Genomic DNA, 251,302 nt, shown 5'->3' on the forward strand with positions numbered 1-251,302 from the left:
TCAGGCATCCAGGATTCAGTTAGAACAAGGACAAAGGTTCAGGCGTTTCATAAGTCACTTATTCTTCGGAGCCAGAGGGTCTAGATACTGAGGTATCTAGAGCTTGTGGTCTAGAATAGGCACATGATGGCTTCCCAGGTCATTCTCAACCACTCCCTCCTTAGATGTTATCTATTATGCTGGAAGACTAAAGAAATCATGTCTCTTACAAAGAGGACATACATTATTTATTCTATGAAGCATATGTAACCAGGGGGTTATAGATCCCAGCAGGAAAAGGAGCAGAAAGCAGATTTTTATGGGGTCCTTCAGTTTCCTTATCTCAGTAAGATACCAGTTCTTACATCTACAATTTGATGGACATTTAGTACTGGGATTACAATTTTTTTTTAAAGTAATATGATTGAATTAAATTTATTAAAAATTTCAAAATTCAGGGCGCCTGGGTGGCTCAGTGGGTTAAGCCACTGCCTTCGGCTCAGGTCATGATCTCAGGGTCCTGGGATCGAGTCCCGCATCGGGCTCCCTGCTGAGCAGAGAGCCCGCTTCCCTCTCTCTCTCTCTCTCTCTGCCTGCCTCTCCATCTACTTGTGATTTCTCTCTGTCAAATAAATAAATAAAATATTAAAAAAAAAATTTCAAAATTCAGCTACATTTACATATATTCTTAAGATTGTTAATCATTTGTTCTAATTTGTATTTGCCTTTTAATTTAATATCTACTTTTAAATAACTTAGATGAAAAGTAGCTCTTTTAAAGTATAAATAAAAGTAATTTAAATTTTAAAAAATTTTTGTTAGGGCGCCTGGGTGGCTCAGTGGGTTAAGCCGCTGCCTTCGGCTCAGGTCATGATCTCAGGGTCCTGGGATCGAGTCCCGCATCGGGCTCTCTGCTCAGCAGGGAGCCTGCTTCCTCCTCTCTCTCTCTCTGCCTGCCTCTCTGCCTACTTGTGATCTGTCTCTGTCAAATAAGTAAATAAAATCTTAAAAAAAAAAAAAAAAATTTTTGTTAATCCACTTTAAAAACAAGAATGTATGCAGACCATACGCACTCTAAATAAAATTGCACTTTAATTTTATTGCCCATCAAGTATACTGTCAATAGCACATGAGTTAAGTAAAAATCTTCTGTAATGAACAGGTAAGATGGTCACTGTTGTAGAAATAAGCAGGAAATAAAGGCAGGAGAAATACATTTTATGGAATAAGTATATAATGATTTATCAATTTACGTATTTTGATTCTGTTACTCATACAAGCATAGCCAACTCCTCAGAACACCTATCTATAAACAATAATAATTAAATTCAGTAGTTGGTAATTTGTCAACTTTTGGATACATAAAAACCATAGCTTTATACCAAAATTTCAATTTTGTCCTTATGAGGGCATCCTTGCTATATGAGGGTATGGGTATGTTCTATTTCACACATGACGGAACGACTTCCGACTTCCGTTTATGCTCTCCCCTGGACATCATGGAAGTTAGGGTGGCCTGTGTGTTTTCAGCGCCTCACTGACTTCTATAATAACCCTCGCACACGGTTTTCCTTTCTCTAAACCACAGAGAAGTAAACTGAACAGTAGATTAAGACTTAACCAAAGGCGTTCAGCTTATCAGTGTGGGGCTTATGTTCCATCACAGGTCTGTCTGAATCAGAACGAGAGACACATGTACGGCAAACAAGTAGAATCTAGGGCACCCCAGGGGAAAAGATGTGCATCACAGATGGTGGGGAATTTTGTGTTTTATTTTGTTTAAGCATTACTTTTTTTCTGAGCATAAACTAATGTATGCTTGCCAAAAAAAATAAAAATCAAATAAAAGAAATTGCAGAAAGAAGAATACCCTACAATATCACCTACAATCCCACCATCCTGACAGAGCTACCTTAAAAATTGCAGAGGTGGACATTTCTTTCCAGAGTTTTTTCTCTGCTTTTATGTGTGTACACACAACACTCTTCCAAAAAATGTGATTGTGTTATAATTCTGTTTATAACCTGCCTTCTCCACTATTTTGTGGACATCTCTCCATTTGAAGAGATATATATTTACATAACTATTTAAGGATTGTATAGAATTCCATTGTTGTACACTTGCCATCATTTACTTAGCCTCTCCCCTATGATGGACATTTGAACAGCTTCCAGTTTCCATTACGGCAAACAATGCTTTAACATTCTTTGTGCACTTGTTTGATTATTTCTTCAGAAAAATTGCTGAAGACGTAGTTTGGGGATCAAAGGTAGCACCTTCTCAGACTTTTGATCTACCCAATAAATTACATTGTGAAAGCATTCTAAAAATTTGTATTCCTACCAGCACTGCCTGAGCACATTTCCTTAAACCCTTACAAGCTCTGAATATTATCTTTCTCTTTAATCTTTGCCAATTTCACAGACCACTGTGATATCTCAGGATTGTTTTAATTTGTATTTTTTGATTACTAGTGAAATTAAGTATATTTTATTATGCCTATTGGCCATTTTTATTTCTTTTATGAGCTGCTTTATTATACTCATGTCCTTTGCTTATTTTTCATTTGAGAGGACTTGCTTTTTAAAATTGACTTTTTAAGAGTATTTCTTTCTTAGAGTTACTTTAGCCATTAGCCTACTTTAAAGCTTTAGAGTTACTTAAAAAAAAAAAGATGGTTTTCCCCATAATAATCAAAGTAGTAGTGTGTACTTATTAGAGAAAAATTAAAATCTAGAAAATACAGAGAAAGAAAAGTAAAAATGGCCCATAATCCCACCACATTATCTTCTTTTTTAAAATGTACAAAGTAAAAAGTGAATGTTTTTCCTTCCTCTTTCTACACTACCAGCTCTGCCAACCTTCAGTAGGCATCATTTTATTTCATTTTATTTTGAGAGAAAGAGAGTATGCATGCACACACACACGCGTAGGGGAGGGGCAGAGGGAGAGGAGAGAGAAAATCTTAAGCAGGCTCCATGCCAGGTGACGAGCCCTGCTTGACTTAGAGCTTGATCCCACGACCCTGAGATCATGACCCAGGCCAAAATCAAGAGTCAGAAACTCAATGGACTGAGCTTCCCAGGTGCTCCAGGAGACATCCTTTTAGACAGAAAACTTATTTGCATATTAAAGATAAAGATAAGATGGCAATTTTCCCTTCAGCCCTATCAACATTATGACCAAGAAGAAACTTTATAATTATTCCTACCGACTTTCCCATTACATTCTCTGCTTTTCTTAGGCCATCTGCACTCCTAAGGATAGATAAACATCTCTATGTTCTGTTGATAATTTTATGGCATCATTTTTTTTTTTATGATTAACCCTCATCTGGAATTTATTCCAGCATATGATGTGAAGTAGTGATCTTACATTCACCCATTCATTAATGTTCAATGTGGGATTTCAACTCACTACCCTGGGATCAAGAGTCTCAGACTCTACCAACTGAGCCAGCCAGGCACCTCTGTAGTGATCTGACTTTATACTGGTTGAAGGGTTATTCACATCATATACTGAATTGCCTATCCCTTTTAAACTGATTTCAAAAGTCCATGCACCATTTAATAATTTCTTTTACATGCTTTTGGACTTTGCATTTTGGCACCAGTTTTGCACATTTAAAGATCTGGCAAGGCAGTTATAATGTATTATTCTTGTTTTTAGAGTTTTGGGGACTATTCTTACCAGTTCATTTTATTGGTATTTTATTGCTAATTATGTTAAACATTTTGATAAATCTGGGGGCTCTTGACATCTTTTCAATAATAACCATCCTCGTTTAGGACCACAACATTTCTCTCCAGTAATTAAAATATTTTATATTCTACAATAGAGGGCATTTGGACATTTCTTGCTAAATTTATTTCGGGGGGGTTGTAATTTTTATTATTTAGGTCATCTTTCTCAATCCAGATGTCTAACTGATTATTGTTGGAAAGTGTCTTAGAGGAATGAATTCAAGGACAATAGTCAAAGGAAGTTAAACAGCCAGGGTACTGTCACAAGGGGACATAAACACACGTCGACTCTGACACATCTTGCCATCAAGCAAAGGTAAATGCAAACTCACAGGAAAATGAAATTTATATCCTTTCAACTTGGTTTATAAGCTTTCAAAGAAACATTTTTTTCTGTATTCTCTAGAGTATAATGTAATTTGAAAAAAGTTTCAGGTCTTCTTCAGTGTCTGAGGATGTATTTTTCAGCAATTCCTTTTCATGATGATAAGAAAGAACTTTACATCCCCATATACATTAGCCCAGTAGAACCTCCCCCAACCCAGCTGCTGTGTGTACAATATTCCTGAAGACAGGGTTATTTCTTTTGCCTTATCTATCCTGTGGGTCATTCCAAATTTGAGCTATTCTTCAGAGAGTCATGAAATTAGCAAAAGGAGGACAGTATTTATCTAACAAAAAGTGCAAAATACGCATGTTCTTTGCTGAGTTTTATCTTCCTTTAGATTTCAGGGTGGTATCATTTAAAACTTCCGTGGACCAAAGTTAACCACCAACATTTCTGAAAACAAGTCACAGGCATGAGAATATATTTAAAGTTTATATAAGCCAAATATAATTTATAAGAAGACCACTGTATAGATAAGAAGTCACTTATACAGAACTGTAGGAAAAGAAATGAGCAGTTATAAAAATGGGTAGAAGATGGGGTGCCTGGGTGGCTTAGTCCGTTAATCGACTGCCTTTGGCTCAGGTTGTGATTCCCAGGGTCCTGGGATCTAGTCCCATGTTGGGCTCCTTGCTCAGTAGGGAGCCTGCTTTTCCCTCTGCCTGCTGCTCCCCCTGCTTATGCTCTCGTTCTCTGACAAATAAATAAATAAATCTTTAAAAACAAAACAAAACAAAAACTTTTTAAAAAAATGGGTAGAAGATTTGTTAAGGCAATTTGCAAAAGAGCATAACTGAACCACCAATAAACATCTGAGATAAGACTATTTACCATTAATCCTGTAAACCAAGACAATGAGCTACCACTTCACACATCTTGTTTATTTAAAAAAGAAAAAAGTATGCTAAAACCATGTGTTCGGATAAAATAGGAGTTCTGGTGGTCGGCTGATGGTGATATAAATCAGTTCAGACTGTTCAGAGAGCAATATGACACTATCTCATAAAGTTTTAAGATATTCATACCTCATGATCCAACAATTCCAATTTAAAGAATATTCCCAAGAGAAATTTGCATGGGTGCCCAAGGAGACACATGTAAGGATGGTGAGTGTAGCATTATTTATAACAGTGAAACACTGGAAACAACTCATATGTAACATTAATTGGGTATACTTTGCATATAGGGTTTTGTTTTGTTTTCCAGAATAGAGTACTGAGTGGACTGTATCTATACTTAGATATTGATGACTACATCTCCAACACACAATAATGGATAATAATGTTGCAGAATAATTCCTACAGTTGATTCCAATCGATATCATGTATTGTTTATGAATACATATCTCTGTAGTAAAACTAGAAAGACACAGATGGAAATGATGCACAGCAACACATGATGCTGGTTGACTCCAGTGAAATAAGGAGCCAGATGGAATCAGAATGAAAAAGAGACTTCAACGTTCTCTAAAGATTTATTTCTTTTATTATTATTTTTTTTAAAAAAGATTTTATTTGACAGAGAGAGACACAATGAGAGAGGGAACACAAGCCGGGGAAGTGGGAGAGCGAGAAGCAGACTTCCTGCTGAGCAGTGAGCCCGATGTGGGGCTCGATCCCAGGACCCTGAGATCATGCACTGAGTCAAAGGCAGATGCTTAACGACTGAGCCAGGCGCCCCTCAAAAGCTTTATTTCTTTAAAAAAAAAAATGGATTCAAACATGAAAATATAGAAACACTTGCTGAATATTGGTCGTGGAAGTAAGGATATTCATTATTATTTTCTGTACTTTTCCATATGTTAAAATAGCTTATATTTGAAAATTAAATGGAAATAACCTACTTCTCTAATAGAAAGCTAGCCAGCCCATCTCCATGGTGATGACACCTCCTGGACGTCCTTCGTCCTCCGTGACAGACGAAACATAGCCTTCCCGTTGCTACTCTACTCCAGGCATCCATATGTATGACAAGTTTATGACATACTTCTTTGCAAGTCTGTGATTTTGTAACTTCAGAAAATCCTCTCTACCAGTTCGGGGAATTACCAGGCTCTGAGGGACCACTCATACCAACACGTCACAAGCAATGACTGCAAAGCTTGATTTCTCATATCTAAAAACTAGAAACTATTTGCTAATTTTCTGTTAGACTCCAGGAAGAAAAGGAAGCCAGTCCTACCTTAAAAAAGTAATTGATTTCCTTTTATTGGGATTAAGAACTACGCAGTTCTCTTCCTAGACTCCTTTTATGCCTGGGCTTTTAGCAAACTAGAGCTAATGTAATGATCAGTTGAATTTACCATCTTATTCTAGATCCTTATTCTAGATAATTACCTTTCCACTTCCCCATATAGTTTTTTCGTTTTACTTCTGATTTATGTAACTGCTGTATTTGCATGTGTTTGTAAATGTTCTTAGAGCCATCTAAAAGGAAATACCTCTTAAAGTAATAAGAAAGTCAATTGATGGATAGATGGATGGACTGATTTACGAGCCATAGATTATATTAATTTACCCAGAGAAGCATGACTGCCAAATAGACCAGTATATTTTGTCAGCTGCTCCATATATTTGCTGGTCAGGATGAAAGTCTACTCTAAGAAGAGTTTCTAGCAAGGTTTCTCAGTGAGTGCAAAGTCAGTCTTTCCCACGATAGTTCCCACTATGTGGCTGCCAGATCACTTTGCCCAAAACGGAACTCTGGCCTTACTACATACTGTTGGAAACCTTCAGAAGTTCTCGATGGTCCTTAAAATTAAGTAGACATTTCTCAGGTGGGCATCTTATACAATGCCTACCCAAAAACCTCACTGCTATGTCTTCTGTTCCTAACATGTTCCCTCGGTCTCAGCCAAAGTGGAAAATCAATAGTTTTCAGGGGCACCTGAGTGGCTCAGTGGGTTAAGCCTCTGCCTTCAGCTTAGGTCATAATCTCAGGGTCCTGGGATCGAGCCCCACATCAGGCGCTCTGCTTCCCCATCTCTGTCTCTGCCTGCCTCTCTGCCTGCTTGTGATCTCTGTCTGTCAAATAAATAAATAAAATGTTAAAGAAAGAAAATCAGTAGTTTTCTGAGCACCTTCCACCTACCCATGTTCATTCTTTTTGAATATCGCTCCCTCCACCAATATCCTCCCCTACCATCGAATCTTGTTATACTGAGGCTCCTGGGTGGCTCTGTTGGTTGAGCGTCTGATTCCTGATTTCAGTTCAGGTCTTGATCTCACAATTATGAGTTTGAACCCCGTGTGGGGCTCTGCACTGGCATGGAGACTACTTAAAAAAAAAAAAAAAAAGAAGAAGAAAGAAAGAAAGAAAGCAAAGGGAAAAGAAAAAAAAAGAATTTTACTTATAATTGGATGTTCATTTCTGAGTCCTCTGGCTATAGTAATAGCAGATATTCATATGTTAACTTATTTGATGCTCATACAACATATATGTATAATCAAGTATAATTAGCTTATTTTCTAGACCAGAAAAACTGAAGCATGAAGAAGTAAGTCACTTTGGGGAGCACCTGGGTGGCTCAGTTGTTAAGCCTCTGCCTTCTGCTCAGGTCATGATCCCAGGGTCCTGGGAACAAGCCCCGCATAGAGCTCCCTGCTTGGCAGAAGGCCTGCTTCTCGCTTTCCCACTCCCCCTACTTGTGTTCCCTCTCTCACTGTGTCCCTCTCTGTCAAATAAATAAATAAAATCCTAAAAAAAAAAAAAAAAAAATTGAAGTAAGTCACCTCGCCAAAGGCACATAACTAACGAGAGATGGAGCTGGGATTCAAACCTGGAATGGAGCTGGGATTCAGTCTGGCTCTGGAATTCATGTTCCCATTGATGAAATTCAGGGCAGAATGCCCCCAAATATGGCGCCTGGGCACATTGAGTATTTTAACCTGAGGGAACTTGTGAAATGGCAGTATAGGGAGGACTTTATTACCTTCTCCCCAAGCAGATCATAAGACCGTCATGTACCCACCTTATACCTGGAGGAAAGGAACATCCTTATCTCCGAAGACAGATTCAGGACAGAGGAATCTGAAGGAACATCCCAAACCTGGCACTCTTCCAGTGTTCTCTGCCTCAGGGAGTGTTACCGTGATCTACCTCTCTTCTTATCTCACCAGACCTGTCTCCGTCTCGCTCTCAGTGCTCCAGCTCCGTATCTTCTTTCTGTTCCTCAAAGTCCTTCTCCATTCTTGCCTCAGTACCTTTGCACACACTTCTTCCCTCTGCCTGGGGTTCACCCAGGTAACCATTGCTCAGCTGCTTGATCAGGCTCAACTCAATTTCCTCAGGAAAGCCTCTCTGACCCGGTAGGCCAGATCATGGCCTCTGCCTTTGCTCTCAGAGTTCACTGTGTTTATCCTTCATAGCACAGTGCACTTAGCAGTCCGACGCTCTATGTCCCACATCACAACTGGCCCACGCGGCCCAGTCCCAGCACAGGGTCACTCTCAGAGACATGAACTCCAGGTGAGTAACTGAAAGCAATTCAGTGTGTTACTAAAATCAGCCAGAAAATAGCAAAGGGATCCAGTTAATGGATCCAGTTAACACTCTGCTTGAGAACATCCATCTTGCCCTTCCTCTTGCTTTCAGTCTCACTTTGTATTAGAGCCCCAAGAACCTTCTCTTCCACCGCTGGCATGCGCGATGGGGTCACACCACTAGTTTTGAACTCTGGCTGTGCCACCTATGAACTCTGTAACCTTGTGCAGGTCACATAACTCTTTAGGCCTCAGCTCTCACATTTGTAAAGTGGAAGTACAGTCAGTACTTCTCCCAGTGTTTGGCAAGGTACACCGAACTACTCCTAAAATATAATTTGGTAGTCAATAAAAGTTATAAAAAGCAATAGTTTAAACATTTTAATTTATATTTTAATAAATTATTTCTATCTACCTCTTTTCTTTTTCTTTTCTTTTCCTTTTTTTCCCCCCACAAATCTCTTGTCCTTAATTCTAAAGTCTAGTTGCTCTTTCCTCCATTAATTAGATTTGGCACCATGACAGCTCAGGAACTCAGCTGACAAAGAAAGAATTCTTGTTGGCATGGGGCAGAGGAGGGAGTGAGATGGGAGAAGCTTAGAAGACAAAAGCAGAATTCTCTTTGATGGTTGAAAGAGTGAAGGAAACTATAAATATTGTAATTAACAACTTTCCCTTGATTTTCCATCCATCACACCTCTCTGTTTGATTATTATATAGCATCCCACATTGGGCTAGGCTCTGGGAGAGCAGAATCTGTGTGTCTCCCACTCGCCATTGTGTGCACGGTTCCTGGAACACAGCAGGTGCTCAGATGTCTGCGAAAGAATGCATGAGGGAGGTCATGATGATTAAGTAGAATCACGCTGATCAAGCACTTGATTCGATGCCTGGCTCATACTGGTTCTTGATATTCTTCCTCTGTTATTATTATTCCTCCTTTAACATCCATTTTCTTCTCTATGAGAAATTCTCCCTGTACCAGTCTTATCCCTAATCTATTTCCAAACCTCATCCTCAGAGCGCCTTCTCAGGAAGCCTTCCCACAGGGAGGAGAGGGTCCCTCAGGTGCTCCCTCAGCATGCTGTGCTGCTCCCTAATAGAGGATTAGCCAGTGACATAACTCTCTCCTTACTGGATTGTAAACTCCCAGGGGGCAGTGACCACATCGCCTTTGACTTGCAATCTCCAGGACCTAGCATGCTGCTGGAAACAGAGCAGGTGCTCCAAAGACGTGACATGAACATTATTAAATCGCAGTTTCTCTTAGAGCTGATTCAACAAGGTTTCCATGAGTCCTTAATGAAACCTGGGAAACGCTCACAACAAAATGCTCACAACAATATATTATTTCACAACAATATATTATTTCAGTGATATTCGCACATGATCTCTTGGAGTTGCATTACTTCAGCATATGGCTAATATCATTCATTCAATGTTGAGTCTTTCTAGTTTCAGAATGAAAGATGATATATTCTGGTGTTCCTGTTCCCAAGTGTGGAAAATCAGGTCTCCCCTCTGCTCTGATGAACCCTTTTAACCTGGGTTTTGGGAGTTCAAATACGTGGAAACACAGAGTTGAAAGGCTTTTTCCTCCTCCAGTGAGTGGCCTAAACTACCCAGAGCTAATGGTTGTTGAACGTATTTTCGAAGTGCTCCAGTGGTAATGACAGAGCCTAATCACCTGTGCAGCTGAGTTCTGCCTTAGGTCAGAGAAACTCTCTTGCTGCATTCTAATCCAATTTTGTCTGGTTTTCATCTCTATAGAGATGGAGAAAAGCCAGTGAGCCTCCTCCTCCAAATAAACCATCCTGTTCTTGAAGAAAGTTGTTAAATCAGTCTTTGCCTGCAATTTTCAAGGCAAAACCAGTTCAGTGTTTTAAATTTTTTTTTTTTTCTTGTAGGTCTTCTTTTCCAATGTTTTAATGGTTTCTATTGCTTCTCTTTGGAACTTTGCCAACTCCTCTACAGTTCTCCAGAAATTTAGAAACCAAAACTTGATTCGACACTAATAAGGGTCTGACCACTGTTAAATATAGAAAACAATTGTAGGTTCTCAGCCTTTGTATGTCCTAGCCTGTCAGTAGCTGTCGGGGCAGGAGAACGCCATTAATCCAGACATCATTAAAGCATCATTTGTGATATTCTAGAATAAGGTTGAACAGGGATTTACCACTTAAAAAAATATCTTTTGCTTTACAAGTAGTTTAGAGGGAAGCACAGGAAGATATTAAAATGCTCACAACAATATATTATTTCAAGCATTCATTAAGTGAAAAATAATCAACATCACACATTATAAGCTCTTTTTAACTCTTTACCAGGCCAGTTTACCTAAGGAACTTTTTAAGACATTGGTTTGGTAAAGCACATTGTATTTCTGTGAGTTTTGACACTCAAATGTATTTCTGTACCATGAACTTGTATCAGTTCAATTGCCTTCCAAATTTCTTATAACAATATGTAAATAAATATGTAATATATAAACAAACATAATATATAAACAAAACAATGTCATGTTTATGAAATTTTTTAATTACTTATTTTTCTGATCCCCCCCCCTTTGTTTCTTTTTGATTGTTATTTATGAAAGATTGGTCCCAGAATAGACTTTCACACTCTCAGTTGCCCTGTTTTACCTGGACATATGAATCTAGTGTAAAAGGGTAGCTAGCATGCGCTGGGATCCCTTGGAAGACAAGGCTGGGTGTGAGAGAGTCCCCAGTGTACATTTTCATTGATCCCAACTGCTGCCCATCCCCTTGTGGCCTCTTTCAGCTCCCACGTAGGTAAGAAATGGGTTCAGAGACAACCAGCCTCTGTCTGTAAGATCACTAAATCTTGCAACTGATTTCTAAGTTTCTAACTCAATTTCTTCTGTTCTTCCAAGGACGACTCCCAAGGACGACTCCCAAGGACGGCTCCCAATTACTTAATCCCCTCCTATTCTTTTAAAAACATTTCTAAATATCCTATTGTGAAGCCTCTGTTTGGGTTCCTGAAATAATTTCTTGAGCGGTGTTTTCCCTTAAGCCACTTCGATTCTTTTTAGTTGAGATTCGCTTTTAGTTTCCCTAAGAGCAGGGTCCCACCCAAGGATTTGGGTGTGGTGTCCTTGCGGGAGGTTATCCCAGAGAGCAGGAGGGACAGAAAGGGAGGCTGGACAGGAAGGAGGCAGAGTCAGTAGAAGTGTGATGATCGAGGTCCCCCTGCGGGCAGTGTCTGAGATTTAAGGACCTCTAAGGAGCATACAGAATTCCTCCTGGGATTGTCTCTGGAAGGACAGGAGGCCAGTGCATCTGTCTAGCAGCACAGAGCACAGACCCCTCACCTTATCAAGCCTTCCGTATCATGAATCGGTGTGATTTATTAGAGCCCTTGGAATAAGTGGGTCATTTGATGGGAATACATGCTCCCTGGTGGGGCTCCTCGTGAACCTCCACTGGAAACTGACATTTGGGTAGTAACTTTTAATCTCTTTGGAGTTGAAAAAAATTCAGTTTTGATATGAATCTACACCACTTTGAGGGTACTTTCACCAACAATGCTGTGGAAATTAATCTCTTTTGCCTCCTCCCCCAGTGTTGGCATAAGAAGCAAGAATCAGACAGAAACCAAAGATGGTATTCAGGCAGACTCTGGGGAGAGATCACAGGAGCCAGCTCCACCGAGCAGGTCAGTCTGAGAGCCAGGGGACTCACAGGGACTCCACCAGGTGACCTGGATGCGCTCCTGCTTCTGTGCAACTGGGGCACCGTATTTATTTGAGAAGGAACATTTTATTCCAGTCACATGATGAGAATATTTTTCATTAGAAAATATGTTAGGTGTATTTGTATAATTAGAGCAAATTGACCACTCAGTACTAGTGGTTTAGAGTGCTGTGTGTAAAGAGGGCGGTCCGTGTCTCAACATATTCTTAGATGGTAATTTCTCAAATCTTCTTGGCCATGATCCACAATAAGGCAAACATTTTACATGATGATTCAGTAGACACATATATAAATACATAACTGACACAAAATTTCTACAAGATATTAATTTTCAGTATGTACTCTGATATTTTTTGTTCTGGTCCATTCTATTCTATTCTACTCTTCTACCCGATTCTACTTGTTCTATTCCATTTTTTAAAAATGCTAGTCTAGACTCACTAAGTTGTTTTTGTGACCTACCAGCAGATCCCAAACTGCAGTTGGAAAAATGCCGCTCTAGGGCACCATACATAGCTTTGCGCTCCGATTCCTCAACGGATTTGTTTCCTTTCATGTCATAAATCAATGTACATATGATTTGTTTCCTACTATAACAGTGGGGTTGGTTTCCCATCCAGCCTTTTTCCTCCCACCATGTCTTTTTCCATTAGCCAAGAGTGTTACAATGTAAGATACGTTGTTTTGGACACATTGGAGCCATTTCTAAATTCTTTGGTATTTCATTCTAAAAAGGATAAGCTGCAAAACCTACTCAAGAGGGTCTTGGCTCAGGATGCTTTAGGTTGTAAGCAAAAGAAATCCTGCCTCAAGCTGTCTTCAATAATACAGCAATGTAGCGTCTCATCTTAGGAAGTTCAGAGCAAGGCTTGGTTGACTCCCTGGCCCACTGATGTCATGGAGGATGCTGGCTTTTCCATCTCTCAGCTCTGCCTGTCTCCAGGCTTCATCTGCAGGCTGGTATCAAGATGGCGTAGCTGTTCCAGACATCACATAGAGGAGCAACTGTATCCACATCCAACACAGGGTGACTCTCTTCCTGTTTTTCTTTTCTAGAGAAGCTCCCAGGAGCTGTCTTGTCATTCCCCATTGGCTGTAATGTGGCGCATGCCTATCCTGAAGTCAATGACTGGCAAGGAAGATGCGAGAGCCCTTGAAATCCCTGAAGTTATCTTTGATTTTTCCTTTTGTCCTGTCTCCATATCTAATTTCTCACCAAGTCATGATAAGTCTACTTCTACACACATCCAGAATCAGACCACTTTCCCCTATCACCATTGCTACTACCCTGGTCCAGGCTGCCATCTTTCCTGCCTGGATATTGCATAGCCTCCAAATTGCTTTCCCTTCTCCCTCTCTTCATGCTCCTCTTCGTTCACTTCTCAACACAGGGTAACCTTGTCAAAACAGCAGGTTCTGTCAGGTCACTCCTCTGCCTGGAACTCCTCAGCAATCTAAGAATGCCTGTGAGGCTTTGCGCTCAGGGCCAGACATGGAGCAATGAATGAGACAGACATTCAGAAGGGGCTTACCTTCTGTGGGGACTAGGGATACAGGCGAGCCAGTGAGATCACAACATAGGTGGTATGGTGGATGGTAACAAGAGCTCAGGGAAAAAATAAAGTAGGTCGGGGCACCTGGGTGGCTCAGTGGGTTAAGCCTCTGCCTTCAGCTCAGGTCATGATCTCAGGGTCCTGGGATTGAGCCCCGCATCAGGCTCTCTGCTCGGCAGGGAGCCTGCTTCCTCCTCTCTCTCTCTCTCTCTGCTTGCCTCTCTGCCTACTTGTGATTTCTCTCTTTCAAAAAAATAAATAAAATCTTAAAAAAAAAAATGAAGTAGGTCACTGACATCCTGAGGTTTGTAATCTAATATACTTGAAAGTCATGGTACAGAGCAGGCCCCAGGTACGTGACAGCTACATTAGTTATTTTTGCATTTGAAGCTGACAAAAACCTAGTTCATAGCAAATTAAGCAAATCAAGACAAATGCAAAAGCAGGCCTAGCTTCAGGCATGGCTGGTATCCAGAAGCTCAAACAACATCCCCAGGGGCCAGTCCCTCTCTCCCTTTCCACCAAGATTTTCCCCATATTGGCTTCATTCTCTGGTACATTGTCACCAAGTGAGAGCCATGATGGGCACCATGGCTCCAACTAACTTCCTACTATGGTAGTAACCTCGTAGAAAGAGTCTATCACAGAATTTCTAGCCATATTTCAAACTACATTTTGAGAAACATGGTAACGTGGACTTCAATAAATTATTAATCTGGGCCCCTGGGTGGCTCAGTGGGTTAAGCATCTTCCTTCAGCTCCAGGCGTGATCCCAGGGTCTTGGGATGGAGCTTTACATTGGGCTTCCTGCTCTGTGGGAAGCCGGCTTCTCCCTCTCCCATGCCTCCTGCTTATGTTCCCTCTCTTGCTGTGTCTCTCTTTGTCAAATAAATGAATAAAATCTTTTAAAAAAATTATCCTTCTCTGTCATTTCCCTCACATATGACACACAATTATCTTTTTTCTCAAGTAAGACTCTTTCTGAAGAGCCCTGGGGTTGAGAGGGGTAGGGGACTTGTGTATGTGTGTCCTGACTTCTTCTAAGCTTTTGGTTTAGGAGAAAGCATGAAAGGGTAGCTCTCAAAAGGGGAAGAAACTGGTAAGGTGACATTTAAGGCAACATGTAACATGTGTGGAAGGTGCTGGCATCACCAGGTAGATAAGCAGCACATTTGGGCACCAGCAGGGGATGTTGGTATCTTCCCCTCCATTTGCTAGGTTTCTCTTTTTCTTAATTTTGTTTTACTCAAAAAATATTTGTTGAGGGGCCCCTGGGTGGCTCAGTTGGTTGAGCATCTGCCTTTGGTTCAGGTCATGATCTCAGGGTCTGGGATTGAGCCCTGTGTCAGGATCAGTGAAGATTCTGTTTCTCCCTCTCCCTCTGCTCCTCCCCCAACTCATGCTCTCTGTCTCTCAAATAAATTTTTTTAAAAAGGTCTTTAAAAAATTTTTGTCGAGCTCATATTACATGCCAGGCAGTGTGCTAGATGTGGGGCAAGGCACAACCTCTGCCTCGAAGAAAAAAATAGTGTTCTTAGCTGACAAGCAGCTGCAGGAAGAGCATTCTAATGGGAGACACCTGGAGTAGAAATGCTGGGCATGGCTGGGGGTAGGCGAAGAGAGCCATAGACTGGCTGGAGCCCATGGACTGTAGAAAAGGGGAGTATGAGAGAATAGGTTGGACAGAAGGATGGAACCATATCACCTGTTTGGGAGCTGGGACTTATTTGGCACAGATCCTGCCAGAGGGGTATCAGAAACCATCCATTGCCCCACTGTGCCATCCTGGTCACTGCCAGGGTGAAGCTGAGCTAGGAGGCCGAGCAGACACTGCAGAGGCTCCTCAAGGACATCTTCAAGGGCAGCCAGTATACTGTCTGCAAGGCAGTGATTTCCTTGGAATTTAAGAGGAATGCATATCGCGAAATGCCTGAACCAACGTTTTGAGCCTACTTTGGAGATAAATGACTATCTGGTCATCTGGATTTGGAAGCAGTCAATGAACAGGAACAGCATGGAAGGTGTGTGCTCTGACCAGGATAAGAAAGCTCATCAATCAGACGTTCATGGCTTGGACGGCAAGGGATCTTTGCTGGCGTTATCTGTGCCCGAATGGAAAATCTACTAACTTATTTATGGTAGACTTTATCAAAACAAATGTTTTTCACAATGAAAAGACAAAATAAAAACAACTACCCAGCTTCCTTGTCTTTAAGATAATAAGGAATTGCATCCATTTTATTAATGAAGACACTAAGGTTCAGAGATGTTAAATGACTTTTCCAAGGTCACACAGCTTCCGTGGACATGAAGCAGCTCTCATAGCCACATCTCTAATACAGTTCTGTTCTAAAAGGAAGCATCAGTGTGAATTACAATGAGATTTTCAAAACCTAGTTGACTAACAAACTTCATAAATAATGGCAACTGTAAATATTTTAGTATTTCTTTTAATATATTTGCACTCAGCTCAGGGAATAATAATCTAAACAGAGTTGCTATTTAGATTTCATTCATTCATAACCACCCATTACACAGAGCACAGAGCTAGAATTCTTCAATGAAGAATAGACAGTAGATGCTTCCTCTTCAGGTTGTATGCACATTAATAATATAATCTTACAATGAGTTCTGTGGCCCATCAAGGTAATAAAAACCTATCCATTTTGACATTGAGCTGTCCATGATCCAATACAGAGCAATTTTCTTATTAAGACAATTTTTAAAGCAGTTTTAGGTTCATAGCAGAATTAAGGAGAAGGTACAGAAATCTCCCATATACCTTCCTGTCCCTACACATGCATAACTTCTGTTATCAACATTCCCCACCAGAGCAGTACATTTGTTACAGCTGATGAACCTACATTGATACATCTCGTGATCATCCAAGGTCCGTGGTTTGTGTTAGGCTTCACTCTTAGTGTGGTACGTTCTATGGGTTTGGACAAATGTACAGTGATGTGTACCCAGCATTGTGGTATCTCTTTGAGTAATTTCACTGCCCTAAAAATCCTCTGTGCTCTACCTATTCGTCCCTCTCCACTCCCAGCTCCTGGCAACCAAAGATCTTTTTACTGTTTCCATAGTTCATCTCTTCCAGAAAGTCATATAGTAAGAATGATATAGTACGTAGCTGACTTAAAGTAAGTCAATGACTTATAGTAAGAAACACATATTTGGTATTCCTCCAGTTTCTGGCACAGACATCTTAAAACCCTTGGAATTTTCTAAGTGAAGGAAAGCTACAAATGTGTCTTTTGTTATGTTAATGAGGTAGATTTTGGCCATCACCTAAGGATGGGGACTGTTTGCCAGGGGAGCCAACTCTGTGATTAGAGAGTTGGAACTTTAAGTCCCACTCCCCACAGGAGGGGAGATGGAGTTCAATCCCCAATGGCCAATGATTTAATCAATTATGCCTAGGAAGGAAACATCCGTAAAAGCCCAGAAAGCTGGGTTTCTGGTTGAGCTTCCAGGTTGGTGAACGTGTGGAGGTGCTGGGAGAGTGGCAAACTCTGAGGGCGTGAAAACTTCAAGCCCCCTTTCCCAGATCTTGCCCAATGCATCTTTTCTGTCTAGAAGTTCCCAACTTATATCCTTTTATAATAAACCAGTCATCTAGGAAGGAAAATGTTTATCTGAGTTCTGTGAGCTGCTCTTGCCAATGAACAGATCCCAGGAAGGGAGTGTTGGAAGCTCTCATCCAGCCAGTCTGGCCAAAAGCACAGGGGACAAGCGAGACTTGCAGATGGCATCTGAAATGTGTGTGTGTGGCAAGGAGAGCAGCTTGCAGGACTGAGCCCTTACCCTGTGGGACCAGACGCCATCTTTAGAGAGATAGTGTCAGAACTGAGCTGAATCGTAAGACACCCAGCTGGTATTGGGGAATTGCTTGGTGGTGTGAAGAACGCCCCACACCCCCACATTGGAATTGGTACCAGAACCTGAAGTAGCCTTTTCAGATTGGCTTCTTTCACTTAGTAGCATGCACTTAAGTTTCCTTCCTGTCTTTTCATGGCTTGATAGTTTTCTTTCTTATTAGCATTGAATAGTATTCCATTGTCTGAATGTACCACAATGTATTTATCCATTTGTCTACTGAAGGACATCTTCGTGGCTTTCAAGTTTGGGCAATTAGGAAGACGACTGCTCTAAGCATCTGGGTGCAGGACCGAGTTTTCAGTTCCTTTGAGTGATTACTAAGGAGCGCAGTTGCTGCATCACGTGGTGAGAACACATGTGGTTGTGGAAGAAACTGCAGCTGTCTCCCAAGGTGACATTGAATATGAGGGAAACCAACTTCCTTGATGTAGCTGTATCCCTGATGGATTAGTGGCTGAAAGATACACTTAGGAATCTGAGGGGTAAGGCTCCCAGCTTCATCACTTTCCAGCCATTGTAGCTGTGGGCAAATTACTGAACCTCCTCATTTCTTCTCGTATAAACAGGTCATGAGAATGGACATCTTATAGCATTTGGAGAGTATCACATAAAACAACACAGATAAAGCCCTCCCCAGTGTGTGGTCTCGTCGCTAGCCCTTAATGACTACATGGTTTCTTCTCCTCCCCCTGTAACCCATGAGGTTCAGGTCACCTCTCTCTGTTATGATAGTTCATCTCTATTATCTTCCCATTGCAGTCAATTACAATATGACTAGACTTGACCTTCTGATTCTTTAGGATACATTTTTAACTTATTTTATAGAATAATGGTGAACTTAATCTAAACCGCTTGCCTTTTACTTTACGAGTAGCTGCGTGGCACATAAGCTATAACTTAAGGCAACATAGAACCTCATATTAGACACTCATTATATATAGTTTTCTTTTAAGAGAATTAATGATCCAGTCCTCCAACTTGAAGAAATTTCTACATTATCAAAATAAAACCATCAAGTAAACACATACCATCCTGACAGTTTATAGATTCCTGCTTTGATCACCTATCCCAGAACGTACCAGAACTCAGATTTTTAGGTTTCTGTTTCTGAATACAATATTCTTCAAAGTGAGGTTACTTGATCGTTTCGCATGATGAACATACTACATACACAAGTTAATCTCACATGCAGAATGGTTTCCATGCACGAACCACCAGAAATCTACGAGAAAAGGTAACAAAACTTTCCTAATTATAACAGACCCTCGGAACCAGCGACACTGGTGGGACAGAAAGGGGAGGCGAAGAAAGAAACAGAACTTAAGAGAATTGGTCCAAACCTCGGCCAAAGGAATTAGGAAACTGGAGACTTGATGGTACGAGCAAGATTTGCCTTTGTTTATTTCTCAGATAAAATAAAGGAAACCCTGAACAGTGGGAAATTTCCTTCTACCTCCCCAAAGGGAAGCAGAAGGGGCTTAAGGAAGGCTCTCACCAGCTTTACAAATAAGAAACTGAAACACTTACAGCCAATTTTACTGCCAGCAAAATGCAGGCTCTTTCTAAATGTAGCTAATGATGGGCACATCAAACTAGGACAATTTAATTTTAATTCCGGGACACACACATCAAAGGCTTGGTTTTCCTCGCCCTGCTTTTCCGTTACTGCCATAAATGATGTAAATAGTACACTTTCTTCTTTGGAAAGAATATCAGGAGTGGTTTGTTTTTTAATCTTCTGTTCGTGTTGATACACTTGACCAGGGAGAAATCTGCCAAATGTATAATAATACGTAAACAATCCCACAAGCACCCAGAGGCTGCAAATTCCTTGAGGATCATGGCAGTTCTAGCACTATTTTCATCTCCTTCAGTCTCTGGCTTGGGCACAGGACAAGGTATCAGTGGAAGCTGGCATTCAGAGGAGAATTAGGTAGGGGTTTCCTAGAGGCCTGGGCCAGTCCTGGTCCTGATGGTCACAGACGGTTGTGTCCACCAGATGAAGCAGCCAAATTAAGAGGTAGAGTCAGAGGAAGACCCCTCCCACCCCCATACTTACACCTCACCTGCAAATTGCAGACAGAAGGTGGTAACTGATCCGTCAAGGAAATCCTTTGCTGACTGATGGCACCCTTGTTATGATAATATTCTCCATAGTATTAAGCATTTAAACTGGTTTCTGTTGACTTTTTTCTCCTTGGTCCAATAAGTGGTTAGCTGAGGCTCCTGGGATCATCATGGTGGCAGATGGACGCATCCCGTATTCCTCACCCCTCAAAACATCCACCTCGGGGCTCTTTTCTCCCCTTCCACCCTTTCCTCTTCTTCTTTTTCCTTCTCCTTCCCCTCCTTGTCCTGCTCCTTTATCAAATTTAGCATTACCACTCACTGTTTTTCACCTAAGAAGCGACTTCATAGTTGTACATCGTCATAATACTCAGACTTCAGGGTGGTGTCAACAGACCAGTAGATGAATGTCAGAACAACTGGGAGAAATCAGTCATTTGATATGGCTTTATAACAACCTCTGGTGGCAAAAAGAATAAATTATGCCATAATATGACTAGCTAGAATTTTTGAGCACCTACTATATGCCAGAGAGGCAATGTGGTAAGTATTCTGTATATATTATCTTATATAGTTCTTGCAACAACCTGATGAAGTAGGTATTTTTATTATTTCCATGTCACAAACGGGGAAACTGTAACTTAGCAAGACGGGTGAGGTCAGTTGCCCAGTGTTGTGCAGCTAGTAAGTGATGAAGCCAGGTTTGAACCCAAGAATTTTGATTCTTGAACTTATACTCTTAGTTACTAGGCTATTCTGCATTATATCTTGGGGGGGGGCACCATTCTTATTTTATTCTTCTGAAGTTTCAATATTTTGTGTTTAATTTTTTGAAGTACCCTCTTGTGGTTGTCTAGGAGTCTATAAAGTTGTCTCAAAGTCTCTTAATTATGAAAAATGTTTCTTTGAGGATGCAATTCTAAGGATCTTTTTAACAAATTTCTTTCACTTAACTATCTTATTTAACTAAATCTTTAGACTTTAATACTCTGCTTCAGCTTCTAAATGTCTGTAAACTGTGATGATCATTAGGACAAAAGAAGGAAGAAAACTCATGATCTTAAAATTGTTTTCTTTGTAACATGTGATGAATCAGACTTGCAAAGTTCATAGCACAAAAGCTCCTGATGAACGTTGATTCTGTGGAAGCTGGCCATACCACCCTCTTTTTAAAACAAAACTTTCTTTAGATGTTCTGTTTGTGGCAGATTTTTCTGGACTTAGACTAATTTTCTCCTTCCTTACTGATGTGTGGGTATGAGCTTTACTAGGTCATAAATTTCGTGACAGTTCCACATCTATCACTGGGAGACCTTAAGCAAGTCATTTAATTCTTTGAGCCTGAGTGCTTTCACTTTTAGAATGAGGTGTGGTGTAATGAAGATTCCAGTGACTACTCCCTTCCCGAGACCCTCAACCACCCCAGAGCAGTAATGGTGGCCTGTCTCTGTTAACCCTATCTTCACCCTGACCGACAAAGAAGATATGAATTATAATAAACTCTGAAGATTCTTGTAATTCTAAAGTAAGGGTTATCCCTTTATGATTTGTCTTAGAAAGATTTTTCTCATCTGGGGAGAGAGATTTTCTCTTCTGAAATGCATAGTTAATAGCATGTACTCTGACAAGAACTAGCATATGTAAGTAAAACCTCGAGTGAGAGGTTAGGAGTACTACTAAACAGCTCTACAACTTTCTCTCTCTTTTCTTTTTCTTTCTTTCTTTCTTTTTTATTTTTTCTTTCTTTCCTTTTTTTCTTTCAATTATGATAATACACATAACACAAAGCGTACCGTGGTAACTATGTTTAAGTGTACTGCTCAGGGGCATTAAGTACTTTCACACTATTAGGCAGCCGTAACCACTGTCCATCCACAGAACTCTTTTTTTTTTTTTTAAGATTTTATTTATTTATTTGACAGAGAGAGAGATGACAAGCAGGCAGAGAGGCAGGCAGAGAGAGGAGGAAGCAGACTCCCTGCTGAGCAGAGAGCCCGATGTGGGGCTCAATCCCAGGACCCTGAGATCATGACCCAAGCGGAAGGCAGTGGCTTAACCCACTGAGCCACCCAGGCGCCCCCATTCACAGAACTCTTTATCTTGCAAAACTGAAATCGTGTGGCCATTAAATAATAACTCCCTATTAATGCCCCAACTCCAGCTCCCCAGAACAACTGTCTAACTATTCTACCTACCTCACAGAAGTGGAAGCACATAGTATTTGTCTTTTTCTGACAGTGTTATTTCATGCAGCATAATTTTCTCAAAATGCATCTATGTTGTAGCATGTTTCCAAATTTCCTTCCTTCTTAAGGTTGAATAATATTACATTTAATTGTTTATCCACTCATCTGTCTATGGACACTTAGGTTTCTTCCCCCTTTTGGCTAGTCCAAATAATGATGCTATGAATATGGATGTCCAAATACCTCTTGAAGTCTGTGCTTTCAACTCTTTTGGATACATACCCAAAAGTGGAATTGTTGGATTATATCATAATTCTATTTATAATATTTTAAGATACCATCATACTGTTTTCCAGACCAGCTGTACCATTTCACTTTCCCACCACCCAGCAGGGCACAAGGGTTCCAATTTCTCCACATCCTCACAAACATTTGTTATTTGCTCGGTGTTGTTGTTGTTGTTTAAATAACTATTCTAGGGGCACCTGGGTAGCTCAGTTATTAAGCATCTGCCTTCAGCTCAGGTCATGATCCCAGGGTCCTGGGATCAAGCCCCACATCAAGCTCCCTGCTCTGTGGGAAGCCTGCTTCTCCCTCTTCCACCACCCCCCTGCATGTGTTTCCTCTCTTAGGGTGTCTTTCTCTAGCAAATAAATAAATAAAATATTTAAATAAATAAAAATAATTATTCTATAGGTATATAACTGTGAACAAATATTTATTTAACACCTGTTTGACCATTCACTGTTTTAGGTGCCGGGATTATCACAAACAGACCCTCCTCTAATGGAGCTTCTAATTCTAGGGGAAAGAGCAGACAGAAATAAACAAATGAAATAAAATACTTGCACATCATGATAAAGGCTATGAAGGAAACAAGGAGATGAGGCAGATAATAACAGGACCTACTTTAAAAACTTTTTGTGAAGAAGTAACATTTAAATGAGATATGTAGGTGATAGCTTAGTGGGAGGGAAGAGTATAGAAAAGAGCAAACGGACGGGGGCAAAGGATGTGTGAAGAACTTGAGTCTAGAAAGACCTTGGGGTGTTCAAGTTGTAGAGGGCATGACGGTGTGATTGGAGCAGTATAGCAAGAGGACAGGACTATGGTGAAAGGCAGAAACCTTGTCCAGGTCCTTAGGAGCCATATTTCAGATCTGGGATTTTATTCACTGTTCAGTAGGAGACCCTTGAAGTTTTTGTTGTTGTTGTTGTTTTGTTTTATTTTTTAAGATTTTATTTATTTATTTGACAGAGAGACACAGCAAGAGAAGGAACACAAGCAGGGGGAGTGGGAGAGGGAGAAGCAGGCTTCCTGTTGAGCAGGGAGCCTGATGCAGGGCTGGATCCCAGGACCCTGGGATCATGACCTTAGCCGAAGGCAGACGCTTAACGACTGAGCCACTCAGATGCCCCACCCTTGAGGTTTAATGCAGAAGTATGACATTCTCTGAACTTTGGAGTAAACACTGACTTCTAAGCCTCTGGTTACTGGATGTCTTCCCAAGAGCCTTTGTAGCCTCAGGGCTGTGAAGAAGATATTCTTGGGCTCCTGCCCAAGAAGATGCATGGTGGTTAAGAACTCATGTTCTGGGGCCAGGCATACTTGAATTCAAATCCCAGCTCTACCACCTACAAACAGTGTGACTTTGAGCAGGTTGCTTAAGCCCTCAGAGCCTTTGTTTTCTTCATCAAGAAAATGGGGATAATGGTACTTTTCTTATAAAACTGTTTGTTAGAATGAAAAAATGTATATGGATTCCTTACCGCAGTGCCTAGTACATATGAAATGCTAATAAACATTAGCTATTATAATTACTATAATCATATATTTATTCATTCAACAAGCTATATTTATTTATTTGTTTATTTATTATTTTTTTTAAATAGCTAGTCCTCTGAAGGTCCTAGAAACCTTGCTTCTGAATCCCTTAGAGACTAATAGTATCTCTCTCTCTCTCTTTTTAAAAAAATTTAGTTAATTAATTTATTTGAGAGAGAGAGAGAGCACGAGCAGGGAAAGTGGTAGAGGGAGAAGGAGAGGCAGACTGCCCACTGAGCAGAGAGTCTGATGTGGGACTCCATCTCTGGGACATCATCCCAGGTCAGGATGATGACCTGAGAGGAAGGCAGATGCTTAACTGACTAAGCCACCCAGACACCCTCATTCAACAAGCTTTAATGAGAGCCCAATATGCCCTTGGCTGTAAGATGAGACCACTGTCCTGGTTTTTAGAGAGCAGCAACAACTCAAATTTTCATGGTGCTAGCACTGTAGAGGATGCATTATAAAGGCACGAAGGAGGTGCACTCTACCAGGGCTGGAAATGGGAGGTTAGAGAAGGTTTCCAAAGCAAATGATAACTGAGTCAAGTATTAAAGGATGAGCTGAGGGGGATGGTGGTCAAGGCCATCTAGACAGAGAACACCACATGAGCAAAAGCATGAAGACAAGAAGCAGCAGGAGGGCAAGAGGAAAACAAGTGGCAGTTCAGGGGATATTGCATGGTAAGTGTTGGGTTAGGGGCTGAGGGATCTTGTGTAACAGAAGAGGAACCTGGGGCATATCGTATAGGCGATGGTGAGCCAATGGAAGATTTCTAGAGTAGAAAGGTCTGTCCAGATTTGAGTTTTGTATAGTTCATTCTGTTGCATATACAGAAGATGGATGTAATTGGATGTAATTGGAAAAAGAACAAAGAAAGGAGAAGAGGTACCAGGCAACTGCAATAAACCAGGCAAGAAAGAGATCGTGCGCGTCTGAATTAGGACATTGAACATGAAGTGGAGAAGATGAGGCAGATTTAAAAATAATATATTTAGGAGCCTAAACTGGCAGAATATGATGAGTTATTGGATGTGGAAATGGTAAGGGATGGAGATGAGTCCAGGATGACTGGAAGCTGTTAACTTGGGTGCTAAACAGATGACAGACGCAGAAACTGGAGGAGAGCTTCCTGGGAATACCATGACGCACAGTTTTCAAGACAGAAGCCATCATCCCAGCAGCCTCCAGGAGGAATGCTCCAGCAGCTGAGTCCCCACAGCCAGGTCCTCTTCCGGCCAAAGGAACTACTTCGGTTAAGGTCACAGCCCCTTGCCAGGGGCAACCCACATTCAAAGATTGGGGAGCACAAAAGCTCCCTTTTCTCAACTCACGAAAATTCTGAAGGGCCATTGCAGGCCCAGAGCTCCCTCAAGATTAGATGAACTTCTGTTGAATCCGTGTCACACTTGAGCTTCTCTCCGTGTCTAATCTTGTTCCCCCGCTGACTTCCAGGTTCCCTAGAGAACGCCCTAGGGAATTTCCTGCCCACAGACAGCTGTTTCAGTGTCTGTTTCTCAAAAGACCAGACCTTTGACAGAAGGACGATACTGTTTCAGATGAGTTGAGCTTGGTATGACTATAAAATCTCCAGATAGAGATATCTAGCAGGTTTTCAGTCAGCTAAGCCTGAAGATCCAGACAGAGCCATGGTGTAGTTATGGCAGCACATAGATGATACAACTCCTTGTGTACGATTTCCAAATTTAAAAAAAAAAAAAAAAAGATCCGAAACCCAAAAGTCTTTCAAAAATTAATTTAGTGCCAAAAGCTGACCTGATCTGTGCTCTTCTGACACCAAAACTCCCCTGAACATACATGAGAAGTGTTTATAACCCCTTTAAAAATCCTATTTTGTGTATTTTCTGTGTCTTGCCACCGAGATATTCATGTGTTTGACTTCAAGGTGCAGTCCCAGACTCTACTGGGACCAGTATATAATTTTCAGTATATGTTCCCTATTACCCGCCCCAAATCTGAAAAATTCTGGATTCTGAAGCCATTTGGCCTTCAGGGTTTCAGATTGAGGACTGCAAACTTCTAATCAGAAGCATGAAAGAGGGTAAGATCACCTAGGAAAAAAGTATACACCAAAAGCAAGCAACAGATGGGCCACTGTCGTCTTCAGTCTAGCCAAGGGAAGGGTGAGCAACAAAAGAGAGAGAAGAAACGCTCCTAAAATGTGGTTAATCAGGAAATGGCAGCGTGAGGGAGCGAGGAGGACAGAGGGCTTGAAGAAAGAGGAGAGCTTTCAGTGGACTCAAGTGCAACAGCCGTCTAAGGGCCAGGAACTAAACTCATCCCCCCGAGCTGGCAGTTGGTGACTGACCACGGCAAGCACAACTTCAGGAGAGTGGCAGAGCAGGAGCTCAAACACAGTGGATTGTGGAATGAAAGGAAAGTGAGGAGAGAAAATTTACAGCTGCCACGTGGGAGAAAGCACTGGGTGTGTTTGTAGGAAGGCAGGGTGGAACAGAGAGGGAGGGAGAGGTTGAGAGATAATCAGATAAGATGGCGGAGGAGGCAGGAGCACCTCAGGTGGGGCCCGGGGCCCAGTGGAAAAGGGGAGGATGAAGGTTGATCTAGAACTGAAGGAGGGACTCCTTAACCTTCTAGGTTTCAGAAGAAAAAGAATGAGGAAGGGATTCGATGGGGACAAACCGTGGGTCCAAGCCCAAAGTTGAGGTTGGCCATCTCTGATGACTTCCATTTGTTATTGAAACAAACTAGATCATCTGCTGGAAGTAAAGGGATGCATATTGGGAGGGCTCTTGAGGAGAGAGGTGAAAGCTCGGTGTAGGGAGGGAATCCACCAGTAAGACCAGAAGAATGAGAAATTGGTGGTCTAGGGACACCTGGGTGGCTCAATTGGTTAAGCAGCTGCCTTCGGCTCAGGTCATGATCCCAGCATCCTGGGATCGAGTCCCACATCGGGCTCCTTGCTCAGCAGGGAGCCTGCTTCTGCCTCTGCCTGCCATTCTGTCTGCCTGTGCTCACTCTCCCTCTCTCTCTCTCTGATAAATAAATAAAATCTTAAAAAAAAAAAAAAAGAAATTGGTGGTCTAAAGTTAGGGGACACATACTGGCATTCATTGACACAGTATGTGATTTTTCTCCCCCTAGCCTTCAGCTCTATGCTGAAGATGATGTGAATTAAACAACAAACTATCTATATAACTACTGGAAGTTGTCAAAGAATATTTAATGATAGTGATAAATGTGAAAGCTAGCTGTAGGAGATATGGTTGCTATCTTCCTCAGAGCCCTGTGCATTCATCTCCATACAGATCTCTGTTCACATGAAACTTTCTGCCAGAGGCTTTCCTCTGACCAAGGAACATGCCAGAAGTCAGTGGTAGGGGAAAGATTGTCAATTCCTAGGGAAATTCTTACTCACTCCCAAAATTCCCAGCCCAGTTACTGACGGGAACACTTCAGCTTCCTCAGCCTTCCTTGGGGACAATTTTGAGATGTTTCTACAACTGTTTCCAAGAGTTCTCCAGCAAAACTTAGCTCCCTTGCTACTCAATGCCAGTTGGATTAATTATATACAATCTACTGACTTCCTTCCTGTGCTGACTTTTAAAAGGTCCCAGATTCTTTGGCATTCCTCCCATTAAGTGATAAGATCTATGTCATCTTCCCTTGAGGGCTTGTGACAGCCTTGACTAAAAGAATATGGCAGAATCGACACTATGGGAATACCAAGGCTAGACCATAAAAGGCCTCAGCTTCTGTCTGGTTCTCTTGGACTCTCACTCTTGGGGAAGCCAGACACCAGGTAAGAAGTCTGACTACACTGAGGGAGCCATGCTGGAGAGTCTACGTGAGATGCTCCAGTCAACAGCCCCGACTGAGCTCCTCACAGACCCTCAGGATCAACTGCCAGCTCTGGGAATGGGCTATCCGGAACATCTAGACCATCATGTCCTTCAGATGCCTGCAGGCTCAGAGGGCATCTCAGAACTGAGCCCCGCCCCTGATGCACAAAATGGTGTGCAAAATAAAATGGTGGTTGTTCTATACCATTAAGGAGTAACTTGTTACACGGTAACTGGACCACTTCCCTTCCCTTTATCTCTTCCTCACTTCCTTACTGGTATTTCCTAGGGTCACTTTGTGCTCTTAAATCTGTATTTTAGAATGTATTCCTGAGGAACTCAAACCAAAAAAAACCCATTTTACAAAAAATAACAATCATGACATAACCACAGCCATGAAGAGAGCACTAGGGAGAAAAAGAAGAAATGTATAAAAATTTAACCAGGTTAAAAATCAATGAGGTTGATTTTTAATATTCTTTTGGTGTATTCTGTGGAGTTATAAAATATGTATGTATTTCGTTATCAGAAAAAAAACTTATATAAAACATGGGGAAATAAGTAATGTATTATTACTTTTTTCTTTTTTTTTTTTTTAAGATTTTATTTATTTATTTGTCAGAGAGAGATTGAAAGCACACATGCACGGGGAGTGGCGAGCACAGGGAGAGGGAGAAGCAGGCTCCTCACCAAGCAAGGAGCCCAATGCAGGACTCTACCCCAGAACCCTGGAATCATGACTTGAGATGAAGGCAGATGCTTAACCAATTGAGCCACCCAGGCATTCCCTAAAGTTTTTTTTTCTATGAAAATTAAAACATAACAGTTTTCACAGTTGAAGTAAAAGTATACTCTGAAGTGTTTATGGCATAACCCATCCTTAGCTTGATGAGCCTACATACCTACCTTGGATGCAGTGAATCTTGAATCATGTGGCCCCCACTCATCAGGGGCACGCTATCTGGCCAACCCAAACCAATTCATAATCTAGCCAAAATTCAGCCATCTCCTCTCTAGAATCTGAGCAGGAAGTGAAGTGCCCATAGCAGTATGGTCAAAGGCCCAGCAGTGTCAAGAGCAGAGCTGGCCTGTGTCGGCCCAAGGCCACATTCAAGTTGAAGTTGTCTGGGAGAGCAGAAGCGGTGGGAAGGAGAGGGTTCTGTTGGGCTGTGCGGAGAACACGTCAGAGGCAAGGAGAAACAGTGAAGAAAACCTCTCTGTGTCTTTCTGTTCGTGCATGCGTGCACACACACACATTGGGACAGAGACAGAAAGACGACTTTCCAGTTCCCATGAGGTTTGGCAATACTGCCTGTACTACATTTCCATAGGATTCTCTCCTATTGCTTCAAAATCCTCTTATATTTGACCCTGTTTGAGTGGTTTCTGTTCTCTGTAACCAGTAGACTCTGATCTGAGCAAGTTCATTTCCCAAGACCAAAAAGCTAAAGTAATACGAATGCAGATATTAACATTGTCTTAGTTTGGGTCACTTTAACACAAATACTACCAACAGGGTGGTTTCAACAACAAACTTGTGTTTCCAAAGTTCTCAAGGCTGTAAGGTCTAAGCTCAAGGTGCTAGTACGTTTAGTGCTTGATGAAGGCCTTCTTCCTGGCTCACAGCTCTCTTCTCACAATGTGTTCCTATGGTGGAAGGAGCAAGAGCTGTCTGGGATCTCCATAAGCTCGCTAGTCCCATTCATGAGGGCTCCACCTTTACAACCAAATCCTCCCCCAAAAGGCCCTACCTCCTAATACATTACATTGAGGGTTAGGATTTCCAGAAATGATTTTGGGGAGAGGACACAAACACTTACTCCCTAACAAATATTCACTCTAATTACCTAATAAGAAAGCATTATTCCTATTCCCACTTCATATTTGAGACGGCTGAGGCATAGGCGAAGTCCACAGTCCCATGGTGGGCAAATACAGGGCGGGGTTCCTGAATGGGCAGTCCAGAGCCCAGGCTCTTCACTTCTGTGCCATTCCATCCCGCATCCCTGAAACTCTGTGTTGGGGGCCTGGGGCTGTGGCTCTTTGCCGATGACTCATCATATGCTGACAAGGTCAAATATCAAGGTTCCCCGGGTGGTTCAGGGGTCGGAGACTGCCTTAGGATACTGACAAGTGTGTAGTGCGCCGTGTGTGGAGATGGGCCCATCACGCGTCCTCCCCACACCTCCAGCCCTCAGCTGCCCAGGATTTGATTGGCAAATGCAAAATTGTTCGAGAATATTGAGAAGAGGAAATACATACTGTAAAATGCCAAAGAGGAGAGAAAGGCAAGGAGAGCCAACAGTGGGGCACTATGGCAGTGTCACCAAGGGAAGCCTCGGGCGGGATCCGGTAAGTTAATGGCCCCAGTATGAGAGAGGTAGGAAGGAGGAACCAGTGCTTTTACTAATATGCTCTCATTTCATCCTGGCCACAACCTATGAAGTGAATACCCTTAAACTTATTATAGAGATGGGGAAAACGAGGCTCAGAAAGGATGAGTGATTCGGCGAAGGATATACAGTGAGTAACGGCAGAGCTAAGACTCTAAATCCTGTGCAGTTCCATGTCAGGATACGGTCTCTCCTGTCTGGTCTACTCTCAGTTTGATTTTACTTTACTTCTTAACTCTCAGATTAACAGCGTATGAGCTAAGGTAGCAAACCTGACCCTAACAGTAGTTTATTTTTACTATGAGCCTCAAATTGTGCCGTAAAGTGACCAGGTGTCTTACTCCCTAATCTAAAAGTCTCACATGAGCTTCTTACATAGGCACACGCTTTCTGAACTGAGCCGCTACAAATTTTTCAGCTTGTAAATTGAGAGCCAAGGTTAACCGAATCAAATGTTAGCAGGTTTCCATACCCAACCAAGACTCACCTCACAGACAGACATAATAGGCAAGGAGGTCAATCAACTTGTATCTAATACTATCAATTCCATAAATCATTGGAATAGTTCATCTTTTTTTAGGGCATCCATAATACTTTCCCTGGTTGCTAATTTTTTTTTTTTGCAAGTCACAGAAATAGAATCTCAAAAATATGTAACATGGAAGGGTGAGGTTGGAAATTTCTCTGCAAGATTTATAATGAGGAGCTAGGTACTCCACATAAATAATGAGTCCAGAGTTTTTAGAGTGAAATGAGGTCAGTTATTTGTAAAAGATGTGTCATTTCATACTTCAGCAGCTCTCTGGGACTTTAAAAATGCAGTGCACAGCCACGAGTTAACGCTTGTACAGGACCGTATATCTTTTAATCCAGCCTGAAAGTCAGCCCTGAAAGGCAGTGCATTTAACAGGGGACATCAGTGGCTCACGAACATTCAGGAAAAAAAGAGAACCTGCTGACATGAATGTTCAGGAAAAAGAGAGAATGCAAAAAGAGTCTTTCTGACTTTTTTTTTTTTTTTGGCAAACAGTGACAATGAAAGGAAAAGACAGGCCTGAGGAACGTTGGGGGAGGGGAATCACCAGCTCCTCAGAATAGGGTTTCTCCACTTCTGTGACCCCAATCTGCTCAGATGGAAGAACTTCTGAGATTCTCCAGTATCCACAGCGGGCCCAAGTGACTTAAGTATGACTTTTAAGAGCTATGTTTTGGACCCTGTCCATCATGGTTCTCAGCCCTGAATCCCCAAGACCCTAAAGTTACCCAGCAGTTTTTTGGGAATGGGAATTACACGAAGTAAGTGTAGAATGTGAGAAAAGTATGTCTTAGCACCAGGGAGCCTTACACTGAAATCTCCACCATACCGCTGACCAGCTCTGTGGTGATGGATGTGTCACCTGACCTTGCTTAGCCTCTGCGTCCTCATCCACAAAGCTCACCAGACAACGCTGCCCTCCTGCAGGGTTCCCTCCTCATCTCAAATCTTGACAGAATAGTTTCCCTGAAGAATTGTGAGGACTTGAACTCATGGCAGGGAGTTTTTGGAAGACCGTAAGAGGGCTTGAGACATCAGCTCTTTTATTGCGAGAAGTCGATACATTCTTCAGGATCATTGTTGGTTGCCACCCGATGGCCAGTGTCAGAGCCAACACCAGAGCGTTTGTACTGGATATGGAGCTTGGATGTCTCCTACTTCCCAAGGACGTTGCAATCTGCTGTTCACCACTAAGCTTTAGAAACCTTTTCACCACTGGGCTTTAGAACTTGGCCTTGCACCAAATGTGCCAAGCTCCGTCTGGCTGCTCAAGGTGAGCTACTCAAGAGTTGCATCCTTTGACCCAGGGGATCAGGTACAGAGTCCAGCCCATCCAGGGGCCCTAGTATAAATTATCAGTTCCAAAATTTCCTTTGTTCATCTGTTCTTTGGAACTCAGAGTCCGTCCATCAATATAGCTGCTCTGTGTCAGGTGCTGGGCATGGGGTTGGGGAACAGCAAGGACAAAGTAGATGTGACCCTGTCCTCTTAAAGCCCATTATCTGATGGTTTGTGTTGGGGAGACTGGGGGGGGGGTGGAGTTAGGGGCTACTGATAGATAGGCATTAAAGAGGCTGTTTAGGCACACAGACCTTGAGTCAGCCTGCTTGGGTTCAAAGGCCTCCATCTTCTGATCTGTAAACTGGAATGACCTGATTGAATTGTGGGAAGATTGAATGAGCTGATATATACTCACTTAGAATAGGGCCTGGTATGTGGCAAATGCTGTGTAAATGATTGCAACAGTGTTGAGTCTTACCAAAGCTGATGATGGTGTGGTCTAAGGGATCAGGGAGCGGTCCAGGGAGTGTCGTTGCAGCTGTGATTTGAAGGATGAATAGAAGCAGGAGAAATGAATGGTTTCTGTGCAGGTAGCAGGACTGCCAAGGGGCGGCAATAAGGGGCAATAATGGAATCAGTTTGGTTGGTTGTTGTACCACAGTTTTCACATCCGAGAGACCACCAAGGAGCCAACACTGATGCAATCACATGAGGGTTTATTCAACAAGCTTAAGCTTGGGCCCAAGTATACCCAAAAGAGCGGAGTAGGGACTTGGACCCTTGAGCTTAGTTAAGGCAGGGGTATTTATGGGTTTCTGTTACTAAAGCAGGGTAGGGATTCCTATTACTAAAGCAGGGTGGGGGGGGGGGGTCTCTGGAACTAAAGCAGGGTGGGACTTCTTAGAACTAAAGTAAAGTAGAGGAAAGTTCAGCCCTTGGGCACAGGGGTCTGAGATGGCTGCCGGAGCTAAGATGGCTGTACTTATGCTAAGGCTAAACCTGAGGTGGGATGGCCTTGATTTTTCTCGGCATCCACATGGTGTTCTTGGGTAGGAACTGTGTTGTGAATTGAGTACTTTCTGTGTGCAGACACCATGCTAGACATTACACCTTCAGAGATGGCTGTGTGTTTATACCTCCCTCAAGGAGCTCAATGACCAGTAAGAAAGCAAGTGCGGTTGAGTACTTGAGGCATGAACTGCATGACAGTAGCATGAGCTGCAGGCTGCAGGGGCACCAGGAAAGGAAGGATCACTCAGCGTGTGACTTAATAATGGTTTCACAGACGAGGGGATGTTGGTGGAGGAACTGGTTGTTACTAGGCAGGGAAGGCAGAGAAGGGCATTCATGCAGCCCAAGGGGTCGGGGAGGGCAAAGGCCCAGAGACAGGACATAGCAGATACACCTGAGCATTAGTGAGGAGTTGTGGGTGCCTGGGGCATGTGGTTCCAGGCGGTTGTGAGACAAGTACGGGGGTGTGGGAGAGATGAGGCCAGAGTGAAAAAAGGCTGGCTTGATCATGGAGGGCCTTGGAAGCCAGCCTGAGAGGTTTGGATTTTATCCTGGAAAGAGTTTAGAAAGAGCACTCTCTTAGCAATGTGGAGAGATGAATTGGAGGCTAGTGAGACAGGAAGCAGAGAAAGGAATCAGAAGGCTGTTGCCAAAGCTCAAGCAAGACAATGGAAGTTACTGAACCACGATAAGGGAATGCAGGGTGAAGAAGGGAATGAAAGTCAGAGCTATATGCTACAGGGCTTTGTAACTGGGTAGATTAAGAGATTTCGCTACGTCCTGATGGGGTGACTGAGTGAATGGTGGATTACTCCACAGGGTAAAGCTGGTTCTCAGTGACCAGGGGTGGGCCAGACAGGTACAGACGAGAGAGAACATATACCTTCGAACGGGCACAACTGTAGAGTGTGATAGTTGCTGATAGTTGCCCTATTGGCTATCTGTTGCTATATAACACGTTACCCTAAAACTTGCTATCTCAAAGCAACAAATATATACATAACTTCTTTCCTTTCTCTATATTTATTCTGCAGGCCAGGAATCTAGGTATGGTTTAGCCGGGTCCTCTGGCTCAGGGTCCCTCACAAAACAAAAGTCAAGATGTCTGCTGTGTCTGTGATCTCATCTTAAGGCTCAGCCAGGGGAAGATCCCAATATGGCTGTTGGAAGGCCTTAGGTCCTTTTTGGCTGTTGGCTGGAGGCATCGATCCCTTGCCACAAGGGTCTCTCCTTGGGGCAGCTCACAACATGGCAGCCAGCTTCCTTCCACAGCAAACAAAAAAGAAAGAGAACAAGATGCAAGTCAGTCTTTTTGTTCCCTAATCTCGGAGGTGACGTCCTATCATTGTTGCTCTCTTGCCTGATTACACGTGAGTCACCAGGTCCAGCCCACACACAGGCAGGGGGTGTGGGGAGATTTTACAAGGGCTTGCCTACCGTGGCAGGGTGGGGGAAGGGCATTGGGTATCATCTTAGAGACTGCACTATTATATTTGCCTTGTGCGAATAACCTCCCAGTATTGCTGGTGCCTGATTTATCAAGAAAAGTTGTAAAGCCCAACCTTGATGTGAAATCTTCCAATTTTTAAATACTAGCCATTTACATTACAGTAAAATGTCTCTCCCTGGGCGCCTGGGTGGCTCAGTGGGTTAAGCCGCTGCCTTCGGCTCAGGTCATGATCTCAGGGTCCTGGGATCAAGTCCCGCATCGGGCTCTCTGCTCAGCAGGGAGCCTGCTTCTCTCTCTCTCTCTGCCTGCCTCTCCATCTACTTGTGATTTCTCTCTGTCAAATAAATAAATAAAATCTTTAAAAAAAAAAAAAAATGTCTCTCCCAAGCATGACCCATAGGACACCATTATGAAACCTCCTTTATTAGGAACCACAGAAGGAGCAGGACTGGAAAGGAAGGGAGCGTTTAGGATGTTTCCCATGTCCTTTTATTTGGAAAACCAACTCATTGATAAAAGGGTGGGTGCTCAAAAAAATACAAAATATTTTAAGAAATAAAATGGTGGAAGCTTGAGAAGTACAAATGCCAATCATTTGATCCAGATAACTATATTCATATAAATTCTACAGTCATACTGGTAAAAATGACTTGTTTTCACTAACAGTGAGCCTTTGATCTCTGATCTGACAGCTGCATGTCTATATAAAATGAGACACTTTGACATCCATGGCTCTGATCTCTATTGGACAGGTGGTTTCCCGCACACTAATGGAACAGAAAGACAATTGAGCATTATTAGATAGGAGAGAATGTCCTCACACACAGGAAAACAGCTTTTTCCTTTGAAAAAAACATGATAAAGAACAGAAAATGACTGACAGAATCAGAGCTTCCCAAATGTCAGAAGAGCTGTTTCAGCTACACTCTGGCCTCTGTTGGGGAAGATTAGGATAGTTTTTAGACAAATATTGAACCTACCTTAGATGTTGGCTGATTCAGGGAGGAATTTACTGGCGAGAGAAGGCTACTCTTAGAGCATGGCGAAAAGCTAAGTTGCAGCTGAGATGTTTTGTATTCAAACAAAGCAAATTCCATGGTTAAGCCTCATTTATATACACTCACTGATTAGTGAGTAAGCAGGGAAAAGTTCGTAAGTGCATTAGTAAGCAGGAAAATGTTAGTGTGAAACTTTCCTTGCTCCTTCATTTGGCAAATAGTTAGGGAGAACACATAGGCTAGATGCTGAGGATACTGTGGGGAAGGTAGTGAAGGTCACTTTGCCCCAGTGTTTTGTAGACTGGAGGACAAGACAGATGTTTATCTAATAATGAGAATAGACTCTGATGCATGTTGTGTCAGAGGAAGTTCAAGGGCTGTGGGATCCTCATCCCAAGGTGACCTAACTTGAGTCAGTGACATGGCGAAGACGAGTAACAATTTGCCAGTTGGTGGTTGGGGGGTGGGGGGTGAGACGTACCTTGGGCTGTTCATTATTTAAGTGGTAGTATTGGAATTATTTTTCACATATTTCATATGCAGCATTCAATTTTCCCTTCACCATCCAAATTATTATAAAACATGGTGAGAAAAGTTAGCTCCCATTTGTAGTAGAAACATGAAGTAGAAAAGAAGCATTTCTTAGAATACTAATAATAGTGGGCTATTGAGCCCCAAATGCAAATCTGATGTTTTCATTTCACTTCTTCTGTCACAGAGAAGAAACTATCTAAAACCAGATGATGAGAGTAGACGGCTGGCGAGGCTGTGGAGGGACCTCATGCAAATTGCTGCTAGGGGGATGCAGAATGGCAGTTCTCTAAAAGGGGCAGTCACCATCTGACCTAGCAATTCCACCGTTAGGTATGTACACGAGGGAAACGAGAGAACACGGCCACACAAAACACTTGCACGTGAACGTTTACTCATAATATTCATAATGACTGAAAGCTCGAAATAACCCCAGTGTCTATTGATGGGTGAATGGACCAGCCCCTCTGGTCTATCTGTGCAATGGAATATTATTTGGCCATGAAAAAGAACGACATACAGACACAGGCTACAGTGTGCATGAACCTGGAAAACGCTACACTAGCGAAGTAAGCCAGACACAAAACATCATAGTATATTATTTCATTTATATGAAAAGTCTAGAATAGGTGAATCCACAGAGACTGAAAGTGGATAATGGTTGCTGAGGGCTGGAGGAGGAATAGGAAGAGAGGGGGCTGGGGTCATAGGTCCCAGGGGCAAAGCTTCCTTCTGATGCATTGGACATGTTTTAAAATTGACTGTGGAGGGATGCTTGGGTTAAAGTGGGTTTAAGCCTCTGGGTTAAAGCCAGTGGGTTAAAGCCTCTGGCTTCAGCTCAGGTCATGATCCCACAGTCAAGCCCCACATCAGGCTCTCTGCTCAGCAGGGAGCCTGCTTCCCTTGCTCTCTCTGTGCCTGCCTCTCTGCCTGCTTGTGATCCCTGTCTGTCAAATAAATAAATAAAATCTTTAAAAATTAAAAAAAAAATAAAACTAACTGTGGGGATGGTGGCCTATACCAGTTAATACACTAAAAACCACTGAATTATGGTCTTCAGATGGGTGACTTTTAATGTGTGTGAATTCCATCTCAATAAATTCATTACACAATAAAAGAAAAGCCAAAAGAGCACACGCCAGGCACCTTCCCCTTCGGGTTTTGGAGTCAGTCCACATGGGCACACACGGGGCTCATGGAGCTGATGCCCAGGACTGCTCTTCCCCTGTGAAGGTTCTTCTGTCGCTGCTTCTTTTCCTTCTATTCATTTTTCTTCTTCTTCCTCAATAAACACCAGGAAGACTCAAGTGTCATCCCCCCACTTCTTTTCAACTCTTTCTCCACTAGCCTCAGGTAACGTACGAAAAGTACAGTATCTTTAATTTGGTTTGGAATTGGATGCCTTACCCTTCTATACTATAACCCAATAACCTCATTTTCAATTTTTTACCACTGTTATTAACCATCGCCTCGTATTTACATTTCAGCCTTTTCCCCATGGCTTTAACCTTGCTATCTCTCCATTATTAATCTACAGGATTCAGCTCCATGGAATGGCTGGTAACTCATCAGCAAGCTATGATTACATTAGCTCTCCTCTCCAGAGGCCCGGAGAAGGGATTGAGGTCAGACATGACTGATCTGATGATCCCAACTGAGCCAGTGACAGCAAACATTTTAGATGTCAGAAAAGCTATCTGGTGAAAATTAATATTGGTGTTCATATGCAGACATGATCTAAGAGCGCTAAGTAAAAAAAAAAAGAAAAAGTAATTTACAAAACCGTAGAATTATTTAGACAGCTATCCTCTCGTCCTATTTAACACAATAGAATTAAAATTTTTACATCTGGCTTGTTCAACAGTCTTGGCAAGTAACAGCAAGTTAGAGAATCCAAATGTCATAAATGTTTGGTTTTTTAATGTATCCCATTTGTGGCCGCAGATTTACCTTTCGACTGATGTAATACGTAGCTTAATATTAAATTGTTTGCATTCTATAAACACACATGAGATTGGTGGTGGGCAGTCAGCCAAGAGTAAATGAGGAGTTCGTGGGAAAATCGACTTTCAAAATTTTGCTGGAGCTAATTTGCAAAGAGAATAACCCACATGTGGATTATTGAGGGTTAGCTGTGGAATCCCCAAAGAGCAAAACACTGGGTAACGATTCCTACTGAGAGAGATTTACTGCCGGTTTCTGGGTTTGGGGGATTTTACATATATTATCTCAAATTCCTACAATAAATTTATAGGGTAGATATTATTATCCACATTTTCTAGATGAGGAGACTGAGGCCAACAGAGCCAAGACTCCATAGGCCTGGGCTCACTTACCTCACAACGTCGTCTCATTTAATGCATTCATTGATTCTGCCATCACGTTAGCACATAAAGAATGGCCTGGATTATGGCATTGGACCAGTGGGGGATAACTCACCAAATAATTCAAAGGAAGAATTTCAAAGATTTTTTTTTAATTTTAAAGATTTTATTTATTCATTTGACAGACAGAGATCACAAGTAGGCAGAAGGGTAGGCAGAGACAGAGGGGGAAGCAGGCTCCCTGCTGAGCAGAGAGCCTGATGCCAGGCTCAATCCCAGGACCCTGGGATCATGATCTGAGCCAAAAGCAGAGGCTTAACTCACTGAGCCACACAGGTGCCCCAGTTGTGTATCTTGATTGTAAGTAGTCTTAATGGCAAAGCTCTAAAAGGAAGGATTACATAGCAGAGGCCACCATCTATATAAAAAACAACAATTTTCCCAAATCAGAGATCTCCAGTCAATAGGTGACAGCCTGCCAGATGCTCTCGGTCAGACCTCTAAAACTTGCAGCTGTGACGGACGCCGTCTCGCTCTCTGCGCTCGCAGTGCTGCCTTAGATGTTCATCTAAAAAGAGTCAGTCTTCTTTGATTTGTAAAGTTCAAAGGAACTTTGTGAGACTGGAGTTTACTTACTTGCAAGTTGAATAATAGCATATAGGTAAAAGAATTTGGGGTTGACTCGTAAGCTGTGGTCCCCACCCAAATGGCAAATATTTGGGCCAAATCAGGAAAGCACAAGATGACAAAGTAGCAATGAAGGGAAGTGGACTGCGCAGGAATCTGGAAATGGACTTTGATGCCCTTTGGCTTTATTGTGTAATCAGCACTTTAAATCAAGCCAAGACAAATAGTAGCCAAAGAAGTAATATTTTATCTTTTGGTCTCAGGGGCCAGCCACTCAACTCCTACAAAATACAACCTTCCAAGTGCATTTTTTTTTTTTTTGAGTCTAGTTGACACACGATGTACATTGGTTTCAGGTGTACAACACAGTGATTCAGCTTCTCTGTGCTTTATGCTGTATTCATCACAAGTGTAGCTACCCTCTGCCACCACACAACGCTGTTACCGTGTTACTGACTGTATTTCCTATGAGGTGCCTTTTATTCCAGTGACGTATTCATTCCGCGAGAGGAAGCCTGTATCTCCCACTCCCCTTCACCTATTTTTCCCAGCCCCTTAACCCCTCCCTTCTGGCAACTACCCATTTGTTCTCTGTATTGTGCTTTTCCTTGGTTGACTAGTTTGACTTGTTTTTTTTAGATCCTATGTAGGAGGGAAATCATTTGTCTTTCTCAGTCTGACTTACTTCACTTAGCATGATACTCTCCAGATCCACCCATGTGATCACAGATGGTTATCCAGGTGGACGCAGTCTAATCATGTGAGCCCAGAGAAGGAAAGGATCTTTGCCAGCCATGGTTGGAAAGCAATGTCCCCATGGGGCAACTGATGCAATGCTGGTCTTAACGATGGGGGAATGTGGCCACAAGCCAGGGAATGTGAGCAGCCCCTACACTCTGGAAAAGGCAAGGAAACAAATTCTTCCCCAGAAGCTCCAGAAAGGAAAACAACTCTGCTGACACCTTGATTTTAGCCCAGTGGGACCCCTGTGGGTCTTCGGACCCACAGAACTGTGGAGATAACACATCTGTGCTGTTTAAAGCCACAACTTAGTACTCATTTGTTGCAACAGTGGGAGAAAATGAATATGGGAAAGAACAAATCAAGGCAGTTAGGGAACCTGACTCCCTTGTCAGCAGATCCTTCCACCCTGTAGCTCCTTGGTTAAACCTGAAGCAGGACTTCTGGGTTAGGAAGAACATCTATGTAATCTCTAGCTTCTTAGACCAAAGTCAAAACCTCTTAAAGTCCTTGTTACCTCTCTTGGTTTATTGGATTGTTTCTTTGTTTGTATACTCAGTGAAAAAATAGATTGCATGTTAATGTCTTTGAAATTTATTTCTTTGTCCCTTTCCTTTACCTGAGGATCTTTAGTGCAATTTAATTATTAATTAAAAGAGCACTCCTTTTATTATACAGAAATCTACCTTTTATTATACAGAAATCTACCGACTAGCCAAGGGCTATTCTTACCTTAACACTGATGCATTTGGGACCAAAGAACACGAATCAAACAGAATTCAGTGGGCCCACAAACTAATATTATTATCTTCATTAGGACAAATACTTAGCCACTTTCCAATTCATTACTGCTATTGCTAAAAACAAACTTTGTATACTTTCCATTATAAACTTGTTAAAATACTGTGGTCTGAGGGCCACATGAATATAAGATACAAAGTAATAGTTCAAATTATCATTCAGTAGATAGATAGGGCCTTATAGGACAGACCATTCTGGACTGAACAAAATCAAGTTCTCTGACTCCCTCAGTTTAAAAAATCAGGTTGACATTATCTTGTCTTTGAAGAGCGTCATCTATCCTTTACAGTAGATATAAAAGAGAAAAGGCTTTCATAGCTTATTATTTCCGTGCACACTACCACGTGGAACTCTTCTAACGATTCTTCTCTCATTTGCCCACTCTCTCTCCATTTTATCACTGTCCACCATTGCCCTAGAAAGAGTGTCTAAACTTTATACACTGCTGCCAAAGTACAAATGGTCAAAAATTAAATATCTAAAGAACATACCTGTGCTGAAGCTTAGATCATTCATTTTGTACTGTGAACAGCAGGTTTACCATGAAGTAAATGAAACTTAAGCTCCAGGGCCTCTCTCATGGAGGGGCCCCTCCTGGACTGGCAGCTTCTAGGGCTCAGGATAGGATTTGAACACCTTCACACAGTTCTAGATGTTTGTGACCTTGGCCAAAGCAAAACACTTTTCTTGCAGTTGATTAAGCCATTCTCTTTCCACTTTGACTTTCCTTCTATCCCTCTGCTGTCGGGGGTGTTACTGTGGAAACCAGTTACGGGGATCTGGTTCAAGGAGGTTGAGTTGGGGCCACATTAGGTTCTGATTGAGTGGGACTTACTTGTGACCGCCGTTAGTCTCCTCCTTATGTAGTTAAGCTATTATTGACCGATCTAGTGCAGAAATGACTCCTGGGTGTTCGTCCTGCTCTTGAGCCAATTTATCAGCCTTCTTGACTTCAAAGACCAGGGTCAGAGCTCACTTCAGGATAAGACCATGTCCTGCAACACCTCGCCCTGGAAGTATGTGGGGAGTAGAAAGAAACAAGGTTTGCAGTGATCACAGTGAATTTTCTGTGGAAAATTCCTCTGGGCATCAGATGTGTAAAATCATAAGCAGAGGATTCAGCTACCGTCAATGCCTCATCAAGGCAGAAATTCTCTCGCGTCAGGGATATACTTGATGATACATCATATACAATTATAAACTCTGAATACATTTTTATGGAAATCATCTAAAATAGATTTTTGTAGAATTCCCATGTCTCTGGCTCACAGTCCTGTGACAGCAAATACATTTATGTGTGAAGTTACATGTTTTATGCATCCCATTTATCAATAATGAAACACAAATTTTGACCAACCATGCTAGAGGAAAACAACTAATTTTCTTTTCTCTCTGTAGAAAACCATGTTATAAAACTGGTGTGGTGTGAAGAGGTGATCAAAGAATACACAGCCAAAATGTGTAAGAAAATGAAGCATCATAAAGTGATGAGATAATTAAAAAAAAAAATAAGAATGTTACATATTTCTGTATTTGGAGCATTTGCAGTTTTATCATCTAATATTTATCATTTGTTTTACTCTCTTTGTATTCTTTTTAAAATGCTAAATTTTATTCCTAATTTTGCACTTATAATTTTACTCTTAGAGAAGGTTAAGTAAACTTCAAGTCCCACAAACCCTACATCCACTCCTGTACCCAGTTCTCATTGTTGATAACCCAAATTTGGCAATCTGTGGTGACCTTTCTTGTTCATTGAAGGCCTTTGGTTTGTTTGACTTTCTTTTATACCTAAGCTCACCGGGAAAATAAGAGAAAGCAAGCTAACAAAACACTGTGATATCTCTGAGAGCGAGGTTTACATTCTGGGCACAAGTGTCAGGAAACATGAATGACCACCCAAGCCTTTTTCTCAAAGACTGTGTTAGTTCGGGTAGGCTGTCATAACAAAGTACCACAGGGTGGATGACTGAAACAGCAGAAATATACGGTTGCACGGTTCTGGAAGCTAGATGTCTGACATCGGTGTGTTGGCAAGGTAGCTCCTCCTGAGGGCTGTGAGGGGAAATCTGTCCCTTGCCTCTCTCCTAGCTCCTGGTGGTCAGTTGCTTAACCCCAGTCTCTACCTCGTGTTCACATGGTATTCTTCCTGTGTGTGTGTCTTGATAACCCAATTTTCCCTTTTTATGAGGACACCAGTTATGCTGGACTAGGGCTGCCCTAATGACCTCATCTTAACTAATCACATCTATAAAACACACTCCTTCCAAATAAGATCACATTTTGAGGTAGCGGGGGTAAGGACTGTAACATGTTATTTTGGGGGGGACACAATTCGATCCATAACAGTGTCTTAATTTTTTTGGACTTTTCTTCATGATATAACAGTAACACTCAGTGCTGATGAGAATACAGTAAAGTGTTCATTCCTATTTGTTGCTATTGGGAATGTTAATTAGAACATTAGACACCTAAATCTAAGTTAATACCAGATTGTAAACTCTATAAGGTCAGGACCTTACCTGTCTTAGCCTTCACAGCAACTTCAGGTACAAAAATAGAGCTTAGCCCATAATGAGACTTCAACACATGTCTCCTTGTTTTATTATTATTTTTTAAGATTTTATTTATTTATTTGAGAGAGAGATAGTGAGAGAGAGCATGAAAGGGGAGAAGGTCGAGGGAAAAAGCAGACTCCCCATGGAGGTTGGGAGCCCGATGCAGGACTCCATCCTGGGCCTCTGGGATCATAACCTGAGCCGAAGGCATTTGCTTAACCAACTGAACCTTAAAACAAGGTACCCTGTCTCCTTGTTTTAAATGAACGCCTGATCTTGAAATGCCTACACTAAAGGGCGATAGTTTGGTGATGGTTCAAATTCCCAGACAGAAGTGTTGTAAATATCAGAATATTGACTAAATGGATGGAGAGAGGCTGCCCAGCCTGAAAATCTATCCAAAAGAAAAATTAAGATCTTTCGTAAAATACTAAAATTTGTTGAATATGATGGAATTCAAACAGAAACTATAATTATACTTAACTGCATAGAAAAACGTGTGTTTATTAGATACTCCGTAAGCCCCAAACAAGGTTTGCGACTCCCTTCTCCAGCAGGGAATTGGTGAAAAACCTTACTCTAGCTAAATCTTTTTCACCTTTCAAATTTCATTTACAATTTCAAGTCTCATAGAAACCAAAGCAGGATTCTCTGTTGCACTGAGTTAGGTTTGGTCCTCCTGTCATTTACTCACAGATTTCAAAACTTTTTTTGGTTAGTGCTTATCACATTTGAACTTAAATAACGATTTGTGTTACTGTTTCAGTCCTAGCTTCCCTACGCTTTTATGTGCTGTGAAAGCAGAGCTTTGTCTTTTTTACTAAGGTAACCTCTGATACTTGCTCACTACCGGGCATGTATTGCTGCCCAATAAATAAATAGTGAATCAACTAATTAATTAGTGAAAGAATGAGTGAGTGAATAAATGAATATTCATGAAATGTCACTAAGTGACCAGTCTCTAGTCTCGTCTGGATTCCTTTCCTTTAGGGGTGCCTGGGTGACTCAATGGGTTAAAGCCTCTGCCTTTGGCTCAGGTCATGGTCCCAGGATGGGATCGCGTCTTGCCTCAGACTCTCTGCTCAGTGGGGAGCCTGCTTCCTCCCCTCTCTGCCTCCTTGTGATCTCTGTCAAATAAATAAATAAAAAGATTTAGATTCCATTACTTTAGGCATCCCCTGAATTTTGTTGATGCTCTTCAGCTTCTTCTTCTTCTTTTTTTTTTTTTTAAAGATTTTATTTATTTATTTGACAGAGAGAGATCACAAGTAGACAGAGAGGCAGGCAGAGAGAGAGAGGAGGAAACAGGCTCCCCGCTGAGCAGAGAGCCCAACGCGGGACTCCATCCCAGGACCCTGAGATCATGACCCGAGCCGAAGGCAGCGGCTTAACCCTCTGAGCCACCCAGGCACCCCTTCTTAAAATATTTTAAAAAAGAAAAAGAAGGGCGCCTGGGTGGCTCAGAGGGTTAAGCCTCTGCCTTCAGCTCAGGTCATGGTCCCAGGGTCCTGGGATCGAGCCCCGCATTGGGCTCTCTGCTCAGTAAGGCGCCTGCTTCTCCTTCTCTCTGCCTGCTACTCTGCCTATTTGTGATCTGTTAAATAAATAAATAAAATCTTCTTTAAAAAAATTTTTTTAAAAAAGATTTTATTTATTTTTTTGACAGAGAGAGACAGAGACAGAGCAAGAGTGGCAGAGGGAGAAGCAGACTCTCCGCTGAGCAGGGAGCTCCATGCAGAACTTGACCAAAGGACCCCAGGATCATGACCTGAGCAGAAGACAGACACTTAACTGACTGAGCCACACAGGACCCCCCTTCAGCTACTTTTTCTATACCAGTATTTGTAGGAATGTCATTTTCTTTCATTGTGACCCTCATTTCTCAGCAGAAGCCTGTTTTTGCTTTGAGTTTGCCCAAAATAATAGTCTTTATCAATTTCATAACAAAGGAGACTTTGTTTTCCTCCTGTAAGCTCTGCAAAGACGCCTACTGCTGCTTATCTCTTATCAGAGGCACCTCCCTTTTATTTGCCTGACCCTGGAGTTTTCTGGTCCTTTACTCTGGGTTCTCTGGGTTCCTGAGTCAGCAGCCTCTCTGTCCTGACCACGTTGTAGGGATGGCAGTCAAATTCTTCTCCTTTTGTTGGACAGAGTAACTTACCGATTGGGGTCAGAGCTACAGAGAGATCCTCACTGGACAGAAATATGCATGTAGTGAAGCTTCCTTGGTAACATTAAGAATCATTTCTGGGGGTGTCCGGGTCACTTACTCAGTTAAGCGTCTGCCTTCGGCTCAGGTCATGATCCCAGGGCCCTGGGATTGAGCTACAAGTCAGGCTCAGCAGGGAGCCTGCTTCTCCCTCTCTCACCCGCCCTGCTCGCGTTCCCTCTCTCAGTCTCTTTCTGTGAAATAAATAAATAAAATCTTCCAAAAAAAAAATTTCTGGCTGTCACAGGGAAGGCTGTTTTCTAATTTAACTATTTCAAGTCCACTATCTCTGCAAAGCATTTATATTATTTCTATTTAAAGACCATCATAAATAATCGTATCATTTATTTAAATAATAATTTTTTATCCATATTAGGATTATTATTATTTTTTAAGATTTTATTCATTTATTTGTCAGAGAGAGAGAGGAGCGAGAGCAAGCACAGGCAGACAGAGTGACAGGCAGAAGCAGAGGGAGAAGCAGGCTCCCTGCCAAGCAAGGAGCCCGATGTGGAACTCGATCCCAGGACGCTGCGATCATGACCTGAGCCAAAGGCAGCCACTTAACCAACTGAGTCACCCAGGTGTCCCAGGATTATTTTTTAAGATAGTATGTAAGTGGAGGTGCTGGGTCACTCATTAAGTATGGACTTTTTGGGGGGGAATCGATACAAATTCAAAAAAATGTATAGCATCAGGATAAACAAAGACCCACCCTCCTTACTGAACTCTTCCTGACTGTATATTATGATTTTTATTTTTTTTTAAAGCTTTTATTTATCTATTTGAGAGCAAGCACAAGCAGGGGGACTTCAGCGGGGGAGGGAGAAGCAGACTCCCCACGGAGCAGGGATTCCGCCACGGGACTTCATGCCAGGACTCTGGGCTCATGACCTGAGCTGAAGGCAAATGTTGAACCCACTGAGCCACCCAGGTACCCCTGTATATTATGATTCTTAAAGACAAATCTTTAATAATAGTATTGTTGAAAAATTGTAACAATTTATTGTGTTATTTCTTTGACTATTATCAAGAATCAACATGCTTGCATATGAGTTTACCAGCTGGATTTTCTCTTTTGGGTAATGATCTCTTTGATGAGTATTCTATTGACCCGTTATCACTGGGGCCCTATAGCTTTTCATATCAGTTTGTGTGAGCTCTGTTGCAGAAAATATGTTAACTTTGATATTTTATTGAAAACATTTTCCCATTTTAATATTTACCTCATGGCTTTTTATGCATAGAATTTTCATTTTTGTAGAATGAAATCTGCTAATCTCTTGCTTTATAATTTCTTCTGCTATTTCTAAGCTTAGGACATTTTCCCCCTTATAGTAATTTTATAAACAGATGTCTGTATTTTCTTTAAATGTTTCTATTATTGGAATTTTAAATATTTAATTTTTTAATCAACCTAGAGTTTATTTTGATGTGGAATGAAGTAAGAAATCAATTCAGTTTTTATTTTTCTAGACACTTGTCCCAATACCATTTATTAAATAATTCATCACTGCCCAGTGGTTTAATATTCTTTCTTATGGTGTAATGGTACTTACATGAAATAGGATCAATCTGTGAGTATTAAAACCAAAATTTCTGGGGTACCTTGGTGGCTCAGTCAGTTTAGTGCCCAACTCTTGATCTCAGCTTTGGTCTTGATCTCTGGGTCGTGAGTTCAAGCCCCATGTTGAGCCTACGTGAAAACAAAAACAAAAACAAAAAAACCCTGAAAATTTTCTAGACAAAATATTCTCAAGCACGGGCTATATTTTGTTACCTTGCTATAAGGGCACCAGCATGGTGGCTGAAACAAGTATGCCAGTATGAAGATGGAGGGGTTCATTTTCATTAACAAGGTCATAAAAATATTATATCAGTTGTTACAAAAGATGTATGTGGTGGAATGGTCCAATATCCTAGGTGTGCATTAAGCTTTTCTGGTATGTTTTAGGTGATTTTGTTTTAATAAAAACAAATCACTGATATTTTGATGGGAGTTATATTGAACTACTTATTTGGCTTCTGAAAATCTAAACTCTCCAAGTTTTTACCCAATGTTACCAGCTGCCTCCTCTCAGTGTTCTCTGCTGGATCTTCTTTTTTGTCCCAAACTCTAAATGTTGGTGACCCCTAGATGTATCTCTGTGTGCATCGTCTCCACAGATGTCCTCATCCTACCCGCCGGCTTTGCGGTCCACCTGTCTGCTGATGGCCCAAGACGTGTGCACGAGTCTCTGACTCATAACTACTGCCTGTTCGACATCTCCACATGGAGTGTGATAGACATGTCAAACTTAATATAGTCAAAACACAGCTCTTGATTTCAGTCCCCACCTCCTGCTACTTGCCCTGTCTCCACCATCTCAGTAATTAACACTGTGATCCAATCAGTTGTTTTAGGGGCCAACCTTGAACCCTCTCTTTCTCTCACCCCTCTTACCTCACTCATCAGCAAACCTTCTGTCATCTCCAAATAGATCTGGAATCTACTTCTGATTCACCTGCCCCTACTGACCCCAGCAGAAGCCCATTTTTTTCCAGCCTGAATTATTGAAATAGTCATTAACTGCTCTTAGTATTTCCCCCTCATTTCTACCCTATGTATTCTCAGCACTGAGACCAGACAACACTTTCACAAGTAGGCAAAGAGGAAGACAGAGTGAGAGGAGGAAGCAGGCTCCCTGCAGAGCAGAGCAGGATTCCAGGACCCCAGGATCACAACCCAAGCCAAAGGCAGAGGCCTCAACCCACTGAACCACCCAGGCTCCCCCAGAAAGCGCTTTTTTAAAAATGTAATTAAAGGGAGCCTGGGTGGCTCAGTGGGTTAAGTCTCTGCCTTTGGCTCAAGTCATGATCTTAGGGTCCTGGGATCAAGCCCGGAGTCCTGCTCTCTGCTCAGGGGGGAGCTTGCTCCCCCTCCCCTTTCTCTCTACCTGCCTCTCTGCCTACCTGTGATCTTTGTCAAATAAATAAATAAAATCTTTTTTTTAAATCTAATTAAATCACATCCTCACCTGATAAAAATTTTCCAGCGGCTACCATGAGACTTAGGACAAAATCCAGAGCTTGTATGGCCCACAAGGCGCTAAATGATCTGTCCCATATTACGTCCGTCCTCATCTCCTACCAGTCTTCCCTTTGCTTGCTCTGCTCCAACAACACCGACTTACTTACTGTTCCTGGTAGACATCACGCATGGCTTCATGTTTGGGCCCTTACATTTGCTATTTCCTCTACAGGAAACACTGTTCCTTCATGCCACCACATGGTTCTCCAACTACACTTCATTCAACTCTCTCCTTATATGTTACTTCCTCAAAGGTCTTTCCTGACCCCTCTATTCTAAACAACATTCTCCTCCTTTCATTCTGTCTCTTAGCCCTGTTTTATTTTTATTCAACACATATATTATTATCTGGCATTATGTTCTAGTAAGGCTTTATCTGCTGTGTCAGCTCCAGAAAAATCTAGACAGCATGTGGGCAGAGTCTTTGTTATTTACTCCCTGTACGGTTATTCCCAGGACCTACAATTTTGTTAGGCAGATAGTAAATACTTGATAAATACTTGTTGAGGGTTTTGATTAAACCTATATTATTTTGAAAACATTTAGGAGTGCCTGGGTGGCTCAGTGGGTTTAGCATCTGCCTTTGGCTCAGGTCATGATCTCAGGGTCCTCAGATCCAAGCCCCATCTTAGGGTACCTGCTCAGCAGGGAGTCTGCTTCTCCCTCTGCCCCTCCCCCCTTGTGCTCTGCCCCCGTTCTCCGCTCCATAATCCCCTTGTACTCCCCCATCCCCATCCTGCTTGTGTTCCCCTTGCTTATGCTCTCGCTGTCTCTCAAATAAATACAATCTTTTACAAAAAGAACTACATGTAATTATGAATTTTAAAAGTTTCTGACTGGTTATTTCAATTATATTGGAGTGCTTTTGATTCCTGTTTATCTTACATTCCCTGTGTTTAATACATTTTTGGATTATTTCTTTGGGCTTACAGTTGTATAATGACTTCATCTCAAAATAAACAACATTTTATGTCTTCATTATTAATAATATAGTTTAATTTTGTATCATGTCTTATTGCATTGGTTATAACTTTCAGAAAAATATTAAATAATATTCCTTCTTTTGTACATATTAATGGAAATATCACTCATGTTTTAGTCTTAAATATGCTGGCTATTAGTTTTAATCTTATACTTGTTTTTATATTAAAAAAGTATTTTTCTTTGTTTTTTTTTTTTAAGATTTTATTTATTTATTTGACAGAGATCACAAGTAGGCAGAGAGGCAGGCAGAGAGAGGAGGAAGCACGCTCTCCGCTGAGCAGAGAGCCGGATGCGGGTCTCGATTCCAGGACCTGAGCTGAAGGCAGAGGCTTTAACCCACTGAGCCACCCAGATGCCCCAAGAAAGTTTTTTTCTATCTCTAATCTTAAAATAATGCCATTACGGATTGGTGTTGAATCTTATCAAATGCATTGTACATGGAAGCAATTATACTTTTTGTGTATTTGATATAACGATTTCATTCATTATATTCATAGCTCTCCTATAATTTAATGTTTTCTACCCTCCGGACTTTGGCTTTTTCTATTACTGCAAAATGTAACTAAATATCTGTTTTGCAAAGTGGTAGGCATCTACATCTCTTGCTGTGTGTGGCTGGATATTTTAACTCAGGGTTTTCTTGCTGCCCTTTCTTTCCTTCCCTATTTACCTGCCATTTCACTATTGCTGCCAACCCTTATTATTAAATGCTGTTACTTCTCTGCTTCAGAGTCTTGTCTCAAAAATATCTTGCCATCTTCTTAATGAGTAAAAAGGACCTGGTGGCAAATATCCAAAGAGGATATTTGGGTTAGCAGGACATTACCTTCCATTACAGATAAAAGCCCGTGGAGCCTCCACTGGACATTGATAAATGGGAACCAACATGTGTTGAGAGCCTTTCTTGTGTTGGGCATCTCACTCACATGTCACATGAATCCTAGGAACTGGATATTAATATTCCCATTTTAGAGATTGGGAAACTAAAGCAGAGAAAGGTTAAATAATTTGAACCAGCTCAAACAGCTGTTGGGTAGCCGAGCTGGAATTTAAATACAGGGCTTTCTCGTTCCAAAGTCCACTCTGTCTATACAGCTACAAGGCCCACAGGGCAGGGCTGGGAAGAGGCAACAGCTCAGTAAAGGGGATAAGATACAGCCATAGATAACCACAGCACAAGACAAGATTTAATGATTACGATGAAAGAAGGTCAGGCGCAGGTTTTTCATTACGCCTCGGATTCAGTCGGAGAATTCTGGAGAGCCTCTAAGAAGGAGGTGGCATAGAGTGGGGACAGGTGTCTTGTAGAATGTGAGAGCCCTCGGGGCACAAAAGTAGCAAAGCCTAGGTCGTGTTTACAAAAGACAGAACAATGCTCTTTGCTGGGTGGATTGTGTTCATGTCGCTGTGTAATCCAAGATCAGGCTGGAAACTTCAGTTGGGTTTCTATTGTGGAACCTAAAAGATAGATGAAGTGTTTGGGTTTTTGTTGTTGTTGTTGCTGTTTTTTTGAAAGGTAGGCCGAGGGGTTAGTTATTTAAACAAGGGGTTAGTGAAGTCAGATTAGTAGAGATCAAAAAGGGTCAAGTTGGGAGAATGAGACCCCTGTGGCTATAAACAACGTGGACAAGAAATAAAGGGATCCTGATTTGAAGCGTGGCAGTAGGACTGGGGAGCTGGGACCGGGTTTAAGATCAGATACAGGGGTAGCTTTGTTAAGTTTGTGCAAATGGGTTGCTAGCTGGGCAGTGAGGGGCCGACTCAGATGCTTTTCAGTCACTGAGAGCCTGAGCCATTGGACAGACTTTGCCCCTCACAGATGGAGTGATAACTGGAGACAGGGTTGGCTGGTGGAAAAAGATGAGGAGACACCCAGATGGAAGGCGGTTGTTTCTACAGAGTTCGATTTGGAGTTATATGCCTAAAAACGATAACACGTTTTTCATGAGAACAGCCTTAGGAAAGGTTGGAGAGCTGAAGTGAAGCAGAGATTCCCAAACTATTTACACGTCAAAGTCACCTATGGATTGTCAAAAACACACACAGGCATGCCCACACGCACGCACACACAAAACAGAGCTGGAATAGCTGAAAAAGCTCCATCCTCATGTCTGTTGACCCGGAATCCTCAGGCGTGAAGCCCAGTGGTTGCACAAGGTGATCCTGCTGGGCAGCCAGAGCGGAGAACCACTGGGGCAGGGGCAGAAGTTGGCCGCGAGAAGGGAGAAGGTAAATGCTGTCGCTCTCTTTCCTAATCTGGAAGAGAGATGCACTCTCAGGATTTCCCTTTAAATTTCCTCTTTCACATCGCTCAAGTGTGTCTTCATTTTGCAGAGTCTATCAATATCTAGTTAACATTTTGAGATCTAAGATCACTTTAGCAGGCATTTATCCCTCTTCTTAAACGTGAAAGAATCCAAGGGTGTGAGGACTGAAGGGAAACTCTTGTTTTGTTTAGGGAGCTGCGGACTGTCTTCAGTAGGGGATATGCTGCAAAATGAAGTTCCGAATGAAATCCCAACGTGTAAACTGATAAAAGTAATAGCGTTTGGAGACAGCCGCAGCCTGGAACCCCCTTACTCTCCCACTTGCCCCCAGCAGGGACTTGGGAGAGTTCTTTCACATGGAGTAGCCACATAATTGAGCAAAGGTGGCGGTTGAGTTAGGGTAGAGCTCCTCTGTCATTATACAGTTTTCCCTCCTTTCCAGGGCCTCCCCTGCTAACACCTCCCTAAACCTCCCCCTCCCATTGCAACAGAGAAAAGCATGCAGGGAGTTAAAGTACTCGGAGCAGCTTTGGTACAAGGTTAAGTGAGGGGAGAATCGGCACCTCCCAGCTGCCCTGAATTATGTGGTTTATCTGGAGGGATCTCATTTATCCGAGCTGCTCTAGTTTCAGCAGTCTCTGGCGATTCAGAGTGGCCTGTGCAATCGTTATCTGGCTAACTCAGGGAGATAAAAAGCCTTGTTAGTTTTAAAGGGAAAGTTTCAGTGATTGAAATTTTATCAGCAGGGATAAGCGTGGACACACGTTTTTTTTCTTACACGTATCTGAGGAAAAGGACAGAGAACTAAGTAATTGTAATTGAAAAGGAGAATTGCGGAAGTGTCTTTTGTGTATTTTTGTGACTGGCAGAAGAGGCTGCCTTGGGGGCATTATTTGGCTTCTCATATACTTACTAATTATCCCAAAGCCATCTCCAGGCTGCCACCAGGCTCCTGGGGAAATGTTTGTCGCCAGGGAAGGAGCTACAACTTCTAAAGAACTAAGATATAATTTTTTTAAAAAGATTTTATTTATTTATTTGACAGAGAGAGACACACAGAGAGAGGGAACACAAGCAGGAGGAGGGGGAGAGGGAGAAGCAGGCTCCCCGCTGAGCAGGGAGCTCAATGCAGGGCTTGATCCCAGGACCCTGGGATCATGACCTGAGCCAAAGGCAGCCGCTCAACGACCGACCAACGACCGACCGAGTACCCAGGTGCTCTAAAGGGCAAAGATACATTTTTGACCAGAGGAGAGTTAACTCTGAATTCCTGTATCTTTTAAAAAATATCCTCAGAAACTTGAAGCTTTCTTCCCAGACATTGCGTCTAGGAGGTTTAACTGTCCTACTTGTATTCAGGCTATTTATTTGTACAAAGTGTCTTTGCTGAGTTGAGTTGCTAATATTTGGTTATATACTCATGCCTTTAGATGGGATCAGGAAAAGCCAGTCCATTTCTCCATTAGTATGCAGGAACATATTCAATCACAGATGATCAAATTTGTCTCTTGAAGGAAACTTGGAGCACGATTTTCCTTTTCGTAATGCTATGTGATTCTACAGGCTACGATGTAACTCATCACTTCTTGTTCAAGTCTCAGAAAAAGAGTGGTTGTTGTCTCTAAATCATCTCCCAGTTCCCTGCAAGAATATGCATATCTTTCATTTCTGGCATCATTGCAAAATTTTCTTTATCAATATTGTAAGGAAGGGCCTGGGCTTCGTGTCAGTGGGGGAGACTGTGCTCTAACTATATCCGTCTTTAATTTATGGTAAGTCAACAGCAAAACTGACAGGATGGAATGTTGTCCCCAGCTGTGGGAACCTCACATAGATAACTACAGTTCACAGGCACCCTACTTTGTGTGGACCCCGGTCACAGGTGCTTATCTTAGTATCTAGCTGTAGCTCAGAGCCCACCTCACATGTATTCACATAGTAGTGCTAAAAAAATAAATTGGAAGTTCAATAAATGAATAATTCAGCTAACACATGCAGTTTTTAATATCTGAAAAATTCATGCTGTTTACATTCTTCTCCCTCAATCTCCCTCCTTCTTCCTTTGATTTATATCAGCAGCCAAAGCAGCTGTGGATGGAAATACATATGATTAATTTCCTGATCCCAGCCTTTGCTCCTCCTCCTCCCTCTCCCCTCTGCCTTTGGCCACTCCTCATCCTCTCCAACTTCTGAGATCTCTGGGTTGGTGGCTGGTCATTCAGCCTTGTTGTGTTGAGAAGGAACGCCCTCAGCTTTGCATTTTGTCATGGAGGCTGTGGCTAAAGGTATATAATCACGAAGATGACAACATGCCTTGGATTTACAAAGACTTCTCTGTGTACAAAGGCCACCTACCTTCATTGTCCTTGAGGATGATGAGGCTTGAACCCATACATGGCAACACATGCCACCACTCTTCTCTCCCCAGGCCCCCACCTGGGAGACTCCAGGAACATTTTGAAGAAGGTACTGAACTCCGTATTTCCCAAAATGAAGGGCATCATCTGGGCACTTGTTAAAAATTCAGATTCCTGGACTCCAAATAGATCTCCTAAATACGATCATCTACGGAAATGGTCTGGACATCTGTGTCTAGATGAACAGCCCTAGATGATTCTTAACACCAGGCAAAGCTAGAGAACACTGCTGTAGAAAGACTTCTTTTGTTCTCAATGACTCCGTGCCAGCAGTCCCGAAAGTACCCAGTGACCAAGGTGCTGGGCGTTTCTATGGTGGCAGGTTTAAGGCGCCAGAGTTAGAGCAGTAGTGAGGTGCTGGAGTTTCCACTGGGCCTCCGTTCTTGGTCATGGAATGGTGATCCAGATGGTGGTGAGTCCTGAGGGACTGATGAGTTAAGAAAAAGGGACAGGCGTCTCTTAGACCCTCTCTTGGGGTGTTCGGTCTGACCTCGGTTTGCGGTTTGGCTGTGTTCTTTCTCCCAGGGTGGTTGCCTGGTCCATTAGTGTAACAGTAAACACGGTTGTCCCTCTACTTCATGAAACATCTTCCCTGTTCCAGACAAGGTCCTGGAGAGAAGAAGGTGGAGATGGGCCAGGAGGAGCAGGTAGGAACTGAAGTTTGCAAGTGGTCTCTGGGGCTGTAAAGTCAGCAAGGTGCTAGAATTCAACATACAGTGCTCTGGCTAATCCTAATTAACCATACTGAGGGGCTGTAGTTCCTGTTCTGGACCTCAAACTTGAGTTTTCCATGGCGATATTAGGTGTTTGTAGGGCAAACTTGAACACAACATTTTAGATTTTCAAGAATCTTTTGCCTTTTGATTTTTAGAGGATAAACAATCATTGAATTGAAACAAAACAAAAGTTAGCTTTTAGTTATCTATCGTTGCTGTGTATTTTATGCCTAATAACTTAATTATGTCACTCAGAAATTGATGAGTTTGAAGAAACACGGAAAATTACATTGGCTATGGCTGTGAATCTAGGGATGTGAAGATGCTGGATTTATGTATGTTAATTTGATTCACATGCAAGTCAAAACACGCATATTTTTAATCAGCAGATGGTTTAATATGCTTTCCACACTTGCAAAAAATGAAAAGTACTGCAAGCTATTTTTTGCCTTGTCATTCATTCTGTCAACAGTATTTATTATGAACCTAGTGAATGTGGTACATTTGGGTACACAGCAGAGTTACAAACACAGTATAAAATATGTCTCTTCTGTCGAAGAAGAGTGGATAAACTTGAACACAGATTTTTATTTTATGCTGAGTACTTCTCTAAGATTGAATGTGTCATGTGAACTTTATGGCTCAAGTAAGATCTCCTACATATTTGAATTTCAGAGCTGCTTTATAGCTATTTTTTGTTTGACCTTCCATGGCCATTTTTACTACAGTTATTAAGTCATTCATTTACTTATATAGGAAATAATATTTCCTATATACACAGCCAGCATGTGTAGCCAGGCGACATACTGCAAAGGAATCTATCTATTCCTGCCTTCAACAGGTCTATAGTCTAATAGAAAAGGTAGCTGATGGGAAGCCTGGTTGGCGCAGTTCTGACTCTGGATTTTGGCTCAGGTCAGGATCTCATGTTTGGGGGATGGAGCCCCGAATGGAGCTCTGAGCTCAGTGGGGAGTCTACTTGAGATTCTCTCTCTCTCCCTCTCCCTCTGCCCTTCCTCCCCACCCCATGTATGCATTCATGTGGCTGTCTTTCTCCCTTAAGAGAAAAAAAGGAAAAGAAAGGAAAGAGAAAAGAAAAATGTGAGAGAAGATAGTTGAACTATTGAAATGAAAATTCAGGTTGTCAGCTTAGAGGGTAGCTGTGCTCTCAATCACACATCCCCAACTCACCTCACGTGTGTTGGATTCTCACAGGAGGCTTGAGAAGGCCAGAGATCCCCTGGAAGGAAAAGATACAGGTGGCTTTGATTGTGCAGGAGAAAGGAACCCCAGCTTCCTGCGACTTCTTTCTGGAGAGTGCTGCTGCTCTCAAGTTTTCAAGTTTACTAGGGAAGCTCCTTGTTTAAAGGAATACTTGGGTAAATCGCTCGATAAAATAGATACTTTTATATGCAATTGTCTCTTAATGTATTTTTCCACTTCTATTAGATTTCCTAAAATCACATATAACTCATGGACTTAGAATGCATATGCTGGACATTTAATTTTGATCATATTTAGACTGGTGAGAACAACTTATCCTTTCAATATTTTGAACTAGTCCTCAATTTATTTAAGTGTAGACTTTGTTGTTGTGGTAAAATATACACAACATAGAGTTTACCATTTTAACCATTTTTAAGTGTACAGTTTGGTGACATCAAGTATTCATACGTCTGTGCAACCATCTTCACTCTCCATTTCCAGAACCTTTTCATCATCCCAAACAGAAACTTTATCTGGTAAACAACAACTCCCTGCTTCCTTGTCCTGGTAACCTCTACTTCCTGTCTCCATGAGTTTGCCCAGTACTGAAATCATGAAATATATGCCCATTTGTGTCTGGCTTATTTCATGTAACATAATATTTTCGAGGTTCATCCATGTTGTAGCATGGACCAGAATGTTATTCCTTTTAAAGGCTGAATAATATTCCAATGAATACATAGGCCATATTGTTTATACTCTTATTTGCTGATGGACACATGGCTTATTTTTACCTTTTTCCTCTTGGGTTGCTATGAGCATTGGAATGCATGTATCTGTTTGGGTCCCTGCTTTCAATTCTTTTGGGTATATAGATAGCTAGCAGGAGAATTGCTGAATCATATGGTAATTCTGTCTTGAGGAACTGCCAAACTGTTTTCCACAGTGGCTGTTCCAAGTGGTCAAGTATGACTTTAAAAAGTTATTCATTCAGAGTCTTTACCTCATTCAAATAAATTATTCAGATATAGGACAGTCTTGATTAACTTAACTAGTTTTTGTTCCTAGCAATTTTATCTTAGTGCTACTACTAAGTGCTACTACTACAGAAAAGAAAGAAAAAGAAAAGAAACAGTAGATCTGGAAGAGGCTTGTATTCATTGTCTGTACCATATGGAATTACGGCATTTAATCCACTCTGATCTGAGTTCTTTTTTTTTTTTTTTAAGATTTTATTTATTTATTTGATACAGAGGGAGAGAGGGGGAGAAAGAGAGGCAGAGGGGGAGAAGCAGACTCCCCACTGAGGAGGAAGCTCGATGTGGGGCTTGATCCCAGGACTCTGGGATCATGACCCAAGCTGAAGGCAGCCACTTACCTGACTGAGCCACCCAGGCGCCCTTGACCTGAGTTCTTACCTCTGTTTGTCTATTTCTTCCAGGTGTACTTTAGTCGCCATGTGCTTTAACAGGAGATGCACTCAATAAATATTTGTGGTTGAATCAATTGATCCTGCATAATAAAACCTAAATAGATATCTGATGAATATGCTAGTATCTGTTTCCTGTTTCTGAACATTACGTTCAATGTTCCACCCATTATAGATTCACTGTATAGGGGTGTCTCACAGAAGCAGAGTTTTTAGAAGTGAAGAAAAACCTGAATGGTGAAAGAGGCAATTACTGGATATGCATGCCTCGCGTTAAATGGGGGCAGATTTCATAAGGAGTTGAATTATGCTTAACTGCAAAGTAATTTGATCTGGTGATGGATTGAAGGGTGAGGTTGGTTTTGTGTGATGAGAATGGACTTTTGAGATCCTTTGGAGTTGGGAGTGACTTAGAAATGTAAGGGGACATGAAAACATGTTTGCCTTGTAAGAATGGAAACACAGACTGATGCCTGGTAGAAAAGGAAAACACTCAAGGGCTAGAGATATGGGGTGATGAAGTCAGAATCTTGAATGAAAAACCATAGCCTGGAAATTGAGATGGCCTTGCCTCTGTTCTGAGAGAGGATTTCTTGGCACTATTTTTGGGCACTGGAAATGGAAGATATAATAGGTTTCCGTTTTTTCTCTGCAGAATGAGATTAATCATATAAAAATATTTGTTAATGAAGAAAATATATCAAAATATTGACAATAGTTTTCCTTGGAAATGTTGTCATGAGTGAGTCTTTAAAAATGTTTTCTAAATATTGTGTAATAAGAATGTTATTTTTGAAATCAGAAGTTGACGTTTTTCTCTGAAAAGTTCAGTTTTAAGAGGTCACAGAGTATTATTAAGACTTTTTTGGGGTCTAAGCCATAGAAATGAGCACTAATTTAATCAGAAAGAAAATTTCCTGGGAAGAAAGAAATTAGCTATGGGGGCAGAAGGAGGGTGGAAGAAGCAGGAAAATCCCAAAGGTCTGAAGGGCTTCCTGGGTTCATGTCCATGCATTCCAGGTGGTTTAGTGTCTCAAAATATAGCTTCCTCATACTTGCTCCCTCTGAAGGTGAAGGAAGGGCGTGGCACCTTGATTCACAGGCTTAAGCGACTCTTTCCAATGCAGGAGGAAATTGAGGTGGTATTTGCAAAAGAAAGCAGAATCAAACTGATGCCTCTTCTGTCCTGTTTTACAAAAGAATCTAACTGTACAAGCAGTTATTAGTTGATTTTAAAAAGTGAAACAATTGTGTTCTACATATACTTATTTAATCACATTTTTGAGACAAATGTACTTTCTTTTCCCATCTTCCTGGGGCTCTGAAAGCTAATCTTCTTTAATGGTATGTGTGGGTATAGGGTGAGAGGGACGTGGGGCTGGTACTGTTCCTGGGGGTGCAATTGTTCACAGAAAAATATAACATCTTAATTTAATGTAACATTTTCAACCAAAGCAAGCACAACAGTTAATCCATTAAGTGTAATGACAATACGCTTTAATTTTCTATTACAGCTCATTAAAAATAATTTTAAGTTGACCTCATTTCACAATGGATTTGAGGTGGGATGACCCATTGTCTAATCAAGGTTCTTTGATTTGCAACTGTGAGGAGCCCATTTCCACCAAGCTAAAGCCAAAATGGGATGAGATGGAAGGATTCTATCTAAAAAAAATCTCATAAACCTCAAACACAATGTCCACTTGAAGAACTCCAGAAGTAGAAAAGCCTTTAGCAGGGTAGGAAGCCTTTCAGAGGACAAAATGCACAACCAATCACGTGGCCCACGCTATCCGAGACGGCTGTTTCTCTCAGCATTTAGGCTTCCTTCCTCTTTCTGCAGACACAGAGAGAGAGAGAAGAGAAAGAGAGTTTGGCTTCCTCTCTCCAACTCTCCTAAAAACATCACCACCATTTCAGTCACATGAAGGGATCCTTTTGTTATTGAATCCCCTTGAAGGAGACAGACTCTCAGGCAAGCCAGGCTGGATCTACATGCTCCCAACCACTGTGAAGTCCAAACATGGCTGGAGGTGGGGATGTGCTTTGTGGTTGAGAAAGGCTGAGAGGAAGGTGTGCCCTGCATTATTTAAGAGAGATGGGAACAGTTGGGGAAGAGAGGAGGGGGAGGGAAAAATAGAAAATGAGTGTTATGAGGGAAATATGGAAAGGCTGGAGATGATTTAGGAAGAGAAAATCCAAGGGCAGGAGAGCAGCTCAGAGGAGAGTGTTAAAGTCAGGGTACTCTCAGCTGCCTGAAACTGAAAACCCCTCTCACAGGGCCGTAACCAAGCAAGTCTCTCCTATGACAGGAAGTCCTGAGGTAGGCTTAAGTCAGCCATGCCCCAATGTCATGAAGGCCTAGGTTCTCTTCAGTTTTTCTCACTCTGCTATCCTTGTACAGTCTTTACTGTTAGGCTATATGTGATCCTGGTGTTGTATCCAAACACAATTAAATCCAGGGCCAAAAAGACACCATCTCTTAGATGTGAGGGACCTCTCAGCAGATTCTCCTCCTGTCTCATTGGCCAGAATTGTGTCACAGCCCATTTCTGAACCAAACACTGGCAAGAGCCAAGATACCCTTTGGAGCCTAGAGGGGTCCTGGTCTTTCTGGAGCATATGAATGTTGAAAGAGGGGGGACACTGGAACACTACTCAGGTTCTGAGAGGAAGGAGGCAATGGGTGAGGGGAGGTAACCCCTGCCCTCCCAGCAGCAGTGCTGGCTGCATAGAAGGAAAAGAAAGGACTAGAGGAGCAGAGAGACAGAGAGGAAAAAGAGAAAGAGGAGGGAGGCAGAAAGGTGGACAGAAGAGTAAAACCAACAAGCTCATTAAATCTGGTGTCTTAATCTGATAAAATGTTGTTGTCCTATCTTGCTGTTCAGCTATACAAGTATTAGAAGAACATGTTTTACTTGTTCTCACTGCCATTTGAAAGGCTGATGAACATTTTGGTAATTAAACTTATTATCCATTTTCAACTTCAACTTCAGAATTATAGAAGAGATGGCCATAGCAATCTCTGGGGAGAAAATTATTCTCTTTCTTTTCTTAAGATCAAAATTTATTGAGATGTGAAAAAGTTGTGATGAAACAAATACAATGATTACTTAGTTGTTTAGTCTTTATTTAGTTATTTATTTAAAGGTTTTATTTATTTATTTGTCAGATAGAGAGAGAGCAAGCGAGCGCACAAGCAGGGAGAATGGCAGGCAGAGGCAGAGAGAGAAGCAGGCTCCCCGCTGAGCAAGGAGCCTGAAGTGGACTCCATCCCTGCACCCTTCCAAGAATCAGCCGATTCTGTGGGCTGAAGGCAGCGGCTTAAGCGACTGAGCCACCCAGGCGTCCCTGTTTAGCCTTCATTTATAATCTTAACTTTGCAATTATAAAAGCAAAACATTAAGAAAAGTTAGAAACCAGAAACATGAAAGCAAAATCACACAACCACACAACACATGACAATCCCACAGCCACATCTGTTATTCGGTGAGAACTGACTCCCAATTTACTTCATCTAATTACATAAAATTTCATAAAGTCATTTATTTTTCAAAAACAGTTATACCATGTACATTGTACACATTTCAAAAACAAACAAAAGGGCTTATTAAAAAAATAAAGCAAGTCTCTTTCCCAATATATCTTTTGGTTTTCCAGTCTACTCTCCAATCCCATTCATAACATCTATTAGCAGTTTCTGAGTTTCTTTTATTTTCTTCCATAGATAACCTACCCATTAACAAGGAAATATATGTATGTACAAATCTTCCAGTCTCCTTTTCCAACATGACTTTTTTTTTTTTTAACAAAATGGTAGCCTACTGCGCATGCTGTTTTGCACCTTTCTTTCTTCATGTAACATTACTTTGAGATAATTCCATATACAGTGCCCTTGAAATCTAACATAATGTATTCACATTGCCACAAATTCTTTATAATCATCATTCCTAATGGTTGTAAAAGGTTTGAGTAAATGATTCATCCATTTGTTTAAAAAATATTTATCAAGCGCCTGCTACATTAGCAAGGCGCTAGTGATTCTAAGATTAAAAGGAGATGGGGCACACCCTTGAAGGAGTCACAGTGGAGTGGAGGAGACAGGCAAGGAAACAAGTAATTACAGGTAGTTTCCCAGTACAAAATGCAAGAATGTAGGAGGTGTTGAGGGAACAAAAGAAGGAACCTTGAAAATGCTGGATGGGTGAAACAGGTGAAGGGAATCAGAGCAACTTACCGGTGATGAGCACTGAATCATGCGTAGAGCTGTTGAATCACTTATTATACACCTGAAGCTAATATAACACTGTATGTTAACTATACTGGAGTTTTAAAAACGTGTTGAGGATAAATAAGAGGAGTCAGCTCAGCTCGTAGACAAAGGGCATGGAGAGTGCTTCAGGCAGTGAAAGCAATGCCTCAGTGCACAGGCAGAGAAAAATGAGGCGGTATTGTGGTCCCCATCCAGGTGACTGCATGTATAGTTCCTGCTCCAGGATCTTTAAGCTGCAGCCAAATCTTCAATAAAAATAATGGTATGATGTACAAATTGCAGTATGTAACTTTTTCCACATTTTGGAGTATTTCTTTGGCTAGATTCCCAGAAGTGGGACTGCTGAGTCAAAATGTAGGCACACCCTGACCTGGGACACAGAGCCAAAATGCTTTCCCAATGGATGGTATCCTTTCAAAACGACACCTGCAATGACTGAGGAAGCCAGTGCCCCTTATCTTCATACCTTTATCATTAATTTGTTTTAATATCTATTTCTTTGGTTACTGGTCAGGTCAGTCGTATCCACATCACTTCCTTCTCTTGCTTTGATGTTGAGAAATACTTCTAGTTAGAGGTTTAACAAATACCGTTTTCTTCTGTTACCGTGTGTAATTCATCAATACCCCTAGAACTTACTTTTGACATAGGAAATTGGACTTCAACTAGACCCTCCCCAGCTCTCGCATAACTGATGAGTTATCTGAACTTTTCCTTCTCTGTTGATTTTTATTTTTTTTTTTTTTTTGACAGAGATCACAAGTAGATGGAGAGGCAGAGAGAGAGAGAGAGAGAGAGAGAAAAGCAGGCTCCCTGCTGAGCAGAGAGCCCCATGCGGGACTCGATCCCAGAACCCTGAGATCATGACCTGAGCCAAAGGCAGCGGCTTAACCCACTGAGCCACCCAGGCGCCCTGTTGATTTTTATTTCAAAGATAAATCCTGCTTAGAGATCAACTCAATCATTTGGATCTAACTGGATCTAATTTCCAGTCCTTTTCTGGATTGTGTCACCTTTGCTTAAGGCAGACCTTTTCTCTGACTTACCCAGGAATCTGTAGGGACTGTTCTTTTTATACATAGCAAGATTTGCAATATGGCAGGAATAGGTTTAGGTAAAGCTTGTATGTCCTTTCCTGATAGTAGGGAATGGCAGACCTTTTAAACCTACTAGACTGGTGGTTAGTGTGCTGTGTGCTTTGGGCAGGTGGAGGCCACTTTTGGGGGGGGGGGAGTGGTTCTATCATCCGAAGGGCAGAAATCCTTGTTAGCCAGTATCATAGTTCTGTGGTACTGAATGGAGAGGATCTCCTGACGCTTTGGCCTCTGTGGGTCCCCAGGAACCAAATATATAGCTTCCATCCCTCTCAAGGCCAAGCGTATCTCAATGGGTGGTAGTTTATTGCAAGAAAAAGTAACTTCTCACCCCTCCAAAACTGGATTATAGGCTGTCAACTAGCTAGCTTATTTTTGAGAAAAGTGAGAGGTGGGTAACCAGAGAAACCCTATGCAAAAGGTTCTCAAACGTAAGCATACGAAGTATCATCTGGGGAATTTAGGAAACAGGCACATTTGTTTTGGGTTCCAGGTTACAGGGGTGGTGCTGGAAAGTTTTCCCGATCTCAACTCTTTCTGAAGCCTGGAAGCAAACAAACAAAAAAGCACCCCATAGACATTTACACAGAGTTCTGAGCTGTTCATTCTTCTACCATGAGATACTGGTACCCGCTCGCCAGCACCTCTGAAAATGCTTCGAGGAGGAGGTGGGATATGCAACCAATGGGCACACGTTCTCAGGTAGCGCTCTCAAAGAGTTTCCAGTCACTCGTTCTATCCTTACCCAGAGGTCACACCTTAATGGTTTATGATGTATAATACTAATTCCGATTTCCCAAAAGACCGCCTGGAACTTCTTCCGAATTGCTTCTTAGAGTTAGGAACCAGTCAAGGTCTTCGGCACTATTCCGTCTCGAGGGGCATTTGCTGTATGTTACTGCAACAGACCCTAGGGTGAGGATCGTATCCGGGCCGGGACTCCTTTGAGCCATCTCTCTTTCCTTGTCCGCATTTCTGGGATGCAGCTCATTTTTCCGGCAGGTGGGGAGGTTGGGCTGGAGCCACACTTGGATTCCCGAGACGTTCCTTTGCAACCCTCCCAATGGTCTCCCCCCATTTCCCGTCTCTCTTTTCCTCCCTCTTCCCCAACACCCCACCTTCCCCCTTTGCTCCCAGCAAAGTCTACGACCCCTTTCCGCTCCAGCTCAGTGGCCGCGCGTCTTCTCCAGTAACTATCCCGTCGTGGAGGAGGGGGCGCGAGCGCGGTTACACCAGGAAGGGAGCTCGGCCGGGGGCGGGGGGCTCGCGGGATCCGCACTCACCCAGCCCTCTCTCCCCGGAGCGACCCTCTCCCCCGCGTCCCTCCCGATAGTGTCTGCCGCAGCGGGTGGTGGAGAGGGACCCACCGCTCCTCAATCCCGGTCACTCCGGCGGCGGCTCCCAATCCGCGTGCTCCCCGGGCGCCCTTCCTCTTCCCTTGCGACTGTCATCCTCCCCACCTACCCTGCTGCAGCGCTCGGGGGTCGGCGGCGCTCCGGGCGGGTCGGAGAAGGGGCGGGGAGAAAGGGAGCGGGAGGAGCGCAGAGCGGTGGCAGGAGGAGGCGGTGCGGCGACGTGGTACCGCGGCCGCCCGGGAGCGCCCGAGCTCGGGCGCGCGCGCGCGTCTCGCCGAGGCTCGGGCGGCGGGCGGAGCTGCGGGCGGAGCGAGCGGCGGGCGGAGCGAGCGGCGGGCGGAGCGAGGGGTGGGAGGGCGCGCGAGCCGGCGGGCGGGCGGGCGAGGGAGTAGCGTCTTCAGCAGCATCTGCGGCGGCCGCGTTTGCCCGAAGCTCAGAGGCCGACGGACGGATATATCGCCCGGCGGACGGACGCGGGCTCTCGCCTTGGGCTCGGGGCCAGCTTCGGCGAGGCTCGGGGCTTGCAGCGCGCGGCTTCTCCGCCAGCTCACGGCCACCCCGGCTCCGGCGGCCTCGACGCGCAGGGGGCTGAAGGTGCGGGAGCCGCTCTCCACCGGTCGGTCCCCGCGCGGCTCTCAGCCCCGGCCGCCGCGGCGCGGCCCGGAGCTGCGTCCCCGATCCCCTGCTTCCCTCCGGGCTACTCTGAGCAACGGTGCTCCCGGGCTCCAAACTCGGGCTGCCGGGGCAAGTGTCTTCATGAACCCAGAGGATGTCCGGGAAGCACTACAAGGGTCCTGAAGTCAGTTGTTGCATCAAATACTTCATATTTGGCTTCAATGTCATATTTTGGGTAAGTTGGAGCGCTTCTGGGGTTTCAACTATTGCGGCCGATCGATCCGCGACGATTTCCCCCCACGTTGCTTGCTGCTTTTACTTTTCGCAGCCCCTCGGGCGCTTGCCCGAGCTTGGAGAGGCATTTGCCTTCCGCCTTTCCAGCTTGCGCGTTGGAGAGAGAAACATTTAATCCTCTCTAGGAGTGGGAAGAGGTAAAAGAAAAACCGAGCCGGAAAGGGGGCACCCAGGCCTTGGGGTGGCTTTTTAAGGGGCGAATTGCAGGGATGCAGATGAAAGAAAGGGCTCGGCAGTTTGAGAAATGAGCAACCGCACGAATTAGATTTGCTCCCGGTGGGATATGGATGTTGGGCAGAGCGTGGTGTCATAATAGGGAAGGCTAATCGGGCAGAGCCGACCCTGAGGTCCACCTTCTAACAAGCATCTGATTGGACGAGGGCTTGGCTCCGTGTTGCCGCGGCTGGTCTGTGCCATGCTCAGCGTGTATCTTCTTGCACCATCTCGGGCTTTGTGTAGGATGCAGATGCGGTGGTATATGGTTCTGTAATGTACACGTAAATAACGCTTCCTGTGAGCTCTTTCCCTTCAGCTGGAAGGCGCTCCTTTTGCATAATGGACTGGTCAGTGGGCGTGTGGGGTGGACGGTTTTATTTCCATGTATATATTATTGTCCGGATAATAACAAGTCACCATCAACATGTTTCAGTGTGTTCGTGCCTCACATCCTCCTTTTCTAAGGAGTGACACAGAGCCGGCCGTTTTGGGGGAAACCTTGGAGCAATGCAAGAGATTGTGTGAGACATGTTTTATTGGGGGTACGAGAGAGCGAATGCTTGAACGCAAGATTCAAACCACGCTCTGGCTTTGCTGGCACCACTGTGTGCTGGGCACCTATTGTAATTAGGCTGGGATGCCTACTCTTTTGTTTTGTTTGGATTTTTTCCCTTGATCTCACAAACGTGTTCAGCAACCAGACAAAGAGTTCACTAGGGCAAGGGGGGTTGACAGTGGGTCAAAGACTGTGTTATTCTTACCCACCCCTTCTCATCCCATCTCTTTCCTTAGTGGGCATTCCCCCCACCCCCGTACAAAGTAAAGATGGTGGCTGTCTGGAGGTGTTCTCCAAGTTGCTATTCAGTGTAGGTTCATGTATGAGATAAACAATCATCCAACCGTCGATCAGAAATAATGCACAGCAGCCGGAATACAGGGCGTGTTTATTTTGATTCTTCTTAATTTTAGTCATTTCCTGCAAATATATACATGTATGAGAATAGTTATCAACACAGCTCTTCATGTATTTTTTTTTTCCTATGCACATTTACCAAGCTATTTAGAATTTTTTTTTTCTATTTTCTGTACAAGTATCTTGCGTTGGTTTGCATGTTTTGCAAAAGGAAATGGAGAGGTTTGGAGACCACTTTCTGTGTCAGAATGTCATCTGTCCTCAAGACTCATAAAGAGAATGGGGGGGCAGAGAACACTAATAAATATTATATGTAGTAATTTACAGGCAAAGTTTTTGTTTGTTCATTTGCCTGGGTTTTTTTTTTTTTTTTGGTCAGAGATTGTACCTGATTCCTGTGAGCCGTCACCCCCTTCCTGCAATCAAACACTGCTACAGTGTTAGGAAGAAGAAATTATTTTCTTTCTTTGCTTCTCTTTTTTTCCCCTTTGCTGGAAATGTTGAAAAGTCGTTGGTAGTCACATTTCTGAGGGAGGTATTTTGATTTTATTCGAACTTGAAACTTTGTGACTTCAAGAGTCAGGGACTGCTGAACTGGGACTGGACCTTGTTGAGGTGGTGAGTCTAGGCCTCTTGATTCTACTTGAACACTTGGAAAAGTTGCACATTTCAGCTACCAGGCAACAAAAAGCACCCAGGGGCTTTCTATGCAGTTTCATAGCAGGAGGTAGAAAAGAAATAAAGGGATTTGGGCCTGTTTCCCTGACAGTTTGGTATAATTTTGTATGGTGTACAGAGGAAAATTTAGTATTTTCTGTGGATTAGGTTGTGGCAAAACCATTAGAATTGCGGAGAGCATTAAAGAATTGTGGAATGCTTGCAGAGAGAGTTCTGGAATAGAGCTGCATCTTTTTTTTTTTTTTTTTTAAAGATTTTATTTATTTATTTGACAGACAGAGATCACAAGTAGGCAGAGAGGCCAGCAGAGAGAGAGAGAGGGAAGCAGGCCCCCTGCTGAGCAGAGAGCCCGATGCGGGACTCGATCCCAGGACCCTGAGACCATGACCTGAGCCGAAGGCAGCGGCTTAACCCACTGAGCCACCCAGGCGCCCTAGAGCTGCATCTTTTCTGAGTTTGAAGATCTTCATCTCTTGGGGGGGAGTTTTATGGGGAGCCTGGAAAGAGACCTAAGCTGTAGAACTACAAAACCTGCACCAGGCAGAATTGTTAAGTAGACGCCTTCGTTCCAAGGCTCTCTTCTTACTCTGCTTTCTACACACCTCCTTCCTTTCTATGCTTAATGCTTTCCTCCCTGATGCCCTCCACGCCGCCCACCACCCCGCCCCAGCCAGTGCCTTTCCTATCCTGCTGTATGCTTCAAAATTATCCCATATTTGAATCTCCCAGTTTATCAGTACCATGGTTTTTAGTCAGAATCAGCAGGATGATAACCCTGACATTCAATGAAAATAATTCAGACTAAGGTGTTAATGACTGAAGAGCTGGGGTCAGTAACTTGGCAAATGTTTCTGTACAGTTGCATGGCTTTGCCCAATACAGAATCACATCCTGCCAGTTCCTGCCAGAAATAGCAGATTTAATGCTACTCTTACACTGGTATGAAGAAGAGATTGATAACAGCATGGTTTCCTAATCTTTCATTGTCACATCGGTGAGATGCTAGAAGAAATTTGAAGTACATTGAGGACCCTTGGAGGTACACTTCTGGTAAAATAAAATTGAACATATGGTAGCATCAGCACTGCGAGTTTGGTTCTCTTGCTGTTGAGTAATTTGACTCCTTACTAGTCAGTTAACCGCCCTTGGCCTCAGTTTCTCAGCATTTAAAATGAAGGAATTGGATGAGTTGTAAGTTTCTTTCTAGTGCTGGCAGAGGAAGTGTCTGTCGAGTTCCAATAGGCTAGGGAAGAATAATAACAAGAGATAGGCACTATATAAAATAAAAATAGCATATATTGGGACACTTGTTAAATTAGACTTTTTCTGTTACTGAGATTTGTCTGAAGATCAATTTTCTTCATATTTTTTTCCCCTCAAAGATCCTTTCATAGAACATGCACGCGCGCGCACGCACACACACACACACACACACACACACATCTTTCCCTAATTTCTTCTTGGCTTATTCACTTGCTGGTATACTGTGCATTCTTCCCTGTCCCCACTGTGAATCTCAAATGTGGTCCTGTGAGTCATTAAATATATTTTTATTATTAGAGTACAGTTTTGTGTGTAAAATACGAATCCTTTTATATAACAGTTGTAACGATATTCTGAGTAACAAAGTCAACATCTTGTACAGATTCCTTTCTCATTAGTTATCACAGGGTGGTGGGGAAAATCTCATTTTCCCTATTTAATATTGGAAGAACTCAAGCCAGAAGGGATTTGATTTTATTGAGGGTGTTACCATATTTGGACATTTCTTGGAAAACCCTTAGGCTGCTTTGAGGTGGGCAAGGGGGGAGAAGGGGAGTTTTGTGTTCAGGTCACTTTTGGGTCCTGAATCCTCACATCCCATCACCCACCATTAGTAGATGTTTTGCTCTGGGCTCTTTGGGATTTTGGTACTAATTCTTGAGTGTTCAGAGGCCAGTAAGTTGATCTCATCCTGGTGTTGATCTGTTACTGTATAACAGTCAACCCCAACACTTAGTGGTTTAAAACAAAACCAGATTTGACCAGGCTTATCTGGGCACTTGCACTTGGGGTCTCTTGGGCATTTGTAGTGAGATGTGGCTAGAGCTGGAGCTATCAGGGGTAGGATGCCCAAGATGGCATCCTCACATGACTGGGAGTTGCTGCTTGCTTAGACCTCAGCCAGGCTTGTTGGTGGAGCCGCCTCCATGTACCTTCTTCCTGTCTCTGAGACCCGTAGAAGCTTCCAGCCAGTTAAGGCTACACCCCAGAGCTGCCTCCGTGTCACTTTCCTCTGTTTTACTTATTAAAGCACACGTAGATCCTGCTCAGTTTTGAGCAGTGGTGAAGAAAGAAGTTCCACCTTTTGATGGACGGATGTCAAGGTCGTGTGAATGGCGGCCATTTCTACGTTCTGCTGCACTGAGCCATGATTTCTTGTTTATAAAGGAAGGATGACATCTAAAGGAATTGTAGTTTCAAGCATTCAGTGAGATAACATACTACCCAGTACAGTGTCTCAGTAATTAACCAATGGTGAATATCATTGTTGATACTGCCTCTAGGCTTTATACTTTCATCCTGTACTATAGAACTTCTAGAATACTTTAGCATCATTACTACCAGGTGGTGATAATATCCTTAAGATCTGCCAAGGAGATGAGGCAAGTGAATGCAGTAAATTTAATTTTTACTTATTAGAAAAAAGCCCCATGGATCACTGGAAACCTTGAATGACTTGGGAAAACCAAGAATGATTTGGGAAAACCCAACTTGTTTTTCTCTTCTCCTCCCAGAACAATAATTAGAACAACCTTGGATACTTGAGGCCAAATTTCTCTTTGATGTGCTTTCAAATATTACATTGTGTCTTTAAGTGGAGGTTTATCCTGGCTTCATAGCAGAATGTTGTATCTAATTTGTTTCCTCAGGGCTCAAATTCAGAGGGGAGAGAGATTTAGGGAACCTTGGGGGAGCATCAAGTAGGAAGTCTTATCTTATGATTCACTATAAATTGTAAGATGTTCTGGAATGACGATACATCAGCAGTTTATAAGTCATAATTTTTGTTTTAATTTGCTAGACATCTGTTAGCTTCGATGGCAACCATATGGGAGTCTAAATTGCCTTTTGAATTACAGGGAGATGGTAGGAAGAAAACTAAATATGGTTATGAAAGTGTCATATGGGAAAAGTATAAGAAAGGTGTAGAGACCTCAGTGGGGAAAATAATTGAATATTGGACTTGCTTAGTCTGGCTGCTCACACTTGGGTCAGTGAGAACAGACACTGAAGTATTTACATTTGATGATATGCTAGAGGACAGAAATGAAGCCCATGGGGGGGGGGGGAGTTGGAAAACCAAATGATGTTCCATTCACCATCAAATTGCCAAGGTGAGCTCATTTAGATGGATCACTCTGTCTCAGTATGTCCACAATAATAGTTAGTCTCTGGCAAAAGGTGAAAGCAACCTGTATTTTAACAAAGCTTTCTAATTATGATTTTTTTCTTCTAAGCATGTCATAGCATCTTAAAGCATATTATGACATCTTCGTTACAGATGAAAAAATTGGAGCACAGAGATGTGGGATGACTTTTGAGCTGTTGGAGAACATGTCAGGGTTCACTTTTGGAATATTTGATCTCCTCTAGTAACGATAGCCCTAGCTTCTCCTTTGAAACTTATTTTAGAAGATGCTTTTAATTTTAAAATAAAACATCAAGTAAGTCACTTACATCTGTTCATAATTGAAAAGTGATAAAGTTTTTGCATATGCCTCAATTAACACCACCCACTAGCACAAAGAGTTAGGATGAAAATGTTAAAGAATATGATTGTATAATAAACTATGTGTAGTCTATTGAAAATTCATAAATGAAAATTGGATTATTGAAGACAATTAAAGACAATGGAGTATTGAAGACACATGCTTCTTTCCATATGTAACACTGATGACTGTCTTCCATTTCTGACTTCTGAATCATTATACTTCACTTGATTATAAGAGCCTTGACTGCAGGGACTGTCTCTCCATCATTTTAATAAGCCCAGGGTCTAGCACACTGTCTGAAACACAGTAGGTGTTTAATAGATAGTGGTGGAATGAAGGAATTACGAAATCATTGGAGAGTATCTAGGCGTCATCTCCTCTAACTTCCTGTTCAGTTAAACATTTTCTCTGTGACGTTCTGCCAACCCGTTTAAGCTGGGATCTGTTTTTTGGACCACGTTTCATTTGTCCTTCAAGTAGATGTAATCTGTTTCCCTATAACTTCCATCCTCCTAATGTTGCCGATTTTTAATTTTTATTTTGAAACAGTCTCAAACACAGAAAAATTTCATGTGGTATAATTTGTTTTTATCCTGAATCACTTGAGACAAAATTGCCAGGATAATGGCTGTCACGCCAATACTTGAGTGTATATTTCCTGGAAACTAGGATATTGTCCTAGATGGCCACGGGTACAGCCTTCAAAGCCAGAAAATTACCACTGATCTGTTACCATCGTCTAACCCTTAGACCTCTTTCAAGTTTCCCAGTTGTTCCAATCATGTCTTGTAAAGCAAAGAACCCAGTAGAGAACACACATGATGTACCTCCTTCAGTTCTTCCCTGTCAAGATCTGGATACATTTGAAGATTATAAACCAGTTGTTTTGTAAAACAGTCCTTGATTTTGGGTTTGTCTTCCGTTTTCTCCTCCTTAGATTCAGGCTGTGCATCTCTGGCAGGAAAACCACAGAAATGGAGCTACGTCTGTCGCATTGCATCCCATCAGATGGCACTGATTTCTGTTTGGCCTATGACTGACAATGGTCACTTGTTTAAAGTCTTGTTTGCCAAGCTGCTTCACCATAAAGTTAGTCTTTTTCCTTTTGTAATTTGTACATATTGGTGACAGGTTACTTTGAAACAATGTAAATATCAGTCCTCATCAAATTTTCAATCTGTTTATCAGTAAGAGCTTACTGTTTCCTTGTTTTTTCTCAGTGTGTTTAAGTTAAGCTGTTGCTCTCCCTACTTGGATGTTGTAGTTGGTCCCAGGTTTGGCAGTCAGCGATGGTCTTTCTATGCTGCCTCCCATGCCCATTTACTCCCATCATTTTTTGAGTACTTCTTTACTTTCTGGAGGAACGAGATGTTCCAACCTCATCTTGTAAGGTACTGGTGTGATCTATTGTATCAGCCATTTCTCCAAGGAGCTCTGGTTCCTTTGAATGGCAAATGGTATTTAGAAGCCAAGATGTGGTTGCTAAGTGTGCTTGTAGCTGTGAGGGTATCACCAGCCCTGGGAATTCTCAGTGGACAGAACTGTGGAATATGTATTTGTATATACATATATATGCATGTACATATATTACATATGCATTTCTATATTTATTTATATTTTGAAACCATGAGTTCAGTGATAACTCACATTCCTCTTTGATACCACAGGGTTTATTCTAAGTTTTTCTTTTTTTATATTTATAAATACCTTCTTCAACAGTGAATTCCTGGCTCCCATATTTCTTCACAATTTACTTATTTGACAAATTCTTCTAATATGTAGCCAGTCTTCCACAGCTTCCCCTGTCCCTCATACGGTTTCCCTCCTTGTATGCTGATGTTGCAACATGGATACCATACCCTGCCCCCCAGTATGAGCACTCCTCACTCTGATCAGGCTCTGATACCCTGCTCTGGGCTTCCACATCCTTTGCCATACCCATCCTTGCACAAAGGCCAGTCTTGCTTGGTCTCCAGTAATGGCTTTAGGATAGAATTTTTCAGGAAGGAGAAGGGGAAGGCCCTAGGTGACAAAACAAGACTTACCTGCCTTCTCGGTAGCCCTTCATTATTTAAAAAAAGGGTATTTTGGGGGTGCCTGGGTGGCTCAGTCAGTTAAAGGCTGCCTTCAGCTCAGGTCATGATCCCAGGATCTTGGGATCGAGCCCCTCATTGGGCTCCGGGCTCACTGAGGAGCCTGCTTCTCCTCCTCCCCACTCGAGTGCTCTTGCTCACTATCTCTGTCTCTTCTCAAATTAAAAATAAAAATTTTTTAAATTAACAAATATAAAAAAGGATATTATATCATTCCTAAAACTTCTGTTTTTCATCTTTGAAAGTTCTTAGTTCCTTCATGTATTCTTCCTGTATGATTTCCAGATTGTTCTTTGCCCTGGTCGTGATACTCTCTCTGCCTGTGGTCCCATTTAGACACACTTCCATTACTGTAGCAACCAGAACGGAACACATTCTTCACACACCCTTCCACCCATCCGAGAGCAGTGGGCTGTCACCCTTGAACTTCCTCTTAAGTCTCTAGACCATGCTGAACCTAGAGGTAGAAGACTCTGCTACTGCCTGGATTTGTGTTTGAGTAGGTTACTCTCGCAGATGATACTTCAGCTGCTTATCTAAAATATGGGGAAATAATTCCAACATCTCACAGAGTTGTTATCCAGTATTAATTGAGAGCATGCATGTGCTTCGTGAAAGGTAAATCTCTCAGTGCAAATAGGAGTTATTAACCTAAGCTAAAACTGCACAGGCTTTTCCTGGCAGCCAGAGAACATGGCTGGCTCAAAGTGAATTTCTAGTGAAATGAAACCTTCGCTTCTTTTTAGGTGAACTTCTCTTAAGCATGTCTCCCTAGGCTAAGTGCTCATCAGAAGCCCCAACCCTCCAGTTAATTATTTGAATTTAGATTTAGCACTATTTATTTATCCCATTTACATATCTTAGTCTGGCCCAGTGGTTTTTAAACTGTTGCTACCTGCAGCCCCAGGCTTCCTTGAGGTGTGACTGGGGCCTGATGAGAAGGATCCGTGACCTCTCTTCCCTCCTGAGGACTCAGCCATTAGGGTTGATATTTTGGGATATCAGGAAGGAATTGGCTTGAAAAAAGGGGTCTGCTGCTTAAGAAGAGGTCTGCTGCTCCAAAAGACTATTGAAAACCACCGTTCTAGCCTTCAGGTATTTGTGTGTGTGTGTGTGTGTGTTTAAAAGATTTTATTTCTTTAATAGAGAGAGAGCATACAAGTGGGATAAAGGGCAGAGGGAGAAGCAGACTTCGCACTGAGCAGGGAGTCTGACGCAGGGCTGGATCTGAGGACTCCACGATCATGACCGGGAGCGGAAGGCAGACGTTCAACAGACTGAGCCACCCAGACGCCCTGACCTTCAGGTGTTTTTTGAATCTTGATGGTCAAGGCACGTTTTTACAAAATTATTCCTTACATAGGTCCATCTCCTATGCGGGAATCTCTTCATGTCCAGAAGTCCCTCTCACTACTACCTAGAGACTTCTGTAAGATTTGTTGGTATTTCATCTCTTTATAGATGTTGTAGCATAATTTGTAAATTGTTAGGACTAAGTTTAGTCTACCCTCCAGGGGACCTGAGTCAGTAGGTCCTGGATGGGGCCCTGATATTGTGTGTATGTATGTGTGTGTGTGTGTGTGTGTGTTTTGTTGTTTGGGTTTTGTATTTTTAAATCTCTGCAGGTGATTCTGATGCCCCACAGACTTTTGAGAAGCTCTGGTTTGTTGTTCTTGTCAGGAAGGGGCATCTCTTCTCATTGCTGTCTGGAGGGGACCCTTGGGGGAGCTGGGGGTGGGTAGTGTTGTGCTGTGACCGAAGAGTGAATGATTTCACCAACACATGAAGCTCGTGTTTGTTGCCGATGAGAAAAATATAATGTGGCCTATTTTATCCTTCATGGAATTTTTTATTAATCCAAAAATGCCAGTTTATTTTTAAATCTGAAAGTCCTGAAAACAAAATGAGAAAATCTCTGCTAAATAGAACCTCTTGTGCTGCAATTAGTATGCTAAAAATTAGCATCGTATAGGGAGAGAAGCTAGTTATTTACTCGACAGGAACAATGAAGAAATAGACATTCTGTTCTTTTGCCCTTGCTGTCCCGCACCCTTCAGGGCAGGGGACTCAGTCTAACTGCAGGTGCCAGACAGTGATCTGTCCTTACCTGCAGAAATCAGTCTCCCTGCCCAAGGTGCTCTTCCTTCCAGCCTCCCTTTCCTGGGGCTTTCTCCTGTTTCCCCACCCTGAGTACCCTCATTTGGGGGTGGGGAATAGGGGAGTTGCTTTCTGTATCCCTATGGCAGTTTCGTTGACTTCTCTGCAGTCACGCCGTGGCAGGGACATTTCTTCTCTCAGATCCAAATGCGCAGCACTATCTGAGATTGCTGACAGTAAAGCAACACGGAATACCCAAACCTGATATTTGTCAGCCTACTCTAGAAAAAGAAAAGGTTGAATGTAGAATATTCAGTGTGCAATAATGAATTGTTCCATTATTTTCTTGATTTCTTCTGTTTCCATACCTTAAAAAAAAAAAAATGACATTATTGGATGGGACGCCTGGGTGGCTCAGTTGGTTAGGCAACTGCCTTTGGCTCAGGTCATGATCCTGGAGTCCCAGGATTGAGTCCTTCATCGGGCTCCCTGCTCAGTGGAGTCTGCTTCTTCCGCTGACCTCTCCCCTCTCATGCTCTCTCTTTCTCTCATTCTCTCTCTCTTTCAGATAAATAAAGAAAATCTTAAAAATAACATTATTTGATGATGGCTGGGCTCCTCAAGTGGAAGTTTGGAAGAAATAGAATTTGGAAATAAAGTCTAAATAAAGTCTAAATTATTTCTCTGAAATGTTTTCCTGGGACATAGTTATCATGCCACTCCGGAAGGAAAGAAAGAAAGAAAGAGAGAGGAAGAAAGGAAGAAAGGAAGAAAGAAAGAGAAAGAAAGAAACAAAGGCAGGAAGGGGAAGGAGAGGAAAGGAAAGGAAAAGAAAAGAACCCAGAGTGGCATGCAAACTCTGTGATTATTAGCAAGGTATAATTTTTTAAAAAGATTTGTTTATTTATTTATTTTAGGGGGGGAGAGAGAAAGCGCGCAGCACGGGAGCACAAGTGGGAGGGGTGGGGCGGGGAGAGAGAGAATCTCAAGCACACTCCTCACTGAGTTGGGCTCTATCCCAGGACTCTGAGATCAGGACCTGGGCCAAAACTAAGGGTCGGACTCCTATCGAGCTACACCACCCAGGCGCCCTCCAAGGGATACTTTTTAAGTAATGTGATCAGCAACCTCAATAACAAGGTGGTATTTGGCAGTGGATGGCAAAACACTTCAGCTCCCCTCTCTGAAAAGACAAAATGATATTCTATACCTCTTCATCTACGATTTACTATTTAGAGAACAATTATAAGAGATAGGGCTCTTTTTACTTGTTGAAATTTTTTTTCTAAGTTATGCTTGGCACTAAGTCTTGAATTTCTAAAAATCTGGAGGGAACAGCTGGTGCTCTAATAAATATTCCGGCCAGCTATTTTAACGCTTTGTACTTCATTAAGTAGTCCTAATAAAAGGGGAATACTTGACTTAAGCATTTCTCAAAGTATAATGTTTTGCTTCCAACAGAAATTTCCCCCAGCTGTTAATATTTCCCCCCAAGTAGCCCTAAAACATAATTCTGCCAAGTAAGTAGTTCTAATCACTGTGGAAGCATCCAATGCCCCAAGTTTATTCTCCTGCTTTGAGGTGTAGTCAGTCCTGTGAAAAATGGCCCAGCCCTCTAACTGATGAAGACTCCACCAGTTAATTAAGAAATTTATGAAACGTCTTTATGTGTGTCCGTATCAGAGAGTGATGATGAAGAGGCATCCGGACGTGGGCGGTCCAGCGCTCGGGTGGGAAGTGGGCGGAAGAGTCTGGTGTTAAGGAGCTTGGACTTCAAGTGTGTCTGATTTCTAGCCAGCTGTCCTCCCAGGCTTGTGACCTCAGGTTATTTTAGAGACCTTGCAGGTCAAGGTCTTTCTCATCTGCGAAATGGCATTCTTTTCTTTCTTTCTTCCTTTCTTCCTTCCTTCCTTCCTTCCTTTCTTTCTTTCTTTCTTTCTATCTTAAGATTTTTTAATTTGTCAGAGAGAGAGAGAAAGCGAGGGAGCACAAGCAGGGAGAAGCCGGCTGCCTGATGAGCAGGGAGCCCAATACGGGGATCATGATCTGAGTCTAAGGCAGGCGCTTAGCTGACTGAGCCACCCGGGCAGCTAATGTTATTAATAGGAGTATAACATCTATCTTGGAGTCGTGAGGATTAGAAGAGTGAATGACTGCTTGGAATACTCATAGGTATTAGCAGTTATTCCTCTACTTTCCTCAATGCCCATATATATATATATATATATATATTTTTTGGTTGTTTTTTTTCTTAACTTCTTTCAGAACCATTAAAGTAATCTTACACGGTAATATACATTTTTTGTTCTCTGTAATGTTCTGCCTACATAAGTGCATTCTCAAAATAACTAAAGGGAAAAAAAGATCTAACAGTATTCGCAATGTTCTTTTCATTGTAATGAATGGCATGTAATTCTTATCAGGGATGCAAGACCATGATTTTGCATCTATTGTTCGTTGTTAATTTCCCCCCTTTTCTTCATCCATTTAGATTCCCTTTTCATTTTCTTTGCAAAACCATACGGTCTCGTCTTCATGTTTTGTGCTGGGAAGGTGAGTTTCTGATGTTGAGCTCTGGTGTTAGGCCTACCACCTGCTGGAAATCAAAACATTTTATTAATGTCTGTTGAACCTGGATATTGTGGAAATACCTAGATGGCTGTAACTACATATTTTTCACATTTCTGGTATCAGAAGTCTGGCATATTTTGGTTATTATTTTACTCTGTATTTCAGACAAATTCTGTAGGCCATGAAGGTGTCCTTAGAATTAATGCAGAAGTAGAATTTTGGCCTGACCTACCTGATCATTGACGTAATAAATGGACCACCCATCCTGGTGAACGGGTGACCCTGTGGCTTCTCTGGAGCGGTGATGGGAGGTATTCTTTTGCCTCTTATGGTATCACCAGATAAGAAGACCCAGACTGTCTTAATTTCTAAGCATAATCTTCTCTTTAATTGGGCTCAACTCTGGGAGAAAAGGCCAGGGCATGCTAATTTAGTAGGTGCAAGGAGGCTTTTCACTCACTCTTATGTGGAAGGTGTACAGAAATCCCCCAGCCCGGGTGCCTGGGCTCAGTGGGTTAAGCCGCTGCCTTCGGCTCAGGTCATGATCCCAGGGTCCTGGGATCGATTCCTGCATCGGGTTCTCTGCTCAGCAGGGAGCCTGCTTCCCTCTCTCTCTCTGTCTGCCTCTCAGTCTACTTGTGATCTCTCTCTGTAAAATGAATAAATAAAATCTTTAAAAAAAAAAAAAAGAAATCCCCAAGCCCTTGAAGGGGGAGGAGGAAGGATGAAAGGGAGGGTGAGGAGAATTTTTACTGTAGTAAAAATTAGTAGTAAAAAAAAGAAAAGGTAAAAAAGAATGATCTGTGCAGCATGACAGGATGGCACAGGAGCATGTTTAAGGTAACTTTAGCCTACCTACAACACGCTCAACACTACTGATTCAGATTCTTCGCACTGACCTCACAGTCCATGGATGGTTTGTGACTTCCCATTGGCAGTCACTGAAGTTATCTCCTTTGTCATTCTGACCTGTGCTAGCTCGTTTCTGGGAAGCCTGGAGGATGGCCACCTGGTAATCCAAACAGTGAACCCCAAAGTTCAGCCATTTGCAAGCTGCCCGCATGGTTTTGGACAAAGTCTTGTGTCACCTTAGAGCTTCTCAAATTTTTTTTTTTTTTTTTTTAAAGATTTTATTTATTTACTTGAGAGAGAGAGACAGTGAGAGAGAGCATTAACGAGGAGAAGGTCAGAGAGAGAAGCAGACTCCCCATGGAGCTGGGAGCCCGATGCGGGACTCGATCCCAGGACTCCAGGATCATGACCTGAGCCGAAGGCAGTCGTCCAACCAACTGAGCCACCCAGGCGTCCCAGCTTCTCAAATTTTTGTGTTTTTTTTCTTAAGATTTTTATTTATTTGGGAGAGAGAGCATGAGAGCAAGGGAGCATGAGAGGGGGACGGACAGAGGGAGGAGTAGACCTCCTGCTGAGCAGGAGGCCCAATGAGGGACTCAGTCTGGGACTCCAGGATCATGACTTGAGCTGAAGGCAGTCACTCAACCAACTGAGCCACCCAGGCGCCTGCAGTTTCTCAGATTTTAAGGTGTATTCAAGTCACATGGGAAATCTTGTTTCAAATGCAGATACTGGAGGCACCTAGGTGGTTCAGTCTGTTAAGCCTCTGGCTCTTGGTTTGGCTCAGGCCATGATCTCAGGGTTCTGAGATAGAGCTCCTGCACTCTGCATCTGGCTCTGTGCTCAGCCCTGAGTGTGCTTGTCTGCCTCCCTCCTCCGCCCCCTCTGCCCCTCCCATGCCACTCGCAGCAGGCAGGCCTAGACCTGCTTTCTCTCTCTCATGAATGAATGAATGAATGAATGAATGCAGGGATGCATACGTGCATGTATGCAGATTCTGATTCAGTAGGCTTGAGAGAGGCCAAAGATCTGGCACTTGAACAAGCTCACAGGTGAGGTGGCTGTGGCTGGTCCACTGATCTCATTTTAAGCTGCAAGGATCTAGATAGACCATTGCAGACTGATTCTTTTCTTCTAAATTGGTTCCATTTTTAAACCTTAAATACATTTATTAAAAAAATGCTTGAAAAATATCACTATTCAAATGCACACAATGACAATAATATGGCTTATTAACTTCTGGGTAGCGATTGGTGCCTGCTGGCAGGCCTGAGTCAGAAGCTTATTTTCTTTTGTTACTGTGGAGGTTAACAAGTGTGCAAAGTGTTCGACATCCTGGCATCAAATGGAGACTTTCTCCTTGACTAGACCAGAGGATTAAAAGAGAGTTGAAAAGGAAATGACTTTCGTATTCAAGATGATTTAATGCAGTATTCTAAAATTGTCTCCTGTGGCACCCCGGGTCACCAGGGAATCTCACTTTGGGGAGCATTGCTTTTAAGTCATTCGAAGGAAGGCATGCATTTATAAGCTAAAACCGATTAGTGAGCTAGATGAATCTCTAGAAAACAGCTGGGGAGATGTGTGGAAAGTTTCGCCTACTCCAGGTTCTGTTTCCTGTCAGGGAATAAAGAGATGAACCCAGAAGCCCCTCTTCCCCCATCTCTGGAAAATTGCTACCTCTGGGCCCAGTGAGTAGTTACATCTAAGGTAGAAAAAGGAAAATGCTTTGGGAAATTGGATCTCAGGCTAATAGGAAGTTAACCTTAAAAACTGAGGAGCTCTATCTCAGTGGGGACCTTCGGCAGCTCTGTCTCCTCTTCCTTCAAGTTACTATGGATTATGCTCAGTTTGGAATGAGTTCATTTACTTGATGCATTTTTAAGAAAAGGGCACTTTCTTTATACTTTTCCACTGTAAAAACAATACAGAAACCCTAATATACATTTTTTGAAGGAAAAGAAATTCACAGTCCCAGTAATACTTTCTTTTGATGCCATTATATTAAAAATGGAGAGACTCTTACTCAAATACTTTGAGAGCAGTGAACAAACACCCCAAAACATACAAACAAACAAACAAAGCATTTTAGAGTTTCAGCTGTAGTTGCTTACAAGGATTTGAATTTAGCAAACCTCAGTTACTTTGTAAAGGAAAAAAAAATGTGCTTTTCCATCAATAACTTTTAAGGATTTCTTCTGACTCTACCTGCATTTCCCCCCTCAGGATAACATTTAGAATAAGTGTTTCAACATACAGTACAAATATCTTGTGAATAAACATCAATTCCACAGAACTAAAAAGAAAAAAAAAATCAATAGATCTGCTTGAGGCATTAGAAAAACTCTCTACTTTTAAAGGAAAGAGTTATAGTGTTAAGTAATTGAAAAAACAAAACCCCCAAATCCTTAGCTCTTAGCTTTAACTGTTTTTGCAATGACCTTTATGTAGACAGAAATATATAGCTGCAAACTTTCTGGGCAGCAGTGTTATTGTTGGCACCCAGCTTATCCGAAGATGTACAGCAGCTGCCGGACAGCAGTCATGGGAGAAACGCTACCTGGTATTTTTTTTTTTTTTTAATCTAGTAACTGGGGGCACCTGGGTGGCTCAGTCGTTAAGCGCCTGACTTCGGCTCAGGTCGTGATCCCAGGGTCCTGGGATCAAGCCCCGCATCGGGTTCCCTGCTTGGTGGGAAGCCTGCTTCTCCCTCTCCTACTCCCTCTGCTTGTGTTCCCTCCCTCTCTTGCTGTGCTGTGTCTCTCTCTGTCAAATAAATAGATAAATAAAATCTTAAAAAAAAAAAAATCTAGTAACTGGAATCCTAGGGATAATTGTGTTTATTTGGTACCAGTTCTTTTAGCTTTCTCTATTGGTTTTGGAAAGAGTAAATTGAATGAAGAGATGGCTAGATGATATAATTATGTGTGGCATTTTCATTTTTTTTCCTGAGTCTGCAAAATTTAATAATTCCTAATGTTCTTCCTGTATGCTTGGAGAGTTTTAAAGCTGCTCTCCGGTGAGAGTTTGAAACAGTTGCGTAAAAGTTTGAAAATCGTGTTTTATTCCTCTTTTTTTTAAGATACAGATCCGTGTTTCAAAAAGGAAAGGATAGTGTCCCCAAAAAGAGGATAGAAGCATTTTATTTTTGTAAAATACATGTATTCCATTTAATTGTTGATATATTTGGATTTTTAAAATATCAGTGTATAGCAATATACATCAGTATGTATCCTCGTGAATATAAATATTATCAATATATACCTTTCATGAATAATGAATATTGATCTATAGCCTTGCATTTTCTTTTTGTAAATAAGTATATGCTTTCTTTGGAAAAGGAAAACTGATCTACAGGACCAAATGACCTCCAATTTTATTTATGATAAAAGACTAACGGTATAGTCTAAATATGCAAACTAAGTGAAAAAAATTTTAAGGGAAAAATAAAAACCAGAGATCAGTTTTTGTCTTCTCTATGGGGTAAACAGAAAAAAAAGGTTGTGATTATATTTTTGTTCTTAGATGAAGACTAGAAAATGAACTCTCTGAGCTATGAAATGACTCCATCTTCAGTGAAGGCACCAGCAGATCATGAATTATTGCTCAGAATCTTTCAAAATGCAGTTTTTTTAATAGTGAGCTTTCAGTTGAATATCCTCTTGCTTGCCTCCCCTTCTCTCTGTGACTTGAATTTCAGAATTGAGGAGACAGGGTTTTTTGCTTTCAGTGAAGGTGAGTGAATCTCTTTCTCGCTCTTTAAAAAGGTTAACCTGCTGATGACAGCACAGAAGGTTGGGTTCTTTTCAGCGGGAATGGCTGTGGAAGTATTAAGTCGGTGTTCTTTGGTGGGTCTTTTCGCGCCCGGGTATCGGAACTATCCTTTTATTGGTCTTTTGCATCTAATTATATCATCCTAACACATCCGTGTTGAAAAGGACCTTAAAAATCATTGGGCCTCTAGTTTTTATCTTCCTTCCTCACCTTTTCCCTCCTCCTAATAGTAGAATCCTTTTTTTTAAATTCTTCTTCTCCAGCCAAGATTTTCAGCCCCCAGGTTATAAAACAGGGAACCAGCTGTAGTCCCCAGAGCCTCGCGTCTCCGTTGGCTTGGCCAGCCTCCGCCAAGTTGCAGGAGGGGAGAGTGTGCAGAGGGGACAAGGAGAGTCCTTGAGGATTGTGCGTCTTGCTGAGGATGGTGGGGAAGGCATCTGTTAGAATTTATGAATTCACCTAGAATGAAGTCCGTGTTGGCTTGTGCTGTCCATAGGCTATGCGCACACACAGTTGCCTGTTTCCAAGTGCTAGTGCTTTGACTCCATTTGGTTCCTCTAAACCATTTTGGTGTAGTCATTCTGATTAACATCAACCTTGTTTATGTTAAGTAAGTATTCAGGTTATTTATTATGTATTACTCTTATGCTTTGGAATGAACAGACTCAAAAAGTTGGCTTCATATGGATTCCATATGTGGCTTTTAAGTTAGCAGAAACAAAGCCTTTCAATTAATTTGCACATAAAGTGGCATATTGAATAGATCAAGCTTGAGGGTATAGGTATTATTTGAAATTCTTTGTCATCTCTAATATTCTTCATTTTTCATTTAAATCGGCTCTTAGGTGTTTGAAGATTCTGTGGTGATAACCTTTATCTATGAATTCATAAAGATCCTATTTGGGTTTTCTTCGTACTGAATGCAGAGACCCATGGAATTTATTTTGTTTTGTACTCATAGCTCCAGATAGTCCCACATGATCTTTAGAAAATGGGCATTAGTGCTTTGTTTCTATAATTTAACTTTGTCCTCCCCCTCCCTATGCGAGTCAGAGAATACTGCTCTGTCTAGGGTAGTGGTGAGTGAGACCGAGTGGGTTCAAATCCTGGCCTTGACACTGCCGAGCTGGGTCATCCTGAACATGGACTCCACCACTCTGTACTGTTCCTTCTGGGCAAAAAGAGTGTCTACCTCTAGGATAAATGTAAAGGTGCACTGAGATGATGCACGCACCCAGGAGAGGGGCAAGCCCTCAGTGAAGGTTGGCTTTGTCATCGAGTGGGGAGTAGAGGACAACTCGGGACAGGTGCGGACTTTGGTTCATTATCACCCGGGGTTGGTGGTACGCAGGAACTTCAACTGGCCCTGTTAGGGAAGTGCACTCTGGGCAATAGGACTTCTCACTCATGGCAAGGTTTTCTTTGCTTCTTGTTGTCCTTCAGCCCCGGGGGAGATTGTACCTCCATGCTTTCCTTTGGCAACTGGCTCCTTCTGAGAGTTTCTAGCCAGGACAGCTGCTCCATTCCGTCTCTTCTGGACCCTAATTGCCTTTCCTGTTCAGCTGCAGCTGTCCAGCATGCCCACCTGGCATGACCTGCTCAGCCCTCTGTTTCTTAAATGCCAGCATTTCTCATGTCTTGCCTACAGAGTCATTTTGAGGCCACAGACCTACCTGTTTTTTTTTTTTTTAATGGTAGTATGTGTAGAACATTACAGTTCAGTAAAATAACGTGTGTAGATGTTATAGGCATGTTAAAGGCATAAAATTTTTTATGCCTAGAAAAATGCCTAATGTATCGTAGCTATCCAATAATTATTAATTGAAATGAATTAAATCTAAGTTAATTTTCATTAGGAACAAAATAAGCCTCCATCAGGGCAGTCTGCAAAGATTTGTTATGTACAAGTAGGTTTGTTTATGAACCTGTTCATTAATGTATAACTTACTCTGATGGCAATTACAAGTTTTCTAATTGAATTTATATTTACATACTTATAAATTTTTGTTACAAATGGTATTTATGGACTGTTGGACTTTAAGGAATCTGGCTTTTTATTTTATTTTATTTATTTATTTCAAATGATTTTATTTATTTGACAGAGAGAGATCACAAGTAGAGAGAGAGAGGAAGGAGCAGGCTCCCTGCCTAGCAGAGAGCCCGATGCGGGACTCGGTCCCAGGACCCTGAGATCATGACCCGAGCTGAAGGCAGAGGCTTAACCCACTGAGCCACCTAGGCAGCCCCAAGGAATCTGGCTTTTTATTTGCCTTTATTTTTTTTTTTTTTTTTTAAAGATTTTATTTATTTATTTGACAGAGAGAGATCACAAGCAGATGGAGAGGCAGGCAGAGAGGGAGATAGAGGGAAGCAGGCTCCCTGCTGAGCAGAGAGCCCGATGCGGGACTCGATCCCAGGATCCTGAGATCATGACCTGAGCCGAAGGCAGCGGCTTAATCCACTGAGCCACCCAGGCGCCCGGAATCTGGCTTTTTAAATTGTGTTTTTCACTGTATGGGATGTAAAAAGTCTAAGTCCGGCAAGAAGAAAGTTGCCTTTCTTCCCAAAGTTAGTGCCTTTCAGAGTGTGAACATTTGCCAAATGGAGTTTAGTCTCTCTCTTTTTCACTTTCTGAACTATCTATAAGTGACTTTTCTTCTTCCAGCTGTAGGGATGAAGATTCCTAGAATTGAACTTTTGCCCAGATGAAGACCAGCTTCTGTTCTGTCCATTATTTATTTCTTGTGCATTTCTAAACATAGATTGGTTTCCAAAGGTGGAAGAGGTGAAAGAAAGGAGGAAGAGAGGCGAAGGTGGTGTTGGGCCACGTCTGTGTGCTTGGGGGGGTTCCCAGACTGTGCTATTGGGCTAAGCCATTAAATTGTGAGTGTGTGTGTGTGTGTTTCAGAGTTTCTCTCCAGTGAGGAGTCTGCTGCTTTTGTAATCCATGCCATGAGTGTAGTGGGGGTTCCTGTGGAGATACTGGGGCCATGAAACCCATGAAGATCATCATCTACACTTCGGGACATGCCGAGGTTGTTGGGAGACACTCATCCACATGTTTCTTGTGCTTCTGCACATCTTGCTGGGGGTGGGGGTGTGTGTGTGCCAAGAATGCTCTTTATCCGGGGCATTTCTTCGAGTGCTGTTTGCAGCAAGCAGTCTTGAAGGATGAGGTAATGTCTCTCTCTGGGACAAAGAGCAGTCTCACTTACTGCTTGTGATAAAGCAGCGGGTTCCCGAAAGCACCGGTTCCTCAGCTGTGACGCAGAGCGACAGCAGCACGTGCAGCTTCCATCTGGGCCCCTTGGTGCCACCCACCGTGGACTTTGGGATGAGGAGAACAGACACAAACCTCATGCTCATGATCTCTTCTGTGCGGTACCAGTCCTTTGTCTCTGACCCAGGTGTGTCGTGCTTCCAAGAGATAGTAGCTGGTTAATTGATTACCTTGTAAGTAGGGTAAAACCAAGTAAGGCCAGACACGGGTGTGTTGTGTAGTAGGTGAATAGTTACCAGTTAAATATATTCAGCTGTGTCCTGTTTAGAACCTAATTACGGGGGCCTCACCTACAAATAGTGTGGTTAGGAAGGTGGTGGTGATGTGCAGCTCCTCGGAACTTCTTCAAAGACCTGAGGAGGAGCTTCTTGTGTACCTCATGTCTATGCCACTGGCCTGTGTGCCTCCAGGGAACCAAGGGGACCAAGGCATCTTGGCCAAGAATTGTATCCTGAGTCGGGTAAGATGTAAAACTGACATAGGCAAGAGGTTGATCATGAGAGTACAGAGCAGCAGAAACCAGGAGTATGGGGTGGGGGAGCACACAATGTTAGGAGATTAGAAGGATATCTGGTTCAGCAAGAAGGGAGACACGTGGGGAAGTCCAGGTCAAGACCACAGGCCAGACAGAAGAAGGCTCAGGCAGAGCCCATTTCAGAAACATCCTGCCTCTGCTGAATTGGACTGGGGAAGAAAATTTCTGTTTGCTTGTGATATTTGCCGAATGAATTGTTTTTCAAGCAGTTAACCAACCTATTGGAAAGTAACCCCGAGATCAGCTCTACGCTGGTTTAGACAGTTTAGAGTGTTTATAATTAGCAGTCATGCAGCTGATGAAAGGCAAGTAATGACTATTTGTTCAGAACAATGTTTTTTCTTCCCTACGTAAAATATCTGTAAAAATGTATTTACTTGTTACCTGCAAAATAGATTTGCTGTTTACCGCATGGAAAGAATAGTATGTCTATTTGGTAATTAGGCCTGATATTAAGATTCTACATGGAGAAAGGACTCTCAAGGCTCAAAGAGGAGATAAGCTATTGAGACCCCACTCCTGTTGTTTCCAGTGTGAATCTTACTGGCATTTAATCAACCAGATCCTAAGTATTTTCATTCTTATTTAATGATATGTGAAAAGTATTAACTGTCTGCAGCCATCAAAGTGAGATCCATGATGACTGCCAAAATCCAAGGATTCATGGATTAAGTAGAAAGTGCATGGATCAGGAAGTGGATTTAATGGGGAAGTATCTGTTGGAGTTCCCCCCTCACCCCCCACCTCCACCTTCCCTGAGGACTGCTGTGTATAGCTACACAGGTTGTGGACTGCACAACTCCTTGGGATGTGTGTGTTGTTCCCTGGAGCTGTGTGATGTAGAGTTTTGTTTGCATTGGGTAGTTGTCTAAAGGTTTAACTTGTGACATATAAAGTGGGTGATCCTTTTAAGTTGAACGGCTTCAGACATTTCTACTCGGTGTGATAAGTACCAACTGTGCCTTACAGACCTTGAAGAAGCTGGTGGTGATGATGTTGGTAAGAGGGGGGGATAGGGGTTTTTCATGGGGGATTGGGAGCTCCCTGCCAAGGAAGGGGTTCCTCAGTCTGACAAGGACTGCTCAGGTGCCTTGGGATCTTGCTGACAGGGCTAAAAAAACCTCAGACCAGGGTCATCTCTTCAGCTAGGTTCACTGGCCCCAGGGAGACCAAAAGAGCTGCGGTTGCTGAACCTCTGTAACTGGACCCTTGAAACCAAGGAATCCATGTGTTTGCTTATGTTAATAAGTGAGTAAGCTTGATTACTCATGTTCAAAGTAATTAACCTTGTTTGTGAAGTGATAGTCTGCACTACACTGGATTCAAGATTCAGAGGTATTTGTTATCACAGTGAAGAGGCCACCAACCAACTTTTTTTGGTTTGTTAATAGAGTTACTTTACCTTCTTTAAATGACGTGTTTATAAACACACAGACACACAGTGTTTGCTAGTTTAAACACACAGATTAATAGAGATCCTTTTTTGTATCGAAGATTATTTTCTTGCACACTTCTGCAAGTAATTTTAGGGAATAAAAACCAAGTATTAACACAAACTTTTCACTGTTTAGATGCAGTTTCATAAGAAAGTTTTGGGAGTGGAACTCTCTCCACTGCATAAAGATACACGGCTGTTGCCTTCTTCAACAGCCTGGTTCTGTTCTGCCACTCGAGCTTGGGGACCTATGGCACAAGGAGAATGTCTCACATCCTTATAGCTAGGTGGAGGTACCAACCCCAGATGTGCTCCTTAGTCCCTACGCAGGTGAGCTGGCAACCTCCAGGAAAGACTAGAGGATGTACCTGCCCCTCCCACAAGCCTTTCCCTAGGAGAGGTCACTATGTTTTCTATAAAGGGATTTTAAATCATGGAAGGTGGTGGGACCTGACATCATCAGGTAAGGATTTGAATCCCGCGTGGATTATTCTCTAGCTTTGTTGCCCTGACTCCTTTAAAGCTTTTTGAGACCTTGTTTCCTCCTCAGTAAGGTGAGTATGTTGAGAAACAGGTCTCGGTAGAGGTCCCACATTTCTTGTGCACATCTCATGAGCTGAGACACTGACTGCCTTTGTTCTGGGTTATCTTTTTTTTTTTTTTTTTTTTTAAACAGGGAGTCTCTCATAAGAGACTTATTTTTTTAAAGATTTTATTTATTTATCAGAGGTGGGGGGGAGAGAGCGAGTACAGGCAGACAGAATGGCAGGCAGAGGCAGAGGGAGAAGCAGGCTCCCTGCTGAGCAAGGAGCCCGATGTGGGACTCGATCCCAGGACGCTGGGATCATTGACCTGAGCCGAAGGCAGCTGCTTAACCAACTGAGCCACCCAGGCGTCCCTGGGTTATCTTTTTAAGGATGTTTGTATAGTGAAAAGTGTTGGAAATTAAATGCCCACGGGGGCAAAAAAAAAAAAAAAAAAAAAAAACCTGGGTTCCCTAAGTCCAGGGGCCCTCTCTTGTCCTGTGTGCGTGGGAGCCACCTTTATGTTGTCCTGTGGAAATTGCAGATGCTGTGGTCGTGGCTCCTGCTGTGAGTAATAAACCATCCTTTGTCTCTGACCCAGGAGTTTCAGGTCTCCTGCCAGCACCCAGGAAACTGTGGTAGGCTCATTTCTTAGCTTTTAGGGAGGTAAAAATTGTGGACCCTGCCCTTTACAGCAAGTCCTAACTTAATCGAGTATGCCTGTTTGCTCTGCCACTTCTTGTCACCAGCTGTCCTGCCTTGGTTCAGGTCCTTACTGTTTCCCATGCACAGTATTGCAGCCCCCTTTCCTTCCCCAACACTGTCCCCCACCCACATTCTACTGCGGGGAGATTTCTCAGGTGGTAGATCTAATTGTGTCACACTGCCCTGGTTTAAATACTTAATTGGCTCTTAATTAGGATCAAAGCCCAGCTCCATCGTAGGGACCTTGCATAGGTCTCCCCTCCCACATTCATATTTTGTTCTCCAGCCATACCTGCGTGGAGCAGAGGGGTAGATCTGCCTCACGATCATTAGGAACTATTTAGTGACGTGGTATGCTGGGTGGACAGGGGTCCCCCTGCTCCCATCCCCTGTGAGAATCAGGTCTTGGGGACGAGTGGATCCGGGGCTCCTTTCCTGATTGTAACTTTGCATTTACCGCTACTCTAAATGACCTTTCTGCCATTTCTGTCCATCTTCCAAGGTGTGGCATCTAGCACAGGGAGTTTTAGAGAATAAAGAGGTTCTGAGTGTAAAGCACTTAGCTCTGGGCCTGATTAGCTGCTTCTGGTGCTGCTGTAATTGTTCCTTTTATAAGAGTTGGTACCAGAGGTACCTGGGTGGCTCAGTTGGTTAAGGTCCCACTCTTGATTTTGACTCAGGTCATGATCTCGGGGTGGTGGAATTGAGTCCCGTGAGGGCTCCGAGCTCAGCAGGGTGTCTCCTTGAGATTCTCTCTCTCTTTGCTCCTCTTGCTCAAGCTCAAATAATAAATCTTAAAAAAAAAAGTTGGTGCTAGAATTACAGGTTTTGGAAACTCAAACTTCCTCTGCCCCCACCCTAGTATCCGGGTGTACTCCATTTAGCTGTTTAATCCTTTAGCATATATTCTGCATAGATCTTTGGAAATATTTAAAACAATCATCAGAAATACACCAAAATCTATGATAATACTGAAAAGAAGGTGTTTAAATCTCTTTTTTTCAGGCCAGTTGGATAGTGTCTATAGAGGGGTGCTGTAGAGAGCTCTTAGCTAATGAGTATGGGCTTGGCTCTCAGGCTTTTTCAGTTGAAGTGGCTCTGGGCAATCTTTTTTTTTTTTTTTTTCCTCTCTTTACCCCTGTTTAACACCCTGTTTTTTGGGACGCCTGGGTGGCTCAGTGGGTTGGGCCGCTGCCTTCGGCTCAGGTCATGATCTCAGGGTCCTGGGATCGAGTCCCGCATCGGGCTCTCTGCTCAGCAGGGAGTCTGCTTTCCTCTCTCTCTCTGCCTGCCTCTCCATCTACTTGTGATTTCTCTCTGTCAAATAAATAAATAAATAAAATCTTTAAAACAACAACAACAACAAAACCACCCTGTTTTTCACCTGATGGTCTTTGATTCACAGCAAATTGTTTTCTAAAGGGTAAGTCAAAGGTGGGTTTAAATGGTTAAAATACAAGCTGGCTATTAAATTGTTGAGTTCTACCAGCTGTCAGATCCAATGGACTGTACTCTGTCTAGCTAGGTCTACCGTTGAACCATCTTAAGCAACAGAGAGAAGATGGGCAGTCGTCACGAACTCCCCTCACGCAGGGATAATGGTGTTGGCATCGCAGCTCCGTCGGGTGCTTGACCCTGTGGGCTCTTCTGGTGCTGATTCAATTGGGGGGCCATTTCCCGCTGGTTTGGGAGGGCCTTGTGAGGCGGGGCCTGAATAATGGGGTTTCATCCCAGGTCTTGACAGAGCCTGGCTCCCAGAAGGCATTCCATAAATTGTTTTGAATGCATGAATGACTAAATAAGAAAATGTGAGCGTACTTAGTTAACTGTAAACCACTAGCCAAATGGGAACCAATCCTCCCCGCCCTGTGCCTTCTCTGATGTGGAAAGATGTGGAAAGAAATGTGTGTGGGGGTGTCTGGCAGCGGCAGTTTGGGGTGATGGAAAATGCTTACTTCTATACTTGGCTTTCTCCCTGCCTGAGCCCTATTATTCTCTTGCACCTCTCCTCTGAAGGGTTAGCAAGCCAGGCTGTGGAGGAAGTCCTAAGCCGCTTATCTCTGGACTTCTGGGCTCTGTTTTACTTCCGACCTAGAGGGCTTTCCAAAGAATGGGCACCTTTTTTTTGTCTTCTTTTGATTTTTCTCTCACCCCCTCCAGCTAGGGTTTATAATCTCTTTTATCATTTAATTCTCTCCACCTCTGTTTGGGGTCTTCCTTTGAAGAGCGCCATCTTTGACGCCATTTTGCTCTCCAGGATCCTCTTTCCTCCCAGAGCCACACATTTCTCCTTTGTGTTTCCTGGATATTTTCTGGGACCACTTTCTGAGTGAGTTGGGGTATGGTCCCCTAAGGTCAGGGGATGGTAACTATATATTTTTGAAAATTGGGACCAGCATCTAATAAAGGATTTTTTTCCCCCACTTGTGGACTTCTTTATGTCAGACACTTTAGCATATGCTTTATACCACATTTAGTGAATTGGTTTTATCTCAAAGAATTAAGTTATTCAAAGGAAAAAAGTACATATATATGCATGTCAGTTGATAGTATTTGAATATTTGAAATGGTAACTTCTAGAAAATCTGGGGTCATGGCATTCTTAGGTAGTGAAACTTGATAACACTATAATCCAGTCTTTGGCCCCAGTTTTCCTTTTTGCCTTATGTAGGACAGACAAAAGTTCCTTTGTACCTATCTCTTTATTTATATTTGTTTATTTATTTTAAAGATTTATTTATTTGAGAGCAAGCAAGCAGCAGAGGGAGGGGGAGAAGCAGGCTCCCTGCTGAGCAGGGAGCCTGATGCAGGACTGCATCTTACCACTCCAGGATCATGACCTGAGCCAAAGGCAGAGGCTTAACTGGCTGAGCACACAGGCGCCCCAGTACCTGTCTCTTTAGGGATAGCACAGTGGAGGGGATTTGTCACTCCCCACCTACACTTGAGCTTTTGTGACAAATCTTGATGCTTGAGTAGTATTTGCCTGTGTGTGCTATCAGGGTCACTGAAAAAACTCAAAACCTTGTAAATGGGAGGGTTGGATACAAACAGAAGTTGTTAGTAATTTTTACTGTGATGGAGCATTTTTACTTAAGTGGGCAGGAATTCTTGGCTTGACATGGAAAAGGCTGGACACTGTTGTATTTCATATGTGTGATATATTTCATGAAAATGCAGTCCTTAGGAATAGTGGCATAGGGTGGCATAGCCATTGTAATCCAACTGATGCCTTTCAATTTATTGATCAGATTATCTCAAAGGGTGACTATTAATAATCTCTTTGTGTGTGTGTGTGTGTGTGTGTGTGTGAGAGAGAGAGAGAGAGAGAGAGAGAGTATATGAGGGGCCGGAAAGGGGCCAAGGGTCAGGAAGACTCCAGCAGACTCCAAGCTCAGCATGGAGCCTGAGGCAGGGCTCCATCTCAGGGACTCTGAAATCATGACCTGAGCTGAAATCAAGAGTGCGACACCCAGCTAGCTGATCCACCCAGGCACCCCTACCAATAATCTTTTTAAATTCTGTTCATCAAAGTGAAGAAGTGGGATCTGATGTGATTTTCTAGATTTTTAATCCTAGAAAGGATTTGAGATTTGAATACCATCTCTATGGATGAAAGGCAAACTTGATTAATCACTCAGAACTCTAATGACTTCATCTTCAGTTGTATTATTGGGTGATACACCTGAAGAGGTCATGACAAACATGGAGAGAATATTGAGTTGTTTAGGTGAGTCTGCCTTGTTTAGGTTGTTGAAGGATTCATTGATTTGTGGGTGAGGGAAAACTGTGGCAAGGCAGTTTGAGCACTTGCATTGCATTTTAACATCACGTTGCGAGGGATTTTTGAGGCTGTCTGAATAGGATTACTAGGCAAGCTTAGGGCAACTTAGGGTTGTATAAGGAACTGGCTTTGCTGTCTTATGTTCAGCAAACATAACCAGAATTTTGGCAGCTTCTGACCCATCAGCAGGGTCTTTGGATGTGAACCTCTCACTCTTTTGAATCTGCTCTCATTTGTCTGCACAACCGTTGCCCTGGTTGGAGCCTGCATCCTCCTGACTGCATTGGCTGCCTGCTGTCTCTGCCTCCTGCCTTCTTCCCTGTTGGTGCTCTACCCTGAGCCAGAGAGGTCTTGTCTCATGTCTGTCTGATCACGACACTCCCATGCTGTGAGTGCCCTCCCTGGCTTCCTGCTGTCCTTGCTCTAGTCTAATACCTTCTGCATTGTCTCGTCTTCCTCCAGTGCCCCCCCACCTTGCACCCGTATCCCCTACTTTTCCGCCTCTTCTTCCACTGCATCCCTCTGGCCTTTATTTTCTCCCTGGAACGCTTCCTGCTTCAGACCCTTTACATATGTTACTCCCAGAGCACATGGGGTTACCCGTACCCCACATCTGGTTAAGCATTGGAATTTTCTGTCCTACCACCCAGGACTACTTCTGACTACCTGTCATCATTACGTTAGGTCATTGTTGTTTATTTGGGTGATTATTGGATTGTCTGTATTGTGCACTCATCAGGCAGCTCCCAGAGGGCTGGGGCTCTGCACTGACTGTGACCTTGATGATAGTGCCAGCCCCTGGGGGCAGGGCCTTTAGTGTGCTCCACAGGGCTTGGTTTTCCACAATAGTTTTGGTTTATGCTGGCAGTCTCTGTGTCCTGACTGACTAATAGGGTCCCCTTTCACTGGGAAAATTACTCATTTTGGATAATAGTGTACACCGTGATCCTTTTTTAAAACCAGAGGATGGTGAATCACTCAGGTAGGTGGTTCAGTTTTCAGGCTTCTGGTGTAGGGTGGGAAGGGGTCATTGATTAAGTCTCATCCGGCTGAAGAGAATTGATACTCTTGAAACTCCGGCAGTGGTTTTTTTTTTTTTTTTTTTAACATTTTGAAGAGTTTAAGAACACTCTCTTGGGCCCCTGGGATTTTAGAATATGCTGGTGGGAGGCTTTAAAGGTTGTTAAAGAAACCAAAAATAAATGCAGGTGGCCACGGGTAGGTACTTCTTCCAGTCAGAGGTTGACAGACTTTTAATTGGAAAGTGTTAGGGTATTTACACCCTGTTGGGCCAGCAGACACAGTCCTTGCTGTCCTCATTCTAGCACGAGCTGGTCTCCAATGGCAGTGTGTCTGTGAGGGAGCTGGTTGGAGCGCAGAGGTAATCTGGGCTGCGGTTTCCCTGCCCATCTATAGTCCCTCCAGGAAGTGACTTGGACAGTACCAAGTGATGTTTTGAGTTACAAAAAATCGAAAAGGCAGGCTGAGGCCCTGCTTTGGAAGGCCTGTTAGAGCTCAGGCCCCCGGAGACTCCGTTTGCTCTTCTCTGACTTGGCGCCTACATGCACCTGCCTCGGGGAAGCCTGTGAAGAACGGAACACAAATAACGCTTTGCAAGGCACTTTCAAACTGGTGGCCCCTGCAGGGGGAAAGCGCTTTTTGCGACACTAGGCTGAAGATGATTTTTATCAGATGGCATAGCCTGAGGTCTCAAAACCACACCCGGGAAAGCCCCTCCTAAGCCTGACTTCCACGGTGAGGTTGCACAGAGCCTTGAAGCAGTGGATTCCTTCACGCTGGCCCCGCGCGGTGGGGAAGCGGAGGGACACCGTGGAGTCCCTGGTGGACCTAAGAGATGGCCCTAAAACAAAGCCAACAACAAACACCTAGACGTGAGTGACAGGTGTGCGTTTGCTGAGTGCGGGCGCTATGGTTTCCCATAGCTGGACACATGGGCCGAGTGTGGGGGGACCCATGCCCGGGGAAGCTGCACGAGTCTGGGATGTTCCGGAGGAGGCTGGTGACCGGCACTGGGAGAGTCAGTGCTGCCTGCCTGGCTTTCCTGCCGGCTTTGGTTTGAAGGTTATGTGAAAGGGGTGCTCACGTTGCTTGCCAAGTCGGCTTAGGCCAGAGCAGTAGAATGTGGGAGCTGTGCGGGCCTCCTGCGGATTTTTGCCAGTCCGGGGATGCAGCAAGGCGTTTGTGAGGTTGCACTAATAGTCCGTGTCTATGAGAGGCGGTGTTCAGATTGGCTCATGAGAAAGGTGAAATGAGGTAATCACAGTTATGTGATTCCCCCCACCCCACCCCAAGTTCTGGCATCTTGTGTTCTCTGCCTACCAGAAATATTCCAGCAGAACCGTGATAATGCCTTTCATCTGCTAAGCCGTCCAGATGGCGGTTTCTCAGCCAGCGAGCAAGAGGGAACGTTTGGGATTTTAGGAATAAGTTCATTCTCTTCCTCTGGGTGACCCGGTGAACTCCGGTGCAGCTCATGTGCCGAGTGTCTAGTGTCAGTGGTACCCGGTCGGAAGTCCTTAGCCCTCCAGGGCCTTTAGAGAAAGCACCGTCCCTTATCTTAAAGGGAGGACGTCTTCCAGTTCGCAGTAATCAACGACTGCTTTGGTAGAACACTTAAAATGCTTTCTCAGGATACCTTCTGTGACATAAATGGACTCCAGGTTCCTTGAGGACAGAGGCTGTCCCTCCTGCCTGGCAGCACCCGAGCCAAGGGAAGCCTGGCCGTGCCTTTTCCCGCTGGCGCGTGGCCTTCCATCCTGGGCTGTGTTCATAGAGTTTTTCCCCTGGCTGCCAGGTCGTCCCTTTACTCATTCAGTCCAGGGATGTTGAGTGAGCACGCGGGCCTGGAACTGTAGTACAGGACGTCGTCAGATGATTCTTGGACTCCAGGAGTTCTCAGCCCAGGGGAGGAAAGACTTACAGAGAAATATGCTGAAGGGAAGTGGTGTGTAAGCCCGAGGCTGGAGTGGTCAGGGAATGTTCCCAGGAGGTGATGCTGCTGTGTGTTTTAAAGGAGGTTCAGGGATTGGCTGAGCAGAAAACACTTGCTGTATTTTTTTTATCCCAACAACAGGGGAAGAAAACCAACTTGCTAGGATGCAGAACTGAGCCTGTATTATGCATTCCTCTCTCTAGCCCTGTGCATTCTTAGCTACTGTGCTAGTTCTCCGGGGTCCCCCTCCTTTGTCTTCTGTTCCCCTTCACTCTGAGGGTGCTTACAGCCTACCCTGGGTGCAGCTCTCTTTGAACTCCCATGGTTGATATTCACAGATTACCATTTAGCCGAACTGTTTTGTTCTGGTCTAGATTTAAAACTCAGCAAGGGTGGGGACCACTCCTGCTCCATCCACATAAGCACAGTGATGATTGGTGCATACAGCAAGCATTTAGGGAGGGCTAGTGGAAGACTTGTATTTATTAATTTAATTGAATTGAAAAATATTTATTTATTTGACAGAGATAGAGACAGTGAGAGAGGGAACACAGGGAGAGGGAGAAGCAGGCTTCCTGCTGAGCAGGAGCCTGACGTGGGGCTCTGTCCTAGGATACCAGGATCATGACCTGAGGGAAGGCAGATGCTTAATGACAGAGCCACCCAGGCATCCCTTTAATTTTATTTTAAAGATTTTTATTGTTGAGAGAGAGCAAGCACGTGTGAGAGAGCACAGGTGTGTGAGCATGAGCAGAGGTAAAAGAAGCCCCCCCCCCACCCCCCCCACCCCCCCCACCCCCAGCTGGGAACCCTGAGGCAGGCCTGGATCCTAGGACTGAGAGATCATGACCTGAGCCAAGGGTGGAAACTTGACCAACTGAGCCACCCACACGCTGGAGGATTTTTATGTTATTACCTGCTCTGTAAGTGTGACAAGACAGTTCAGCTATGACTCAGGTGTAAACAGTGTTTTGTTTTACTTGTTTCGTGGTTTCCTTTTTAAGAAAGTGCAGGTCTGGTCAGCAGCATATCCTCAACTTGGTGTTCATTCATTTATGTCATTCATTCATTCATTCATTCAGGCTCCACGCGTGGGAACAGTCCTCTTCCTCTGTACAGAGTTTATTTTTGAATACTGCATTTTTACTGCACTGGGGATTTATTCTTTTAAACCCTGTAATTGTTTTTGATAAATCTCTGTCTCTCGGATACTGGCTTAGAGCAAATTCTTTTCTTTTAAGTACTTCTTAGAGTGGTTGACCATAAACCGTCAGAGAAATCACCACTTTTATGAATGACTTTTGAGATTGGGCAGCAACTTACATCGATAGTAATGGAATGTGCTTTGAGTGGAAAACTGTAAAGATAGACAGCATTTCACTTGAAACCAGGGGAGAGACGGGGATGTTTCTGGCAGGGAAACATAACTTACCTGTGGTTTAGGTCGGTGTCTCAGGTAATGCACGGCTCAGCAGTACTGCCTGCCACGTAAAAATTAAAAAGAAACACTTACATGGGAGGCACTGTGTTAAGTGCTGTGTGCATGTATGAATTTCTTTAATCCTCCCAGTGACCACACGGGCTGTCTGCACTGCCCTTCTTCACCCGTTTGAGGAGGACAGTTTGAGGAGGACACTGAGGCACAGAGAAGCACGTGACTGCCCATGGGCGTGTCCCCCAAATAGTTCCTCCGGGACTGAAGATGCTCTGATTACATATGGTATATACCTGGAAAATGGGGAAGTTCAGAAAGTAGTCACTCTTTTGATGGTTTAGGGTAATTACATTTATTGTTTCCGTTATAGATTGTGTATGTTTATGACTAACCTTTTCTGTTTTTTGAAATTGTGGAAAAAATATACATAACTACAGTTGGCTTGAACTCCTTTAGGGGGGCTTCCAAAACAGAATCACGGTTTTTTTTTTTTTTTAAAGATTTTTAAAAAGGTTTTTTCTATTTTTTATCTTTTTAAAAAGATTTTAAATTTTTAAAAAAATTTTTTAATTTTTAATTTTTTATAAACATATAATATATTTTTATCCCCAGGGGCACAGGTCTGTGAATCGCCAGGTTTACACACTTCACAGCACTCACCAAAGCACATACCCTCCCCAATGTCCATAACCCCACTCCCCTTCTCCCAACCCCCTCCCCCCAGCAACCCTCAGTTTGTTTTGTGAGATTAAGAGTCACTTAGGGTTTGTCTCCCTCCCAATCCCCAATAGCACGTTTTTAATAAACTAAGAGACTTCCAAAGCATTCCTGTTTCCAAAGGAAAGTGGTTTCAGTTAAAAATGGTAAACTTTGGGGCACCGGGGTGGCTCAGCTGGTTAAGTGGCTACCTTCAGCTCAGGTCATGATCCCAGGTTCTGGGATCGAGCCCCACATCAGGCTCCTTATTGAGCTGGGAGCCCGTTTCACCCTGGCTTGTCATCCCCCTTGCGTGTGCTTGCTTTCTCCCTCCCCCCAACCCTGTTAAATAAATAAATAGTTAAAAAAAAAAGAGAGAGATAAACTTTGTCATTTCGCCAGTGATGCCAGTGAGAATGCCTTTGGAAAAATGTGAATGTGGTTTATACATAATAATGTGCTTTTTCTCTGAAGTCTTCTTAGAGCAGAACGTGTAACCTAGAGCTCCGTTTTGGTGTCCTAGCAAGTTGGCTGTCCTGTTGTTGGTGTTGGTTTTTCAAAGCCGGGGCTCCAGATACTTGTGCTTTGAGGGCCCAGGCAGAAAGCAAGCCGTTGAGGGTTGGAGGTGGAATGTGGTAGGGAGTGATAGGGAGTGAGGTAGGGGTCAGCCATGTGTCTGCCCTGTTTATGGGGAGCTGCTTTCCTCCAGCTGATGGCTGACCAGAGAATATGCGGCCTGTGTGGCCAGATCTAGCCATTTTTCAATTGGCACGGCACATTCTTCCAGTGAAAAATTTCCCAACTTCAGTACTTAAGAAGAAGATTCACGTGGAACCCGTATCGGAGAGCATGGCGGGCCCCACGTACAAAGGACAGTAGAGGCCTTGGAAGGAGCTCTGTATCCATCCTTGGACTCCCCTGCTGTGGCATTAAATAAATTCCTGCTTTCACGTGTCTGGTTGTACGGCACGCAGACGTATCTCTGAAAAAGTGGTCCATAAGCTCATTTTTGTTTCTTTACTGTATTGTAAAACTAGCCTTGTACCTTACTATGGAATATCAAGGGCGTTTGGATGCAGCTCCTTTGTAGAGCCAGTAATCACTCAGTGTATTTGTTTTGTGTGTTTGTACTTCTGTGTTTAAAGTGGGGAATGCGGTTAGATACTTTATATTGGCGGAGTTAAAGGGTTCATGAGCTAGGCACGCTGCGGGTGACTCCGGTCCTTACGGTTGTGATGTTTGTTGTGATGAGATTTGACCCGTCAGGGGAGCTGTAGAAGCTTGGAAGAGTGTTTGGTCCCTAATACTGGTATTTGAATTCTAGGCATGTTGCCTGTATCTTCCAGTTTCCAAAAAATCTATGTCAATCTGTTTCTTTATAACCTAGTACTGCTGCTGGTTGGTTTTTCTTTTTTCTTTTTTTTCCTGGCCTTGTTTTATATTCAGTCCTTCTCTTTGGCTCACAACAGCAATCCGGTCCAAAGATTTACTTTATTTCCAACGCTATCATTATTTTTATGTAGAAAGTATGCTTTGAGTTACAGCAGTTCATGGGGCTCAAGCTTCTACTCTGTAGGGAGAGAAGAGATGTCATTTGCTACAGAGTTGATACAGACAAATGTCTTGCCACATGCTGTGTTTCCACTGTAATCCGGGGGTTTATTTGTGTGACACTTAAAGAAAAATGACCATATTTGGGCTGACTCTAGGCCCAAAGTTTTTCTTGGAGGAGTGGGGGAGCAATGGGGATAGAAGTATTTGGGAGAAATAGCCCTTATCTTCCTTACTGTATCCGTTGCATTTTCGTTTACAGATTATTTAATGCGTTACATTTACTCCTATAATTCCATTTCTTTTGGGTTTCCTGAGCCCTCTTTTTTCTTCTTCTTTTGAAACAATTTCAAACTTGCAGAAAGTTGTAAGAAGACCGGAAAAGAACGGTATCCCTTCACTGAGGACTCCCTGCGAGTTTCTCTAGTTATCCCAGTTATGTCCTTCTCATCTTTCTAGCCTCCTTCAATCTGGAAGAGCCGCTCATCCTTGACTTTGACGATGCTGGCGTTTCACAGGCCAGTTACAGAGAATATCCTTCCCTTTCTTAGAGGGTGTTGTGTCTGTCTCCTGCAGACCCCAGCTTGTGTTACTCTCTGTGAGGGGAGGTACGGTGTGCTTAGAGGACTTGGTGGCCCTCTCCTTTGGATTTTTACAACATTCCATTCATCCCTTTGTTTGAACATTTATGATCTTCAGTTAGTAAGTATGGTCTGGTTTCTGTATGTTAAGTGGGATACCTTTAAGAACAAAACATATTTAAAAAAATCCCTGCTTTCATACAGCTTATATTTTAGTGAGGGTAATAGACCACTAACAAGATAAATAAACAACCTAGCAAGTAGGTCAGGTTGTGATGGGTGCTAAAGACGACAGAATCAGGCAGGAGAGAGTGGGGCAGGTTTGGTGGTTCTGGGGAGGGTGGCCAAGGAAGGCTTCCCATGAGGGGGATTCTGGAACAAGACTCCCAAGAAAGGGAGGTAAAGGCCATGCTGCTATTTGTAGGAGGGCCATCCGAGTGGACGGAGCCTCGAGGGTGCAAAGGTCCTGCCTCAGACAGGCTGGGTGTGGGGGGAGGCAGCATGGTGGTTGGAGCCAAGGGAGAGTGGTAGGAAAGGTGAAGCAGGGGCTCCATCAGGGTTTGGGGCCACGAGGGTCATGAGAAGTCTTGAGAGACCTTTGAGCAGAGACTTGACATTTGCTGACTTAGGCTTGAGAAAGAAACCCCCTGTTATTTAGGGATGGGGATAGGAAGAATGCTAGAAGCAGGTAGACGAGTTCAGGGAATGGAATAAGCCCTCTGCATAGTCGTTTGTTCCGTACGGTGGTACGTGGAAGTAAGTTAGTGGTTCTCAAACTTCAGGATACATCAGACTTATGTGGGCCGTTGCCAAGTGATGCAGACTTTTTTACTTGGCAACTCGAATTCACTGGGTCTCACCTGTATTGTTCACAGGTACCTGCTGGGGAGCAGGGGGTGGTCAAGGGGCAGGTTGGGGGGGGTGGGTTTGTCCTTGAAGCACAGGTTGATACAATAACAAGTGAGTTTGGAATGAGTGAATAATTGGTTTATGGAAAGCCCTTTAGAAATACTTAGACATGAAGTGTTTTCTACTCTTCTTGCTTTATTTCTTATAAACATATTATTTCAACTTCCAAAAATTATGTGGTAGTATAAATTTTCTCTTATAACTAACTGATTTAATGCCTAGAGATCTCGCTAGGGAAGAACAGTTTTTTTAAAGAGAACTGTATTTTGTAAAATAAACATAATACTGACATGCTATTTTCCTGCCTCTAAACACGTGGTTTCAGAAGGAATGAATAAATGGTACTAATAGGATTCATTCTCAATGAAGCTATTAAGTGCATTCAAGAGGAAATTGGCTTCAAGGAGTAGTTTGGATGAAGCCATTAAAGATCTGAATGAGTATTTTAGATACAGATGGGTATTTTAGAGCTGGAATGGACTAGATCAAGCTTGACATTATATTGTACCAGAGGCGCATGGGACATATGTCAGAAGGAGTCCTGGAAACAGGGCTAAGTGTGAAGCATTAAGGGACTTGGCTCTTGTCCTTGGTGAATTAAGTTCAGTCTTGCATGGGTAATGTTGGGTTGAAGGTGACGATGAGTTGTGCCTTAAGTGTGATGTCGTGGACAAGAGCATGGACTTTGGAGCCTCACTAGTTTCAAATCCTGCTCTGAACTATCAGTGTAACTCATAGGGAAGTCCTAGTACCCACTTCACGAGCCCATTGTGGGGGTTGAGGATTAATGATCACAAGGTATTTAGAATGGGGTCTGGCATATTGTAAGGATTCAGCAGTTACTGGCTTTTTCTCCCCTCCCTCTCCTATTTTTATTATTACTGTTACATTTCAGTGCTTTCAAACCATAATTTGCTTTCTGGATTACTATACATCTTCCATGGTTGTTGTTCTGGGATGAGTATAATTATTGGTCATGTCTAGAAATATGCCCATTTGTGCCTCTGTTTATACAAAGAGTTTAAAGTCTTAAGTATATGGTATTTGTCTTTTTTTATTTATGACCATTGCTTTTTGGAAGTCGGTTGCCATCAATGATATAACATTAGGTTCCCCCAACTTCTCCTCCATAAAAGAGGGATGCTCATACTTGCTTCAGGAACATGTGGTGAGAATTAATGAATAAGCTAATGTTTGTGGCTCTACCCCATTAAGTACTAATTAGCATTAGTTACTGCTCTTAGAGTTTCTCCAAGTGCTGTGATCAGACTGATTCTTTGAACCAGGGGCTTCAAGAGAACTTTTTCTTATTTACTGTGGCAAGTAGCATCTGAGAACATTTGCTGTTTTATTACTCCCTATATCTAAAAATTTAATACCTCTGCAACAACAAAAAACTAAGGTAAATCAGATAATGTGTTACAGAACTTAGTAATAAAGTGTTACTTATTAAGTAAGTATTAAGGGAAGCTTTTTTTTTTTCTGGGAGATCACTGTCTTTCATTTCTTACTTTCTCATCGTTACACAATGGTTACATCTGTACTTAGCAATAATGTTCTAAAAATTCCCACAGGTGTGTAAAGGCATAGTAGCCTTCAGGTACTATGAGGTAGATAGAGGCACTACTAGCATTGCAGTTTGAGGGGAAAAAGAAAAAGAATTGTATTTCAGTTCTGTCTCACTAGAGGTAAGATTTGGGAGTTTCTGTACCTCAGGACCTTTGTCCTTAAAACTGGGATAACAATGCCTTTGGAATAACATTTGTTAAATACCAGGCACAAATGCTAACATATGTGCCTGATTGTAGTGAGTACTCACAATGATTTTATTTTTCCAATAGCATTGAATTTGGTCATGTAACTGGAACCAATTTCATAGTTTTCATATAAAGCAAAAGAAGGTATCTTTTAGGGTCCTAGAGTCAATTGGATTTCTGCCTGACATACACTTACCTTAAAGATCTAATTTCCAAACTTACTCTGGGAGGACACTTCTTCCATCAATTGGCAAAATCAAATCATTCAGAGAATGTGAATATAGAGCGAATATGGGACTGTGTGTGATATTCAAATAAAGTAATTCATTGTAATTCAATTTTGCATTTCCTGATCTTGTATTAAAATTGTGGGTCCCCAAAGGAGTAGGCTAACCAAGAACGTGGGTCTGTACCCCAGGAGGGGGCTGGGCCTGGGTGAGCCTGGCCTTCTGTGCTCCACTAAAGGCAGTGTTGATTTAACCCCGAGTCTTTTGCTCACATAATTACAAAGTTAAAATTCAATTCCTTGCAGTGGAGGCCTGAAAGGATTAGCTACCCTCTTGATTGATGTGTAAAGAGAGTTTTATAATCTCTGGAACTATGGCTTTTGAGGAACAAAATAATCTAAACTATAATTTTGAAATGGGGCAGAAGATATTATTATAGGTTTATTCTTAGGATTCTCCTCTTTTGATTTGTCTCTGTAATTAAATACCTACTTGTCGGCAGGGAGGGTGCATAGAGGAATGATTATTCCCTTGCTTTAATCACTGTTAATTTCTTAGTGATACTTTGAAGTGGTGTCCAACTGTCTTCCCTGGCTTTCAGACGCTTTGATGAAACAATAGGAACTTGTTAAGTACATAACCAGATTCTTTCCACACAGCTCCCTCCACGAGGTCTATTTTAAGTTAGTTAGGTTTGATGTCCAGACTGAAAAGCATTTATTCACCAAGGTCGAGGAGTTTAACTTCTTACAGATAAGACCCAGGAGCCTAAAAGTATTGCTCTGAACTACCTACTGTGTCTCCCTTCCAGAAAAGAAAAAAAGAAAACGTAGAAAGAAGTAAAGGGACGCTTATCTTCTTTGTTAAGGTGTCAGAATTTAGACCCTTTACAGATTTCTGTTTCTTATTATAATTTGCTAAGTCTCTTGTCTTGGCTCTCTCACCTTCCTCTTTCTTACCTTATCACTATCCCAAATAGTTGATTATTTTGGTACATTCTACGTATGGTCCTCCTTTTTGCAGACTCCATATCCTCTACTCTACTGTTCATATTTTGGGAGCTCCTGAAAGGTTCAGGCCAAGCTTCTCTTTCTCGGCACTTGGTACTCTCTCGAGTCGTGCCCGTGGCTGCTGAGTGTCAAGCCAGAGCCTCTGCCACCCGATGTTTCCACTCGAATGTTTTAAAGCACACGTCAAACCCACCAGTCCCATATGAGTTCTTGTTCTTTCACAGAAACTGGTTCCTATTATTTTAAAAGCACAATACTTACATTTACCCCACCTGCTTAAAACTTTGCAGGGATCCCTCAAACCTTGCTGGTGGGAATGGAAATGGTACAGCCGCTGTGGAAGACACTTTGGAGGCCCCTCAAAAAATGATACCTAGAGTTACATACGACCCAGCAGTTCCACTCCTAGGTATATGCCCAAGAGAATCAAAAACAGATGTTCCTATAAAATGTGTCCAGGAATGTTCCATAGCAATGATATTCATGATAGAAATAAAATGTCCAAGTGATGACTGGGTAAATAAAATGATGTATAGATACAGTACAATGTATATACATGGCTGTTCTTCTATAGAGGAGTGAAGTACTGATATACATTCTATAACAGGGATGAACCTTGAAAACATTATGTAAAGTAAAAGAAGCAAGGCACAGAGGGCCACATATTGTATATTCCATTTATATGATGTCCAACATAGGCTGATTCATAGCAGGTTAATGGTTGCCAGAGCTGGGGGCAGAAGGGAGCAGGATTTCCATTTGATCTATGAGTCTTGTTTTAGAATTAGATCAGGGTGATCATTACACTCTGTTTTGAAGATACTAAAAAAAAAAAAAAAAAAAAAAAAAATCACTGAATTGTACAGTTTAACATGATGACTGTATTATTTCCTGAGGGCTGCTGTAACAAGGTCCTACAAAGTCTGTGAGGTAAAATGGGGAAACTCACTCATGGTTCTGGAGGCCACAAGTCTGAGATCAATGTGTGGGCAAAGTGGTTTCCCTCTGAGGACCTGGACGGAGAATCTGTTCCAGGCTTCTCCTAGCTTCTGGTGAATTGCTGGTGATCATAGACCGATCACTCCAGTTCTGCCGTCATCTTTACCGTGATGTTTTTCCTATGGACACGTGTCTCCAGAGTTCCCGTTTTTATAAGGACATGGTCCTGTTGGATTAGGGCCCACCTTCATTATCATAACTAAGGACATCTGTTACAACCCTTTTTACAAATGAGGTCACGTTTTGAGGTACTGCTTTTGACTTCATATGAATTTTTCAGGGACAGAATTTGGTCCATAACAGTAACTTTTATGTTATGTGAATTTTACCTCAATTAGAAAAAACCCCAAACCAAAAAACCCTTAGGGAAATTTTGCTGTCAAGTAAGAGACTAAAGCCCTGAGAGTAATCTGGCCTTTGCCTCTCTCCTCAGCCTTTTCCTCTTCTCTTTCTCTGGGCCCTGGCCAGCTGCTGGCTTTCTTCTGTGCCAGCCATGCTCCCTCTGACCGCAGGGCCTGTGCCTGTGAGCTGCTTTTATTTTATTTTATTTTATTTTTCCTTTTTTGCCATCCCCTTCCTTCTGTTTCTTGGAAGCCTTTTCACCCTTCTGACCTCTGTTCCGATATTACTTTCATGCGGGACTTGCAGTGTAAAGCCACCTCTTCTATACACTATCCTGCATTTGGTCATCTCTTGCTGTGTGACAGGGCACTCCGAAACTTGAAACTTCGTGGTGTTAAACGACAGCCATCTGTCACGCTCCTGGATTCTGTGGCTCAGGAATTCAGATACAGTGTAGACGATCTGTCTGTCCTCTGTGATGTCTGGAGCCTTGGCAGGGAAGATCTCCACTGCATCGGGCTGGAATCCCCTGGGAGTGTCGCCACTGCTGTGTCTGGTGCCTGGACTGGGATGATGCAAAGACCGGGCTCCGCTGGCTCTGTTGACCAGAGCTCCTATCCGTGGTTGAGACGTCCTCACAGCAGGGCAGCCTCAGGATAGGCAGACTTGTTACAGGACAGTTTGGGGCTCCAAGAGTAGGTATTCTGGTGAATAAAAAGAAGCAAGAAACTGAATGGCCTCTTACGACCTAGCTTTGACAGTCCACAGCATTGTTTCAACCCCACAGTCTAATGGTTGACGCTGCCACAGCCATCCAGATTCACACGGGGGTGGGGAGAACGTAGGTCTCACCTCTCAGTGGGAGGAATACCAGAATTTGCGGCTGTGTTTAGAAACTACCACATACTTCTCAGTGGGTGCTTCTTAAGAGTGCTTCCCTGGAAATCGCTCCCTTGTGTTGTTACTGGATTCATTTCCACCTTTCCATCTAGATGATAAGCTTACTTTGCTTGCCGTGGTATTCCCAGCATCTGATACGGTGACTGGCACATACTAGGTGCTTGGTGAGATGAGGAGAGGAAGTTGACTGGGAAGAGTTAGAAAAGGCACAACAAAGAAAGGTATCCATTTATGTCCGAAACATCCTGAGCTTGTGCAGCTGATCCAAGCACGTGGCCACTACTACATAAGCTCAGGGGTCCGTAGCTGTATTATTGCATCCTCGTGATCTCCGTTGTTCGGCCATAAGTCTGGCTGCCTTGTGACTGTTGATGGCGGAGGAGACCTCTGAGAGCCGCTACCCATGAGAAAGCTCTCTTGACGCCCGCGGTAAAATATAGCAACATAAGTATAAGTGAAGCCAAATGTTTGCTGAGTCAATTCCCCGTGAGAGAATAAACGGAATTAAAAATTTAAGTCTTAAACAGACTAATACTAATAATGTGTGTGTGTGTGTGTGTGTTCGTGCCTTGTGGTGCCTGTTGGGTGAAGACAGGAAGGTAGTAAGGGATCTAGTTTGTTTGTTTGTTTATTTATTTATTTATTTTTGTTGTTACATAAATTAACCCATTTATTATAGGCTAGCAATGTTTCAAATGGCAGCGCTTCTAGTGGTCTTTCAGCTCCTTCAGTCTTCTGATGGCAGACTTAACTGCGAAAGCAGAAGTGGTGTTGTAGGTCCAGGCGCCACCACCGAGGGTTTTCATGCAGGAGCAACAATGCCAGATCCTCACAGCTCATCTTTTCATCTTGGTTTTGCCACAGAAGGAGCAAGTGTACTCGGCATGCTGGCTTATCTCAATCTTCTTCACCATCTTCGTGAGGGAGGCACCATAACGGGTTCCGTATTTGCCCACGATTCCAACCTTGGTGCGTTTAGCCATATTGCCTCAAACTAGGTCTGAGCCCCGAGAGCGGGATCTGTTTATTTTTATCAGACTGACTTTGTCTGAGCCGTGTGGGGCTGATCATATTTATTCATCATGCTTTGCAGAATTTAGAATGAGAGTCTCCTTCCCATCTCCTCGGCTCCTCATTTCTTTGAAAAATTTTGAGTAGGAGGCAGACACGCGTACAACCTTGCCGGGCACACGGTTCACTTGCTCCTTGGGCTCCGTGTAGCTACTTGACATTTGTGCTACAGACTTGACAGACGAGTGCCAATTTCCCCTCCTTGCCTGTACATTTGCAGGCCAGTCGTTTACATGGAACCTCTTAAAATGCAGAGGGATGAGAAGCAATATCCTCAAATGCTTTTTTTTTTTTTTTAAGAATTTATTTATTTGTCAGAGAGAGAGAGAAAGAGAGAGACAGAGAGAGCGAGCACAAGCAGGCAGAGTGGCAGGCAGAGGCAGAAAGAGAGGCAGGCTCTCCACTGAGCAAGGAGCTAGATTTGGGACTCAGCCCCAGAACCCTGGGATGATGACCTGAGCCGGAGGTGGCGGCATAACCGACTGAGCCACCCAGGCACTCCTCAGATGCCATTTTATTTAGTTTTTGCTTCTACACACCCAAGACCCTGATGCAGTGTGGGAGCATGTTAAACACACTGGCCTTGGAGTCCCATGGACCCAGATTTTGAACTGCAACCCTGCCAGTTTTTATTGCTGTGATGGGAGGCAAGTTAGTTACCCTCCATGTGCCTCCTTTACTGAAGGTGGGGGAAGGGAGATGATAATTTAGGTGTTGGAGGAATTTAGTGAGATCAGATGTGTAAAGATCCTAGTGCAGTCTGGCACATAGTGAATGCTCAATCAGTGTTAGTTATTAGGACTATTATTATGCAAATGTCACTGCTTGGGGTTTACTTGGAATTTAAATATAGTAGTATCGGAATGGCTTTCACAGAGCGCTGGATCTTACTCTGATTTTGCTCTTAATTGGAAAGTAAGTTTATGCTGTTTCAAGTTCAGGATATTTGTAGGTTATTAGTGCAATTGTTCTTACCTTGTCTTTAATAGTGGTGACTTTGCTTTGAAAAGCGTCTATTAGGAAATAGACATTCAGAAGGAAAAATGGTTCAAAATCCTAGGACTTGAGAAAGTTCAATGTATTTCTCTGCCTTTTTCTGACCTCAACCATCGTTAAGGCTGTCAGAATAAGAGACGTGCTGATTTCAGGATGTCTGGTTTAACATTGTTGGCTTCCGCCCTTTCTGAACAAGGGTCAGCATGGCCGGGGCTTCTGTGAGGACGCCTCAGTTCAGAGGCTCTTGCTAGTTCCTGCTCCTGTGACCAGGGATGGTGGCAGATCCTGCCGTCTGTCGCGAAGCGGAGTTGGAGGAGGGAGGGTTTCGTAACAGATGGTTTCTTGGCTATCTGGGACCTGTCCAGCTCTAAGCTTGGAAAACGATGGGCCAGACCCTGGGCTGGCACGGATGTGGGCTCGATTGCCAGAACAGGAAGTGAGGTCCCAGGGTGATATCTTTGGGGCAGCTGCTGCTGCTTGGCTGGTGGGCTGGCCCTGGCAGCACTGGCTTCCCATGGTTTGGTGAGGCAAGTGTGTGTGGCACAGTAACAGCAATGAGGTGGGAAGTCTGGCCCGGAATCTGAGGTGGTAACCGTTTGGAGCTGCCGGCCTGGTTTGGAAGGGGTGTGGGGCTTGTGCCACCTTTGCCAGGGATGGAAATGAGTGAATGTGAGAGCCAAAGACCGATGTGTCCTGCGCTGGTCAGCCTGGCATTTCGGCTTGTGTGAGAGCAGTGAGCAGTGCTGTGTGGGAGGGCTTGGCTGTCCTCTTTGACATTAGCTTCCGAAGACTAGGAGCTTATCCCAGAATTTGCTAACCTCCTTGGATACCTTTTTGGAATAATTAAATCATTCTTGGCGGGTATGAGTATTTGGCCTACCTCTTACTAGCTGGGTGTCCTTGGGCAAATTATTACTCTCTCTGTGCTTAATTTTTCTTATCTGTAAAGGGGCCAGACTGGTTGATGTTACAGGTAGGAGATCTTTAAAGTCCAACTCTGATTAAATCATTTTATGTATCTTCATATGTATGCACAGTTTTTTGAGTCTTGTTGACGCACAATGTTACATTAGTTACGGGTGTACAACTTAGTGATTTGACAAGTTCATACATTATGCTAGATTCACCACAAGGGCCTCTGCCATCTGTCCCGCTACATCGCTATTACAATATGTATCTTCATATATTTTGGTATTTGCTTCTTTGAGTAATGGGCCCCACAAATGTACTTCTTAAAGTGAGACATAAACCCTTTCTTTTGTGCTGCTTTTTTAAGATATGGTACTCTTCCATATCTAGTTTTTAAGAATTTGGAAATCAAAGTATGAATCATTTTATGGAGAGAGGGACCCAGATTTTGTTTTTTTTTACAGCCTAGAAATGATCTCATCCCATTTATTGTTGGGACGGTGCTAGATGTAATTGCTGTTGGGGAGGTGATGTGTAGGACACGTTGCATACAATTATAGAAGCGTGTTTTTGCAATGGCAGTAGGGGCTATCTCGTCAACCCTTTAAGGTTGAGAGGAGCCTGAGACCCAGAAAGGTTTCACCACTTCCCTTCGACTGCAGCTAGACCACGTGAGGGCAGAAGCTGCTATCCATTGTGACCTCCCTCCTGCCTTTTGGGCATGGGGTCCAGCTGGTTTCTTTATTAGCATTTGTCAGAATGACCTGAGGTAAAGATGGCCTCACATTGCCTCTCCTCTGACCTTGGTAGGTTCTAAAATGCCAAGTCACCCATACTCAGAAGAATTCCTTCAAGGTAGAACAAACTCCCAGAGCTTTGGGCTTCCTCTTCGGGATAGTCTGTGTAGACCTGCGTTGTTTCTCGGGAGCTGGCCTCAGGTCCTGGAAGTATTCTTCACGAGAGGCCTCTTCTCATCACCTCCCCACTGAGGGCTCTAATTTAAGAGAGAAGTGGAGGCACAGTTCCGAGGAGGGATGCAGATTCGATGGAATGCAAGAGAAGCATGAGCTGAGTGGGTTGGGTTAGTATGAACTAAGAAATCATTGTGAGGGAAAAGTACAACCAGAGAGCCTTACAAATCTACCTAGTGTTTGGATAAGGTTCTAATGCAGAGCTCTGGGAAATTGGTAACCTTCTCTAGACATTGTGTGTGTGTATTGTCTGAAGTGAGTTCCACATCTGTGTCTTACTTCCTTTTGGTTCTCATTCTACTTCTTACCCCACTGTAATTGTCAAAAATGCCCTATATGTTTCCTAGGACTCTTGCTGTCAGCCAAGTCTGGCCATTTCTGCCTTAATTCCATCACTTCTTCCTAATTGAAATAGATGCATTTGCCTTATTATCTTCACTCCAAGACATTAACTTTCCAAAACATGCTTAGAATTCTGGTGGATCAAAGGATCAATGTGTATATTTAATGTAGTGCTTTTCTTTTTCCTAAAAGCACTGTTAAGAAATCTCTGCATCTGGGGTGCCTAGGTGGCTCAGTGGGTTAAGCCTCTGCCTTGGGCTCAGGTCATGATCTCAGGGTCCTGGGATCGAGCCCTCCATCGGGCTCTCTGCTCAGTGGGGAGCCTGCTTCCCCCCCCCCCCCCCCCACCTCTCTCTCTGCCTGCCTCTCTGCCTGCTTGTGATCTCTGTCAAATAAATAAATAAAATCTTAAAAAATCTCTGCATCTGAGAATCTGGAAATAATGAATTAAATGCTGGACTTTCTTCTTCTTCTTCTTCTTTTTTTTTTAAAGATGATTATTTACTTGACAGAGATCACAAGTAGGTAGAGAGGCAGGCAGAGAGAGAGAGGAAGAAGCAGGCTCCCTGCTGAGCAGAGAGCCTGATGGAGGGCTCCATCCCAGGACCCTGAGATCATGACCTGTGCCAGAGGCAGTGGCTTAACCCACTGAGCCACCCAGGTGCCCCTAAATGCCGGATTTTCTTAGTGAAGAGAGAAGCTGAGGGGTTGTAAGCAAAGCTGTTAGAATGGAAGGGCCATGAAAACCAGAAAGGTGGGGGCATTTTGCTAAGCAAAGTGGAAAAGTACTGTATTCGGTTTAACCCCCTGGAGGTTTTCAGGCTTGGGTAAATTTTGCACAGGTGCAGGCTCTCAAGAATTTTCAGGAAAGCCTGACACTAGGCTCTCCTGGTCCCGAGGCATGAAAACATTGTAGCAGGGGTTATAGGTTCTGGTTTACAGGTGACAGGGGAGCTGAGACTTGGAGGGATATCTAAGGATGCAGACTGCATCCCATTTGCTGGGCCTCACAGGTCCTGTGTCGACAGGTTGTTCTGGATCCAAGATCTAGATTGGGAGCGTCGCCAGCAGGAGTTTGTGACCACTGTCTCCCTCTTTAAAGCAGCTGGAATGACTTAGGGGTCTCACCAATTATCATCATCTTTGTTAAGCAGAACGTCTAATTAAATTTTCTTGTCCTCTGTTGTTGGCCAGCAGGGCATAGTGTGCGTGGTGTTGGGGATGCTGCTGGAGGGGTTGACAGCAAGGCCATGGAGCGTGGGCCTTACGTTAAGTCCCTTACTATCTGCACCCGCGCTTATATATTCCGTCCCAGAGACGAACTGGCAAGATTGAAAGAAGATGGCATTCATCATCCAAATTTAAATTTGTTTCTCATTAACAGATATTCTGCCTGTAGTGCACTGTGAATTAATATGTTTTATAAATCTTGTAACTGTCTCATGAAGAGCATAATTAGTCATAAGTGTTTGGGTGTTAGAAATGTTAATTTGTTCAATGTAGGTATTAAAATATCCTGTCAGTTCTTTATTAACGTAACTGGGAGTGTTAACATTGAGAGGGGCTCGAGCCTCTCTTGACCTCTGGAAGGCCCTGCTGAACTGTCTTTCCATGGGCTGTTCTGGGTCATGTGCTCACTTCTAGGCCAATCCTCTGTGAGTGGGGCCATCAGTTGAGCTGGGAAACTCTGTCCCCTGGGTACTGAGAACAGCCTGAGGTCTTGTCCTTAGAAAGTGCTGTGGCTGTGATGGGCTTGTGATGGAATTGAAGACGGGACTGTCTGTCTGTTCTGTAAGACTGAAGAGTGCGGCCCACGGCAGAGCTCTGATTTGAGTCCCGAGATCCGCAAGTCTTAGGCAGCTCAGCGCCTCGTTTCTCTGCCTCTACTCTTGTAAACCGCAGGCGACTTTTGAAAACCAAACACTCCTAGAACTCATTTGTGCTTTGAGATGTGCAGCCACTGCTAAAATGCTTTCTTAAAAATAATTGTGGGGTGCCTGGGTGGCTCAGTTAAGCGTCTGCCTTCAGCTCACATCATGATCCCAGTGTCCTGGGATCAAGCCCCATATCAGTCTCCCTGCTCCACGGGAACCCTGCTTCTCCCTTTCCAGCTCCTCCTGCTTGTGTTCCTTCTCTCACTATCTCTATCTGTCATAAATAAATAAAATCTTAAAAAAAAAAAAAAAGGAATAATTGTTGAGGCAGTTGGCAGCTGTTTTGGTAACATCTCAGAGCGAACAGGTCTATGAGAGGAACAGTTCCAGAAATACAGAGAGGAGGACGTGGTGCAAGGGGCCATTTAGTAGTGAGGTGAGGGCTGGACGTAATCATCGGTTGTGCTGAGGGAGGGGTAACATTGGAAAGTGCTATGAAGATGCAGCTTGAGTCATTGTTGGGGAATCTCTGTAATGAATAACTGGCCTTGAGTCCTGACCGTGACAAGGCATTTTGAATTCATAGACCTGCCTCTCCCACCTGACCCCTCCCCCGTTTCTCATTATCAACCTGTCCTATTTATGCTGTAACTACCATCTAGAGAGATCGTACACAGGGCTGGGTTGCTTCTGTCTCTGGATTTGTTGCCTGGCCAGAGCTTTGATGTCTCTAGTAGGGACTAGAAAATTATATTGGAAAAGACTGGTGTGTTAACAGACTTGAGGTAAAGCAGTCTGGGACTCTGTCGCATTATGAAGGAAGGGAATTTGGACCTTGGTGTTTTGCAGAGACCACATTTGCATTATTAGAGAGCACAGGATTATGGGTAAGATGGTTGCAACCACTGAACTAACTTAGTGGGTTTGGATTCCTGTTCACTCAAAATCCCCTTCTGATGTGCTTGTTGAAACTAATATCCTGGGTAGGTTTTATTATGATCATTTATGGTACAGTCAGAGTATCTGGAAATAAACAAGAGAGTAGAGCGTGGGCACCTTTTGTAAGCCTGTTGCTTTGTGGACAGATTGCTTATCAGAAACTGGGGCACTGCTGCACGTTTTTCTTCAGACTTCTTTCATATGTAGATTGACTTGGTATTTCAGTCTGCTATTTTGCCAGGATAAAGGCAGGTTAGTACTCCCCTCCATAGGGCATCGGACATCTCACTCAGCTGTAGAATTTAGGAAAGTGCAGATGCTGGGCTTAGCCTGGAGCTGTTTGCCTTGGTCTCCAGCCCAGCGCCCATCACTGTCATTTTGATGGTCACATCTCTTCCACCCTCCTGAGTTCCTTCAGTGAATGCACGCCGAGCTTGGTGATCGTCACCAAGCTGGGTATGAAATGGGAACAAAACAGCAATGATTCTTGACTCCTTGGTTTGGCCAGGAAATAAGTACATAAATACTGCAGGAAAAAGAAATGTCTGACTTGCGGTAGTGCTGCGGTAGTGCTGACTTGCGGACTGTGCGGGCAGGAGGGCAAGCCTCTCTGGAGAAGTGATGCTGCCACTCGAGCCGGAGGGATGGAGAAGGCTAGCTGAGTGAGGGGAGAGGGGCCGGACCGTTTCTGGCGGGGGTTTGGGAGAGGTAGGGGGGGGGTCTTGGGGGGGGGGGCAGCCTGTTGGAAGGCCCTGAAGAGGGGTGGGAGCGAGAGAGTAGTGTGCTCCTGGAGAGAGGGTGGAGGTCGTGTTGTGTCTTTCCCTTCGTGGTGTGCTTACCAGGTGACCTGCCTGTATTGCCCTTTGTGTATTAGTAGTGCTATTTTATTAAAAAGTTTTTAGAAAGATTTTATTTATTTAGAGCATGAGGGGGCAGAAGGACAGAGGGAGAAGGAGAGTCTCAAGCAGACTCTGTGCGGGTGACTCGAGTCAAAATTAAGAATTGGATGCTTAAGCGACTGTACCGTCCAGGTGACCCTATGAACGCTATTTTAATTAAACTTCTGTTTTGAGGTAATTATAGATGCACTGCGGGTGTAAGAAATATACGGAGAGTTCCTGTGTACCCTTCATCCAGCTTCTTCCAATGGCAACATCTTGCAAAATTATAGCATGATCTCACAAGCAGGAAACTCATATTGATGCAGTCCACCAAGCTCATTCAGATTTCACCAGTATTGTGTGCGTGTGTGTGTGTGTGTGTGTGGTATATTTCTCTGCAGTTTTATCATGTGCAGGTTCATGTATCTACCATAGTAGTCAAGGTAGAGGGCTGTTTCCTAACCATAAGGATCTCTTTTGCTGCCCTTAAAAAATTGAGATATTGACATATATTAGTCTCAGGTGTGCTATATGATTTGAGATATGTAGTGAAATTATCATCTCAGAAAACCTAGTTAACATCCGTCAGCACACATTTAAATGTCCCTTTAAAGGCAAAGGGGCCCTTGCCAGTTAACAACAGTGTCAGTGTTGAGGTCCTCTAAGCAAATTCTAGGGTGTCTGTTGGCTTTGTTTTCTGGGAGTTGTAATATGGATTTCACTCCAACATTACACAAACTGGAAGATTAGTTTAGCAAAAGAATGTAATTGAAGGATGCATCATTGTTCTTGTAAATCCCTTGATGCTTGGCCGTTGTCTTCTAGTCTTTCATTCGGTGCTGTCAGTTGCTTGGAGTACTGGGCTAGAAGCCCTCACCTCCAGCCTGTCTCTGTAATGCTTGCTGCTTGCAGTTTTCTTGGTGTTTTTTGTTTTGTTTTGTTTTGTTTTTGTTACTGTTGTTGTCTTTCTTTCACTCATTTATTTAGTCCATGGAAGGGATATGGGATAGAGAATTCACTTAGCTTGTTATTTGGAATAGAAAAATATCTCAGTTTGCAGAGAAGGAATTCTGGCTGATTTATTGACAGGTAGTGGTTTCTCTCCAGAATTAGGAAGCCCAGGAAGTATCAGATACAACTGCATTATTGATAATAGTGTCTTAGGTGCTTTAAGTTTGGGACAGGGCCCTGAGGTTGTAAGGTAGTTTGAGCACAACAGCTGATGATTTAGGGGCAAGAGAAGGCTGAGTTCACTGAAATGTAGCCGCTCTCCAACCTCCAAGACCATGAAGATGGGTCAGCTTGGAAGAAGAACAAGTCTTTTTCTGTTTATCATAAAGCAACTTAACAAGCCATAGCCATTTCTAGGATCTCCCTAAGGTGCCATAAGTGGCCATGCCTGAGAGAAGCCTCAGAGAGGTCTGGATCCTGCCTCCCTGCTCAGGAACACACTGCACTTACCTGGTGAGATGTGATCGGAAGCATGTTTGGCTGTCTTGACATCACACGGAGCTACCTCCCTTGTCTCTCCTGGTCACACGTTTTTATTTAAAAAAATTTTTTTTAAGATTTTATTTATTTATTTATTTGTCGGAGAGAGAGAGAGCACGCGGGAGAACACAAGCAGGCAGAGCGGCAGGCAGAGAGAGAAGCAGGCTCCCCACTGAGCAAGGAACCCGATGCGGGACTCGATCCCAGGACCCTGGGATCATGACCTGAGCCGAAGGCAGCGGCTTATTCAACTGAGCCACCCAGGCGTCCCTTATTTTAAATTTTTAATTCCAGTATAGTTAACATACAATGTTACATTAGTTTCAGGTGTACAATGTAGCGATTCAACAATGATATTCCTGAGTGCTTTTCATGGTAAGTGTACTCTTGCCCCCATCCCTCTGCCCACCTCCCCTCCGGTGACCATCAATTCCCTGTAGTTAAGAGTTTCTTTCTTGGTTTGTCTCCCCCACCACCCTCCCCAGATTTGTTCGTTTGTTTTGTTTCTTAAATTCCACATTCGAGTGAAATGATACCAGTATTTTCTTTCTCTGACTTACTTCACTTAGCATACCTTCTAGACCCACCCCTGTTGTTGCAGTGGCAAGAGCTCATTCGTTTTTTATGGCTAATATTCCTGTGTGTGTGTATGTATCTATCTATATAAAGTCACCTCTTTTTTTTTTTTTTTTTTTTAAATCTATTCATCTGTCAGTGGACACTTGGTTTGCTTCCATATCTTGGAATTAAATAATGCTGCAAGTAAACATAAGGCTGCATGTGTCTTTTCAAATTGCTGTTTTTGTATTCTTTGGGTAAATACCCACTAGTGAAATTACTAGATCACATGCTAATTCTATTAAAAAAAATTTTTTTTTAAAGAAACTCCATACTGTTTGCCACAGTGGTTATTCCAGTTTGCATTCCCACCAATAGTGCATGAGGGTTCCTTTTTCCCCCAACATCTTTTCCAGCACTTGTTGTTTCTTGTGTGTTGATTTTAGCCACTCTGACAGGTATGACCTGTTACCTTGTGGTTTTGATTTTGCATTTCTCTGATGAATGATATTGAGCATCTTTTCATGTGTCTGTTGTCCCTCTGTATGTTGTCTTTGGAGAAATGTCTGTTCATGTAGTCTGCCCATTTTTAATTGGATTCTTTGGATTTTTGGTGTTGAGTTGTCGATCTATATCTTGGATATTAACCCCTTATCGGATATGTCACTTGCAAGTATCATCTCCCATTGAGAAGATTGTCTTGTTCCCATTGAGTATGTTATCTTTCTTTGTTGTTGATTATTTTCTTTCCTGGATGGGAGAAAGTATGTTTTCTTTCTTTCTTTGTTGTTGATTATTTCCTTTCCTGGATGGAAGCTTTTTTTTTTTTTTTTTTTGCATTTGTTACCCTTCAGAGACATTTCTAGAAAAATGTTGCTATGGCCAACATGAGAGAAATTACTGCCTATGCTTTCTTTTAGGATTTTTATGGTTTTAGGTCTTACATTTAGGTCCTAATCCATTTTGAATTTATCTTTGTGTTTGGTATAAGAAAGTGGTCCAGTTTCATTCGTTTTGACTATAGCTGTCTAGTTTTCCCAACACCATTTGTTGAAGACACTGTCTTTTTCTCATTGCCTACTCTTGCTTGCTTTGTTGAAGATTGACCATATGGGTTTTTCTGGATTCTGTATTCTGTTCTGTTGGTTTGTGTGTCTATTGTGTGCTAGTATCCTACTCTTTTCGATCACTACAACTTTGTAGTGTATCTTGATATCTCAGATTGTGATATCTCCAGTTTTGTTCTTTTTCAGGATTGCTTTGACTATTCAAGGTCCTTTGTGGTTCCACACAAATTTTAGGATTGTTGGTTTTTGTTCCGTGAAAAATGCTGTTGGTATTTTGATAGGGATTGCATTAAATTTGTGGATTGCTTTGGGTAATATGAACATTTTAACAATATTTGTTCTGCCAATCCATGAGCGTGGAATGTCCTTCCATTTTTTTGTGTCATCTTCACTTTCCTTTGTCTGTGTCTGATAGTTTTTAGAGTGCAGGTTTTTTACCTCCTTGGTTAAGTTTATTCCTAGGAATTTTACTTTTGGTACAATTGCATATGAGATTGTTATTTTCTCTTTTTGCTGCTTCATTGTTACTGTATGGAAATGTAGCAGATTTCTGTATACTGATTTTGTATCCTGTGACCTTCCTGAACTAATTTATGAGTTCTAGTGGTGTTTTGTAGGAGTCTTTAAGGGTTTTCTGTATATAGTATAATGCCCTCTGCAAATAGTGAAAATTTTACTTCTTTCCCAGTTTGGATGCCTTTTATTTCTTGTCTGATTACTGTGGCTAGGACTTCTACTACTATGTTGAATAAAAGTGGTGAGATTGGACAACCCTGTCTTATTCCCGATTTTAGAGGAAATCTCCCAATTTTTCCCTATTGAGTATGATGTTAGCTGTAGTTTTTCATATATGCCCTTTATTATGTTGATGTGTGTTCCTTCTAAACCTACTTTAAGGGTTTTTGTCATGAATGGATGTTGTATTTTGTCAAATGCCTTTTCTGCATCTGTTGAAATTATCATATGGCTTTAATCCTTTCTCTTGTTGATGTGATATGTCATGTTGATTTTGTGAATGTTGAATTGCTCTTGCATCCCAGGAATAAATCCCACTTGGTTGTGGTGGAAGATTTTTTTAAATGTATAGTTGGATCAAGTTTGCTAATTTTTTTTTTTTTTAAGGATTTTTATTTATTTATGACAGAGCTATAGCGGGAGAGGGAACATAAGCACAGGGGAGCTGGAAAGGGAGAAGCAGGCTCCCTGCTGAGAGGAAGCCCATATGGGGCTCCATCCCAGGACACTGGGATCATGACCTGAGCCGAAGCCAGACGCTTAACTGACTGGGCCACCCAGGTGCCCCAGGTTTGCTAATATTTTGTTGAGGATTTTTGTGTCTGGGTTCATCAGAAATATTAGCCCGTAGTTCTCTTTTTTTTGTAGCATGGCTGTCTGATATCAGGATTATCTGGCCTCACGGAATGAATTTGCAAGTTTTCCTTCTGTGTTTTGGAGTATTTTGAGAAGAATAGGTACTAACTATTCTTTAAATGTTTGGTAGAACTCATCTGTGAAGCTGTTTGGCCCTGGACTTTGTTTGTTTGGAGTTTTTTCATTACTGATTCCATTTTATTGCTAATAATCAGTCTATTCCAATTTTCTATTTCCTCCTGATTCAGTTTTGGGAAATTGTTTCTAAGAATTTATCCATTTCTTCTAGGTTGTCCCGTTCTTTTGGCATATACTTTTTAAAATAACATTCCCCTACTGTCCTTTATATTTCTTTGGTGTCAGTTGTTATTTCTTCTCTCTCATTTCTGATTTTGTTTGAGTCCTTTTTTGGGTGAGTTGGCTTAAGGTTTATCGTGGTTACCAGTTTTAATGGGCATGTTAATGTCTGTGCATATAAATCCCATTTGTAAGCCTTTGATATATTTAAAATATTTCTGCTTCATCCCCATGCTGAACTGGCATTTTAGCTGATCAGAAACAGTAGTATTCAGGTAGAACTCGAACCTAGTTTCATTCGGGGGCAGTATTTTTCACAAGTGTGTGCATTGCAGTTAAAATATGAATCCTACTCATTCACAGAGGCTGTCTCAAATAACTTGCCACAGCATCTGTACTTTGATACTACATTTGCTCCTTGTTATTAGTAAGATTGAGCAGGTACGTTTGTCCCCAGTTTATAACAGAGGAAACTGTGGAAGGGGGAGGTTAAGTTGCTTGACCCAAACAAATTAAATATTTGAGTCAGGGCTAGAAAATGGGTTCTCTGTTTCTTGCTGGAATTAATCAGGCTAGATTGGTCTCCTGTGACAAGGATACCCGAGAACAGTGGTCCTAAGATCACAATTCAGAGGCCAGAGTAGTCCTGGCTAAGGGAGGTGTGGCCTTCTTCCTCCCCTGGCCAGGTGGCTCCCCTTGTCCCCATGTCTCAGCCAGTGGTTTAGGTGGCGGTCTCCTAAACAAGGTGGCCCTGAAGTTGACACATCCCTTCAAGTCCTATCAGTTCTAGTGCATGGAGCTTACCCAGCTTTGAGGGAGCCTGGGAATTATAGCCTCTACTTTGGCGGTGGGGGGGGGGCACTTGGCTGGTTACAAGTAGGGAGGCAAAGGAGCAATGGGAAGACGCCAGGGTATGGTCTACCACATTAGTCACTGTCCCTTCTTGGTGCAACATTAGGGGTTGTGGGGACACTGGATGAGTGGTTAGCTAATGAAGATGGATAGTGAAGGGCTACCACAGAACATTTTAGGATGTTTTTTTTACTGTGGCTCTAAATTAATCAGACCATGTTTATGTACGTATGGTTGAATGTGCTTCTTGGGTCCACTTCCTTTGCTCTCTGCTGGAGTGCTTTGCTGTCCATTTATGGTTGGTCCCTGTAAGGCTATCTAGGTGAGTCCAGCTTGTGATGAAGGTCCATTTTTCCAGCTAACTTTGAACTCCAAATGACAGGAAGTTGATTTACCTGTCATCAGGTTTTAGAAGAAAGATTTTTGCTACTAAAAGTGACTGAGTGGAGCTCAAGAAAGAGAGGACTGTGTAGGCCCTCTGTAGGGAGTTTCCTGTACAGTGGCTTGAAATTTCTATTGCTTTAAAATTCTGTTAGGTCATTTGTGTTGGATGTGGGGCCCTCCTGCTTGTTACTTGAGGGCAAGGTGCTCTTGAAGCCACAGAAATCAGTTAGCATCTGACTTACCCTTCTGCCCTGAACCCTTCAGCTCGGGATGGTTCTTCTGCTCACTCTCCCTTGGGCCCAGCTCTGTCTCCCCTTGCTTTTCCAGGGTGGGAACCTTCCTGCCCCATTAAGGTAGGGGACAAATTGGGCCTTGCCCATCCAGGGAGTGTGGAGCATTAGGAATCCTCTGAATGGAGAGGGGGTGATGATGAACAAGCTGCTAGAAGCTTGTCCTTTAAGGCGCCCATGAGTCCAGAGAAAATCTGAATAGAGTTGGTCTGTTCCCAGATCCGGAGAGGATGGAGACTGGTTTGGGGGCCATGTTCATGAGGAGCTTCCTTCACTGCTTCATTCCTGTCCCTGAGCTGCATGGGCCGTTGGCTGTCACCAGTTTTGCTCAGAGAACGGGTTCCCTGCAAATACCTCCATGGACAAATACATCTCCTTGGGAAGACCAGCAAGAGGGACGCATCTGGTTTTTCCTCCATCCCAACCATCACCTCTGCTTTTGCTCTAACCCTCCCTGTTGTGCCCACTTGGCTTAGAATGCACTGGGTTGGGAGTTCCTCTACTCTGGTCCCACAGTGGACTGACACAGAGCTTTGAAATATCCAATGTTCAGATCCCACCCCAGAAATTTGAGTTAATTAGTCATGGGTAAGGCTTGGGCAGCAGTATCGTCTTTTTATTTCTTTCCCTCTCTTTTTGTATTATGTCTTAGTTGAATTTGTTGTTACAACTGGGGTTGAAGATCCTGATTTTCAGTTGGTGTTGGTGATTATTTTGTTCTTTTGCGCTCCCCTCCCCCCACTTTTAACTTTTTCTCCAGGCCGTTGTCATTGTGATTTCCTAGTCTAATCCTAATTTGCTATCTAAAACCCTCTACATTGAGGTCTTAACACAAGGGAGAGATGTAAGCTTGGTCTATGATAAGAGATGCCTTGCTCAGTAAATAGAAATAAATAAATAAAAATAAATAGAAGTAAATAGAAATAAATAGAATAGAAATGAACAGTAAATAAATAGAAATAAATACCATTTACTGATAACTGCAACTTTATCTGGGGGAGCAACAAAAGAATTTAAAGGGAGTGGTGGGAAAAGAAGAAACAAATATGTATTTTTGAGGGTGACTACTAAGGTTTTGGAGCTAGGGGGGAAAAGTCCTCAAAGGCAAATCACAGAGAAATATCCGGGGGAGAGACTGATGAGGGAAGCACCGTGTGAATTTTTTTTTTTTTTTTGTGGGTAAAAACAAGGCACTGCATTTATTTCCTCTATCAGTGGGAACTTATTTTATATACATACAGTTTTTATTCCCCCATCCCCACCCCCACTCCCCCCACCGCTCAGAGAGGAAGCATGCTGCCACTCAGTACTGGAGAGGGTGAAAATCCCAGCTTCTGGTTGGGGTCTGGAGCCTGGCTTCTTTCTCTTGTCACTCGCCATTGTTGGGATCTGCACTGTCACAGGAGATTGGTCCTCTAGGTGGCAATTCCCTGGGGACAGGCACTGGGGGTGGGGGGAGCCTGTAGCTCTGTGTGGAGCTGCCCTGAGGGGCAGGTTGGGCACAGGAGGGACCCCATGTGGCTGCCTGCAGTGGAGACTACCTTTGTCCCCATCATCTCTATAGGATCCCGGATGGGTCTGTGACAGCCTTAGAGTTCTGTGTCAGACATTGTATGTGTGTATGCGAGGGTGTCTGTTGCTTTTTAAAAATCAGAATCTTAAAAGGGGTTCAATGGACTCTAAAAGGCAGCAAAGGCTTCTTATCACAGGTAGGTTTGTGTACCAAGGTGGGGGGAGGGCGCTGCATAATGTAGCAGAGAATCCTTTGGGTTGAAATAGGGTTGTTTTTGGTCATTCATTCACTCTCCACCAGCTTATGTCTAGTATGTTATTCTGTAATGAAGAAGGCTCCACAGTTATAACACAGTGTGTATAAACTTGAAGGCATTCCAATGTTTCTTAAACTATGCAATCTGATCACAGGCAAAAAGTATTTAAGGAGAATTGTAACAAAATGTATATGTAGACCCCAGGACTAATAAAATACAAGTAAATGGTCAGAACCAAGAGAAAGGGGAAAGGATGATACCAAACCAGCCGGGCTATGGAAGTTGTTGCGAATGAACATCACGATTAAATCTGAGCTTCTTGGAAACCAAGATGAAAAGAGAAAAATGGCGAGTATTAGACTCCTTTCCTTTCCTTTCCTTTCTTAGAGTTCTTTAAAGAAAGCACATGACTTCAGTGGGTGAGGGGTTAATGTCTAAGATTTTATGGCCTGTCTCCATGTATGTGCCATCCTCTGCACTTTTTACCAAGCATATGGAAATGTTTTTCTTGCGACTGCTTTCTACTTCAACAGTTGTTTTTTAGGGAAAGTCTTTGTGTGGGATACTTAGCTAATGGAATCCCAGCATGTGGTTCTCTGAGCTTTCTCCCCCATCTTTCTGAGAACTTGGGTGTTCTAGTTGCCGGGAATTGTACTAGCCAGCAGTGCAGGATCACACCCAGAACGTGGGTAGTGAGGAAGGTGATAGTGCGCTTTCCTTGAGGAACTCCCTGCATCAGGGATGATCGTCTGCTATGGTAATTTGGGCTTCTGAGTGGAATTTCTGCTGGGATGGAGGGCTCTCTCGCCTTGGGGAGCTGAGCCCAAGGAAGGTCCTTTGCTGTGGTCCGTCTGCACCTCGCCACTTTATGAAGATTTTTTTTCTTTAAGCCTTGCGAAGCACATTCACTTCAGGACTATTCATAAATGCCTCCTAAAGGTGAAAATCTATTTTTTAATTTGGATTGAGACTCCTAGTAAAGCCTCTTTAGACTCAAATTACATTTCCTTACCAAGCTTTCATTTTCTGTTCTTCTTCATTAAAAGATAGTCATAAAAATTGGGGAATAGAAAAGACTTTTTATTCAATTTCTCATTTCCTTTCATATGTGTTCAATGGTTGTGTAAACTTTCCCCCTTGAGCCATTGCTAATAATAGCCATTATGCTGTGTTTGAAAACTAAAAACAAGGATCCCAATACAGAAATACTTCAAAATAGATTTCCTGGATAATAGTGTTTGATCTGGAGGAAAAGGTAGAGAGTGAGATGGGCAGTGGAAAATGTTTAAATGCTGACATAGGTATATAGAGAATTCTTAAACACTGTATCTCTTTTACAGCATTATCCAGAAATCGTATGCTGTACAGATAGATGTTTCCTTATCTTCCCTGAGTAGCTTGTGAGGAGAGTCTAATGCTTTGGCAGGTTTTGTGGCCTAAGTGTTTGGTGTTCATCCTCTTTTCTTTACAAGTACAAATCTGAGCGTTGACCTTAGAGAATGGGGTATAGCTAGAATTGGACTTGATGTGTTGCTTTACATAATGAGGACTGTTTCAAGGGTGTGGGTAATCTGCACAAATCAAGCTTCTTTTGGCCCATTTGCGACTACATCACATGAATATAGTTCAGTAGATTTTTCCTTTGATTCAGAGAGCCTATTTAGGACGTCCTGATGTAAAATATAGACTGTTGTGATGTGCATGATTTTCCATGCTCCTGATTGCCAAGAGCAGTTGAGATCGCTGTACCAAGAGATGCTGTTCAGTGAGCCCCGCGTCAGGTGACTGGAACACACTCTGCAGACTGCATTCCCCGGGGAGAGCTGCAGTTGCTTCTGATGAGGGCAGTTGCATGAATTCCAGGCAGAAGAGGGGAGCATACTCTACAGTGGCCCGTGGCTTTCCTGAGCAATCCTGGATAGACAGCCAAGCTCTAGTACCAAAAACCACACATAACTCAAAGTGGGTGAGCTTTAAATAGCCACGTGTATACCTCCAGTGTTAGACTGTTTGGAAGTCCTTACAAACTGACTCCTCCTACAGTTATTCCTGGGGATGAAATATTCTGAGGGATGGACAGTTTGGGGCTGAACTAATTAAAGGCTGTGTAAATACAAGGCATTTTAAATTAGAATTATAAACGAACTGCAGTATCTGCATAATATTTTGCTTCAAAATTGTATGCTTGCTGTCCTGTGGGCATTCTTTGGGCTAAAGACTCAAGAGCTCTCCCGCCGGAGGGCACAGTGAGAGGCAGCTGCCGTGCATGGAAGGCGGTGGGGGACCAGAGGTCCGTTTTAGCTTTTCTCACCTGCTGTGGTTTAAGTTGGTGGCCTTGTCCACAGGTCAGTCCTGGCACCAACTGTGGAAGGGCGGTGCAGCATTCTTTTCGTTGAATTAATTAGCATTCTCACAGTTGAACCTTAGCCAAGTGATTCCTTCATAATTGGCATATTTCTTCCCTGACATGCTGATAACCCAGTTATTGCTTCAAGGTTATATTAAAATGGTTTATTTGACTCTTCCAAACCTTAGGATTTATGATGATGTCAGCAGACCACCAGACTTTCTGAAATAGTTCTTTGCTTTAACAACAACAACAACAACAACAAGAAAGAAAGAAAAGAAAAGAAAAAGAAAAAAAAAAGAAAAACAAAATTAAAAAACCCAGAGAGAAGCACAAGTCATAACTAAGGGGGACAGAAGAGTTGAGAAATGCCAGCTCGATGTTTCTGCAATAAGCTGCCTAATATCTTTGAGCCTTGGTTTCCAAATTTGTACAAAAGGCATGAAACCTCGTTTTAAGGTTGTATTAGAGATTAAGTGAAGAGTCCTGTGAAATGTACAGTTGATCCTTGAACGATATAGGGGTTGGGACACGAACCTCCCTCCCTCCACAGTCAGAAGTCTGCACATAATTTTGACTCCCCAAAAACTCAACTGCTAATAGCCTGCTGTTGACCAGAAGCCTTATTGATAACATAAATGGTTAATTAACAAATATATTGTATGTTATATGTGTTTTATATTGTATTATTATAATAAAGTAAGCTAAAGAAAATGTTATTTAGAAAAATCATAAGGAAAGTACTATACTGTACTTATCAGGGGGAAAATGCTTGTGTGAGTGGAGCCGTGCAGTTCAACCATATTGTTCAAGGGTCCGCTGTACCTAGAACAGAGTATGTGCTCAATAATTACTCTGCTTTCCGTTTCTTTTCTTCTGGATTTCAAGGATAGTTGCAAAACTTTTTTACACATTTGGGAACATCACTTTCTCTAGATATAAGTATCCTGGGCTGGTTCCAGTTTGTTCACATATCTTGAAAATTAGAACCTCAGACTGCATATGGCATTGTAGAACGAGTCCCATTCCTGCTTAGGTGATGGCAGGGAGATGACTTCATGGTTCCTACAGGCCTTATTCCTACACGACATCCCATGTCGTGTTTGCTATTTTATGACAGTTCATTGCTAATTCATCTTAGTTCCTCAGTTCCAGAATGGCATGGTGTCAGAGATACGGTAACTCTGTCATTTTGATGAGGAGATGTTAAAACAGCTTTCAGTGTAAGAAATTGCTTTGCACTGGGGTGCCTGGCTAGCTCAGTCATTAAGCGTCTGCCTTTGGCTCAGGTCATGATCTCATGGTCCTGGGATCAAGCCCTGCATCGGGCTCCCTGCTCAGTGCGGAGTCTGCTTCTCCCTCTCCCACTCACCCTGCTTGTGTTCCCTTTCTTGCTATACCTCTGTCAAATAAGTTAAAAATCTGCCTAGCATTACAAAGCAATCAATTTGTGGCAAAGTCTTCACAAAATTCAAGAATTGACTAAAATAATTACCTTTATTTGTTTGTTAGTTATCAAGACTAGAACATATATGAAGCTTGAGCGATTGGTGATGGAGAGAGTCCTTGTATGAACAGCGTTTTGACCTCTTTTCCTGGAATGATGCAGTTGAGTTTCCCTGCGGCCGTGACACCCCTGACCTACAGAGCACCAGGACCTTACTGCAGGGCTGCATGATTAGAAGTACTAATACTCTCCTCTTTTCAACCCGCCTCACCCCGTTTTCATCCAGCTGCAAAAGTTAAGTTAGCCTCAGACTGGGTAAAGGAAATGGCAGGTGATGAGTGTCCTAGTTCACAATGACCAGATAATTCCAGAGATTTAAGAAAGGAGTTGTTTCTCAAGTGCCTATTAGGATTGGGCTGCCTTAGAGTCTGCGCGGGCACAGCAGTGATTAGAGGAGTTTTGTGGCTTCTCTAATTGCTCATGGCAGGTATGGGTCTCACGCTCCGGAGTAAGTCACGGGGAGGTAAGAAATCTTGAGGAGCCCATGTGGGTGGACACCAGTTCCCTTTTCCATGGCAAAGGAGAGTCGTGTCTGTCACTTGGCACGGGGCCCATCCACCAAAGCAAGTTGGACTCCTTTGGTACATTAACTTTATGTTGTTTAATTGAAACATTTCTTATCCACTTGAAAGTGTGTGTTCCAGTAGAACTCTGAGATGGTTGCATAAGCCAGATGTGTTTGTCCGTTGCCTGGCTGAGACGGGAGCCCTCTGGAGAACTCTGATCATGAGAGAAGAGACAGAAAACAGAAAGCCCAGTGGTGCTGATGTCTCGAAGGCACTGATTTCGTCTGTCTGCCATGCCCTCTTGTGAGCTGGCTGATAGTGGTTTTAGGCACAAAATCTACTAACAGACTAATTTTGAGAGCAGCGTTGCCTTTATGTGTGAGTTTCTGAAATCTGGTCTTTGACAGAAGACTCGTGGCAAATGTCCTTTGTCAGCTTCTTGAAAGCATGTGATGTTAATGATAAGTCTGGGAGATTCTTCAGCTACGTCCCTGGTGGGGTGCCCAGTCTAAAGGAACCAGTCGTAAAACCACTAAAGGTCTTCTTTGAGAGGAGATAGCCGCATGCCGCTTACCAGTGACCTACCTTGCCACCACCGAGTTGCCGTGACTCTGGGTTCTAGTATAAAAAGAACATGAGAGTTTCTGAGAATTTGTGAGTTCAAACGTATAGAAGGAAACGAACTGAGAAACAACTTTGGGGGACAGAGAATATGACTCCAGGTCTAGCCTATGAACACAGTGAACTTCCTGTCCTAAAATGAAAAATAAATGTTCCCTGCCTTACCTCCTATACCCACCTCTCATTCTCCACTTCATTGCCTTGCCATGTGTCGTACATGTTAGGGCCTTGTTTGGAGTAAGAGCAGTATTGCAGGATTGTCAAGACTGCGGGCTCTTTAACCTCTGTTTGAACATCTTCATGTACCGTTATGACGAGTCTTTGATGCAAAAGGTCCACTTAATCAGATTGCCTTCCTCATTCCTAAATGTGGAGCAACTAAACAGAGGGCTGGAAGTTTTGATTTGCAGGAGGTGACGAAGGAGAGGAGAGGACTGTGGTTCTGGAGACTGGCACGTTTTGGAAGAGAGACGGGCGGTTGTGTGGCTTCGCTTGGGCTTTGGAGCAGGCGGTGACAGGAAGGCTGTGAGCACCTAGGCGGCTGTGGTAATGGGGGTTGAGGGAGAGGTGTGTAAATGGAGCTTTGTCAGAAAGAAATTTTGAAATGGGCCAGGTGTTTCTGGTTTTCTCAATAGAAAAACAGGGAGGAAATTCTCAGATAACCACTTCTTAGACCACAGACCTTCTTTTTACCAGCTCAGTGGTGATAGTATCAGGCAAGCAGCAGATTGAAAAGACATCTGTAGGTCAGTTTCTAAACTCTGCCATTAATTGCAGTGTCAAGTGGTACAGTCCTGTTGGAAAAACATTTAGTAGCTACCAAAGATAATGAAAACATACTCATAAAGACTTGCGTGTGTTTATAATAATAAACACAGTGTTACTCATAATAATTGAAGACTGGAAACAACCTTGGTGCCCATCACCCAGTGAATGGTGAAACCAGTTGTGGTATAATCTGTCCAGAGGAATACCGTAGGGAGTACTACTATAAGGGAACTTTTGCAGGGAGGGGGGATATTCTGTATCTTTATTGTGGGAGGATTCCATGTGTATATGGTTGTCAAAACACACTTAACTGTACAATCAAAGTGAGTATTTTAAGTAAATTGTATCTCAGAGTTCATTTTTAAAAAGTTCCTTTTAAAAAAATAAAGACGTTGTGGCATTTCTTGGAAATATTACTACTTTATGAACACTACTTTTCTTAGGTGGGGTGTTGGGGTCCAAGACCAAGTTCACCCATGTTGTCAGAGTCTTTGTGACCTCTAGAGTTCCCCTCCTGTTCAGAGCCTTCGTCAGGGTCCCTCCTCTTCCTTAATGCTGGCAGCCTGGCTAACAGGAACCACTTCACCCTCGAGGGGCGTGGCTTAGGTTATGAGTAGAAATAGAACTAGACTTAGAGTTTGACTCCTGTTCAAGTCGTGCCGCTGGCCAGCACTGTGACCTCGGGCAGGCAGACTCCTATATTGGGCCTCTGTTTCCTCATCTGTAAAATAGGGATATCCACAGTGTTCTACAGATAATTGGATGAGATGAAAGAAGTAGCGGCATCTGGCATTGTGCCTGGCATGTAGTCGGCACTTAGTAAACAGGAGTTCGTTTCCTTGCTGGGCCGTTTCCTGGCGCTAGTCCATACCACATAGATTCTATGCCTGGCGGCACCTCGTACATTTTACGGAAAACTTCCGTAATGAGAATGAGGCCAGAGGAGTTTGTGACCATGTGCAAAGCTCCTTTTGAAATGGATGTGGTGCACCTTTCTTTCCTGGTCCGCTGTATGGGGTGTGGCTAGAGGAGCATGCAGCAGGCTGGGCTGCAGAGAATCCAGCTGCCGGCTGAGACTCGTTACTTGGGATGGCCAGGCAGGGGAGAGGTGTGACCGAGAAAATGGGGCTCCCTGTGCTATTGAAATTACTCAGGAGGTTCTTAAAGGAAAAAGAGGAGGAGGGGCGCCTGGGTGGCTCAGTGGGTTAAAGCCTCTGCCTTCAGCTCAGGTCATGATCCAGGGTCCTAGGATTGAGTCCCACATTGGGCTCTCTGCTCAGTGGGGAGCCTGCTTCCCCCTCTATCTCTGCCTGCCTCTCTGCCTGCTTGTGATCTCTGTCTGTCAAATAAATAAATAAAATTAAAAAAAAAAAAAAAGGAGGAGTGGGGGGGAAAAGCAACCGCTTTCTGTGGCAACGTTTCCTTGATAGGCTTCTGGTGACACTGTAACACGAGATAGATACTTTGTTTCCAAGTTTTACACCTTGGTCAGAGAAAACACTCTTAACACAAGGTAATGAACGTTTTTGTGCCCTGGTAAAGTATTGGTTATTGGTAAAAACTTAATGACATCATCCGTGCTTCCGTTCTGAGCCTGATTCTGGTTGTCTGTATGTGGATGGCATTGCTAGTACCCAGTTGTGGGTTTAGGCAGTTGCAGAACGGAAGCAATTATCCAGCTGAGGTAAAGAAATCCTGCTAAGGAGGAAAGAAAGGCACCCCTCACCCTCTTGTCAATTACTCCAAATTGGTGTTTATAGGGAATTAAATTCCCTGGTAATTGCCCTCTCTCATTCGCCCTCCTTTGTCTGTTCAAGCCCTCATCAGACGGTTTCCCTGAAAGCCCTGGGAATATTTCCGGCTTCTTCTCCAAGTCCGGCTGTTAAACACCCACATTGCAGGGCTTCAGTGGTACTTCAGGCCAGGATTGGTTTTCGTTTGGCGGGAGGGGGCGATTAGTTAACCCATAAGAAATAGTAGAAGACAAAAATACTCTTGCCTTCATTGGCTGACCAGGGTTTGCTGTGCAGGAATTCACAACACAATGGCCTACAGTTGTCTGGTATTAAAGATGATGTAGGTCTCGTTCATTTCCAGCATGGACCAGTCCAGGGTGGACATTCTTCCCCTGTGGAGAGCCTGGAGCGGGGAGGTGTTGCAGAGTGAGCCCAGCCTAAGGGGTGAGGGTGGGGGATGGAGTCTAGTCCAGAGCCACCACCCTTCAGCTGGATCATTTTCTAAACCTTGTACCTGTTGTGGGCCTCCCTGTTCTCATCTGTAGAATGTATTGGTAGCTCATTTTCCAGCCAGTCTTATATGGGTTTTATCAAAAAACCGATGTGACATTTATAATGACACGTTGTCAGTGAAGCCACCTTAAAAAGCAAAGCACTCTACAAATACAAGATGTTGCTTTATTTTTAAAGATTTTATTTATTTATTTGAGAAAGAGGGCAGTGTCAGTGGGAGAAGCGAGCTCCCCACTGAGCAGGGAGCCTGGTGCGGGGCTCCATCCCAGGACTCTGGGTCATGACCTGAGCCAAAAACAGACTCTTAACTGACTGAGGCAGCCAGGCACCCCTTCAAGAGGTTATTAAATATAAACTTGGTGACCTTATTTCAGTGTTCACGTTAGAGAAACAACTTTGCAGTCTTCTGGGAGCACACAAATGATGGGAAAGCTTAAATTTCCCTTTTGTGGGGCTGTGTAAGGATAGATCCATATGTCCCAGGGACAGCTTCTCTCTCTGAATATCCTTATGGAACTTTCTTTGGCTTTTTCTGTTGTGTCATCTTCATATTCTTGGCCCTTTGTTTTCAAGCATTGGGAATAATGGGAACAGGGAAGTTTTTATAAACCATGAGGGTAAGTGGAAGAACCTGTGGAAGAAGAGGTTCTTTAGCAACTAGGCAGCAGTAGTTTTAAAATCCCTTTTTTTTCAGAAGTGTGATGGACTTAGGAACAGAAAAGAGCTGTTAACTTAAAAAAAAAACATGACGTTAACACCCAGTACTGCCCTTTCTTTGCTTAGTGAGACATATGGTAAAAACAGATTTCTGTGATCCTCTGTAGCCTCTGTTACTGGTCACCATATTCATGTGACATTGGCACAGTTGGCTCATTTAAAAGTCTGGGAGGCCTAATGCCTCTTTTATTTTGTCATCCTGCAGACCTTGATAAAATTAATTCCTTTTTAACTTTCGGAGACACAACCACTTTTACGAAATGGGAAAATGAAAGGACTCTCAGAAGTGGGACACAGAGCATCCAGTCGGCAACATGGACCTCACGGGCCTGGGCTTGGTGGGAGGACAGGTGGCCTTGGGTCTCACTGAAGAACTCCACGGGACCAGGTGGGAAGCGTAGGGAATGCCTTCAGAGAAATGAACAAAGAGGCCAATTATTATTAGAAAACTTGGAAATGTCAGGCTTTGTGGGCCTGGGTCCACCAGTCATGGTGTCTGTGGAGATGGCCAAAATGCCTTGCCCCTTACTGTGGTCTGAACGGGAGGAAATTGTTTCCAACTTGCTTGCCTCTCTGCAGCCCCTCCTAACCTCCTTTAGAATAGCGAAATACATGTTTATTCTTCATCGAGCCGAGCAAAAGGCAGACAGCCGAGGAAGAGACTCATAATTAGGCCTCTTTGGAAGGTGTGAGACAAATTGGCAGCATGGCTGCCTGGGAAAACACAATGGGTCTTTGTTTGCAACTGAGAACACTAGAAATCATGGTGTCCTGGTGCTCTAGGGTTCTGTAGCTCTGGGGAGCCTCGCCTGGCCTCTGCCAAGCCAGGCTTTCTAATTGGATTGCCGATACACACAAATGTTTCTTCATCTCTGCCTGTGACCTTCTAGAGCATCTCTTTGTTTTCGTTCCTGCGGTCCTTGGAATGGATTTTAACCACCCCTATGCCCCCACCCTCGGAGGCTTTCTTTACTTTTCCTGAAGGGTGGCCGGGAAGCCGCCTTTGGCAGCGTGTGTGGTGGTGGCCCCATGTGGGGGCCATCCCAGGATATCTGCCAAAGGAGAAGGCTGCCCTCGCTCAGCCCCTCACCCTTGGCTTTTGGCCCCCTCTTCCTCCCAACTGCCAGGGCATTCAGTTCCCTGCTTTTGTCCAGGGGCTGGACAGCACCACCTCCTTGGCTCCCCTTTTCCATTTGGAAGCCAAAGTCCCTCCTCCAACTGGGGGACTGTGAGTTTCTTGTGCGTGCCGCTGGCTTGGTGGGAAGATCAGAATGGGGATTCTAACCACTTGTGTGAGGAGTTGGCACCCGGGCATGTGCTGTGCCATTGTTGGTTCCCTGTCAGGGAACTCTGAAAACAAGTGTCTAGAATTCAACTCAGTGCTCCAGGACCCCCTTTCCATTCTCCATTGAGACTCTCTCAACAGAAGCCGCTTTTCGCTTGATTAACTGCAACCAACTCTCTTTGGACCTTTGTGTTTTGGAAACCACATTGCCAAAGGAGAATCATCAGGTCTGTTGTAAAAGCCCCCAATAAATTCCTCATAAGATAAAATGGAGAAGAAAGAATAGAAGGTTTTAATCTATCTCCTTGCCTATTAGTGAAATACTACTGGGTGACCTAGTTCATCTGCATATTTGTTACCTTGGCAACGATGCCCTGGCTCAGAAAATTGCAGGAGGCCTGCTGCAGCTCTGAGAAGGCAGTTAATGGGGAAATGTGGGATTTTTCCAGGGTCTTCGGTGATTAGTGGAAAAGAGGGAGCAAGGAGGAAAAATAAAAGAGATACACTCTTAAACATGGCGATTCACAGACCTGTACCCCTGGGGATAAAAATATATGTTTATAAAAAATTAAAAAAAAAAAAAAGAGATACACTCTTCTTGTAATAGTTCAGAATAGTACCTTTTAAAATGAATCGGAAGTAGTTTTACCTCAATTTTAAAAGAAAATAGTGGTACAGCCTCTTCTAACATGAGACTGCCTTTAAAGAAGAACTTTCCTGGTCCATGTGGCTGCACTGGCATGGGAGGGGTCAGCTGCTGTTGGACTCTGGATTCCACACGTGCCGTCAGGGAGCCTTGATGCTCACTGCTTTAATATTAAGCACTGGCTCTTCCAGATTGTTTCGTGGTGTCTTATTTTGTCAGGCCAACATTTTCAGGAGACTGAGAAACAAGATTTAAAAATAGGATTTAGTCAGCGGCGGGAGAGCAAAATTGGCTCGTCTTCTAAACTGCATGTGTAGTCTGCATGTCGGGGAGCAGCACAGAGCCTTCCTTCTCGATCTTCTACAGTGTCTCCTCTCACATTTGAGATTGGTGTCCAGAGAAGTAAAATAAATCACCCGCGACACACGCCTGGTTTGGGGCACTGTCTGGACTAAAGATAGATTTCTGGAGTCTAGATCTAGTGCTTTTTCAACATCTGTCCTGACCTAAAGAAATCACTTTTGCTCTGACCTCTCTCCAAGGAAGGGTCAGGTGAAGGAATTGTGAGAATGCTGTTCTCTTGAAACTGGCCACCAGTCCATTTGCTTGGGAAATTGTGGGAGGAGGAGGCACTGGACCTCAAATTTTAGATGTCTTCATGTCATTATTTGCTGTTACTCCAAGGAAGCAGACTGAATCTAGAACCTTGGGCGCTCTGAGAAGAAATTGTCCATGATGCTCCTTGACATGACTCTCTTGGTACCTCCATCTTTTCTGAAGTCAAGTTTATGATGCTTTGCAGTGGTGATATTCCTATGCCACGAGGAGGCAGATGTCCGTTAGGCTTTTCCACTTGAAAACTGGGGACAGGGCCAAGTTAGCATGGGGCAACCATAGAATTTTTGAAAAGAGACTTTTACCAGGAGCCAGTTTTTTCAGTATGATACAGGATTCTTTCAGGCGGTGCCTTTGATCTGGAAAGCCCACAGGTAAAAGTAGAAATAGGGTCTGTCTTCTCGAGTACCTGTGTGTTCGCTCCTCACTTGTAAATATGTTTTCTCACCTGTGGGTGATTTGTTCATTCAGTCATCTCAATGGTTCTTGAGCTTGTTTTGGGTGCTTTTGCAGTATGACAGTGCTTGGGAAGCAAAGTTGAGTTTTACACATGATCTCTGGCTTCATTGATACTTGGGCCTATATACTTGTTCAGTAACTGGGAAATTTTAAATAAAGAGAGATGCACGTTTTGACTGCTTATATTTAATGTTGAAGACTGAAGAACGTTTTCATAAGATGGCACTAGTCCAGTGTCCTAATTAGTAAGGATAATTCAGGAGGTGCCCTGTGAGGTCTCACCACTCGTTTTCCTCAAGAAAAGCTCATGTGCCACAGGGTCTGGTGGGTCCCGTGGCCTTTGGCTCGGTGTGGGGGGGGGCATGTATTTTGGGATTGGAGGGTGGGGCTGGGGGCTGAGAGGGAGCTGGCTGACTGTGGCAGGTTCCAGAGTCTGTATGTGTGTATAAATACCACAAAGACTTATTGACTATTCAGTGGAAGTTGGTTGGGAATTGGGAAGTGGTGAAGCCGTGGGTCCTGCAGGTGCAGTTTACAGAACACCTGCCACGACCCAGGCTCCCTGTGGGGCGCCTTATACATGATCTCCTACTCACTCCCCTTAACGCCTGAGGGTGGGCTGCTGACGTATTTCCGTATCGCGGATGAGAACACTTCTGTTAGGAGGACCCGCACCACAGACAAGGTCATGTGGTTGTGTGAGGGAACGTAAACCCGGGACTCCCTGCTCTCTTCCTGCTCTTCCTACCAGCTCTTGCCTTCACACAGCGTGCTCTCCCTGAAAATTTGTCAGGACCGTGGGGCTAATTTTCTTCCTCCTTTTTAACCATACATGCCATCTCTGGAGACAAAATGAAGGAAGTTTTATACTGGTGTATTAAGAATAAAGGTGGAAATCCTGGGCCCAAATGGGTCAAATGAAGTTAGAAATGAAGGGAGTCACATACATACACTTGACTTCAAGCCACTTTGCCCACATTATTTCAGTTGACAAGTTGGATTTGGGTTAGGGCTGAGGGGATGATGGAGGAAGAGGGTGGGCAACTTCTGGATGAACACTGCGTTTTATGTTCTAGACATCAGCAGATCTGCTGCTCCTCTTTGTGGATACCAAGAACTGTGTTCACGCAGGGCATTCACAACTAATGGTGGTTATTTTCCATCTCTTGGGGGTACCATGCACACTTGCCTTCATTCCAGTTACTGGTGCTTTGATATATAGATCAAACCAACATAATCCCTGCCTTCTGGGAGCTTGCACTTCAATAAGGGGGTGCATTAATGACAATAAACAGTTGGCCCTTGAACAACATGGGAATTAGGGGCACTAGCCCCCATGCAGTGGAAAATTCATGTATAGTTGTTTACTCCTCCAAAGTTTAACTAATAGCCAAGAAGCCTGATAACATAAATAGCTAATTTACACGTATTTTGTAACACACATATATGTGTTATATACTATGTTATTACAATAAAGTTAGCTAGAGAAAAATGTTCAAATCATAAGGAAGAGAGACTGCATTTACAGTACTGTGACTGTATTTATTAGAAGAAAAAGAAATCTGCCACTAAGTGGACCCATGCAGTTCAAACCTGTGCAGTTCAAGGTTCAGCTGTAGTGGGATTAGTGCCGGGGAGGGATTGATAAAGAATATGGTGTGAATTCATCTTTGAATTTTAGTGATGTGGAAAATAAGCTAGTGGGAATATATTTTGGGCTTGATTTTACAAGGAGCTTGAGGAACTTCTGAAGAAATTATTCTGCAGGATTGTCTGCCCCAAGACTTGTGATTTTAAGCTTAGTGTTGAGATCGCTGTGGGTTTCTTGTCAATGAGGCTTCTGGTCATGTGTGTGTGTGGCAAATCAATGTGTGGTGAATGCCGCCGTGCACTTATTATCCGAACTGAAGGCAGATCTCTTCTGCGTGCTTTTCCGTTGTATTTTGTTACTGCATGTGTGGTGTGTGTCCACTTTTCCTTGCAGGTTTGCATGAATTCGGTCCCAGACGGCATCCCAGTCTGAATCAGATTACTAGTGGTAATCTCTCCTAAGTGACCTCAGTGTCTATTTGGTCTTGTGAAAAATAGTGTCATTTGGGGTGCCTGGGTGACCCAGTGGGTTAAAGCCTCTGCCTTCGGCTCAGGTCATGATCCCAGGGTCCTGGGTTCAAGCCCCGCATCGGGCTCTCTGCTCAGAGGGAGCCTGCTTCTCCCTCTCTCTCTCTGCCTGCCTCTCTGCCTACTTGTGATCTCTGTCTGTCAAATAAATAAAATCTTGAAAAAAAAAAAGAAAAGAAAAATAGTGTCATTTGGTTTTATGCTGTGGGTCCCTTGAACAGAAATCACATTCATAGGCAAGACTGTTGGCTGCACGTGTTCCTTGGAAATACTTCTAGTGCTCTTCTGAAAAAAAAAAAAAAATCAAAGTTGGTTGGAGCTGAAGGCAAAGGGAAAGAATTACCTTTTCCTTTTTAATGCGCTGTAAAGTATGTGCTAATGATGTAATTAATAGTATATTAGGATGTTAATGCAATAAATACAAAGTTAATCCATTTCGGATTTCATTGTAGCCTGTTGTCCTTGTTTGTGGAGTAATGTGATTGGGACTGAGTAATTAACACCCTACAGAGGGATTAGCCTCAAAGATTGAGATAAAGGCAAGAGGAGAGAAAAGGAGGAGCCTACAAGGCCGGAGTGCAGAAAGCTCTGAGCATGGACGTCCTCCTCCGTGAAGGGGATGTTGCGCTTTCCCGACTGTGCTTACTGATGTCCCCATCTGCTAGTGATGATCACCTGGGTTATCTGGGTAAAACATGAGGAAGGACGAAGTTTTGAGGTGGCCCCCCTTCTTCTCTGTACGTAGTTTGGGATGAGGAATGATGTTCCCGCCAAGCTAGCCGCACCCTGTTGGGCTTTGCTGTGTCTTCAGAAAGGTTTTCCCATCTCTTTAATTACAAGTTTTTGTTATTTTGTTACTAAAATATCTTTTTCGTCCCCATTTGTTCTATACAAATCACAGAAAATGAGAGCCAAAGCAGGAGGAGTTCCTCAAAATGAGTGCTCATGTTTATAGGAGAGCATGGTGGGACTCTTCAGGGCCAACAGATTGTTCTAGTAAAAGTTTTCTTTCCCCTTTTTAATGGTTCTGGGGTTTCTAATGGTCAGCCTGTGTTGCCAGATTGAAGTCATTAACTTTGACCCCCACAGGAGGGATTTAAGAAGAGGCACGAGAAAGGAGGGAGTGGAGATGGAGGCGGAGTCCCTCGTTTTCCGCAGAAATTACGGTTGGTGAAAACTCCAGGGACGAGGTGACATGCTTCCTCGCGGCCCCTGCTGGGGCAGCAGAGACGAAGGTCTTTCTGTACCTGTCTGCACGTGGCTGACGTCGTAAATCTTAAGTGACAGGGTTCTCATTTTCAGTGGAAAAGTAGGCTTCGTGTTATTAAAAATTCTGTGGTTTGCTTTAAAATCAAACAACTCCATTTGCTCACAAGTGAATTAGACAGGATTTCTAGTTTTCTTTTAATTATTTGTGCCCTAGTGTTATTCATGGTTCACGCTGGCTTTCACGGTCATCATGTCCGTGATCCAGTGTCTGTCCTCCTCTCCTTGACTTTTCTCTGGGCAGCCTTCTCTAGGTTGCGCTGCTCTGTCCAGCAAAGTTGAAGAAGCATGTATAGGTGGGACTCCCAGTCTACCTGGAAGTCTGAGCAGGGGTAATTATACCCTCAAAAATCTTTCCAGTTTGCCTCAGGGTAAAAGAGGTGAGGCAGACAGCTCAGCCTCACTAGAACTGAGCAGTTTGGGTCAGGAGATGTTCCCATAGACTGATGCATGGGGTCAGATGGGCTGGTCTCGGCAGCTGGCTTCATCAGCCCCTGGTCTGCACGAGCCGATCATAATGTGAGGTCACCACCTCCAATAGTTACTCAGACTTCTTGTGTAAAACCTTCATCTAAACATGTATGTTTACAGTTGTGATGGGCAAGCGCTTATTTTTCTTAGAGGAATAGGTTCTGTTTCACCTAGTATTTCTGTTTTATCTAGGCAAATAGGTATGAAAGTTTTTTGTTTTTCCCTAGATGAAACCAGGAGAGAATCACTAATGGGAAAAAAAAATGCTGTTGTGTAAAATGAAAATGTCACAGAGCAGATCTCTTAGCCAGTCATCATATATGCATATACATTCTCTTTAAGGATGATTTAAATATCCCTTTGGATCTAAAAGATTTTTTTAAAAATCTAATGTGGCATATAAATACAAGTGTGTGAAAAATTTCACATATACTCTTTCATAAAATTTCCTGTAATTGCAAGGAAATAATTTTTTTTAAAAAATGTTCGTGTCTGTCCTTCAATTGTTTATGGAGATCTGACTTGAATAAACATAATCTGGGAGCTTTTGGTTTCCACAGATAAGCCCAGATGCCCTCTTGATGCTGCACGAGGTGGCTGGGGTTAGAGAAAGTCTTGAGAAGTGACATGGGTGATGGAGAGTGATAGCTGCATGAGGCAGCCTTGATGTCAGAGTGCATTCTCATAATGCAGTTTTCCTGTCTTTGTTGTTATCTTACAGTTTTACTGGGAAAATGAATCACGATGTTCTTTCAAAGAAGCGTTAAAAAAAATAATCAAATTTCACAGAAAATGGAGCTCTGGCCTTTGGTTAAGCATTCATTGACTCTGCTTGTGCTCTTGGGCTCCCTTGCTTTCTCTTAAAACAGAATCCTTTCTGCAGAGTTGCATGGGTCGTGCTGCTAAGTCTTTCTCTGGTGGTTGGCTGGTTTAGGGCTCCAAAGACTTCAGGGGGCTCCTGGCTCACGTGTGAAATGGGGCAAAGGTTTATGGAGGTTGAGAGTTTTTTTCCTTCCTCCGACCAGCTGAGGTTGTGGTGGTTCTGCTCCGGGAAGAGCGACAAGCATGGGGATGCCGAAGAATGCCAGGAGGAACTGGGGGCTTGGAGGGAGCAGGGCAGGTGGGGGCTCCCTCGGTACACAGGGTTTGTGGCAGCTGACCTTGCCCTCTCTGAGGACGCAGTGGTGGCGGCGGTTCCACGTGAGCAGCTCTGTGTGAAGGAAAGCTGCCCTCCGCCCCACTTCTTCACCCAGCACATCTCCCTCTGTCCTTGATGTTTGTAATCAGTGTGATGGGGTGTATGCAGGTGAAAGACAGACCCATCCTTCCTCTCTCTAGAAGCATTCAGCTGGCATGTCGTGGGGAAGTGTGCCTTGGGGCAGGGCCCTGCTCTGCTCAGAGGAGGCCTCTGGAGGAGGAGCAGAAAGCTGTGCTGGACCAGGAAGGAAGGAGGTGGCCCTGTCCCGGAGAGAGTGGGACCAGAGTGACTTGCTATTTCTTCCCTAGTCGAATGGGACAAAGGCAAGAACTGGAAGAATGTTCAGGTGTGGGCAGGTACGTTGTTTGTTCCCACTTTCAGATGCTGTGTGCTGGGAGGACCTTTCTCAATGCTCGTTTCTTCCTAGAGCTCGGAGGTCCTGTCTATTCTACGGAACTTCACATTCCTCTGTGGTGAATTTCCCAAGTCTCCAATTCAGAGGGCGTGATTTTTCTAAATAAAGGGCAGACTATTCTCAGCTTTCAGAAAGGGAAGAGACTGTGACTGTTTTGTTTGCATCCTGTCCCCCAAGCCCAGCACAGGGTTTGGCATATTATAAATGCTAATAAATACTGGTGGAAGGAAAGGAAAAATCTAGGGGTTATTGTGTGGGAAAGGGCTGGGAGGGAAATTCATCTCTTGAGTAGGTAAATCGAATTTATTTCTAGCATTATTTTCTTTTCAGGGGTAAGCGTTTAGAGGCATGGTGAGTGAACTTTTTCACAGTAGGTTGGCTCTTCAGCGATGATGGGGTTTTCAGCTCCTGTTTCAAGTTCATGCCCTAGCGGGGAAGGTCACTGATGCTTGGGACTGCCTCCTGACCACACAGCTTGCATAATTGATTAATTCCGCATAGATGTTTGCATTTCTTTCTTAATATAAATTTCATTTTCTATTTAGCTCTCCAGAATTAGTAAGTGCTAGAAAACAGGATGTGTGTTGAATCTTACAACCTTGTGATCTGGGCAGCTCCTCTGGAAGGTGTAATTAATGATCTTGAATCTCTCTTGGCATTCTTAGTTCTCGAATTGGTAAACAGGTTTCTGAAAATAGCTAATATTTGTTGTTGACCATGCGCCAGGCACTGAACTGAGGACTTCATCTGGTTATTCCTTTGATTATCTTTTTATCCTAACAGACCCCCTAGGAATGAGCTCTGTGAGTATCTCCATTTCTAGCTGTGGGAACTGGTTCACAGAGAGGTGAAGTCACTCAGCATTGACACAGCCAGTAAATAGCACAGTTGGATGGGAGGCGGAACAGCTGGGCCCCGGAGCCAGTGCTCCCAAGGGCTGGGTGGCCTTGCTGCTTCCCTTTCTCTGGGGCCATCCTATTTTCCTTGGCACCTCCTGACTTCTGTGCTCTGTTCTCTGGAGACTCTTGTCAGATGCAAACTGGTGTGAGTGGCCACAGGACCAGTCTGAAAGAAATGGACTCAAATGCCATACCAACCTGGGTTAAAGACCCTGGCCAAGCCCATCATTTGCTTGATGATCAGTCCTGATCAACTCGGTGCGTTTGGAAGTCGATTTTGGAGCAATATGGTGAGGGAAAGGTGTGTATTTTACATCAGCAGACGTGCTTGGGTAGGAGAGGCCAGATGTTGAGACACTTGGAGTTTGAGTGGAAAATGAAGGATTCTTGTTGGCATGCCTGTTGGAAAATTTTAAGAGCAATAAACCTTTTAAATTCAGTACCTCATTGATTCTGGAGGAGAAGGGCCAGCCCTTCAGTACCGAGTGTGAGCATTGTGGCTGATGGGCAGGGCTGATGCTGCTGCCTTTCTGGTCATAGAAATAAAAGATAAATAAGGGGAATTGTTTTATAATTCAGTTTTCAACTTTGGTTTTTATCTTAAAGTGGAGCATAAAACCAGTTTTTAATCTCCATGAATATCAGGGTAGAGGACTAAATGAAAAGCAATAGCTAAGTTTATGCTGGAAGAAAATCTTTATCAGTCATGACCTCTTTTGAATCAAAAATGTCTAGGTAATCAAAGATAATCAAAATATTCAGATACTCTAATCTGGTGGGTGTATTTATTTATTTATTTATTTATTTTTAAGATTTTATTTGTCTCAGAGAGAGAGAGAGAGCACACAAGCAGGAGGGAGCAGCAGGCTCCCCGCTGAGCAGGGAGCCCAATACGGGGCTCGATCCCAGGACCCTGGGATCATGACCTGAGCCGAAGGCAGAGGCTTAACCCACTGAGCCACCCAGGTGTCCCCCCCCCCCTTTTTTTTTTTAAAGGCAAAAATATATGGATATTGTGGACTTGGCAGTATAACTTTAAGATTTACAGAGAGATTTTGGAGTTAAGTAATTGGAAGCTATTAATTAATAAGATAGAAAAGTAAGTGTGTGCCCATAAACTGAGGGAGATTAAAAAAATACTGTTTAGCTTCTTACAAATCATGTGAAATCTAGAAGGTGAGAGACTACTCTAGGCCTCCAGAGAAAGGAAATCACTTTTTTTTCTTTTAAAGAAGTTGGGTGGGCATGACTTTGGATACACTACTCAGGATATTGTACTTTGGTTTCTAATGAAAGAGGGAAAAGTTCATAAAATATTGTGTGAGGTCCTGATTATTTAGAAAAGATTTTAGACCGTAGGGTCCCCCCTCCCCCCAGTAATTGAGATATGTAAAAGCTTGGGTAATATTTCCTGACCCTCCTTTTCATTCTGAAGAAAAGCAGCCCATGGCTCTGGCTGGTGGTCACCCAATCAGTAATCACAGATACCTGGCAGATAGAGGAGAGAATAAGTCCAAGGAGCTGGGGAACAGTGGTTGCTGGGAGGTTGCAGACTGTTGAGGTAATAAGGTATGTTGAAGAGCTTAGAGGGGAAAGATGAGTATTTTTGTTGTCTCATTGGAAAAGAAACTGACAGCATGGGCTTGCCCTTCTTTTTAACCGCCACCCCCATCATAGATAAACTGTTCAAATCATCCCCCCAAATTCGGAGAACCTGTATATAACTGTGAGCACAAGAGGGAGGAGTATGTGTCTGTAGTGCTTGTCTGTGCTAATTTATATATCTTAAAGAAATTTTACGTTTTCCCCCAATTCTTGTGTGTGTGTGTGTATATATATATTATACTTCTATTTGTGCTTCTTTTTTTCCAATTTACCACTCCTTAGTGAGCTTTCATCTGTGTCACTAGATATTCTTTGAAAAGGAGACTTTTTTTTTTTTAAAGATTTTATTTGAAAAAGAGAGAGAGAGTGTGTGTGCATGGGGTGGGGGGTGCAGAGGGAGAAGCGGACTCCCTGCTGAGTGGGGAGCCCGATGCGGGACTCAATCTTGGGACTCCAAGATCATGTACTGAGCTGAAGGCAGTCGCTTAACTGTCTGAACTACCCAGATGCCCCGTGAAAAGGGGACTTGTAAGCTCTGCATCCTGTGGCTTTGGAGAGTGGATTTGTCCATTGCCACTTGGCGCTCAGTGTCCCAGTGTCTGCTCTGTTTGCCCCTCTCAGTTCCTCTCTGCCTCCAGCTCCCACTGGCTTCAGCCAGCTAACTCTTAGTCTTCTTTGTACTCTTGTTTTTTAGATGGATTTAAATAGAGCGGAAAGTGGGGGGGGGATATATTCCGTGGAGCAGTGGGTGTTATACGCAAACAATGAATCATGGAACACTCCATCAAAAACTAATGATGGACTGTATGGTGACTAACACAACAACAACAACAACATAATAATAAAAGATTGTTAATACTGGATTACAAGAAGTAGGCTTGGTCGGGCAGAACCATCTCTGACCTGTTTAGTATGGCTCTCATTTATTGTGTGTCTGTTGTGGGTCTGACCCCTTGTGAAGGACCCTTCATGCTCTTGTATAATACTCATACTTAACCCTGGCTTGGAGGTGGCTTTCTCATTTTAGGAAAGATGAAACCAAGGCTGTGAGAGTAAGGTACGAGGCAGAGCCAGGATGGGAAGCTGCGTCTATCTCTGCGTCCTTCGATCACACTACCGTTTCTTTTCATGGTGACTCACTAGGCCATTGCCACAGAAGTGGGGGGGAACTCTTGATCAGGCACATGATGAACCAGCACAGCTTGTGCTAAGGACTACCGTGTCCCTGTGAGACTGCAAATACAGATGGTCCCTGGATTCAGGATTGTTTATGATTTTCTGGCTTTACAATGGTACAAAAGCAGTACACATTCAGTTGAACCCATACTTCAGATTTTGAAGTTAGACCAGATACTGTCTCGTGAAGCTGGGCAGTGGCAGCTGCTGTACCTCCCAGGCAGCCGTGCAATCCCAAGGATAAATAACTCATATAATTCCAGCCACTTTGTTTTTCACTTTCAGTACAGTATTCAATAAATTACATGAGATCGTCCACACTTTATAATGGAACAGGCTTTCTATTACATGATTTTGACAATGTATAGGCTGATGTAAGCAATCAGAGTATGTTTGATATAGCTAGGCTAAGCTACGATGTTTGGTAGGCTAGGTGTATTAAATACATTTTCAACGCAGGATATTTTCAGCTTACAGTGGGTTTATTGAGATGTAACCCCATTGTAAGTTGAGGAAAACTCAGTCCACTCTAGGACCTAGTCTTAAAATCCATTAAGTCTCTGGCAGAATGCTCTCGAGATATCTGAGGAATAACTTTAAAATCTCAAGAGAATTCATCTTCTATTCCATGGATGTATGTAAAGTAAATGCTCTGGATGGAGAACAGAAGATAGCTTTTAACAGAATTTCTGATCCGTAAAGGAGGAACCCTGCCAATCATTAATAGTTGGTAAGTTTACAACTCCAGTTCCATAGGTGCTAAACCTTTAGATATTTGAGAGCTTGGTGATTTTGGTGACAAGGGTTAATTTAAGGATTAATGAGTCAAGAGATCTAGAAAGTTAGAATTTCTCTTTGTACCAGTTTTTGTTCAACGAATACTTTCCCAGGCCACATGGAATTAATCGCTTTGTAGGAAATTCTTGGCCTTTCTTTAAATGATGAAATTGTGGCCAGTTTTGTAAATATAGTTTATTCTTGACTCTGTAAACCGTGGGTCAGATTAATTTTACAATGCCCTAAGGGAAGCAAGTTGATGAAGAGCTGGTTTCTCTGCTTTTTAGCAGTGTTAATGACCCACTTCCACCAGGAGATTCCAAGGTTCTTGAGTTGTCTGAAGGCTTTAGTGTTCCTTGCCATGTAATTTTAAACTACATGTAGGCACATTTTTGGGATAATTTTTATTCCTATTTTGCTTAAAAGATAAATGAAATCAGACCTAAAATCTAGAACATCTTGTGCTGCTTATTCCAATTGTTTAGTCATTGGTGGGTGACAGGAGGAGAGGAACAGAACTCAACAGTTTGAGGATTCTTGCTTTCAAGTCAGAATAGTATTTGATGACTTTTTAAAAAAAGATTTTATTTATTAGAGTGCGCAAGCAAGCTGGGGGAGGAGCAGAGGCAGAGGGAGGGAATCTGAAACCAACTCCATGCCCCGTGTGGAGTCCAGCTCGGACGCTTGATCTCAGCCACCCTGAGATCATGACCTGAGCGGAAACCAAGAGTTGGGTGCTTAACCGACTGCGTCACCCAGGCGCCCCAGATGACTGTTTTTGTATGGTTTCAAAACATGATTCATTTATCTACTTTAAAGCAGAGTCAGTCTGACTGAAAAGTTGGTGTTTGATGACTTCGAGTTACAAAATGCCGTAGGCAATAGAGAGGAGGAATCGTTTAGAAGATATATTTGCTTGTGTGTGTGTGTTTGTATCACTAGGTCAAATGGTAGAAAAGAACTAAAATTCTGGGCCTCTGAGCCTGTTTACCCAATGTCTTCTGAAGAACCTCTTCAGACATTTCTAGAAATGATTTACTTGCTTTGGTAGACACGCACAAAGCATGAACAAAACCAAATAAAAATTGTTGAAATTAAGAAAAAAATGTGCTTTTCTGGTTGTGGTTCTGTGCAGTAAGGAACTCTTGTCTACACCTGCAGCCATGGGTTCCATGGTCAGGTCTTCGGGTGCGAGAATGTGGCCACACACAGGACGGCGGCCTCATGGAGGTGAACAGGCTGCCCCTGAGAATGTTGAGCCTTGTGTGCTGCGTGATGAGCTCCTGGAACCTGTTCTGCTTTGGGTAAGGAACGGTTTGCCAGGGTGGACATCTGAATCTTCATGGAGGGTGGTGGTCATATGGCCCAGATGTATGCAGTTAGGCTCTGAAGTCCAGGTGGCCTAGGACCAGAAATAACATGGATGAGGCTTCCAAGGAGAGCAACGATGTCCTCATCCAGTATGACTGGACCCTGCTCTGGTACCTGAGCCCCATCACTGCAAATCCCCAAAAGTTTGGAGGTCTTGGTGCCCATGCTTGCTACCAGAAATGCTACCCATCAGCCCATCATGAGGATCAGGGTTTACCTTCATAATAAACCGTGGTCGTGGGGAAAAATTTTTTTTTTTAAAAAATGTGGTGATGGAGAAGGAAGTATGTGTTGCCAACAGCCCACAGCCCCTCCACCTTTGGAAAAATGGGTTTGTAGCATTTTTCTAGGGGCAGAGTGTATGTTACTTCAGTGCAGTCCTTGATGAAAACAACATATGGTTAGTTTTATGAGGACTTAGAGACAGATGGTGACCTATGGGCTAATTATGCAGTGGGCAAGATTCTTTAAACAAATCACTGTGATTGTGACATGGCTCTGTCTCAGGAGTTAGACAATCTGGACTATTTATTGTCACATGAGGTAACATGTTCCAGGTGAATGGAGAAAAGGTGCTACACGAGGGAAGTATATCTACAGCTTCTTTTCCTCTCCGTATTCATTTTAGGAGCTACAGGCAAAAAAGGGAGGCAAGGCGCTCAAAGAGGCAGTACCACAAGCCGTGGCTTCTGTGACGGTGGCGTGACTTGGGGCGGCCAACCTTCTGGAGGGCTGTTAAACATCACTATTTTTCTTTTCATTGCTTTGAGTAGACCTCTTTCTGAAGTCCTCCTTGCCCTCTGGAAATGTAACATCGAGAACATAAAGCTATTGAGATGAATGGGCCAGCCAGTTTCCACCTCAGAGCTTTCCCGCAAGGCTTTCAGTCCTCCTGGAACGCCCGGGATTCTGGTCACCCAGCTCATGAAGACTGCCTCCCTGCTCTTTCTCCCTGACTAGAGCTTCCTTCCCCACACTGACATAATTTTTACTCATCTGTTTTTTTATGATATTACATCTCCTTCCCCAGATGTAAACTTCACAAGGGCAGGGGCTTTGGTCGGTCCTCTGCTGTGACCTCAACCCCTGGAACAGTGTGGGCATGTGGCACTACTTAGATACTTGCCGAAGGGAATCACCTATGAGTTAAAACTCCTAGGCTTTGCTCTGTCTTGGTTGTATTCTGGTCGGCTGTCCAAATTGCTGCTGGGCTCCCAGTTCTCGTGTTTAGCCCACTGTGGTGTTGATGTCTTCTCTGTGTCCCCTGCTTCCCAGCAGACATCCGTAATGGCAGAAATCTTGGTGGTTCACCATTGTGCCCATAGTGCCTGGTGATGTTTGATGGTACTTGTTTATTAAATGTATAAACAAACTAATTCAACCAAGGGAAAGAGTCACTGCCCTGAGCTCTTTTCTTCATCTTTTCTTCAGACTGCTGTGCTGTGTAGTGGAGGGTTTCATACCCATTTTAGACACTCAACTGGGAGAGGCAGCCATGATTTAAATCCACATGTCTGACTTGTCTGACTTGAAGGCCTAGCTCTGATATATTGATAGTTCCTAACCTTTTTTTTCTTTTGAAAGACTTTTTGTTTATTTATTTGACAGAGAGAGAGATAGTCAGAGAGGGAACGCAAACAGACAGAGGAAGAGGGAAAAGCAGGCTTCCCACCAAGCAGGGAGCCCAATGCGGGGCTCCATCCCAGGTCTGGGATCATGACCTGAGCTGAAGGCAGATGTTGAATGACTGAGCCACCCGTGTGCCCTAGTTCCTAACCTTTTTAAGTACAAGGACCTCTTTTCTGTTGTCAAATTTCCCAAACCTCACACGATGTATTTTAATTTTTAAAAATTTCTTATCTTTAAAGATTTTATTTTACTTTATTTGGAGCCATGTTAGGTTTACGGTAAAATTGGGAGGCTGGAATGGAGATTTCGCACGTACCCCTGCTCTCACACACGCGTGACCTCCCCCATAGCAACATTACTCCCCAGAATGGCAGGGATGAACCTACACGGACACGTTATGATGCCCAGAGTCTGTAGTTTACCTTAGGGTTCACTGGGTCTTGTCTATTCTGTGGGTTTGGACAAATGTAGAATGACACCTATCCATCATTATAGTGTCTATATTTTTGTTTATCTGATAGAATGGAATTTTATTATACAATATTTGGAAGTGTAATAGTACTTTTTTTTTTTTTTAAAGTTCTTTTTTTTTTTTAAATTTTTTATTTATTCGATAGACAGATCACAAGTAGGCAGAGAGGCAGGCAGAGAGAGAGGAGGAAGCAGGCTCCCTGCTGAGCAGAGAACCTGATGTGGGGCTCGATCCCAGGACCCTGAGATCATGACCTGAGCCGAAGGCAGCGGCTTAACCCACTGAGCCACCCAGGCGCCCCGTAATAGTACTTTTATTAATGTTTTAATTATACTGACATTATAAACTTGAAAAATAGTTGCTCCACTCTATAGGAAGCCTTGTGTGTGGCCGTTCTTGGTGCTCCCGGGAGCTTGCTGGCCCTTTGGAGATATTGTCGTTCCCCCCACCCCCACCCCCGGCAGCCCTGTGCCCACCTGTCACCACATCGGCCCACCCGCTGCCTCCCCTCTGTCATAGCCACAGACTTCTGGGTGGGTCCATTTTTCCCATGCCCTTCAGGAATGTGATGTGTCCTCAGCTGTTGGCTCTCACTTTGTCCCTGTAGCCCGGGGCCAGCCCCTCTCTTCACTTCTAATTTGTTGCTTTCTCCTACATCTGTGGTTTGAAAGTCAGGTGATGTAGCCTGCTGGAATTCTCGGGACTGGGGAAAGTGGGCAGGTGGGCTCCGAGTGAGCTGCAGGAACTCCTACTACTGGGGTTCGGTCCATTGTGGTTGGCTGTAGGCCCCGGGAGGCCTGATTCTTGGTTCTTCTGAGGTACTGACAGCCGTCACCCAGGTACTTGCATGTACTAGCCAGTTTTGCTTGGTTCTGTGGGAAGATGGTTATGGACTTAGAGGGGTGGGTAGAGAGGAGGAAATGCAGAGGCAGATGAAAATGCTTTGACCTGGGGAAGGGTGAACAGAGGGAAAGTCAGCATCATGTCCATGCTTCCTCAAGACCCTCTCCCTCTGTCCGTGTTCCTTCCTCCGTGGCTCTGTCCCGCCTTCCCTGGCTGCATTTTTCTCACTGTGTCCCTTTTCCCTCTGTGTCCCTCCCTCTGCTAAGCTACCCTGGCTCTCAGCTGGTTCAGACACTGTACTGTGTTTCTTCATCCATGTGTTTTTTCCTTCTGACCCTGTAAAGGGCGAGTTTTGCATTTGGGATTTCTGTGTGCTGCTCCACAGGCAGATTAGGGGTACAAACAAGTTGCTCCAGCAGATTCTTGCCTGTCTTCAGTGGGGGAATTTTAGTTTTTGTTGTGCTGCTTTATCGCAGACCATAGCTAAAATTGCTTTCATGTGGGGGTCTCTGGACGGCAGCCCAGAGTAACCAAGTCCCACCTAGTGTATCTCCAGCCATTTGCCATTGTCTGTACCCCTTCTCTAGGATAAGGTTGAAAAGCCTCCACAGAAATGAGATGTTGCTTTTTTTTCTCCGCCTATCTATCAGTTTCCTCATCCATCTGCCCATATCTTGGTACCCTAATTTTTCCCAAACCAAAATTTAATGTATTTAAATATATACAATTTAATATATATTTAAAAACACATGGTTTAAGGAGTCATAATGCAAAGTAGAGGATATATAGATAGGCAGTGGCATTGGAATATCTAATAAACACTTAATATTTGTTATTAACAGTATACTTTTTTGCCTTTTTTATTTCTAACGAGGAGAATTGTGAAGGGAAAATAAGGGATAAAAGTAATGCTTTTATGAGGGAAAAATGAAATAAGATGAAGCCAGAGAGGGAGACAAACAATAAGAGACTCTTAATCTCAGAAAACAAACTGAGGGTTGTTGGGGGGGGGGGGGGAGGGATGGGGTGGCTGGGTGATGGACATTGGGGAGGGTGTGTGCTATGGGGAGTGCTCTGAATAGTGTAAGAGTGATGAATCACAGACCTGTATCCCTGAAACAAATAATACATTATATGTTTAAAAAAAAAAAAAAAGGTAATGCTTTTAAAACAGTGGTAGGCAGTTGAACTTCTGAAAGTGAGCTGCAGATGTTTTCTGAGACTCCTATCAGCCAGTGCAAAAAGGGAAACACAGTCAGCCTTATGTTCCCAAATACATACTATCGCTTAGAGAAGTCCTAGAACCTAGTGAAGTCCTTAAAGTAAATAAGAATTTTTAGGGCAGCTTTCTATAATGTTCCTCAGTGCTGGCTAGTGGAACAACCAAAAACCTCTCTGTAAGACCAGGGACAGACATAGTTTTGAAGACCTATTCTATGCAAGGAGTAATGGAAGTGTTGGTTCCCAGTTTTTCAGTCTTACTCTTCTGCAGACACAGCTAGTAATACTCAGGCAAGGGTGGAAGGTGGGGATGAGGGAGAAAAAATGTAGGTAGGAGGTGTGAGCTCTACCCAAGGCTGTCTCTGTCTCTGCTTTTGATACCTCTGTATTTCTTTTAGGTCAGTCATTCATGCTCTTGTCTCTGTGTTTTCCAGTGCACCTCTGTTGACCCTGTCGTGGTAATTGAGGAAGATCCTCTGTCTTTCCAAGATTTCTAATTTTGAGTGGCCCTAAAATATTTTCTTTGGTTTATACACTTGAGATTATTACTCCTCTGGAAAGTCTTTTGGGTTACAAGTTAACAGTATCCTGGAATTGTATTGCTTCCTAATTTTGCCTTATCAGCTCAGAGGTTTTGTGATCTTTTAAATTTTCAGTGAGTGGAAAATTAAATTAATATGAGTTACAGTTTGGGAATTCTGTACCAGATGATGAAACTAGATGAGTGTGTGGTCTTTACGTAGGCAGGCATTGTGTTACGTAAGGGTTTGGTATTTGGCCTGAAAAGTAGATGTTTGCCTTTTCATGGGCTGTCATAGATCTGGCATCTGCCTTTATTTTATTATTGGGAGTTTTCTACACATGTTGCTGCAATCTCTCAGCAAAGAGCACATTTTCTAGTCCTCTTGCTATTTATTTTCACCCCTTAGAGAATGATACAAAGTGGGACACCTGGGCGGCTCAGTTAAGCATCTGCTTTTGGCTTCGGTCATGACCTCAGGGTCCTGGGATGGAGCCCCCATCAGGCTCCCTGCTCAGTGGGGAGTCTGCTTCTTCCTCTGCCTGCTGCTCCTACTGCTCTTGTTTGCTCTGACCAATAAATAAAATCTTAAAAAAAAAATATGAGTTGATAGTTGATTTAAAATCAACAAGATAAAAAAAATAGCATTGCTGCTTCTTGTTAAAAATGATTTAGCTCTTTTGACTGAAAAAGTTTGGTTCTCTGCCCCATGGTGTTCATTAATTTAGATGTCCCCATTGTCCTCTGTGCGCGTCCCCATTGTACTACCTCTGTTTACTAAAAGAGCCAATTAACCTGCCCCACTAGACTGAGCGCTCTGAAGACAGGGCTCCCCGTGATTGGTGGAGTACCCTGCGTACTGTCCATACTCGAGTAAACTCCTGTGAGGAGAACAAGGTGCCTGGCAGTATAATGAATACCTTGCTGGTCCCAGTCAGTGGCCTGCCCGTAGTTACTCTGTCCTCTCAGATGAACATCTTAAGCCAAAATCAGGTTCTGCAAACCTCTTCCTTGTGTTGTTGAGATGGGGAGTTCCCGAAATTGAAAATCTCAGTCCTCTTTACGTCTTTTTGTCCCCTTTATGTTTCTCTTGTCATTCCCTCCACCACCCCCGCCCCCGCTTTTTTAAAATTCCCCCTCATCCGCATTCGTCTTGCCTCTTGGCTGGTTTCTCTTTTTTGGTTCCCTAACCCCTGTGGCATTTAAGCGAGCTTTGCTTTTGCTGACAGGAGTCCCCCTTGCGTTCTCAGCCTCTTTGCAGATGGTAGAGCGGGTGTTCCTGGAGGTTTGAGAGAGCAGCTGATTGGATTCCAGGGGACATCCTTGGTTCCTGGAGGACCTCGGCCGTGTAGGTTCAGCCGCAGATTGCGGGGAGCACAGCGCGTGCATGTCTGTGTCACGTTGGCCGGGTTCAGGAAGTGCAGATAGAAAGCCGGATTGCCGGGCTCCTGCCTTACACTGAGAATGGGACTGTTTCTATTTCAATTTCATGGCCTGGGATTCTGGTGTGGGAACAACCAGCGCGCATCTCTTCCTGTAGCCAGGCAGGCCTGGAGAGCCAAATCATTGTCAGATGCTTAGTGGGCCCGTGTGGAATAAAAACAAAGAGAAGTTCAGTGTCAAATGGCACCAGGTTAAGTCCAAGGCGTCCATTTTTGCCATCAGGACGCTTGCCAGCAGGAACACCCGAAGGGCGCCGACGTAGGCTGCCTCCCTCCTGCCCCGCAGCAGGGCTGACCTTGCCAGGAGAGCCGGGGATGTTTGTTGCCTGCAGCTCCCTTCTCCCTGCTGCATTCCATGGCCAGCCCACCATGGCTTTCTTAAAATTGCAGCTTTTTTCTATTCTCAGGTCTCCCTAGGCCCCGTCTGACAGACATCCTTGCCCCTAGATGCAACACTTTCAATTTTGTAAGTCTTAGAGCACTTTCTCTGGGATGCCTCTGCACATCTTGACTTGAAAAATTTATTGCTGATCACAGTATGATTTTCCCAATTTCAGAGCCCTACTGTTTGTTCACCCCACCCCACTGCCTCCCCACCCCAGAGCTCTTTTCTTCAGAAACCTTTTATGCTGCCTGACTCTTACTGATGGAAGTCTAAATTGCTCTGCCTAGTCTCCAAGGTCCTCTTCAAGGTCCTCTTTCTTCTGCCTAGTCTTCAAGGTCAGCCTGCCTGGGCTGTCCAGCCTCACTTTCTACCTGTGTCGTCAAGTAAACAGCCCAGAGCCGAAGCCCCAGTGTTAAGTCCTCTTTGGTCTCTGCTGGGTTTTACTGAGCCCTGAAATGGTGTGGTCTATCTTAAGGATGGTCGTCAGGGCCCCCAATAAGAGATGGGTTTTCATGTATTTATTGGTGCAGGATTGTGCATGAGTGAGGTGACTTCTTGTAAGCTATCCCATGTGGAGCACAATCACTTTCTTTACTTGAATTATTTCACTTGGTCTGCTTTGAAGTAGATACTGTTACTATTCCCATCTTAGAGATGAGGAGAGTAAAGTTCCAAGAGGTTGAGTGTTTGTGCCCAAAGTCTCCGGTCTGTTGAAGGCTGCCTCCGGGTCTGCCCACCCCTAATTGGCTCTCAGCTTCCAGTGTTCTCTGCTACATCACACTGGATTCTCCACTCACCATCAGAGTAGCCCAGCTCATTTCTGCATGTCTGTCCTTTTATCCCAGCCACGAGTGGCCTCCCTTTCCAGGCCCCTTTCAGGTTGTACCCCTTCTCCTCTCCTCTCTCCTTTTCCCCAACAGCCCTCTCTGCTCATCAGTGTCCCTGAACTACCATGGTACTCAAGGATGTACCACAGTCAGACCCATCTGAAGTTATGTTCAGGCTGTGCTGTGTGGCTTTGAACAAGTCAGTTAACCTCTCTGCTGGAAAAAATGGGCCTAATGATGATTACTGTCTCATGGTGTTTCTTGATGATTCCATAAAATAGCATGTGTGAAAGTTCTTTGTAGATGGTAGCATGTTCCTGTTTTCCTCAATAAAACAGCAACTTTCAGACTTATTTTTACTTGGACCCACAATAAGGAATGTACATGTTTGATCAGAAGTTCCAAAAGAACTTTCTCTCCTATTCTCCTGTCCCTCTCTGTGTTAAAAACAATGCTGATTTGGGGTGCCTGGGTGGCTCGGTGGGTTAAGCCTCTGCCTTTGGCTCAGGTCATTGTCTCAGGGTCCTGGGATTGAGGCCTGCATCGGGCTCTCTGCTCGGCAAGGAGCCTGCTTCCCCCCTTCTCTCTGCCTGCTTGCGATCTCTCTCTCTCTCTGTCAAATAAAAAAATCTTTAAAAACAAAACAAAACAACAATGCTGATTTGGAACGCCTGGACGGCTCAGTCAGTTAAGTGACTGCCTTCAGCTCAGGTCATGATCCCAGGATCCTGAGATCGAGTCCCACATTGGGCTCTCTGCTCCGGGAGCCTGCCTCTTCCTCTCCTTCTGCCCCTCTGTTCCCCCCTTCTCCCCACTTGTGCTCTCTGCTTTCTCTTGTGCTCTCCCAAATGATAAATACATTTAAAATGTGCTGATTTTGACCCATTTAATTGATTTTGACTATCCACTATGAAAGGCTATACACAGTTTGGAAAAAAACTATTCAGCTCGGATAACAGTAAGCCTCTTGAGGGCAGAGAGGGTATTTCATCCTTCTACATCCTGCCTGGCCTAACAGGTTGCAAGAAATTCAAGTCAGTTCTGGTTGATGGATTTTCACCTGGGGGCAGGAGGGAACGAGTGAAGCCAGCTCTACACTCATTTATCTAGTGCTCCTTTGCAAGCATTGGCCCGAGAGACCACCCCCCACCCCCAGCTTTGTCTCTGCCGCGCTCAGGAGCCTGCACCCTCTTGAGGACCTCGTGCCGGGCTCCCCACACTTGGCCGCTTCGGCTGCCACACAGCTGTTTTCTGCGACAATCGGCCACAGTGTTTGATTCCTTCTCTCCCAGCCAAGGCACGTTTGCACGTTTGCACGTTTGTTGGCCTGGGGGCCGTGCTGTGTTGGATTTTGAATCTCCTGTCCCATGGGCTCTGCCTCTGCCCTGGGCCACGCACCCACCTGTTCCAAAGGCCAGCTTCTCTTTTGGGGTCGTGTTTTCCCTGCCGTGCTGGCCGTGACCGGTGTCCCAGCAGGGCTGGGTCTCTGCTGCCCGCCTGGCTCCCCGGCATCCAGGCTAGCAGGGTAAAAGCCTCTTACAGCTCACATCCGGGTGCGGGAGGAAACAAGCCTGCCGCTTGTGGTGCCATAGCACCAATCTGTCACCCACTTCACTTGGCGCTGGCCCTCAGCTTCTCCACTGTATGGTATCTTTCTTTCCCATGGCTGCTCCAGCTGGGCACTGGCCTTGACGTTGGAATCACATGTTTTGGCTCTGGCCTTTGGCATTATTCTCAAGATTGTCAGCATATATCCCTACTGCCATCTTTTTTCTGATGCAGAGGTCTTTTCATTAATAGATTTTTTTTTTTCCCCTATGAGACTTGTTTAGGCAGATGCTTTTCCCCCTCAAGGTTTTATGTGCCAAGTCAAAGACTGATTTCCAGCACCTTCCAGAAAAATGCTGGGCTTCACTTTGTTTTCAGCACAATCGGCACACACAATAACTCTTGTTCTGCTTCAGTTCTGCCCAGTGTCACTTGCTTCTCCTGATTCTTGAAAGAGTTTAGAATTATTAGGCTGGATTGGGAGCACTCATAATCTCGGGAGCCAGAGGAAGGGAGACTTTTCCCACTGTGTACGTAAAACAGACCTCGCAGCCAGCTGTTGCCCCACCTCTCCTCTCATTCCCATCCAAACACGTCCGCGATGCTCTACGCCTCTTTCTCTTCTCGCTACAGCCAGAGGACTTTCCCGTGTGTCTCCCATCGGCTTCTAAATTGCTCACTTGGCTTTTTGTCCACGTTTGTGTTACATGACCTCATGAGTTCACTTCTAGAGAGTCTCTGGCATGACCTGGCTCGCAGAAGTGTTGGTTTTTTTGTGATGGGACCACTAAACTATAGCATCTGTTCCTGTCTGAGTTGGGCGCGCAGGTGAGGCGTGTCTTCTGGGCGGGTAGAAAAGGAGAAAACACAAGCAGCCAGGCTGACCGTTTGCTGCTGTGATTCACTCAGCAGAGATGGTGCTCGTGTGACTTTTCAAAAAGCCCCTGGGCTCTCCTCAGCTGCTTACCATAAGGGCCGCAAAAAAGCAGGCCTCTTCAACTCCTGTAAGAAGTGTGTAACTTTCCTACCTTAAAGCACCTGAATGTAGCACAGAGCAGTGGGGTTCGAGGTATATTTGAATGTTGTCCCCTCAACAACAGTATGTAACTATTGTTCTTTTCAATAGCTCTGTTCCGAGAGGATCAGGGGAGTTTAGGAAAGGCACACATGGGGAAAAGTCCTCAACCAGTATATGAAGTGTATACTGTGTATCTTTCTCCTCCTCCATCCTCGAAGACCCCCAAAATGGGACAAAAAGTTGCCGACAAGTTCTCATGCAAAAGTATAAGAGCAAGAGAACTGATCTACATGGAGATTATATCAGGAAATGATCAGATAACTGTTTCTAAAATCCTATTAAAATGCTCGACAGTTATTAGAAACATGCAAATATGGAAGTATTTTTAAAATTTAATTGGCATGTGGGAATTGGTTGTTCCTGTGATTTTAATTAAAAAAAAAAAATCATTGCCCAAGGGGAGGAAAAACCCAAGAGTCCAAGGGAAAAATGCCCTTTATCTACTTATGCAAACAGTCCCTTATTCCTAGCTGTCACGGAGGACATGACGAGCCATATTGTGCAGGGTCCAAGGTTCATGAGAAGCAGGTTTGCAAGTGGCAGGTAGTGGGAAAGTGATTTATGTTCCATGAAAATGCTTTCAGCGGTTGTGGCAGTCCCAGAGCATCTGACGCTTAAGGGAGCCATTGTCTTACCGTTGGGGAACACAAAGGCTTCAGTTACTGAAGGGTGTTGGTTGGGGATAGCCATACCCTGTCTCCCTTTCCAGGAAGGGCAGGAACATGTTTGTCTAGGGTTTTTAAAAGAAAACACTTCTGTGCTTTCTCATCTGGTTAGAGTGGAAATCAAAAATTAGGAACACAGTCAGTTTTAGTGTCCAGATCTCAGCAAAACGGTGGAAGTTCAGTCAGATGCCCCTTTGCAAAACACGTGAATGTTTTTTACTCTCCTTTAGTTGAGAAAAGAAATGAATGGCTGGCTTTTGAGGTTAGGTGTGAGAAGTAGTAATTAGTAATGGATAAAAGGACTCAGAGTGAGATTAACTGAGATGACCTATATTTAGCTTCTGCTTTTGTTTCATTCTGTTTGAATTTTTTCATTAATCTAAACTGCCAGCATTGCATTTCTCAGTATGGAGAACAGTGGTCAAGAGGCATTTGTGTGTTTCATGGGAAACCATTATTATTCTTATATGTGTGACTCTTAGAAAATAATAATGAAATTTTACATAGGAGGGGATAATTCTTTTCAAAGATTTTATTTTGGGGGGCAGAAATGAGGGATTTATAGAAATGCTAGCATTTGCTTTCTCAAAAAGCAGTTAAGCCACTTTTTTTTTTTTTTTTTTAAAAGATTTTATTCATTTACTTGACAGAGATAGCAAGTAGGCAGAGAGGCAGGCAGAGAGAGAGGCGGAAGCAGGCTCCTCCCTGCTGAGCTGAAAGCCTGATGCGGGGCTTGATCCCAAGACCCTGAGATCATGACCTGAGCCAAAGGCAGAGGCTTTCCACTCAGGCGCCCAAGACACTTTTTAAAAAGATACTGTTTATTTGAGAGAACACATGGGGTGTGGGAGGTGTGTGGAGCAGACCCTGCACTGAGCAGAAGGCCAATGCTACCCGATCCCCAAACCACGAGATCATATACCTGAGCTGAAATCAAGAGTCGGTCCCTCAACCCACTGAGCCACCTAGGCACCTCCAGCTTCTAACACTTCTTGACTTTTTGGCTGTTTGAGAAGCCTGTTAGAAGGGAGGCAGTGATCGCAGAAGGAAACAAAAAAAGTGAAATTGTTGCCTGTTGCTTCAGTGTGGCGTGATAAGGGTCTTCCTTTTAATTTTGTCATAAACATTTTTGAGCATCTGCTTGGGGGCAAGAAGTACTTATTGGTCCTAAGCCTCAAAAAGTTGCTAGTTTGATACTAGTTTCCTCAGCCTCGACACCAGCAGAATCTTCTGAACGCCACCTCATTCTCTGTAACGGGGCTGTCCTGTGTCCTGGAAAGTGTTTGGCAGCTTCCCCGGCCTCTACCCCCTGGATGCCAGTGGAACTCTCCGTCCCCCTGTTGTGACCACCAGAAATGTCCCCTCACACCATCAGACGTCCTCTGGGGGAGAAGTGCAGTGAGCCCTGTTCAGAACCACTGGATTGACGTGCTGCAGCTTGAGGCAGAAGCTCAGCATCCTGTGCCATTATGGGGTCTAGTTTTTAAGTGTGTTTCTGGGTTTGGAGAAGCCATTTGAAAATGTCCTGAAGTGATGTTTCTCCTAGTCTTCTAAGGCTTGGAGGCCTGGGGAGGACTGTTGGCTGTGTCCAGGGGAATGTGCAGGTGTCGGGGTGTTTCCGTCCTCCCCGGCAGCATTTTACAGAGAAGACGGGGCCCTGGAACGTGAGGCTGATGAAGGGCAGGCCCCTTCCATCAGGGGGAGGACTGTTTGCTGGACGGTCCTGGTATTCCCTTGTAGCAGAGGAATTGTTGAGACCTGGAAAGATGGAGGGGTTGATAAAACTGTTGTGACCTTTACTCTAGGCGGTACAGAGACCTCTGTAGATGAGCTTTGAAATGATGCCTAAACAGAAAGAGCTTTGTTTTGTCCCTTTTCTCCCTCACGTGTCTCCTCTTTTGTCTTCTCTTTCCTTCCTCTCGCCTCTGCTTGTTTTGAAGGAGCATTTGGGGCAAACCTGTTGCGCATCTGTACCATGACTTTGAGGAATCAGAAAAAGATGCCTTTGGGTGTCTGGGTGGCTCAGTTGGTTGAGCATCTGCCTTTAGCTGGGTCCTGGGATCGAGCCCCGCATGGGGCTCCTAATTCAGCTTAGAGACTGCTTAGAGGCTATACTGTCTGCTTGTGTTCTCTCTCTGTCAAGAAGAAGCATATAAAATCTTTAAGAAAAAAGAAAAAGATTCCCTTCCCTATGGATTCATTGCAGTTATTTGCCAGAGAAATGCTGTAGTGTTTGTATCTAAAACTGCTGTGATCCTGAGCCCTGGAGCTCTGGGACGTGTGCAGTGCACAACATGGTGGCCCTGTTGGGGCAACTTCCTTTATTCCTGTGACATTGGCTGTCTCCTGAATGCTGCTCGTTCTTCCATTTTTGACTCTAGACCAGAACTTTTTCTGGAGCATCATACCTGCATGTCCAACTGCCTTTTGGACATCTCTTCCTGGGAAACCCTCACGCATCCCAGTGTAACATGTGCATAATTGGATTACTGTTGTTTTCTCCAAACCTGCTTTTCTTTGTATTTAGGAATCTTCTTAGACTCTGCTTTCTAGATACGGAAAGTCACAAGCCTCTGAGTCCTCCCCATGTAGTTCCTGAGTCCCGTGATTTACCCCCACTCTCCTCTTACTTCGGTGTTGGTCTTCTGTCATCTGGGGCCTGGGCCCCTTGCACGCATCTCTTAAGATGCCCCTTCTCTGCGCGCACGCTCCTGCACGCACTTTTTAACTAGAGCGCTCTTGTACAGTGGAAATCTGATGTTGTGCCCATCAGGGCTCTCGGATTCCTCCTTCTTTCTCTTTCCTGCCTCCACTGTGGCCTTCTTCCTAACCTTATCCTCTTCCTCCACTCCAAATCTTCCGGCATTGCCCTGTTCCGGACCCTGGAGATTCAGCAATGAATGAAACCAAGTCCTTGCCCTCCTGGAGCTTCCTCTCCAGAACATTAAGCTATTTAAGCCTTTGCTCACTCCCTTCCTCTGGGATTCCCACCCATGGCTAATCTGCCTGGACCATGTCTGCTGGAATTTCAGTACTCAGGATCAGGGTCACGATCCTCAGTGGAGTTACCACTCTCCTTTTGATGTCCTCTTTGCATCCTGAACTTCAGTTCGAGCAGGGCCTGGACTTTCTAGGCTTTGTGCCTCGATACCATCAGTGGAGCCCAGCACATAGTAGTTACTTAATAAACATTTACTGAATGAAAGGTAAGCAAGTGTGGACACTTTTTTGGATCATGTCTCTCGACTCTAGCTAATATTCCTCTCTTTCCTCATGTTCTTTCCTCTGCCAGTAATATCAACCCCTCCCCCACCATCCCTTTGAGCCACTCTGTTCTTATAAATGCTTGCTAATTCATTTCCTTGATTACCTTTTAACAGATCTAATAGCTTTCTTCACTATTTTGGTAGCATCTACTCAATTAATATTCGATTAATACTGACTACCTCCTGTTAGCCAGGAGTTGTGCCAGGCTTTAGGGATGTGAAAATGGGGAGCGTTTTGTTCCTGCCTTGCTGGATACTTGGTCAGTGGACAGCTGCCCTCCCCGCTCCCCTGCAGGGTTCAGGGGACCCAGGCCCCACCTGTGTGGCTCTGCTGACTTCATGGTGCTTTACTTTATGTGGAAGGGAGAAAAAAAAGAGCCCGGGGTAGACACGCCTGCTTCTGAAAGCCGTGCATCAGGAGTGACATATACCATGCCTTTGACTTTCCGCTGATAAAGATAAGTCACAAGGCCACCCCAGATTGCAGGGGCAGCGACCCATGTGGTCTTGCTGGGTGCCCAGGAAGAAGCGTACTTCTGGGACATGGCTGGCAAGCCTAGCTGATATTCCTCATGATCATGGTTGCAAATTGTCTTATTTTTGGTCGCCTACATATTAGTTCTCTTTGTTAAGAATACCTTTCACCTAAAATGCTTATACCACGACTTATTCCCTCTTTTCATTTAAATCAGTCTCCTCTGAAAGTCTTCCAAGTCCTAAGGCCGCCCCATCTAGAAGAGCTCCCCTTCTCCATATTACACTGCTTTTCCCCCTTAAGCACCCCTGTGACTCCCACGTGGCTTCCATTTGTCCCCAGATCTCGCCTTTTCATCTCTCTCTCCCCACTCCCAGCATGAGTGCCATGAGGACACGAGGTTGGTTTTGCTTACTGCTCTGTCTGCAGAGCCTAGAATAGTGCCTGGCACTTCAAGGATTATGAACTCCTTGAAGGCGAGGGTCTGTCTTTCATGTTTCAGTGAATATTTGGTGAGCAGGGCCTTTTGCTGCGCAGGCCGGGGAGACCCTTGCTGAACAAGACATGGGCTCCTGCCTTCCTGGAGCAGACATTGTCTCAGTACCTCTTTCAACGTCATTTATTCATTTAAATACATGTTTGTGAAGGGAAAAGTTCATTAACAACATACTTAGAAAATCTTCCTGTAGAATATATGTTATTCAGTTTTAGGAGATCATGATAATTAATGTGAAAGATTTTGTAGACGATGAGAGAAACTCGGACAAAAAATTACCCTGCTTTGCTTCAGCCTTTGACAAAGTCTGCCTCTAAGTTACACTCTTCATGGCTAATAATACTGCCAGTTGGGGGGACACTGGAATAAAGAGGCATTTGTCACCAAATGGTAAGTTAGCAGCATGTCTTCTTATCTGGGTTGGAATATGTAGTCATTAAGTGCCATTTGGACTAAATCTGATTAGAATTTAGATTCTACTTGGAGACAAATGAAGTATGTTTCTGTTTAGAAAAATTGCTTTTTTTTCTACCTTAAGATGTTTTGGAGTAGGAAAAGATTAAAATTAATTTTAAGGGACTGCTTGTCTTTGAAGGGCTTGGTTGCGTGCTGGTGGAAATTCTTCAGGGAGAGGACATCCCAGGGCGTGGGTGGGGGGTGGGGGGGGGGACAAAAACAGCTTAGTATAGTCCGCCAGCTCATTCTACATTGAGAAAAGAATAACCCCGACTGCTTGTTGGATTTTCGTAGCCTCTAGCAGTTGGTTGGCTCAAGTTTCTACTTTCTACCAATTGTGAAAATTTAACCTTAATTTGAAGAGCAGCTGAATGTTCAGGTTCTGTTTGAAGATTCGGGGGTTAAAGAAGGTAGCTAAGGCTCGTCTGTAGGTACAGTTTTTGCAAATACAGAAAAGCATTTGGAAGCTTTTGGTACCAAACATGGTCCTTCTTATGTTTAAAGTATTTCTCACCAGTGATTATTAAAGTAATTCAAGTAAAATCAGTATCTAATGATGGTTAAAAAAAAAAAGCTTAAAGTGTTCAAGAAAGTGGTGTATATGTAATAATTTAGCATATATAAATGTCTGAACTCTCTTGCGAACTGCTACTCATCTATTCTTTATCATCCTGTTTTTACTCCCATTTATAAATTATTCTTCCTTTCTGGTTAAGGACAGGGATAAATAAGGGCAGATATTACACCCCTCCTCACATTATAACATCACGCTTAGGCTGTTAATTATAGCAACATTCATCTTGACTATCTGGTCCTGTTTTGCCATTTGTGTATAATTCTGTTTAAGGTTATTCTTTTTTTTTTTTTTTTAAGATTTTATTTTTATTTATATGACAGAGAGAGAGATCACAAGTAGGCAGAGAGGCAGGGAGAGAGAGAGAGAGGAGGAAGCAGGCTCCCCGCTGAGCAGAGAGCCCGATGCGGGACTCGATCTCAGGACCCTGAGATCATGACCCGAGCCGAAGGCAGCGGCTTAACCCACTGAGCCACCCAGGCGCCCTGTTTAAGGTTATTCTTTATGATTTCCAGATTTGACCTACTGAGAAGGGAGATCCTAGCCTGGTAGAAATTGTACCAAAACAGTGAGGCCTTTTTGCTGTAGCCAGTGTAGGAGGGACATTGTCTTACTGTCTGCTGATGCTGTTGGAATTCTCGAAGGGCTTGCTTCCATCTGTGTGTTGCTGTATATTGTGTTCAGGAAAGGGAACATGAAAGCCAGAAAGAGACCAGGTTTAGAACGAAAAGGCTTCGGTTAGAATTCTGCTCTGCTGCTCTTGGAAGGAGTTGTTTCTCATTGTGGATCTGTGTCATCTGTATCCAAGTGAGGACGTGTACAGGACCTGCCCCACAGGGTGCTGGGAGATTAAAGGAGAAAGCATAGGGAGGCCCAGCACAGGGTAGGTGGGGACTCTTGTCACTGCTTATGCCCTGCTGCTGAGGACAAGGATTGAAAGTTTTCATTTGTGTTTGAATGACAGCCTGAAAGCCCTAGCTCTTTCTCAGAGGCTGGCCTGTTTACAGCCCAATCCGTGTGCCCACATTGGGTTTCCGTTGACTCTTGAGGCTCTGTATGTGTGTGAACAGGGATCAGCAACAGGGAAGGCTAAAGTGAAGCTAGGAAAAGCTAACACTAAATATCAGAATTCAGAAACTGCCTTCTGGAGTGTTTGGATGATGAAAACAAAAACAACAGAAAACCCCACCAAACCTTTAAAGACACTTTGAATCACTCCACATATGTTAATCAGGAGCCTGGGCAGAGGGAATGGTTGGGAACCCTCCCCCACCCTCCCCGCCCCGCCAGTGCACAGGCCACTTACCCTCACTTCTCCGTGGCTTTTAAAGCTTTCCATTTAATCTCAGTTCGGCATTCAGTCTGGACTGACTTTGCCAGCAAGGAGATTGAGATCCAGGGGCAATGTAAAATAGGTTTTAATTGCTAATTTCATTGAAGATTACTTTTAAGCCTTTTTTTTTTTTAAGCTTTTTAGTTTTCTATTCTTATGTTCCAGTCGAGTTTGAAATGCTTTCAATTTTTTCCATGTATAATATGCTACCAGCATGAAAGTTTAGAGAAAAAAATCTATTTTATTTTATTTTTTAGAGAAGGAGGGAGAGAAAACCTTAAGCAGGCTCCACACCCAGGGTAGAGCCCAACTTGGGGCTCAGTCTCACAACCCTAAGATCATGACCTGAGGTAAATCAAAGTAGGGCACTGAACTGAATGAGCCACCTAGGTGCCCCCCCATCCTTTTTTTTTTTTTTTTTAAGATTTCTTATGCTCAGTTTTTTGAGACAAACACGCCTTTTATTTTTTGTTAGCCTTCTTTCAAACTGCTGTGTTTTAAAGCTGGTATTTGAGTGTTCAATAAAAGAGCCCCCAACCCGAAAGAAGATTTTCAGGTGGGTTCCTGTGTCCGGCTCAAGGGCCATAGCTGACTGAAAAGTTTGGTAAATAAAACTCTTACTTCTTCAGCCATGTGGGATGACTTCTACATTACAGTATAACCTTCGACTTACATGACTATGGTGGGTCTCCTGGGAAGGGAAGTGACTCCTTTCAGCATTTATTAAATTAAATCTAATATTTTGGAGTGCCATGCAAACCTCATGTGAATATACTTCATTTTTTAAAAAACAAAATCATTCTGTTTAGGGGCACCTGGGTGGCTCAGCCAGTTGAGCGTCTGCCTTCCGCTCAGGTTGTGGTCCGATGGAGCCCATGTCGTCTGGCTCCCTGCTCAGTGGGGGGAGTCTGCTTCTCTCTTTCCCTCTACAGCTCCCCCCTGCTTATGTGCTCTCTCTCTTTTTTTGTCTCTCTCTCTCTCCAATAAAATCTTGAAAAACATAAAATCATTTTTTTTTAGTAAAGAAATAAAGACAAGAATAAGCTTAAATAGAAAAATTTTAGTTTTCTCCATATATCACTGTTCACACCTCTTCATCTGTTTTTATGAAGTCATCAGAGGATCAGCTTAGACGGGAGCTATGGGTCCTGATTGCCTGCTGAGAAAGATTCTGTTCTTATCTGCTGCGACTGACTCATAATTTCTAAAGAAATATCTCCAAAGTACTATAACTCTTCCTTTCCAATTAAAGTCTGTAATGGTATCTGCAGGGGCTGCATAGCAATGAGAAAATGTACTGTGGAAACTTCTCTTCCTCCCAGGTGAAAGCACATGTTCTAACACACCCCCCCCCCCCACCCCTTTTAATTGTAAGCTTAGATAGAAAAACGTAAAGATAGAAATCTGCTTCTGTAACTAACATAACCTGTAATGGTGAACACTCTGGGATGAAATAGACTCACAGTGTCACAGAAGCTAGGAGTCCTGACTGCTGCAGGGAAGAAGGCAGGGGTTGCCGAAGAAGGCTTTTGTGGGAATGGGCACATTCCCGACTTACGGAAGCGTGACCAATGCCTTTAGAGCTGGGTTTTCCAAAATCGTGCCATGAAACCTATCCCTGGAGATATACCCCCTACACACACACACACACACACACACACACACACTCCCACCCACCCACCCACCACCCGTAAGAGACTTCTGGTCAGAGAAATTTGGAAAATGATGTAAAATATTTTCTGCACTATGCACATTTGAGGACCATAGGAATTTCAGCCATATAGCAGCCTGTTTGACATTGGCCTTCCTAAATTGACCAGGAGATTGTGGCACAGAGCTAGCTCAACAGCCACCCCCACACTCCTGACTGACTGTTTTTTGTAAAAACTCCATGGAACCTGGCAGTCAACAGAAAACACTTTGGGGAGTTCTCCTAGGGGTTCTGAATTTACCCTGTACAAGAAGTAAGGTGATGCTGGCCAAATTTATTAGCATAAGAGGTACTTTTGCTACCCAAGAGGGGTGTAAACAAGAATGAGTTCATCTTAGACTTCTTTTTTGAATATTAGTAGAATCTCTTGTATTAATTCAACTGAGAACATCAACCATCTGAGCATCGATGAAAACAAATTTTATTATTTGTTTAATGAAAACTCATTTTAACAGTGGACAGAACTTTTGTCAACACATTTTTACTTCCTCTGTGGGTATATAAAAACATATCAACCTCAATCACAGTTATTAAAATATCTTTTTCTTTAGAGTTTTAGATTTGCAAAAAAAGTTGCAAAGATAGTACAGAGTTCCTTTTTATCACACACCCAGTTTCCCGTTCTTAACATCTTCTGTGTTGATACGGTACTTTTGTGCCAATTAATGAATTGATATCAATACATTGTTAACTCCAGTCCATACTTTATTCAGATATCTTTATTTTCCCCTAATGTTCTTTCCCTAATATCCTAATGTCTATTCCATGTTCTCATCCAGGATACTGCCTTATATTTAATCACAAAGATTTCTAGGTTTCTCTTGTCTGTGACATTTCTTAGACTTTATTTTTGATGACCGTGGTAGTTTGGAGGAGTAATATTCAAGTATTTAATACAAAGCTTCTCAGTTAGGATTTGCCTGATATTTTTCTCATGATATTAGGGTTACTGTTTTTTTGGGGAAGACCATGGAAGTAAAGTGCTATTTTCGTTATATCAAGGGTACCTACTCTTATTGATGTGACTTACACTGTTGATGTTGGGTGTGTCTGTCCACCCAGCTGGTGGAGGGTCTGTCTGGTTTCTCCACTGCAAAGTCACTGCCCATCCTGCTTTTCCACACTGTGGTCTTTGGAAGGTGGTCACCATGCACAGCCCAAAGTTAAGGAACGGGGAGTTATGCCCCTTCTCCCATCAAGGGGAGAGTATATTATTTGGAATGCTCAGACATATTGCTAAGTGTGTAACTTTAAAAACTACTTGGATGGTAGACCAGTTATCGTCATATTCATTGTAGTTACCTACAGACTAGATCTGATGAACATTTTATTCTAAGTGAGAAAGAAAAGTAAGCTTCCCAAATTAAAGCCACCCGGCCTTGATCAGACTGTAGAATTTGTACCCCTGCCAGTGTTTGTTCTTAGTAGCATGCCAGGAGTTCCAGATGCTGCCCTCTCCTTTTTCTGTGTCAAGATTTAATCCTGTTTGTGCCCCCTGCCTTTTTTTTTTTCCCTGCTTCAGATGCAGTCATGTCCTTTTTGGAGACCGCAGACATGTTTCTAACTGTTCAGGTTACTATTGGGTGTGTACCCTCTTTGGAAAAGTGCTATTATGATAAAACTGTTTTTTAACATCTTTGTGTATTTTAAGGGCATTACTGTCAAAGACATTCTTTCCATGTCTGTTGATTGCTTTTGACTTTGTCACCCCCAACAAGAGTGTATAATTAAAGATTTTCCATGTAGTCAGCTTTCAGGTTACTTAATAATTAATATTTGTGCACATTATAATACATTGTATGGTTGTAGGGATTGTCCTACTTTTTGGTTCTTTCAGAATACTGGTATAATTTTAAACAAATTTATTATCTAAATAGCCATTTGAGTTATTTTTTGTTTTCATTTTAATAATTTTAATTCAGTTAAGTAACATAATGTATTACTGGCTTCAGAGGTATAGGTTGGTGATTTGTGTCTTATGTAACACCAAGTGCTCATTACATCAGTGGGCTTTTTTTTTTTTTTAAGACTTTATTTATTTATTTATTTATTTATTTGAGAGAGAGAGAGAGAGAGAGCATGAGAGGGGAGGTCAGAGGGAGAAGGAGACTCCCCATGGAGCTGGGAGCCTGATGTGGGACTTGATTCTAGGATTCCCGGATCATGGCCTGAGCCGAAGGCAGTTGCTTAACCAGCTGAGCCACTCAGGTGCCCACATCACTGGCCTTCTTAATGCCCGTCACCTACTTAGCTCATCTCCCCACATTCCTCCCATCAAGCCATCCTCAGTTTGTTTGCCATGACTATGAGTCTGTGGTTTATATCAACTTGGTAAGAATTAGAAATTTCTTGCATGTATATGTGTGTGTGTGTGTGTGTGTGTGTGTGTGTGTGTATTTGTATACATATAGATTTTAAAGGGTTAGAAATATTTTTAAAGATTTTATATATACATAAAAAGATGAAAAGATATATTTTCCTTATCTTTGGCGGAGAGAGATAATAATTGGACTTTAGGAGAAGACGTCCCTTAAGGCAGTGATTCACACTCCTTCAGCCCAGCAGTTTTATTGCTAAACATGAATAATGGCTTGTCCCTAGCCACAGAAGAAAAAAATGGGTTAATGGAAATAATTTTTCAGTTTCAAGTTTTTCTCCTGTCAACTTTTCAGAAGCTCTCGGTACCAGCTCCCACATGCCTGCTGGTGAGGATTAGCAGACATGAGTGAATGAGTGAGTAGCCCAAGACTGTTAACAGAAGAACTCCTACAACCGATTAGGTCAAAAACTATCTTGATATGATTGTGCTGGACACATACGTTTAGCCCGTGGTTTTACATGACATTCATATACTGCCCTTTCTGCCAGGAAAGTTGTCCCTGGCTCCTAGGAAGCATTTCCGAATTTCGTGTTATTCCTCAATGGACAGCATGGCTTCCAGGTGCTTCATCATCTGAGCAAGTCCAAAACCCACTGCACTGATGAATAAGAGGCAATTAGGGAGCCGCTAGGAGCTTCCTGAGACAGGAAGGCATGGGTCATCCTAAAGTTGTGTAATAATTGCCTGTATATCCTTCTGCAGGAAGGATAGAATTGACTTTCCCACCCACAAATTTGGCAGGAAGTTTCTCTGCATCTCAGGCCAAGGCTGTGTGTGAGGGTCATGAAGTCCCCAGTGGGCTGGGTTGTCGGTAGAGATACCCGTCCAGCGCTGGAGAGCTGTTGCTGCTCGAGAGGGAGGGCAGAAGAGAGGGCTCGAGGAGGGAGGAGGGAGGGGAGGGTTTGTGCGCAGGTGCGGACTCGGGCACAAATGCCTGAAGTGATTCTCCAGTGTTTTCACAGGAAGAAAAAAAAAATTAATAAGATTGCTTTTATCCTTAATAACATCCAACAGTGTGGTAGCTCTTTTTCCTTCAGAAGAGTAGGTGAGATTACTGAGAAGCTGTTGGTTTATTGTTTTGTCATCAAAATTGTGATGTTGCTGGTGGTGGCAGCAAGTCAAGCAAGGTACATGAAAGCAGTCTGACAGTGGCGTTTTAATTCTGTCTCTGTTCAAACAACTTCCCAAGTTTTAACTACTTGTTTTAAACCCATGTAGCGTAGTACTTGGGAAAAAATTTTTGAGGCGAGGTGTTATATGTTCATTCAGCCGGTTTGCTTCTGAACACCTACTAAGTGCTAGGTGCTGCCCTGGGGGAACATCGGTGGATAAGATGTACATGGTCTCTCCTCTCACGAAGCCTACATTCTAGTAAGGGAAACAGTTGAGAAACAACTACGGGTAGAATTAAGAGAGAATTTCAGGATGTGGTGAGGTGAAGAGGGAGATGTTCAGGTGATGCAGTAAAGGCTAGCCAGGAGGGCAGAAAAGACTTCTATGAGGGTGGGTCATCTGAAGTGAGCCCTGGGTGATGAGAACAGCCCACCTCTCACAGAGGAGAAGGAAGAAATTCAGTGAGCATGAAAGTTGAGGTGGGAAATGGCTTGGTGTGGTCAGAGGAGAAAGTAGGCTTGGATGACTGAAGGGAATGATTGGAAGTGAAATTGAAGAGGTGGTAGGAAGGAGAACGTGGAGACTCCTATGGGTCATGGAGCACGAGGTTTCTACAGGAAAGTTGCTCATGTGGTTGTATTTTCGCAAATTGAACATACCTGGTAACCAGTGTCCAGATTAAAGACAAAACAAAAACCTGAACCTCTCTAGTACCTTTGGGAAGCAGTGCTTTGGAGCTGCTGGAAGCTAGAGGTAACCCCCATTGTTAGTCCCTTGTGTATATGGCATAATCGCATTTTAGGGTCTTGCTTTGGGGAAGCTTGTGGTTTTTAGAGGCTGTGTCTTTTACAACCACCCAGCAACACACATGGTATTTTTCTCTGAGATTTCAAAATTTGTGTCTTCCCCCATCTTCAGTTCTCACCATGAACGTATATATGGGATTATTTAGTAAATAGGACACATATCTGTTTTCCAAAAATCTTTTCTTTAGGAAGCAATAGTTGTCCTTTTGGAGAATTCTTTGTCATAATATATATGGATCTGTCCTTTAGGTCCAAGCTGAAACTTCTGTTTTCATTTAGAATTTATGCCTGTTAATAGAGTTTGTATATTCTGTGGTAATGGAATATTTTAGGGTTTGTTGCCTCATTATAAGTCAGCTTCTCTTACAAAAAGCCTGCAGGGCCATTTAACCAAATTTAAGCTAGAAATAAATTTAAGCTAGAAATTAAAGATAATATAGTAATTTCAAATAGCTTTGTGTTCAAGATGAGATTTTAGAGTTATTATTCCACAGTGAATTTTAATGATTATTGTGTACAATGGCATTTATGAATGTGCAGTAACTGAACAAATATAATTAGTACATTAGATTATTGATTTGTAATGTGAAATGAGAACTTTTTAATAAGCTTTCTCCATAGTGGTTCATGCTGTGAACACACAAAGTATGACACTGAACTTCACTAAATCATAGCAGGGCTTTTGGAATCAGGCTCATGTTTCAAATTAAGATGAGTTTCAGATTTTCTAAAAACACAGCTAAAAAGTTGAGAGGCCATTACATAACCAGATATTTTATATCCTTTTGGGGTGTTGGGATGAGATGTTTCTTTTTATAATGTGTAGAAAACTTTACTTTTGAAGGGATCACGTATAAAATAGGACTGAACTTACACTTTGAGAAAAACTTGTTGATTGTAAGACCTTGTTACTTGTTAGCATTTAACACCTCACCAGAAATGCTTTTGACATTTTCTTGGGAGACTTTTGGAGAAGAACTAGCTGATATCTGAAATTTGGTTTGGTGTGGTCTTCCCAAAACTGGTGGTTAGTCGTTTTGACCCTCTGATCTGCTGATCTCAAGAAACTTTCTGGAAACATACTCAAAATTATATAAATGGCGATTTCACCATTTAAAATTTCTTTCACTGACAGCACATGAATAACTTCCTAATGAAATGAATCCCTTCTTACAACATTTTGAAAGAGAAGCATATTATTTTCAATCTGTATCCAGTTATCTTTTTAAAAACTCGTTCTTTTCCCCATTACCAAGATAATACAATCTGGATGGACAATTTGGGAATGGTTAATGATTCTTTTCCTTCTAATTTTCTGTAATACCGCCACCTAGGGATAATAATTTTTAAACTGTCTAGTACTTAATGTATTGTTTTCACTTCCTGTAAGATGCATTTTAGTGTTTTAGCCTGGACTTTAATTCCCCCCCACTCTTGGAGATTTAGGTTGGTTCTAAAAGGCTATCCTACTGGTTTAGCGTTAATTTACTCCAATACATTTGGACAACAAATCAAATAATTTTGCATTAGTGATGTTATCTAGCAGTGTTTTGCTTACTGTTCCATTTTAAGATATTAGCTGACAAGAAAATTTTAAATATAAATACACATTAAATAAAATGTTGAAAATCTATGCCTTTAAATAATGGCCAGTGTTTTGCTAACTGTGACACTGTTATAGTAGCATCGAGTAAAGTAACAGTAAGTGGGTCATTCATCATTTTCAGTCTTTCACCTTGTATGACAACCTAGTAAATTCCAGGTACTCCTTGGGAGGTGAATGTATTACTAGGAAAGGATGGAAAAGTAAGGAACCCAGACTTACTGTGGTAATCAATGCAGTCTGTGAAGCTGGGGTTTATTAACTCAGATACTTGAAAAGAGCTTCATTCAACCACAGCTATATGCAGTGATCAGATCATATCATAAGGGATCTGTCCATTTCTTGACTTTTCTTTTTCTTGGGTTGACTTCATTCTCAGGGGATCCCCATATGGTTTTAAGATGTCCCCCAGCAGGACACCTGGGTGGCTCAGTTGGTTGAGCGACTGCCTTTGGCTTGAGTTACAATCCTTGAATCTGGGGATCGAGTCCCGCATCGGGCCCCCTGCTCGGCGGGAAGTCTGCTTCTCCGACTGACCTCTCTCCTCTCATGCTCTCTCTCTTTCATTCTCTCTCTCTCTCTCTCTCAAATAAATAAATAAAATATTTTTTAAAAAAAACAAAAAACCGATGACCCTCAGCAGTTCCTGCCCTCTTTTTAATTACTAGCAAATGAGAATTTCTCTTTTCAATTACCCAAGTAGCAGTCACGTTATTGGGTCTCGGATTTGCTTTGACCATCTGTTATTTCTACGGCAGTCATTGTGGTAGGTGGAAAGCCATGCTTACTGGGTTGGGTCACATCCCATCTACCTCACCATCCTGTCGCCCCAATGAAGATCAAGATGATGTAACTAGAAGAAGGGAAACAGACGCTGAACGTGCAGAAAAACCCATGGATATCCACTATGAAGATCAATGAAGATTCAAGTCTAATTCTCATTATGCCTTTAGCTGGGCCATAGGATTTAGCATGTAACTGTGTATGGACTTCAGTTCCTACCATGGCTTCAATATATTAGTTTTGTTAACATGAGGGACCTGAGCCTAACACTTTTTTTCTTTAATATCCCTTTTAGCACTAGGTATGATCCTAAATCACTGACCTCTAAATACTTAACTGATTGGCCATTTGTGAAGTGTCATAGAATTAAGTAGGAAATGTTGACCTCATAATTTTATTTTGGTTTTTGGTATGTACTTATGAGAAAACACTTAACTCCATAAGCAGACTTTTATTTTAATTAATTAATTAATTAAAAATTAATTAATTTTTTGCTATAAATATGTTGAATACCATAAAAGGTGATAGTTTAGGGCTGAGAATATTAACCTGGGTTTCATACACTAAGAGACCATGAAGGACTTTCTCGATGCCTGTGAACCCACTAGAATTCTAGCAGAATTGTGTGTGTGAGCCTATGTGCTCACACATCTATAAGGCTGTACACATGTTTCATGAGAGGGGGCCCATCTTCCATGAGATGCTCAAAGGGAGACCCTGAACCCTTTCAGTTCAGAAGCACTGATGAGAATACCTTCTACTGACAAGAAACGGTTGCTGCCTTTATGAGGTGAAGCAACGTCTTGTGTTCCAGAGAAGCAAAAGGAGGAGTGATGCCCCTTTGGAGAGACACAAAAGCATTTAGGCTTTATGATGAATTGGTAACTCAGGCTAACGAATTCAGTCTGGACAAGCATCAAACGAAATCTATTATGGATGAGTCGATAATAAAATGGGCTTCCACCGCGTTGCCCGTCGGTGGTTAATGACTGGAAATGTGCTGCCAGCTGATTTTGGCTCCGTGCTTTGAAGCAGGCACAGGCTCACCTCTTGCCATTTGGAAATAAAGGGCAAGTAATAAAATATGTTACTGGGCTCTCAGAAGCAATTTATGACAACAGTTTAATAAAAGTTTGGAAAGTATTCTTTCCTGAGCCGAGGGAGAGGAAGCCAGCAAGCCTTTAGGGAGGTTTAGTACGCAGCGAAGCCCCTTGGCATCTCTGTGCTACTTTACGCCGGGAGCTCCCAGAGAAGAGTGGAGATGGAGAGTGAGCCTGAGGTTTCTTTCAGTCTCATCAGGGCTGCTGTTACACTTGTCCGTTCTGACCCTCCGTCCCCCCGCCCCGCTTGTTCCAGTGAGTTCCAGCTTCAGCCCGTCAGCCTTCGCCTTGGGTGCTGCCTGGAGCTCTGGCTGCGTGAGCCTCAGATGCCCACGTTCTATGGCCACGTCACTGGCTTTCCTGTTTCGTTTTGGATTACCACATAAACCTCAGATATTGTGGGTTTGGTGAAAAGGATTTGTAGTCCCTGGTATTTAATTTAGGAAAAAAAGGGTTCTCTTAGGGAGTCAAATAGATGGGTTTAAAGGATCACCTCATGGAAATGGGTTGGGTGGGTCAGTTTTCATGTCCCCCAACCCTTGAGGCCACTTGGTGGTAACACGTCTGCCTCTCTCCACCCCTGCCCTTGTGATTCCTGGTTTCGGGTCTTTCATAGCCAGCATGCGCAGAGTTCTTGGCTCTTATTAGTGGCCTTAAAAAAGTGAGGTGTTTTTGACATCATGACCCAGTATATATGTGTCCCAGTGAGTTTGTAGACATAACTAGAAAGGTTGCACAAAGCAATATTTACCTTTACAACCTAGACTGCAGAATTTGATCCTATATTTTCTGTTCCTTGGGGGGAAATGCTGCTGGTCTGCACTCATTAAGTCAGTTTTCATGACCTGCTAATGGATTGCTGCTTGCAGTGGGAAAGTCACCTCTCCCGGAAGTACTGTGTCCTGGAAATAGTGTCTTTTGTACCAATGTGGTGAGGGATGGCTCAGGGTGCCCCAGAATGGCTGAGCCTTGTTATGTGACACAATGGAATGAAGCTGTGTTGGGTTAGTAGTACTGTGGTCTTTCAGAGGCAGAAGGACATGGCCATTACGAGCCAATGTTCCAGTTAGAGTGTCTGGTTCCTTCCTGACTCTGTGTTACCACGATTTGTCTCTGGTGCTGGGTGAGTTTCTTAACCTCTCTGAGTGAGTTTATCCCCATTTTAAAATAGAGATCGTAAGACTACTTAGAATGTTGTGAGGGTTGAGTCCTATAAAGTATTTAGCATTAAGCACATAGTAACGTTTTAAGGAACATCATTGGCTGTTAATGTTACTATTGTAGCTTAATATTTCCATGTATCTCCAGTTGGATTGCATTTTCCTTCTGCCCTTGGAATAATTTATATTGAACCCATTAAGAGTATTGGCTTAAGTGTGGGGATGAACTCTATGTTCCAGACGTGGATTGTAAGTAATGTGGTTAAATGGACACATTATGTTGGCAGCCTTGCCAACATACACTTTGAATTAGTCAGGACTGATTTCAGTTACAAGTGACAGAAACCCCAATCAGGTTGGCTTAAGCAAAAACAGGAAATTATTGATTCACAAAATGGAAAAAAGTCTACGGGTGTTGCGTGAGGCATTGGCCATATCCAGCTGCTCTGACGATATCAACAGTTGTCTGTCTCTTCATTTCTTGCTCTGCCTTTCCCTGTTGGCTTATTTTCAGGCAAGCTTGCTCCAAGCAGTGGCAGAAACAGCCACCAGCTGCTCTAGTTTCATGTCCCAGTAGCAGAAAGAGAAAAAGCCTCTTTGGTAGTTCGAACTTGGTCCTGCATCTGAGGAACATTGACTCTGATGGGTTCCTGACCCTCTGCCACCTCAGTTGCTGAGCCAAAGGAGGCAGGAGTCCCCTAGCCTGTGGGCTCAGCCCCACTCAGACCCCCCGAGGGGAGTAGGGGAAGTCCCTCCTTGGGGACATTGGTCGTAGCCAGTATCCACCATGCTGCTCCACCATTCCCTCTCAGAACGTAGGGCTTGCTACACAAGATACGGTCTTTGAATAATCCAATGTAAGAGTGTTAACACTTAGATACTTTAAATTCCAAACTGCATCTCACTTTCACTCTTACGGTATGGCTATGTTCAAAGATCTACCATACATTCTTTTCTGATCACTGCTAAGAAAAAGATTTTCAGTCACCCCATCTTTTTGTTGCCATTGAAAAGTCCTTCTCTTGGGACATCTGAATAGCTCAGTCAATTAAGCATCCAGCTCTTGATTTCAGCTCAGGTCATGATCTCAGGGTTGTGAGGTCCAGTGCTGTGTCAGTCTCTGCACTCAGTGGGGAGTCTGCTTGTCCCTGTCCCTCTGCTCCCCACCCCTCATGTGCTGTGTCTTTCTCTCAATAAAATTAAAAAAAAAAAAAAAGTATTTCTTATTTTATGCCACCTTCTCTGATCTGCTTTCCCAAGCTTTTAGCACCTGTTGGTTTCATTCTAAACAATAAGATACAAAGATGGGACACCCCATCTCCTCAGTGATCACTCCCTTTCATTTTGCAATCTGGCCAGTCTGGAGGTCATAACTGCATTAGGCAGCAGTCTTCTTATCCTCTGCCTGTAAATGAGGGTCAGACTCCAGGAGCCTGGGTATCTTTATAGGACAGCCTAGGACTTTCTCTGTACATGTGCTTTTGCACGCACACACAGATGGGAAAAGAGACAGTGGGCACTCGGGGTTCAGTAGGGGCACCACATGTTGAATTGTGTCTGTCAGGGTGTTTAAGAGAATTGTGGGTCTGGAGCCAGCAGAGTTGAGGGCATACTCTGGAGCCTTTTGTCTGCAGTGTGTAAGATATTTTCAACCCACTAATTAGTAACAAGGTAAGCACTCCTTTATTTTTTTTTATTGTATTGAAATACACATAGGGTTTATCATCTTAACTAATTTTTAAGTACACAGTTCAGGGGTATTAAAGATATTTACATTCTTGTGTAGTCATCAGTACCATCCACTCCCATGATTCATTTCATCTTGTAAAAGTGACACCCTGTCGTCATTAGACAACAACTTTCCCTTCTCCCCTCCCCGCAGCCCCTGGCCACCACCATTATACTTTCTGTCTTTATGATCCTGAGTATTTCAGGTACCTCATCTAAGTGGAGTCATACCATGTTTTTCTTTTTGTGACTAACTTCCTTTAGCACAGTGTTGTCAGGGTTCATCCATGTTGCAGCATGTGACAGAACTTTCCTTCCTTTTAAAGCTGCGTGATATTCCACGGTGTGAAATATACTGTATTTTGCTTATCCATTCAACATCATCGGACCCTTAGCTTGCATCCATGTTTTAGCTATTATAAATAGTGCTTCGTTAAACATGAGTGGATAAATATCTCTTTGAGACTCAACTTTCAGTTCTTTTGAGTATATACCCAGAAGTGAAATTGCTGGGTCATATGGTGATCTTATTTTTAACTTTTTGAGGAACCTCCACACTGTTTTCACAGCAGCTGCACCATTTCACATTCCTAACAGCAGCACAGAAGCATTCCAATTTCTCCACATCCTGGCCAGTGCTTTCTTACTGATTTTTTGATAGTAGACCTCCTAGTGGGTATGAGGTGCTATCTTATTGTAGTTTGATTTGCATTTCCCTAATGATTATTGATGCTGAGCATCTTTTATTGACTATTCATAGATCTTCTTTGGAGAAACCTGTATTTAAGCCCTTTGCCCATTTTTTGTACTCCTTTATTTTGAAGCCCAGTATTGTGCTCTTATATTTTACAGCTGTATAGGATTGATACGGCAAATGTGAGTTCTAGACAAAGGTATGGATTTAGTTCTTCCCAAAGTATGTATTATTTTGGGGGCAAATTGGGAAATTCCCTGAAGACAATTTAAAAATTCTTTAAAGTCTGTTCTTACCTGCAAATTCTTATCTGTATGTATACATTTGTTACATAAGTATATAAAATACCAGGCTAAGAACAGATGTGATTCACGTACATTATCTAACGGGAGCTTTGCATCCCCAGCAAGCACATCTACAAAGTGAGAATACTTGAGCACATAGAGCTGAAGCCCTATTGTCACACTCAGTTGGGACGGATAACCAGTTAACTTGATGAGTCAGCTAACATGAGGATACCTGAAAAATCACACATGCTTTAGACATTTAATTTCAAATGAAAACTTAATTTTTAAGTAACATACTGATTAGCATTTTTTTTCCTGGCTGTACATATGGAGACCCTGATAGTCTTTTTTTTTTTATTGTTATTTTTTTATTTTATAAGAGACGGGGTCTCGCTATGTTGCCCAGGCTGGAGTGTAGTGGCTATTCACAGGCGCGATCCCACTACTGATCAGCACGGGAGTTTTGACCTGCTCCGTTTCCGACCTGGGCCGGTTCACCCCTCCTTAGGCAACCTGGTGGTCCCCCGCTCCCGGGAGGTCACCATATTGATGCTGAACTTAGTGCGGACACCCAATCCGCATAGCGCACTACAGCCCAGAACTCCTGGGCTCAAGTGATCCTCCTGCCTCAGCCTCCTGAGTAGCTGGGACTACAGGCGCGCGCCACCGTGCCTGGCGACCCTGATAGTCTTCTGCCAGAGTTCTGTCACTTGTAAAATTTTGCGTACCGAAAATGTTTTGATGTTGGCCCAGGCCCTTTTCTTTGAGGAAGGAGCCTCTGACTGAAGTATCTTATTTAAACATCAGCCACAATTTATTGGCTGCAACCGACATTTACTTTTCTTTAAGGTGGATCTAGATGTGGAGTAATTTACTTGTGGAGTAATCTGTGTTCAGGATCTCTCCCACACCTAATTCAACAACAGGCTTTTTTCACTATTAACCTTCACTGAGGCTTTACAAGGCTTTCAACTTTGTGTTTACAGAAACGGCCCCTTTTTTTGGCATTCATATCTGATTGCTTTTACATGGTGCATAGATAGTATAAATGCAAAGTAAATGCAATTGGCACAAAAATGCTTGAAAGGAAATACGGCTCACCTGGCGCAAGCACACAGCTCCGTTGGTGGAAACAAATGTGAGCAGGTGTGTTGGCACAGTGACCGCCACAGGCTGACACTTAGGTGGGACTTGCTTCTAAGCTCTTTACATGCATCGGCTCACATAATCTCCACGGTACCCGATCAGGTAAGGTACTTTTATTTCTTTTTCCCAGACAAGGAGAATGATGCTCAGAGAGATTTGCCTAAGAGTAGCCTGCCAGCTGCCAGCATTCAGCCTTCTTAGGCTTCACTCATTGTATTTTGCAAAGGGAATGAGAGCATTTTACATGGAAGTAAATCACAAGCAGGGAGAGAGTGCAGCTGTGTAGAGCTGTCTAGTCCTTAAATGGAAACCCCATCTAACACATAAAAGACTTCTGAAAGCTTCTCCATAGGGCCCTGAAATTAGAATCTAGGTTTTTAGAGGTAGAAATGATCTCCATAACCTATCCTGACAGGATAACCAAGGCCCAGAAGGCTGAGGTGATTTGCTTTACAATAAGCACCCAACTAGTTAATGGCATATTCTTTGTAAGATTTAGTTTCCTTGCTTACACCATTTCCTTCCAGGAGAAAATAATGCACCACCAGGATATAATGTTCCTGAACAGTATCCAGGAAATGAGATTCTCTTAGAGATTGCCAAGAGAGAGGGATGGTTGGTAGATGTGAACACCTCAGTGTTCTTGAATCCACATCTTTCTCAAGCCAGTACAAGACCTGGTCCAGAGATTCTTAGGGCTGGAAAGGGTCTAGTGATATGGCTTGATCCATCCAGAGAAGGAAGGAATGAGACCAGCTGAGCACATACAAGGTAGGTGATGATAGCCATACTATTTTACAGAGGAGGAAGCTGAGCTTCAGCGAGGTCAAGTAATTTATCCAAAATCACATACTCAGAAAGAAATAAAACCTGGGTGTGAACTTAGTCTTGCTGAAGCCCATAGTCTTTGTGCTACCTCATGCCACCACCCCACAGGATAGGCTGATTGTTCACTCTGCACAACTGGTTAATAAGAGGTGTTTTGTTGTTGTTGTTGTTTTTTGTTTTTGTTTTTGTTTTTAAGATTTTATTTATTTATCTGACAGAGAGAGATCACAAGTAGGCAGAGAGGCAGGCAGAGAGGAGGAAGCAGTCTCCCTGCTGAGCAGAGAGCCCGATGTGAGGCTCGATCCCAGGACCCTGAGATCATGACCTGCCAAAGGCAGAGGCTTAACCCTGAGCCACCCAGGTGCCCCTTTCCCCCTTTTCTAGGGGCTTAACAACCGTTTTTTTTTTTTGTTTTTTTTTTTTTTTTTTTGGTTTATTTGGCTAATTCCATCCTACAGCTAATCCTAAATGTCTCTTTAGTTTCAGTCTATATCCTTCTGCAGTCCTCAGCAACAGAAACTATTGATCATAGCATTTTGGATAATCTTGACATTTTGTGAATGAAACTGTATCTTGGATATTTTTAAGCCTACCCGAGGGGAGACAAGACAGACTGGGGGTGTTTCGAGCATCGGTAGAGTCTCAGGGTAGGAGGAATCTCTTTCAACTTGCCATTATTTATGTTCAGACCAGCCGTGTGGCATCTTCAGCCTGTGCCGGATGCTTCTCAGCCCAGGGATAAGGGCTGCAAGACCTCGGGGACTCTCCATGTTTGTCAGCCCATTTCATCTTTGGCTGGGAGGTCACACTTACATATCATCTTTTTTTTTTTTTTTTTTTTTTTTAAGATTTTTAAGACAGAGATCATAAGTAGGCAGAGAGGCAGGCAGAGAGAGAGAGGAGGAAGCAGGCTCCCTGCTTGAGCAGAGAGCCCAATGCGGGGCTCGATCCCAGAGCCCTGGAGATCATGACCTGAGCCGAAGGCAGAGGCTTTAACCCACTGAGCCACCCAGACACCCCCTTATATATCATCTTTAACAAGATGAAGACTCTTAAAACATTACTTTTTAAGATTTTTCTTCCATTTCTGAAAACTAATTCATGTATATAATAGAAACTTGAATAACTGTAAAAAGCTCATGTAAGAATGTGAAAGTCTGTATTAGTTACCTATAGCTGTGTAACAAATTAACCCCCAAAGCTTAGCAGCTTAAAGCAACAAAGTTTTATTATCTCATGTGCTTTGAGAGTCTGGAATCTGAGAGTGGCCTAGCTTGGGTAGTCCTCTCATGACTCGTGAGGTCAGACTGTGAGTTGAGGCTGTAGTCATTTGGAAATACGGGGCCAGAGGGTCTGCTTTTAAAACTTGATCATGTGGATGTTGGTAGGAGGTTTCAGTTCTTGCCATAGGAGCCTCTCCATAGGGCCGCTTACAAAATGCCATATTGGTCTGAGAACACTCACACTAGAGAGCTGTCAGGATAGAAGCTGGAAACTTTTTTAAGCTAGTCTGAGAAGTGGCATTCTGTCACTCCTGTTGAGTCCTTCTGGTCACATAGCCAGCCCCAGTATAATACTGTGGGAGGGGACTGCACAAGCATGTGAATGCTGGGACGTGGGGGTCACTGAACTGTACGTTAGAATTTTGTTAGGATGAATTACATGAGTTTTTACCCAATATTCCTCCCCGCCACCCACTGAAGTTTATAAATACAAATACTGATACAAATACAAATATAAGATACAAAAGATCACCAGGAAAAAAAAAATTGAAGAGAACATAATATTCAGGGATGAATGCCTAGTAAACTGTTATCCCTTCTCCGATCCCAGAAGAACTTTGTGATCTTATTCCAAGTCTGTCATATCAACATGTGCATGGTTTGGTGAAGAGGGGAGTGATGGCAAAAGAGTGGATGGAAATTGGATGTTCCTTGGTCTTGTTATTTGCAATGATGGGAACACGAGATGGGTTGAGGAGTTTAGGATTCAGTCCAGGCTGTAATTTAGGAGAAGGCACATGGTTCCTGGACCCATTGACTCTGCTATTTCCAAGGCAGCATAAAGCAGAAGTTTAGAAGAGAGATTACAATTTTTACAAGTAGTTATTTGATGAGGAAAATATAAATACTTCAGTCATAAATGTATCAAAAGGGATTTAAAGTTTTTTTGGGGGGGGTAGAGAATTTTATTAATGCAAAAACAGTACACTGAAAATACAGGTACAGGAAAGTACAGGAAATCCTGACATGCGGATTAAGCAATAATCTTCTACAGCTGCTTCTCAGCTATTAAGTCATACAGATAATATAAAAAACTCATGGGTACATGGGAATACATTTATGAACAAGTAAAAGTTCTATATCACATGTGCAAAGCTTAAGGAAAAAAAAGAAAAAGCACATACCTGTATAGTGTTTTGGTGAATAATGGTAATGGAAAAGCAAAGTGTAATAATCAAATTTGAATGAATTCTTTTATCATACATACAGCCAAAAGAAATTTATCAGTAAAAACTGGCACAAAACAAACAACAAAATGGAATAAATTTGAATAAATTCCTGCAAAGGCAGTCATAAGACATGTTGATAAATGTTTCAACATGAACCGATACAAAGTATAACATAAAATACTATTTTTGAAGGAGTTCCTATGTCATGCGTTCAGTAAAAGCGAATATTTCATTGAATGGTAATTTGTGCATGCCGAGCAACAGGGGAGAAAAACTGATTGTGTTCCCACAGTGGCTCAAAGCTGGTGTTTTCATGCTGGTTTGGAGCTCTAGGTTGCAGCGATCACACGGAGGTGAACCTTAGATGTCAGGAATAGCCCACATTTGGCTTCTGGTCAGCTGAGTGGTCCTCGGTCCCCTCCCCATCTTGTGGGGGAGGGCTCTGGCAGACGAAAGCATGAATGCAGTGAGCTGGTGTGGCCTCTCAACCAGATGAGGTGCACGGATTTCTTCATCCCAAGCCAGATGGCTTGGTGGTTACGTGTGGAGAGCAGTCAGTCCTCCTCCTTGGTTGGACTCAGAGAAGCGAAGTGTCCCAAGTCTTTGTTTTGAATAGGGAGCAACTACATAACCAACAGTTGACTCCAGAGCCCTTTCTACGTCTTTCCTTTATGGCCTTGAGGTCTGTGATCTTGGGGAACAGTCGGTTTCCTCTGCTGGGTCCAGATGTGGCCCCCTCTAAGAGTGTGAAGAAACTGAGCCTTCCCATAAGCACGTTTCCCTCATTGCTGCTGCTGTTTTAGAAAAGATTGTGCCAAACAGAGACACGATTTCAGGGCATTGAGCTGAACCCCTTATCAGTGGCTACACAGTCCCCTTAGTCTTGCTGTCTGCTGGAATCCAGCCGACACAAGCTCAGTGCACAGGAGAAGGGAAGCCTAGACCTCTCTCCAGGGCCAGCGGGGCCTCCGAGAAAATGGAGCGAAACCAGGACAGCAGACTGCAGAAGCCACAGCTAGGCTTGTTGCAGACCTCCATGTGGGGTTCTTGCCACCTCCTAGGAGGGAGAGATAGAACTGGAGACCTGAACATTGACTTGTTGAGGAGTTCACTGGGCAGGGGAGGGGGACAGCAAGGAGTTTGCGGGGAGCACAGAGTTTGGCTGCCAAAAGACTTTTGGTCAGCTGCATATCTTTATGCCTTGGCTTCCTCACCTGTGAAATGGGGGACCTGCCTAATGGGATTGTGGTGAGGGTTAAATTAGATAATATGTTTTTAGGTACTAGGACCATTTCTGGTACACAGTAAGGGTTTAGTAATTCTAGGTAAAATCTGAATGCTGCGTAGTCCCGTGTAAATCTAATCTCTCTAGTTTAATCTGTAAATGAAAAGACCCAATGGTCTCTAAAATCTTTGTTGATTCTAAGTACCCCCTCCTCCAAGGAGCGCCCATCCCTTTCTTCCCAAGTCCAGAGCCCATCCTGTCTCCCTGTGCCCCGCTTCTATAGCCTGAGCACTGATGGAGTAGAGTCCCTCTGGCAGGGTGGAAACTGCTGCGGGTCCAGGAGGCTCTGGCCTCAGCCTGCTTCCAGGAGCTGTGTTGCCCCTGAGCCTGTTTCCACATTTGTTTGAAGGGAATAGCATTGTCTGCTGCACAGGGTGATGAGAATTCCTCCTAGACGGAAGGCACCTGTAGTTCCTGGCCCCAGCTGGTGACCAGAATGGAGTATCTCTGGTCACTGTCTCTCAGCATGGCGGGCGGGGTGGGTGGGGGGGAAGCTTTCATTCTCCGGCTCTTGAGCCCTGTCTGCCTGGGAACTGTCTTCTGCCTTGGTCCCAGTGGCCTTGTCGCCTCCGGGCAGCACCCATCCATCATGTTGCCTAATGAGTGAGGAGTTGGCTGGGTGAAGAGCCCTGGAGGGGGCCGTGCCTGAGGCCCGCGTAGCCTTTCAGCAATTCTGCCAGTCAGCCTCCGCACGTGAGGTATGACTCTCGCCTTGAGAAACTCATGATGTAGGGTAGAGGCTGAACAGACATTGGTCTGGCCTTCTGACCAAAGCTGGGTTTTGTGTTCCGAGAGTAGTAGGGTGGCTCTCTTCGCTGGAACATACTGAAAATCACAATAATTGTTCACTGTGATTCTTCTGAAGGTCACAGTAGTTCTTGGTCTCAAAGCCAGAGTGTTCTGAGTTATTACAGATCTAGGTTTTTCTGAAAGAGTGAGATCTCTCAGCCAACCAAACAGGACACGTAGGTTTTGGATTGAACTGGTTGCTGAAGTCCTAAGTTCTGAGGAGGCGTGAAGTGGCAAGGATATTGCTGGCAGATGCGGCTTGGGGTTCTGGAGTTGGATGCCTGGGTGCCCGCTCCGGGCCAGGTCACTTACGGCTTTTAAGCTCAGTTTCTATACTTGCAAAGGGATGGAGTAGTGGCGTTTACCTCTGAGGCTTGTTGCGAGACCTCTGTGAAGTTCACTACAAGTAAAGTGCCTGACTGCACCGTGTCTGTTTTAAAGACTCAAATAAATGTCAGCCCTTGTTTTTTACTTAAAACAGGCATATCTATTCACTTTTTAAACTCACTGCTCATATCTGGCAATTCTTTACTCTTTAGAAGTAATCGTAATCGTTTTTTAAAAAAGATTTATTTATGAGAGAGAGTGTATGTGAGTACGTTCGAGCGCGGTGGGCAGGGACAGAAGGAGAGAGTCTCAGGCAGCCCCCGCAGTTGGTAGGGAGGCCAATGCTGGGCTCAATCTCATGACCCTGAGATCTCGACCTGAGCGGTCACTTAAGTGACGGAGCCACCCAGGCGCCCAGTAATTGTAATCTTTTCCAAATTCTAAAGTAGGTTTGCAGGAGAAGTCTTTGATGTCTTTGATCTCTGATTGCACCTGTCTTAGTTGAATGCAGAATAACTAAGTGGAGGTGGGCAGTTAAAAATATGAGCATCTTCCGGATCATGTCATCAGCCGCATTATGAGTGAGTGCTGGGATGTAAGGGCAGCACCTGCCTCCGTGTGTGTTCTCAGGGCACGGATGTGAGCCTCATGGCGGCTACAGTGGTCAGGAGGCATCTGTGGTTTAGACCTTGAGGTCTGGAGGATGGTTTCCTGGTTTTGCATCCTGGGGCTTCACCACTATCAATTTGTATGACCTTGGGTGAGTCCCTTAACCCAGCTGTTTTCTCATCTGCCAAATGTGGGTAAACTGCATTTTCCTCTAGGGTCACTGAAGGCTGAATGAGATCAGTGAGAAGCAATTTGCAGTGTGGTCATACTCAGCTGGGAGCAGTCGCTACCGTGCTCCCATTCCCAGCGGGATGGTGGGACGTCTGGCGCTTGTCTGTGTACTTTGCCTGGTAGCTCACTGGGAGTAGGCATGGCTGGTAAAAATGCACAATGAGGAAAAGTCTGTTTCTCATTGAGCAGTGATTGGATTAGTCACTGATTTAATGCATGATCTCATTTATACACAGAATCTAAGAAAAGTTAAACTCCTAAAAGCAGAGAGTAGAATGGTGGTTGCCAGGGGCTAGGGGTATGAAGGCGATGAGGAGAAGGGGGAGATGTTGTTCAACGGGTACAAAGGTTCAGTTATGCAGGACGAATGAGTCCTGGGCATCAAATATACAGCATGGTGACTTAATAATACCTTATGGCGTACTTGAGATTTGCTAAGAGTGGACCCGAAATCCTCTCAATGCATCCACAACGCTAAGCCTGCAGCGTGATGGATATGTTAATTAGCTTGATTGTGGTAGTCATTTCAATGTATGGTATATTGACAACGTCATGCTGTACACATTAAGTATGTACAGTTTTTATCTGTTAATGATACCTCCATGAAGCTGGGAAAAATGCAGATTTCAGGGCTGCTGCACTATGACCTCTGAAGCGATTCAGAGAGCTTTGTAGAGTTCTCATGTGACAGCTCATCATGATGGGCTGACTTTGGGTTAAGTATGAAGTCTGATCATCCCAATCTGGCCTCTAGGTTTCTTTGCTGTTTGGTAGCACATACTTACGTAAACAAATGTTCTCTGTGTAAACATTTATGAAAGTCAAAATACCAAAACAGATTAAATATAGAACCAGGCTGGATGCCACATCAGTGTTTGCGTGGCAGCAAAAAACATCATCTGTTACATTTAATTATTGTGGTTAGTCTGAGTTTTGTTGGTTTGATCGTGTTGGTAGTTGATTTGTAAATGTCTTTGGGATCTCATAATGGCTTTCTGTTTGCGCATGATTAAAGACTATTTTAATAACTATATGTCAACATTCAGAGTCTGCAAGTATTTTATTTTAAAGAGGTTTCATGGATCCGTTGAGGAGCCCAGACTAGGTCGTTCTGTGTGTACAGAGAGGAATCCTGTGCTCAGCACACGTTTCTCCATCTAAAGTTGCACTTTTACCCTCCTGGTTCCTATGAGTGTTTGGTGGTTGGATCATTCTGGCTACACGGAGGAGCTTCTTTTGATTTTCGTGTGCTTTTAGCAGAAAGGGAGAGAATTTCTCTTTTTCATTGCTCGCTAGTTTCTGTCTTCCACCTTCTGTTCATCAGATGTAGCCACTCGCAAGTTCTTATTTTTTTTCCCCTTTAAATTAGGCACACCATTGTTCTATCTTCCCGTTGTTTCTTTTTCATTTTTATATTACGAAGTGTACTGTTGGCATGTTCTCAGCCCCTCAGGGATAATATCTGAGCTATCTGAGCTTTCTCCAGGATTGCTTTCTCTGGGAGCTCTGGGCTCTTCACAGATCACACCATTAGTCCTCACAGTGGCTCCTGGAGGTAAGTAGGATCAGACAGAGCATCTGGGTGTGGGAATGGGAGGGCTGGAGGGGGAGTGTCTGAGGAAAGCAGTGGGTTATTCCTTTTATGTTAGCATTTCTGCTTTAGGCAGACTTCAGCAAGTGCACCTATTTTCATTTTTTTCTTCAAAGCATTTGCAAGTGATACCAGTCATTAACTTCATTGCCACAGAATGAAGTAAAAGGGATACTAATGTAGCTGTTGAGAAATAAGAACCTTCACTCAAATATTTTTGGGATCATTAAGAAAGCAGTTTTAACTGTTGGTTCTGGTGTGATTTTTGCCTAGGACTTGGAGTGCCTTTAAATTGCTCTAATTTCTGAAACTTAGTGATCAAAAGAAACCCCTCGAATAACGAAGTTGTCTAGAGTCTCTTCAGTTTAGCTGTCTGAAGGTGCAAGATTAATATTCCTAAAGCTCAGCTCTGATCATTTCAGAATTTTGTTTTGTTTCTTTTTAAACATGAGCTTTGAAGTCAAAAGACCTGGCTTCATTTTATGGGCCAGTTATATAATCTGTCTGATTCTTACTTCCTCCTCTCTAGTGGAAATAATAATCCTCACTTCAAAGGGTGGTTGTTACAATTAAGTGAGATCATGTGTGGGATGCTAAGCACAGTAGGTGTTACTAAAACTAAAAATAAAAAAGTCAGAAGCTGAAAACTTGTAAGGACCTCCGTCTCTACCATATAAAATCCAGAATTTTAATTTTTTGTAAAATTGTGAGTAGACTCCACACCCAGCATGGCGCTTGAACTCACGATCCTGAGATCAAGAGTTGCAGGCTTTTACTGACTGAGCCAGCCAGATACTCCCATATCCAGATTCTTGGATACCTCCTTCTAGACGCTCCATGGTCTGGGCTAAAATAACCTAGTAACTGAGGTGTTCCTTTCCAGACAAATAGACAACTTAACTCTGTCTTTTCCATAAAATCAGTGGTTTTCAAGTGTTTTGACCAAGACCCTCAGTATGACATACGTTTTACTTTATTTTTTAAAGATTTTAATTATTTATCAGAGAGAGAGCATAAGCAGGGGGAGAGGCAGGCTGGGGGAGAAGCAGGCTCTCCGCTGAGCAGGGAGGCTGACGCAGGGCTGGGTCCCAGGACTCTTGATATCGTGATCTGAACGGAAGGCTGACACTTAACCAACTGAGCCACCTCGGCACTGGGACATATATTTTACATACGAGATGATTCATGAAGCAGTCCTTCATCATACCTCATCAAATACATTCTCTTCTGTTTCACTGAAGAAGGAAATTCTGGTTTTGATCCATTAAACTGCTATCAGCAGGTTTTCAGATCTGGTTGAAAGACACGAATCTAGAAAGGCTCTTCCCCTCTTTTTCTTGAAATTCTACCCTTCCCTCGAGACCCATACCCTCCTGTGAAATCTTCCCTCATCTTGGCATCCTGTGACCTTCTCTGAACTAAGCATTTTTCTCAGTCTCATTGATGGCATTTACTGCAAATTGGCTTTTATGTTAACTATTGATTTATAACTTATTTCTGTGACTAGATGGCAAGTGCCATTGGGCTTGGTCCTGTGGTCATTTATCAGCCAGTGCAGGTGGGGGAGGGGGTCGTTCCCCCCTTCCCCCTACTGAAGCCCTCTGAGGGGTTTGTTAAGAAATCATGTAGTGTCTTGGCTGCTTTACTACCCCTTACACTGACCTTTGAAAGTCATAAAATCAGCACGTGTGGAGGGCTGTTGTGGGGGGGTGGGGAGCTTCTTGCCATGACTGCTGCCTAGATTGGCCATTTCATCTGTTGGGCTGTCTCAGATTCCTTGTGTATGTGGGAAAGAGTGCTATCAGGTTGGGGTTGTGATTCCAGCTTCTAAATAGAGAGTCCCCATTTCCCTTTTCCTGACATGACTGGATCTCAGAGCCTTCTTTCAGCTCCAGTGGTATGTGAGCCAAGATGAGCAACCGCCGCCTTCCTACCGAAGCGCAGCCTGGATCTGGAACCCTTGAGCCTTTGTGCCGTGGAACCCAGGGTGATTTTAGCCCAGGAGACCTCGATTTTATCCTACCAGACAGTTGGAGATGGGCTTTCGTGTGTGTTTGCTGCTCTGTAGACCCTGTGTGTGAGGGGAATCGTATACGGTATTGCTCATGCAGAGCCTTTCTTCTGCAAGGAAAAAAAAAATACTACATAGGCCAAGAGAGAATGTTGGTATCTTAACTAAACCTCCTCTCTCACACCTGGAGCCCAGTTTGGAGATCCTGACTAATGATGGGATTTAGAGACATGCAGGACCCATTTTATGTTTACACAAATTATTTACCCAAAAGTCGATCTCTTTAAAGGAACAGATTCAATTTAAGAAAGTTATTTCTTTCTCTTTTAAATCTTATTTTGGAAGCTTGACTGAAATAGTAAAGATACCAAAGAACTATCTTTGCAGTAATGTAAATGAACAAACCTAGATACAGCAACGTCAGTCTTGGGACAATACATGGATAAAATACATTCCAGACTTAAAAACAAATTACTCATCACTGCTTGCTTCATTAGACGTTAAGGAAACACACTGATGACGGCATAATAAAATCCACTTAAAGTTACTGATGCACGGTCTTTATAATGACTTTCTTTTTAAAGAGACTGATGGACCTTTGGGTTTCTATAGAAAATCTGTTCATGCATAGGCAATTTTTTTCTCTTTTGAGTATCAAACACTTCTGGGGACTTATGAAGTGAGTTCAGCTTAATTCGGTGCTCAGAGAATTTGCAGACATGCTTCCTTATTTAGGCTCTCTCCCATCCAGTCTGCTATTTCGCAGAGCTCAAATGTGTGTCCAAGGAAGCAGGATTTGTCTTAAAGGAGATTCGGAGAAAAACTTCCTTCAATATTTAAAGTGCTTGACAGAGTCATGTTCACGTGGAAGTCCGTTCTGAGAGGAGGAAGTTAAAATCTGGTGGCTGATTTTGTGTCGCTGGCTGAACGCCCATCTGATAGGATTGGCTTGGAGCACTAATTAATCACCCAGGGTCTCCTCATTCACTAATCACATGGCATGAAACTTCTGCTGGCTGAGGCTCAAGGGCAAACCGTGGGCTTCCAGCCAGCTGATTTTCCATAAGCATTATGGTACCGCTATGTTAATATATATGCTGTCAGTGGTTTACTTTCCTGTGGTAACCCTTTCCGGTGAAATATATGGAGAATGAAAAGAAGTTCCTTGCAAAGTTGGGTGGGGGAAGGGTGATTTAGAATCCTTTTCATAATCTTTCTTCCCATACTTTTTGGTTCTGATAAAAATCTGTGGGATGAATTGAATAATGCACAGATGATGTGGTAATTACCTTTTGTTGTCTGAAGAGCAAGCCTATAGGATGCATAAAGACTTTTTCCTGACATTTGTAATTGCAGTAATAGTGCGTTTATTGAGCGCATGCTGTGTACAAAACACAGGACTTAATGCGTTAGTTCTCACGTCCCTCCTGTGCCGATGCTGTTACTGCCTTCATTTACAGGTAAGAAAATTGAGAGCCTGTTAGCCTGTCTCGGGTCACATCTGATAATCGCTGCAGCCCAGAGTGGAACTGTGGTTTGTGGTCACAGGCCGTGTTCCTTTGACTGTATTTCAGTGCCTTTATACTCTCCTTTTAGCTTGATATCAGTGGCCCTGGTCTTTAAATAAAGATACCATTCCTGTTCCTGTACTGGATTTTTAACACACATCTGAATTAACATTTTAAAAGCACGTTGAGGGGCGCCTGGGTGGCTCAGTGGGTTAAGCCGCTGCCTTCGGCTCAGGTCATGATCGCGGGGTCCTGGGATCGAGTCCCGCATCGGGCTCTCTGCTCAGCAGGAGCCTGCTTCCTCCTCTCTCTCTCTCTCTGCCTGCCTCTCTGCCTACTCGTGGTCTCTCTCTGTCAAATAAATAAATAAATAAATAATCTTTAAAAAAAAATAAAAATAAAAATAAAAGCACGTTGATCTTTAGGATGTTGTTTTATGCCTTCAGATCATTTTAATATGCACCTTTGTTAGGAGAACAGAAAGTGGTGGGGATCTTCAAACCGGAGGAGATAGGCGCAGCTTATTCATAAATCACTCACGCTGTTGTTCATCTTGAGACACTTCCAGACAATTGTAATAGAAGAGAAAAATTCCAGAGAGCACATACATGGGTCACTTCCAAGGCAGTGCCTGTCGAGAACCTGCCTTCCATCCTGAAGCTGTGAATGGTTTGGCTGCCGCCTGTCTTCTATGTAAATTAATTTCCAAGAGTTTGTGTAATAAACTCTTACATAAAAGAGTGATTTGTCAAAACCCATTTCCCTTGTTAAAAATACCTAACTAGGGAGAACAGGTTGATATTTAGGGGTTTATATGGGTCCTGTGTTAAGCCAATACTTTTCTTCTTAGTATGCAGTGCTGATGTTCTCGGTTGAAAAGAACCCATTCCGTTTCTTTTTATAGTGTCATGAAAAGTTGGAAAGAGGAAAAACTGAGCTGAACATACAGAATAAATAACTAAATGGTGCCTTCAGTCTGCCCTTTTGTTTTCAGGCATTCCTCCTCCCCATCCTTTGTGAGCCATTGAGCCAGTAAGACTGATCAAAGATGCCTCTGGGTATAGAACATTTATATGTGGAGGTTTATTTGTCATCCACAACAAAGGACTAATTGCCTCTAGGCCTTCTTTCACATGATAATCAATGGATTTGGATCTCCTGTGTGTGCTCCGTGTATCCCGCATCCGTCTCTCAAGATGTTTTAGGTTTTGATTGAATATAAAGCATCAAAAAGATGACACTAACCCAGTAAAAATATTAAGGGGATTTTAAGCACGAGTGTGGAGATGTAAAAATGTTCTTGCTCGATTTGGTCAGAATTGCGACTTCTCTGATAGCTATTCAGAAGGCCACATGACATTTCTAGGATGAAGCATGTTTCTCAAATTTTAGCATTTCAAAAGGCCCACTGGGAGAAAATTCAGTTTTCATTTTAACATGAACTTGAGGTCCTCAAAGATTATTTCTTAGATGCCTATGTTACAAATGTTATCAATAAGATTTTAAGGAAACATTCTGAATTCTAACGAGGAGTCTCTGAATATAGTACAGTACTCTGAATATAGTCTCTTCTAGTGACTTTGCCTAAATGGGGGGGGAGAGAGAGAGAGAGTGTGTGTGTGTGTGTGTGCACGCGCGTGCATGCGCTCGTGCTTCCGCACACCCTGGGGACAGACAGGTTAGGCATTATTATTCTGCTCATTCTATATAATGTCATAAGAACTGCAGTCACGTTCTCCTGGTGTACTTTAACAAGTATTTCCAACTAAGATTCAGTATTAACCAAAATTTACCTGAAATATGCAGTTATTTCTTAGGAGTGCAATAATTATAGTCAAATCGGAATACTTAAATAAAAGAATTCTGCATTGACTAAAGACATCTGTTTAGTAACAGTCACTTTTCCTCCAGAAAATGAATAGACGTCATTATATTTCTTAGAAAAGAATGTGGATTATATTGGCAAGACAGAAGAAAATACAAAATTTTAAAAACCTATAGATAACGTGGACACAGAGTATTTTGCATTAAGTAAGTAGGAGGAGAAAAATAGTATCCCCACCTCTGCCTTCTCGGAGCTGATTTCCAGTAAGGTAGAGCAGAGCGAGACGTGGGTGCTAGAGACCAGTCTGTTGGGTGAGAGGGAAACACCAGCTGCTCTTCTGTAAAACAAGAACACTGTGAGAGGTCTGAGATTTTGCCCTACCTGCCCTACCTGCCAGCTAACATGTTACCTTGCCCCACTGTCATGGCTGCTGACAGAGGCACCAGACTCCAGAGTCCAAGACCTAGGACTTTATCAATCACACCTTACTCGTAGCCAGAGTAGCAGTATTTTTCATACTCTTTTCCTGAGCTCCAGTTTCCAGAGGGTGATGCGGAGAAGGCCAGTTGATCACTCTGTATAAAACAAGCCGTGTTACAGGTCCCTGAATTTAGGGAACCCAAAACTTTTATACTTGGCAGTAAGCCTGCCTGATCCTTTGCAGGATCTCTGTAAGGAAACATGGTCTGTCTTCCCAGGCTGTCTGCTATACACATTTCCTCGAAGGCAGTCTGAAACAAACGACTCACTTGTAATTACAATCAATTCCTCCCCCATAAGAAGAGCAAAAACTTGAGGAAATGAGCTCCTAACACAAAATACTCTGGTATTTTCCATGAACGATTAGTGTGCATGGATTCTTAAGGGCTGTGTGTGGGCCACATGACATGGCCAGAGGCTACAGTGTGCGACTCACCCCGTTGTTTTTTTTTTTTTTTTTTTTTTTTTTTTTTGATTTTTTTTTTTTTATTTTTTTTTTATTTTTTATAAACATATATTTTTTATATACATATATTTTTATCCCCAGGTCTGTGAATCACCAGGTTTACACACTTCACAGCACTCACCAAATCACATACCCTCCCCAATGTCCATAATCCCACCCCCTTCTCCCCAACCCCCTCCCCCCGGCAACCCTCAGTTTGTTTTGTGAGATTAAGAGTCACTTATGGTTTGTCTCCCTCCCAATCCCATCTTGTTTCATTTATTCTTCTACCCACTTAAGCCTCCATGTTGCATCACCACTTCCTCATATCAGGGAGATCATATGATAGTTGTCTTTCTCTGCTTGACTTATTTCGCTAAGCATGATACGCTCTAGTTCCATCCATGTTGTTGCAAATGGCAAGATTTCATTTCTTTTGATGGCTGCATAGTATTCCATTGTGTATATATACCACATCTTCTTGATCCATTCATCTGTTGATGGACATCTAGGTTCTTTCCATAGTTTGGCTATTGTGGACATTGCTGCTATAAACATTCGGGTGCATGTGTCCCTTTGGATCACTACATTTGTATCTTTAGGGTAAATACCCAATAGTGCAATTGCTGGGTCATAGGGCAGTTCTATTTTCAACATTTTGAGGAACCTCCATGCTGTTTTCCAGAGTGGCTGCACCAGCTTGCATTCCCACCAACAGTGTAGGAGGGTTCCCCTTTCTCCGCATCCTCGCCAGCATCTGTCATTTCCTGACTTGTTGATTTTAGCCATTCTGACTGGTGTGAGGTGATATCTCATTGTGGTTTTGATTTGTATTTCCCTGATGCCAAGTGATATGGAGCACTTTTTCATGTGTCTGTTGGCCATCTGGATGTCTTCTTTGCAGAAATGTCTGTTCATGTCTTCTGCCCATTTCTTGATTGGATTATTTGTTCTTTGGGTGTTGAGTTTGCTAAGTTCTTTATAGATTCTGGACACTAGTCCTTTATCTGATATGTCGTTTGCAAATATCTTCTCCCATTCTGTCAGTTGTCTTTTGATTTTGTTAACTGTTTCCTTTGCTGTGCAAAAGCTTTTGATCTTGATGAAATCCCAGTAGTTCATTTTTTCCCTTGCTTCCCTTGCCTTTTGCGTTGTTCCTAGGAAGATGTTGCTGCGGCAGAGGTCGAAGAGGTTGCTGCCCGTGTTCTCCTCAAGGATTTTGATGGATTCCTTTCGTACATTGAGGTCCTTCATCCATTTTGAGTCTATTTTTGTGTGTGGTGTAAGGAAATGGTCCAATTTCATTTTTCTGCATGTGGCTGTCCAATTTTCCCAGCACCATTTATTGAAAAGGCTGTCTTTTTTCCATTGGACATTCTTTCCTGCTTTGTCGAAGATTAGTTGACCATAGAGTTGAGGGTCTATTTCTGGGCTCTCTATTCTGTTCCATTGATCTATGTGTCTGTTTTTGTGCCAGTACCATGCTGTCTTGATGATGACAGCTTTGTAATAGAGCTTGAAGTCCGGAATTGTGATGCCACCAACGTTGGCTTTCTTTTTCAATATCCCTTTGGCTATTCGAGGTCTTTTCTGGTTCCATATAAATTTTAGAATTATTTGTTCCATTTCTTTGAAAAAGATGGATGGTACTTTGATAGGAATTGCATTAAATGTGTAGATTGCTTTAGGTAGCATAGACATTTTCACAATATTTATTCTTCCAATCCAGGAGCATGGAACATTTTTCCATTTCTTTGTGTCTTCCTCAATTTCTTTCATGAGTACTTTATAGTTTTCTGAGTATAGATTCTGTGTCTCTTTGGTTAGGTTTATTCCTAGGTATCTTATGGTTTTGGATGCAATTGTAAATGGGATTGACTCCTTAATATCTCTTTCTTCTGTCTTGCTGTTGGTGTAGAGAAATGCAACTGATTTCTGTGCATTGATTTTATATCCTGACACTTTACTGAATTCCTGTATAAGTTCTAGCAGTTTTGGAGTGGAGTCTTTTGGGTTTTCCACATATAGTATCATATCATCTGCGAAGAGTGATAATTTGACTTCTTCTTTGCCGATTTGGATGCCTTTAATTTCCTTTTGTTGTCTGATTGCTGAGGCTAGGACCTCTAGTACGATGTTGAATAGCAGTGGTGATAATGGACATCCCTGCCGTGTTCCTGACCTTAGCGGAAAAGCTTTCAGTTTTTCTCCATTGAGAATGATATTTGCGGTGGGTTTTTCATAGATGGCTTTGATGATATTGAGGTATGTGCCCTCTATCCCTACACTTTGAAGAGTTTTGATCAGGAAGGGATGTTGTACTTTGTCAAATGCTTTTTCAGCATCTATTGAGAGTATCATATGGTTCTTGTTCTTACTTTTATTGATGTGTTGTATCACATTGACTGATTTGCGGATGTTGAACCAACCTTGCAGCCCTGGAATAAATCCCACTTGGTCGTGGTGAATAATCTTTTTAATGTACTGTTGAATCCGATTGGCTAGTATTTTGTTGAGTATTTTCGCATCTGTGTTCATCAAGGATATCGGTCTATAGCTCTCTTTTTTGGTGGGATCCTTGTCTGGTTTTGGGATCAAGGTGATGCTGGCCTCATAAAATGAGTTTGGAAGTTTTCCTTCCATTTCTATTTTTTGGAACAGTTTCAGGAGAATAGGAATTAGTTCTTCTTTAAATGTTTGGTAGAATTCCCCCGGGAAGCCGTCTGGCCCTGGGCTTTTGTTTGTTTGGAGATTTTTAATGACTGTTTCAATCTCCTTACTGGTTATGGGTCTGTTCAGGCTTTCTATTTCTTCATGGTTCAGTTGTGGTAGTTTATATGTTTCTAGGAATGCATCCATTTCTTCCAGATTGTCAAATTTATTGCCGTAGAGTTGCTCATAGTATGTTCTTATAATAGTTTGTATTTCCTTGGTGTTAGTTGTGATCTCTCCTCTTTCATTCATTATTTTATTTATTTGGGTCCTTTCTCTTTTCTTTTTGATAAGTCGGGCCAGGGGTTTATCAATTTTATTAATTCTTTCAAAGAACCAGCTCCTAGTTTCGTTGATTTGTTCTATTGTTTTTTTGGTTTCTATTTCATTGATTTCTGCTCTGATCTTTATGATTTCTCTTCTCCTGCTGGGCTTAGGGTTTCTTTCTTGTTCCTTCTCCAGCTCCTTTAGGTGTAGGGTTAGGTTGTGTACCTGAGACCTTTCTTGTTTCTTGAGAAAGGCTTGTACCGCTATATATTTTCCTCTCAGGACTGCCTTTGTTGTGTCCCACAGATTTTGAACCGTTGTATTTTCATTATCATTTGTTTCCATGATTTTTTTCAATTCTTCTTTAATTTCCCGGTTGACCCATTCATTCTTTAGAAGGATACTGTTTAGTCTCCATGTATTTGGGTTCTTTCCAAACTTCCTTTTGTGGTTGAGTTCTAGCTTTAGAGCATTGTGGTCTGAAAATATGCAGGGAATGATCCCAATCTTTTGATACCGGTTGAGTCCTGATTTAGGACCGAGGATGTGATCTATTCTGGAGAATGTACCATGTGCACTAGAGAAGAATGTGTATTCTGTTGCTTTGGGATGAAATATTCTGAATATATCTGTGATGTCCATCTGGTCCAGTGTGTCATTTAAGGCCTTTATTTCCTTGCTGATCTTTTGCTTGGATGACCTGTCCATTTCAGTGAGGGGAATATTAAAGTCCCCTACTATTATTGTATTGTTGTTTATGTGTTTCTTTGATTTTGTTATTAATTGGTTTATATAGTTGGCTGCTCCCACGTTGGGGGCATAGATATTTAAAATTGTTAAATCTTCTTGTTGGACAGACCCTTTGAGTATGATATAGTGTCCTTCCTCATCTCTTATTACAGTCTTTGGCTTAAAATCTAATTGATCTGAAATAAGGATTGCCACTCCTGCTTTCTTCTGATGTCCATTAGCATGGTAAATTCTTTTCCACCCCCTCACTTTAAATCTGGAGGTGCCTTCGGGCTTAAAATGTGTTTCTTGGAGGCAACATATAGATGGGTTTTGTTTTTTTATCCATTCTGATACCCTGTGTCTTTTGACAGGGGCATTTAGCCCATTCACATTCAGGGTAACTATTGAGAGATATGAATTTAGTGCCATTGTATTGCCTGTAAGGTGACTGTTAGTGTATATGGTCTCTGTTCCTTTCTGATCTACCACTTGTAGGCTCTCTCTTTGCTTAGAGGACCCCTTTCAAGATTTCCTGTAGAGCTGGTTTGGTATTTGCAAATTCTTTCAGTTGTTGTTTGTCCTGGAAGCTTTTAATCTCTCCTTCTATTTTCAATGATAGCCTAGCTGGATATAGTATTCTTGGCTGCATGTTTTTCTCGTTTAGTGCTCTGAAAATATCATGCCAGCTCTTTCTGGCCTGCCAGGTCTCTGTGGATAAGTCAGCTGCCAATCTAATATTTTTACCATTGTATGTTACAGACTTCTTTTCCCGGGCTGCTTTCAGGATTTTCTCTTTGTCATTGAGACTTGTAAATTTTACTATTATGTGACGGGGTGTGGGTCTATTCTTATTTATTTTGAGGGGCATTCTCTGAACCTCCTGAATTTTGATGCTTGTTCCCTTTGCCATATTGGGGAAATTCTCCCCAATAATTCTCTCCAGTATACCTTCTGCTCCCCTCTCACTTTCTTCTTCTTCTGGAATCCCAATTATTCTAATGTTGTTTCGTCTTATGGTGTCACTTATTTCTCGAATTCTCCCCTCGTGGTCCAGTAGCTGTTTGTCCCTCTTTTGATCAGCTTCTTTATTCTCTGTCATTTGGTCTTCTATATCACTAATTCTTTCTTCTGCCTCATTTATCCTAGCAGTGAGAGCCTCCATTTTTGATTGCACCTCATTAATAGCTTTTTTGATTTCAACTTGGTTAGATTTTAGTTCTTTTATTTCTCCAGAAAGGGCTTTTATATCTCTCGAGAGGGTTTCTCTAATATCTTCCATGCCTTTTTCGAGCCCGGCTAGAACCTTGAGAATTGTCATTCTGAACTCTAGATCTGACATATTACCGATGTCTGTATTGATTAGGTCCCTAGCCTTCGGTACTGCCTCTTGTTCTTTTTTTTGTGGTGAATTTTTACGTCTTGTCATTTTGTCCAGATAAGAGTAAATGAAGGGGCAAGTAAAATACTAAAAGGGTGGCAACAACCCCAGGAAAATATGCTTTAGCCAAATTAGAAGAGATCCAAAATCGTGAGTGGGGAGAAAGGGGATAAAAAGAGGTTCAAAAAGGAAGAAAGAAAAAAGAAAAAAAAAAAAAAAAAAGAAAAGAATTTTTTTTTAAAAAAGAAAACACCTAAGAAAAATGTAAAAAAATATATATATATATTAGATAAACTAGTAAAAAATCGTTAAAAAAGAAAAAGGTAACAGTTAAAAAAAAAAAAAATTTTACCCGAAGGCGAGAAAAAAAAAAAAAATGAAAAAGAAAAAATTAAATTAACTGCAAGACTAAAAAAAATCACAGGAAAAAAGCCATGAGTTCCGTGCTTGGCTTTCTCCTCCTCTGGAATTCTGCTGCTCTCCTTGGTATTGAAACCGCACTCCTTGGTAGGTGAGCTTGGTCTCGGCTGGATTTCTTGTTGATCTTCTGGGGGAGGGGCCTGTTGTAGTGATTTTCAAGTGTCTTTGCCCCAGGCGGAATTACACCGCCCTTACCCGGGGCCGGGGTGAGTAATCCGCTCGGGTTTGCTTTCAGGAGCTTTTGTTCCCTGAGCGCTTTCCGTAGAGTTCCAGAGGACGGGAATACAAATGGCGGCCTCCTGGTCTCCGGCCCGGAGGAGCCGAGAGCCCAGGGCCCCACTCCTCAGTGCGCCCTCAGAGAACAGCGCCCAGTTACTCCCGTCTGCCTGACCTCCGGCCGCGCTCCGAGCTCACCGAGCCTGCGACCGGTTCAAGGTAACACGGAGCTGCGAGCTTACTGTCGGCTCTGTCTCTGTAGCCGGCTTTCCCGTTCCAATACCCGCAAGCTCTGCGACACTCAGACACCCCCGATCCTTCTGTGACCCTGCGGGACCTGAGGCCACGCTGACCCCGCGTGGGCTTCGCTCCGGTTTAGCCTCTGGAGCGATGTCCCTCCGCGGAACAGACTTTTAAAAGTCCTGATTTTGTGCGCGGTTGCTCCGCCGCTTGCCGGGAGCCGGCCCCTCCCCCCGGGGTCTATCTTCCCGTCGCTTTGGATTCACTTCTCCGCCGGTCCTACCTTTCAGAAAGTGGTTGTTTTTCTGTTTCCAGAATTGCTGTTCTTCTTCTCTTCGATCTGCCGATGGATTTTCAGGTGTTTGCAATCTTTAGATAAGCTATCTAGCTGATCTCCGGCTAGCTGAAGCAGTCTCAGCTTGCTACTTCTCCGCCATCTTGACTCCTCCCTCTCACCCCGTTGTTTTAACAGATGGATAAGATGTGATACTTTAATCACATCAACTATGTACATAGCCTAGCCTTTTCAAAATGTCTTCCTTTGTATTGGATCACCACAGTCCTGGGGAGCTGGGACAGGGAGTAGTCTTCTCCCTTTATGCTCCAGGAAACTGTTGTTCCGTTACTTGGCCAGATTCACCCAGCTAGTTATCATCCTGGTTGGCACTCCCGACACCCAGTCTGTTGGTCTTGAAGCACATTGCATAACTGTTTCCCTTTGGACTCCTATGCAAGGTGAAGGATGTTACCGGCCACTATAGAGGTGACCCCAGACCAGTCCCAATTTCCTTTTTTGGTCGGTGCCGTACCTCCCAGCCAATCTTGGGGTCTTGCCCAGCCACAGCAGGCACTGGGATTGTCTGGTGATGGTGCCAGTGGTGTTCAGAATCAGGAAACTAGTTTGAAAGAAGGGAAGTTACTTTCTGTAATGTTTTCTTGTTGTTCTAAGTTTCATTTTCCATTTGAATGAACATGAGCAGTCTCTGCTGTTTCGGCCCCTTTCTCTGCCAGACTTCACATATAAGTAGAGGTGATGGATTTTCCTTCTTTGGGCTTTGGTGACACCTCTGTTTTGTAATTCTCACCACCCCTCTGTCTCCTCCTTTGCAGTCTCTCCTTCAAGTTCCCTTCTGTGTACTGCCCCACAAATCTCAGTGTTCTCTAGGACAATGGTTGGCTGTCTTCTGCACAAAGTCTTTATGTGGCCTCAGCAATAACCACAAGAACATTTAGCGAGCATGTTTTGTGTGCTAGGCACTGTGCACAGCTCCTTGGGTGTGTATCTCATTCTGTCCTACAGATGGATACTGTGATTCTCTGGATTTTATTGAGGAAGAAACAGAGAACCGAGAGGTTCGTTGTCCAAATCTAACCTAAGTTTGCCTCGGGAGCGACCTTGCTGACCAGCCTCTCGGTCCTCACGTGTCTGTGCCTGGACATTTTCACTTGAGTGCTTGAAAGTGAGCTCTGACATTGGTCTTGCTCCCTTACCAGTATTCCTGACTCCAGGCTTGATGCTGCAGCCTGCCCAGTTGCTTAAAGTTAAGAACCTGGACGTTTTCTTAGATTCTTTTCTCTTCCCTGCCTCCCGCAAACAGTTCCCTAATGCATTTGACAGACATTTAAGATTTGCTGTGAAGCACACATTGTGCTAAGTTTGGGGGAGTTGTAGAATGAACTAAACAGATTAAACTCCTTGCTCCCATGGGGCTTGTTTTCATGGAAATGAGTATCTCCCTTTTCTAGATCTGGACATTGAACACTAGGGAGGGTAAGTGACTTGCCCAGGGTCACATGTTTAGGTTTCAAACCCAGGCATTCTGATTCAAGGAACCACATGGTCTTAGCCTTAGCTTGCTGTCACACAATGTCCCATAGGGTCTTCCCCTTAATCTCTTCTGTCTTCATCTTCTTGCCACTGCCACTGCCTTTGGGGCTGGTGTCCTCATTACTAAGATTACTGCAGTAACCTCCCAACTTGAGTCACTCACTGCCTGCAGTCTTACCTCCCTTTGGTTCATTCTCCATGCTGTACTGGAATGATTTTTCTAAAAAGAAGTCTGATCCTGTCACCGTTTTCGCTAAAACACTTGGTTGGCTTCACCTAGCTTGGTGGTGCCTTGGTTTCCCCAAGACACAAATACCTGCAGGGACTAGGCCCCTGCTTAGCAACCTCCAGCCCAGAGGTTCTCAGACTTCACCAGGTATCACCGTTACCTGGAGGTCTTGTTAGAACGGGCTTGCTGGGCTGTACCACCAGAGTTCCTGGTGCAGTAGGTCTGAGGCCACCCGAGAATTGCATTTCTAGCACGTTCCTGGGTGATGCCGCACGTGGAGGAGCCCTGCTTGCCAGGGCTTGGGCTGATGATCTCTGCTTCAGCTCCAGAAGCACTTGCCCACTCTGAGGGACATGCTCTTTCAGGCTCCAGACCGTCTGCTGGATGGAGGTGCTCTTCCTGTCTCCTTTCCTCTAGAACACGGTTCAGATGTCCCTTCCTAGGAAGCTTCCTCTGACCCCCGGGGATCCCCTGGCTGTCCCTGTGTTTCTGTGGCAACTTGTGTCTGGGAAGGCTCCACTCCCTGAGCCTACTGTGGTTTCCCTTGTTTGTTTCCTACCCACTCCGCCTCCCCCGCCAGTTACCTCCTTGGGAAAGGAGATCGTCAGTTAGATTTTTCACTTTTCTATCCCCCGCCCCTAGCAGAGTGCCCAGTGCCTATTGGAGAGACTTAGCAAATGAACTGAATCATGTAATCCTACTTGTGCTTTAAAAAAGAGTAATCCTGTTTCAAGTTTCATTTGCCTTAACCTTTAAATCTTGCCCAAGATGTTTTCTAAAACTTGAAGATGTCTCAGCACTACACGGTGTACATCTGAGCGTCTTAGACGTTGGAGGCGCCCATTAGCTGGAGCCGCCCAGCTTGGCTCTTTTCATACAACAGCAGAAGCTCATTCCCACCAAGGCTGATGTTTGCCTATAGATAACGTAACTTCTCATGCCTGTCATTTGAAATACTTGAGATATCACTCCATCCTCCTCAACCCTTAGAACCTGTGTCTAGTCTGTTCTTAGCCTTGGCTTGATCTAATCAGGGGGTTACAGATGGAAGAGCCCAGGCAGTGTAAGCCTGGCTTTTCCCGAGACGAAGATTAGTGGGCTGTAATTTGCAGCCTCCCTCTCTGCATCCAGACTTGCATCGCTTAATCCCTCACGTTCCTTTCTCTGTGCCTGCATTGCCTGCGGAATTTCCAAGAAGAGTATAGGTTTTATTGCCCGCAGAGCCCTCCCCTTTTCTCCCCCTTTCCAGCTCACGTTACTAGTTCTTGCCAGGAAGTGAAGTTCCAATCTTGGACAAAGGAGTTTCCAAGCAAGATTGCACCTGGGCTGTAGACATGTCTTCAAGGGGGCGCTTTGGCCTTCTCTTGGTGTGGTACAAGGTCAGAGACAGAGAGCCCTTGTGCCCTTTCTGGGAAAACGGGAGGTGAGAACACAGGAACCATGCAAAAGGCTCCTCCCTGCTCCCTTTTCCCTTTCCTCCAGGCTCTTGCTTTGGGAACCATTTCTTGGGCTCTGACTGTCCTGCTTCCAGAATTCAACAAGCAAGCAGAGGGCAGCTCACTCTTTTCTTTCATGAAGTCATGCGGCTGAATGATGTGTTCCTTCTTCTACCAGGTGACCACAGCTTTACTAAGTAGTTCAGAACCACTAGAGATCCTAGTCGATTATTTGGAAAGGAGCACCTGCCACCTTCTGCCATGTCTTCATCAGTCCCCAGAGCACCATCGCGCTTGCGTCTGTTCTACACGCTTTACTGTTAACAGGAACTAAGCCCGAAGGAAATTAATACGGTCTCTTATTTATTATCTTAGGACTCTCTTGGTTGTCAGTAACAGAAAGCCCCGAAAGTAGCTTCAGCTAAGATGGGAGGGGGGAGGTGTATCCCAAGCACCCAGGGCACTACTTCGAACCCAGGATCGGGAAGTGTAGCCTTGGATCCTGGGGATAAGGAGCAGAGAGTGGTCAGGATTGGAAGTTGCTCTTGGCATGCCTCCTACTTTCTCCATCTGGTGCTTTCTCCACTGCACACTGGTCTGTTCTAGCATCAGGGAGACCGGGGCTGGCAAAAATCACTGTGTCCAGTACCTGATTTATGGGGAAGAGAGACTCTTGTCTCAGCCTAGTATTTGCTGGAACAACTCTTCCTGAGACACATGTCCCACCTTGTCAACTCATCAGTCTAGAAAGGGGGGTGGGGAGTGGCTCTCCTTCACAAGCAGGGATGCAGGGGCCCATCCTTGTGGGTGGGTGGGGGGGCGGTTTTCAAAAAGGAAGGGTATAGATTGAGAAGCTACCCCAACCTCAATTTGGTTATAATTTATATCCCACGTTCTTGTAGAAGAATTCTCTTTTTATAAGAGGGCACAATGAAACCAAAACACATTTACAAAGGAGATAACACAAAAACAAGGAGGGCTGAAGTTAGGGAGAGGGACGATGCATCAGGAAGCCCCAGTGGGAAGAAACTTACTTTAACGTGGGATTTCAAAATTAGTAGGTATTTAAAATCTGGGTCTGTGCATACCCCAAATTCCTGAGTCAGATTGCTAAGATAAATAGAAAAGATCTTAAATTAAACATGATCTCAGTATTCTGATTAGAGTTTATTAGTTTCTTTTAAACGCACAGGCATGCCTGTATACACTGTTCTGGGAGGGATGCCCCAACCGATATCAGGGGAAGAGATGATTAATCGGAGGGCAGTGCTTCCGCCCCCTTGACTGGCCCAGGTGCTCTGGGTCACACAGCCCAAGTCACTTCTGCAGTCTGAGCCCAGATTGTGTCACCCCTTCACGATCCCCTCAGGTGGGTGAATGTCAGCAAGGGTCCAAGTGGCAGGGGGTACAGAAGTGCAGAAGAGGGAGGCTTCGGATCACTGTGAACGAGGAGGTTTTCTCCTACTTAGAGGAGGCAGGCAGAGAACCGCGTGAGAAAGGGGAGGGCGCTAATACGCACAGAGTCCTGATTCATCGGGGGCGTCACAGGCTCCTGGCTTGCCACCCAGTCCCACACGATCACATGGACCCCGGCGGTCATTTGGTGCGTTTCCTTAGGTGGCCTTGTTGTCTCTAGGGGGCTCTAGGAAGTCAGGAACCCTTCCAGTGCTGCTTTACCTCCCAGAAGAGATCCCAGTCATCACTGGGGCTTCAGAGCCCCACCCCATCTGACTCCTGTTGCGTCTGCCATGGGGCCCTGCCGGGCTGCTTCTTTGCAACATCCCCCACCCCCCGCCCCGTATCTACCAGGCCACTGTCCATCTTCGTGTTTTTTCCTTATGCCTAGCTTGCTTCATGGAGGTTTGCCTTGGCTGCTGCATTTTAATATTGCAGCCGCTCCAACCACCTTGAGGCACATTCAGTCCCTTTGTGCTGCTCTCCCTTCCCCACCGTGGGTCTTACCTTTTCAAATTCTGTATAATCTACTCATTTCTGTTTGTAATCGCCTTTCCCTCCCAGTCCAGCCCAGCTAGAAGGTCAGCCCCATAAGAGCAGGCACTTTGGTCTGTTTTATTTCCTGATTTATCCCAAATCCCCCGAGCGCTGCCTGGCTCATAGGAGAGGCTCAGATACGTGTTAATGAACGAGGAGCCTTTCCCGAGATCACACAGGCTCCGAGCCCTGGCAGCGGGGCTCCGTGGGCAGTGTGTGTTCAGGTGTTCAGACTACATGGAGACTGTGGGAGCCGAGTGACGTGGGAGAGGGTGACCCCGCCTCAGATGGGGAATGTCCTGTTTACAGGTTTGAGCTTTATCGGTCATGCCATCTTGTCATGAGGATTCCGGACAGTTTGAGTGCACCAGCTGGGACACAGGGACCCAGTGGCAAAATGGGGATTGACTTTCTGGGTATTGAATTTTCTGCCAGCACAGGCTGACTCCTCTGACAAAGCAGGAATTATGCCCAGAGGCTTTTTATTCCTAATATCAGCCCTTGCCCTAGAAAGACACCATGTCTTTCTAGGGCATAAATATTTGGCACACTTGTGTGGACTATTCGTAACCCCCACCCACCCCCCACCCCGCCTGACCCCCCACCTCATCCCTCTGAGAACTGAAGTGTTGGTCACAAAAGTGTCAGCAAATATCTAGTGAAAAAAAATACCTGTGTTGTAGTTTAAGGAAAATACTTTTTTTTTTTTTTTCTCTAAAGATACTCTTTCCTTTCTTCTGTGCCAAATGTTTTCAATGAATCTCTCCTGTTTATTCAGGCAGAGCATAGAGGTTTTTTTTAAAACAAACTTGATCAGAATGTCAAAGTAAGAAGAGTTCCTTCCATTGTTATTTTGGATAATATTTCTGAGGCTCTAATTTAGCTGAACAGATTGACCTGATCTTGATTTTCCTCTGTCATGTTTACCTTGCTGCATTGTTATTTTGAGTCTGTTCACGGGATGCTGGGCAGATGCCATTGACGTAATTGTTGTTTTTTTTAAGCAAAGAGGATTGAAAATGTCTATTTCAGAGTTGCCTGTGACCTTTAATGTACACCTGTACATAACTGCTTCCTTTTACGAATAAAAGTGGGGAGAGGTAGATGTGCGTATAGACTTTAAATAACTTATTTTTTAAAGTATACAAGCTGAAATATGCTCCTTTAAAAGAGAATTCAGATAGCAGGCAAAATACTGTAAAAGAAAGCTGTCCTCCAGAAATGCCACTAGATCTTAGGCTAGTTAAGAAATTGGCACCTGAGATTTATTTCTGTCAGGACATAAGATGGATATTGAAGGGCTGCTGTCTCCGTGTGGAAGACACCAGTAATAGGAATTAACCCTAACACCTCCCTCTCTCTCCTTCACCCTTGCCCCCCCTTCACCATATCAAGCCATTACTGGAAATGTCAGTTTTACTTCCAAATAGGCTCAATTCCATCTTTTTCTTCACATTTCCATCCTGGATACAGTCAGGTATTGTCTGGGTGATTAAAGCTGCCTCTCTCCAGTCCCTGTGTGTTCATTTTGGACTCTCTCTCATCTTTTCTGCAGCCCAAATCTGATAAAGGCCTGTGTCCTTGCCTGATCACAGTCCACTACACACAGATGGCATTTAGAAGGCTTCCTGTCACTCTTAGCATAATGACTGAACTCCTTAATGTGCCTTATGGGGCCCTGCGTGACATGGTCCGCCGTACTCATGTCACTAATGACAGACCTCCCACTTTCCCCCCATTCTTCACACACCAGTCACACCAATCACCTTTTAGACCTTTTTACTTGCTATGTTCCTCTCACCACGGGGCCTTTGCACATTCTCTTCTGACTTTCTGAAATACTCTTCATGTATTCATGCCAAGTCACATTCTCATCTTTTCAGACCCCAATTCCTACCTCCCTGACATAGGGAAACCCTCCTGGACTGCGCTCTGGGTCAGGTCTTCCTCTTTTGTCTGTATTGACCTTAGTTTCTTCTCTGTAATAGCTCCATCCAGAGCAGTTTTGTCTTTTATGCTTTATTTGCTTAAAATCTCTCTCTCACTGGACTGTATGCTCACTGGAGACAAGGATTGTACCTGTATTTATCACATGAGAAAAGTAGTACCTAGCACGAAGTAAGAAGTCAAAATATGCACAGTGGTATGTGGATGGATGAATGGCTTCTTAAGTCATCAATTGTACTAGTTCGAATGGACACTGTTCTACTTCCAAGGTGTTGGAGGATCCGCTTGGACTGAAGCAACAGATAGAGAAAGAGATCTAATGTTCACAGTCCCCAAAATAGGGCAGATGTATCCCTCTTGGCAGAGATGCCCAGTTGCCCTGCTCACATCCTGGGGCCATTTTCCTCTCTAGCTTTTCCTGAGTGTCCGCTCTGCTGGCTTTTGTTCTGTTGCACCGAGCAGGCTTCCGGCAGCGTGCCCCTCTGTGTCCGCTTAGGGCTATTCTCCATTCCAGTCCATTCTCCATTCCAGTTAGGAATACAGCCCTTTGCCTTGAGTGCCTGGAAACTAAAGGGGTGATTTTGAGGCTTAAGACAAGAGTCTTAGGAAAGTACTAAAACAGTTTCGAGCTTGACTGAGGACTCCGATCTCCTGAGCAACACAACTTCAAGTTTCTGAGATAAAGTTTCCTTACCTATAAAATGGGGATAATAATTAACTTTAGTAATATATTCTATTTTATTTGAAATAGCCAAAGTTTGCAGTTTCAACATATGATCAGTATTAAAATAACTACTGAGGATTTTCCATTCTTTTAGTTTAAATTAAGTCTTTAAAATCCAATGTAGGACACCTGCGTGGCTCAGATGGTTAAGCGTCAGCCTTCGGCTCAGGTCATGATTCCAGGGTCCTGGGATCAAGTCCCGCATCAGGCTCCCTGCTCAGCGGGGAGCCTGCTTCTCCCTCTGCCTCTCTCTCTCTCTCTGTCTCTCATGAATAAATAAATAAAATCTTTTAAAAATATAAAATAAAATCCAGTGTGTGTCTTACACTTATTAGCACATTTCAGTGTGCACTGGCCATGCTTGGAATGCTCAGTAGCTAGCAGCTCCTGTATTAGGCAGGAATTAGTGAATTTGTATAAAACACAGTGCCTAGTTCCTACTTAGCACTGAACAGATATTGGCAAAATTATTGTTACTCATTTAAAACATCAAAAATTGGGTGGTCAGATATTAGTATTGCATGTTTGCATATACTGCCACATGGGGAGAGGCCTCAGATCTGTGGTTTTTTACATACACACACACACACACACACACACACACCCCTTTTCAAAGGAATGAAGAGTTGACTTTAAGGGACGCCTGGGTGGCTCAGTTGGTTAAGCAGCTGCCTTCGGCTCAGGTCATGATCCCAGCGTTCTGGGATCGAGTCCCACATCGGGCTCCTTGCTCAGCGGGGAGCCTGCTTCTCCCTCTGCCTCTGCCTGCCATTCTGTCTGCCTGTGCTCGCTCTCTCCCTCTCTCTCTCTGATAAATAAATAAAATCTTTAAAAAAAAAAAAAAAAAAAGAGTTGACTTTAAGTGTTCTTCCCCGTTGCCTGGAAGTTGGCCTCAAGGTATCAGAATGAGGTCAGTTTGGTGGTTTACGGTCAACTTTTCTTCTAGAGGTGGGAAAGGGAAAACTCAGTGAGCCTCCAGTGCTGCGTGCCTGTCTCTGTTTTTTGGCTCTTTTCTGTTTAATTACTTGAAGCTGGAACAACTCAATTTTAAAACAAAACATATGGGCTGAGAGTAATTGGGAGGACATTTGCTAGTGATGTAGCAGCAAAGGTATGCAGTTGAGGCCCCAGCCCCGGGCTGCTTGGGCCGCTTGCTTAGGTATCGAGTGCTTTCCTTCACTTCACTGTGTTTCGTCTTCAAATTCTTAAACCGTGTTTGGAGAGTCACAGTTAAAGCAGGAAGTCTTAGAGCACGATTGTAGAGGAAATCGTTCGAATCAGAATTCTTGAAATTCTGATTCTTTCTCCCTCTCCTCTTGGTGGAAAATCACTGGTTTCCAGTCTGTTTATATGATTTGTGAAGGAAAAGGGGTTTTCCAAGTGCCCAGAAGAGAGGAGAGCTTCATACAAAGAGGACAAAGTTGGCTCACCATTGAATTTCTCTGTTCTTCTGGGTTACTCTGTGTCTGACCTGCACAGGGGATTTCTGTTCTACAGCCAGTCCTTGTGTGAAGGCAAGGTTCTCATTGTCTTACCTCTTCAAGTCCACTTTGCCTTCTGGGGGGAGGAATATATTATGTCCTCATCCTATCATGTATAATTCTAATCTAAATGCCTCTACTTTCTACCCCATGGGGGCAAATGGGAAATTTTTGGGACTGGTAAGAATGCGTAGTTTGATGTCCGTCTCCTCTTGGTTCCCATCTCTGCTGCATCATTCAGTAGTGGTTGAAACCCTGTATGCTTCATTCTTCCCTTTCTTAAAATGGGGTTAAGGACAGTGTCTGTTCCACAATAAAATTGTGGTAAAGCTTAAAAGAGTGCAGACAAAGCACTAATGGGCACAGTGCCTGTCCAGTAATAAGAAATAAATGTTAGTGATTAGACAGGAGCCTTCTGTGGGAACCTGTCCCCACGGGAGGAACTGAGCTGACTGAGGTTGACGGTGTTGGAGGACTGCATCAGGGAAGGTGGTTGACTGGTGTCTGTGAAGAGCTTCTGTTTAGAGAAGGCGAGGCTTTTCACTGGGATGAGTTTCACATCAGTAGGTGTGAAGTCAAGCACTCTGTGATTTCGAGGTCTGATGGGTTGCTATGTCTGCCCTTCTGGCTTGTTACCATATTGAGCCTAGGACCTCTACATATGAAAGTAACACGCTGAATTGCTCTGCTTTTGTACTAGAGTCCCAAGTATCTTGGAGTCATTTGGGGGACTGGTGTATTTGTTGTTTTCCATCAGAAACATAAAGGGACACTTTGACCGGGGCTGTAGAGGGGCCAGCCATAGTTTTCTGTCGGGACATTCACAACGACTCTTTCTAAACCCTTTCCAAACCTCTCAGAGCAAGAGCAGGAAGAAAGGGGTCTTCTGTTTTTGTCAAATCAAGGGTGTGCTGTAGCTTCTGCATCTAGGGGTTCCCAAGGTGTTGGATGTCGTTCATTACAGAGTCTGATAATTGGCAGGAGATTTGGGAAATTGTGCCTCTAAAAACACAACCAGATTTTCAGGGCAGTCAGCCTTCTTCTTTTTGTTTTGTTTTGTTTTGTTTTGTTTTGTTTTGTTTTGTTTTCCCCAGTCCCTCCTTTCCCCTCTGCTCTTGGTGTTTCCCCCACCAGCCTCCCTCGGATTGATGAGCTGATGCCCACGTGTCAGCTCCCCCTGCTGCGAATGAAGACCTCGCCAGGTGGACAGCTCTCAGATTTCCCCAGAATGGCAAAGAAGAACCATTCGCACGCCCGTTTTCTCTGTGCGGCCCTCTCAGTGCACAGCTTCCCTGACATTTAACTTAATCAAGATGTTAGTAAAATAAACAGGGTGCGCTGCTGCCGTCAGATTGAAACTGCTCGTTAACCTGCGCCTCTCCTTTCACTTCAGTGTTTGGGAAGGAAATTCCGAGTTGCTCTTGGTAATGAGGATGAGGAATAAGATGTGTCTTTGCTCATGGCCAATTACACCCGGTCCTGACCACTGGGCTCTCAGGGGGTGGACAGCCCTGTGCAATGTGTCATCAAAGATGGGACACCCTGATTACAAGACCTGCTATTATTTTAGGTAAAGTCAAGGGGAAAAGACTGAGATACCATTGATTGTAAGACCTGTCCTGATTTCAGACATGTTAAAACGTGTACAGAAATGTGTATCCCTGAGCAGATAGAATACAGTGACAACTAAGTACAGTAGGGAGTCCCCCCCCCCCCGCCAGCTGGGTACTGCTTGCTTGCTCCCCCGCCCCCAAGCACAGCTCAGGGGCAGCACTGTGGGGTTGTGGTTGGGGAGAGGAGACAGCTCTGTGCTGGGTGCCCCTTTATCTCACTGCAGTGTTCGTGTGCTCCCGGGTATACACGAAGTTACGGCATGGAGGTGAGACCAGGCGGAGCTGTAGAAGCCCTTCTCAAGGATGATAGAAGTCTAAATTTAAGTTTCTGAAAAATGGAAGAATGCAGGACTTTTCTTTGGGTCACGTTGGACTTTGTAAGATTCATGTTACCTTTGGAAGAAGTTGTGTAAAGAGTGTGGTGCTCTGCCTGCCTTCTTCCTGGCCCGTTCCCAGCGGCATGATGGTGTAGAGAGGATCACCGGCTTTTTTCTGTTCGTGTCCCTCATACTCCATTTCTAGTGAACTCCGGGCTTGGATTTATAGGGGCAGAACTGTGCCCTCTCCTACACTGAAAGGCAGTCTTAGACATTATTAATAACTTCGGTTTTACTCAAGGTTCTACCTAATTATTATCCTTCATAATATCAGTGACTTCGAAGCACCTGCGTATTCCAACCCTTCTTTTTAAATAACTTAAATTTTTTGTTTTTCTAGCTTTATTGAGATAGAATTGACAGATAAGATTGTAAGATATTTAAAGAGTACATCGTGGTGATTAGATATGTATATAAGTTGTGAAGGGGTTCCCCACCCTTGAGGTAACACATCCATGACCTTACGGTTACCTTTCGGTGTGTGACATCATTTCCGTTCCTTTAGAGGAAGTTAGTTTTACAAGACAGGGTTACCAACTGTAGTCATGGTGTTTACATTACATCCTCCGACCTTACTCATCTTACAACTTGTATCCTTTTGCTAACCTTTCAGTATTTACCCCCGCCCCTGGCAACCACGTTTTTACTCTGTTTCTGTGAGTTCGATTTATTTATTTGGATTCCGCATGTAAATGATACCATGTGGTATGTATCTCCTCTGTCTGGCTTATTTTACTTTGCATAAGGCCCTCCGGGTTCATCCGTGTTGTTGCAAATGACAGGATTTCCTTCTTTTCTAAGGTTGATTCCTATACCACCTTTTCTTTACTCAGTTCTTCTTCATGCTTAATTTTAATCAAGGTGATTATGGTATTTATTTTTCTGTCAAAGGCTGTCACTCACATTTTAGATAAGAGTATTTCTCAGCCTGGTAAACTGACAAAAGAGTTGGTTGAGAACTTTATTTGTATTTGTATTAGTAAAAACATAGCATTTATCCTTACACTTAACACCTTTTTTTTTTCTTTCTTTCAGTTTTTGGGAATAGCATTTCTTGGAATTGGACTGTGGGCGTGGAATGAAAAAGTAAGTTGATGCATCCATTTTGGTTGCTAGAGGTTGCACATTACACTACACTTTGTTTCCTTTTCCTCTGACATCTGCAGACTATAAAGAAACATGGTTCTTTCATGAAAGAAAGTGTTCTTGGAAGATAATGTCATAGTTCTAAGGCTCCTTAGGAATAAAGACTAAATCAGTCATTATATCAAAATAATTACAAAAATAACAATACATGTGCATAACAGAGATCGTGTGTTGAAATTGTGTCAGTTAGCTGGAAGTAACCTATTATTATGGAACATTTCCTCACTCTGGCACAAGAATTTCAGTAATGCTTATAAATATCACCAAACCACCTGCAGCCTTCTCTCTCTTTCTCTCTCTCTTTTAACCCTTTAAAAGATTACTCAGGCCATAAAGATTATTTTTCTTTTCTGTTCGAGCATTATATAATGAGCTATTAGCATGTCGTATGAAAGAAGGTAGATATAATTCCTGTTTGAAAATCAGATAAACTTCACGTTAATACTAAAGAATGTGACTTTTTGTTTACTGATTGAAAGTATTCAGGAATGTTCAGAATTTATGAGCAAATCCAACATACAGTATTTATGATTATAATATTTATGTCTTTATGAGCAAATACAGTATTTCCTAGGAATTATTTCCTCAATATTTCCTAGGAAATAGTCTGGAAATACGGAGGAGCATATTCTAGGCTATGGTGAAGACAATGTTCTGGACAGTTGATGCTCCACACAACACGCTCATGACCTCCCCCCCTTCCCCCGCCCCGCTGTGTCCACTTCTCTGCCTTACTTCCCCTCTGTACCTTTTAATTGTTTTTTGACAAGTTCTACTGAGACCGGGCTCTGGACTTCAAAAATTAACATGAACTCCTTTTTTCTTCCTTCTTTGGGGGTGGAATCCTTGACAGCATTTTATCTCCCACCTTGAAGGAATGAGGAAGCAGGTGGATGGGTGAAAACTCACAGACACAGAGCTTAGCTTCAGTTTTCCAGAAGACCTGTCTATTATCCCTTAGGTATTTCTTCCTTTGACCTTGACCGTGGCCTGAAGCCAAGAGTTTCTGTGAGATGTTCTGTGTACCAGGAGAGCAAAAGTAAGAATGTTTAACAAACAAAAACCCCCTCAGATACGAGTAGGAATTTCTATAAGAAAAAAATGTTCAGATTGCATCAGATAAAACTCAGAGTAAATCCCAAGTTTTGAAAGTGAACCACCCTCTGTTTATTTACAAAATACCTACATACAGAACGTAAAGTGTTTTACAAAGAACCAACCACTTGTCCGCAACATTCTGAAGCAGGGCAGTGATGAAGGGAGATAAGTTTCCCAAACAGACATAATTTGATCTCTAGAAACTTTTATGTTGAAGACTCCTCATCTTTTGGAAAAGTGAATCAGTTCCCTTTTTGGCTCATAGATTTGTATTGGTGGAATCTCAGAAATGTTACTTTTAGAAGCCTTCTGATTGGTTAATGATGGATAACGCAGCTTTTTATAATCCTCCTTTAATAAGAGTCCATTTCTATCTGATTTGAAAAGATGTTGGAAGGCATTAAATGAACTAATTGTCTATTGTAGCAATAAACAGACCATTGGTAATTTTGAAGGTTTTTTTTTTTCTCTTTGTGAAATATAATTACCTTCTTGTTTCATCAGTTGCCCCAAAGGTCTCTTCTGTGATAAAATCACAAAATTCTAAAGCTGGAAGGGTCACCAAATATCAGAGCAAGGGGTGACTGTGGTCCCTGTGTTGGGGGCGGAAACAGCAGACCCCTCTTTGTCAAGGCCACTGCCAATAAATGGAAAGTTTCACTGGAGAGCTGAAGTTACTTGGCCAGTTACCCAGCTACTGTGGAGCAGAACTCTGAGCCGGGACCAACTGGAAGTAGCAGAGGGTAAAAGGACATGGAGGAACCTAATCTGGTGCACATTAGCCACATCTCCACACCCTCTAACCTCCCCATCCCCCCGCATGGGACACAGCAGTGAATCATGCAGAGTTCCTGCGCCTCTGGGGCCCTGACAGTAGGCAGTTCACTAGCTGAGGACTTCTTCCTGCAACCTTGGATGCTGCCACTTAGATACTGGCTGCTAGTCTAACTGCGATGGACTCACACTGGGGGACATCTTTAGGATGTCTGTCCGATGACTTCACTCCTCTACTCCAGTCAGCTGATTTTCACAGTTCCCTGTGAAGCATAAAGTTGATAACAGCCCCCTTTGGGCCCTTGCCCCAACACCTTTTTTTTTTTTTTTTTTTCTCCTGCCTCAGTGGTATCTGTGCCTCTGCCCTCACTGGCCCTGCTCTAACCACGGTCCCCTCAGGAGTCTCAAGGGACATTTGCCTCCCTTCTGCTCTGAGCGCTCTTTGCCTGGCTGTCACCAGGCTTTGCTCCTTCTCCTCTAAGTCTGGTTCAAATGACCTTCCCGTGGAACCTACATGACTACCCTCCTCTCCACTTTGGATCTGCTTCCTCACACACAGGTCCCTGTGACATGCTGCCTGTTTCCCATCATCATACCTTTCATGGCATGTCCTCAGCATCTTGAACCCCTCCAGACAGACTCTGGAGAAATGTATTTTCCAAGAAGTGAATTCAAGAAGAGGGGTGAACAGTAAATCAGGGTCCCAGAGAAGGGGCAGTGAGGTTGGTTGGCACACAGTGAAGAAACGCACTGGGCGGGGGGCGGGGGGGCGGGCGCAGCAGGCCAGCAGGAAGGAGAGACAGGGAAAGGCAGCAGGGAAAGGCTCTCTCCTTCCCCTTGGCCTTCACACCCCTATTTCTGGGGTACCTCAGGACACTGGGCAGAGAGTAGGCACTGAGTAGGCCCCTGCACTACTCCCATCCCTGCAGGACTGGCACCCATAATGTGGGGCCATGGAACCCGATCTGCAGCGATCCCCTTGGTGACTGACTGCAAAGGCAACTCTGTCGAAACCCTATGGGTTAACTACTTCTCAGCTGGAACCGGCCTCAGAGGGGGTGAAATTCTGAGGTGAACCGGAATTTGGTCAAGGGTAGTGGGCACCATGGTCCTCCTGGGCTGCTAACACCAGCCTGTGAATCAGTAAATCAGTAACCACCCTGTAGGGATGTGGTGACATTTACTTGAAGGAACACCTAGAGGTGGATTATCTCCAAACTGGGTCACAGCTGGAAGGATCAAATTTCCTTAGTGGACAAAGCTTTACACGTTTTGATGTGGAATACAGAAACATTCAAGACAAAAATTATTACCCCCCCATCATGTGCATACTTAATAGCAGACTGAGCCTTAAACCTAGGGCTAATATTATCATTGGCTTTTTTTTTTTTTTAAGGACTTTATTTATTTGACAGAGAGAGCAATGGGAGCATCAAGTACAGAAAGAGGGAGATGCAGACTCCCCACCGAGCAGGGAGCCCGATGCTGGGCTCCATCCCAGGACCCTGGGATCATGATGTGAGCCGAAGGCAGACGCTTAACCCATGGAGTGACCCAGGAGCCTCTATCTACTATTGACTTTTAGACATAACAATTAAACAACCCATTTCATCTAAATTCTGAATTGACTGTGCAGATGCAAAGGATGACTGGTTTATGTGTGGTTTTTCAGAGATCATAGGACCTGCTGTTCTAGAAGGAACATTAACGATTTGTAGCATGAATCACCTCTATAACAGGCTTGGCAGCATCCAGCCATAATAGCATTTATTGAGCACATAGCACAGGACAGGGCTTGTGCTGGACTCTGGGGATGTAATTCTTCAGGGAATTTACAGTGTAGGAAACACTACCCTTGTACATATGTATGTGTGTGTGTGTATATATATACACACATAAACTAGTACATCATAATAAATGCTAATTTGGGGGTATATGTAAGTTTAGCAATTTCTGTGGCAAAATACTCACCATTTTTTCTCTTTGGGTTCCTCTTAGTGTTTAAAAGACCTTCCTTCTACCAAAGTAGAATCCTGTCCTACTAGTTTTTATTTATGGATTTTAGATCAACCCTATCGGATCCTACAGAGCAAGTCCTTCTGCATGTTGGCCCTTAAGGTATTCGGGGTTGAGGCCTGGTTTCTTGAGTTTCCTGGCTAAACATCTGCTTCTCTTTAGGAATTGGGGGGTGGGGGAGTTGTCCCTTTATCTAGTGTGTCCCCCCTACCGTTGAGAGGGTGCTTTGGGGCCAGGGTGGGTATGGCTGGGTTATGTCCCTTCTCCTCTGGCCTATTGTCCATGTAGCTTAAGATCCCTTTGTTGATCACGGACACTCACAAATTGGTCTCAGATCCAGCTAAGTGTACCCTTTCCACCTTGCGTCTGGCTGCTTTTTCAGAATCAGACTTAAGGTTCCACGTACCCAGCTGTTACCCAGCACATTTCCCATTCTGCTGAGCTTGGTTTTAGCCGTACATTTGGATCAAGCTTCTCCCTCAATTCTTTCTTCTAACTCATGCCTTCCTTTAGCTCCTTGCCCCCCACCCCGCCCCCACCCATGCTGTCTGGGGATTTTCTGATTCAGTAGGTCTGGGGTGGACACTGGGATGCTTTATTTTCAAAAGCCTTCTGGATTGTTCTGATTGCAGTCTGTTTTAGTTATCACTGATAAAAGCCATTGGTATGTTGAGTAGGCTAAGAACGGAGCCCAGTGACATGTCCCTGGAAATTTCCTTGGAGACTGACACTCATTCACTTATATGTGCCCTTGGGTGTCATCAGTCAAGCAGTTTCTAATCCATCTATTTGTCATTATATCAGACTGTTTATCTGCTTCTTATTCTTGTAGACAGACTATATCCTTCACTTTTCCTCTAATTACCAGCCTAGGAACTTGATAAACCTGGTCCTTTCTTACTGAACCTGTCCTAGGTCCTGGAGCACATCACTTTTTCATCTGAGAACTCAGAAACCCTGTCAGTAAAGCAAGGACTAAGGTACAGTTTATCATCTCCCCTTCTAGAAATGCTTTCTTCACTTGGCTTCCGAGATAGCCCACATTCCCAGTTTCCCTGCCTCTCAGGCAGTGCCTTCTCATACTCCTTTGCCTGAGGCTTGGCTCTGAGACGTCTTCTCTGTCTTCACTCAGGCCCTAGGCAATCTCATCCCAGCTTGGGGCTTCAAACGCCATCTGTCACGGATGACTTCCCAATTCAGATCTTCGATTGAGACCTTACTATCTCCAGACTTGGGTAGCCGGTACCTTCCCTAGCATCTCCGCTTAAATGTCCAGTGGCTTCTGAAAATCCAAAACAGCACTCCTGATTCCCTCCTCAAAGCTGTTCTTCCCAAATGGTAGTAAATGACAACTCCCTTCTCGTACTTGCTCGGGTTTTCTTGACACTTTCCCTTCTTTCCTTCTCAGACCACGTTCAGTCCACTCTGCCTTGAGAAAAGGTGGGGAATCTCATTTCTTCTCATCACCTCCACTGTTACACCCTGATCGTAGCTGCTTCCACATCTTGCCTACATGCGTGCAGAAGCCTTCAGTTGTTTCCCCTGCCTCGACGCTTATTCCCCTGCTCCTAACCCAGGCACGTCTCCACAAAGCCGCCAGAGTGATCCTCTCAAAATATAAGATAGCGTGGCTAGTATCAAAGAAACAAGAAGTAACAAATATTGGTGAGGATGTGGAGAAAACGGAACCTTTGTGCCTTATTGGTGGGAATGTAGATTGGTGCGGCCACTGTGGAGACAGTGTGGAGCGTCCACAAAAAATTAAAAATGGAAATACTAGATGACGTAGCAATTCCACTGCTGGGTATTGATCTAAGAAAACAGAAAAGATACATGCAGCATGTTCATTGCAGCATTATTTACAGTATCAAGATTCTGGAAGCAACCCCAGTGCCCACTGACAGGTGAAAGGGTAAGGATTTGGTGTATGTGTTATATAATGGAACATTACTCAACTGTAAATAAGGATGAAATCTTAACCATTTGTGACATGGATGAACTAGAGAGTATTCTGCTAATTCAAGTAAGTCAGAGAGAGAGACGCCTGGTGGTTCAGTTGGTTAAGTATCTGCCTTTGGCTCAGGTCTTGATCCCAGAGTCTTGGGCTCAAGCCCTGCATCGGGCTCCCTGCTCAGCAGGGAGCTTGCTTCTTCCTTTCCCTCTCCAGCTCCCCTTGCTTGTGCGCTTTCTCTCTCTCTTTCTCTCTCTGTCAAATAAATAAATAAAATATTTTAAAAAGAAAAGAAAAGCCAGAGAGAGAAAGACAAATAGTGTATGATTTATATGTGGAATCTAAGAAAATAAAACAGATCCTAGATAGAACAAATCAGTGGTTAGAAGGGTAGGAGTGGGGGAATGAGTGAGATAGGAGACGGGCAGTAGAGACACCAACTTGCAGTTATAAGTCACAGGGATGAAAAGTACAGCCTGGGGAATATTGTCAATAATATTATAATCACTTTGTGTGATAACAGATGGTAACTAGACTTTTTTTGGTGATCATTTTATAATGTGTATAAATGATGAATCCCTGTGTTCTATACCTGAAACTAATACCAAATTTAATGTAATCTATACCTTAAAAAAAAAAAAAGTCTTATCGCTTCTCTGCTCCAAACCTTCCAGTGAGCTCAGTGACCTTACTGTCTCACTCCATCCCATAGATGTCATCCCGTTACTAACCTCACTTTCCATCTTGCCCTTTCCTGTTGCTGTAGCCCCCACGGACCACAGTGCTGTTTGTCCAAAATCTCAACTCCCCCCACCGCTGTCCCCCGCCTGGGCCCTTTGTCCTTGCTCCTCCCCTACCGGGGATGCTGTCCCCCAGAGATCCACTTTGGCATTTTTCTTCACTTTCTGATCTCTGATCAAATGTCACCTCCTTCCACAGATCTTCCTGGCCTATTTCAAGTCACTGCTGTCACCCCATGCCCCTTCCCTCTTTCCCTGCTTCCCTGTGTTTTTCTCCTACGTGTTTTCATAGAATCGAGCACTTCCACACCAGCCAGGGCATTGCTCTCGCACGCCACTAAAAAAAGCAGCTCTGTGAGGGCAAAGACTTTTGTTTACTGCTCCCCTCCAGTACCTACAGCCTCAGCACAGAGTCGCTGTTCAAAAAACACTGCTTCTGAAACAGTGAATGACCAAACGAATGATGAAAGCATTCTCTTAAACTGGGGCGATTTTGTGGCCTGTGGCGTTCAGTTCGAGAGGCGTGAAGTTGCCTCAGATCTCCTGTTGGCGGGCAGTGGAGACAGATCTGCTTGCCTGAGAGTGAGCAGAGTTAGTTACATGTGGCTGTGATGTCTGATCGATAGCGGGACAGTGTTAAAACAGTAACACGGCCCCTAATTTGGGATGTTGGGGAAGAAAATACTCCTTTATTTCTGGCATAAAAATGGGAATCAATATGTGATTGTCCTGTTTGGTGGGAAAATGAGGGGGGAGGGCTTTCCTTCTTCATTTTTCCCAGCACGTGTGCTGGTTCCTTAGCATTTGAGTGAGGGTGAGAGGCACAGGGCCCCTTCGCCAGCAGTCGCAGGTTGGGGTGCTGCCTGCCGCGTCAGCGAGGGCCAGGAGGAGCCTCCACTTTTCCGAGTAGGAAGAGCGTCCGTCACTGGCCGGGACCCATGTTCCCTCCTGCCCTCCCAATCCAGCCCCTAGCTGTCTGTGCCAAGGATGCATCCAGCTGGCTTTAGGGGGCCTGAAAACACCTTGCAGGCAGGGGTCCTGCGCCCTTTTCCGCTCAGTTCTGTCTGCGTGTTGCCTGCACTGCTGGGGCTGAGAAGATGTCGGAGCCAATGAGGGAGACCATGCAGAGGAGCTCTATATGCCCTAAAGACGGCACAGGAAAAGGTGGCTCTTCCTGAAGGGTTTCGTTTTTACTTCTGTCTCTGTGGATCTTTAGGGTTAAACTTTAGGAGAATGATAACCTATTCTGTTGGAGGTGGGGAAACTGAGGCCCAGAAGGATTACACGGGAAGTCTGGCCCCTCCCCATAGGCTGGGCCCCAGCCCTCCCCTGCCTGCCTTTTTGCTCACCCTGCTCTAGCTCCCGTGGGGAGCGGGCTAGAGGGAAAGTCTGGCTGTTCTGAGCCCAAAGGGGAATGGGAATTAGAAGAGCTCTGGCCTGTACTGCTTTTCTCTGGGGCTTTCCTGGGGATGGATAAGGAAGATCTTTCTCCTGGAGGCTTTGCCCTGACCACTGCCTTGCTGTGAGTCTCATTTCAGAACCTTCCAGTTGCTTTTTGTCACCGTCATTGACAAGATTGTTTTCCAAGACTCACCTTGGAAAAACTGCCTCAATTTTCCCAGGAAGGAAAATCGAAGACCATGAGATCCAGTGCTTCAGGCCATTCATGGTGGTGGCTGTCGAGTTTCCATAGCCAGAGAGAGGCTGTAGGGGTAGGGGGTTCCCCCGATATCTGGAACAGAGCACTACATGTTTGGCTTGGAAACTACTCTTAAGGAGCCGCTTCTGAGATGCCGAAAATCCTTCTTTGAAGATAGCATCCCATTGGCAGAAATACAGTGAGTTAGTCCACATCTCTCTCTGTTACCCAAGTCACTCTCTTGAGTTTCCTGTTTTAGTCCAAAATCTGAAAACAGAGCAGCTCTTGCTCAGTACCTGCAAAGTTAGCACTAAAGTTAATCCGTTGTAACCAGTACTTTTTCTTTTGGTGTGTCTGCATAAACCTTTTTCAGAGGGGTTTCTCAGGAATGAAATTGAGGTGGGTCGAAAGTTCCATGACTTTGTTGTTCCCTCTCAGATATCATAGTCCTACTTTCATTCTGAGGCACAAGTTCAGGCCCGGATGAGTTGGATGGTGATCAGAACTCCAACCCTGATGATGTTGGGTTCCAATGTTCTCCCTCACCCAGCTCCATCTGCCTTGGGTCCCTGAAGAGGGAAGCAGGGTGAGGCCTTTGCCCCCTGCTTCCTCCTGTCACCCCTCCCCACTCACCAGATGTTCCTCTGCCCACTTCCTGCTGGAGCTGAAGTGCGGGTGGGGCTGGGCTCCTGGGACCAGGCAGAGGGTGGAGGGGATGATGTCTTGGTCTTTTTGAAGCTTCCCTGCCGGGTCCCTCTGTCTGGTGGTTCCCTTGAGTTTGGTGGCTGTGTCTGCTCCAAGTGGCTGCCTAGTTCCCCAGCTCAGACCCGGCCGTCTTCCTCAGCCTGCACTCGTCTGCACTCTGCCTTCTGAGGTTTCCTGTTCTTACCCCAGCTGCCTCTTCCTGGGCACACTCATGTAGGGGTGAGGCCCATGCCACCAAGAATAGCCCTCGCCTGCCCTGGAGCCCTCCTCTTTCCTTCTTGGGCAGGCTGACCTAAGTCACTGTTGTCTCAGAGCTCCCCCAGTAGGCCCCTTGAAAGTCCTCACCAGGTTTAAGGTGAAAAGCAAGCTGCCGGGGAGTGGTGGTGCACAGCACGGCAGCCACTTTCTCTAGAGAAAGGAAATTCTATTTTCTCCCCTACCTCACTTTCTTTCCGCTTGATTTTGCTGAGGTGTGCGGGGAGAGAGAAGTGCCTCTTGGCCTGTAGGGGGTGGCAGGTGGCAGCGGTGGGGAGAGGCCTTTGTCTCTCTTACTTACTTGGGTTTTCAGAGGGTGATTAGGGAAGTCCAGGGCCAAAAATATCATTTTAACATGTTACATACTTAAAATTTTAGACACAGATACACAATGTTCTTTTGAAAATGAGAACCTTCATACCCACTGCTGCTTGCTTTTTTCAGACAGGAGAGCATCATGGAGGTGGGGTAGGTCATCAGTAGACCACTCTGGGATCTGCTGGCCTGGGCTGGAAACTCTGCTATGTCACTTTCTCACCCTGGCGAGCTGGCAGCTGCCCATCTCTGAGTCTTTTTCCTGCCATGGACAGCTGTCCTGCCTGGTAGGCTTGTGGTGAGGGTGACTTAAGCTAGGTAGCCCAGTGCCAGCCATATCGTGTGCTCAGTAGCGTAGCCCTTTTCTAGCCCACCTGGATCACCCCAGAGCCGGCCAGCTGCTTCCATGACGTCCACCTGCTGCCCAGGTTGTGAGCTAAGTACACAAATGACCGGGCTTTCCACTGCTCAAAACGCCCTCATTCAAACCCAGTGCCAGCCCGTCTACCCATTAGCCTGCCCTCACCGCCCGTCAAGCTCACACATAGACCCTTCAGAACCAGAGCCTGTCACTTTGTCTCTGCACTTGCTGACCTCACCTTCTCCCCTTCCCCTCTGTGTTCCCACAGTACTCACCCTGCTGCTGCTTCTGCCCAGCACCCTGCTCACCTGTCTCCCGCCAGATGACCACCTGAGGGTGTCACTGTGCCTTCACTCTGAATACCCATGACACATACAGTTGCCCGTCAGCTCTTGGGTGATCCTGACTTTGCTTAGTAACTGAGTGACTTCTGTCTCGGGCCCTAGAGCACAGTGATCACCTACTACTAGGCTGTTTGCTTTTTCTTTTCGTTTTTCTTTTCTTTTCTTTTTTTTTGTTTTTCCGCTTTAGTTTGGGCAGGGAGCACACCGTGATCAGAGCCTCTATTACATATTTGGGTTTAAACATTATGCTTAGGACCATTCCTGGGTATGTATTCCATCATGAGGACACACATGTAAAGGCATCTGGCGAGTGGCCTGAGAACAGGCTGGATTTCTGAAAAGTGACACTTTTGCCTGTGGATTTGTTTCCTTATTCAGAGAGGCAGTCCTTCCCTCTGGGGTGGCGTTTGTGGCCCAGGAGCAGCACCAGTGGGTAGGACTTGGCACAGCTGGCCGCGGCACCAACTGCTTGATTGCAGAATTTCATGGAGACCTGGAGGATGGTGTCTCTCCTCTTCCTCTCCCCACACCAGGTCATGGCCATTTTTAAAAAAGATTTTCTTTATTTATTTTGAGAGAGAGCAAGAGAGCGAGTGGGGTGGGGGAGAGGCACAGGGAGAGAGACAGGATCTCCAGCAGACTCCATGCTGAGCGCAGAGCCCGGTCAGTCTCAGCCTCATGATGCTGAGAGCATGACCTGAGCTGAAATCAAGAATTGGACAGTCGGGCGCCTGGGTGGCTCAGTGGGTTAAGCTGCTGCCTTCGGCTCAGGTCATGATCTCGGGGTCCTGGGATCGAGTCCCACATCGGGCTCTCTGCTCGGCGCGGAGCCTGCTTCCCTCTCTCTCTCTGCCTGCCCCTCTGTCTACTTGTGATCTTTCTCTGTCAAATAAATAAATAAAATCTTAAAAAAAAAAAAAAAAAAAAGAATTGGATAGTCAACTGACCGAACCGTCCAGGTGCCCCGTGGTCATGGCCATTTTTAAGCTGTAAGAAGGGATTACTTCATCTCACCGATGATTTTTTTTTTTTTTTTAAACAGAAAAAAACTAGACGACCACATGCCTTTAAGGCAGCTGGCCTTCCTTTAACCTTGCGTCATTTCTCCAGGCCCTGAGTCCTGCTGTCCCCACAACTGTACACCCCCCTGGACTATGGGTCCCAGTGAGCTCCTGGTTCTTCACCTTTCAAGTCCTCCCTCTGGACTCTGCCACGATTCCTCAGGCAACTGGATGTCTTGGGGTTTGCAGAGTGGCCTTGCTTTGTAATGTTCTTTGGGGAATCTCTGATGAGTGTTGAGGAAGCAGGTCTGTTGTAGTGTGGTCTTCCTGTGGACAGGTCTTCCTGTTGAAAGCTGCATCTCCGACTCTCCAGAACCACCCCCACCCCCACTCCTGGAGCTCATTTTCTTTAGAATGTTCTGTCTTGTCATCTTCTCCCAAGTCAGGAACTCTTCCCTTCTTTTTACTCTAGGAAAGCTGCTGCCAGTTCCACCCCAGTAGGGTCTGGTTTATGGGGGATGGGTGAATCAGGACCCAGTCCCATAAATCTCAGAGGGGTCCATCTGGCCTGGCTCTGGGTGCACGTTCCATATGCCTGTCTCTTTGTTTCTCATCCAGCAGTTGGAAGGAATGTGTTTGTATATGCCAAAGCAGAAGAGCCCCAGACCTTAGGGGCGTATTAATGCTATTTTTGCATTTCTTTTCTGTGTGGGTTGAGAGAGAAGAAACTGAAGCTTGCCAGGTGGCACACAGAGGACTCTCTGAGCTGGTGGTGGAAAAAACCACAGACACTCCTGAGGTTTATTGGTTTGAAACCCTTCCGCAGCTTTGTTTGCCTTTTCATTTCTACACGTGCGTAAAAGCCTTTTCCAAGAAAAAACAGTTCTGCTCAGAGCATAGTCCTTTATTGCAGAAGCATGGGTGAGAAGCTGCTTCAGTTTCAGGGATAGGTGAATGAATGAGGTGCTGAGGAGGAGGAGGTTGGTGGGAAGGTGGGCCAGTTTTCCACATTCTTGCCAAGGTGTATAGTGTTCACCAAACCACAGAACGATGAGATTCCACAGGGAGGAGGACATTGTGAAGTATCTGGAAGGTCCCTCCAGAGCAGCACATCTTCGATGACCAGTGCACCAGTTGGCTCCTTGGCAGCAGAGGCCCGTTTTCCCTGTTCAGGGTGCCGCCATCTTGACAACATGGCTGCTGACTGCCCAGTGTGCTCACCACTGTTGACTCACTTCTCATTGCTCTTTTCTCCACGGCACCACTTCAGTGCACTCTTAGCTTCTACCCACTCATGGCGTCTTTCTACTCATGGCTTGTGCTTACTTACGGCTTCTCTCTTCTGCCTCTACTTGGAGTGTCTTTCGGTGATCTTGCATTCCCAAACAAAGACGATCTGGCTGGCAGGTCAGTTACTGCCACCTTCATTAGGTGTGATCGTCAGATACAGTCATGGCTTTCCTTAAAAGGGTCAGGCAGAACAAGTACCAGAGCAAGATGGATTCCCCTCTAGTGCGGTTGAGTTAGAGGCTCCTCCTGTGTGCTTCAGTGTACCTTTGTGTTTCTTTTGGTCTAATAGGGTAGTGACGGTAGTGAGGATGGGGATAAATTTTCACTGAATTCTTAACTTTGCGCCATGCACTTAGCATAGTGTTTGGATGTACTTGAATTATTTCCTTCATCCTTATGATGTGGGGTACCATTTTGCTGATGTGGAAATTGAGTCTTAGGCGGGTTTGATAACTTGCCCAGAATCACACGGGTAGTAGGTCATGGAACTGGGATTCAGGACGAGTTATCTGTATGATCACGTCCTGTGTCTTTGCCCCACAGCTAGCACTGTCCAGGCGACCCTCTTTCTGTGTTTCAGGATTCCAGGGGAAACTATAGGTGAACCCGGTGGGCTTGAGTACAGTGCAGGATGTATGCTCCCTGCCGCATTCAAGGGCAGCCTTGTCCAAGTGACTGGAATATCAGTCTCCCTTTTACTACAGTGGATGCACACTGATACCTTTTGTTTGTTGGCTCTCTAAGCTTCTGTCTGCTGTTGCTTCAGACACGTTCCATGAGCATGTCTGATTTCTTTTTAGACACACATGGGTCTCCTTGCTAAGTTCTGAGAGATACTGTCTAGTCCCTAGTAGATAACGGAAATGTCCTATTTCACTGGAGGATCATCTCTTAAAGGCTCTGGATTGATATGCCAAGAGCTAGCTGTCCAAAAGCCAATTTCTGGAATGGCTAATTTGCTGAATATATTTGTTGTTTTTTAACTTTTTAATTGGCTGGTCTTCATCTTGTCTTCGAAGCCACCCTTTATGGTGCAGTAAGTGTATGTTTGTGCATCTCCTGCAGCACTAGCCATAGACCCCGGGGAGCTGGCTGAGGGGCCTCAGACTGTAGATACAGGCGTATATAGAGTGTGACTGCAAAGAACGCTTACACAATAACAAGGACCATCTGTGTAGTGAATCTCCCCGCCCCCCACCATATTCTCAGGTCTGTAGTACTGGAATCTATTTTTTTGTAACCTGCGATCTCGGTCTCTGGCTCTCTTCCGCTGACTGTTCTCTGCTGCTGCTGTTCAGAAGACCATTTTCATGTCAGCCCAAACAAACGGATAAAGGAAGAAGTGCACGTGGCTGATTGCTCTGCTTCTCCTGCGTTTATCTTCATTCTAGTTAGGCGCTGCTTCGCAGGATGGTATTTTCTGACTTTATGCACGACGTCCAAGCCCCTTAACCCTTTCAGCTCCCTGGGCTCTGCCTGCAGGATCCTTAGAGGAGGAGCACAAGCCCGTACCCCCGGGATGCAGATACTGGGCTGCATGTCTGTGTGCTTCTCGCTTGAGCAGCAGTTCTGGGTACAGAGGAGAGTAGCCAATTGCCTTTTTGTACTTTTTTTTTTTTCCGACAAGTTTGAGTTTCTAAGAAGTTGATATTGAAGCCAAAGGGCTGAAGAATCACGTTTACATCAAGAATTGGAGCTTACATCATGTATTTTTTGTCAGTGATGGAGACAAAACACCTAAGAGTTCCATCCAGAACTCATTTCATTAACTGTGCTGAGTTGATAGCGAGTCAACAAAGAAGACTTTACCTGGGCTTAAGGGCTCGGTTGACTGGAAGTAGCAGCCAGCTGAGTAAAGGGGTAGTATTAAGTCCAACACTTAGCTCTGCCCCTTTCCTGCTCCCTGTTGGACCCCCAGAACTTTCTTCTCAGCATAAGGTGTGAACTTCCAGTGTTGGCTGAGTGTGTGTGTGCATATAGTTATGCACCTGTGTATATGCCCACGTGCAGCACTGAAAGCCTAGTTGATTGACAGCTGTTATCAGGTTGTGCAGGACTCCTCAGATGCAGACAGACCCAGACAGAACTGCCTTGTGCCATCAAGGGCATGTATTACAAGGATTTGGGAGTGATTTGCAGAACTCCTCATCAGGTCAGGGATTATCACGCCGACAGGATTTTCCCTCCCAGCCCTTATTCTTTGTTTCTTCCTGTGCCTGGCTTTCTAGTTCTCACTGTGGAGACTTGATCCACATGGTGAAAAACAAAATGTGGCTGCTGATTTGGGCCTTTTATAACTTCAGCCACAAGAGGGAGATGCTTATTCCAAACCTTGGTGTTCCAGGAAAGGGATTCACACTTCTCAGCAGTCATGAGGGAAGGGGGAGTCATGAGAGAATTTGGCTGCTCTGAGGGGCACAGGGAGTGCATTTGAGGGGGTGGGCAGGAAGCCTTACAAGATGGGGAAGTGCTCTTGCCCAAAGATGAGGGTGGTGCCCACAGGTTCCCAGAAGACTAGGTGTCTGCTGCTGTTGTTCTAGTGCATTCCTGAGGATTTACCGCGGATGGGAGCGTCTATTTTAAATCACTAGGCAGACTTAACTGTAATCTTAGAGTTTGTTTTTTTTTTCTTCCTGCTTCTTGTCAGCTACAAGAAGCCTTAATGATAATTATTCTTCAGCAGGCGTGTTCTAGCAGTTCTTACTGATTTGTCTCATTGAGCTTAACACAATTAAAAAGTCCATTGAGAAGACCCCATCTCTGAGACAGCAGAAGGCCGAGCTGTCAGCTCCCCATCATTTCTGTAATCTGGAATCTTGGCTGCCAGGATTGGGTTCAGCACGGCTGTAATCTCTCTGCGTAGTCTGAATCAGTAAGACTGCTTTTCAGGGGCTCTTGGGAAACATGGCGCAGGTGAAGGAGTGCTGTCTTTTGTTGTTCATCTCCATCTGGGTAAGTAATCCTAATCCCGAGGAAAAGGCAGAAACTTGAGGTTTGACCAGTTGAGTTAGTTTCCAATTGATAATGACCTCGGTATATTCTGCATCCATTACAAATTAAGTTCTTGGTCGTCTTTTTCAGGCTTTGCAGAATATTATTTCCCCAAAGCACTCAGTATCTGTCTCCAGTCCTGCCTTTTGCCAGAGTTTAGGATTAAAAGTAGAATCTGCAGGCCAGCTAGACCCCCAAATGATTGTTGTTTCCATGGTAACAGTAGGAAGCCCCTCAATTAAAGCTGCCCCTGTAGGCTGGACAGAGTAAAAGTATGAAAATAAGTTTGTCTGCAAAGCCAAATACTCATCCTCCAAATTAAACCCAGAGAGGACAGATGCTCCAGGAAACTACTGACAGTTGAGATCATGGTTTTGTTTTGGTTTTGTTTTTGTTGTTGTTTTAATGATTTTATTTATTTGTTGGAAAAAGAGAGAGTGAGAGAGCACAAGCAGGGGGAAGGCACAGGCAGAAGAAGAAGCAGGCTTCCTGCCAAGCAAGGAGCCCGATACAGGACTCGATCCCAGGACCTGGGATCCTGACCTAAGCCAAAGGCAAATGCTCAACCAACTGAGCCACCCAGGCATCCCAGAGATCATATATTTTGTAGCCTTTTGAGGGTATAGCTCAGTGTTTGAAACACAGGTGTGCACATGGGTTGGCTGTCTTGCTTTGCCAGAGTTGCCCCGATAATTGTCTCTTTTATCCATGACCTCTTTGTGTCCAGCTGTAGCTCATGGAAGACTGGGAACAATCTGATCTTTGCTCAGACTTGAGTGTGAGTCACAAAAGCCCATTAAAAGTGGGTGGGATCATCGAACGGTCTTAAAGTTGGAAGGAACCTAAAGGTCATTAAGTCCCAATGTCCCATCCAATTTGGGAATCCCTCCTACTGCAGAACTGACAGAGGCTCACCGCTTTGGCTCTTGCATGAGCCAAAGCCTTCTCTCATCCTTTGAGGGAGACCTACTGTTATCAGAAAGGCCTCTTTGTGATGGAGCTGACATCTCTTCCTGTCACTTCCCCCTCTGCTGCCTTGTTTGGGTGCCAAGGAAATGCAGTCTCCTTCTCTCAGAATTAAATTAACTTTTAAGAATGTTATCACGCACCCTCCAATGTTGTCTTTCTTTCCCCCTGGCTGAGCATGTACAGAACATTAAGGCCTTAAGCATGAACACCTGTGTTCCCAGGCATTCGAGGGGGAGAGGTTGATTTCCTTCTAACACGGGACCCTCAGTACTGTTGTCTGGATTTTGTGTGACTTCTCTGGCAGAGTTTTTTTCTTCCTATCATCTGTGTAGGTGGAGAATTGGTAACAGTATTCCTGTGTTTCCCCTCCCCACCCACACACACCCCTCCCTGGAGTACTCCTCATTCAGAGCTTGGAAATCTAAGAAACACAAGACTGGATCAAACCATTGGACCAAGCTGTCTCATGAAGGGTGTGGTTGCATGTGACGTCCCCTCAGAAGTTTTGTGAATACACCCTACATTCCTAACTGCTTTCCTCATCTCTCAACCCTTCATCTGTGACTTGACTTAAACCTTTGACCTTTCCTGTAAGGTTTAAATTGTGCATTTTAAGAGTTCTTCATTTCTCATATGTGTTCTATTATTAATATCCTATTATTGTTTTTTAAGTCCATGCCTCCACCCCCCCCCAAAAGAAACAAAAACCCAACAAACAAAAGATGTTTTTGTCCAAGTGATCCTGCAACCTTAAAATGGACTAAAACTTAAAACCCTTAAACTCGGGCTTTCTGATAGCCCCAGGTCTCTGGCGATGGATGAGAGAAGGCTTCTGCTGACTGGAAGTGCTGGGAAGCAAATACATGGCTTCCACTGGTTGAGGAAAGAACATGAAGTAGATCTTTTGTTCTTGTTCAAAAAAAAAAAAAAATCAGCTTTGGCCAGTGGCAGTATCGTAGCCAATGAGGTTTATCTGAGGTGCGATTATTGCTAATTGAAAAAAAAAAAAAATCAATAAACAGCTGTGTGACCTCTGGCAAGTCACGAAGCCTCTCTGGGCTCCATTTTTCTTGAAGTATAAAATCAGATAAATACTTTGCATTCTTTCAGGTTGTTAGGAGTGTTTTAAAACAAATGATTTAAGCCTTCACAGCAAGCTATACAATGATACTCTGGAATATTTTGAGAGTTCAAAACTAGTAAGATAAGAAAAGAAAATATTGATGATATTGGCTATTTAAAACTCCTGTACATTCATGGTTTCAAAGTAACAGTGGTCTGTAGGAATGTAGAGCAAATATGTACCTTGCATTTTAGAAAAAAAAATCTTGTAATTTCTAACATAGGTTCTGGGTGGTATTTGATATGGTATCATGGTTGAGGGAGAAATTTTTGTTAAAAAAAAAAAAAGTTCATAGAGAAATGAAAGAACTCTGGGTTCCTTTGGCAGGAGAATAAAAAGGGTGGAAAGCCAAGGAGTAACTCTGGATTTGCGAATTATTTAAATATCAGTTCTTAAAAAAAATCGTGGTGAGGAAATACCCCCAGTAAGTCAGTGTGAGACAGTCACCAGCACAAACCCAAGTGGGCTTTGGGGATCTGAACCTGATGGGATCTCCTGTGAAGCTCAAGGGCAGATCCCGAGGCTCGGTTTTTCCCTGGAAAAATTCCAGGGGCTTGTGCCTGGGACTGGCCCTGTCTCAGCCTTCGGCACCTGGCTCATTCCTTGTTCCCTTGGCTTCGGGCAGACACTTGTCTAACACCTGCTTGTCCTGGCTGCCGAAGAGTGACCCCTCTTCCTGGGTGTTGGGAAGTGTGTTTTTCTCGCACACTGTTTTTAATTAATTTGCAGTGTTTCTTGAGTATCAGTCACACCTCATCATCAGATCACCTCTCAAGTGTTTCTTTGCGAGGGGGACAAGGCAACTGTAATAATCTTTCCATGTTGAAAAACTGCCCCCACATCCTGGTGACCCGTTGTTGTTTGCTTTTCTGCCCCCAGGGAGTTCTGTCCAATATCTCTTCCATCACCGATCTCGGCGGCTTTGACCCGGTCTGGCTCTTCCTCGTGGTGGGAGGAGTGATGTTCATTTTGGGATTCGCAGGGTGCATTGGAGCGCTACGGGAAAACACGTTCCTTCTGAAGTTTGTGAGTATCCCGTTCTGTGCACTGGCGGAGGCCCGATCTCCCGTCCTCCTGCAGGAGGACGCCCTATCTCTAGGCAAGGTGGCTCTTCCAAAGACCCAGTGAAGATACGGCCCAGTTGACTCTTTCCTTTCAGAACTCTCTAGATCACCCTCCGTGCTTCCTTAGTGAAAGCCTTTCTTTTGGAGATTCCTTCCAAAGGAGGACGGAAGGACCTGTGCTTCCATGTATGTATCCAAAACAGGCTTGTTAAGTGCAGCCGACAGTTTGCTGAACATGCCGGTCAGTCTGGAGTGTGGCGTGGTGGAGGGCATCTGTGTTGATGTTCTCTGTGCAGCAGTGTCCACTCCCCTTTCCAAAAACAGGGAAAGGATGGAAAACAAAAAAATCCACCTTCCTGTCATGAGGAAAGATGGTGAGATTTCTAGGCAACAGTGTTAGTATCATACCACATGTTCCTAGAATCCTGCTCAACATCGTCCAGAGACATTTTCATTTAAGACCAGAGCACATGCTAGCCCCGGTCCCCACAGCCATGTGGGACATGCTGCTCTTCCCCAGGATTTCTGCCACGTCATCCTCTGGCATTTTTCTTGAATGCCCTTAAAGAGTGCAATGCCCTCAACCGTACCCCAGCCAGGGTAGCCTGCTTTGGAATTTGGGCAGCCCTGGTACAGATGAGGTTTTAGCAAATCAGACCTGAAAGGTCGTATGTTTAAGCTGAAGTTTACATGACTCTGCTGGGAAACGAGGGACACTGGTGCTCACTACGATTGAACGAGCAGCTGGTTCTCTGTTCTGTATACACTTGTCTGTGGTGGGAGCACCTGGTTTCCCAACACTCCACTGGCTTTATGCCTTATCTCCCAGTTCCCCCTTTTAAACACACACACACACAGAATTCTGTCAGTGCCCACCTAATCAAAGACTGGGAGACCAGGAGAGATTTGCCCCTCACCCTCACCTGCCAACCTGCCAGTCGTCTTGGCAAGAGATCCTTCTAAATGTGTGGGCTCACCTCACTCCACTTTCTAGAGCCTCATCAGACCCCAGATAATATTTAACCATTTGCCACTGTTTTATCAGTTTTAGCCTTCATGCCCCCAAATATGGGATCCCCTTTAATGTGATTTATTTGAATATAGTTCAGTTTATAAGAGGAGTCCCTTTGATAATAACTTACTGTATTTGTGTTTGAAGGTACGAGGGTTAATAGCAGAAACTGATCGGCTTCTCCAAAATCAACATAATTTATCAAGCCCCATGTTGGAAATGAAGAAAATTGTATCATTTCTTGGCTTTTGGAAATCACAGATAATATTTAAAATGGCTTTCTGTTTAGGACAAACAGTCAGAACAGGCCCAGAATATTCTTTGAGCAGGAGCTATGAAATAAGTAGGAAGCGAATGCAAACATGCCTTTAACAGCCCCAGGGATCTGATGCTACAGGGCTAGGAGAATTGCTGAGGGAAAATCTGGGAGGTAAGATCATGGGAAATGGAAATGGAGCTTCCTGGTCAACTGAGGCCCTAAGACGAAGCCTGCGAGTCAGTTTCTGCACCTTTGGAACTAGGGGAAATGAGGTCACAGGGCCAGGGCGGAGAGGTTTCTGCCAAATACTTGATAAGAATTTAATTCAAACTCAGTTTTTGATCTCTATATCATGTAGCAGTAAGAGAAACTTTACCAGGGTAACTGGAAAATGAACTTGCCTAACCTCTGTGGCGGTGAGAACAAAAATCAAATTAACTTCGTGCATGGCTTCTGTGGTGGTATTTTGTGTGCACATGCGTGTGGGCCAGCTCTGATTTTTCTCAATTGCATAGCATGATAACTTTTGTATTTCTGTATCTATGAAAGGGAGGGGACTTGTTTTACACTAGGGTAAGAGTAAGAGTGATCATTTTTTTCACTGTCCTTTTTACTAGATGGAGGAAATCTTACTTTGAATTTATTGGTACCACTGATGACAGTGAATGGATTCTCATGAATTCATCAAGAGCAGATAACCAGGAGGAGGTCTGTGGAACCTGAAGGGTTGAGCTCTAGAGCGTCTAGAATTAAGGGCTCAAACCTTGGAGGCCTACACTTTGCCAGGCACTTACTTCTTTCTTCCACCCTCTCCTCCTGCCCACCCTCCCAGAATGGCACTCTGCATCCTGGCTCCACACTGTCTGATGTGTGGACCTCTGATGTGAAATGCAACCCCCCCTTCCCATCCCCACCCCACAGCCCCTAAGACTGGGGGTCTATGGAGGCAGGATTAGGTCTTACCCATCCTTGCTTCTGCAAAGCCCACCAAATCCAGGACCTGATCTATTATGGGTCCTTCAGATGTTTGCTGGAGGAATTAACATCTTCTGTCTTTTTCTTATCTTAGTATCTCTGCAACTTCCTTTGCATCACTTCTCCAGCACAATTTTTTCTCTCGGTTGGTTGCTGGATGTCTGCTTGCTGAGCAGAGAAACAGCAGACAGCTTTAGCCCCCTCACCTCTCTGCCCCCTCAGCCACTCGTGTCCTGGAGGCTCTGTGGGGTCTGCTGAGCAGCTCTGGCCCCAGTGTCCCTCTCTCTGTCCTTGTCACCAGAAGCTTGCCTGGTCCTTCACAGCCTCATTTCTCATAATTTGTTTCAGCAAAAAAGTTGGGAAAGAGTAAGAGTGTGGGGGTGATAGGAAGTGGAAAGAACCGTGGGCATGAACAGGACGTTGCTATGACTGAGGTGGGGCTCTTCAGAGTCTTGGAGATGAAGGGGAAATGTCTCCAGGTGCATGGGCAGTCACCGCCTTACCTGTGGCCCCAGCCTTCCTGAGTAAATTCTTATTGGCCACATCAGCCAGAAGTCTGCCTTTGGCTGCAGGTTGATGTTACTTAAAATCTTCTGAGACTGGTATTTACAAAGAAGGGTGAGCACAGATAGTGTTCCCTAGAAAACTTTCAATCCAGTTTTCTTAATGGGAAATGATTTTCATGTCCTAGTCACCACCTCCAGGCCCCCCTCCCCAGCTTCCTCTTTGACCTCGTCATCAAAGACGGACACATCTGCTATTTTACCCCATAAAGTAGGTGCAAAGAGGATTTAAAGCAGTGTCTAAATTTGTCTAAATCCAAAAGAAAGGAATGTATTGCGTACAGTATGACGGCCATAGTGACAGATGACAGTCGATCTTCAGATACTGGGATAGTTTATCTTTCATGGTGACGAGGCTTACTGGAGGTGAGGGCAGGTCATTCTTCAGGAGTGGGGCGGTTCATGAAGCCGGAGAAGCTCATTAGGTCGCAATGTGGGTCTAATGAGAGATCCCTTTTATCCATGTTTGCTTATTGGCTTTGTTGTTTAATTACCAAATGGACCAACAGAACCTCTAAAACGTGATTATGAACAATTCTTAAAAATCCTTTCTTGGAGTGTAATGGGCTATTTGCCAATCTTAAGAAACTGAAGAGTATCTGCTTTAGACACGTGTAACAGCCCAGTGTAATTACACACCTTTTTGGAAGGGACCATTTAATGACATATGACTAAAATAGCCCTTTAAACTGTTCTCTGTGTGTCTTTTGTCTTAGTTTTCTGTGTTCCTGGGAATTATTTTCTTCCTGGAGCTCACTGCTGGGGTTCTGGCGTTTGTTTTCAAAGACTGGATCAAAGACCAGCTGTATTTCTTTATAAACAACAACATCAGAGCGTACAGAGATGACATTGATTTGCAGAACCTCATAGACTTCACGCAGGAATATGTAAGTTTAAATTTGGTCTATTTTTAAGTTGAAAGCCTTGTCGGGGAATGAACGTTGCTCCTGGCTTCTGGCCATGCCGGCTGGAACCTACCTCTGATTTTGCCACATGGGTTTTTTTTATTGTTGTTGCTTTACTTGTATATTCATTATTTTCTAACCTCCTTTCTGACTTCCGTGATTTATACCCTAGTGAAAATGTCCTATTTTTGTTTAATCTCCATTTCTACCAAGTACGAGCGACAAAGAGAGCCTCTTGAATGAGATTATAAGCACACGTGCTGTTTCCACGCCCTCTGTGGAGTATTGTTTTGCTCTTAGTGTAACATGTTATGTGGTGTCTCAGGGGGATTCTTTCTTGCTCCTTGCCCCCTTTTTGGCCATCCTCTACACTTCATGGCTCCTAATAAGACACTCAGCAATAGAATATTTGTCTCTAGAGCTCCTAAAACATGCCTATCCAAACCTTAGAGCACACCCAGTTCTGCACAACCAAAAGTTGAGCAACTTCTAAGCCCCCGTGACCTCTAGCAAGTGAAGAATCTGCCCCCCCCACCCCGCCTTCCAGAACGTTACTAGGTGACTTCCCCTGGCATGCAAATGACGTTGCAGATGCCTCCTTTGACTCAGAATGGAAAACAGTATAAACAGGAGGTCAGAAATACAGATCTAGTGCCAAACTCTAATTAGCTAAGTGACCTCGGGCTAACGGAACCTTGACCTACTTCCCTGGTTGTACAGTAGAAATAGTAACAGCTACTGTTTAACTCAGGCGAGTATTAGGACACTCTAATAAGATATGTGTGGTTTTCTAAGAGGCTGAAGGTGTTAACTGTCCACGGGTGTTGAGGTCTTTATTTGTGTGCCCTGAGAAATTGGACAGGGGTGTCTGTGACCTTAATGTTTGTGGCAGGACTTGGGGGGCAAACAGAAGCCCAGGGGACGAGTGGTTGTCTTTCTGTTGGACAGCTTTGCAGGGGGAGCTGGGCAGGTGTTCCCTTTGATAAAGAGAGGAGATGGTTGCATCTTGCATTGGCACTTGCCCTGTGGGAGCCGTGCTCCTTCGTTAGGTACTCAGCAGTGACTGGGGCTGTGTTGCTGACCTGGAGTGAGCTGCAGCTCGGGTGTGAAGTTAAGCCCTGGTTCATGTCCTTGGCGGACCTCCCTGACTTGTTATGTCATAATAGATGCAGGCGCACACCTTGCCAAGTATTGTTGCTGAGTAGTTTGCATGAAAAATCTGATGAAGCTTTGCAGGTGGACCTGGAGATGTGCAAGCCCAGCCCTCGGAGGGCCAGATGAGCTGGAAGAACATGCGTATACACATTCTCTTGCCCTGCTGTCTGCTTTATATGGAAATACTGTTATTTCATGTGATTTTATTTTTCTATCGTGGAGTGTAATGTGTTGAAGTAGCTCTTGGGCCTGAAAGCGAGAAAATGGTCAAGGCTTGATGTTTACTTAACTCAGAGAGGGTAGAGCTAATCCAGAAGGGGAGTGACACAGGGCCCTCTGGAGCAACCAGTCCCTGTACCAAGCCCTTTTGAGACTCACTGACTTCAGCAACTCATTTTATACATATTTTAATTAGAGGATGGAATACTGTTTTTTATTTTTTATTTTTTTAAAAGATTTTATTTATTTATTTGACAGAGAGAGAGAGAGAGACATCACAAATAGGCAGAGAGGCAGGCAGAGGGAAGGGGGGAAAGCAGGCTCCTCTCCAAGCAGAGAGCCCAATGGTGGCGCTTGATCCAAGACCCTGAGATCATGACCTGGGCTGAAGGCAGAGGCTTAACCCAGTAAGCCACCCAGGTGCCCCTGGAATACTGTTTTTTAAAGATTTTATTTATTTATTTGACAGAGATCACAAGTAGGCAGAGAGGCAGGCAGAGAGAGAGGAGGAAGCAGTTTCCCTGCTAAGCAGAGGGCCCAGTGTGGGACTGGATCCCAGGACCCTGGAATCATTACTTGAGCCAAAGGCAGAGGCTTTAACCCACTGAGCCACCCAGGCGTCCTGGATGATGGAATTTTTTAAGTTAAAATGTAAATTCATGTTCTTAAAAAAAAGTTCAGAATAGTAACAGGTATATAATGAAAAGTAAGCCTTGAAAACTTGGGGCAGTAATGAGTATGTTCTCTGTTTCGATTGTGGTGATGGTTTTACAGTGATACATATGTCAGATCTTACAAGATTGTGCCCTTTAAATATGTGCGGTTTATTGTATGTCAATTATACCTCAATAAAAAGGATTTTTACAAAACCATTAAGGCTGCAGAGACCACGTTTTTAAAAGGTCAGCCTCTAACTCTTCCCCCGCCAGGCCCACTTGCCTCCTTCAGACACTGCCAAAGTTAGGTGTGTAGTTTATCCTAGAATGTTCCTCCATGCACCCTCGCCAGGCAGATCTTGTTCGGACCGAATCTGCTCTGCAACTCTGGCCTTGTCTACCCTTCCAACACCTAACCCTGTGGGTCTCACCGGCCATTTAAATCACATGCTAGCTAGCACATCCTTACAGATCTTGAGACTGAGTCATTTTGGAAGCTTTTATAGGGCCCCTTTCGGTTTAGTTTGGTTGAAAAGTAAATTCTAGGCAGAAGAGAAGGTTAGCGCTGGCGGAAGCTGGGTGGTGGTCGTCTGGCAGTCTTGAGCATGGGCACCTGGTCGTCTCCAAGTCGAGATGTTCTAATTCTCTCCTGTTTGCTCTAGTGGCAGTGCTGTGGGGCTTTTGGAGCTGATGATTGGAACCTAAATATTTACTTCAATTGCACAGATTCCAACGCAAGTCGAGAACGATGCGGCGTGCCATTCTCCTGCTGCACTAAAGATCCCGCGGTGAGTGAAGGCCCGCGGACTGCCGGCCAGCTCTGCGCGTCCCACCAAGAAATGGGGCCGGGGGAGGGGCAGCAGGGATGAGCAGAGTGACTGTTTTCTAGAAACCTGTTCTTACCTGCTCATTCCTCATTTTAGCCCCTAAAGGGGGCGTAGCGCTTGCATCTTCCCGATAGGAGTAATTGTATCTGACATTATTAATTCAGCAGCATGCGCGGGTTCTTTTTTGTTTGTTTGTTTTTTAAAGATTTTATTTATTTATTTGACACACAGAGAGAGAGAGAGAGAGAGAGAGAGATCACAAGTAGGCAGAGAAGCAGACAGGGCGTGGGGGGGAAACAGGCTTCCTCCTGAGCAAAGATCCCAATGCGCGGCTCAATCCCAGGACCCTGAGACCATGACCTGAGCTGAAAGCAGAGGCTTTAACCCACTGAGCCACCAGGCGCCCCCACACACGGGTTCTTATTCTCAGCCTTCTTGGGAGTTGGCTCAATAAAAATTAGAATGTTCCTGCTGGCCGTGTCATCATCATCTGATGATGATGATGATCTGAAACAAAGGCCCTTGGAGCTTAAGCAGCTTTCCCAAGCTCACACTGCTAGCAAGTGATGGAGCTGAGCTTTAGGCCCAGGAAGCCTGCCTAGAGTGCCTCTCATTCCTTCCTGAGGAGAGGGACCTGCTTAGGTGCGAGCTCTCTGCATTGGCTGGGGGGCAGTGACCCTCTGCTTCCTGACTTGGTTCTGGGGGGCAGTGTCAGAAATCGGGGAAAAGTCTGAGGTGAGATAGGGCTAGTCTTCCAGGGAGGAAGACCACAGCTGCCTGGGCTCTCATTTTTAATGATGAGACCTACAGTTAATGTTTTACTTAAGAAAAGAAAAAATGTTGAACCTGTTCTTAACCTTTTCACCGTGGGTTTGGCTGGGTGTTGGGTCATACTGGCATGTGAGATGACTTAAAATGCCAAGTGCCTTGTTGGAAGTTCAGTGCTCAGGAGTGAGCACTGAAACAAGGGGGAGAATTTGCTTCTGCACGTGTCTGTTCCACATTCTTCGGTCTCCCGGGCCTTCGGTAGTCTCCCCCAGACCGCCCTTCTTGAAATCAAGCAGAGCCCTGTGGGTGCTAGTGGATCAGTGGCCATTTCCCCACGCGAGGTGGAGCGTGTGGGGCTCCTCAAAAGGCGGCATGGTCTTGGTGTGGAACAGCGGTTCTTGGAGAGCTTCAGAGCAGTCTCTGGGCTGTTGGTCTGAAAGAGACTGAGAATCCAAAAGGACTGTGCTTGCTCCCCTGCTCTGAGACCTTACCGGGAAGCCCACCTCTCCCACTGGCTCATGTCTTGATTTCCTGTGAGGAGGGCTGGCAGACAGGAGAGTGCCCAGGACAGAGCCCTGGGTGTCCACTCAGGTGGCCTTGTGCCAACCAGCAGGTACAAACTGTTCTGTCTCCGGCTCCTGGGTTAACATTCCATCAGAAGAATTATGAAGAGTGTCAGAAGGCATTATGCCTCCCCTTTCAACTACAGATACTCTGGGTAGAGATTTCTCATTCCACAAATGCCTAGCTAATAAAATCCACCCATACCCTGCAGAGGGGAAAAATAAACAAACCTAAAACAGGAGAACCCATGTTTCCGATTGGACCTGTGAGAAGTCAGGTATCTGTCAGTGTGATACGTTGTTGGGACATTGTTTTGTTTTTTAATTATTAAAGTAATGCATTCTCATTGAAAAACCATTTAAGTGATGCAGAAGTTTATAGATTAAAATGTAGAAGTTCCCCCAGAAGAACATAAATGAAGGTAGTCATTGTGTTCTTTTCCCATGGTTTTAACTATGTATCCATTTTCTAACCCTTGTATAAGCTTCCTAAGGTTGTCAGTAATGCACTTGCTACCCTTGTATTTCCTGAGCCTCAGTTTTATTCTTCTGGAATAGAGGGCATATTTTAACACCTACTTTTTTTTTTTTTTTTTTTGGTAAAGATTTTATTTATTTACTTGACAGGGAGAGCAAGAGAGGGAACACAAGCAGGGGTGGGAGAGGGAGAAGCAGGGTTTGCCAAGCAAGCAGGGAGCCTGATGCAGGACTCGATCCCAGGACCCTGGGATCATGACCCAAGCCGAGGCAGTTGTTTAGCAACTGAGCCACCCAGGCACCCCTCCTACTTCTGAGGATTGTTCTAATAATTACTTGGGATAATGTATCAAAATGTTTATTTAACCTGGTGCCTAGGACATCTTCATGCCCAAGTATGCATTCAATTAACTACACTTAACAGGGATCTTCTGCTAAGTCGTAGGGGGGTTTGCATCTGTTGAGTGAATTTCACCTTTCTGTTTTCTTTCTCTACCAGGAAGATGTCATCAACACTCAGTGTGGCTATGATGCCAGGCAAAAACCAGTAAGTGGAATCTCATCTTGTCACTTAGCACAGAGGGTGTTGGAGGAGCTTTTGAACTTGCATGGTGACGCTGTGCTCTCCTCTTCCCTTGTGAAGGAAGTTGACCAGCAGATTGTAATCTACACGAAAGGCTGTGTGCCCCAGTTTGAGAAGTGGTTGCAGGACAATTTAACCATCGTGGCTGGTATTTTCATAGGGATTGCATTGCTACAGGTAAGACAAATCTCCGTGGTGGATGTCACAGGGAAATGATGCCCTGGGAGAGCCCTCGCCGTGACTGGAGCTCTGCTGAATCACCTTCGTGTCACAGTTTTTAAGACACATCGGAGGGCTGGGGAACAGACCTGAACTATCTGGTTTGTATTTTATTTAAAGCTCTGATTTTAGATGCTACCATCCTGAAATACCTTAGGAAATCTTTTTTTCCTTTTCAAGATGAATTGATTAGGTCGGCAGTTGCCTACTGGCATTCTAGTGTTTCCATGGGCAAAGTAGCCACTGCCTTGTGACAGGTCAGGCAGGCAGGGATGGTTGGAAGTAGATCCCAGTGACAAGATTAAGACTTTTTAAAGAGTTTTACAGACATCCTTTGTCCCTTTCTCTCTCTGTACCATCTTGTCAAAGTGTTAGTGAGGGAAAGAAGCATGCACTTTTCCTCCTAAGCAGCCCCAAGAGCGGGGGTTTTTAATCTTGTGGAGATAGAATATTTTTCTTAAAGGGTCACAAATGGGGCACAGTGGTTGGAAGAAATTAAAGAAGACCTAAATGAATGGAAAGCCATTCTGTATTCATGTTGGAAGACAATATTGTTAAGGTGGCAGTACTCCTCAAATTGATCTACAGGTTCAGTGCAATTCCTATCAAAATTACAGCTGCCTTTTTTGCAGAAGTGGACAAGGTCCATCCTAAAATTCAGGTGGAAGTGCAACAGACCCAGAGTAGCAAAACAAACTTGAAAAAGAGCAAAGTTGGAGAACTCACTTTCTAATCACAGGCTTACTACAAAGCTACAGTGATCAAGGTGGTACATAAGGTTGAACATACAGATCAGTGGAATAGAATTGAAAGTCAGAAATAAGCTCTGCCCCTATGGTCAGTTGATTTTTGACAAGGGAACTAAGACCAGTCAAGGGAGAAAGAATAGTCTTTTCAACAAACAGTGTTGGACCAACTGGATGTCTGTAGGCTAAAGAATGAATTTGGACCCCTACCTCACACCATATATGAAAACTTACTCCAAATAGATCAAAGACCTAAACTTAAGAGCTAAAGCTATTTAAAAAAAAAAAAAAACAACCTCTTAGAAGATAGTGTAAGTGGAACTCTTTGTGACCTTAGATTAGGCAGCATTATCTTACATAGGATACCAAAAGCACAAGCAACCAAAGTGAGTAGGTAAGTTGGACTTCATCAAAATTTAAACTTATGTGCTAAAAGGATACTATTAAGAGAAAAGACAGTCCACAAAATGAGAGAAAATATTTGCAAATCATTATGTCTCATTGGGTTCTAGTGTCTAGAATATATAAAAAACAACTAAAGAATAAAAAGACAAGCCCAATTTAAAGATGACCAAAGGAACTTTTTTAGAGATTTTTTTTTTTTTTTTTTTTATTAGAGAGAGAGCATGAGAAGGGAGAAGGTCAGAGGGAGAAGCAGACTCCCTGTGGAACTGGGAGCCCCATGCGGGACTCGATTTCTGGACTCCAGGATCATGACCTAAGCCAAAAGGAGTCACTTAACCAACTGAGCCACCCAGGGGCTCCAACCAAAGGATTCAAACCAGATATATCTCCAGAGAAAGTACAAATAGCCAATAAACACATGAAAAGATGCTAATAATTAGATGTTAGAGAATTTCAAATTGAAACCATAGTGACATAGCGCTTCACACATACTAGGATGGATGTAATTAAAAAGGAAGATAACAAATGTTGGCAAGAATGTGGAGATATGGAAACCCTTGTACATTGCTAAAGGGAATGAGAATTGTAGTCACTGTGGAAAAGAATTTGGCACTTCCTCAGACTTAAGTGGAGTTCACATAAGACCCAGCAGTTCTACTCCCAAAAGAATTGCAAACCTGCTTACCAGAAAGCTGGACAGGGACATTCACATGAGCACCATTCACAACAGCCAAAAAGTAGAAATAGTGTAAATGTCCATCAGCTGATGAAGGATATACAAAATGTGGTTTATCCATCTTGTGAATATTACTCAAGCCATCAGAAGGATTGAACTACTGGTACATGCTACTGTATGACTAAACCTTGAAAACATTCCACTGTGTGAACCCAAAAGATTACATACTCTCTGATTCTATTTATATGAAATGTCCAAAGTAGGCAAATCCAGGGACTGAAAGTAGATGCGTGGTTTCCAAGGATGGGGGGAGTGGGGATGCCTGCTACTGGGTAGAGTGTCTCTTCAGTGTCACGAAATGTCGTGGAATTAGACGGCAGTGACAGCTGCACCCCATTGCAAGCATACTAGACTTCACTGAAGTAAAGACTCTAAAAGGATATATTTTATAGTATATGAATTATTTGTCAATTTAAAAAAGCAAAGATAAGGAAAAGGAGAGTCACTGGCCAGGGAGAAGCCTGCTGAAGTGGAGTTTCACTGTTTGACTCTTTTCCTTCCTTTGTCAGATTTTTGGGATCTGCCTGGCTCAGAATTTGGTTAGCGATATCGAAGCTGTCAGGGCCAGCTGGTAGAGCCCTGCCTCACTGCTGTATGACACTGGACGGACCCAGCCTTCCTGACCCTCCAGCGTGCCCAGCCACATCCACGTTGCAATCCTGCAGGATGGAACTGCCGAGAACTTGGTTTGGGGCGGGTACAACTGGGAAATGCTGCTCACTGACCGAATTAAAAAGATAACCAGTATGAAAGTCGTTGCGCCGTGCATCTCTGCTGTATCCATGAATTTATGGATGGTTGGATGCTTACCAAAAAAGAAAAAAAGGAAGGGTGAGGGACCCAGCTGTACTTGAATTTGTGGAACACACAGTCTTGTTCTCTCCTTCAGTGGTTGGAGGGCTGGGACAGGCGGTTTTTGCTCTTCGTCAGTCCTTGAAGGAACTTTCTGGTCATGGCCTAAAGAAGTGCATCTTTTCTAAAACTCAACCCCTAACCTGGGAGGGCGGTGGGTTTTTTGTTTTGTTTTTTTGTTTTTGTTTTTGCATCCCTTCACCGTACATTTCAGGGACCTGTTAAAACTATCACCCCAAGAAGAAAACAGCTTGTCTTTGGTTCAGATGTTGTGATCACATTTGAACAAGTCATGTGGGTGGGCACGCCTGGTCCCTCCCGGTCCCTCCCGGAGTGTCTCTTTCAAGGGGACTTGTGTGTTTCATGTATATGGAGTAAGGGCTTTGGAACACTTAATGATGCTGAATTTTAGCTGGACAGATTGTTGTTCTCAGTAGGCCTGAGCTGTATTTTCTATGAACTTCAAGGAGAAAATGGGGTTAATGGAGAGGCATTAACTAATACCCCTCAGTCCAGCCCACCAAATTAGTTGTTGAATTCTTTGGAAACTGGAATATTCTACATTTTGTTCTGCTTTTTTGTGTGTGTTTTTGTTTTTGTCTCCCAAAAGTGAGAGAGCTAGGATACAGTTTCTCTTAAAGCATTTTCTTACTCAGCTTGAATATTAATTTTTTTGGTGTACTCTCCCTGCATGATCTGTGAATCTGACTCTACCAGCTCCTCTTCCTGCCATCTTTCCTACAAACATTTATAAATGTTATTTGGTCAGCATTTATTTCATAAGTTCACCACCCTGAGCGGTGTGGCGTGTCCTCTGTGGCCAGGGAGGGTCCCACCGGCTGGGCTATTGCAAGTGCTTCTGTGGACTCCACGATCCCTTTACCCTATCAGTCTTCGCGGCCCTGTCTGCAGCCCCCCCCCCCTTTGGATGGAATTGAATCTAATTCTGAAACAGTATTGACACAATCAGAAATATCCTAATATTTTTTTCTTTTTATTCTGGTTTCAGTTTGCTTTTATTAAAAGAAACAGTGCATGGCCAGAGCTCCTTCTGTTCTCATAGTGCAGACTGTCAGGATGGTAACAAAGCACAAATACTTAGGAAGGCAGTGCATTGATGGGGCAAGTGTTCTGTGACCCAAGGTGGGAAGCCACTTCCAGGTGCTGCCACTCACCTGTCCCCACCGGCCTGGGGAGGGATGAATTTTGCCCTCCGATTTGAACCCAGCTGGTTTCTGCCAGAGATCCCTCTCCCGGGGAGAAGATCATATCCTGTGGAATGCTGGGAAAACCACAGGTGTCTTTTGCAGTGATGACCCACTTGCCAACACAAAACTGGGCGTCCAGCGAGTAGGCTTTATGGAAACTTAGCAAGGTTTTCTGTTTTAGCCCCATGTTGCATCACGGTGGCTGATGAACATGTTAAATCTCCTCAGAGGAAGGACAAAGATTCTTTGAAAATTGTGTCCGGAGTGTGGGTGTGTGTACGACTGCATGTGTGTTTTTGTGTCTCTGTACAGTTAGAGATGTTCATTCCATATCCTGGCTGGAAGATGATTCTGTGTCATCTCGGCCTCCACGCAGTTGTCATTCTGTAGTGTCATTGCAACCTGGAGAAGACTTGAGCCCCGCGGTTGGCACTCCTGTCTCTTTTTATTACCTCATTCTCCAGTGAACTCCATCTGACCAGTTGATTCAGAATCGGGCAAGATGCCCTCCCTTTGGCACATCCAGTGAAAGGCCAATCGGCAAGTCCAAGTGAGTTTTAAATTTTAATTAATCACCCTTTATTTTTTACACTTGAGAGTGGTTGTAATTAAGGCTGTCATTAATAAACTGGTTCTTCCTTACACGGAGTTATGTCTTTCTTCGTTACCTGTCTTGGAATCGCAAGAGTCTCTAATCCAGTGGTTCTCAGACTTTAGGGTGCGTCGGAATCAGCTGGAGGGCTTTTGAAACCAATGACTGTGTTTGCCTCATCCCCAGATTTCTGGATTTAGTAGTTCTGGGGTGGGACGCGAGACTTTGCATTGCTGAACAAGGTCCCAGGTGCTGCTTTTGCTGTGGGTCTTGGAGGCAGCTGTTGGAGAAGCATCACTCTGATCTGTTCTCTGAGGGGGGAAGTAACCTTTGGGGGTTTAAGAGGGAAAGGTCGCTTTGTGCTGCTGGGTCCAGATGGAGAGCTGGGGACATAGGACATCTCTCCTTGAGGTCACCGCCTGCTGGTCACAGTCACCTGGAGGCCATGTAAGACACAGGAGATCAGCCCTTGCCCATCAGGGTTTTGGAGTTGGGGAGCCAGAGCCTATGATTTTAAGGAGCTCCCATTAAAAATTGAATACACGGTGAGATTCAGGACCCATTATTTTGGTAACATTCACAAGTCTTTTCTAAGAAAATAATTTCTAGTAGTCCCTGAGAACAGTCTTAAAAACGCATTTGAGAAGAGCCAACAAAAATGTCCTTTTTTTGTGAATTATCACTGTAGAAAGTCTTTAAAACTATTCAAGACTTTTTTTCAAAGATCAAATGAAAACAAAATTTTAAGGCTCATACAGAATTCTCAGACCCAAGTATGTCCCAAGACTTGTTTGAGAAACATTTTACTTCGTTTCCCTGGGTATTTGAGACCAAAATGTAATCCTGACTTTAAAGAAATTTGTCAGTGCCGAAGGGAGATAAACAATACCCCGTTGAGTTTTCCTAGCTGTGCTGTAGAGCTTGATTATCTAGCTCTGTGAGGTAATTGGCCCTCCTTGTTCACAGCAAACAAAGCCAACAAAGAAAAACTACTGTTCTTAAGTAAAAGGATGCTTTGTTGACAAAACTCCAAACTTACAGGAAGTTTCCTCCCTGTTTAGAAGGTAGTCTTGGGAGGATGGTTATTAAGTTTCTCTTTATCTCTTTTGTTTGGCTGCTACAAACATCACTGCTTCCACGACTTAAAAATACCTAATAAACTTTTACAAAATGAACACAGGAATTAAAGTAGAATTTTGCATCATGAAGCGCTTAAAAGAGAAGTCTCTTACTGTTTTCTTCCTCCTTTCTTCTCCCAAGGAACAAACCATTTTGTTTCCCGTCAGCCTCCTTCCTGCTACAGGTCCTGGTCATCCTTCTCTCGAGGGGATTCTGAAGAGTGTCTCTTGGCCTTTCCTGACTGTGCAGAGTGTTTTCTCATTCATGCCCTGTGTGTGGGTGGGCAGGAGGGGAGCCGCTCTGGCCTTCTGTGGAGTCTGTCTCTGTCGGGTTCCGACTTGCTTGGACAGGAGCCCTGGGAAGCCGGTGGGCTGAACAATGAGGAGCCGGAGCCCAGTGACCTGGCTGGCCCACCGCGGCTCTCTTGTCATTTATTCAGGGAAGCCCTCTTTCCCTAGGGAAATCTTGTTTAGACCTCCAAGGAAGAACCGGAAACCTCTCCATGAACACTGGCCGCTGGGGGTTCCTGGCCAATTCTCTCCGGGGAGGTCATGGGGCGGCTTCCAGGTGCTGCCCTCTCTGCAGTGAGAAGCCTAGTCTTTGAGAAGGAAAACGCACAGTTGGCCTGGTAATGCACTATTTCTGACTTTCTGGTGACATGCTAAAATCTCTGAATGACGATACGTAAGGCACATGTATCTGGGTAGGGGTAGGGGGCAGACGAGAGAGGCCAAACTCTGCACAAGGACCAAAGCCATCTTTAGTCTTACCTTTGCCTTCTCTCGTTTTTTGGAGGAGTTTGTGACAAAGGTGGAGTTCATAAAATGAGAGAAGTCCTCATTTTTAGGACTTGTTTAATTTGGGGAATTAAATACAGCTTCCTTTGGCATGTTCAAGCGGCCAGAGAAAACCTAAACAAAGAGCAGATTAGTGTATGGGTTTCACACTGTGTAAATATACTCCGAAAAGAGGGCAGCATGCGAGCAAGATAGTGCGTCCCATGTTGTTGTTTTTCATCGAGTGTGTAATTGCGTTGTAGGCGGGAGAAGGCCACCGGTTCAGTCTGGAGCTCATCTTCATGAATTAACTTCTGCAGAGTGGCCTGCCCCCTAGTGGTGGCCATGTGAAATGACTGACTGAAGCTGGAATAGTTACTGCGGGAATGAAATCACTCTTCAGAGGTACTTGCACTTTGGAGAAACTTGAGGGTTTCGTAACATGGCTGTGTTTTGTGTGCTTTGGGTTGGTAAGTCTTTCTATCCCTTTACACGCTCCTGGAAGTGACATAGCTTGTTTTGGAAAGGGAGAGAGCACGGTGCTTAGCTCCCTTCCCCATCTATGTCCTGACCTTGCTGCTGGGACTTCACAGGCCCCTGGGGCAGGGTGCGTGGAGGTCAGAGCTGGGCCCTGCCTTCCTGCAGAGACTCAGACGCAGCTTACGGAAGAGGCAGGGGCTGGCTACAGCTGCTCCTCTGCAGGGCAGGCAATTCTCCTGAATCCGTGCCAAGGACATCTCTTGTATTTTCCACTAAGAGCGCCCACATGGATCGCCTGGGGTCTGCTTTGATCTGCAAATCTGCAGCTTTCGATTTTAAAGAAGATTGGTAGGGTGTTGGGGTGGTCTGGATCACCAGTTGTACCTTGTGTTTGAGGCGTTTGTTATGGGTTGAACTGTCTTCCAAAAATTCATGTATTGAAGTCATTACCCAATACAGCAGAATGTGACCTTATCTGGAAACAAGAGTTGTGACAGACGTCATTAGTTAAGATGAGGGTCCTACTACAGTGGGATGGGTCTTCTGAAAAGAGGAAATTTGGACACGGATACACACAGAGGAAGAAGGCCCTGTGAACTTGGAATGCCAAAGACTGCCTGGAAGTCTGCAGAAGCTAGGAGGGAGGCAAGGAATGGATTCTCCCTCGGAGCCTCCAGAAGGAACTGGTGTTGCCAACACCTTTGGACTTTTGACACTCCGGAACTGTGAGACGCTTTCTGTGGCTTACACTGACTTTGTGCTACTTTGTTACTGTAGCCCTAGACACAAATACAGAGTTTGACTGTTTCATGCTCCTTTTCAGGATAGACGGGGTAGGACTGCTCTGAGGTCCGTGTGCTGCTTTTCAGCAGGAGGACGGTCAGTGTGTATGGGCCCCGGGCAGAATGCCTCCCTGTTATTGTTTAAACGGATGCACCTGAACACGGGTGTGTTCACGGTGTGGGGTGTGCTTTATCTGCTTTAAGCTCTTAAAAAGAGTCTCAAGATGTTTTGTGGGACATCGTTAGCATGAGGAATGCTTTTTATTACATTACAATTGAAAATGGTGGTCCTGAGCTATACTTAAATCAAAGATCTTCAATGTAACTTGGTAGGACGATTATTTTACAAATAAAACCGCTCTATTTCCATGATGTGTGCTTTCTTGAACTCTGGTTACTTCTTCCCTGGTTCATGGACAGCCTGCTCTAAGACAGTGCCTGGGGGACTGTGTCATCTATCCCTTGAAGTGACAGGTGGCCTTTACTCCAAGTTACTATGTTCCAGGTACTGCTATGAGCACTCTGCATACGTTTTTGAGGAAATGGAAACTGGAGGAGACCCACATGGAAAATTCAGACTTTGGCCCGAATTAAATTGCTCTCTTCCAAGGTGGTGCTGGCCCAGATGGGAAGATCAAGCTCGGGGCAGCAGAAGAAGGCATCAAGGAGGAAGACAGACTTGAGCAGGGCCCCCCTGGCCAGCGCAGAAGAAACCATCCAGGGCAGGAGGAGGAAGGTGAGTGCTGCTGGGAAGGTGGGGAGGCCCCTGGAGTGGGGAAAAGTGCTGAAGAGCAGTGAGAAAGTCAAGCACACGGAGTTCTGGAAGTGTGGTCCAGAGCCTGGCATGTACCAGGACCTCAGAAACCCGCCAAATGAGGGGCCTTTGTAACCGAGGTGGATGGTCACCACCTCCTTCTGGGAGGAAGAGGCGTCTGACAGAAGAGGAGGATTTTGGTAAACCATGTCTTCAGGTACAGAACCCCCAGCTTTGGATGAGAATGCTTAAAAAATCATTTAAAAAATGTGTCAGGATTGTCTAAGTGTTTGTGGAAAGCAAATAAAATGACAGGCACCACATCCATACCCTCCCATGGAGTCACTGAAACTTGACAAATGGCCTCAGAGCTGAGCAGGGCAGAGCAAATATCTTATTTCCTCCTTGTTTGGGAACCCAGCTGTTTCCTCTATCCAGTTCCACTGTCCCTGTGAGAGGTCTATGGCCCGGGAGCTGGCAGGGTGAGCACCAACGTGTTTCAGGGTTATGGGGCATTGGATTGAAACAGGTGGAGGTTGGAGGTGACAGTCTTGTTCTTTTTTCAGGTTGAAGCCAGAGAGTAGCGGTTCTCAGCAACAGATACACACTAGGATCACCGGGGAATGTCAGACAACATCAAACCCAAACAAAAAACCAACCCAAAATGCCACTATGCAGCCCTTCCCCACACCCCAGTTTTAAGCTCCCAGGTCATTCCTACTGCGCTATCAGCATTTCTCAAACTTATATGTTAAGTGAATCACCGGGGGCACCTGAAGTCCCTTGGGACTGATTGAGCAGGGCTCTTGAGTGGGGGTGGAGTTCCTGGTTCTAGCAGGCCCCAGAGGACACTGCTGTCATCCGAATACCACATTTTGAGGGGCAAAGACAAGAAAGAGGTAGGCCCTATTTACAAGAGTGCAGAATTCATGCCTTAGCATTGACATTTCTAGAGGACATCTTTCCTAAATCTGCTAAGTTGAAATTTTCAGGTCTGGGAAGGAAAATGCAGGGTGACAGTAAATAGGCAATATGTGTACATTTGTTAAATATATCTTACTTTGATTACAGAGGAAAAATATGTTCATTGTAGGTAACATGAGAAAATGAAATACATACTTTTATATTTTTAACATCTAGAGGTCTGTACTCATACAGACCCACAAATTAGTGTGTCTTCTCATGACTCCTTTGTTTTAAATTGTTTAATACTATTTATGCTGCTTTAGAGTCTGCTTTCTTCAAAATAGAATATTTTCATGATCAGTGACTATTTCATACCATAAATATTTTTTTCTAAGGTTTTATTTATTTATTTGACATATCACAAGTAGGCAGAGAGGCAGGCAGAGAGAGAGGGGGAAGCAGGTTCCTGTCTGAGCAGAGAGCCTGATGTGGGGCTCGATCCCAGGACCCTGAGATCATGACCTGAGCTGAAGGCAGAGGCTTTTACCCACTGAGCTACTCAGGCACCTGCATACCATAAATATTTTTATGGTCACATAGTATTCTATTGTATAGATCGGGGTTCTCAAAATAGGCAATATGAAGATAAATGCCCAGGCACTTTTGGAGGGTTCCCAAGACCCTCAAGAAGAGTCCATCATGTCAGCTTCATAATAATACTGAGACATTTCCTCCTCATTATCCTTCCTGAGTGCACAGTGGAGATTTTCAGAGGCGTGTGCTGTGATCATGCCCTCACTCTGCTAGCTAATGGAGTGTGTACTTGGTATTTTTGTGCTTTAGACCTTTCTCCATTTTAATTTTTAATATGGTAAGTATTCATAGAATATCCCATACAAACAGGAGTTATTTGGGGCCTCCACCATTTTTAAGTGTTAAAGGATCCTGAGGTCAAAAAAGTTTGAGCAATGCTGGTGAGATAAACTATAACCAACCAATCATCACTGTTGGAAAGTTAGGTTCTTCCCAGCTGAATAAAGTGGCAGTCAACTCTCTTCCACCTTTCTTCTGTTTTGTGCATCCATAGCCTCCTTACAGTGGAAAAATTGAATCAAAGGATAAACCCAGCTAATTTGTGGCAGCTGTAGTGAAGCCTTATTTCAAGCTCTGTACAGTCAATACCTTACTAATTGGAGGGCAAGAGGGGGAAGAGAGAGTATTAAAGCAGATAGGAAGAGTTGGGGCTTATCATTCCCTTCCAGGGCAAAGGACAACCTCTATGAGATGTCACTTTCTTTCTGGACTCTGATGGAAAGAACTGGAGTCAAACTGGGCATTGGAACACATGCTTTAATGACTCAGTCACTGCGAATAGGAGGCTGGTCACTCTCTAAGCTCGCAAAAACAAGTCACCAAATAAATGTTAAAGATCTTATTGACTCTATTCAGTCATTTAGGTTGAAGAATCGGGCAGCATCTTTCCAGCACATAGAAATATGGAGCTCTGAGTAGCTGTACAAAATGAGAGCATTCTATCAGCAGAAGAGAGTGGGAACAAGAAGGTTATACTAGCGAAAAGTGGATTGGTTGTGTGCAGGTCAGTTTCCTTCAGGGGATGGCAGGTGTCTGTCAGGCGCGTGAACATACTCTTGTGATTAGATAATTCTTGGTTGATTGGTTTACGATTTCATTTCTAGGAGACACCAAGGCTGTAATTAAGTCTTGGTTTGGTGTCTCCATTTTGGGCCCATTACCTGTTTAATATTGTGCAATCTTACACAGTGAGAACTCTTCAGGTTGCTTTTAGAGAAAAGGAAACCCATTTGTGGTAAAGTAAGGTCACAGACTGTATATGTGCTGCTTAGATTTCGGCCACTGCCCATGGTGGGGCCTTAGCCGTACTACCTTTTCTCCCACCTTCCGTGCCTTCCCTTGTAAGATAGAGATAGTGGTAACTACACCATGGGGTGAAATGGGTCCAACTGCTCTTCTTTCACAAACGCTGTGCATGCCCTAGACTTCACCTAAAAAAAAAAAAAAAAAAAAAAAAGTGGCTTTCTCAGGGAGGTTCTGTCAGAACCTGGGGACCCTCTCTCTGCTCCACCAAGACCTGCTCTATAAAACTCTCTTTCGAAGAACTCTTAACCCTTGAATGCCTTTGAACATTGTCTTTTTTTTCCCATAGAATCGGCCTGTGTTGTTAACTTCTAGGTCTCAAGCACCTAGATATTCAGGAGGCTGCGTTCTTGAGCATGACAATAGAAGCTGGAAATAACTCTGCTTCTGTGTAGAGAGTATGGGCTCACCTCAAGAATGGAGTTGTAGTCAGTAAAATAGATCTCTATTTCCCTGTACGATGGTTTCTTCAAAGGTGAACTGACCCCGACAAGCTCCAGACAGCTCTGGATGAGCTCAGGCCCGTGTTTAACCCTCCCAGGGGCGCTCCTTTCCCCCAGCTCTCCAGTCCTATTTAAGTACCCAATAGGGAAGGCAAATATGGGGGAGGATCAAGCCTTGGGAGAAATTATTTTGCTCACAAATTCGGAGTTTCTCTCAGGTTTGAAAGATTTTGGAACCAACCATTTTTTCAAGTAGCTGTGTTGCTGGGGAGGAGGGAATCAGCATTAAACCGAGGAAAGCTCTTGTGGGATTGCCCGATGAAATTGAGGTTCTCACGAGTTGGTTCCGGTTCAAACAGTAAGACTATTCCTGCCGGACTAGATGGCAATCCTTTAGGCATCCTCAGGGTGGGAGAGAAACCGCCTTTTCCCAGACAACAGGAAGTTCTGAGTCCTCACATGGAAAGACTGCAAGGCGCACGTGGACACGTGGAAAGCTGAAGGGAAAGGCTGTGCGCTGATCATGGGTACAGTCACCCCCTGTGCCTTCTCTAGGAGCTAAAGGCTCCAGATGATCAGCAAGAGGCTCCTGATGTCTGGGCTTCCCATCAGGGTGATGATGCAATAAATGGCTGCCTGCCTACCTGTTTGTTGGCCAGGTCAAGTCCTCTTTCTCTCTGAGGACTTGAGAGAAAGCTTGATTGCCCTGGGTTCTAAAAGGCCAATGCTGTTCCACTCTAGCTGCAGATAAGAATCACTTCTGTCATGGTTGGAGCTTTAAAAATTCAGATGCCCAGGCTCCAGGTCCAGACATTTAATTCCCTAAGTTTTGGGTAAGACACATTTTTTTAAAAAAGATGGGGGTATTTTTGGTGTCTCCTGAGGACCCTGATGTAGTACAACAATGCGTGTATTTAGGAGGTGCTAAAGGGCACACTGCAGGTCAAGGGGACTGAGCTGTATGTTGAACAGCCCGTTGTCAGGGCTGAGCTGGGACTTGATGTCTGCCACTGGATGTCTCCTCGAGGTGCTTTAAGTACCTCCCACCCAGGGCTTCAGAGGCAGCTCATGGTTCTCTTCCAGGAACCTGCTTCTCCTCCTTTGTTCTTCTTCTCCATTAACAAACATCACCACCATCTTCTGCACTGTCACCCAAGTCAGACACTTCAGAATCATCTTTGCTTCCAAACTCCACCCTTTTCTGTCCATCTAGTTGCATGAAGAACTATGGAGACTCTGATGCTTTCCCCTCCCGGTGAGTTAACAAGTTAGCCTGCCTGTGTTTCACCACCACAGAGAGGAGGCATGAGACTCATGAGACATGTGCCTTTTGTTACCCACTGCCCTGTAGGCTCTAAGTGTTTCATGCCTCCAGTCCCACAGGGGATAGTGACTACACTAAAAGTAGGTTTGTGCTTCAACCAAGGAAAGCCCCAGTCTTATAAAGGGGTCTGCAAGCAGTCTTGGCCAACATTTGACCACCCCTCCCCTCAGCCTGGGGAGGCATTGTCTCTGTTTATTATATCCACATCCTTGGCGGGATAGTTTGAGACAAAAGCTGTCTCTTCACAGGTGTATGGAGATATGAGCTGCCCATGGGAATTGTCTCCCAACATTAGGAACTTACAGTTACCCACTAGTCCTTCTGTTGGGTGTGTGTGTGTGTCCTGTTTACAGTAGTTCTGTTTCTAGAGCAAAACATAAAGCAAATATTCCAATCTTCTAATTAAAAACTTTTGTTTTGGGGGGCGCCTGGTTGGCACACTAGGTTAAGTGTCCAACTCTTGGTTTTGGCTCAGGTAGTGATCAGGGTCCTGAGATCGAGGCCTGTGACTGGCTCTACACTCAGCACTGAGTCTGCTTAAGATTCTTTTCTCCCTTGGGACACCTGGGTGGCTCAGATAAGCATTTACCTTCAGCTCAGGTCATGATTCCAGGGTCCTGGGATCAAGCCCCGCATCAGGCTTCCTGCTCAGCAGGGAGTGTGCTTTTCCCTCTGCCTGTTGCTTCCCCTGCTGTGCTCTCTCTCTGACAGATAAGATCTTAAAAAAAAAAAAAAAAAAAAAAAAAAGATTTTCTCCATTGCCACCTCCCTACCCCCAAAAATCCTAAAAAAAAAAAACAAAAAAAACTTTTTTGGTTTTCTATAACGACATAAAAAATTTAAATGTTTAATTAAGCGCCCCCCCCCCATTCTGGTCTTCTCTATTTTTCCCACCATATCTCTTGCCTCCAAGAGACACGTATGTATGTATGTATCCTCTGTCGCAGGATGTTTAGTGTCCTCTCCCTACAGACCCCTGTAACTGTTTATGCGGTTAACACTCTTACTTGTTAGCTTCGTGTCATAGAGTGTTTTCATCTTCTCCCCCAGTGGACCTTATCTGTCTTCTCGTTCTGTCCCAATGTGGTGCCGCATGTGCACAGTAAAAGCTCAGTCAATTTTTGTGTCATGAGG

General features: G+C 43.8%; 1 protein-coding gene, 1 long non-coding RNA gene, 1 other non-coding gene and 1 pseudogene across 5 annotated transcripts; 2 read left to right on the top strand and 2 right to left on the bottom strand.

Annotated features, from left to right (window-relative positions):
* Positions 1-58,666: 58,666 nt before the first annotated feature.
* On the bottom strand, positions 58,667-64,192 carry LOC131830127 (uncharacterized). Its single transcript, XR_009353074.1, has 2 exons — positions 61,429-64,192; positions 58,667-59,028 (listed from the first exon to the last, which is right to left on the bottom strand). It is a non-coding gene; the product is annotated as an uncharacterized LOC131830127 (long non-coding RNA).
* Positions 64,193-64,266: 74 nt separating this feature from the next.
* Positions 64,267-241,738, top strand: TSPAN5 (tetraspanin 5). 3 transcript variants are annotated; one of them, XM_059172520.1, is made up of 8 exons: positions 64,267-64,763; positions 209,222-209,272; positions 227,784-227,930; positions 231,494-231,664; positions 234,375-234,500; positions 236,847-236,894; positions 236,991-237,107; positions 239,546-241,738. In XM_059172520.1, exons 1-8 carry the CDS (start codon positions 64,683-64,685, stop codon positions 239,609-239,611), a joined length of 807 nt encoding a protein of 268 aa, XP_059028503.1. In that variant the 5' UTR covers positions 64,267-64,682; the 3' UTR covers positions 239,612-241,738. The 3 variants fall into 3 exon arrangements, with proteins under 3 accessions (XP_059028503.1, XP_059028506.1, XP_059028498.1); XM_059172523.1 differs by lacking the exon at positions 64,267-64,763 and adding an exon at positions 138,553-138,585; XM_059172515.1 differs by lacking the exon at positions 64,267-64,763 and adding an exon at positions 144,283-144,405.
* LOC131818665 (large ribosomal subunit protein eL43-like) lies at positions 106,102-106,377 on the bottom strand (annotated as a pseudogene).
* On the top strand, positions 226,715-226,854 carry LOC131822823 (U4 spliceosomal RNA). Its single transcript, XR_009350325.1, has one exon. It is a non-coding gene; the product is annotated as a U4 spliceosomal RNA (small nuclear RNA).
* Positions 241,739-251,302: the final 9,564 nt, after the last annotated feature.

This window comes from Mustela lutreola, chromosome 1, assembly GCF_030435805.1.
Source record: "Mustela lutreola isolate mMusLut2 chromosome 1, mMusLut2.pri, whole genome shotgun sequence".
Classification (NCBI taxonomy): Eukaryota; Metazoa; Chordata; class Mammalia; order Carnivora; family Mustelidae; genus Mustela; species Mustela lutreola.

Excerpts from the sequence above, each read along its gene's own strand:
- TSPAN5 (XM_059172515.1), top strand. The coding sequence starts at position 144,298 with ATGTGGCCACACACAGGACGGCGGCCTCATGGAGGTGAACAGGCTGCC. Across the intron at positions 227,931-231,493 it reads ACACGTTCCTTCTGAAGTTT|TTTTCTGTGTTCCTGGGAAT; the intron begins GTGAGTATCCCG and ends CTTTTGTCTTAG. Across the intron at positions 236,895-236,990 it reads ATGATGCCAGGCAAAAACCA|GAAGTTGACCAGCAGATTGT; the intron begins GTAAGTGGAATC and ends TCCCTTGTGAAG.